General features: G+C 38.6%; 7 protein-coding genes across 12 annotated transcripts in view; 4 read left to right on the top strand and 3 right to left on the bottom strand.

The window, feature by feature from the left end:
- Positions 1–10,090: 10,090 nt before the first annotated feature.
- Positions 10,091–28,396, bottom strand: ZBTB49 (zinc finger and BTB domain containing 49). The gene is made up of 8 exons (XM_064653238.1): positions 28,319–28,396; positions 26,801–26,974; positions 23,674–24,779; positions 18,307–18,353; positions 14,492–14,565; positions 13,677–13,759; positions 13,425–13,586; positions 10,091–11,445 (listed from the first exon to the last, which is right to left on the bottom strand). Exons 2-8 carry the CDS (start codon positions 26,950–26,952, stop codon positions 10,781–10,783), a joined length of 2,289 nt encoding a protein of 762 aa, XP_064509308.1. The 5' UTR covers positions 26,953–26,974; positions 28,319–28,396; the 3' UTR covers positions 10,091–10,780.
- Positions 28,397–28,449: 53 nt separating this feature from the next.
- Positions 28,450–37,212, top strand: LYAR (Ly1 antibody reactive). Of its 2 annotated transcripts, none has more exons than XM_064653239.1 (9): positions 28,450–28,536; positions 29,290–29,478; positions 29,866–29,980; positions 31,847–31,954; positions 33,346–33,429; positions 35,295–35,703; positions 35,959–36,042; positions 36,678–36,763; positions 37,063–37,212. In XM_064653239.1, the coding sequence occupies exons 2-9, from the start codon at positions 29,357–29,359 to the stop codon at positions 37,195–37,197; spliced, it is 1,143 nt and encodes a 380-aa protein (XP_064509309.1). In that variant the 5' UTR covers positions 28,450–28,536; positions 29,290–29,356; the 3' UTR covers positions 37,198–37,212. The 2 variants fall into 2 exon arrangements, with proteins under 2 accessions (XP_064509309.1, XP_064509310.1); XM_064653240.1 differs by lacking the exon at positions 28,450–28,536 and adding an exon at positions 29,190–29,209.
- A 9,891-nt stretch (positions 37,213–47,103) lies between these two features.
- TMEM128 (transmembrane protein 128) lies at positions 47,104–54,869 on the top strand. Of its 2 annotated transcripts, none has more exons than XM_064653241.1 (5): positions 47,104–47,264; positions 48,331–48,472; positions 50,415–50,576; positions 51,654–51,762; positions 53,131–54,869. In XM_064653241.1, exons 1-4 carry the CDS (start codon positions 47,123–47,125, stop codon positions 51,751–51,753), a joined length of 546 nt encoding a protein of 181 aa, XP_064509311.1. In that variant the 5' UTR covers positions 47,104–47,122; the 3' UTR covers positions 51,754–51,762; positions 53,131–54,869. The 2 variants fall into 2 exon arrangements, with proteins under 2 accessions (XP_064509311.1, XP_064509312.1); XM_064653242.1 differs by lacking the exon at positions 47,104–47,264 and adding an exon at positions 47,371–47,827.
- A 2,149-nt stretch (positions 54,870–57,018) lies between these two features.
- Positions 57,019–73,281, top strand: OTOP1 (otopetrin 1). The gene is made up of 6 exons (XM_064653237.1): positions 57,019–57,518; positions 63,633–63,769; positions 66,683–66,741; positions 68,358–68,488; positions 71,048–71,994; positions 72,380–73,281. Exons 1-6 carry the CDS (start codon positions 57,155–57,157, stop codon positions 72,548–72,550), a joined length of 1,809 nt encoding a protein of 602 aa, XP_064509307.1. The 5' UTR covers positions 57,019–57,154; the 3' UTR covers positions 72,551–73,281.
- Positions 73,282–84,169: 10,888 nt separating this feature from the next.
- On the top strand, positions 84,170–86,383 carry DRD5 (dopamine receptor D5). The gene has a single exon (XM_064653236.1). The coding sequence runs from the start codon at positions 84,330–84,332 to the stop codon at positions 85,785–85,787; it is 1,458 nt and encodes a 485-aa protein (XP_064509306.1). The 5' UTR covers positions 84,170–84,329; the 3' UTR covers positions 85,788–86,383.
- A 31,876-nt stretch (positions 86,384–118,259) lies between these two features.
- SLC2A9 (solute carrier family 2 member 9) lies at positions 118,260–223,567 on the bottom strand. 4 transcript variants are annotated; one of them, XM_064653233.1, is made up of 14 exons: positions 223,225–223,567; positions 206,927–207,037; positions 202,478–202,679; positions 197,229–197,327; positions 193,343–193,503; positions 190,468–190,592; positions 189,141–189,286; positions 174,261–174,393; positions 164,829–165,016; positions 159,694–159,804; positions 150,563–150,664; positions 147,804–147,879; positions 129,680–129,807; positions 118,260–122,094 (listed from the first exon to the last, which is right to left on the bottom strand). In XM_064653233.1, the coding sequence occupies exons 3-14, from the start codon at positions 202,538–202,540 to the stop codon at positions 121,837–121,839; spliced, it is 1,590 nt and encodes a 529-aa protein (XP_064509303.1). In that variant the 5' UTR covers positions 202,541–202,679; positions 206,927–207,037; positions 223,225–223,567; the 3' UTR covers positions 118,260–121,836. The 4 variants fall into 4 exon arrangements, with proteins under 4 accessions (XP_064509303.1, XP_064509305.1, XP_064509304.1 ...); XM_064653235.1 differs by having other exon boundaries at positions 202,478–202,552; XM_064653234.1 differs by having other exon boundaries at positions 206,927–207,014.
- A 29,083-nt stretch (positions 223,568–252,650) lies between these two features.
- WDR1 (WD repeat domain 1) overlaps positions 252,651–271,739 on the bottom strand; it is a 19,500-nt gene continuing 411 nt past the window's right edge. The window contains exons 2-15 of the mRNA XM_064653230.1: positions 271,604–271,725; positions 267,707–267,797; positions 264,602–264,749; positions 263,028–263,208; positions 261,166–261,243; positions 260,325–260,405; positions 259,973–260,206; positions 259,067–259,154; positions 258,001–258,157; positions 257,280–257,367; positions 256,281–256,391; positions 255,637–255,810; positions 254,350–254,494; positions 252,651–254,048 (exon numbers count right to left, since the gene is read on the bottom strand). Coding sequence (XP_064509300.1) covers positions 253,939–254,048; positions 254,350–254,494; positions 255,637–255,810; positions 256,281–256,391; positions 257,280–257,367; positions 258,001–258,157; positions 259,067–259,154; positions 259,973–260,206; positions 260,325–260,405; positions 261,166–261,243; positions 263,028–263,208; positions 264,602–264,749; positions 267,707–267,797; positions 271,604–271,725 — 1,808 coding nt within the window. The 3' untranslated portion in view covers positions 252,651–253,938. The remainder of the gene's footprint in view (positions 254,049–254,349; positions 254,495–255,636; positions 255,811–256,280; positions 256,392–257,279; positions 257,368–258,000; positions 258,158–259,066; positions 259,155–259,972; positions 260,207–260,324; positions 260,406–261,165; positions 261,244–263,027; positions 263,209–264,601; positions 264,750–267,706; positions 267,798–271,603; positions 271,726–271,739) is intronic.

The raw sequence follows: 271,739 nt of genomic DNA, 5'->3' as shown, positions 1-271,739 counted from the left end.
TTATTTTGTCATTTCCCAGTAGTCTGTTCTTGTTTTCATCTGTCTGCAATTATTGTATGTGGATGTTGACTACTGGAAAGTCAACAAGGAGTGCTGTGTGAGGAAATAATTGGCAAAGATGAGGAAGAATCTATCACTTCTACTAAAAGAAGACATCAGCCATTCAAGAGCTGTCCTGTCTGTCCTGCCAACCTAGTCCTACTGTGCAGCTAGGGATATTAGAAAACAGTCTGGAAGTAGCAGCAGCAGGGACTGGTTGCCTTCTCCCCACTGCAGGGGAAGGACTTTTAATCCATACTGACATTTTTTCTTAAACTAGGTCATACTGAGTTTCAGTAAGTCTAAGTCTGATATTTTCTTTTGGACGAAAGTTATAATCTTAATGTGTAGAGGATTTTTAACTTTCTTATGCAAGACATTTTTCTGGAGGATTTTAAGCCTGTTCAAAACATGATTTTTCTTAGGCTACAGCTATGTGACTTTGGGACATAGTTTGGTTGTTTTTTTTTTAAAAAAACCCAAACAACAGTGTCCTCATGTCTACAGGACAGGACACACAATGGCAGTTCCATTTCTCTAAAGCCATCACATCCTGATCAAGTTTATTCTTCCTCTCTTTTGGGAAAAATTACACTTACAAGAAGTATAAACAATTATGTTGCTATATAGATAGCACATATGGACCATGCATTCCCTCAGTAGTGTGACTAACCCAACATGCATTGTATACACAAACTCTAAAGAACACCAATGACCAGATCTGCTGGAAACTGAAGGCCAACGTTTAGAGACATTTTTACGTATTTCTGTGGGTACCTGTATATAGGTGGGTACAGGAGGGTGTCTTTTTGAGACACCTCATTGCTTTCACAAATCTAACAAAGAACCTGAATATTCTTAGTATCCAATGTACATAACTTATTTAAATTACTTAAAGAAAACCCAGTTAGTGAGATACTACTAGTACCAAAATACTAAAAATATTTGGAAAGTAATTGTTTTCTACAGAATAATTTATTCAAGTTGTTTTAGAAACGTTTTGCAGAGCAGTATTTTAACAGATCTCTATTACAGAACTGCCTATTAATAAAGCAATTGACACTTCTGGTAGAGCTGAGTACTTAAAATACTTACAATAAACAAGCACAGTACTTGTTGTTATCAGCTGCTGTGCACTCAGAAAGCAATATGCTTTCAAAGAGTAATAACATGTAAATAAACACATTGACATTTAGTTAAGATTCCCTTGGAAAAATACTACTGAACAGAGTTGAAAATGTTACAGCAGTACAACCCCTGTTGGAGCAAAAGGGAGGTGCACATCCTGGATCAGTTTAGGCAATCTGCTGTTTGGCCTTGACACAGGGAGCAGCAACAAGGCAATACCAGTTATAGTGATAACAGCCCTCACCACAAGTGAGGGTAAAATAATGAAATGTGCTTGGGTTGTACAGCTATAGTATTGACAAAGTCATGCTGTTTGACTCATAACACCTTATAGATACCTTTATTCCTGCCAGATGTGCAATTAGGTTTAAAACCAGTGGCAGTGTTTGATCCTCATCTATTACTAAGCTATTCAGCCAAAATCACAAAGCCAAACATCTCAACTCCATACCAAAACATCCTTGGAAACTACACAAAAGGACCAAAATCTATGCTTTTCACTTTACTATTAGAGTTTAGGGTTTGTATTTTTTAAAGTGAATGTTTGCTTACCCTTGAAGGAAACACTCTCAGAATTTTTTTTCCTTGATTTCTGACCTGTTCTCCTCCCGTTCTGGAGAAGGTACTGTTAAACAATTTCAATCGTGCAATTTCCAAACACTCATACATTAATTGTGCTGAACACGGACAACTTCTCACTGTTTATACTTTGACTGGCTTCTGCCATCTCTGCCCTTTTCAGCCTGAATACATGCAGCAGTGCAATACTTTCAGGTCCTCGCCAGAGGTAGAAGACAAAACATTTGTTCTGCAGGGAGAGCTAGTGGGAATAACTTCCTAATTTGGCAGGTGAATTGGCAGGTGGGCATCATACAATTAAAGAATGGTAAAAGATGGTTAACAGTCAGTTCAAAATAGAGTAGTGTTAAAACGACTTGGTGTACTGAGCATTTTCACTTAATGTGAAAGTGATTAAGGGTTTATTTAAAAAAAAAGTGTCAGGACATGGTAAGAGGTCCTGAGAGTCCACAGAGCTCTGCCATGGGGTCAGAGCATTTCCCAAGGGACCACTGCATGAGTACCAGGGAGCTGGCTTATTTTGTGCAACAACCTGCAGCAAGAGAAACAGCTGTAAAGTATTCAGGCATAAGGCAGGAGCACGTGTTCACAGAGCACACAGAGATAAAACACATTATAAAACTAATGATATTTATGTCGCACATCACAATATCCATGAGACTGAAGCATAGACACGTTGTGGCTGTCACTGCAATGCAATCTCCAGCTCTGTTCGGCAGGTGTGCCCAAGGGCAAGAAATTAGCTCCTTACAGTTTGTTAAAGATGTGGATAACAAACCATTAAACACATTATCGCTTCCTAACACAACGGAATGATGTTTATCATTATTAGGGATAAAGCCACAGCCTGACCGCCGCGGATGTGCGGTAGGAAGGCACTGACTCCGCCGGAGCCGCAGCGGAGCAGCTCAACCATCGGGACCATCCCATCCTATCCCATCCCCTCCCATCCCCTTTGTAGCTCGGGCTTTCACTGCCACCCGGCGGGCAAATAGGCTCTGAATCCCACTGACTAAGGATGATGCATCAGATGCATTGGCTCTGCGGATTTACACGACAGATTTACACGACTTAAATTCATGGAGAAGTAAGGGAGAGATAGATGAACCTATTATTTTATACAAACCACACATTCAAAAATCATGTGGGTATATCGTAAAGCATCATGAATGTGACTTCCAGATGGCTACAAATATTTTTAAATACTTTTTGTCTTCTGATTTCTAGGCACTTGCAATATGTCAGGCTTCTCTTGCAATAACAAGGGCTAACCCCTTTCAATGTGGGTTTTATCTAATCTTCTCTTCAGAGGGAAGGACTTTTGGGAATAGCAAGTAGCAAAAATCGCACAATTAAGCTGCTGAATAGTGGTGATATTATTAATGGTGGTTGACAAAGCTTTCTTTTTTAAAACAAAACTTTCTGAGGTGATAACTCTGATGATTCCCCTAGAACCAGGTTACTAAGAAAGATGAAATGATATATGCAGGACAGTCAGAGCACTCAAGGTGGTCATCCATATCACAGTCCACATATGACAGCACTCCATACCAGAAATATATTAGATAGTATCATTTAATGTTCCCGACTTTGATTATTATTTAGTGTTTTGTCCCAGTAGGGTTCTTCTAGGCACTTAAAAAAATACAAAAGGATGTGACATCAAAGCAGCAAGAAAGAAAAGTTCCCAATGCAAACATGAAGTGGAAGTACGTGGCTCATAGCTTGTGTAAGGCTTGCATTAGGACTTCAGACAAAAGCATCCTTTGGGGTTATCACTTCTAGACTTTGCAAAAAAACAAAACTAACTTGGTCCTAGGTATTTAAAAGCCACATTTTTATTTGGAAAGAGAAAGTTCTTTCCAATTGGGCACAATTAGTATTCCTGTTTTGCCCATGTGCCAAATGTAATCATTTGGATCTGGAGCTCAAAACTTGTATTCCTGTCAAATATTCAAATTACCAGAAGACTCACTTACTAGCCAGTGTCAGAAGAAGACAATATACTTTTATTCCTCTTTGACTTGTTACTGGATGGTTCTAAAGGCCTTCCAGGCACTTAGCAGAAAGCCTTGGTGCCCTAAGGCCCTGCTGGGCATCCTTCTGCCACAGAATAGATGAGAAAAACAGAAGAGCTTTTAAGATCAAAACCTTTTCAGTCAATATCCTTTTTCTGGTAGCTCTGAAACTCATGATTACATGACAAATAATTTATTAGCTCCATGATTATGTTTTCCATTTCAGGTTGTGAAGTAACTGCTCTGAAGGAAATATGGCATAATCTGATCTGCTTTACCAAAACAGCAGCTGAACTAACCTTTGACAGTGATTTTCTTTTTATCTGCTCAATTCCTAAACTGAGACTGAAGTTTGAGCTTGAGAGGGTGCAGAATACAATGGGTGAAACCAAAGGCAACATTTCTATGAATCTTAATGAAGTGATATTCTCAAGCTTCAGGCAACTTCAAGTCTTCTGCAAGTCAGACAAGATCTGCATTACACAAGAACTTGATGTAACATTATGATACTCTCACAAGTACAAAAGGTTGTATTTTCCAGTACCTGATTCCCCTGTGACCCAGCTTTTAAAGTCATGATTATGAAAGGTTTTGGGAAGTGAAGGGAGTGTATGGAAAAACAGTGCAAATTGTTTGCTTAAGAGCATTTGCTTTTAGAGCACGTCCAGAAGTGTTTAAAATATGCTTCAGATGACAGGAGTGATTCATGACTAGACAGCTGCTGAGAGAGACATCACTGACAGGAGAGAGAGGGGGAGAAGCATGTGTGAGAGAGAGGGAGAGAGATTTGACATGCAAATTACTTGGAGAAAAAGAAATTAAATACCTTTTCTTCTAAGCTTTAGAAATTAGGAATTATTTTAATGACTTTTGAATTGAATTGAAGTTGTGTGTCCTGAGGCTGTCAGAATTTCATTGCCCCTCAGACTCGTTTCACAGGCTGCAGTTTTTCCCCAGCTGATGCGATGACTGCCCTCACTTTCTGGGTAGGAAAAGGCAATATTCTTTTGTCCATTTGGTGTTTTGCAATATTAAGAGACTGACTGCTGCATTTCCTGTCAAGGCCTAACTTCATAAATAATGCAATTGTGACATTGGTGTCAATCTTCAGACAAAAAGTTTAATAGAATTGGTTTGAAATAAATCTCTGCTCGACAAGTAGAAGGGATACTTTCCCCACTCTGCATCCACAGAACAAATTCAGAAAGTGACTGATTGAAATCCAAATCCAAAAGCAAGAACTAAACAATCTAACACTTGAGTTTGAACTTTGATGTTTTAGTGATCTATAGCATTCCCCATATTAAAAATATCATGGCAGAAGTGCTCACCTCTAGTCTATACCTACAATCCCACTGCTTTTCCCTATCCATTTTTTACTGTAGCAGCTGACCAACAAACAGCAATCTTCATTGATTTTCTGTTTTGTCATTGCTAATATCATATATACTTATGTACTTATTGATTGATGTTCCCTGAAAGCCCAAACTTAAAATTTTGGTGTTTGTCAAAACTAGTTAGGCTTAATCTTGGCTTTTTCACAACTCCCCATATACATGCCTCCTGGATAGTTGATGCTTATGGTTTTTCTGTATAGTTTTTTTCCTGAAATAACTGTGTTATTTTTGTGCATTGCAAGTGAAAATGTGGAGGGCCTTTATTCTAAAGAAGAAGTAAAACACAGTTAAAATCAGTTAGAACTCTCTGTACCTAAATTTTACAAATTTTCAGTCACTTCTAAAATAAGCATGTTAAACATTCATATATTTGCATTGCAAAAGCTAAGCTGATTTCAGAAAACCAAAATGATTAAATCATGGGCAATTTGTGCCGACCACCCCCTTTTTAGAAAGGGCTATTTTAGCTTTCTTTGTTTCACTAGAATACAGATTATCTGTTTGAAATACATGAACTGAATGGACTTCCCATTGAGGTTAGTGTATTCTAGCATTGTAATAAAGGTTATGAAAAGATGTCCGAGCACCAGCTGGCCTTCCTTTGATCCTCTCCATTCTTGTGATGATACATTTTCACACTTAAGATGATTCCCTTCTACCTCAAAGGCTGAGAGCTGCTTTGGTCCTTACAAATATTAACTGCAATCACAATGACCTATCTTTCTGGTTCCAGTCATCTGTTTAATATAGAGTGGAAGGTCAGAACTACATTAAAAGGGTCTGAAAGGCTTTATTTCAGTATACTGCCCCATGCAGAGCTTCACAAAAAGCTGGCAGACTTGTAGTTCATGCATGCACGCTCCTCAGCACTGCATTGTGCACTTCTATTAATGGGCTTTTGTAACCTTCCAGGAAAAATTCCCTCACCAAGAGAACAAAACTGTTGTCAGATCTGAACACACATGTGAATATCAACTACAAAAAAAAAAAGAAAAAAATATATTTAAACAGTAGGGGTACTGTCTTTAGAAAAAAAGAATGTCTGAGTCACTAGCTTGTGTCTTCACTAGGCTGTGTTTTAAAGGTAGTGTTATCTATTTGCTAGGATGGAGATTTAATAGCAGAGGTGGAAACCAACTGTTTGGAGAAGGCAAATTCAATAATAGATGTCAGTAAGGATTAATGAATAAGGCTATGGACCAGAAAGCACAAGCCTGTGTATACCAATACAAAGAAATCTATTTGCAGCACAGTGGAGCACAGGTCACTTTGAAGTCATTAGCATACTGAATTACCAAATAGCTGCATCTAAGGCCCTTCAGTTGTCATTAGAACGCATTTCCCAAGCTATCACATTTTCTTCTTTCAAATCTGTCTATAAAGCTCATGTTTGTTTGCTTTCTATTAAGTCTTCTGTTCAAGGAGGACCATCTGCATTTCTTGTCATGTTTGTTTTGCATATTATTTCTCAAACAAGCTCTTTAGCAAGAAAGCTAAATATCCTAAACCCCAGCACACACCCCAAAGTGTGGAGACTGGCCGTTTTTATAAAGTTTTATAATCATGTGGGACTCTCTTTACCTATGTGCCTCTACACTTTTCCTTACGGAGCTTGAATACGTTAACCTCTGGTCTGGATTATGAGGGGTGGGTAAGTGGCATGAAGTGAGCAGCAAGAATTGAATGCAGCTGTCCACATATGAATGGAGCTACCCACAGTGGGGAAGACAAAGCAAGGAAAGAAAAAAGTGGATTCAAGAAGCAAATGGCCTATGGGGCCAGTTCCACTTGCTTCACACTGATTTTGTCTTAAATTTGGCTTGCTCTTGTATATGCCACTTGGATGTTTTGGGAGGACTTCATGTGTAGCAATTACTTCCCTGTAAAATTATCAACAGGAGTTTAAGCCTATTTGGAGTTGCTGAAGAAGCCATGGAAACAAAGCACAAGTGCTCTGTTCGAAAGTCCAACCTCTAAATTCAGGAAATTGCAAAAAAATCTAGTGGACCGGGTTTAAAAAGAGTATGAGAGAATGCGGATGAAGTGTCAGACCACAAAAACACTTCATGTGCTCAACAGCAACAGGTAATAAACAAGTAGAAAGTCCTTCCTAGTGAAGTTCTCCTTCCTTATACTTTTTCAGTTCTAACTAAACTAGATCATAAGTCTCAAGCAGAGGATTGGTTTTTTTACAGGGAGTTATTTGAACTTAGATGTAATTATATGGTGTATCATTTTCCTATGTACATCCAGAAAACATGTCCACATAAAATGGCATATTTCATATATGTTTAATGCTCTTAAATGATCAAAAAAAACCCACAGTAATGCCTTCAAAAGTTTAAACACTAATTTAATTTTCTTTAATCTTGTTTAGGAGTCAAATGAGAGAGATGTCTGCACTGAACAAACCCACACAAAGCCCTGAGCAGTCACCTGCATCTTCTGTAACCAGAAGTGATTCAAGTTTGCAAGACGAACAGCAGCTCTGAGTTTCAGGATAGTTATTTCAAGAAATAACAACTAGCAGTCCTTCAATTTTACTAGGCCAGGCAGGTTACATTCTCTTTCCCCAAAAGTCTTTTTTAATAGCTTGCCATGTACATCAACTACAATGGCACTTCAGCAGTGCCTGCTACTAGCCAAGGGACTGATTCTTATTCATCCCCCTCAGCACGCTGGCTGTGGATATTTATGAGCAAGCTAGGGATGGGTGTCTGCTGCTTGTAAAATACTATTGGCTCAGCAATTGTGTCACGGTTTCCACCTGTTTTTCAAAGTCACGGGGGAGCTGCTCTTCTCCAGCTGTGCCAGCTTTATGGCAGCATTAGGACTATCAGACCATATTTGCTATTCCCACTCAAACATCCTCTTCATTATGGACCTGTGGGTTGGCATAGGAAATCATTAGGATACAGAGAAAGATTCTCCTTTGAGGTAATTTTCTACTGAGGTCTCACTGAGGAAAGCTCAGGCAATACTAAAATGACATGACACGCTGTATTCGATTTTGTAAACACAAATGCAAAATACATTTTCTTGCAATCAGGCAGTTATATTCTCACTGCAAAGTGGCAAACAGCATTCACAGCCTGGTAGCATGTTGGAGGACCTTCATGTTTTTGGCGTGAAACACTTTCACAGAAAGATATACTGCTATAGTGACTCCTCCAAAATACAACAAAGGAAGCAAAACCACTGCAGAACCAGAGGAAACTAAAAATTATGAGGTTCACAAATTGCAATTTGTCCTTTCCAAGCAGCAGAATGCTGGTGGGAAGAGAATCAAATTTCTATTTTCTCTTGGGATAAGTAAATTTAAAAATAGTTTCTGACAAGAGGAAACCTACAGAGCTAGTGACTGACAGGTACCCACATTTTGCCTTAGGCACTAGTGCAAGGAAAGCAGAGTGAGAGCGAGGATGAGCACACGTGGTCAGGGACAGAACCATAATACCTGGACTGTTGAATAGCACATAGATAATTCCCACAAAGATCTGCAGTGTTCAAAGGCAAATAATGTAAAAGGCAATGAATGAGGGGAGAGCTAAGGGTTCACATATATGAAGTGTTCCCTGCTTAATCCATCTAGGACTGTGTTCATATAGCCTATGTGTTATTTCTAACACACACATGCTGCAAAAGCTTCTGTGTTCTGACTTCACTGGCTGGAAAAATAGAGATGTTTTTAAGCTTCCTAGTATATATGCACTACAAGAAAACAAAGGTGAAAAAAAAAATCCCAATTTGCTCTCCCGTGCATCTGGATTCTTTTTTTTTTTAAACTGGTCTGTTAGTGTAGCAAAAAAAAGTTTTTCATAACATTAAACGATGACTGGGAAAAATGTGTATGTCTTGAAACTTTGACAGTGTAATGTTCTGCCCCTTTTGTTTGAAGGCTGCTATGCTCTAGCCAGCAATGCTCTTTCCCATTTCAACTCAGGTTGAAAGCAGCTAAAAACAAGAAGGTACAGGGGCCACATTAAGGAAGTGAAGCCACAAATTTTAACGCACGGTGTTAACACAAGAAACAGAACAGCTGGTTTTGAATTCCTGGGGGAAAAGAGTGGTGAGCACTTTAAAAATATGAGAAAATACTGTATTTTCCAAGCTTTGAAATTCCACAGAATGCAAGCAGTGGATTGTAAGTCACCTCCAGTCTATATTCATGTTCTAGCAAAACTAATTCTTGTGCAACCAAGAACCAGACGACCACAACAGAGTTGAATCTTTGTACTTTACAAGTGACAATGTATTTTCTAATACCAGGAATATATGATATATTAATTACTAGACAGTTCCAGCTGTTAGTTTTATACACACGATTTTTTTCAGCAGAGGAACTGCAGTGTTATTAAAATAGTGGTGATAATAGATGTTGTTAGCTGTTGCAAAACACTCAAACTTACTTCTCAGCCTACAAACATTGAGACTCCTTATAGGAAATAAGAAGTATGTGCTTCAAACAGACCTTCCAGCCTGTGAATGAACTTCAGAAAAAAGGAACATGAAGATATTTTCACTTCAGAAGCTACAATATGTAAGGAAAGTTTTAGCATAAGGCTTCACAAAGCACTGCTAAAACTTTTTCGTGGGTTGGAAAGAGGCCAGTAAAACTCATGTATCCATAGCAGGCAGTTTGAAATGCAGCAGCACATCTATACTGGAAATGAATGCAACCATCCAAAGCACCAAAGGAGAAAAAGGCCTCTCAGCAAAGTTTCTATCCTGTAACAATCTATTAATTAGCCAATGTTTTATACTCATTTGCCGAAGTACAAGACAACCTACTGGTGTATTGATTGTGTTTATTTTGCAGTGCAGCTCTTCTTGCAGTGGCATCCTCATTAGCATTATAAAGATACCTGGAATAGATGACACTTACTGAAAATCTTTCACAAAAAGATGAAACACATGGAGCAATTAAGATACAGGGTAAAACAACTTCCCTTTATTCACATGTCTTGATCTTGGCCTCCATTGTACAAATAATCTGCTGTGCAAAATAGTTTATAAAATACTAAAAAAAGCTTTTATTGTAAAAAAATAAAGTTTCTAGATATACAGTTACTTTGCACTATCACAAATATTACCCAGTATTTAACATTTAAATTTACTGTCACAATACTCAAGTCCTGTAAACCAGTGACCCTACTGGTAAGAAAGCCACTACTGAAACTCAGGTTCACTAGGGATTTGTTAAGTCTTTTTGTCTTGTCATATCTACACCCTTACACAGCTCTGACGGCCCATACTTGGATTTGTACCCATATAATGAAATTAGACACTGGCCATCCTTTCCTCCATTATCAGGTAAAAAATTCCAAGTTAAATAGCAAACTTAGTAAATGGCAAGTTTTAATAAATCATGGCAACACATGAGCTACACAGTGCAGTCACAGAATAACAAAGGTCCCCAAAAGTAGATTTGAACTTTGCTGAGAAGCAGTGTAAATAAAGTCAGCCTACACAGGGTTCTGGGCATGCATATCTTGACTCCTATCAGTATCCAAGCAACCTGGCTTAAAAACCAGCTCTGATCCCCCTATGCTGCAGTGCAATTGCAATCACTTGAACATGAAATGCCTCTAAGAAGTTTTGGTGCAGTCACCTGAGCCCTCATTGTTCCAATTCGCTTTCGTTCTGCAAGGTCTTCATGGCTAACCCCCAGAGGGTCATGCTGGAGAAGAAGGGTCCTTCATTATTCTTGTACGTGGCCGACGATGTTCGACTGCCCAGCGGGTCATTGCAATGGCCGTCCAAGCTGACCATGGAGGAGCGGATCATGGGAATACCATCCGACTGTAAGGGCTCTTCCGCGGAAGACACATCAACGTCTGCGTAAGCGTATGGTGGTGGTGGCTGAGTCTGAGCTTTCGGGAGTTTAGCAGAATCCGCGCTGAGTTTCTGCTGGTTTGCTGAGTCGTGGTGTTGAGCCATTGATCGCAACTTACAGTACGGATCTGCAGAACTGTCAAATTCAGTGGAATTCCCAGTTGGACGAACTGGAAATTTGACAGACACTGGTAACAGTGTAACAGACATTTCTTGGCCAAAAGAGTCAGAACTCTGAGACTTGTCGAGGTCAGAAGTTTCAATCCCTGGAGTAAATTCATCCAGTGCGTTTGGCCCCTCCTCAGAGGCCTTACAGTGCATTTTCTTGTGCCGCCGCAGAACAGCAGAGCGAGTGAAGCATTTGTTACAAGTCTCACAAGTGTAGGGTTTTTCTCCTGTATGAGTCCTCACATGTCTACGCAGGTCACCAGAGCCTGCAAAACATTTCCCTGCAAGACAGAAGTGATAGATTAAGAATTTGTTCTTAACACAAGTGAATAAACATGTTTTAATTAGAGAAAATATCAAGCGACATGTCCCAGTCGTGGTAATTTGTCTATGTAGAACAGGTTCAAACAAGTTCAATCTATTTTTACAATTCCATTAACTTGTTTCTTCTTCTTGATCTGATTTTTTAACTTGTGTTTCCCAACAAGTGTGTTTAGCTTTTTTCTCCAGAGACAGGAATATCCATTAGTATTTGAAAGCTGTGAGTGCTCTCAGTTTATATTGATCTTCATGGAGAAAAAAAAAATAATTGAAATTATCAATTTAATTTGTCTGGAAAAACAGCATGCTGATAAACTTCTAATTATATTCTTCCAGTGAGAGCTGCATCGTAGAAAGAAATGGTTTGTTCATTACCAAGGAACTATTCTCAAAAGTGCTGACAAAGTTAGCTTTTTTGTTAACTGTAAGCTAGCATAATGTAGCAGTCTTTTTTTAATATTCTAGAAAGGGAATGCATGAGAACTGTAATTTTTATTGCTGCAAATATTAGAATACAAAAAAAATATTCAACTGTTTGGCTATCTTCAGAACAACAGACTAAAATAAGCTCAATCACCCTACTGCAAAGAAAAAAGTGTCTGAGGCTGAACCGTGGCAAAGTGCAGAAGAACAAACAGAACAAAAGAACAATTTCCAGAATTACTACATGATTCAGACACCTCACATTCTTTAACATAGCAGAAGTAAGCTGGTACCTATTTGTGATTTTTATCTCATTTATTTTGTAAGGACAGATATCAGTAAAAATTAACTTTATTAAACGAATGCATAGTAAAACTGCAGTCTCAATTTTCAGCATTATACTTTTTATTTTACAACACAGATTTCTTTTCAGAACAGCCATTAAACAATAATGGTAAGATTACAAATTACTAGAGTGATACATTTGGATTTTTTGCATAATGTCAGTGATTTCTTAATGCTTGATCAAATCCTCTTTGCACAATTTTTGCCTTCTCAGTACAAGATGACTTGGCTAAAATGAAAAATATTCAAAAGACCAGTACAAGGGAAGATGGAAACAAGCCTGTTTTAAGGACAGCAACACAAATGACTGTTTATACTTTCATATCCCGCATGTCTATATTTCCTCATTCTGATGGAAGACCTCTCGATAATATTGGCTTTTTCTTGTGCCTCAAGGCATTGCAAATAAAACATACTGCAATTGGACTTTAACAGATGAAACCACCCTCCTCCAAAGCTGATTCCTTAGAAATTAATAAAACTATATCAAAATAGCACCTAAGGACAAAAATATGAGTAGTATGCAGGATGGTAAGTAACATAAGAGATCAGGATAGACAATGCAATTTCTGAGAACTCTGTTATAGAAGGATGAATCACTGATCAAAGAGCCACTTTCAGACCACTTGGAAGTATGGCTCAGATTTTGAAAACAGGTGTTCTCTGGTACAAAACATTGATCGAGTTTTGATTTTATTCCAGAGGCTGAAGCAAAGGAACAAAAGGTTTTTATTATCAAACTCTATGGGTGAATGCAGTTAAAACCAAACAGTATTCAACTGAGGGGAAAGAAAAAAAAAAAAAGACCCCATTGATAGCCAAGTGATGTCAAACCTAACTTGCCATCAGAAAGGACTATTCTGAAAATAAATCTATTTTTGAAGCAGCTAGTATCACTACCTCGTTAGCAAACACGTACACATACGATGTAGATTCCTCTTATTTCCTTTACTCTTCAACTGAAATTCTCTTTAAACTTGTGACAGATAAAGGAGTTACACCAAACAAAAGACTATAGAGTATGCAACCCAAAAGATTTTGTGAGTAACTTTCACAACATGGTATTTCAATTTGAAACCATTTTGGTTAATTCTTATTCTGTTGACAAAGGAACTTCTACTTATCATTTAAAGAGCAAAGACATAACCAAGCTATGCAGAGTAATTCTTACCACATGCTGAACAGCTGTATGGTCTCTCTCCAGTGTGCCTAATTCTGTGCTTTACCAACTTTCGTTGCATATTAAATGACTTTCCACATTCATCACAGGTGAATACTTTATCTGCTGTGTGGGTCTTTTTGTGCTCCTTTAAATTACTGAAGTTACTGAATCCTAGAAAAATATGACAGATTCTGAGATTAAAATGACTGCTCACATTTCAGGCAAAAAACCTGAGAGGCAGAAACTTTGGTTCTCACACACCTCTGCCACAGATATCACACAGATGAGGCTTTTCTCCAGAATGAATAATAATATGACGCTGAACATCACCAGAAGCAGCAAATCTGTAATACAGTACAGAAACCTAATTAGTGTCTTTATAAGACCTATTATTTCGCTAAACTAAGTATCGTGCAGAAATTGAGTATAATGAATGCCTGATGTTCTGAACAAAGATTAAGATCTAAACCACAGATAAATGGATGCATTTCAGAAAAACGTTTTGAAACTGGCAATGTCCAATTAAATTTACGCTAGAAAAAACACCCCCAAAAAAACCTTTTTACTATTCATGTTACGAATTCATTCTGCATTTTATGCTACTCCTGCATTAGTGTATTTTCTGTCGCTAGCTAGCAGAAGGCAGAATTATTTAATGCTTTGCTAAAATTTGTCAAGTTTCCCATGCTTCAGAATTCCCTAAAATGTAAAAAAAAATTTTTATCACCAAATAATGAAAAAAATATGATGAAAAGGTACAAACCTGCATGATTTATTACGACTCACACTGTTCAAAATACACACAACAGTATATTCTTAACTACATACCAATATCCAAAAAATAAAACTAAGACCACAAACTATGGTGATATAATTACCTTATTATGTACTTGCAACAAGACAACTGCAAAACTGTATTTTAATCCCATCAGTACACATTTAAACACAGTGTCTTTTGAACAAAATTGATCAGCATGCTGCCTTAGCTCTTGGCCCTTAGTTTATCATGAAGATTAGCAGAAAACATGACCAAATTTTATCATGTTAATTTTACTAAGGTGAACAGTTCTACTCACCTTTTCCCACAGATTTCACAAATGTATGGCTTCTCACCAGAATGCCGACGTAGATGTGTCTGGAGATTACCTGCCTGAAGGGACAGTAATTTAAGCATTTAAATTCAGTTAGCCTGTTGTTGTAGATATAAAAAAAGTGATGGGAACTATGAGACTGGCTTTTTATTCCTACTTCTAAGGCAGTGAAGACTACAAAGCATGTATGAACTCAAGCATTCTGATCTAGTAAAGACAGACTACCATGTACTTCAAGAACAAATTGTTTATGTATGCAATTAGATGTTGACAAGAAGAGAAATGGGGAAAAAAAATTACCCTAGGATCAAATGCTAAGGGAAAAGAAAGACCTATAGTTTAAAACAGATCCAATTATAAATGAAAATTACACCATCTAGAATGCAGTGGAGAAGAAAACTTACTAGTAATACAGTTCATGTCTCATTTTCCCTATCCTACAAATAAAATATTGTTACATGAGGATATCTGAATTCACCTACCAGGAGGTTAAAAAGAAAAGAATACCGTGGAAATTTTTCAATCCATAAAATACTAGAGCCAAGTGCTCCAGACCTATATATATTCAGTCATATCAAAAGAAAAGGAAGTACAGAAATGAATGAATGGGATTAGTGGTACCTAATTATTACATATCTTTCCTCTCTCAATCCTATAAAAAGAATGCTAGTCTAGCAGGCAAACCAGACAATGACTAGATAAAACCTTCTTACTCTGTCCAACTATTTTTAAAATGCTTTTTAAAGCCACTGGTGCTTCTGAATGGCTAATCCACCGAGAGTCCAGTTCTCAAAGCACAAGATACAGCTAGTCTGGATAGAAGAGCTGCAGGTGTTCCTAAATCGTGCATCCTTTCACAGTCAGTTTTTAACCCTTCCATTCTCTGTGACTGATAGCTGCCTGGTTTTATTTAAGTACACTAAAGGAACATTGAGTCCTTTCCATTGGGAAAGAAAATTTGGGATGCAAAAGATTATCATGTCCTCCTCAGTCACAGTAAGACAATAAAAATAAGATCCACAGTAATTTCTTTTGACTCCTTTAGATAATAAATTACCAGTGATGATCCATCACTGTAATCAGAGCTTACAAAATACCAGAACTCAAATAGGGCAGACACACACAAACACAGACAGAGGACAGTATCAAATGTACCAATGGTTGAACCCTGAGAGAGCTCTCTTTAACCCCTGTAATTTTTTTCAGACAGCAGTGTGACTGAACCACTATTTTCTCAGGCCAAACTTTATAATCCGGAAATCCATTCAAAGAGAAGCATTAGGCACCTATGTCTGAGGAAGGAGACAAACCATGGAATAATTTCTGCCTTGCAAAGACAAGGAATTTTATTCAGTGGTGCATTTGAGAGAAAACGTATAAAAGACAGAGCCTTTACTTCTATCCATGTCACAAAACAAACCCTATCATGGGCACTTAAAAGTTATTCTGGATAAAGACAGAAGGTGAATTTGAAGTGCAACAACCATTCTAAAACAGTTCCCATACAAGCATTTTAATGAAGAATAAAAACAATCTACAGAGAGCAGCAAGTAGATCCATTTATTTATTACAACTCTATGTAATTTCCTCCTAATGAGGCCAAAGCTTGTTATTAACTGTGCTTGTACTCTTCCTAAGCTTTAAAGCTGGCACACAAGCTTGCTTAAAGCAGCATTGACAATGCCATGTCAATGAAAAAACATAAGAGGACTTTTGCTAGCATTCCAGAGAAAGAAAAAAAATCCTCAAAAGAATCCTCATACTGGTTGGACAGCACTCCTCACAAATTTGGAGACTAAAGAGATATGCTAGACTTAGTCCATTTGTAACTGGCTTGCTTTTGAATTGAAAGACCTTAAGCATAGAGACACCCAAAAGAAGCTCTGCAGAAGGAGGTAAAACATGATACCCAGATCACCAGCCAGAAAAGGTTCACATTACAAAAGGCTGTGTGCTGTAGTAAGGGAGGATGCAAGCTTTGAAGTACAGAAGGCACCTTTTTCTCAAAAAATCAAACACATTTATTGCTACTTGTTCCCAACTATGAGTTCCCATGTCCATTTCCCCTACTTCCATCACTTTCTACTCCACATTCCAACACACAGAACATCAGTTACGTTCAGCTGGAGCAGAAATACCACCAGGCACAAGGACTGCACTGTCTCAAAAGCACTAAACATGAAGGCTTAAATAAAAGTGTTTCTACTTCTGTGCCTGCAAATGGAGAAGATCAAAATCAAATGTGGTCTTTTAAGCAAAAAGTAGATAGTAATTATCCTTGCAGCTTTCTGGTAGGTGGAATCTTACTCATTTGCAGGATTCAAAAGCATGTACCTCAGGAATACACAAGATCCCTTTATGACCAGCTGCAGCACCCAAGCTGAGCACTATGGCTCATGTGCTGGACATGTGGGAATTGTCCACCCATATGTATCTACCTATAGCTTCAGGCAAGTGAGGTAATAAGGAGGAAAGGAGAGCTGTTTGAGTGTGTTTAAGTGTAAAAGGCAGAAACTTCCAGTTTTGTTGGGGGGTTTGTTTTTTTTTTAGTTAAGGATGTTGTGTGAGGAGTCTGTCATGCCTGTCATACACTCTGTGTGTGAAGCTTTTTTATTCTCTCTCCCCCACAATAGTGGTACAGAGTACCACTATTTGCCAAAAGTACTTTTAATAGAATTTGGAAATATTCATGTTTTGCTTTTAATAACTAAAAGTTCAGCCATCAAAATGAATAAAAATGCACTTCTTTGTCTGCTAAGCAGACCTAGTTTTTCTCAAAATGGCTCAATAAGCATGATGAAACAGTACTGTTCAGGGTATTATATTCAGTCTTATATTCATATTAAGCAACAAGTGGAGGACACAACTGCATCAGACTCATGGGTAAACAAGTCCCACTGGTGGACTATGAAACTGAAACAAGAGAAACACAAATAGTTGTGGGTGGGTAGACAAAGAATACATAACTCTAATTCTTAAATCAGGATCCATGAGAAATACCAGTTATTCAACAATAATTATTATTTAATTTTAGTATAAAAATATGTATCTGTTTATTGTCTCCTGTACTTAGAGGTGCACAGTCCGAGCAAGAAAACAGAAAAGAAATAGACATTTTGGAAATGTGAGACAATTAGGCACCAAATTTGCAGGAATACAAATTAAGTGCTGTACCCAGAACAGGAAGCAAGCATTGGAGGGCAAATTAAGACAGCTAAAGCTTAGGCCCTGTATGTAAGTACAGAATTTCACAGGAGGGTTTTTTTTAAATCATAGCTGAGTTCTGTCACTTCAGACAGTGATGTTCTCACTGAAGGAAACTAAGCCCAATTACATGGATACAAACTTTTTTATCTGATTCAAATCTGCTTAATAATTTATGCCATTTAGGAAGATAAAACTGTATTGTGAATACAACATCATAGAAAATTCTAACCTGTACTTTTTTCAGACACTGTAAAAATGCTATTCACACATATCCCTAAGCATAAGTCAAAAGAACAGTTTGGAAATTAATGTTCTCTGTATTTCAAATATAGTATGGCTCTGGATAGTTAAACATTCATTTGAAGGTAAAATACATAACACATCTACTGAGAGCAGACAGAATCAAAGGTACAAAATGCATCAAAGAAATCTAAACCACTTAACATATTACTTTCAAATAAGACAATAATTTATCCCTAAAGTGAAGTGTCTTTGAACAAAAAAAATCTTTATAGACTTAAGCCCAAGTTTTTTAGAATCAACACATAGATGCATTTTAAGTCTAAGTACCATAATACATAAAATATTCCCACCTGTGAGAAGTGTTTCCCACAAATGTTACATTCAAAAGGTTTCTCACCTAAAAGAAGAAACAGAACATAGAACTTCTAATAGTTGCAATGGAATAAAAAAATGTTTTCAATTGGTACACTTCCTTTTAAAACATGTAACTTAAAAGTAAAAATATCCCCAAAAGGACACTTACCCATGTATTTAAGGGGAAATTCAAGAGGGAAGTACAGCATTTACCATTAAGCTTGTAAGGCAGACTTGCTCAGAAACAGGATTGATCATTCAAAACAAGTAGGTAGAAGAGTTTTGATATGAATGGGTGCAAGTTTTAATTTTTTTAAATACTTTTTTTTTTCATTTTGAAAGCTGTATTATATTGCCAGGAAGAACAGAATAGATGACAAGATCCTACAACAACAATGATGGGAAGTGCACCTGTTTTTTCACTTGTACAGAGACATATTCTTAAAAAGAAGGAGGAATGTAGAGAAGCCAATTTGACAGGGTTCTGTTTTCCAGTTTCAGGGTGTACCGTACACCTCTGCTCAGCACGCAGCCATTCGCTTCCTTATATTTGCCTTCAAATTTTCACCCTATATATCTGAAGCTTAACCCAAGTATTTTTCTCCAAAATTCTGAATTTATATATATAAAACTGGTATTCTTGATTCTCCAAAAACACGTGAGCAGCTTTAGTAAAAAACAAGTGCAGCCCACTTTAGCTTTTCAAAATAACTTGACACTCAATCTAGAATGTGACTGCACAATACTTCAATTCTCTAGCTGTCAATATAAGACAAGTATGTTTTTGTAATAACTTTTTCTCCTCCACAGTATTTCATAAAGTTGGTTTTTTTCTCTGCTTAGTTCCTAGTTTTTACACTGTGGATAAAATTCTCTGTGCAACTTCTAGAATTTTTAAAACAATAATAATGCTCAAATATCACTGAATTCAATGACAGTCAGATTTCTAATCATCTCTGATGAGTCTGACTGTACATTTAAAGGACATATATAATCTGACCCACTGGTACAGGGCAACAAAACTAGTCTAAATCCATGTGATTTTGAAAGCAGATGTTTCCAAAGAGAAAAGATCTTTAAAAGTGTTTCATCTTCATGCTTATTCAAAAATGTGTCTATAGACTTTTATTTACTTTTTTAATTCTGGTTTTCCTCACTTTACAGAACACCTCTTGGTTTCTCTTCCACCAAGTATTCTCTACATCAGTATTTTTCCTCCACCCTTAGAAATGTTACAAGCAACATCTACCATACTCAGGTGCTGAGGTTCCATTTTCCTTTCCTGCTGCCAAAGCAGATGAAGTTCTTTCCACATATTTTAAGATCAAGGACTAAATGCAATTCTCTTTAGATTTTAAAACATAGAGTAAACATACAGTTATGTTGCTCCACAGATAGTAATCCTGCAGTTAACCTGAGAATTTGAGGCTTTATCTACTTAATGAAGAATGGAAATCTTCTGGCAGTTTTAAAAAAGCTTTTATTCAATTAAAGACAAAAATTATGAAACCAGTAACTCAACTATAAAGAGCACTGAGGCTTAATTTAATTTCATTATGGCTCTAAACATGCAAATTTCTGGTATTGACAACACAAATCTAAATTAAACCAACAGGGAGCCATATCTGTAGCAACTGGGAAGGATTCTGAAAATTGTCAAAGCATCAAGGTAATTTGAAATAGAGGATAAAAAACACTAGTAGCAATTTCTGCAGAAATTACCTACACACACACAAAAAAATTACTGCAGACCTAAAGACTAGTATCTGAACAGGAATCCACTCTGAAATGACTAGAGGGGGAGGGAGGGAATTGGAGGCTCAAATTTCTCAAAACTATTGTTGTAGGCTGCAGGCAAACTCATTAAAATCGTAATGATGTACAAAGAGTTGGGAGTTTTTCCCCCCAAGATAAAGATAAAACTAAAGTTTTGTTTGAAAAAGAAACATCAAATTAGTTTTTGGAGAACCATTTTGCACTTGCATAAAATTCCAAACCACTGGGCTTATCAGGTACCCTGTTGCTCAATTAGCCTCACTGTACCTTGGGGTGTTATTAGTGAGAGTGCAGCTGCTAAACTGGAGATTATCCTTCTCTGCCTATCGCTGGTGAGACCGTATCTGGAGCCTTAAGAAAAGAAGGCAAACAGGAAATCTTATTGTTCTACGTGGAACATCTGCCTTCCCCTACATGGGAAGACAGATGCAACCAGATTGTTCTTGGTACACAGTTTTAGGACAAGAGGTGACAGACACAAGTTTGATCATGAGAAATTCCAATCAGATATAAGAAAATAATCTTTTCCCCACAAGGGTCGTCAGACACTGGAAGTGATTGCCTAGAGAGATGGTGGAATCTCTGTCCTTAGAGATGTCCAAAATTTGACTACACAAGTTCATGAGCAAAATAACCCAATCTAATTTGATGTGCCTTGAGTAGAGGATGGGCCTAGATGACCTCCAGAGATCCAAACTAATCTAAAGTATTCTATGACTCTACAGTTGTCAATTAATTCCAAACCAAAAAATTCTATCTGAGGACACCAATCTTCCCAAAGACCAGGGCTGGATATACAGCAATAGAGAAAATTTGGGAAAAAGCAGTAACTGAGCTACAATTAAGACAATGCTTCAACAAACAGCCATGAGACTTTACTTTTGAACCCTTGGACTGCTTTGTGTTTTCTATCCCCTGCTGCATCCTTCTCGTTCAGCACTCTACAAGAAGAGATGAAGATAAAGTACACAATAGCAGGATCAAAGCCATGGTGTATCAGCTCCAGAGGAGAAAGGCATGAAATGCAGAAGTGGTATTCCTGAAAAGATCATAAGAGTGAGGAGCAAGACCCACTAAGACACGGAATGCTGGCAAGTTACTCAAGCAAAGCTCAGAATTAAAAGGTCGAGGATCAACAATGTATTATGACAGCATTACTCTGTCCTGTTCTATTCCATCCTGCCAAGGGTTCATTCCATGGGGCTGGATTTGTTTTGGGTAGTTTTTTGAGATGTTCCCCAAAAATGTTTTTTAAAAATCCAAAAAAAACACTGGATGTTTTTGGACAGGTATGGACTATATAAGAGAAATATACTTGCTTCCCTTTTTTCAGACACGTCAATATAATAAAAGCAAATTATAACATTCTGTCAAGTCAAAATCAGTCAAAGTCAATGAGAGTAAGCTCTCTTTAGAGATTCCTTTAAGTATCCAGTAGCAATACAATTAAAACAGCCAGACATCCCAGTACAACAACCTGTGTTGCACACAGTATGGCTGCCTTCACATAGAAAACTCATCAATGCAATCATGCAAACCTGTGAATTCTTCAGTAGTTCCTATTGTTCAGGGACAGAGAATTTCACGCACACTTTTTCTTGACAACCAGACCACCACTGCACTTGTGTTGAAAGAATTGTCATTTGTGGGTTAAAAACAGGTTTTCCAGTGTGAAAGATCCATTTCAGAATCTTATCTCTTCACCAAAGCCAGACTGGAAGGACTTTCAGTAAGCACTGTAATAGCTAAATGCTTGCTAAACCTTTTGCTTAGTTTTAGAAGATAAATGTTTTTAAATAAAATTGATTAGCTAGCAATCTGCTCTGCTTTCTGAAGTGGCAGGTGAATAGAAATGGCTTTTAGCATACACTAATATTACTTAACTGCTAGTGTATCTAAAGTCAACAATACAGATGTGCCCTGTATGCCTATATTAACATCCTACTCCCTGTTCACTGCAGTTTTCCAAGTACTCTTTTTGCACTAGTTGGATATTTAAAAACAAAATAACGTGACCCAAGAATAACAGGGAAACAACTAGGTATTTCTAGTCATATTCTTGCTTCAGTTTTTCCATCCTTTTATGTGCTTATTATTTGTTAAACTTATGCTCTTGAACTTTTAGTTTAGCACATCTAGAGAAGAATGCTGATGCCACACTAAGAAGCATTCAAGTCTGGAATTTTTAAAAACTACTGGAAGAAAACAGTGTATGAAAAGCAGCATGGAATTCCTGAATCTTGGGGTGTCTCTAGCACAAACTCAAATGTTACTGCAGCCTCTCCCTCAGCTGGGACTTTTCTAGATGCTCTGTCTTCTATCGGATCACCTATTTTCCTGAAATTTTTAGGATATTTCAATATATCTGATGATGTCAGCTCAAATTGGATAAGATTCAAAAAAATACAAGGCAAAGAGAGGATCTAGGAAAGAGACATACAACTCTATCACAGGAGACCAAATTAAAAAAAAAGTATAAGGAGTATGAACATACAGAAGTAGTCAAAGGTAACAACTGAAAACTTTACGAAGCTAATGCAAAATGTTTGTATTTTCAGGTTCTGGAAAGATTTTTCTACTCATAATGTGGAAAAATAAACTTTTAATACTAAGGACCAATTAACAAAATAAATTAATGTCTGCTAAGAGGGTTTCATATTTAGTGTTAAAGTACCAATACATGTATGCTCATTTCCAAAGTGATGTTTATTTGACAAGATTGAGAGAGATGTGTTTGTATATTTAATACAGGGAAAAAGAAATATTCAACAGCTTAATCAGGAATAATGCTATCTCTGACTTTGAATCAATAGTATTACCTGACTAGATAAGGTAATTCTTAAACTCCTTAAAAAAAGTATATGTAATAATAGAAAATGCTGGTTAAGTTGAACAGACTAATTAATTCAAAGTCAGACCAAGTCTTGTTTTTCACTAGAATAAAAAGGTACTTAGAAATAAATCTATGTTAGGTTTAAAAATATTACTTGTGAGTTTTTTAAACAAAGTAAATTATTTCAAAATTCCCATTCATTCTGCAGCCTACTTGTCTGCAAGAGCCTTACTCTCTAGGTAAACACAATGAAAGTTGTTATAAAAAATATTTCTACAGTTAAAAAACATGACCACCAAACACCAATTACTTGTATCTCACAATGAATATATGACCAGAGAGAAATGAGGTGTTCTAGAACACTTGTAGTATCACCTATTCATTTACACTTTTTATTGCTATCTTGCTGAAACTTCTGGGCCACCTGACAAACTGACTAGAAATCACTCATCTCAATGCAAGACAAAAATAAAGTTTTCATTGAAATTTCATTTTCATTGAATTCAAACAACTTTCTTTAAAAACGCACCCAAACAAATACATAGGACATATTTTTTCTACAACTCTCAGCTACATTCAGTATTACAGTCTTTATTTCTGTATGATTATTCACTTAAAAAAAAACCAAAAAAACACAAAACCATCACCTTTTGAAAGCAGACCCTTAACCAGCATCTCTGAATCAAGAGACACTGCAAGATAGTCTCTTTAACTGAAATATTTGGTCTGCAGACCAAGTAACTGATAACTGTACCTGTATGAGACCTTTTATGAAGCTCCAAATTGCTTGGATGTTTGAAAGCCTTTCCACATAATTCACAAGTATATTGTCTCTGTGACTGAAGAGTCTGTGATTGTCCTTCTTGTTCCAAAGAACCTTGAGGTCTTTCCATTTCAACAGTTTGTTCAAAATTCTCAGAATTCACTAAATCTTCATCTTCTTTTTCATCAGTAACTCTAACATTTGTCATGTCTGTGGTACTTTCATTTACAGGTTCAATTACTTCTGGTACTCTACTGTCATCCCTTTTAGGCTCAGGTGGCTGCTCTGCAGATTTCTGAGATCTTAGAAAATTTAACTTTTTGAGGTGTATTGCCTTTTTCAGCCGCATCTCTTTGGTTGGCTGCATAAGTGTGCTTTCTGCATCTTGGTCTGGAGCAGCTTCGTTCCCAGACTGAACCAGAAAGTTTGATGGTAAATGATCAGACGTTTCCAGAATACACTCAGAGTGACTGACACTGCAAGAATTACTCTCCACGGCGTTTATTTCTGTGGATGTGTTGTAAGAAAAGGATGGTTCTGCTCCTCTCTCATGATCAGAGCAAGCATTTTGTTTGTAGAACTGTTTACTGTAAAAGTTGCGTAGTTTGTAATAGTAATTTGGTTGTTTAAAGGGAAGCTCTGTGCAGCTGCCATCTAAGGAGTCTTGTGGCTGTTTCTGGGCATCACCTGGGGGTGTGTGCAGATTAACAGACTGCGATGCATGAGAATGGTGGTCAGCCAAGACTTTATTGGCCTGTGTGTCAGATGAGCACTCGTGCAACAGGTTTGTCCCATAACCGTCACTGGCACAGCTCCCATCTGTAGCCAAAGTATTCTGCAGTGAAAATACACTATTACAAGGCATGCTGGCTGCTTGCTCTACAGCTGTAGAAGATTTTAAAAAGGTGTGGCAAATGTTCAGCACATTTTGCACTTGGAGACACTGTGCAATGTCCAGCATAGCTTGTACATTGTCCTGACTCAGATCCAGGTGAGAGGTGTACATGAAGTCCAAGATCTGGCCTATGCCACCTACATTTTTGATGTCCAAGTGAAACACATCGTTCTTCTGGCCTGAAGAATTCTGGAAAAGGGTCCTGATAAAATAAGGCAAATACTCAAATACAAACAGAAATTATTCACAGGCACTTTAATAAGCAAAATACACATACACCTCAAATAGACTGTCTGGTATGAAACAATTCATACTCTAAGGCCTTACCTAGAGTGCTGTATTTTTACAGTCTCAAAATGTCTCAATTACTTGTCATATATTAGTCCTACATTAGTGCACTTAAAGTAAAAATCAAAACAAATGATCCATATATAATTTCAATTTTGTATTTTTTAATGTTTTGAAATGACACTCTATCCTTGTGGTTTCCTATCCACTGTTATTCACATATTAAGTGGAGTATTTACGGACAATTTTCAAAAATTGTTTTACTTAGAATAGTGTTTCTCCTTTCATCATGGCCATAAAAACAGGACATATGAAATTTGCTAGTAAAAGGGAGAAGATAACACCTCCAAGTCAGCTAAACTCTTCTGGCAACTGAGCTTGTCCATCAAACTCTATCAGTAAATCTTATTTAAGTTCTTAGTATTAGTTCTTTCACCACAAATAAACAGGAGGATGGTGACATTAAGCAAGAAGATGGCATTATTTTCAATCTATTATCTCATATCCAAAGAAGTACTTTTTTTACTGGCACTAGACAACAACCAAGTAAAAGAATAATGAAGAGCACAAGTACGTAAGCCTAAACCAACAGTGCAACCAATACCCACTGAATTGTCATTAAATCATTAAAGTGAATGAATTCACAAAACTTACTATTTGATGTGAAGTATTCTCGCATTCAGAGCTGTAGCTCTTCACATTCACAACTAGTCCTAGATTAAGTGGGTTCATACTCTGTCTCAATCAAGAACTTCACACCCTCCCATTAAAATCCCCAGTCTCTAACCTGATACTCTCACAGCAAACAATGACATATAAACAAACAGGGTCAGGTCACTCCTATGTAGTTATTTTCCTCGCTACAAAATGCCCCAAACTTAATAGTTCCTCCTTGTGGTCAAACTTTCAAATTAGGTTTTGTATAAGGTGGGCATAATATCAATGAGCTCTAAATCTTAAGGAAATGAGACCCTATGCCTAAACTTTAGAAATGCAGAGGGTACTCTGAAGCCAGTGCCCATATCAAAATTCTTTCAGAAATCTAGACCATCCTATCTAAATTAAAACCAGAACTATAATGAACAGATCTGTGTTGAGAGTCTAAATTAATTAGCCACTTATATCCTATTGAATTTTAATAGGAGTTGAGTGCTTAGTTCTTTTTAACTACTTTAAAAAATTCAGTCTTTAAGCATAATTGCACTTCATCAGCAGGATTACACCACTAGAAGAGAAAAAGGAACCTCTTATCTTTTTTCCCTGGTTGTAACATAGAAATAATTTTCTTACTTTAGAGATGCTTCAAAAAACAAGGTCTAGAAACTGCCAGATCTAACAGCTTACTCATAAGTAATGTAAAACACTAATTTAGAAGATCCAGCATCCTCCAAAATTTGGAGGGTCAATTGAGGGCAGCACAGAAGGGAAAGAAACCAGCGATATGGCACAATGGGTCACCTGTATACTTTAAAACACAGTTGTTATCTCTGAGAATCTGTTCTAAACAGAGATTTGATAGTAACCTATATGGTCAAATTTTATTTTGAATATATGACTGATGAAACAAGTCACATTATTCAGAAGTGAATAATGTTTCATCAGTTATATCCCTTATCTGGCTCTGTTCATGTACTCTGCTATGTTCCTTCTAAGCAGTTATCTTTCCTTACTGAAATACTGAATGCAGGTCTATGCCAGAATCCATTATATGAGGCACTATAAGCAAGTAAGGATCAGGAAAATGCCAACAATCCAACAGCATAGTATGAATACCTGACACAGATTTATCTCTGGACAAACAATTTCCCTTTTCTCATTATATTCCCAACAGTTACTTTACTCTGCAACTACCAGAAAAAAATACCCTTCTCAAAGAAAACCTCAAGCAACAGCATTTAATTATAATTTTAAAAAGAAGAATTTTCTATCACATACCTGAAATATTGACTGAAAGCAGCTAATACATTTTTGTGTGCTTTGAAGCATACACCTTTTACCACCAGCATGCAGTCACAGAGAAGCCCCTGAATGCGCTGTTCATGTAGCTGCTGGAGAAGATGACAACTATGGCTAGCAACAGTGTCCATGCTAGAAAATCACTTAAATTACCTACAATGAAATAAAATGCTAAGATGAATTTTAAATATTATATTGCAAAATTAATTTAAAATATTAGGAACATTTTCACAATATGTTTTAGCTTCCAAAGGAAACAGACTACAGTTTACACCTGCAATGTGAGCTCTAATGACATTTTTCTGATTAAAGATGAGTCACAGTACTGCTCACCTGTAGATGCACAGCAATATACATAGGAAATACTGATTTTAATGAAGTTTTGCTTACAACAAAGAGCTTCTGCAAAAATCTAATGGTGCTGCCAATAAATTGAACTCCATAACCAGAAAAAATCACACCTTGATTTAGACAACTTGGACAAGAACTAGATTCTAAGGCAAAAACACATTATGCCTGCAAAATTAATATCATCTGTAAAGGTAAACATCAGTTTCCTCACCCTCTAAACTGAAAGGGGAGAATATAGTACTAGTATTATTGAAGACATATTTGTTGCTGTCCTAGCTAAATACATTTCCCATGTGGTTCTGATTAGACACAGTTATTTTTTAATACAATATAATGTTCAAATGAAAAAATTCCTTCTTTGAACAGATTGAAAATACAAGTAATTCCCATTGAACATATTTACATTCAATTCTATACTTCTTTTTTTCTACAGAAAGATGTAATTCTTCCCCTGCACACTTGTAAATGAGAACTCCGACTATTAGGACAATTGGAACTTCTACCCTTCTAACTAATGAAGCAGAAAGGCCACCTTGGGTTAAACATGACCAGAAAGTGGTTGCCCCATTCTCAGTTCTCATGAGGACCAAAGGTTCCACTGTTTAGTTTATCCTGTTACTCTGTGATTCACTGCCTCCTGCTGTATTACAATGTGGGCTATTATATTGTGCTTCTTCTCTATGAACGTTTATCATGTCTTCTACCAGGCTTTCAAATAAAGAAACCACATCTGTTTGCCAAGCAGTTGCTTTCTCTGTGTACGTCTCCCACCACGGCATCCTGCAAATACTTTGACAACCAGCGAACTGCCTCTCAACCATCAGGTGCCTGTCTCCCAGCGGGAAAGGCGAGCATGGAGAGCCGCTCCCGAACAGGGGGAACCCCCGCAACACAGTCGCTATTTATGATGTGTAAGTATGATTAAGCCTGGCCCAGCTGAGCTCAGGCTCGAGGTGTCGCACGGAGAAAGGCACAGAGGGTACAGGGGAGAGGGCCCCGAGGGGAGAGCGGGCTCTGGCCGGTGTCGGAGCAGCCGCTGCCGCAGGGCCGGGGCTGCGGGCGGGGGGAACGCGGAGCCGCCCGGCTGAGGCGGGAGAGCGGCCGAGGGGCGGGAGCCGGCCCGGCCCTGCCCAGCCCAGCGCTTACCGGCTCCGGCCACCTCCCAGCTCCATCCCCGCCACCGGCCACTTCCGCCGCCGCTCCTTCCCTTCCCCTTCCCCTTCCCTGCCCTTCCCGTTCCGCCGCGCAGCGCGGGGCGGGGCGGGGGCGGCGCAGGCGCCGGGCGGAGCGGGGCCGAGGCGCGGCGGGAACGGGGCGGCGGCACGTGCCGCGCGGGGCGGCTGCGGGAGGCGGCGGCCGCTGAGGTGCGGGGGTGCAGGGAACGGGAACGAGAATGGGAATGGGAGAGGGAGAGGGAGCAGGAGCAGGAGAGGCGGCACGGCACGGCACGGCACGGCATGGCAGCAGCGGCTGCTGGCCAGGAGCGCGGGTGGCGGGTACGCCGTGTGGCCGGGCCACCCCTCGGCAACGCCGCTCGCCTCGACCCAGTCGGGACGGGTCGCTGAGGGGAGCGGGACGGAAGGGCCGGCGGAGGTCGTGCCTGGAAAAGGAGGCGGATCGGTGTGGCGAGTACAGGGATTGCTGGTTCCTGGGTTGGGGGTTACTGTTTCCCTCGTTGGGTGGGGGTAATGGGGGGTCATTGGTTCCCGGGTTGGGGCCGTGGGTGTTTAGTGGTTCCTGGGCTGAGGTCATGGATATGGTTCCTGGTTTGGGGTGGTGGGTGTGGGGTCACTGGTTCTTGGATTGGGGGTCACTGGTTCCCAGGTTGGGATGGCAGGTACAGGGATTGCTGATTCCTCGTTTGGGGTGGCGGGTACAGGGGTTACTGGTTCCTTGTTTGGGGGTTACTGGTTCCCAGGTTGGGGTGGTGAGTACTGGGAGTGCTGGTTCCCGGGTCACTGCTCTCCCCTGTGCTCAGGGTGTCAGGAAAGGCGAGCTCCTGCACCTGCAGGATGGGACTGCTCGCCCCGTCTGTGGGTGGGTGCACGAGCAGGTGCTTTTCGGCCATCCACGTGTTTTTTTCAAGCCGTAAGTGTAAGATCTCTTTGTGTTTCTAGGGTTGTGCTTGTATGTGGAGGAAGGAGGTTATACCCACTTCTTGGAAGCTCCTGACCACTCGCCAACATGGTAGTTTTCACATGCAATGCATGTGGAGAAGCTGTGAAGAAAGCACAGGTTGAAAAGCATGTGAACATCTGCAGAAACTGTCAGTGCCTGTCTTGCATGGATTGTGGCAAGGATTTCTGGTAGGTAAAGGATGTGAAATAGCTTTTCTCACTCTGCAGAGGTTGTCACAAATACAAGTTTTTTTCTGTGGTCTTTTAGAATTAAATGTGGCTATGTTTGAATAATAATATTTGTATTTAAAAATATACATGTTTTTATAGAAATTTAGGCTTAATCATCCAAGTTTGAACCTCATAGACAACTAAACCTCAACAGTAAACAGGCATCAGCGACAGAGCTTTCAGCTTCTGATCATCAGCAGCTGTTATTTACTCTGCTACTGCAGAGAGAGTGAAATTGGCAATAATGTTCCTTTTGGAACATACTGAATTTGTTGATTAGGTGTTGCACATTTCAAAGGACTGAAGCATCTCTGTGACCTGTGGTTAAAAATCTCGTATGTTCAGGGGTGATGACTATAAGGAACATGTGAAGTGCGTAAGTGAAGACCAGAAATATGGTGGAAAAGGTTTTGAAGCCAAAACTAACAAAGGAGATGCCAAACAGCAGGAGTGGATTCAGGTAAGTTTGTATTATATACAGATATGATAAATAACTATTGTTTATAATCGTTACAGACACTAGAAAGGCTATACTGGATCAAACCAGAGATCTGTTTTTCCCAATATCCTCAAATTTCTTTTGGCATGTCTTAGGTAGGTCTTTTGCTTATCCTGGTAAGAATGTATCTTTTGTTTGTTTTGAATTTATCTCTTACTAGTTTGATTTAATGTAGTTTTCTCAGTTGCACACTGAGTGTGTGCTCCAGGCTGAGAAATTCTACCCTGCTCAGTTGTTCTTCATATGTAAGTTATCTCTTTGGTCTTCTGAAGTCTTCCCAGTTCTACTGTATGTTTGTGAAATAGAGTTCAAGATATGGATGAACCATAGATTTACTGTGCGTCATAATGATGTTTTCTGTGTCCTTCTTTGTATCTTTCAAAGTGATTTTTGCCAGTCAATCTATTTTTGGTTTTTTTGTTTTGTTTTTTTGCTGCTGCTGATCATTGTTCTGGCATTTTCATGGAATTGGCTATTTTAAACCCCAGATCTTGTGTCTATGCTCCAGCGATCAACTTAAAGCCTGCCATTTTAGATGTGAAGTTAAGATTGCTTTTCCTTTGCATCCTGCTTTACATGAATTTGTGTTGGCTGTAATTTACCCTTTTATTACCTAGTCACTCATTTTCTTAAAATCTTTCTGCAATCCTTATAGTCCTCATCCTGAATAGCTTCACAATCATCAGGAAAATTTTCCTGTCCTCTTGTCAGATATTTTGTAAATATGTTGAACAAGAGAGGCTCCAGCACAGATGAAAATGTCTAATACCCTTTCTGTCTTGTGCAAGAATCTGCCTTCTTAAGGCTATTCGTTGATTTGTGGAAGGAACTCAAACACATTTTTAAAACCCCACTAGTAACAAGTTAATCACCTTCATACATGGATTTGTTAATTTCTATCTTGTGTAGAACACAGTCTAACAAGGTACTAAACTATACACACATGCAAGGTATATGAGTAATACAGTCAAAGATGAGTAGTGGTTGAGATTGAACATGGTTTGAGGACATTGTTAAAGGCAGCATGATCTGAGAGCTATTGCTCATGAACATTGTAAGCCTGCCTCAGAAGTAAGTTCTTCCTACACAGAAAGCTGAGGGATTATTACCAAACACCCTTTTCCAATAGTCTTAACACATCCACAAAACCTTAGTACAGGAAGACTCTCCAGTGTCCAGTGGCTGTGTCTTTAAGTACCATGAAGCTCAGCCGTTTTTCACCCCCACAAGCAGCAGTGCTGTTCAAGGAACTGCCATGAGGAACTGCCCTGGCCTAATCTCTGTTCTCTTGTGCTGACACCTATAGCATGGGAATATCCTGAACAGTCTTACAGGGATTAATAATTGCGGAAGCTGGCACTGCTGCCAAAAGAAAAGCATATCAAACTGTGGCATCTAAGTAAGCCTGATTTTTCACAGTTAACTTCAGAAGCTTACAAAAAACCAATAAGTTGACAATTGCTTTTCTTAATAAAGGTCTTTTTCATGCTGCAAGAATCCCTAATATGGTACAGTTTCTTTACTTTAAAATGTATTTATTACAGATTGTAACTTGTACATCAGAAAGCACTGGTGAGCAGTCCTGCTTGCCTGTGCTTACTGTATAGGTATAAATGCTTAGATAGGTAACTTTGATGCATCTAATGATCTGTGATTAAACCAAAGATCAGTCTTTTTCTCGTGCATTTTGAACATTTCCTGTGAACAGACTATACCAGCTGTGGGTGCTGGGTGATTCTCTCCAGTGTACTTCAAACTTGCACACCTTGGATGTACCATTTGATCCTTATGCTGCTTTTCTGATTTAATTCTGTTTTTCTTATTTAGAAAATCCATGAAGTCATGAAGAAGCCAAATATAAGCCCTAAAGTGCGGAACATCCTGGAGCAGATGCGTGCCTTTGATAACATTCCAAGAAAAAAAGTAAAGTTTCAGGTATGTTTTAATGGAGATTTGTAATAATCCATGCAGTGAGCTTAAAAATAGACTTTCTTAGGAAGTGCTACTCTCTTTTAACAAAGGTGGGACACATTGCTTATTTGGGCATTGGTATAGATGGTGTAATGCCTGACTTTCAAATAGGCAATATTTGCAAAATACATTTCTGCACTTAAAAGGACTCTTTGTGTGCCAGTTTAATCTAGTATTAAGCCAGAGACTCACCATTTAAGCATAGTCTTTAAATTGTTCTTTTTTCAATACCTTTCTTTTTTCCCTATTTCCGATTTCTGTTGAATGTCCAAATTCTTAGACAGACTTTTAAAGATTTTTTATTTCTCTGGCCCTGTTTTTCCCTGGTGAAGGCAAGATCCTGTTTTGAGAGTTTTCCTGTTACTCAGTATTCTGACAGAATCTTCCACACTGCACGCTTCACTAAAGTAAATTCCAAATGTTTCATGTGGTATCAGTAAAGAATTACTGACAAGCTGCCTTTTTTTTTTCCCTCTCTGTTTTGTGCCTCAGATGGTGAGGCTGAGAGAAGATCATGCTTGCTCCCAAAGCACTCAAATAGAACCTATTAGAGCTGTGGTGAAATTGCTGCTAGTGAGCTGAAGGTTAAAATATTTTTCTAGAAAGTTAATGTTCTAAGCAGGGAAAATTATATTGTCAAGAAGCCACTTTCTTTTTGGTAATATATGTTGCAGTGAAAGATCAAATGTTTTTGCAGTTCATTGTTCAATTTACTAATGCACCTTTCCTGGGATTTTCAGTGCAATGCAAAAATCTTTACATTAGGTTTTGTATAGAATTCCATGTTTCTAAAAGTTGATCCGTTGCTGATAGTGTAAACAGATAAGTTGAAATTTATGGCTTTGTTTCACCAGGAGCTCCTGCAATAACCCAAACAACTTTCAAATGTTTGCATCGAGACATTTGTTTAAATTTTACTTTTCTGTAATAAACTAAGGTATCCATTGAGGAGCATGACCATCTGTCCAGTACACAAATAAATAAGATCAGATCATTAATTTTTTAACTCATGGGAACAGTCAGAAGGTTTGGTAGGACATTAACGTAAACAGTTGTATTCAAAAGCTTGAGGATTATCTTCTGTATATACTTAACCTCTTTGGGATTGCTGTTGGTGAGGCAATTCAGAGAGTGGTGTAGCCTCATAACAGTACATAGGCATTATGTACATAGCCATAGTACAGTTTAGTAAGGAGGCTTGAGAGATTCATAGCAGTAACTTGTAACCAGATCTTAGTCAGAAGTAGTGATTAGATTCTTAAATGAAAAATAAACCCAAGAACCAAATATATGGTAATTAAGAAAGCAAATCAGAGGTGCACATTTTCAGTTATTGCTGGTTTTTCCCTGCACAGAATTGGATCAAGAACAGTTTGAGAATTACTGACAGCACTTTACAAGATCAGGTGTGGGATGTTTTCTCAGAAGCAACCAGAAAGGTAAGTTAAGTTAGAGGTACAACATCATACAACAAGAATGCAGTTCAAAATGCTGGAAGGAAAGCCTTTCAGACTCCTTTTGTAGATGCTGGCAGAAACATTGTCTCCTGTTGTTACCATGGATTCCGTTATAATGTAATATTTCTAGACTGAATTGCTTACTTGTGGAACAGAGTAGTTGTGAATACTGGGTAGGTTGTGATTGAAAACTTGGACACAGTGACACGATTGTGACATGATAATCAGAAGGCTAATTCAACTTAATGCTACTAGTACATAAAGAAAGGAAAAACCACTACCTTTATCTTTGGTTCCAGTCTTTTAGTGCACACTGAGATGGAATCAAATATCTTTTCAGAACTTTATTGGACCCAAATTTATGTGTATTGGACTGAAAAATTAACAATACCCAGTTCACTTATCTTATTAGTGGGGAGAGAGATCCTCCAGTTCATGACAGAAATCCCTCCCACTTTTTTGTCCAAATTGTGGACTCACCCTGACCTTTTTGTCAGTGCCTAATTCTTTGCTATTTCATTACTAGCTTAGCATGTTTTGGTAGGGTGTTGTGATTGTGTACATGTATTGCTTCTATTAGAAAGCTGTCACAGATCTCATTTCTCTGTTGAGGTAAGGATGCTCTCCCCCCACGTTCTTTTGAGGAAGAGTGTAGGCATAGATTTGGCATTAATCCCCTGTTGATTATGCTTCATGTTTCTGATTTGATGATTCCAGTAAAATCTATTTGCAATTTTTCTTAAGAATCCAAAGATAAGAGCCAGGAAGGAAAGAAACACATTTTTTAAAGGATATGAACATAATATTAGCTGTGGACACTGAATTTGAAGTACATTGTTTTGCTGGAACATTAATACTGAGTCGACAGAACTTCATTTAAGTCATAAAATATACTCTCTTGACTTAAACTTATTTTTAAAGAAAATAAATCTTCAATCTGAAAAACTTCTATTTAAATACAAACAATTTGCATTGTCCATAGAGCATAGCATTAAAGTAAAATATATAGCACAGCTTTCTTGCTCAGATCATTTCAATGCACCTTTAAGAGTTCTTAAAAAAACTCTTAAGATATTCTTTGTAAAACATACCTTGAATTTTATGTACTCAATGGACATTCCTAAGTAGAATTCAAATTTAATTGAAATTACTTCTTACAAAACCATGTTGGTTTTAAGTTGCCTTGTATAAAGATCTATTATCTTACTAAATAGCCACACTAAGATTTCAGTAATTGTATTTCACTAGTAATTATTAAATTTAAAGTTAAAATTAAATATTATTTTTTTCATTAATATATTCATTCTTCAACAAGAAAATAATTATCAGCCAAGGAATAGTAGAATAAGACCAAATATATTAAGGTGAGAAAAGTAAAATTAAAACAACCAGAAGTGCCATTGTTAACATCATGCAATAACAATTTGTTGTCCCAGACATATCCCAAGACAGGGAACTGGGTGGCAAAACTAAGATTATTACTCAAGGGCTGTATATTTGGGAATAGGTTCTGTATGTTGCTGTAATGTTTTGCTTGTGTAAAAGAGTTGTCACTCCCTTAATTACATTTAGCAATTATGTTAAAACACATGGACGTTTACTTCAACTAAAAATTATATATGTTGTAAGATAACATTTCTTCTTTGATGTTAATTAGCATTTAGTCTTTAGTTAAAAGAGGAATCAGACACACTCGTGCTATTTCTCAGGTATCTGGTGTTACCATATGTAAGAAATTTAATTGATTTCGAGAAATTAATGTTCTTCATGAATTTTGTAGTAGGGGAAAGTTGCAGTGTCAAAACAAGGCATGTAAAAATTGTAATAATCTTCTTTTTCAACAAAAGATTTCAAATGAAAAAGAACAGGACAAACCACAACGGAAGGAAGAGTGCCAGTCTGCAGAAACTGAGGAAAAAACAGTGGCAGAAGAAAATGGAATTACAGATGATAAAGCTGAGAAGAAAAAGAATAAGAGAGAACGAAAAGAAGAGAGACAAAAGAACACAAAGAAGGAGAAAAAAGATTTGAAATTAGAAAACCAGTCAGAGGTAAAAAAGAGTAAAAAGTCCAAGAAAGGAAAGGAGAGCGTGGAGAATGAAACAAATGGAAATGGCCATCAGAGTGAAGTTGAAGAGGAAAGAAAAGTAAAGAAACGCAAACATAAACGTGAATTTGAAACAAATGGAAATGGCCATCAGAGTGAAGTTGAAGAGGAAACAAAAGTAAAGAAACGCAAACATAAACATGTAGAAGGTATTCATTATACAACTTATATTCTCGTTTGTTTTGAAGATGCTTTTTCTCAGTTCCCCAGAGCTTAATAAATTACCTAAGTAGAATTTTTAAGTAGGAAGTTGCATATATATTTTAACAGTGATTGCACAGTTCTTTTGTATAATCTGAACCTCTTAGCAAATATAAACTCATGTTAGAAGAACAGAACTTTAAGTCGTGTCAGAACTTTTCTTCTAGTTTTAAATTTTTTTGTGTATGTTTATCCAATTCCAGCTCCAGAGGAACCTCCTATCAAAACAAAGAAAATGAAAACCGAAAACACCAATGACGACAAAAAAAGTGTGGGAACTAATAAAGGTATTCGTAAAGGGACAATTTAGTTAATTTAGACTAAAAGACCTAATGCAGAATATAAATACAGTGCTTCTGCAGGAAACCATGAAATACATTGTGCCGCAGCGTACATAAATGCATATTCAATATACACACCAGGTCAGAGTAAGTAGCCTGTGCTACACTTAACATCTGACATTGAATTACTTCTCTCAGTTGTTGCTTCAGCTGTGCTGGCAACTTCTGGCTACATTTGGTTCCACTGAGCAGTGAGGAACCTGGTGTGTTTGTTTCACCACAACAAGTCTCTTCCCTGCACGTTAGCCAGCACAGAGGAAAAAGGAAAAAGCTCTCTTGGACCTCCTGGTATCTCTCATATCCCCATTTTTGCTCGGTGAATCATAAATTGGATTTCAGATGTGTCAGACCTTAATTTATGCTTGGATAAAGCTACTTCTTCCTATCATCCAACACATTAAGGCTGTTGCTTGAACATACAGATTGTTATTTGGGAACTACCAATTAATGACCTCTGAAGGTGGTATTTGACTGCCCATGCTCTAAGCTTGAGGAGACAGGACCTTCCTAACTATACTAGAGAAGAAGACCTGGCAATGCCTAATTTTACTAACAGTGTTGTACACCTAATTATTTTCTAGGTAAATTCAACTGGAACGGAACCATCAAAGCTGTTCTGAGACAGGCTCCAGACAACGAAATTTCAATTAAAAGACTAAGAAAAAAGGTATGGTAAAACATTGGGGGTTTTAATCTCCTTTTGTCTTGTGAATTTCTTTCTATAATGCTGAAGTTTGTAAAATCCTGGTTTGACATTATTTAGCAGAACATCAATTGACAGAATGTCAACTGAAGGATGGGTTCTTTATTGCTTACTGAGTTAGAGAAAAAATTCAGTGCTAATTCTGCAAAGAAATAATAGCATCATAGATTCTATGCTGCTTTTAATACAGTAACATGAATGTATTACTGCTTAAAGTGGAGTCATCTTTACTAACTAAAAACTATTCCTCTGTCTTTGTGCAGGTTATAGCTCATTTTTACGCAGTAGCTGCTGAACAGTACAAATCAGAAGAGGAGATCCTTGTCACATTTAATAAGAAAGTGAATAACAATCCCAAATTTAAAGTTCGGAAGGACAAAGTGAAACTTGTGAAATAAAAGTTTGCATACTTTGCTGTTGCGTTTTAATCTTGCAGAGGGAGTCAAACTCTTCTGTCACCTGTACAAATACTATGCATTGGTCTCAAATTGTATATGTGAAAGCAGAATTTAACTTTTAATACTGGGCTCGTTTTTCTAGATTGATCACAGAACATTTTCAGATACTTTATTTTTTGATTTTATGGAAAATGTATATTTTCTGGTACAAGTTTTAAGAGACATTGAAAATAATTACTGCCTACTGTATTAAAATTCTCCCAGTAATGGATATAATTTATAGGCATGTGTTTTACCTGGACCTAGGTTGTGTGGCTTTTTGCAGAAACTATTTTAAGAGCAAAGAGGATTTTCATATTAAAAAACCCACTGTGGAATAAATGTTTTGTTATGTTCAAATCCAAAGTGGCATGACTGATATCCCCTTTACACAGTGTAGCTAGTGTATGCAGGCTTTAATAAACTGCTAAGTCTGTGGTGTAAAATACGTAATTACAGTGTTTCAGATCTGTGTGTGCAATATTGCACGTTCAGTGGAAATCTAAAGACTGAGTTACCTGTATATGCATTGCTACTGGAAGTCTTGATTAGTAATGCAACTGACTTCAATGTAAGTGGTTACATGGACCAAAAATTGACTGATGAAATCAATTACTTTAAAATACCACCTTAAATATAATAAATCTTGTCACTTTATAATTGTATAATAAATCCACAGATTATAAATTATTTGAAGAGGCTGTTACAGTGCAGTCACCGAAACAATTTAAGTAGACCAGATATGTTACACATGTGTAAGAGACAGAGTTGCCTGGGGAAAGGTACTTGAAGTTTTATAGGTTTTTACTGAAATGCAAAATACTTCCACATCTAGAAAGTTTCCTACCATAAAATAGTCTGTTACAAACAGTGGTAGAAAACCGTTGATGGTATGGTGTTTTTTTTAAAAATTGCTTAGTGATTTCAAGCAGATACACTTCTATAAAACTCCATAGTAAAAAATATCTGAATTTATAGAAATATTGAATATATTAAAAGTATTAATATGAAAAAATTACCTGTCTGATACACTGGGTCCAGTTTTTCTGAGTACATATTTGTCTTATAGAAGTTGCAATAAAAGCACCTAATAAATTTAAGATCTCTTCGGTGTTTGTTGTTAATTCATGAAAAATGGTTTTGGAGATAAATAGAATAAAATTTATTTACAGACATGAGAAGAGACTGAGAAGTTGAGAACATTTCAAAAGTTTAGTTTTTTGTTTTTTTTTTTAAATTTAGGACATAAAAGGTCAGTGAAATTGAAATCAATACAGTGCAATTAATCTCTTCACTCACTGTATTAATTTTACAACAGATACTGCTACATTAGGATCACAAACAGGTTTGTGAAAGGAATTGTTTCATGTTTTCATGTTTGTTTTGGGGTTTTTTTGTTTGTTTAGAATTAATTCCAAATTATGACATTCCCTTACACTTTTCATCTTCAATTGTTGTTGACCACAGCACGTGTTTGACACACATACTGAAGCATCTGCTGAATTTCTTCCCTACACTTCAAAAGGCCAATTCCATGTCCACAAGCCAGGATTATCTTCTGTCTCTCTGCCCTGGCTTCCATCATCCAGCTGGTCCCAGCTGCCTTGTTGTGTTGTGGGAGGGTATTGTAGCTGGGGTCAGTTCCTGAGCAGGGCAGCAAGTTGTGGAGTGGCACTACTGGCCGTGCTACTGCTGGCACCTGTGGTACCCACACGTGTTCTCAATAAGGGCCCTGCTGTTCTCTCCATGTGCTCGCGAACTCATCAGCTGCATCTTTTTTTCCTTTTTCAAACTGGTAAGGGCAGTTTGGATTATTTATGCTATTCATTTGAAAATAAATATTCACGGTAAATTCATACTTTGGAATATTGCAATTTGTCCTTCACATCTTGGGAGAATGATGGTTTCTCCTCATGAAAAGCACCAGCATTTTCTAATCTACAGACAAGCTGATCTATATCCGATGGAAACAAGAACCAAAAAGAAGCTCTGAAGTTGTGCAACAGTATTTTTAAAGCATTTTAAAGCACCTTTCCCCACCATTTTCTTTTTCCTGTGCTTTCAGGGCAAAGGGGCATTGCTTAATGCCACACTGCAGAATCATGCAGCTGATGGACGTGCACTTTTTGTTGTGTTTTTCTCAGCTGCAACCAACCAACAGTAATATTCAGAAGGAACTTTCTTATACTTGCAGCTGCCAATCTAGATTCTGAAGAAAAAAGAGGGAGCCCTTCAAACTTCCGCAGAAGCAGAAAAGCTACTGTAAAACATATAACTTTTAAAAAAGGAGATAGGGTAGCACCAGTATGAATTCTATTTTGTGTGTTTCCCAGTTTAGTTGCATGAATTTATACCATTAAAGCTAGTATTTTAGTATAGTTTTTGTACAGAAAAATCTCAATAAATGAGAATGTAAATAGAGTTCTGATTTTACCAGCAAGACCTGGGTGTTACAGTATGAAAAAAAGTCATTAAATATTTACTTTGTAACTTCAGATTTTCCACTTGCATTTCAAATTGAGATGTGAAAACAGATAAAATTAATGTTAACGATATACAGTTTTCCAGTATTCACTCAGTACTGTAACCACAGGGGATTACTTTGCTGTAACATAGATCATGGTACTGAAAAATTAGTGCAAGAGAATGGTTTTATAAAGCTTCTTTTAGCATTTAATACAAATTGACAATATCATGTGGAATTTTTTTAAATTTCCTTTTCCACCAATTATATGTTTAGCGATCACTGTTAATGTGAAGTCACAGTAAACTTAGTAGAGACCATCAGGTAACAGTAATGTAGCATTACAGAATGTTCCAGAATATGTTTTAGAGATTTTTTTTTTTAAACAGCATAATAGAGCTCCATAATAAAATAAGCCTTGCTGTTAAAGTTTTCCTTTCTAAAATAGTGCATTGGAAATTGAGTGTCTGTGGCAGGGTGGGGAAGGAAGAAGCAATGCAAATTAGAAAATTGTTTCAAGCTAGTGGCTTTCACTATAAGTATAGTATAAGCACTTGAGCAGGAAGTTTAATCACTGGAAGAAAAAAAATCTTCAAAGGACAGCTACTTATTTGTTGTGCTCAGCCCTCCACTGTTCTGGTGCATTAGAGTAGTTCATTCTTCTTTCTCCAGTGAAAACCGATCCTCCCACCTGGTGCTATAATCCGATTGCATCAGTACAATGTAGTCAGACCCCGACATGAGTAGTGGCTCGTAGCTGATGACCACAGGATACAGAGACCCAACACATGATTCCATTCGGAAACTTTTAAGGCTGTAACACTCACCCTTATTAAGGAAATAAGAGAGCAAATATTAAACTTTTTCTGTGAGATAAGTGAAAAAAAGGCATATTGTTCTGTACATTGAGCTGTATTCACAGGCTACAAGATATCTCAGTCAATATATTCAACATTTACCCCTTTCTTCTCCCAATTTAGCCATCAAGAAAAAAAAAATAAGTCCTCTAAGATTCTTTTCTGCTCTGTCAGCCAAGAAAAGGAGCATCTTATGTTTCCCATTAGTACTTTTACAGGAAGCGTTACTTTATATTGAATTCTAAATTTCACTTGGACCAGAGGAAGTTTTAGTAGTAACTTTCCTTTGCACTTGTTAAGACACAACTCCTTTTGCCTCTGTAATCTACTGCTTTTCTTTGCACTTCTTGGAATTCCTTTTGCACCTGAATCCTTGTGCTTTTATGCTCTCGCAGTGTAAAAGTTGTAAAACCTTCAAGCTTTTTGCTTAAATTGAACTTTATTCTGCAAGACTGCAGATCACAGAGCTTTCTCAAACACATCTTATTTTTTATTTATCCTTTGTTTTAAAATTTATTCTACAAGACTTAGAATTGTTCAGTCTTTGGAGACTGTGTTTTGCCCTTCTCACTAGATTCTTTGTATAAAACCTGCCCTTGCTACTCAACCTCATACCTGAGTTACAGCAAAAGGAAAATACTGACTTCCTACAGAAGTAGTTTTATAGTTTCTGAAATTACTTAAAAGTAATAGGAAAACAGAAATTGTGCCTCTGTATGCCTAGCCACCCATTAAACCACTATTCTCAAACTTCTAGGTGGAATGCATTAGTACTAAATTAGTATAGAAAGCCTAACTGAGGCCTGATTACAGTCAAAATGAACTCACCTATATTTGTTTTATTAGAAAAAGATGCTTTTAAGCATCCTGGAATCTTCCTCTCAGGCAGCATGACATCCATCTGAAAGTATTCAAGTCACTACATCTCATCTAGGTGACAAACTGAATGAAAAATAACACCAGAATTCCACCTGCATTGCAGATGGCTCAAAATACACGATGTTTAGTCCTTCGTTCTGTTTTTGCAGGAGCCATTTAGTGAATTTCCACGACCGAGCCATTAATGTATAAATGTAAACCATGAAATGCACTTTTATGCATTATATTTTCTTCCCTTCTGCTGGCCTTTAGCTCTTGATGATGAGAAGGAATTCAAGGAGGAAAACACACTGCATAATATCCATATGTGACAAAGGCTCATGTTTTCCGTGGATGAGACAGGACCAGAATTTTCTTCTAGACTTCTTTCTTACCACTAAAGCAAGTTCTTCACTTAATGCCTGCATTTCTGCTTTGAACTTCTAAATCAATTGCTAGTCTAAAAGGTTTGACTGACTCATACAGACATCTCTTAGAGTGTTTTAATAATTTTTTCCTGATCTATCCATTCTACCATTTACATTAACACATTTTATGGTCTGTTTCTACAATTTCTTTACCTTACACCATGAAATATGTTTCCTCTTGCTTCTTGCTGCTACAATTCTGTCTCAGATGAACCTTTGAAAGTTCAGCTCTTTTGGTGAACTTTCAGAACTTAAGTGATTTCAGAGTTTAGCATTGGATAAGTTTTCCATGAGAAGAAAAAATATTAACTCAGCTGATGCTCTTAAAGACCTGTTCATATTAAGCAGATTAGTCAAAACAATATGGGAATTGTACTAACATCTCCAGCCAAAATTTCAAATTGCTGAATTCAGTCTTCCTAAAGCAAACATCTTTCTCTTCCTGTCTCTCTTGGACAGTATAGCACTGTCAGTGTTCCCTCTAACTCTGTTGCCCAATTAATTATAATACCAGATAAAAATACATGAAAAATTGACCCTACAAGATACATAAGTGCTAATGGACCATGAAGGATGATGGTAAAGAAAACCTGCTTATACACGAGTGAAGCATGTAAGAGCTTTGTTTTGTATTTACTTTTTTTCAGGACTCCACAGAAAAATTCTCCAGGCGAACAGCATGAGCTGGATCCCACACTCTTACACATCAGTGAGATGTTGCTATGCTGAATGCATGAAAATGATCTGTAGTTTCCAATCTCGTTCACAGTGAGATCCACGCGCCCAAGAACCTTTGTCCCTTCTTTTTTACATCAGTGAAATCGCAGGCAGTGGGGACACCAGACGTCCCCAAAATAATAGTAAATATGTTAACACAGCCTAAAATAATGTTGACCTCTACCAATGCAGAAATAAAGTCACACTGAAAGAGACCAATACTGCTGTACAGTGAATGTTTGATAAATAACACAGTTGAATGCCCCTGCCCACAACTGATAGTCTTTTCTGTGTGAATTAGATGTGTAATCTTCATTATTCAAAAACCAAACAAAACTTTAGGATGTTCCTAAGTGGCCTAAGTATGAAATTCTTGTCATATTGTTACAGATGCATGGTTGCACAGATGTTTTCCTCAATAAAGAAATCGGTTTCAGTAATTCCCAAGTGTTTCCTTTCCCACCCTCCCACATCTGGCTATTTGTTTTTGCCTCTCCACCACCCCCTGCATTTTTGCAGGCTTTTAAAACCAGATCAAATCCTCAAACTGAGAGGTATTATATACCACTACTGGAGATTGAGTAGTCAAGAACAATTATAGCTGGAGTACTGCTGCCAAATGCTTTGTATCATTAAACTGTAGTCTTGGGAAAACATTTTGAGAGCCATTGTATTCCCTTAAGAAAGTAAGCATAGCTAACTGAAACTAAACTCAAGAAATGATTTAGAAGAGACAGCAGGAAAATTTATTTAGCAACTTCTAGGAGAATGGTTTATCCAGATTTATTTTGGATAAATAAGATAATTTTTGGACATTTGGATAAATTTGGATTAATATTCTGGTTTTGTTTACACATTCGAAGATGCAAGCCAGAATGAATAGAACACTCTTCTCATTTTATATTCTTAATGCTGATTATAGCGAAAGGCATGAGTCAAACACTGACGCTACCTAATATTTAATCAGGGTAATTGAGAGTATTGAAATGGTCTTCTATCAAATAGATACTCCAGATTAAAGTACTGTTCTGGACCAGCTATTTCTTTGTAATTTGCTGACAACTTTGAAGGTGAAGAATAACATACCTAGATAAATCAGATGGCAATACGTGGTGTGATTTTTTTCCTCTTCTCTTAGATGCACTCTTCACCTTTTTGACTGCCTTTATCTTTCCTGCTTTCTTTTCCTTCATGAAGTTCAAATGCTTGCATGCTTATATGTAGTGCCTTCTTGGTATCAAACACACTATTATATGCATTGTTTCCTTCCTAAAGGGTCAATTCAAGGCTGTGCTGCAATTTAATACTCGCATGAGAATTCAGCTTGAGTTCAATAGTTTGTATATGGACCACAGTCAGAGTCAATTGAGTTTTAACCTTCAGTTGTTTTTCAGATCTATATTAAGTTATTCACACCAAGTGCTTTTAAGTCCTTTGCTGATTTTTTTCCATTGTACTGGATTTAAAATAGTTAAAAGAATGCAAGATGAAAGCAAGAGAACTGTAGTACTATTTTGAGGCTTCTTTGTAACCTAGATAAGTCAGACAATGTATTTACTTTTTCACATAGTGGAAATGCTTCAGTGCAAGGACAAGGTAAAGAAAGGACTGAGAGTCTCTACACATCCAATCATTTTACTCCTGATGGTAGAAGATAAGCAGCAAATTACTACTCACTTCATTTTTACTTGGTTCATGAACAGAAAGCACAGAGTATATAGCACAGCCATTCCTCAAAATAAAAAATATGTCTACACTGTATCCAACCTACTTCAGCTAAAAATTAACATAGGCAGGAGACCACCTTACTTTGGAATGAAGCAAGTTCCAACCAGGTCTTATGTGAACAGATAACACTTGGGTTAATTTAGCTATTGACTTCTGTAATGGGGAAAAAATTACAAATATTTGCTAGAATACTAGAAAATTAATTTGTCTTCCTAAAAGTGAGAATTTAACTGGGAAGTCCAATTCTAAAATATCCAGTCAGTCAAGAGACATAAAAAGTTACCATTTGTGAGTGTCATTAAGAGTTACCCGTAAATCAACATAAAACCAACTAATCAGTAAACAGCAAATCCTCAGCAAGCAACAAGAAAATGAAATTCAAAATACGCAACTAGATTGCAAAATTCAGCTTGCAGTTATAGGTGAAAACCCTGAACATTTAAAGACATTCAAATAACTAACAAAGCATTATTTTCTACTTAAAAGAAAAGAATGCAAAGGTGTTGAATTCAGTTCCAAAAATGTGGGAACTGAATCATGTTATGCAAGAGACCAGGAATACAGTTAACAAAAAAATTGCTGCAAACTCTGTGTACATTTCATTCACTGAATCTTCAAATTCACAAATTTCTTTCACAGACTGTTAACTAAATTTATCAAATCGAGCACCACATTTTAAAATACTTCCTAACATTTCTGCAAGGATTCTTAAACGTTAACTTGCAAGAATTAATTATCCACAATGGGCCCGTTGATTAGATGCTTCATTAATTATGTTGTTCATTTTGTCTCAGTTCAGCTCCTGATCTCTATCTACTCTTCAGCAGATTAATAATTTCTGAATCAGAGAAGCGCTGCGAAAAGATCACAGGAAACATCTTAGCTCTACAAACACTGAACATGAGCGGTCTCAGTTAAGGTCAATAGTGAGTCTGGGAAGGGAAGCTCTTATTTCAGCTCTTTGCACAATACCTAGTCTGTAGGTAAACAGAAGTGGTCAGTTTAACAACTCTAACAGATCTTAATCTTTTCAAGCATACATATTTATTTAGTTGCTATGATTAAATCAAAGATATATCCTATGAATAGCTTTTGCAAAGAAAGAGCATGATTTCCTTTGTTTCTTATTTGAATCACTAAGATGAAAGTGAAGGCTGAGGTAGTAATTCCACTCAAAGGAAATAAAACAAAGAAACCTCTATTTCATTGCTAAGAAAGCAGAGCTCTGAGCTCCCACGAGCTGTTAACTTCAAAATATTGAACTGGACTAATTAAAAAATAATCCCTGTAGTCACTGAGGACTATGATGTGGTTGGCCCTTATGTGACATATTGTAAGGCTGGGAAAACAGTTTCTACTTACTATGACACGTCTCACATGAAATTCAGATGTAAATGAAGGCCTGACTTTATGCAGAGAAAAAAAAAATTCTTTTCTGTTCTTTAATCTTTTAGGCTGAATTTATTCAAACTCAACACACAGTAATAAAGAAACCAGAAACCTTGTTTCCCTTGTCCCTAGAACCTCACTCGTCTATAAAGCAGACAACAGGATATTTAGGAAAATATAGTTATCCAGCAGGTTTAGAACTGCTTAAGAGCAGTGCAGGCCAGAGCAAGTTTAGTTTTTAGCCTAGTTAGTTTCTACCAGTTAGTCTCTACCCTTAGGACGGCCTAATATTTTTTAAAGTTTACTGATAAAATACATAACTATTTAACCACAGTCTACATTCCATTCTTTTTGAGTTTCCTGCTTTCTCATCATGAAACTACAGAGGAAGTATCTGCAAACTTTTTCTCCTGGTATGCAAAGAATTTTTTTTCTTCAATCTACTTTATAATAATCTGAGCTTTTATTGAATATTTCTACATTTAATTCCACTGGAAAGAAAAGCTATCCATAACAACTGCCATATTGCACAGGTACATCCACTCTGAAGTCAGTGGGATTTTTGTGTTAGTTGGAACATTACACCACACAATTTTGTCTAAGAAAGCCCAGAATTTGTAACCACATGTATCATCTAAGCAGCCTGGTGAATCATTACTATTAGAAACAAATTTCAATTTTATAAGCCATGGCTTAATGGTTTAATCATTGAACACACCCCAAAAGACACAGTACTTATATTCACAGTATTCTGATAAGGACCAGACTTTAAATTAATCAGTCAACATAATTTAGTAGTTTTGAGTCTGTCCATAAATTGTTCGTGAATAAACAAGAAAGCCATGATAATCTAATAGGTCTCAAGGTTTTGTTTGCAGAAACATGGTGATGTGACTTTTTATCTAGCCATGCAGAACTCAGCTACAGAACCGAAACAATCTATTTTACCATTTTACTAGGTTATTTAACTTTTACCTAGTTTGTCATGCAAATATGTTATTTCCAGTTATGAGCTGCAGTCCCGAGTGCTACAGGACCCTTGTGGCTCTCGAAACCCCTCAGAGCTTTGTATTTGCCTCATGTTCCACCTTTACCATTGTTCTCTGTCACAAAAATAGAGATTTTCCTAACATCTGCCCTCAAGAGCACCTGGTTGCCAAGGTGCGATGAGCCAAACACTTCTACGCACTGTGTTTCCCACTAGTTTTCTTAATAATTTTCTTAATAATTTTTGACATAACAGCCGTCACTGCGGCACTTGGCTTTACGTGACGCTGTTCACTGTTTTCAGCGGGGACTAGAGCGATCCCTGAGGCTGTTTATTTGTGACACCCCCGCGGGCCGAGAGCCGGGCAGAGGCGCCCTGTGCCCGCCGCCGCCCCTCACGCCAGGCCCGTCGCGGCCGCCGCTCCCGCCCCGCCGCGTCACTGCCGGAGCGGCCCAAGATGGAGCCCGGCGGTGGCGGCGGGGACGGGGACGCTCTCCCGAGGCTCCGGCGCCCGGTGCGGCGCGGGCCGGAGCCCTGCGACCCGCAGCCCTGCGACCCGCGGCCGCCGCAGCCGCGTCCCGGGACCGGCGGGACGGCCGGTGGGTGGTGCCGGGGTGCGGAGAGCGGGGCCGGGCGCTGCCGGGCGGGCGCTGCGGCAGGAACGGGGGCCCCTCGGATGGAGCGGCGCGGTGCCCGCCTGCCCGCAGCTCCTCCGCCCTCAGGTGTCTGCTCCTTACAGCGAGCTGGATGTGGAAGGGAGACGCGACTTACAGCCGCGGATTGCTTGATGGGGATGAAGTGCTTAAATTCTCCCGGGCCCAAGCTCTAGTAGTGTGAGGAGAAATCTGGGAAATGAAAAATAAAACCGCCCGTGAGCTCCAGCGGAGCTGTCGGAGCGCTCGGCTGTGGAGGAGCTGGAACACATGACACTGCTGGAGGCACCAGGCTACTCCTGGTGATAAAGTTCAGAGTATGAGACATCAAAAGCACCTCTGACACCTTTTTTTGACATTGTGTATAAATACTGAGTGCCTAAATACTTTAAAAAAAGACTTTCTCATCTGCTTACTCTGTTATCTTGCTTCTTCTAAACGTATAGTGATGAAAGGGAAAAGAGAAGATACTTTTCTGCACAATGATAGTTCTACTTCACCTGCTGAAGGTGTGCAGCGTGAGTCAAGCTAGCTCCTGAAACTGGAGCTGAAAATCTCTGGTGAATTAACTGCAGTTAAGAACAAGAAAATTATTTCTGCCTGAAATACTTACAAATACAAAATTCATTAAAAAGGGTATCAATAAATTAGTAATTGGAAATACCAGCCTGACATTCTATATGCTAGATTAATAAAAATGCTTTGATAATGCCAGGAGGCTTTAATTAGTTACACAACCCATACAAAATCTAATCAGCTGTTTCCTGAAAGTGTACACAGACATGATGTTGTGCTGATTGTTGGTGTTTTATCCTTTTATCACAGGATACCTTGCTTAGTCAGTTTTATTTCAGTAAACGTTCAGAGCTTTTTAGAATATTTATAGTACAAAGTGTATTATAATCTCCAAAGATAAATGAATTAAAAAGATAAAGCATCATGTTTTACATAGCTATAATCATACTCCATTTAATGACTGGCTTTAGTGCTATAATTATGTTCTTATTTACAGAAGAGTCTACAGCTGTAGAGAAGAAGATGAAACCTCCTACCAGACTCAATATTCATTCTGCATTCTGGATTTTGGCATCAATAGCTGTGACATACTACTTTGATTTTTTTAAAACTGTTAAAGAAACTATGCAAGCAGATAGGTAAGGTATCTTTTTTTACAAAGAAAGTTGTGTTTTCATCTTACAATCATATTCAGTTTTGTTACATCTGAACAGTATATTTTAAATCTTGGATAAACAAGATCTACAATAGGAATAGAGGGAACTGGGACTGTTCAACTTGGAGAAGGCTCAGAGGCATCTTAATACAAATACCTGAGGGGAGGGTGCTAAGAAGACAGAGGCAGACTCTTTTCAGTAGTGGCCAGTGACAGGACCAGAGGCAGTGGGCACAAAATGAAACATGGGAGGTTGCCTCTGGACATCAGGAAGCACTTTATGATTGTGAGAGTGACTGAGCACTGGTGTAGGTTGCCCGGATAGGTTGTGGAGTCTCCATGCTTGGATATACTCAAAAACCATCTGGACATGGTCCTGGACAACTGGCAGTAGCTGACCTTGCTTGAGCAGCAAGGTTGAACCAGATGACCACCTAAGTTGATATTATTAAACTAATTTTTAAGTAAATACAGTGCTTAAAATTTTGCTATAATTATTTCTTTTCTGTGGACTACTGAGCCATCTATGTACATGCAAACTTTGTTCTGATAGCAGGCATTCTATTACTGTACCTTCAAGTTTTCACTTAAGTACAAGAAATAGCCGCCTCTTTTGTTGAAAGTGTTGTAGTTTTGCTTTTATTTTAATAAACCCCCCCTGAAATTAATCTTTAAATGTCAAACTGAAGTTCGTTTCTCTAGAAGTTCTCTAGGCTTCTTTGAGTAGGTCAGTGAAAAATTAGTAAAATAATTTCTCTGAAGCAATTTCTATTTCTAGTCTATTTATTTTCCATTAAATTAGTTTCAGTGAGATTGATGGGTGTCAAATATTTTTAGATACCCTCAGCTGGAAGTGCTTTTAAAACTGCCATTGCCATTGTCATTATTGTATCAGCATGTGGAAGCTGCACAGGGCCTTGCTCTGGGCTGTGAGGTTCTCTGGAGCTGCTCTTCCAGGCTAGATACACCCTTCATCCAGTTGGCTGTGAAAACAAGCTAGTGACTCCAGGACATAATCAAAATTTTGGGTGTCAGGACCCTGTCTTTCTGCACTGCTTGTGTAAGTAGACTATGGCAACTGCTCTCTTAATGCAGAATTCACAATTGGTAGTACCAAGGTACCAAAATAACCCCTGATATTTTGCTGTACCATTCCAGAACAAATGTTACCTGAGTAGGAAGATCCTTGATTACCCTTTGTAACTTAGTAATCAAACAATAGCAATAAGAATTTGCTTTTTAAATTTTTTATTTGCTAAATACGCATTCAAATAAGTGTAAGATTTTATTCAAGTGCACCTTCCTCACAAATTGTCTTTCCCATTCTAGTCTTGAAGTATGTCCTCAAAGAGACTCAAAAGTGTGTCTTCCTAAATAATCAAATCACATACCCTGTGTTTTCTTGACTCTCAGTTTGAAGTCCTGGATTTCTCTCTGGTTTTCTTCAGCATCTCTAAAGAAAAATCTTAATGCTTCTTGTCTGTGAAATTTGAGAGTTCACAAACTGAAATCTCATTAAAGCTTTCTGCAAAATTTCTGTTGCACAAAAAGTTACACAAAAAGTTACAGTGAGAAGCACAGTTGCAGTGAAGCCTCTTTTGTTTCATTACTGACAAAGTAGTTTTGGTGTGGTAGCATAGTAGATCCCTGACAAGATCTGTTGCATTGATTTCCAAGATGCTTGAGGGAAAAATGAATGAAATGCTGCATCGCAAAATGAAACTCAGTTGTGTATATTAGACAGCTTTGAAGGGCAAAAAGTGTTTTGTAAAAGTAATTTAAGATAAAAACTACAGGAACTCTAGGCCATAATCTGTGTAATTAACATATATTGTCTGTTCTGTTTCTAGACTAGAGTGAAGATTAACGTGCCAACTACAATGTGACTTTGCTTAACATGGTTTAATATGCTTTCCTTCCTGCAGTTGGTGGCTTGCCAGTGGCACTTGTTTGATGGCTGTGTGTTTATCCGTTGCCTTTTACTGCATCCTGTATCTTGAGTGGTACTGTGGAATTGTGGACTATGATGCACAGTATCCAGCACTGATACCTATCACAACAGCTACCTTTATAGCAGCAGCAATTTGGTGAGTTCAAACGCTGTACAAACTTCTGCTAAGCCTGTGCAAGTCTGTGTGTTAATGGGCTCATTTTATAATTTCTGTAATTCTACTATGTGTATTGGTCACAATACTAGTTCTGCATAGCATAATTTCTTCCAGTTTCAACTTTCCTCTACAAAGCAAGAGTTGGAACAGTTGAAATTGTATATTAAATGTACTTGCAGATCTTTTCTATCTTGAAAATGTATGGGAACACTGAAGTCCTTAGCTTTGTAAATTTATCACCTTTGGCAACTATTTGTGCAGTTTACAAATTAAGGCAAAGGTGTATTCCCTAGCTGAGAAAACCTGATCAGTTTCTGTCAGAGTTCTTCATTATCAAATAATCTGTAAGTAGCAAACATACACAAAATGTTGTCAGACACTTTATTTATGAGATTATACAAGTCAGGATTGAGCAAATGTGCATATGAGTGAAAAAAATTATATGTGTGTGTGCCATTATATTTGCTCTCTGCATGAAAGCTGGTTTCCTCTTGTTTAGCTGTTGTATCTGAAAGTCAGTATTTGTTGCAACGGTGGGAAAAAAAGGAAGATTGAAGAAAATAAAGGTTCTCTATAGTTTAGAATTAGTCAAACCTATAATTATTGTAATTCAGTTGTAAAATAAGTTGGTTTTCCCCCTGTCTCTTCAGTTAACTGAAATCTGGCTGGCTGGAAGTTCAGATGAAGCCTTTTCTCAGCTGCCACGTGCCCATGGAAAAATCAAAGAGTAGGTCATTTCCAGGGGCTTCAGGTACAGAGATTCTGAAAGTAAAACATATCTTTACCCTTGATGGGACTGACTGGACTTGCTCAGTGCAAAACCTGCAGCAGCTGCTGAAGTTCTAGGATGAGTTGTCGTTCAGTAAACAGTAAACTAAGATACCAATTTAATAAGTAATGCTGGAGTGTTTTAATTTTGTTTTCATAAAGAAGCAAGTATTTTTCCAGGTTAAGTAATTTAAATCTTATTTCCTCTTGTGAAGTTTTCTTTGTATACCTGGTATTTCCATAGTATGGCAACTGAATTTACCAAATACTTCCTGCTTTTATTCCCAGTTTCAATGTTGCCTTGTGGCCTGTCTGGTCGTTTTTGACACCTCTGTTGCTCTTCATTCAGTTTATGGGTGTTGTGATGCTTGTATCACTCCTGGGATAAGCCATTCAGGTAAATAATTTAATTTTTTAAGCACACAAAAGCATTTATCTTGTTGTGTGAACTGCTTTGTTGGACATTTAAAGATTGTAAGACCATTTAAGGATTCCTTCTCTATGTTTTGTCTACACTTCTACAATATTGACATTTTGTGGCATATAGAATAACCAGAGAACATGCAATTATCCGAAGGGGAAGAATATCCTTTCTTCCTCTCTAAGATTTCATTCTAGACAGTGAAAAGAAGTGATTAGTGAGAATGGATGGTTTGGAGACATATAGGTCAAATACCTGCAGCTTTTACCTGGACTGGGAAAACTTCTTAGCAAAGCTGCTTGATCTGACTAAAGGGGAGAAGCTATTAACATCCATATGCAACTGCCTTCTCTATTTTTTTTTTTTAATTCAAAAGCTTTGTCTTACCTTTGTCTTTAGGTATGTTGTTTTCATTTCCTGTGATGAACAGTACAGATCAACCTGCTTGTCTGGAAAACTGCCAGATATGAGAAGTTCTTTGTTATTCCTAAAAAAACTTTTCAAAGGCAAAACCGTCTGTTTTGTTGACTTGAAAAATTAATTTTCAATAACTGCTACATTGAAAATGGGTTCCCACATCTTTTGTTAGGATATATTTATCAAATGAATCCTGTGAAATGGAAAAAGCTAAGGAAGACATCAAAGAGAGCTCAGTAAATAGGGTCAGGGATGTCACAGGTGTCTACGTCATCCAGGGAAGTTACTCTTCTTTGTTGTTCTTAAGAGAATGTGGGGGAGCTGTTTAGCTTTGCTTGCCATCACAAAGCCTTTTTGGTGCGGAAGTCCCTCAGCAGTTTTATGAGTGCAGTAAGAAGAATATGACAGTGCTGGATTTACATCACTGTAGTGCCACAGTTGTAGGCAAAACATGTTTTAGTGGCTTGGACAGTGAAATGCAGATTTTTTTTATTTTTTTTTTACATAAACAAACTGAAACTAGTGTTGCGTTTTTCCTCCTATTTTCTAGATACCAAGAAACCTGAGTTTTTCCAGGAGTCAGTTAACTTAGGCCTTATTCTGACAACACCTATGTACTTCTGAAAAATACAATACTTAATTCAGAGTCTCTTTACTGTGAGAGCTTCAGTCACACTTACTGACACAAACTTATTCAAATCATGTTTGCTAGTTCTGTCATTAGCTGTGTTCTGTCTGAGCACTGGAAGGATGTGGGGAAGTTCTATATTAGGGCAAAGATTCTTTGCCTAATAATTAGGGCTAAGTTATTACTTGGTGTTGCAAAATCATTAACTTATAGAGTTAGTACAAGATACAGCTTGTGCAGTATATATACAGTCTTCCAACATTTTTGTTAAATTGTGTTCGTTTTTTCTTTTCTTTCAGCTTCATGTGAAGGACTCAAGTAACTGTTATCCTGCAAAGTGGATATCACTTTTGTTACATTCCAGTACTTTTGTTGTTTCTAATGCTGCCTTTTTGCTCTAACTGATACAGTAATTCTTAATCTACCTGATTTATAAATCAATGGACATAACTGTAGGAAGAAGAAACTGAATAGTGAATAATTGAAAGATAGATAGGTTTTACATCTCTTGGTAACATAAAGCATTTCATTGCTGCTTTGTAAAGCTTCTGTTTATGTTTTAATATTAAGCACATGGGTAATAAGTCATGGAAACATAGAATAGTTGGTGTTGAAAGGGACCTTAGTTATCTCTGGGGACCTCAGATGTCACCTAGTCAACTTCCTGCTCAAATCATGTTGTTTGACTTGGAAGTAATTGATGTTTAATTGAAGTGTAATGGAGTTTTAATACTATATTCTTTCCATTTGAATTGACAGCTAAAATACTGTTATCTGGAACCTGTGTTTGTACTTATAAACTTACTTATAGGAGGCATTTCTTGATCTATTACATTTCTAATGTTATATTTGTTACCATGTAGGAAATATTACATAATCTCTTGAATTCAAATCTGCTAGTGTTTGGAAAAAAGTATGGATAGGGCCTAGAAAGCTGGTTGACATTTGGCAGGGCCATCAATTAAATAAATAAATTCTACTTGTGCTGATACAGTTTGTCCACAGCCAAAGGTAGATGACCAAGCTGTGACTAACCAGCAATATAATGAACACTATTAACAGTGCACAAGAAATTCAGAGAACAAATTACATTCTTTTGATGTACGCACTATTTTTCAGTTTTCAGGATGTTTTTCTTTCTGTAAATTAACTTTTGATTCTTAGCAGTGCCTGTTAATGAAGTTGCCATTTTCCTTCCTCAGCAATGAAGAGGCTGATATTAACTTAAAAGCTATTGGTCATACTCAGTTGGGAAAATAAAATAGCATTTTATTTTTATTAGGTGACTGTTCGTGTTGACTGAGATACTTGGCTATCTGGAGACCTGGGCACCATCCAGTTGCTAGACCACTCTTTGTAGATCCTTGTGTTAAATACTTTCCCACCCACAGCTTTTGGAAAATAGGAGAATGTAGAAGCTGGGTGTGGAAACTTGTTAAAATTTACGCCTTGTGACTGTTGCTTGAAGTCTGGACTGTCAGAGGATACTGTGTTCTTCATTCTGACTTTCAAATTCACAGCATTGCTGAATACAAAATATGTGAAATGTTTAGTTTACATGAAAAAGGTAGACATTGTCTTTCGCTGTTACTGTTCCATTAAGGAAAAAACTTTCTATTGGTATGTGATACAAAAGATCAGTCAAACCAAAATAAAATACATTCAGCACTGCTTTTAGTAATTTGTAGAGTAAGTTAACAGCTTGATTTGTTGAAATGTAATATTTAGGTTTGCCAAAACCAGTTGTGCTTCACATCCTTAAAGAGCAAATTGCTTATCTTCAGGTGTCCATCTTTTAATTAATTTTAACTATTTTATGTCTGCATCCATAGGTACATTTGAGTAACTTTGTTTATTATGATATTTAAAGTGCAGTGTTACTCAGGGATGGTAATTATCACTGTATTTTATTTGTCAACTATATAAATGCTCTAGGTGTTTTAAGTTGCCTTGTAATCTTGAATTAAAATTACTATTTGCTACATGGTTTTTCAAATTTATTCTTCTGGACATCTTAATAAACTTTGTACGAAAGTGATCAGTTATTGTTCAGTACTTAATTATTTAACTAATTCCACTTTCTTGGAGATTTGGAGTGCATCCCATCATTTTTCCTATAAAATGGATGTTCATGTAGATTTTAAATACTGTACTTGACTTGGAGGATCTTTGTCTTTCATGACCCCTCATTGTGTTTATTGAAGGTGTAATATCATTCTGTTCATCTTTGGAGAGCTGTTTGCTCTCTGACTACTTTGATGTCTTTTTCTGCGAATCCTGGATAGATATTTCATTGAACAAAAGTCCTGCAAAGTCTTAATAGTTCCCTGAAAAAAAACTATCAGGCAATCAAAACCCTCACCCCTATCAAAGCTTGAATGTACCATCTTGCTACAGACCACCATAGGTATCTTCTGTATCCATTTACATTAATTTCATTTAAGTATGAGAATACGTATCAGCACCAAAAAGCTTTAGTTTACAGGTGACAAGGGATGGTCTTGGATAATCTTGAAGTAAAATAGTCCACATAGTGAAGATTATTTATCACAGTTACCCACAAAAGCTCTTTAAAATGGAAGCATCTTTCTTAATTATTCTTTAAAGGTTGCATTGCATAAGGTAAAAGTGGGATTTGGCATTTCCACAAGCTTTTGAGAATGATGGATGTAGCTATGAGCTAGAAGCTGTTGAAGCCTGAGCAGTTTGATTATTTATGCTTTTTATTTATACTGCTGTTACAGACTTGACAGAAACATAGGGCTTCCAGTTAAGTGCATTCTTCAAAGGGAAAATTTGCAGATGGCTTAAAATACTTGTTTCTTGAGAACAGGTCAAAATGAATAAAGGACATGAGCTACTACTTCCTTACGTTTACCTAAACATAAGGTGATTGTCCAGAATTCACTCATTCCACCCTTCTGCCATTTTGTTTTTCTTCCCTATTCTTTAAGGGGAATGACAATCCCAGACATTTACATGTAAGTTCAAGGTGTCCTTTGTTATTTAAGAAAAAACTCTCTTTAATAATTTCTGGCTTCAAAAGAGAAAAACCACTCTAAGTTTTGACCGAGGAAGTGGAGAAAATAAATGCTGTATTTTCAATATATCCAATTTTTTTTTTTTTTGATGTAACTGAACTAGTGGCTTAATTTCATGTGAGATGTGGGTGGGTCACTCTCTGTAAAAACCAATACTTTGGGTAATCAATATGCTACCAACAGGTACAGAGTAAATATGTAATACTTGCCTGGCCAGAACAAGGACCAATCTATCTTGGTATTTGGCCTCCAAGCAATGTCTCAGTACCCAAAAACCTAGAGTTATGAGAATTCATATTGTATGCCAACAAAATATAATTAAAAACAAATAATGGTTTACCCTGGGCTAAATTCCTCTCAACCCCTACAGGCAATCAACTGATGCTCCAAATCTTGAGGTTTGCATACCTAAATAGCTTGTGACCATGGGTTACAGTCAGAACTAGGCAGTTTAAGTAGAAAAGGGTCAAATGTGTAATACTTAAAATGTGTATAAATACTGGGAAAATTAATAAATAAGAAGTGGAGTAAATTCTGCAGAAGTTTTTGCTACTTTATGCTCAGTAGTTGCTTCTCCAGCTAGCAATTGCTATAATACTGTGTTGTCGGAATAGACTTCCTAAAAAAATAAGGCAAATTGCTGCTTTTGAAAGGTCTAGACAATTCCTGAAAATGGAGATTCTGTACTACCGATGGAAGTACTGGTTGCCCAAAAGTAGGGGACCTGTGGGGCCCAGAGTGTGAAGTATGGTGGGTGATCCCGTTGCCACCTCCATGCAAAGGAACTCCATCACCAGCTGTTGGCTGCAGAGCAGGTTCCATCCACCTGTCCTTGCTTTCTCCCAGCATCTTCCTTCCACACGTTGGCTGTTCCTCGGCTTTCCAATCACAGCTGCTAATGGTCAGGGGGTTTTGTACAACGTTTGCTGTCTTTCCCATCTCCCTGTCTAGGAAACGTGTTATACTGCACAGGTCTCTGTCAACACGGATGGAAGCTCCATATCCCTCACCAAAGCCATCTGGGCAGGGCTCACCTGCCCCTTCACGAGGGACACGACCGGCTGCCTCCGGACTAACCTTCTCCCTTACCCTGGTCTCGACATCAGCTGTTGTCTGAGTCTCAGGCAACACGGTCCCGCAAACACCTCAGCATCCTTTTTCCCCCCGGCGGCCTCCCTTCCCATCGGGGTCCTGGGGCTCGGCCCCGGCAAGGGACCCCCGGCGGTCCCCGCCCGCGGGCAGGCACGGCCAGGGCCACGGCCCCGCTCCGCCCCCGGCCGGGATGGGGGACGGGCCAGCCTCGGGGCTCCCGGGGGAAGCGCGGCCGCCTGCTTGCAGCACCTGGCCAGCGGCGTGGGAGATGGAGAAAGCCGCCGGTTTCCCCGCGGTGGGCGGCAGCTACCCGCAGAAAAACGCCGAGATCCTCAGCAGCCAGTATGGCATCAACCTCTTCCTGGCCGGGCTGCTGCTCACCTTCGCCTGGGCTGTGCACGCCGTGGGCATCAGCAAGAGCCACCTGCTCTCCTACCTCATCACGCTGATGCTCATCCAGCTGCTGTGGATGTTGTGGTACCTTTGCAGGAGCTGCACGCAGAGGAGGCTGATCCGGGACAAGGACACCCACGCCGGGGCCCGCTGGCTGAAGTGTAAGTACCGGCCGGCGACACAAAGGGTGGTACCGCACAAGAGACATCTGTGCCATCACCTGTGTCTGCTACCTCTTTGTTACCCTCTCCATCCCTACCAGGAGGCATCCTGCTATTCGTGAACTAAGCGCACATGCAGTGCACTCTAAAGTAAATATATGCATAAGCTGAACATACTCGGAGATTGTATGGGAAAGCTGTTTGCTAAACATCCTCACTTTCCAACCTACCGTTTACAGTGCTGAAAGCTCTGGTGCCTTTTTCCCTTAGCAGGCTCATTTGGCAACTCTTGAAAAATTAAATATAGGTACTGGAAGAGGCAATTTTTTGGTGACTTGCAGCTCTTTTGGATGAATTACCACCTTTTCCAGATGATATAATGCAACTTACTTAAGGGTAGTACCAGTCAGAAGGGTCCTCAAGTGCTCTCTATACCAATGTATATCAGAGATTCCCATTTATATGTGTACAGTGATGCTTTAGAAACATCTGGACTTAGGCAGAAAAGGACAAAATCCCTGACCAGATCAGTAGGTAGATCAGTATATAAAGCAGTTAAGCAAGGAATCTAAAACTAGCATTAGCTTGTAGGAAAAGTATACAAGTTTGCAACGATAGTGGTGGGATGTGATGGCCCTTATCTGCAGAGTCAGGTGTGTACTGGAGTGAGGATATAAAGGTATCTTGAGAGAAGGTATTTGGGGAGCACATTACAGAGTTGCTGTGACAGGAATGCTGTTTCTAGGTACCAAGAAAGAGAAACAACCTACATCAGTGCTGTGTGGAGCAACAGGCAAGCCCAGTTTTACCAACCTCCTCCTCTTTTCCAGTCTCAGCACTGTAAGCTGTAGATTGGAAAGTAAGTATTTTAAGTGGAATGCTGTAAGACAGCTTTTCCATAAAATATTTCCTACCTGCTAGCAATGAGACAACAGTTAATTATCACAGCAGCTAATAAAATATCTAAATTAAAATTCCAAGAACATCTAACACCTGATTATTTTGAAAAGTGAGGTTGTGCTGTGGAAGTGTAGTTTGTTCTCAATGTCGGTGCTTGTGTGTCTTTTATTTTCTTAGCAACTGCTAAAAATTGTGTATGAATTGCTCACAGAAAATCTTTTTTTTTTTTTTCGATGTCTAACATAAAGCCATGGTCTGTAGACTCTTTCTTGAAATGTATGGAGTTCACATACCAGCTGTGGAATTGTTCCTCTTGTTTATTTACTGTTTTTCAAGGCCATATTCATCTCTCAGGCATTTTTCATTTATTAGCTTATATGGCTTACTACGTTCTGAAATTCATTAATACAAGTCTTAACTTGATCCTAACTTGGACCAAGCTATGCTTTTGTTACTCAGAGGGTAGTTTTCCCCTCCTAAGTATGGAATAACTACAGCTTAACATGGGTAAGTACAGCAGGATCCCCTGCTCTTTTTCTTTTGGCACTGCATTCACAGCATTTTATTTGTCCTACAGGTTATAAGGAGTCACAGAAACTTAGAAATAAGATCCTGGATTGAACTACTAGGTTACCTTACCCATTTCTTTTACCAGCACAGGATGGCTCTTTGTACTGGCTTCTCAAGTGGTGCGGCTTCCATGACTTCTCTTGGATGTCTAGGCTGCAATTCATCAAATTTGCCCTTAGGGAATGACCTACACTTTCCTATTCTTAGGAGTTTCTTGTATTTACAATAAGTCTGTACAATTCCTTTATCCTCTGTTGGGAAAAGAAAACTTATTTGAGCTAAGGAAAAACTCAGGTGACAATTCTTTTGCCAAGATCCCCCTTGCCCTCCTCTTTATCAATGTTTTTGTCATAGAAATCTTTTAACTGAAAGACTAAAAGTCCAAAAAGAAAAGGGGGGATGGAGGGGACAGAGACATTTTCATCAAGTCTTTCCATGGAAAGCTTTCTGCAATTTTTTACTAGCTTTATCAGCTACTTTTGAAGAATATCTCCTTGCTGTCCTTGTGAGAGCAAATGTCCTTGTATTAAACAGTATAAAATGAGTATATTTTCATGAATCCTTTCAAATTGTGAATATCATTTTAGTAAAAGTGGTGGTAGCTGCCTACTTAGAGCATTTTGCTATGACAACTGTTGAAAAAGAACAATTTAACAAAATCCTCCTATAAGTGAGTCCTTGTACATATTTAACAATGCTAGAAGGACAGTTGGTCAGATTACAAGAATTGCTCACAGGAAGGTTTCCTTGAGCCTTTTTGCACCAAGGTATCAGTTGTGTGAATCCCAGAGCATGGTTGTCTTCCTGCTTGCATGGGCACCAAGAATCACTCCTGTAGTCTGAATGTGGAAAAAGTTTCCAGGAGAGCTTTATCTTTAATATGACACAGTTATCCTGACCCCAATAATCACAGAGAGTCTTAAGAAGCCCTTTCCTTGACTTATTACAAATGTTATTCTCCTAAGTACACTTTCCTATTAGGAAAAGCTCTCTGACCATTTTTTTTGAAGTTCAGCCAAGTGAGCCAGGGAGCTCAAAATTAAAATAAATTGGCTTCACAAATGGCTTTGTTTTATTACATTCTCCAGCAGCACAGCTTCTGTTTACAGCATTGACAATTGGTCAACTTGCAAAGCACTTGGCAGACTTCAGCTTATATGTTTTTACTGCTTGCATTGAATTGTCAGTTATTTGAACAGTATTTGAAATTGAGAGTGGTATTTTTGCAACTGTATCATTATGGCTTTTATTCTTCTTGATGATTGATAGAAAGAAACAAGCCAGCATTTAGCAATATTGAAAATCCTAATACTGGTCCCTTAAGACAGACAGGTTTCAATGAGTATTTTAAAAAAATTAAAGAAACAGTGCTCAATAGCAATCATTTCACATTTCTTAAACTTTCAAATGGAAATATCAAAACAGTGGAATTATCTTCCTTGCAATTACTGATATTCATTTAGCATTAGTACATAATACTGAAGTCTCCATCAGGAAAAATTAACACAGAAACCATTATCATACCACATGTATGGTCACGACTGTTGTGCTTTGATTTTTGACTAAGCAAACTAGTACAATCCTTCTCTTTCAAAGCCCATAAATAAATAAGCACGTTGGACACTTTGTATACACTTGTAGTGTGGCCACCTGAGTGATTGCAAGAAATATCTAGATACCATTTGAATAAATGAAATAATCTAACATTAAAAGAGTCATATAAAATCTTCTAATCCCTAGAGGACAATGGCAAAACTATTGATTTCAGTGGAAACAGGTTGAAGCCTACCAAATCTCTGATGGATATAAAAGAAATATAAAGAGTGATTTGAAGGCATAAACCAAAATACTCAATGTGAAAGAAACTTCGTGTGTTTTATTGTTGTTGTTGTTTCCCTCTCAGTGATCTGCTGGACACTGAGTTAAAGCTATTAAGACTGTACAGCTGAAATATAGACCTTGTGAAATGGAAGCAAGACAGAGTGGAACTACAGTACAGGTCATCTTTGTAAAAACAAGATGCATGTATGGTGCAGGAGACAGATCATTAATCTAAAATGTGTTTCCTTTTCACTTTTGTGAATTTAAACCTGAGCCTCTTGCCTTGCCTTTCCTTGCCTTTCCTTGCCTTCCCTTGCCTTGCCTTGCCTTGCCTTCCCTTCCCTCTTCACATTTTTTCTAGTTAACAGGTCCCTTGTGGTTCTATTCTGCTGAGCCACTCTCATGAATAATGGAAGCAAGGATGCAGAATTTTTTCTCACAAAACACATTTTCCACCCACTTTGGTTTGACATTACTACTTCACTGAAACAGATCCTTAGGGCTTAAATGTGCATCATAAATTCATTGGGAAATTACTCCTGTCGTGACTGGGGACTTAAATATCTTTCTAAAGTACTCTGTAAAGTCAACATATGCACAGCAATTCACTGTAGGGTTACTGATAATCTTTTGCTTCGGAAGATAGCATTTGTCTTCTTACTGAAACAATCATAACACACTTGAAGTCCCTCTAATTGTCATGTTCCAGACAAATAGGCTGTTTCCTGCATACTTTTTAAATAAACTATGAATCACAACATCAATCATAGAATAATTTAGGTAGGAAAGGACTTCTGAAAGTCGTCTAGTCTGAACACCTTGGTCAGAGCATGTCCAGTTACCTCAGGTAGGGTTATTTCAGAAGAATTAGCCATTCTAACTTATTTTAGAATTATTTACATTTTTTTTTGATAAGGAAGAAAATGTATCATTTGATCTCAAGAGTAGCATGGAATTTTGTGTATTGTGATGTCATGTACTTTCATACATAATGATAATGGCACATGCGGTCTTCATTCCTGTTACATGTGCTAGAATACAATTTAGCTGATGTAAGAAGCATAAATTAGGAAACTACATGGGGTTGTACACATGCATGAAGTGCAGAGCTGAGGTTCTAGATTTTGCAATATTAAAGCAAAAGTTTTTATCACTTGGTAGAAATTTCAATCAATCAGTAATTTGGCTTTTATTTTTTATAGAGAGATTGTAAAACAGAAACACGAAATCCTCTTGAAATTCACACCTGTGCAATTAAAAATGTTTTGGAAGTCTATTTTTGTTTAATTTTAAAGGATCAATGAAATAATGAACAAAATTACACTGTGCTTTTATAATTTCTACTTAATTTTATCGATGCGATTTTAAGAATAAAGACATGTCAGGGCTGACAGTGGGTCTGTTAGCTCTTTGGAAGAAGATTTTGACCTGGGAAAGTTATGGGTGTATCCTTGAGATAGGAGAGGTATGTACACAGCCCTGGCTGAAAGAAGACAGCTGTGGAGTGCTTAGGTTTGGTCCTGTGAGAACTCCAGCTTTGGCCTTGAGCTTTGCCAACAGTATTACTAACAAATAATAGCTAATTAAAAAATACAGTCATCTGCCTGCCTTCTGATGCTTGCTAACATGAGATAGAAAAAGACTTGTGGGAAAGAGTAAAGACTGGTACTTTGCTCGGTACTGGACTGTTCGTGCTTTTCTTCTTTACTTTTGACCGCCACAACAATAACAAAGATATTATTAATTAAATAAATAAATAATTTAGTAATACTTTTTTATTATCAGGAGTCAAGTGGAACATGTTGTGCTTATATGGAAATTAGGTTGTGGTCCTTTATAAAAGATAAATATTCATCAAAGTCAACACTAGTGATGTTATTTACATTACAAAGAAAGATTAAGATACTGATGGAGATATATATCATAAGGTCCATGGTAAATTTCTGTCTAGTCTTCATTAAAATAAGCCCAAATTAAATCCAGTGAAAGCTTGTTTGACTAAAAACCTAAAGAAAAAAAAAACGCAACCCCCCTGCCCCCCTCCTGAAAACAAATCAAAACCAAGTAAATGAAGGCTTTAGTTTGGTTCAGTAATCTTATTGCCAGTTGTTGCTTAGTCATACAGGTACAAATCCATAATAAAAAAAGGTATCAATAATTAAACAATGGGAAATGTATTTTAAAGTCCTTTAGGATACAAAATACATATTTAGAGAAATATATTAGGGCATTTTTGTGTGTGTGAAATATAGATACTGAAATTAAATCTTTAGTTCCTTCCTAGGAGAACAAACCATACAGCCCATTGTAGTTGTGGTCTCTCAGTTAAAGTGTAACCCCTGAGCCATGAGGAGGGCACACCAAGTGATTGTATTACTTCCCACTGTCGAGCTTTTGGGCTTGGAGACTGTAAGGTGATTGTTCAGCTCCCCAGAACTGTACAGTTTGCTGTGTGGCTGTCTAGAGCACTAATTCATGCCCTGTGTGGCAGCTGCACTTGAGAGGCTGACCCTGCTCAGAGCTGGGAGTCACCTGAACGGGGCTGAGTGTCTCCAGGTCCTGGCCAGTGCTACACTGGCCATGCAGGGTGTGTACTGTGATGTGCTTTCCGAATATACTGGGCAGAGGCTTTCACAAGTTAAAGGCACTTATTACATTGAGTCAATTAACTTCATGAACATCAATCTACTTTTATTCTACTAAACAAGAACACTGATATTGATTGACTTTTATTTCCCTAAACAGCTTTTAGTGTATTGTACAAATTGTCTCTAGACACTATAATTATACATTGACATTTTCTTGTATCTTTTTCATTTGTAGGTGGGATTACTTTGTTTGCAGTGATTACTTTAATTATGGACTCTTTTAAAATTGGATATTACATTGATTTTTCAAACTGTTTATCACCAACTGAAGGCATTTTTCCTGTTACACATGCTGTGCACACCATCTTACAGGTAAAAGTCACTGGTTGCACTTTTATATTACAACTTTATTCCTTCCCAAAAATATGTTTTATTTTGTTATCAGTGGATTTTACACTAATTTAATTTCTAAGCATATCACAGAATACTTTGGAGGACTAAATGCTTGTGCATGTATTAAGTATGTGTAAATTCAAGCTTTGCTTTGCAAACCTGGAATTGCTCAGCCATAAAATCATATGGATTTGAAAAAGGAGTAATCAAAAAACACTCTCCTATAGTTGAAGTTACATTGTATTTTAAATTAGAGTTACATATGTAATTTTCACAATTTTCAGGCTGAAATGAGTAGCTCAGCTAAAGACAATTCCCTTGATTCTGTTTGTAGGACTTGTCATACAAGTTCAATTCAGTCTGTCTCTCCTGATGTCCCATTGTGTTCAAGAGTGGAGCCTGATAAGTCAAAGGGACAAAACCCTTCCTAGCAGGTTCAAAAACACTTGCACAACTTTCCTATAACAAATGAACACAGATATTCCTTCTGGAAGCATTTTGTTATGCTTATCAGTGGCTGTACAGTAGCAAGCAGTCAGTGACTCCTGCAAAATATTCCAGCTGCTTGCTTGTTGTATGGCTTTGGCTTCATAGTGTGTGGTGACACTTCATAGCTGATTGTTTCTCATATTAATTCCTCTGAGCCCCTGTCAGCAGGTTTCTAGGAAAGAAGGAAAGAAAGAGCTACTCAACTGAGATTCTTAGTTATAGCCAGGTACTTGTATGCACTTTCCAAGATGATTTAGTCATTCAGAAAGAAAAGATTTTTCTAGCAGTTGTGGTTGCATGTAAATGAGCTTTTGAACAACCTACACTTTCCTGTTTTCTGTAACAAAAAAAAAAAAAAAAAGCATAGCCATACAAGTAGTAGCTCTGACCTCTACAATGTTTTTCTCTGGGGGGTGAAATCCTGATTTGGTTGAAATAATCTTAATTTCACATTCTTGTAATATGCACTCTCCAGGTCTTGCAACCTCTTTGCTTTACCTCTGAAAAACAAACCAATGAAATTAAGCCCCTTTGCCCTGCTGATCTGCATGCAGCATTCTCCCTTGCATCCAGTGACCCTGAGCTGACAAGGTTCCCAGTCACCATGAACTGGAGTGTGGAAGAAAAATGTGTGATGAACAAAAGGAACAAGAGTGCTAATTTAAATGTTACATCACCCAGTGTTGCTGAATTTATCATCTACAAAGCTTAAAATAATGAAAGCTTGAATGTTAGCCTGAGCAATCAAAGAAAAAGTTAAAAACTAATTTACCAGATAACTCTTACCTAAGACATATCTCAGGTCTTTGAAACAGAGGATGAAATTACAGCAGAGAATATCCCTAAAACACCTAAAAGCCAAAGGATTTGTTTTCTCCAGAATATGTGTCAGATTCTGTTGTGTTTTACTCTAAATGAGGCATCCTGATATATGCCATTAAATTAGTATATACTTACTGCACCTATGTATGAACTAACATGTACCTGCCCTTCCAAGACAGGCTGTGCATTGTCCTCTTTCACAGGCAGGAATCCCTTTGAGGAAATGAGTATTCTGTGAGCAAAAATGGGATTTTATGCTATCTCTTTACTGACTTTTCCTATTCCCTCCCGCTTTCTTGTGTCTGAACAGATCTTCAAAACTTACGGGTTTTTTTAAGTTTTGAAAAATGCTTTCAGATCTGCTGTCAGATTTTACTGCATCAATCCCAGAATGGGAACTTGAGTGTGGCATTAGAGACTAAGATAATTTCAATTTGATTTTAGTTGAAACCTGCATGAAATTTTGTACTCTGTACAAAACTGAGGTTTTACAGTGGCCACACCTCTTATTTATAAATGCTTCAATTAGAGGAATTAATGTTATTGCTGGGTAGCATAGGTGAGCCATAGAGAACTGCATTTGCCTAGCTTTTTACAAAATTAGACATTAAATGCTTCAGACAACAGCAGCTATGAAGGCACCCTACATTTATGGAAACTGTGGTAAAATGGACTTCCAGTTACTCCAATTGCTGAAGAAGAACTTAAAATTCTTTTTACTTTTCAGGCCATTACTGAAACACTAAACTAGGCAGGTTTCTAAGAGAAATCTTTGGACTCTTTCTCTCCTGATAGTTCACCTACTGTTGAGTTCAGTATTCTAGGAACTACTGAGAGTAAACAGGACTCCCAGCTTCACCCTAACATCCCTGAGGAATATTGGTATAGTTCTCCTTGAACCTGTCAGCACTTGGAACCAGTTTTGTATCAGCAGCAATCTCTTTCTGAGGTCTCCATTATGTTCCCACAAACAAAGAGTCTTAATTTTATTCCTCTTTTACCTTGACTTGCTAACTCGTTGTTATCTCTCTCTTTTATTCTCCAGTTGAGTTTTCTGCACTATCATTGAGTACAACTGCTGTGTTCTTAATGGAGTTGTCTCTGAGGCTGATAGCACAAGCTTTTCTCTTGCTTCCTGAGAGTCTGCTGTTTTATTAGTCAAGTCTGGCATCCTTTCACCTATCTCTGTCCCTCCATTGAGTTTAATATATTTAGTAAATTATTCAAACTTAGCATGACCATGCCCTACAGTAATCATACTGCAATCCGCAGCTGGTAGCTTTATTTCCTTTGTCATTGAAATAAAAGTCTCTTCAGATACAGAAGCAAAATATGTTTTTATGAGTGATACTGAGACTTTCTACTGTTAAGCCACTGATTTTGTGTACAAGAAACTTCAGGTTCTGGGAGAACATCACAGGAAATCATGAGCTCTTTCACATGCACGGAGATGGAGCTGCATCGGTTTAAATCACCAGAGATTTTAATTACCAATGTTTCTGTCTATAGATGCACTTTCCTTTCTCAATGTCACACATGCTCATTAGTGTAATAATATTTCTCTGTATTCCTTTCATTTAGGTTTACTTTCTGTGGTGTCATGCGAAGGATGTTATCCAGTCTTTCAAAACACTTGAAAGGTAAAGTGTACCTGATCTTCATCTGGCATGTTAATAGGTGTAGGTCTGTACAGGGCTTTTAACACCTACATTTTTACTGTATTAGAGACAGTGAAAATATACAGAGGTTGATTATCTTCTTGATTGTGTTACATAGAAGAAATAGAATAGTTAAATAGAAAGTAAGTCCATTTACCCTTATTTAAACTGTACTTATATTTTTTAATATACAATAGTCACAGAATAGATGTATTTTTCTCATGAGAGATGGAAATGGCAATGTATGATACCACAGTGTCATTTACTTTTTTTAAAGGAAGGATCACTTATGTGTTTTAGGACTATGGACTATATTAAGTTTTATTTATTTAGCTACTGAAAGGGAATCTGCATCAGCAACCTGTAGTCAGTGCAATGTGTCTGAGGTATTTTATATTGATTTTTATGGAAAGCACCTTTTTATAACTAGATCTTAGACACATAGAACAGGTCGGGTTGGAAGGAACCTTTAAAGGTCATCTAGTCCAACCACCCTGCAGGAAGCAGGGACATCTTCAACTAGATCAGGTTTCTCAGAGCTCTGTGCAACCTGGCTTTGAATGTTTCCAGGGATGGGGCATCTACCACCTCTCTGGGCAACTTGTTCCAGGGTTGCACCTGAATCTACCCTGGCTTAGTTTAAAATCCCTTGTCCCTGCTAAAAAGTCTGTCCTCATCTTTCACATAAGCCCCTTTTAGGTACTGTTATGAGGAGAAGTTATCACAGAAGGCTTTGCAGTGTCAGCTGGTGATATCAGCTCTGTTTATAAGTAGTTTTTAAAAATACCTAACTACAAGTTCAGCACTGAGAACAGTGCAGTAAGAAAACTGTTTCTTGGTGAAGGAACATGAAGAGCTTCAGGTACAGGAGGATGCCTGGCAGAATGGTAGGTGAAAGGATTGTGCCTGAGAAAGAGATACTATGATCTTCTACAAAGAAAGGGAGTGCTTGACAATAGAAAACCATTATTGTCTGGATTTTATTAGGAAGTTCAGAACCATAAATGCACTTCTTTCCCCAATGCCATTCTGTTTCACCAAGTCTGAAATGGTCTCCTGTCAGAGACCATGAGTCTCAAAAATGCATGGAGACCTACCCTCATTGTACCAGTACTTTGAATGGAATAAAGCCCTCTCTTAGCTTCATCTCTCTCCAGGAGACAAAAAGGCATGAACTAGAAGTTAGAGAAGGCAGCAGTCGCTGCAAAGACAGACCAGATACAGTGAATATGAAGGAGCACAGCAGAAGGCTGTGAAATATAGTTTGCAAAACAATTAATCCTGTTCAAACTGTTCAATCACTGTCATTAACATGAAGCTTGTTCAGCCCAATGAGAGAGCATAACAAATAATAGCAGCATCCTATTAGTAGTTTAATACATTAAGCCAATGCATTTCTGTAAAATTTTGCAGGTCTAATATTCAGAGTGCTCCACTGCAGAACATCTTTAGAGATTGGTGATGATTGTTTCTTTTTCCCCTGCACCAACAAATAAATAGTGCCATGTAGCTTGTCTACAGAAAGTTAATTCATTTCATCTAAAATATATGGAGATACAGTTTGTGCAGATTCCTTCAGTAATTACTTTATTTTGTAGGTTTGGGGTTATCCATTCTGTGTTCACAAATTTGCTCCTGTGGACAAACGGAGTCTTAGCAGAGTCAAAACATCAATTGAATGAACATAAGGAAAGACTAATCACGCTTGGTTTTGGGAACATAACTATAGGTAAGTGAAAGGGTTGGTACATTTTGGAATTCCTGCTCTAGCACACTCATACAAAATACTGTGTCACTGTAGGTTGGAGCTGGGTCATTTATGGTTATGTCAGCATAGTCATTCTGAAGCAAATGGTAGTCAGTATGTAGTAAGTTCAGATCATAACTAAAATGTTATATGATCATTAGCATATATGTGATAAAGACTGTTGTTTTCTTCTAAATTCCAAACATACAGATTTTTGAAAACATTTCTTTTCAGGAACAACATCAATGAAGAACCCGCTTATTAGTAAATCACAGAAGTAAATTGAACACAGCGGCTTTAAAATGAGACTTTACTAAGTTATTCAGAGAAAAACAAGCATGGATAACCTTCCCAGAAGAGTGGTTGCATGTGGTCTGTGGTCCTATGGGGTTCAGTGGGGTGGCTCAGAGGAACAGGAGTTATCCATAAGTGCTGCTTTACAAGACAAGGATTTTGCTCTGGGTGTTCTTTTTTTATAATGAATCCATTTTCTCTATTGGTAAGATGGTGCAAGTTGTAGTCAGCAAATATTTAGTATAAGGAAGATATAAAGAAAAAAATCTTCATTATGAGTCTGGTAAGGCACTGGCACACGTTGCTTAGAGAAGTTATGGATGCTCCATCCCTGGAAGTGTTCAAGGCCAGGTTGAATGGAGCCCTGAGCAACCTGGTCTAGTGGAAGGTGTCCCTGCCCATGGCAAGAAGTTGAAACTAGATGACCTTGAAGGTCCCTTGCAACCTGGGCCATTCTATGATTCTGTTATAACCTCTGGGGATACTTTCTGCTTTCAAACTGCAGTGAAGCATGGGGAAATTAGGAGTGCTTAACTTTAAGAGGAAATAAAAGTTCTCAGTAGCTATAAGCAATTTTCTTCCCCTGAAAATTTATCAGTGCAGATGATAAATTTTGATTGTGTTCACAAAGGAAAAGACAGATAGTTTTTAAAAGCGAGAATGTATGTTTTTCTACCCAAAGAACTCAATGGTACTTGTATACAAAAACTCCTGATTTTGCCTCTATAAAGACAAATCCTGATCTAATTTCTTTTTGGCCTATTTATAATTTTTATATATTGAAAAATTTTAGGCATTTTTAATAATTCCTACCGAAGTTCACATATAAGTGAAAACAACTTTAAAATCTATAAAATATTATTTCACTATAATTGTGTCTAAAATTATGACCACCATTTACATCTGGTGGCAATTATTGCCCTTTATATGTATCCATGGAAACTATCAAGTTTCCATTAATAGTCAGGTAGCTGAATTGATAGTCCAGAGATTTTGTAATCATGGAGCATTGGTAGACAACAGGCAAATCAGAAGTTGATGGCTTTTCTTGATATCTTTACTTGTTAAATGAAAGTAGTTTCCTTATATTTTTCCCCATTATTCTGCTGCCAGAATTTTTATACAACGTGAAGAGTTAGAAATAGCATCTGAAAAATGGGGAGTGAAATAGTGATCCACAATACAAGATTGGCATTAATATACAATCCACTGCAAAAGCAATTTTTTCCACCTCTTAGCAGTGTGTATTTGAGACAAAACAATACCAACTTTCTCCTCTTCTCTTCTGTCTTGAAATTGCAGAAAACAAAAAAAAAATTGTCAGGCACAGGTCTAAAATCCACACCTAAAAATGTGCTCTTAAGCATGTGCTCTTAAGCATGTAAATTTATAAATTTATATATTTATAAATAAATACATTGGAAATAGGTGTCTTTTTTTCCCACCACCGTGGAAATTTCTGATTTCTGACATTATTTGCTTAGGTTATATACGTACATTAAATATATTTATTTTACAAATATGAGCAGTTGTTTGTTGAGATGCCTTACTGGTTTACGTTGCAGGTAACTCATAGCAGAGATATAATGATTTCATAAGTTCCTCTCAAAAGGAGAAGATTGATTTTTGGTGGTGGGTTTTTTGTAGTTTTGTTTATTTGTTTTCATTTTGTTTTGTTTGGTTTGGTTTTTCCTTTAAAACTATTCTGGGACATTGAGTCAAAGTATCTGTGGTTTATTTTACCTCTTTCTTAAACATAAATGACTTTTTAATAAAGTGGTTTTGCTATTGGACACTACACTAGTGTAAATAACTGATAAAAATGAGAGTATAACTGAGCCCTTTCCTTGTTAAGCTTCTTCTTGATCTGATCAACAATCCCTGAACTTCTATAAAATCGTCTCTGTTGAAGGGCTGAGGACTCAAAGCCCTTGGCATCTGGATTTTCATGTTATAGAAAAAGTAATTTTAACAAGAACCTGATGAAGTTTTGTACACTTTGGTGCAATATTTGTTCACTGCGTGATTATTGCTCAGTGAGTGAGCAGCGAAGTTGGAGATCATATTCTAGTGAAGCAGCAAAAGCTTTGCTGGGTTAATACTGAAGTCTTTTCTTATGTGGGTAGCTGGGTGTTTTTTGACTGAAATCTTATCTTTTGTGTTTTATTATTAAATTTATGTTTTATTTATTCACTTTAAACAAGAAATCTTTATAATGCAAATAACTAATCTCTCTTTCTCCTTTAGTTCTAGATGATCATGCACCTCAATGCAACTGCACAACAACAACTCTCTGCTCTATATTTTCTCAAGGAATATATTACCTATATCCCTTTAATATAGAGTACCACATCCTGGCATCCACAATGCTCTATGTCCTGTGGAAGAACGTTGGCCGCAAAGTTGAGCACCACCAGCAAAACAAAACTCGATTCAAATTCCACGGCATAACTGTCGGAATGATTTTCGGACTAATCGTGTTAACCAGCACAATAGCCATAGTTGTTGTGTATTTGATTCAGATTGGAGGTTCAAAAATCAAAAGCGAGTTAGCACTCACTATGTTTTACTTGCACGCTATCTTTGTGCTGGCTCTCATGTGTACAGCTGGAATTGTCGCCCTTCTCATCTACAGACTGGAAGATAGATCGCTGGATAATTCAAAGAATCCTGCTCGAAAACTTGATGCAGAACTGCTGGTGGGCACAGCTGCAGGGTCCTGGCTGCTCTCCTGGGGGTCCATCCTCGCCATTATCTGTGCCCAAGCTCATCCAAAATACACCTGGTATAACCTGCCCTACTCTGTTCTGGTTATCATTGAGAAATATATTCAGAATCTCTTTATCATTGAATCCATACACCGTGAGCAGGAAAAGGTTAATGATGACATTAAAACTCTCCGAATAGTGACTATATCTCGGGGGAGCACTTTGTCCCTTACCCCCTTGTACAAAGAGATTTACAATGGCAGAGCCACTCGTGACACTGGGGAGGTGCCCTGTCTGTTTAAGGGCAGTATCTGTGGGAGAGATAACGATGGTGCTGGTGTTGCCAAAGAAGAAACGAGTCAGGACAATACTTCAGTCATGCATTCGGCCTCAGATTTCTCATTTTACAGTAGAAACTCAGTTACTAACAACAAGAGGAGAATTCTGAAGAACATTGCTGCATTTTTATTCCTTTGCAACCTTTCGGTAAGACATTTTGAACATAATTCATAAGTTAATATCCAAAAGCTTCCCAGCCCTTCAAGTCTGATAAGTATATTAAAATTACATGGACCTATAGTTTGTAGGAAATACATTTTACTTTTTCTGGAAGAAGTGAATATGCCTTTGGGGGGACAAAGGTTATTTAAACGTGGAATATGGGAGCCTAGGCTCATTTCAGTCACAGTCTAAAAACTTCAGCAGCAGTGGAAGCTGGAACCCTCTTCCACCAGTGTGCTCCGGTAGCAACAGGGAGTGTTTTCTTAGGGATTTCTGCAACCAATTTGCAGTACGGTGGAGTCACAGTCATTAAGGGCTATTGACTTGTGTTGCTGGTGATTAATATTGGCCTTGCGTTCTTTCCCTGCAGCTGTGGATACCCCCGGCATTCGGGTGCCGCCCGGAATATGACAATGGACTGGAAGAAATAGTTTTTGGCTTTGAACCCTGGATAATTGTTGTGAACCTTGCGATGCCTTTTTCCATTTTCTATCGGATGCATTCAGCTGCCTCGCTCTTTGAGGTCAATTGTAAAACATAGATCATACACGGTCCCTCAGTGAACAATTGATTGAATAATTAATTAAATAAATAACAGTTGAAGGAGTGGATGAATGAATGAAAGAATGTAGCAGCTGCTCAATAAATAGAAGATTCAATATTTTCTTTAAAAGAAGGGACCATAGCTAATAGCATGTAATTGTTTTTATTTTTCTTCCACATATTTTGTTATATGTGTGGTGTTATTGTATAGGTACACTTTTCAGAATCATATTAGTGTTAATATGATTAACACTACATAATAAAGTTAATTCGATCTCATTAATCTTTGTTTTAGTCATCTGGGATTTGTCTTCTGTATGATTTGTATAGCTTTGTTTTCATTCATTGTGACTTGTAAAAGGGATTTACAAAAAGTTCTGTATGATTTAGGAGGGAAAATCCCAGGAAGAGCTGAACTGAATGATGCTCCTGAATCACAGAGATACTAGAAAAACTCCAGTTCTTAATTCCTAAGGTTTTTTTAATAGTAAAATCCGAAAACATTTACTATGTAATTGGGATGTGGGAATTAATTTAGACTTCATGAATAGTGATAAAAATCAATATATTATTATTATTATTTCCTTAACTACATAGCAAGAAATCCAGGTAAGTAACATGTATGATTAGGTATCATGCTGTATATAACTTTTTCTGATAAAATATATTTCTATTAATTGTATTTACTATATGACATAACTGACAAATAAAGTTAATCTTTTTACTTAATTCTTTATTCAAATATTCTTGAAAGAGATAAAACTAGTCATAAAGCTTATGTTCAGGTATATGTGTTCCAGTGCCAGAATGGTGTATATTCTCTGTACAATTTTTTATGAGTTGCTAATTTCTTTGTAGATCAGTCTCCTGGTCAGAAGATAACCACATATCTACAAACAGGATGCTGTAAAGCAAAGCTGAAGCCTCTAGAAATCTGGAGGGCCTTTGGGTGAGGGGTTTATAAGCATGGTTTAAAAGATGTTAGAAAATAATTTCAAATCCCTGTGATATTTAGTTGATTGAATTCTCACAGAAAGCAGTGAAAAGTTAGGTGCCTGAATATTCTTAGAATTTACACCTGTAAAATTGAAAGACTGGAACAATAACCAGAATAGTAAAAGGGAGTGACAGATAATCTAGTCCTGAATCTGATGGATCAAGGGCTGAAAAATTTCTGCTCCTGGTTCCTGAAAAGACAGTTATACAGTTGTCACCGCCATCTGCCTGGGAGCAGGCATATTTCTGTGTGGGAGAGATCTGCTTCTGAGCAAGATTTCAGCTGTCATGTCTGCTCTCATGCATCAGAACAAAAATGCTGGCTTTGTACCACTAGATGGCAAACACAGACCATTCGATAAATTACCTGATTGCTTCCAGGAGTTGCTTCACATCATAATCAATCTTCAGTTCTGTTCTGTGGTACGCACAGACATAACTTGCTTAAGAATTTTTGCTACCTTCTTTACCTGTTGCAAAACCCAGATCAAGTAAAGCAACTTCTGTCTGAAGTCTCAGGTGAAGTCTGAATTATATGAAGCATCAGGAAACTGAGCATGAGAACTCATATCTCCCTGTAAAGCAATTTCAGTTGTTTGATTTTAAGCGGTTTTTGAAAGAGTCATGATCTAATCACACCACTGTAATCCCTGCCTGTCCCTATGGCTGCTTGTCATGCTCTTTTATAACATCTCTGTTAGTTCTTACATTCATTCTAGACAGTAACATTTTCTTTCCCATTGAACACAGTAGCTTGATCTCACCTACTTCCATGCAAATATCAGCTCTAACCACTCAGTTGTCTCCCAGACTGATTCTGTTTTGAGAAGAGTAAATAGGACCATCCAGATAATCAAATAAAGCTTCAACCTTCCTTCCAAATCAACTCCTGGACAAAGTCTCCAGCTAATTCTGGTATCAGAAAAAAAATCCATTTCACTAGGTAGGCCCAAAAATTCTACTTAATCTTTTATGTGCTCATAAAGATGGCTAAAGCAAGCCTGCCTCTTCTTCCTCTGCTCCTGTGGGATGGGTCCCATGTCATTCTTCAGCTAGAACTGGTGTTCTTTAGCTGATTTCCAGCCAAAGCAGAACTAGCTTTAAATCCCCAAGGCCAAGAAGGGGCCATATGCTCTATTACAAACACGTTGCACACATTTGGAAGTTTCAAAAATAAATAACATCCTTATTTAGTTATATTTCATCTGCAATTACTTAGCTCTTTTGGCTTCTTCACATTATGATTGAAATAATTTGATTTGCCCACAATATTAAATTGATTTTGAGTGCTGAAATTGAAGTTTATTCAGAAAAGTGAATTAAGCACTGGCAGAGAGCAAATGTTTTAAACATGCTAATGGGCAAATTCTATTCCAAGCTACACTGATGAAACCCCACTGACTAAAATGGTTCTGTTTCAGGACCAAAGACTTAACTTTGACTGAAGATGATTAAGAGGTTTTCACAACAGGAATACTGTCAAAAAATATTGTTTCATCCAAACACAGAGTATTTATGTGATGCAGCTCTTAGTGTAACTACTCTTGAAGCAAATGGTGAGTCATGAATTTCTGAATATTTGAGAAACATACATTTTGGAGAAACATATGTTTTTAAGAAACATATATTTTTGGACAAGGAACAATACTCAGGTTGTTTATCATAGTGTGACCTCTAGCTCTCTGGTCAATGCTAAACCTGGGCTTTCTCAAACAAATGTTTTCCAAATTTTTTGTTTTTCTCTAGTGTGTATCAACAGTACTAACTTATGACAGGCTTGAAAAGATAATAAATAGCACAAAGCTCCCCTATTTCTGCCGACCTATCTGCTGAAGCATGTGACAGGAGGCAGAAGAGTGGGCTTACCCAGGAGAGAGGTCTAACAGCTGCTCATTGCTATTCTCCTGAGGTGCTCCAATTTAATATTACTTAAAAAGATATTTTTTTTTAAAGTAAATTTTTTTATTGAACTCCAAAATACACATAATATGCAAAGGATTCTGAATTTTTGCTGTGGAATCTTAACCAGAAAGTTATTCTCCCATGTTCATCATATCCTTCTCTGAGAGTCTTCCACTCCTTCCCTCTCTTCCCTTGATAATTTTATCTATTCAATAATACATGCTTGGGTTGCATTTAAACTCATATATATATATACAGGAATAAAGGCTGGTAAGGTGCAAAAAAGATCTCTACAATCCTCAATTTACTTGAAGAGTCAATCTTGCATGACCATAGATTTTCCAGGTATTTTTTAGTGTCAGTGACACAAACTCTAAGATGGAAGGAAGTGGAGGAGTCATGGTTGAGGATCTCTAAGTGAATTTCTTTTACTAGCATTTCTCAATACTTTGAATTTCCTCTTTTAATCACTTAAAAAAATAATTTCCAATTACTGTTTTGATAATTTTGGAAATATCTTTGTGTCTTATTGCCCATTTGTGTTCCATAGACTTTGAGTGTACTATATCAGTGCAGAGAAGCAGATGGCTTCAGAGAATAGCAGAGAGGGAAATTATCCAAGTAATTTAAGTGCATGCTTCTTTTCACTGGCTTATATAATTCAGTAAATTTCACCGAAAATCTATGAAATAAAAAAGATACCCAAGCATCAAGATCTTACTACAAACACTATTTTTTTTAATTTTCCTACCTCACTCTGTCTGATTAGACATGATGTATGTACAGATGGCACATTGTATCACTTATTCCCTGGGAACTCTTCTCCCCAAGTATTTGGCCTCATTCTATGCATGCATGAATAAAATGAGATTTGGATTTAACAGAATTGAAGCAGCTGCAATTGTTAAGGAGAACTTTAAAAAAGAGGGTTAGCTCTATTAGCTTTAAAGCATTAATTTGATCTTGATGTTGATGATAGTGGGAAGTCTCATTTTAATGTCAATTGTCCTTTTTTTATTTTTTTATTTTTAGGAGGTGTGTTATGTCCCATAATATTAATTTGGCTGAGATTTAAAGTAAAACACAGTTCTCTATGGCATGTCTCCTGCCTTTTTCTACTGCTGTTTTTCACCCAAAAGAGAACTGAAAATCTTTACCAACACATTTCCTAGTTCTTGCCAGAAGCAAAGGGACCACAATTCATGCCGAAGTACAAATAAAGATGGATGCAGTAGGTGGAAAGCTCTTAAAGAGCAGGGATTGCAGGAAAACCAGCTGTTGTCTCTCTGCTTCACTTCTAACAAAGCAGTGGGCGTTTTATGTTTATTTTCTAATAAATCTTTGCTTAAATGTCACTGCAATATACCTGGAATTAAAAGTCAGCTTGTGAAAACCACACATAGAATCATTAATTCCAGGGAACCACATCAGCATTTTATCCAAAGCAGAGTGAGGAACAGCTCCTCTCCACATATGCTGGTTTTGGTTGGGATAGAGTTAATTTTCTTCACTGTTGATAACTCGGGCATGTTTCAGTTATTGCTGAGCAGCTCCTACACAGAGCCAAAACCTTTTCTGTTCCTCACCCCACCCCACCAGCGAGGAGGCTGTGGGTGCACAGGGAGTTGTGAGGGGACATGGCGGGGACAGCTGATCCCAAATGAGCCAAGGGATATTCCAGATCATATGGCTTCGTGCTCAAAATATAAAGCTGATGGAGGAAGAAGGAAGTGGTGGGGGTGACATTCAGAGTGATGGCATTTGCCTTCTCAAGTCAATGTTACATGTGATGGAGCTCTGCTTTCCTGGGGATGGCTGAGCACCTGCCTGCTCTTGGGAAGTGGTGAATAAATTCCTTGTTTTGCTTTGCTTGTGCACACGATTTTTGCATTACCTGTTAAACTGTCTTTATCTCAACTCATGAGTTTTCTCACTTTTACTATTATAATTCTCTCCTCCGTCCCAGCAGTGGGGAGTAGTGAGTTGCTGGGTTAAATGATGACACCATTTAGTCAGGATTATTAAGGATATCATAATTTCTTTAACTTATTCTGCAATCAAGTATTTACCAGGCTAAACTGAAATCAGAATGCTTTATAAAATGTGCAGAAATGATTAATAATATACCTAAGGCTAAATCTACATTCATGTTTGTTTCAGACTTGAGTCCATCATTTTCTGAATTTAGTAATTTCCCTTCTAGCAGGCAATGACTTTTGTATGAAGGCAGCAACCCACAGCAATGAGGCAAAAAGCAATAGCTTTGTAACAACATCTTAATGGTAGCTGGTTACATAAACCCCCTCCTTGTCCCTCCTTGTCTGCTCCTCTCCCAGGTGTGAAGAGCATGTCTGCAGTGCTCCCCAGGTAGGGTTTTCCACCACTGCCTGCTTGAATCTAACAGCTTCATTACAAAGCAATAATTTGTTACACTAGCCAAACAGACTTTTGAAAGCATTCTTGAATCCTTTTCCCAGCATTGGAATTTCTTTCTTCTATTTTCTTTGTTGTCTATTTTGGAAAACCTTTCCAGTGCAGTAAGAGTCAAGAACCCAAACTTCACTATATCAAGAAGAGCTGACTGTGCCTGCATTTGATATCAGCTCTGTGTGTAGGTGTGGCACTAACACTGCATCAAGTGCAGGGAAGCCTTGGCAGGGGCAAGCCACTCTGCACGCTGCTCAGTGGAGACCTGGTACTGTGACAACAGAAATTAATGGGGCATAAACAATAAATTAAACACCCTCATATTCTGTCAAAGCAGAAATGAATGTTAAACTTCTGTGCAGTTATAGTTCTCATTATTATCTTTTATGTTTGGATAGAGCTACAGCTAAAATAAAATAGCCCGCCCCTCTTCAGGCCACACATCTCAGTCAACAGTACTAAAAGGAATTGCATTAACTATTTTTAAATATTAAGGCTACAACAGCAGCCATTAAGTCTTTGCAAATTATTCCAAAATTACAATAGTTGTAACTATTGCAGGTAATTAGCAAAATCAGTACAACCCATGAGCAACAAACAAATCACAAATATCAGATAACTCAATATACAATATCTTCTTTGATGAAAGCAGCTAGACAATATTTCATTGATAGTTTCTGTCCTGTTTTCTGCTCTGGGATTTGGGAAACTGCTGGTCCCTACGGCAACTCTTTTTATCTCAAACCAATACACATTTTATGTTTCATGAAGACGGTACTGTTCTCTCTATTGAGTTCCCAGGGCAAAAACAGTCTTTTAAAGTATCTGGAAAGTTAATATATATAAGACTCTTCTGTATATAATATATATTATTATATATATTATATATAATATTATTATTATATTATATTATATATATATATATATAATATATATAAGACTCTCTATACACAGAAAATATCACCAGGTAGAGTTACTGGCTTATTGCAAGGATTACTGGGACAAACTGCTGACTTCCCGTAAGTATCATGGCTATTGCTTATGTCTCACTGTGACTTTGGACAGAAGCCTTCCCTGAGAGGGGTTTGAAAGCTGCACCATTCCTCAAATGAACCCCAGACTGACTAATTCACCAGGACTGATCAGGTCCTCTGCCTGCCCCATATGATGCTGTCAAGGTCCTAGCTCTTTGCTTTTCAAAGATGGATTTTGTTTTAAGGGTACACAGCCATACACTGTGGCTATGACTTTGTGCTGAATTTGGGGTATTGGCCTTGATTTATTGAAGCATATGCTTTTCAACCTGTATATTCCCTCCTTTGATTTGCAGTGTCAGCCAGAAGAATGGGAGGTTATAAAGGCATTACAGGGTGTGCTTGATGTTCTCTGCACTTGAAAAAGTGCATCTTTCTTCTTTGACCCTCCTTGAAGAAAGAAAAGGATGACAAATCTAGAGACACTGTAGGATGAAATGCCACTGCTTGGCATGCAGAGGGCTACTCACAATACAGAAGAAATAGCTATTTCTGTCTTACAGATGGTCAGTAGAATATACCTTAGTTTTAATTTATCAACTCCAGTACAACTCTTGTGTCAGCAGACTGAAGTCTTCATCAGCTGTTCCACTGTGTTCTCTAATAGCACTAATAGTCCTCAGGATTATTGCAGTAGGTATTTAATAAAGAACTTTCTAATCTCTATTACTGATATTCTGCTACAGAGATGAATGGGACATGTTGATTATAAAGGAGCATGTAATTTTAAGTATTACTTAAGGGGAAAAAAAAAGAGCAAAAATAAGTAAAAGTAGTGATTTATTGCCGTTTATCTTAAAATGACAAAGTTGCTCATGCTTACCACTAGACTTTAAAAATTTGAAACTGGAATTCTTCCCCCAAATAAATCCTGAACTACAAAATCTACTGCTAGTCCTATACAACCCTTAAAAAAACAAAACAAAAAAAAGGAAAATCTGTGGAAATATCTTCCTGTAACATCAGTTATTTCATGATTGATCAATGGCTATGCAGGAACCATATCACACTCATTACAGAGAAAAAGTAACGGAAATAGTGGAAGAATTGTTCATCCTGTTACATATGGCTAATTAATACTATCCATCACAGTCCCAAGTCAACAAAAAACTAAAAAGGATTTAAGGCCAGCAGGGGTAACTGTAGCCATCTAAAATTACTTTTCCCGAGAACTACAGAGTGCTGCTCGGTACTGTCCAAGTTAAGACAGAGCTGAAGGATGAGCTGAGGCACAGTCTCTGAGAAATGCCTTCAGCCTTGGCTCTCAGACTGCAAATGATAGCAAATCTATTACAATCCAAAATCTATCACATCAGCCATTATTCATCCTCACTGTTAAAAATGTTTGCCTTATGTCTACCCTGATTTCTCAGAGATTCAGTTTCTAGCCACTGCAGTTTTTCTAACCTTATTTGCAATATTAAAAGTAATCTGTTATAGAAAACTTTTCCCCCTGTTAGACATCATCAGCTGGTTCTAACCCTCCCATTGCCCTCCACTCAACTGAAGAAGTTTCCTGGACACAATTCCTGCAACGCATTTATGATAATTTTCCAATTGCTCATATTTATTTTTGTTTGAAACACGAACAGCAGAACCTGACCTAGTCTGCAAAGATTTTTCTGTGCTGCATGAATTGGTGATACGAGTTATCTGCCTCCTTCCTCAATATTTTCATGACTATAAATACACCTGCACCTTTGTCCACCCCTGTTCAATAAAGGCTTCAGCTTCACTGACTAAGACTGATGGACCTTAAGCAAACACTCAACCGTGCTCCTAAATATAGCTCCACTTGAGCATACTTCTACAGTTAAGAACATGTTCAGTGACTTCATTAAATTGGCCTGATGTGCAGTGACTTCCAGCCTCCTCCACCTCTACCACTACCTCTTCTTTTCTGTTTCAGAGCCTAACTGTAATGGGAGCTTTTTGATGGGATGCTTTTATAGCCTAAACCTCAGCGTACATCTGTGTCTCTTTATTTGAACTTGCTTTTTGAATTAATTATTTTTTACCTTTTTACATCAAGTATCTCTTGATACTTGATTCTTGAGAGAATGTGTGAATTTCTGAGTGTTGGCTATTTTTAAATAAAAACTATTAGGCAGAACAGTGGGTCTGTGTATTTTGAAATCAAAACAGAAAATGTGGCAATGAAGGAAAAGAGCTAGTAAAACATACATTTCTAAAATCAGGAACTGCAAAGATTTTTTTTCACTCAGAACCATTGCAGTAGCAGTTAAATTCCATTACTTCCAATCTGCCAGCTGTGAGAGAGAAGTGCAATTTTAACAGGTGAATAAAAAAAAGAAAAATGAGACAAAGCTCTGAAGGAAAAGCACAAAAGCCATTACAAAGATGATTTCAGGATGAAAAAAACCCACCCAAATCTCTCAGCAAGTGACAGCTGTGGGTTTAATGGACTATTCTTAAAATGAGATTTATATGCAAACTGCCTACAGAAAGTTTAAAAAGGATGCTAATAACCTATAAATGTTAAAGGTTTTTATCTTGGGCTCAAAAAATGTTGATGGCAGTGGATGGAATGTTCTGAACACCATAAACATACCCATTACACGATTGCTTCTCTGACCTGATGCCATTATGAATGATCTGGTACAAGTGCAAAGCAGTTGTCCTGTTGCCTTCTCCTTCTCCACTTCTTCACAATTCTCTGGAGTCTGTAGGAATGGAGGTTTTAGTCTCATATGCCACCTCATCACAAACCAGTATCTTTTTCTGCTACCATTGAAAAAATTCCTGATCTCCTAATGCATTGCTTTCCTTTGAAATAAAGTTTTGAACATGCACGCATAAAATGTTTGATCAACACTTGTGACTGTATCACCAGTGCATCCACTGGCACAGGTGTGTCTTTGGCTGACGAATCTGCCCCCAACTCAATGACAGGTCTTCTTCCATAGGGATCTTTGGTGAGCAACATCAGTTCACACTAGCTGAAAATTGAGAATATCTGCTAAATATTAAATGGGTGGGAGAGGATATCTTAGAGGATATATTATATCCTCTGAATTCTGAGCTATTCAGGAGCCAGATAGCCAAATGCAACACTTGGCCAATAGATGGGATACTTTGGAAAGTCCTGTACTTTGGGTCTACCTATTGCAAAAAGTACTGTAAAAAGCAGTGCAAATTTTCATTCTTTAGATATCTGACAAGTGAGCTTTTACAATTTTTGCTTCAATGGGTTAAAGTGTCTTCCTGGTTGCTTGCACTGCCTCTCTGCCTGACTTTACTACATGAGGCAGAGCGGGGGATGAACATGCACCTGCACCTCTGCTGCTCCCAGCCACAGCCCAGAGTCTTTGCTTACAACACTGGTGCTGATTTGTACGAAGCCACCAATGTGTGCTGCTGAGTTTTGGGCAGGCTATATTATTAATGAGCTACTATTGTTATTAAGAAGACAGTTACCTACACACATGTTTATTTAAATCGCTAATGTGTACTGACTGCATGCATGTAAATACATATATGCATTAGACACCATATTACAAGTATGTGCACACACCTCTACACTGGAGAAGCAATGAATATAACCTAAACAAGCAAACCAGATAACTCTTTTTTTACAACAAATATCTCCATTTCTAGACTAGCAGCTTCAACAAGCACGTGCACAAGTACTTGTGCAATCTGGTCCTTCGTTTAGAGAAATTGTAGGAGGCATTGCTTAGGAAAGCAGAGTTTATGCAAGCAACACACTGCCTCAGCATCACAGCTTTAGTCATGCTGTTTAGAATTCAGTGGCGACAAAAGCTAAATTCTCCCTCCAATATTAAATATATCTCTGCTTAAACGTGGAAGAGTAGTGCCAATTTCTTAAGCGAAAGCTAAAGTGAAGCTCCAGTTTTTCTTGTGACAATTTTAGAAAATTACCTAAAAGGTTACAGAGTTTTATTTTTCTTTTCCCTCTGTATTTAGTAACTCTAGCACTTAATCTTCCTTCATGTCACTGCAGATTCAGGTATAGTGAGTCTTGTACTTCCCCATCTGCCTGGAGAAGTAGCTGGAACACCCCTGAAAAGTGTGGCTTCCTCAGCCCTTTCAGTGCCAAAACAGGCTGTTGAATCAAGAACAGGTTTGATCGCTGTCAACGGTTTTAAAAAGGAATTAAATTAAATTTTTTTAATCCATAATAATTTGAATAAAAATCACAAAAGCATATTCTGTGAAGAAACAGGCACGTTAGCACATGGCAAGTCCGAGAGCACAGCATTCACGCCTGTAATGCTCACGGTCAGAGTCCGTTTCTAGCTGTGCTAGAACCCTACCGAGAGGAATGATTCATCCCATAAACGAGCTGGAAAGAGAGAATAGGATTTTCGGTTGCCAGGCTTGCTGCCTGTAATACATCTCAGTCGTCCGGCAGAACCCTTTGGAACTAGTACCAATGCAGGCTCCGTTTTCTATCCCTGTGGAAGACACTCAGCCTGTCCCGCTCACCCCACCGCACCTTTCAGACCGAACTGTGTCCATACCCATCCTCGACAGCACTGCTTCCCGCGGGGCTGCTGACGGGGCATTTCCCCGCTCCCCGCGGCGGGACCGCGCTCTTCCCTCCAGCTGCGCAAAAACGCCGCGCAGAGTTGGTGACAGCACCAAAGAACTGCGAGGGTGACTCGGTTTCGGAGGGAGGGAAGGAGCGCGCAGGGCGGCCGCTCCCGCCGCTCCGTCCCCTCCCGCCCCGTCCCCCGCCAGCCTCGGCGGTGCCGGCCCGGACGGGGCGTCCCTGGCTGCAGAGCATGCTCACGGGGCGGCGGGGGCGGGCGGGCCGGCGCGGGGAGCGGGGAGCGGACCCCGGGCGGGCAGCAAGGCGGGGACGCCGCTCCGCCGAGCTGGGAGCCCGGGCGGGCACGGGGCGGGCGGAGCTGCCAGTCCAGGTGGGACACACCGGGAGCCGCGGGGGCGCAGAGCGGCCCCAGGAGGAGCAGGCGCGGAGCGTGTGCCCCGGGCAGGAGAGCCCGAGGAGGAGAGGAGCGCGCTGAGCCGCGGATCGGGGAGCGCAAGCGAGAGGACGCGAGGCGGGTATCCAAACCGGGGTCCGCGGGACAAGGGACCCCGAGCAAGGGGAGCCCAGGAGGGAGCCGCGGGCGGAGACCCCGGGCACGGGGACGTGCGGAGCTGCGGGGCGGGCACCCCAGTTGGGTCCCCGGAGCGCGGGACAGGGATCCCGGGAAGGGAGCGCGGCGCCAGTGGCGAGGCGCGGAGCCCCGAGCGCGGTGCGCGCTGAGCCGCGGAGCGGGGCCGCCGGGGCAGCGGAGCGGGGCCATCCGGCAGGGGTGGCGGCGGGGCGGGGGGGCAGCGGCCCCATGGGGCCGGGCGGCGGGGCGGCGCTGGCTGCTCGGTGCATCCCGGCTGCCGCCGCCCCGCCGCCGGCGGGAGCCGCCAGCGATGCTGCGGGGCGGCCGGAGCCCGCTGCCTCCGCCGGCGGGGCCCCCCGGCGGGGCGCGGGGGCCGGCGGGCGGCCCCGGCGCGGCGCAGGTGGCAGCGGGCAGCCTACTGGCTCTGCTTATCCTCTGGACGCTCTTCGGGAATGTGCTCGTGTGCGCGGCCATCGTCCGCTACCGGCACCTGCGGAGCAAGGTCACCAACATCTTCATCGTTTCCCTGGCTGTCTCGGACCTACTCGTGGCCCTGCTGGTCATGCCCTGGAAGGCGGTGGCTGAGGTGGCTGGGTACTGGCCCTTTGGGGCTTTCTGCAACGTGTGGGTGGCCTTTGATATCATGTGCTCCACGGCCTCCATCCTCAACCTGTGTGTGATTAGTGTGGACAGGTACTGGGCTATTTCCAGCCCTTTCCGCTATGAGAGGAAGATGACCCAGCGATTGGCTCTGGTGATGATCAGTGTGGCATGGGCACTGTCTGTGCTCATTTCCTTCATCCCTGTCCAGCTCAACTGGCACAAAAGTGGGGATGTTGTTGCTGCTGGTGATATTGGAGATGGATTTGGTACTGCCTGGGCAGCAGCAGGTGCTGTCACTACCTGGGCAGAAGATATGAGCACCACATGGGTGGCATTAGCAGCAATGAGACCCTCTGATGCGACCTCTGGCAGCAATGATACCCTCACTGGACCATCAGAGAGCTGTGACTCCAGCCTCAACAGGACTTATGCTATTTCCTCCTCCTTGATCAGTTTTTATATCCCGGTGGCTATCATGATAGTTACCTACACTCGAATCTACCGCATTGCCCAGGTGCAGATTCGTCGTATCTCTTCCTTGGAGAGGGCAGCTGAGCACGCACAGAGCTGCCGGAGCAGCCACATTGACTGCCACCATCACACAAGCCTCAAGTCCTCCATCAGGAAAGAAACCAAGGTGTTGAAGACGCTCTCTGTCATCATGGGTGTCTTTGTCTGCTGCTGGTTGCCGTTCTTCATCTTGAACTGCATGGTGCCCTTCTGCGAGAGGCCACCCAGTGACCCCCACGCTGGCCTTCCCTGTGTCAGTGAGACCACCTTTAATATCTTTGTCTGGTTTGGTTGGGCCAACTCCTCTCTCAACCCCATCATTTATGCCTTCAATGCTGACTTCAGGAAGGTTTTCTCCAACCTCTTGGGATGCGGTCAGTTTTGCTCTAGTACTCCGGTGGAGACTGTTAATATAAGCAATGAGCTTATCTCTTACAACCAGGACACCCTTTTCCATAAGGAGATAGTGACTGCTTATGTTAACATGATCCCAAATGTGGTTGACTGTGAGGAAAATCGCGAGGACCCTTTTGATAGGATGTCCCAGATCTCCCCTGACCATGAGGTTGCCACTGACTCTGTTTGTGACCTGGACTGTGAGGGGGAGATTTCACTAGGCAAAATAACACCTTTCACTCCAAATGGTTTACATTAAATTGTATCCTGCTCTGATCAGTTCTTTTTGGAGTAGAAAAGAAAATATTAGCACTGAGTGGAAAAACCTGCTGTAGTTTGGTCAGTCACTTCATGCTAAACTCACTTCTGTGTGTAGAACTTTGCGGGATGTAGACACTGTCATACAGGGGACTGGCAGCACAAACTTAAATCAGCACTTCCCCCGGCTGAGAGAGGACCAGGCAGTCATGTTGATTAGCTGTGGTGAGGTATTGTGGTATAATTAGTCAGTTCATGTTTATAATGTGTTTGCAAATGAACAGTGCCATTGTCACTGCTAAGTATTATGACTTCTAAAATCAGGGATGGATGTGGCTGGCATAGACATTACATAGAAAAAAATTCTGGCCTGTTTGTTTGTTCAGATCTTATGTTTCTTTTTCTCTATTTTTGTTTGGTTGGTTTTTGTTTTGATTTTTGTTTAAAGATAGAAATAGTGAGGTGGTGATTTGGATGATTATTTAAATGTGTGTTTCTGCCAAAACAGATTATGTGAAACCCTTGTTCTCCTAGGCGGTGTTGTTGCCTATGATATCCTCTGTTCCCAGATGAATAAATAAAAGTTGTATTGATCAAGGGTTTATTATCTTTCATTTGTCACCCTGAAAGGTTTACAACAAGTATTCAAACTAACAACATTTCTATTTGAATGATTAAAATGACTAACAGCTAAACCCTATTATTTTAAAAGCAAAATAAGTGGTATAGAAAATACAGTTTTTGAACAAAAGCAAGGTTCACAGAACACTTGAATTAAATGAACTCATTTATATGGCTCTTACAGATAGATTTATGCCTGTTTTTCTTTAGTATTATAACTGATGTTATCCCTTACTGCAGCTAAGAATATCAAGTACACATGTATATAAGCTATTAAAACTTTCCACTTTATTCTGTACTTGAACTTACTTTTTTTAAATGATATTGATGAAAAGAGTTTAGTGATAGAGTTAGGAGCTGGATGTGTCTAAAAACAATAATTATGTTTGACAACAATATCAATAATCAGCATTTCCCAGTGTAGACACTAGAGAACTCATTCACTCCGAGAGAAGAAAAAAATGCTGTTGATGTATTTTTTAGTTACTTACTTATTAACCAGAATTTAAATAAGCTGTAAGTGCTTTGACTATACAAAACATTTTAAAGCAGTCTTTAAAATTTGTAAAAGAGTGGTTTGAGCCCTGTTGCTATTGAATCATTTACACCAAGTGGAATATTAGAAACAGTTGTAAGCTTTCAGCTCAGAAATCAAAAGTGATATTATTTCTAAAACAAATGATCAAAGGTAGTAAAAGCAATACCAGTATTTGTTTCAAGTTTTGGCTCACAAAATGAGCAACACTTGGATTAATTTACCCTTTAAAAATACCCATGCCAAGAGCCGAGCAGATTTAAATTGAACTGTAGGTGTGGATTAAACAGCCCTCCCTCCTAATGGCCCTGACCTGGGGCCTCCCAGTCCTGCATAACTGTGAGCTGAAGGCCCCTGTATGGTATAGTGTATGGAGGAAAAGTGGGATCTGCAGTAGGCAGCATGGTTCAGGGGAGTCATTTAACCAGATGCTGGAATTTGTGAACGTTATGGGCTTAATATTGAGCCTCTTTGGTAATCAAACCCTTAATACCAGTTTGGAGGTTGTCTTCCCCTTAGGATATGGGATGTAAGAAGCACAGGAGGCATGTGATTTAAATCTCTTTTTGGTTGCCTCTGCTGCAATCTGGGTTCATCTGCAAGCAATGTTTTATGTGTGTAGTCTTTGATATTAATTAGTTATATCATCTTGGATTATCTTTTCAACTGCTTGTCACTGAAGATTGACATCTACCTGAGCATTTTCTTTGCTCTTGATATGAAATCTCAGTGTAATATCCCTTTACAGCTGTCCTTAGGAAAGGGTGTTGTGACTGTGGCTTAGGGAAACTTGGAAAACAAATCTTATGCCCATAATGAGGTTCAACCTACTAATGGCTTGACATCAAGGGTGAGTATGTTACCACTCCTCTGCTAAAGCAATCATATGTTGTCAGGAGTTAGCCATAGTTCTAGCCCTGCTGTTTAGATAAACTTGCCCAGAATGATACCATTTTCCCAAATGAAAATGAAGGAAACTGCTTCTGGTGGTGCAGTCATGAATTATCCCAACAACAATTTAGATTTTTTTGAATTTTCTATTTACTACTCAAATTTTGAGGCTAGTACAGCATGTTAAACTGTCTAGATTTGTGCAAAAAGCCTGTGACATCCAGATGCAAGAGGTGCAGACACCTGGTGCTGATTCCAGCTCCCAGGACAATGCCTGTATTTTGTCCAGTTTAGTCCACAGTAAGCCAGAAACAGCCCAGGGAAATGGAGTAGGGAAATCATGATCTCTTCCTGAGCACCTGCGTGCCAGCAGGCTTGCAGCCTGATGCTGGGTGTTACCCCCTGCTCCAGCAGCAGTACAGAGCAGCGGAACAATTTGGGTAGTTAGCAGCAAAGAGAGTGTCCCCCCACCTCCCTCTGTAGCCTTTCTGCTTCACAATAATCCCTGTGTGGGTGGTGTGACAGTTCCCTTGGATCCAGTTCACTAGAGGTATGGCAGAGGGGTAGGTGTACACGAGAAGATGCTGGTGCATCACCGTGATCAGTGTTCTCCTCATTGAGGCTTTACCTGCCTGGGTTTCTGGCATAAGTGAGTGGGCTAACTATGGGATGCAAGAAGATACCTCCATTGGTGGGTTTATATAACAGCTTTGCGCAGAATGGTTGGAACAATCTTTATCTTAGATCTGAAGGAAGGCATTTTTTGCCTGCCCCTAGATTTTGTGAGCACTATTAGGGCAATACAGAAAGCTGGTCAAGTTGCCACTTTCTGTGAGTAATTTGCCTTTCATTACTTCATCTGGTAAATGATTTCTGAGGGTGGCTCTATGATGTAATCTCTCTTGGAATATGTATCTGTCAGGGGGGCTCATCCTTTGCAGCCTGGGAGCATCAGAAAGGGAACATTTCTGCTTCAAAAGACAGACAGAAGGTACTTTTTTTGCTGGAAGCAGAGCTTGACCTTACGGATCTGAAAGAAAACCTTTTTCTAAACTCATAGGGAAAATTTGTTGCTTTTTAATGTGTCATAAGTACTTACCAAAGCTAGAGTATTCAGAATTAACAAAATAATCTTTTAAAAGAAATGTGTATTTTGCCTTGAACTATAAAAAGGGGCAGCCGTTTTTAATGAAAACATTCCCAAAAGGATTGTTCTAACTTGTTTCTCTCAGATGAAACTGCTGCCCTACTTTTTTAATGGTTTCCCTCTTAAGGACTAATGCATCTGCCTAACCGTAGAGCAGAGTTCATTGGCAGTGCAAGTAGGTTTTTTATAATCCCCATATCCTTGTGGTGTCTCTCTGGAACTCATCTGTGCCAATGGTTCTGTGCCTCTCATCCACATCTTCTGTGAAAGTCACCTTGCTCCTGTCATGCATTTTACTCCTCAATTAAGCAAGATCACTTACTGCTATTGCTAGCTCAGTTGTTTTTGTTACTCTTTTTTTTGTTCATTTGTTTTGTATTTTTATGCTTTGGCTTAATCTAGTCCTGAGTGATGGCTGACCTTCAAGGTCGCAGATTGTTTTCAGTTTCTGTTTTGAGATATTGTTAGAAATCAATATGTTTCACTTTTAAATTACCTCTTAGCCAGCTGAATCTTGTGTTATGGCTTGTTTACTCTGTTAGTCCTGGATAACACCATACCAAAGGAGGGGCAGTGTATCTATAGTCTGTATCTCTGTGTGTAATTACAGAGGGGTCATTTTAGTGAAAGAGCAGAACATGTGAAACTATCTCAGTTAATTTTTAAGAATCTGGGACGTGGAGGGCATAGAAGTACAGTGTTTTGTGTAAAATGCTGCAAACACCATGAAGACTCACTCACTATTCAAACCCTGAAAGAGCTTTTAACAACTCTGGCTTTATCAATGGGTGTTGGGTTATATAGTGGTTTGTTTTTTCTGCTCCCAAGCTGAGGAAATGTAGATGTCTTTCTGAGAGATGAACACAAATAAAACACTTTCCAAAGGAAGAAAAATTACTGCAGTATTTTTTGGTAAGTCTGGTACTTTATCCTTTTGCATTCATTGTGGTTTTTACTTTTGCCAGACACAAAATGATGTGTGTCTCAGGGAGGCTCCCTGCTGAGAACTCTCGTATTTTTGTAACATATAACAAAAAAGGCTTCAAAATTAGAAAGGCTTCTTGTAGAAATAACACTAAGCACAATCTTACACCATTTAGGAGTCAATCATGTATAAACTCAGCATTCAAGACTGACAGGACTGGAGGCAGTGTTCAGAACATGCATCAGAGTGGAGGTTTGAGAGGTCACAAGTTCCTTAGCTGTTTGTGTGTGCCAAAATCGCCACTCTTTATAAGGAGGGCATTTTTGTCACTGTCACACAGAACACAGGGTACACACCTATGTCAGTGTTAATAATTATGCAGAGATTTTTCTTTCCTCTGAGGCCATCTTCGCTACTGTTTAATTGAATTCATGAGATCTTTAAATATATTCAGTGCCTATTTAAATCAGCAGAAGACTGCAGTGATGAATGTGTGCTTGGGTCACAGAGCAATGAAATTATTTCTCCTGGCTTCTTATGAATATTACTACCAGAATTCTCTGCCAGCAGATGCTGACATGTTAAAGTTGGCACACTCAACAAAATATTTCACCCCCTGAAATGCAGAAATAATTCTTTTATTCAGATTTGCTTATTTGTTTTCAAACTTTGTAAGACTTTTCAAACTTTCAAAGAGCTTCATGAAGTCCGCACTTCGTGTGGAGCATCTCTACTTTGATATCTTAGATCAGCAGCAATTGTTGCATTTTTAGTGTTCTGTTCTCTCTATAGGGCACTATGCATTTACTAACAGGATTTTGCCCCTCTAAGTTTACTTATAGTCTAAAAGCAATGATATGCACAAAACCAACTACAAATGAGGACATTTCTGTTATTAATGGGGCATCAAAGATGTGCCTCTTTCTTCAATCTCTTGTTTATTGTAGCACTGGTAAGATTGCAGTGAGCAGTAATGTCATAAGGGGTGTAAGGAGTGGAAATACAAATAATATTATCATCTGAAGCAGATAATGGATTGTTTTTCTCAGAGAGCCTGCTGTCTCTCTCAGAGTAGTTTAGTTTAATAGAAAATTTACAAGATGATTGTATCTTGCTATATGTCTAAATCCATTCTTAGTTGTGACTGGAGATAATGTTCAATATTAGTAGTGAATAGATCGCTAATTAAGGAGAGTATTTTTGTTGGCTTCATCATTTATATCACAGCCATCACAGTCACATTTTTGAGGTTTTCAAAATACAATGCAGTAATCATAAAAAAATAATTAAAGATTCCAGTCTATGAAAAAAAAATTCTTCCTGTGACTTATTCCCTGCAGTTAACAGCAAATACTTGTTTGTATCATGTTCTGCACCCTTATTGCTACCAGAAGAGTGCCCTGAACCTGCTACTGTTAATCTGCTGATTCACATTAGGAGGGAGGTCTGAAAAATAAGGAAAGAAATGGCAATAACATGTACAGATGGCTTCAGTTTGCATGAAATTGGTCTAGTGTCAGCCAGCTGGTGCAGGGGACTGCAGGGCAGTGAGCCATTCGTGGTGCACAAGAACCTCACTCTCCACCACAAATGCCTGCTCTCTGGATCTGGGCTCTGTGGTAGACCCCTTGCTCCCAAGGTGGATGCTCAAAATCTGCATGTATTGCATAGGAAATCTGAACTTTTAAAACGACTCATGCTTTTTATTTACTACATAAAGGAGAAACCACACTTTTCTCTTGTGAGGTTACGCTCTGAAAAAAGTGGTTGCAAATGAGCTCAGTTTGGTGTAGCCTCTCCAGTGTAGCTGGTGCCTGGCTGTGGCTTGAACGGATGTGGCTACGACAGCTGCTCGGGGTTTTAGTGTCTGAGCTGCACGTAGGCCATAGTTTAGGGGCCTAACATTGAGCTGAAAAAATTCTAAATCCTTATAGTTCTTTCCAGAGCCCCTGAGGAGCCTGGTGATTGCATAGCAGAGGTGAGCCTCGACCACAGCCTGAGCTTGGTTGCTTCCGAGGAATTGGAGAAGTCTAGTCTGCAGCCTACCTGCTGCAGTTTTGAAAATGTCCCATGAGTAAAATATTAATCAGGAAGTTCAGCATGCCCTCTTTTACCCTCTGACCTAAATTTCCAATTTGAAATGTTTTCAGTAAGATTAAAAACCTAAATTTCTAGCCTTTGGCCTCGACCTTTTGCTGTCTCTGTTAGGTTCATATAATTAGTCTCTGTCGGTGAACAGAAGCTCCTGGCATGGAGTTAGCTGCTTGAGCACCTCATTGTCGCCAAATCTGGAACTACCTCAAGCTATACTTAAATTACATTATGTGTCCACCCACAGGGAATCTTTTAGATCTTCTTTTTCTGTTGGTGTTGTGTTTTTTTCCCAAGCAACAACATTTCCCTTCTCAACACAAGATTATTCACCAAAAACATAATTTAGAGGACAAGCATAAATAGACTTTTTTAAAAACTCTTGGGGATTTTGCTGAGAATACAAAGTGAGAATGGGTTAGTATTAGACATAGAGATAACAGATTTTTTTCTACAAGAGGTTTAATTTTTAGGCTTTTATAGAAATAAAGGCCGAATATTTTAATTTTTGAGGAGTATACATTTGGTATTTATATATTTGCATGTATATGTTCTTTTATATAAACAAAAATACTTAATCCTATTTGTAGGGTAATTAAATATATTTTTCTCTCTATAAATGCAAAATGTGCAAGTTCATCCAAAATGAAACAAGTCATATTAAAAATTTTATTATTATCTCTCATCGCAACAATAAAATACAAGTACACAGTATTTCCACATATTTAAAGGGCATTTTGGCTGTTTAAAGTTGAGAATCTTTGAAAATCCAAACTTGAATTATACAGTGAGAGGGAATGTACAAATTTCTCTCAACTATTTTACATTCAAAGCATTTTTATAATGATTTGTTAATTGATCTATATAAGCATTTTGAGACAGATAGCAAGAAGAGGTGATGATTTAGAGGTACCACTTGGATGTCTCTTAGCAATGGATATTAGACAACACTTTTGTCTTTCCAATTCAGTGAAACTAAGATGCAAAATTCTTGACAGAGTGCAGAGTTTCTGCTTCATCAGAAGATAAAATGTTTGGCATAACCTTTCAAAACATCCAATTTAGGTAATGCAGTGTCTGAATGTTAAATGGCTTCTTAGGTAAAAGTATTCTCTGTATTAAACAATTACTTTGATAATTCAAATAATGCCCTTCTCTTAAAAATAGTATTTGCAGAAGGTCAGGGTTTCATAGGTCAAATGGGATATAAAAGTGCAAATACCAGGACTGGCTCAGCAGCACTGGACAAAGCAAGCAGGATTGAACATCCTGGCAATAGCAGAGCCCTGTCTGAGCACAGGAAAGAAAATAGCTGGGTAGAAGGCAGGAAGAGAATCTTAAGGAGGAATTAGAGAAACCAGCTGCGGGTCCAGCAATCCAGAAATTTGGTGGTGGTTGAAGACAGTAAGGGACCAGAAGGAATCACTGTGGTCCTTGGTATCTGAGGCAGGGATGGTAATAGAGGTCAGTAGATTTCGGAGCAAGTAGGTGAAAGGGGTCTGAAAGGGGCAGGATGGGGTCTGGGCAGCGAGCATCCCTAAGAGCTTTTGGGACTCTGGGAGGCCATATGGAGATGGATGAGATTTACATGGGGAAGGAGGGCTGAGAGTGGGCAACTCACTGCCTGTCCACCTTCTAGGATCTGCAGATCCTCCTGCTCTGTGCAATCCCCTCCTACCACTTCTAAATAACTTCAGTATTGCCATTACATTTTATCATTAAACATGTGTCTGTCAAGTGTCTGTCTGCTGTGCAGCAGATGCAGAGCTGTCATATTTATTCTATTGCGTTAAAGCTCAGAAAATAACTTTCACAGAAACCCTCTATGTCATCCTACAAGGAATGCTTAGTCAAGGAGTGGAGAGCAAAGAGGGCTTTGAGATCATCTTCCCACCATGCTGTACAGTGGTGTTTTCACTGTGTGATGGTAGGGCATTTTACATGTTTATCCTGCTGGATTGCTGGAAGCAAGTCTGTCTTGCAGAAACTTCCTGAAGGTACCACTTGAAATCTCAGGTAGAATGACCCTCAGTACGTCAGCACTATGATTTCTTTAATCTGTGCAAATAAGGTATCTAACATAGTCATAACCTGGTGCTATATATTGAATGCACTCATTCATTGTGAAAATCTGGTCTCCTGTGATGACTTGTAACATGACGTTATGGAGTTGACTCAAGCCTAAATCAGCCAATGTGTAAATACAAAAGATGTGGGGGTTCTGCTTTCTGATAAAAGTGAGAATTAGCAATATTTTTTTCAAATACAAAGGTAACAACTTCTACCATTGCTTGCCTGTTGAGTACAGATAGTTTTGTACAGTGATGGGACAGACGGAAATGGGCCTAAGAGACAGAAAGCTTAACTTCATAAATAGATATTTATATATCATGTAATATCTAATAGGAAAATATTCAGTTCTATACTATACAAGGTAGTAAGGCTCATGCTGTTTTACATCTTTGCAAAATGTGTGGGTTTTTTTTTAAACCTTTCAGTGGCTTCTTTCAGGATACCCAGGTGATGGTAACAACCCGCAGAGATCTGCAGAGCAAACTCCAAGATTTAAAGGTTTTGCTTATGTACTGTTTGGATGAGAGGTGATGATACCTCTGCTTGAATATGTTCTCATGTTAACACAAAGACCTGCACCAGGTACAGTTCAATACCTCATACCTGCCCTCCCCATGGATCCATGCACACTCTAGACTTGGTCCAATTGTGCCCCAGGTTTGAGAAGGAGAGACAGTGCCCCTGCTCACATTGCTGCTCAGCAGCTCTCCTTGTAGGTTGCAGAAACTTAATCTGTTTTCAGCAGGATCTCTAACCAGTAGACTTTGATACACATTGCAAATACTGTCCTTACTCAATGTTTCTGAGTCAAGCTAAATGGCAGGTTCTAAGTGTGCTCACTAAATCAAGCAAAGTGAGAGCAATGCAGGAACACCTAGTCTGTGGGTGCAAGCCCTCCACAGTTGGTTGGAATATGCCTCAGCCAAAATGAAGACCAGTGGGGTGTATGTGATGGCACAGATTTAGGCATATGGAGATAATATTGCCTTAAAAGTCACCTAGGCATGGAAGTGAGATTTTTTTCAAGACTGTTGTCTTAAACTTAGGCACCTAAATTCCACGTAAGTGAAAATGCAAGCATTTTAATATGTTTTAGATTACAGATTTATTTGCCCAAATATACCTGTACATGTTGCAAATGAATCTGGATCCCAGCTGGACAGGCTTTTAAATGCAGCATAAAAGTTTGTAAACTGGATGACTTGGCAAGCCCATATTAAGCAGGATCACCCCTTCTCACTTGTAACATCACCTGGTTCAGCATCTGCTTTGTGTTCTCTCACTGTGAGCTGAAACAAGCCACTGCCTCCCAGACACTCCATTCTGTACAGGGGATATCCTGCACAGGGGATATTAAAACACCCTGGAGCAGGATTTTGCAGCACCGGGACTAGTAGATGTAAAAAGAGGACCATCTTATGTGATACGCTCCCCAGCTTGAGCTGGCCAAAGAATGGCTTGTGTTACATCTGTGCCTCTTTGTATAGCATTCAGGCAGCCTTGGGGAAGCTAAAATATGCCCTGAACTTCACTTTGTTTCTAGGCTGAGAGCTTTATTTTATGACTCAGAGAGGCACAGCTGAATTGCAGTTGTTTTTTTAAAAGATGGTATGCTTCAGTGCCTTGTGTATAAAAGCAAATATGATGAATACAGTGAGGCAGCAATATAAACTTTATAACTTTAATCCAATAGGACAGATCATTCAGTGGTGAAGCTGATTTAAAAGGGATGACTTTGCCATCCTAAAATTGTCTTCTTTGTTGCCTCCCCTCCCCTTCCTTTGCCTCCCCTCCCCTCTCACTGTCGTAAGTCTTGGAGGTCTCATTTGTTGCTTGTGTCAGGTTATGAAGTTCCTGCTGCTCTCATCCATTCAGTTAATTCTCTGACTCTGTTGGAGGTGGTGGGATCTGCACCAAAGCTATCTGGTCTGGTCCTGGTGTAAATAATATCCTTGGAAATTTTAGCCCAGATATGGTTCTCACCTGTTAAATGGCCCAGTCCAGATCAAAAGTCCTTGATATAATAAGTTGGTATTCCCATCCCATAGCTTCCACTTGTTTTTGAGTTTCCAAAACTGAGAGCTAAAAGGAGTTGAAGTGCTTTCGTACTCTCTTGACTGATGTGCTCTGCAGCCCATGTTGTGCCACACCACTGGCTTAATTTGCTCGCCACTGGTAAACCTCTGAATTTGATTAGAATTAAATAAATCTGATTAGAAGGAAAGATGAGCTGTCCAGGCTGACAAACCTACACTTAGAAAGTTAAATTAAAAAACCCAAAAAAACCACGAAAACCAACCACACAAAAAACTTTCTATGGTTAGCAAGCAGTAATTGGATTTCTTTCTGGCTACATTTCAGCCTCAGCTGCTTCCTCCCACTCCCACCTCAGCCAATATTTCATATAGCAACACAAAATACCTAGAAGGTGGATTATCCAAAGTGTCTCTGTATTTGGTCTCTGGTTGGAATCCAGACCTGGTTAGTGATTTCAGGATCAGTGAAGTCCATTGAGCGACCTATGCGAGGTAAATCATTGTAGTCCCACAGCACGAATTTCTTCCTATAGGAAGAAGTGGGCAAAAAGCACCAAAAAGTGACTTAAATTCGTCTTGTCAAACTTTTAATAAGCCCTAATAAGGATATGGCAAAGTGTTAGTTTTAACTTCTTTCACAGTTAAGAAAGTGTATTTACCAGTCTGGTATTGAAGGTATTTGAAAATAAGCCAGTAGCTTCTTCCTGAAGCGGGGAGGGAGGTCGCTGAGGTCTTCAGGAAGATCTTGCACCGAAATCCCAGAAAAAAAAGGAACTGCAATACCTGGTAAGATGTGTGCATTGTTTGTCTAACCCTTTTACATTTTGTAGCTCAAAATGAAGGCATTGCCTTTTCTGTAGCTGTTCCTTATTAAATTGTGCTTAAAATACTGGTATCTGAGGCATGATGTTTTATACTCAATCCCTGATTTTTGTTGTCATTGAGTATTATAAATCCCCCAAAAGCAATGATATCTTATATTTAACTGATACAATAAACAGTCAGATTTCTGAGAACAAAAGCCTTTCTCCAGGTCAGAAGTATTTTGCCTCTATATCTGGTAAAGCAAAGTGTGTATGCTTGAAAGTCTCTTTGGTTGTCATAGAGGATAATAAAAGATATTACCACCTGCAACAAATAGTGCTGTGCTTGTAGCCTTGGTAAGTAGCTACTCCTTTACAATTGCAACTAATTTTAGATATCGCTGAAGATTGTGTTAATATCCAGCTTAGTCTTAGAAGTTCACTACAGTTTCACTTTCAAAACTGAAGGTGCTCAACTGTTTAAAAAATTGGCTCCTGTGGTCAGCATTCGATTTGCTGCATCCCTGTTTTGTCTAATGCCTCCTTATTTCTTGTCTCATGTGGCAAAGAGAACGAAACCTCCCAGTCTAGTGTATTTTTGAGCTTATATGCTTTTAAGGTAAAAGGTTCTACACTTTTCAGTTACACTTTATGGTGGAGTAGTTTATGACCCTTATAGTTCCTGTGCAGAGCCTGTGCCCTAGTACATTTCTACCTCTGTAGTATGTAAAGTATCCTGTGACCACTGCAGGCCTGATTCAGGGATTTATTATGGCACTTTTACACCATCTTAATGTATTGTCTCAGTAAAAGCACAGTGTGATTCAAAAGAAGAGTTTGAGTCACTGATGCAACTCGAAAAGGCATTTGAAAGAGAATTGCCGACTTCTTCCATCTTTTTTCCATCTTACGGAAAAGTTTTGAGACTGACTATATTGCCCTGTGCAGATCTGGGAAAATATTGAAGTTATTTTTTTAAATTATACATCTAAGGGTTGGAAGGCTGGATAAAAGGAAATGACAGGTTTTACTGAGCATCCCCATACATCATTAACTATTTGAGTCAGGGCTGTGCTGATAACATGACAATAAAAAAATCTTCAGCTGGTGCTCTCTCCTTGCCTGGAGGATTATAGCTGCTTTCATATGCAGGGTTTAGTAGGAAAAACAGGAAGTATTAGGCTGAGGAAGCAAATCAAATGCTTTTAAGTGACAGAACGTGGTGTAGACAGTGTTGTATGAAGCCCCCACCCTGCATTTGTGGGTGTGTGAGTGGCAGTAACGGCAGGAGCCATATGTGTACGACAGGAGAGATGGAGTGGGGCTGCATGCAAAGGCCAACTGTTGTTTTCCTTCCCGCAATTAAAATGTGGAATCCTATATATATATATTTCAGCATTAAAATTTGGAGGTAACTACAACAACGAAAGAGTAACTGCAGCATCCTGCACGGGTAGGAGTAACTGACTAGTTTTGTAACTGAGTGGGTTTTTCATTTCCATATCCTTCTTTGGACAAATTTGGTTCTGAAGTTGATGATGTATAACGAAAGTGAACTTGTCATGCATCCACAGATTCTGAGATGCAGCTGACACTTGAGATCTGATAAGTCTAGAAGTTCTCTTCCCCATTCCCAACCAAAAACACAATAACTCGAACCCCAAAAGACATTGGAATGTGTGTATTCAAGTCAAAATATTTCTCTCAGATGCATTTAAAATAATTTGTATTTTTCCAGTTGATTGCCAAATTGTTAGGAAATTCCAGCAGCAGTATTTTATTTCTGCTAGCTCTTTTCCTCCCCCACAAAAAAAAAGTAAGTTAAAGACAAGTCTGCTAGGTGCAATTTAAGAGAAGTATCATTACATTCTCTGTAGAAAGCAAACAAACCCACATCCATATTAAAACTGCAATTTGTACTACATAAACATTTTTGACATCAAAAATTGTATTGTGTTCATAATAGTTTCAGTGGCTAGCTCACCCAACTACATTAAATCTGCCTCTGAAGATGCAGAGACAAATTTGATAAATTAACAAAAATATGATCAGCTTCTGGCTATGAATTCTGTATTGTTAATGTAGTCATTTAGAACCAGAGCTGCTCATCTCCTCTGAAAATCAGCTTTTCTGTACTGGTTCTCCCTGAAGTAAGGTTCATTTTCTTCATAGAAGCTCATATGGCCCTGCAGTTTCAGTTTGTGACCAGAACAATGCTTATAGCACACTTTTGTTTTAATGATAGCACACATGATAATGTTTTTAGTGTTTTAATGTTGTGCAAGGAGTGTTTGTATAGCATCAAGACCTTCTCTCCTCACTCTGCCCACCACCCAAATAGACTGATGACTGGGAGGGGATGACCTGAACTAACAAAAGAGCTGTTCCATGCCCTATAAAGTTGTGCTCAGCAGTAAAACAGAGAAGAGTGAGGTTAGGAACTTCCTTTTGGTCAGGAACTGGCTGAACATTGGTCTGCACAAGGGAGGTGGTGAATGATTGCCTTTGCATGACTTGTTTTGCTTTTTCTTCCTTCCACCCACAGGTAGCTGTGATTAGGATGGACAGGGCACAGGGTCTTTTACCTTGAGCTTCTAGGACCTGTTCCCTGCCGGTTCTTTGTGGGCAATGGTGGCCCCTGTCACTTTCCTGCTTGTACCACAGTGCATCCAATGCTAGCCTGGTTCTGGGATACCAGAACTGGAAAGTTGCCTTAAAAAGACAAAAAAAAAAAAAAAGGAGAAAGGAAAGAGCTGATTGCTGTCTGGTACCTTTGGTAGGTGGAAACAGCAAGATGGAGGTAGATTGATTTGAAAAATTTGGTGTTTACATGGATGATCTGATGAAATTCAAGTTTTTGAATATGCCCTAAATTTATAGGTCATTTTTACGCCTTTAATGATGCAGACATTTGTCTGAGTATTACCTTCCATCATGCATTTAGAGATACTTAATGCCAGTGGAATCATTATGTTCCAAAAACAAATCTCTATTTCTTCCAGCGATTTGACTCACCACTCTATTAAGATACATTTGTTCATATTTAGAAGCTATTTTTCAGATATCCATTTTCAATGCAAGTCAAAAATTCTTTTCACAATTTTCTTTCCAATTCAGATAAAAATGGCATAGGTGAGTAAAAGCAGACACATTTCCAGATTTGTCTTTCTGCTTGTACTAATTCCCTGATGATATCCTTGGTTTTCCCCTGCCTGTTGGTCACTCTGTAGCCATCCCTGTGGGTGAGTTTACAGAACAGTAGAGGAGGTAAAGCACATGTGTGCCGTACTGGGGCAGAGGTGATGGTGTGAACAGGCTCAGACATCCTCTGCAATCATGCAGTTTCATAGTGAAGTGCAAATCCTGCACTGGTTCTTAAAAAAACACTGAGAATCAGCAGCCATGGTAGAAAACCTCATCAATTTTTCATTCGTGTCTACTCTTTTAGGTTTCTACAGAAACAGAAAGGTCATATTCCATCACAGGAGCTTCTGAAAAATGGAAGTGATTGCAGGATGCCACCCTGAAGTTGAGGTTTGGGAATACTCCCAAACATGGTCATTTTACATGAGTGCCATCCCACTGACCTTGGTCCCGTGGCTGCAGGCAGGGCTGCTGTTTGGGACAACAAAGGATGGTGGCATTGGAGATCAGTGCGATTCTTTTTCCCTAAAGTATCTTCAGTATAAGTTAAGATTGTGCCCCTGGACAGTGAGGGTTGTGAAGCAGCATTGGAGGAAGGAGGGAGGAGTGGGAGAGAGCAGAGCGTGGCCCTCAGCCGAGGGACTCGCCGTTGGATTTGCACTGCAAGAGGGCTCTTCACTTGAAAGGAAGAGTATGGAGGAAGAAAGGAGGATAATGAATAGGATGTTTATGCACTAGAGGTAAGAAACTAATCAAGTGAGTGATGGGAAATTATTATAATTTTCTTTGGAAGAGAATAAAAGTAAACTCTCCATCTGTGCAATTAGCAAGGAAACATGTTAACAGTTATCACAGCTATGTGGGAAAGAGATGAAATAGAAAGGTACAGAGACCAGTGATGAAATTCAATATTTTTTTCCCCCTCCCAGCTCCCCCTAGACTAGAAGGGGATTTGTCTGTCTCATGATTGTCAGGTTTGAGTCATGATCTGAACTGCAGAGCTGGCAACACAGCAATTCCTAGTTAGGGCTAGAAAGACACATTTTTTTCCTTTAATTTGAAGAGCTAAAGATCACAAAGATACCTGGGGCATGTCCCTATAAGCCTAAGCAATGTTGTAGAAAGGCTTAGCAGCCTTGTCTAAATTTGTTCTGGAAAGCTGGAATTTGAACATCCCATCCCACACAAAAGTAAAGCAATAAATCCATGTCTGTTTCTTGCTGTGCTTTAACCACCAGGCTGCCGTATGCCAGATGAGTGATAGAGAAGGGAATGAGCTCAGAGGATGTCTTTGGAATGTTCTCAGCAGATTTCAGCCTCTGGACCTTGAGGCTTGAAAGATCATCACGCATCTTACAGTCCTGAGTTGAGGTCCAAGCTCCAATCCAAGAACGTGTATTTGACACCAGCCCTGGACAGCTTTCTTCCATGGGCTGAGGGCTTTTTCAGTATCCCTTTTAGGGAGTCCTCCCACAGTATGGAAGTCAGACAGTTGTTTGTTCCTTTGTATTTCAGCCTGGAGGCCAGGTTTTGTCCCCTTACCTGTGGGCACTGAGGTCCTTCAGTAGCCTTTGACCATAGCAGGTGTGGCTTTCCTACCTGGATGCTTGCTTCTGGCTAGCCTGGATATTTTAGACTCAGATGGTGACCATTAGGAAAATCATTATATGATGCCTTTTTTTTCAACTGTGTTTGGGATTTTTGATCTTGAGAATTAAGAAAACCAGGGCTGAAAGGCGTGGGATTGCTGCTGAGGTGCAGTCTTTCATTGGTTGGAAAGCTTAGAAAGCACAGAGCATGAAAGGAGCCCCCTGCCTTTGTGCTCCTGAGTGCTCTTGGTCAAATATCCCATGATCTCTTGCAGGCCAGGACAGGCACTTGCTAGTGTCACAGAGTTATAGAATGGCTTGGGTTGAAAGGGACCTTAAAGATCATCTAGTTCCAACCCCCTGCCATGGGCAGGGACATCTTCTACTAGACTAGGTTGCTCAGGGCCCCATCCAACCTGACCTTGAACTTTTCCAGGTATGGGGCATCCACAGCTTCTGTGGGTAACCTGTTCCAGTGCCTCACCACCCTAATTAGATATTAGGAAGAATTCTTCCTAATATCTAATCTAAACCTACTATCTTTCAGTTTAAAGCCATTAAACTGTCCCTGAAGGAAAGACTGCTCTACCAAGGATGGAGAAAACATAGGTTCAGGAGTTACCTTACCAGCTCCATAATAAGCAACTGGGAGAAAACATACACCTCATAAATTAGTCTCCGTCCTCCAGCCTGTTTTACAAAATACAACTTGGCTGCATACAAGTGCATGAATTTCCAGCTCAGGACTGTGGAGAAGCTAAAAGGAGAGCTCACTAGGTTCCCGTTTGTGCATGTTTTACTGGCCTTTCCTGTATCACAGCCTTTGATGGTATCTGGGAAAGAAATACTTCTGTGAATCTAGTTGTGATCATGTCATTCATTCATTTGCTCTGGAGCTGTTCTCGTTCTTGCAAAACTTTCATTAACTTTAATGAATCTCTCTGCAAATTCTTTGGCCTTGGTCTCTTATTCATTGCTATGTCTGCAGCAGGAAGGGATGTCCCTTGGCTTGACTTTGCTATCTTGGACAGCTGTCCTTAACCTGCAGTGAGCCCTCATGAGGTGGTTCCTCTAACTTAGGATAAAATAAAAATATGCTAGTTCAGAATGCCTCCATCTCATCAGCGTGAAGCATCAACTGCTCCAACAGCAGTGCATTACTAATGAATTTTGAGGAAGACATTCTTTTTAAGCTAATCACTTTAAAAGACACAATGGTTCTTTGAAAGCTGCTGACATTTTGAAGTGTTGGTATTGATCCCATTGGAAGATAGATTATTAAGTGAAGACAAAAATTCCCAGACAGCCAGTAAGCTATATATATTGTGTAGTTCAAGCTACAGCTTTTTACCTTCATGCTGATAGCTTCTTTGAGGATATTGCAGATAACTCCCTAAATTCTTCCATATCGTGCTCTTTTGGGCTTCTTGTGGTACAGAAAGTGCATACCTGCTGTATGCAGCCAAACTGAATGCTGACATGTTGCATTTCTGTTTTAAAGCTGGGTGTTGTTTCTGCCCAAAATGTGGATGATTTTTTTTTTACTACACCTGAGCAGTAATGTAATGCCCCCCAAAAGAAAAAACTGCCTGACCTTTCTAGAAAAGTTGATTTTTCTTTACCAGGGTCTTTAAATCAAAGCAGGAAATGTTCTTGGAAATGTGATGAGTTCACATCGTGGCTTTCAGAAATATAAGAATGTAATAATTTGATTAAGGGCTTGGGAGTATACTACAATCTTACAAGACGCAGAGAACTTCACTGTCAGCAGACAGTACCTTTAGTTGGTGATAGATTACTCAGAAATCTGTTTCCTCAGAATACCTTCTTCAGGAATTTAACTGGTTACTCTACATTGCTCTCAGCAAGACGGGTGCCCATCTGAGAGATGAATAATTTCATTTTACTTTCAGGCTTTTGATTTATGCCTTATTGGACATATTCTGGAGAATGGCAACAGCTTTATTCCTAGGGAGCAGACTGAATTGTGTACCATCCCCCTATTATTCCTGTTAGGAACAAAATGTTCATCAGGCTTTTTAGATTTATGTCAGAATGATTCCTCTCCTTTTCTTCTGTGAAGTCAAATGTCCTGTCAGTTCCCTGTTTTGCTCTCTATTGCTTATCTCACTGGCCTGACCTGTGCTTTGCCGCTCCAGAGCTAAGCAGATCTGCAGTTCAGAGTCTGGTGAAGAACTCTTTCCACTCATGCTTGTCAAATTGAAAGTCATTTTTGGAATGCTGAACTTGGGAACTTTGGCATTTTCTTTCTTGTTTTTTGCTAGTTCAAAGTGAGTCATCTCCTGCTGTTTAACAATCACAAAGAATTAAGGCAGACGTTGTCTTTTAGGGAGTTAAGTACAGTATAAAAACCGTGGTGAACAGAGGGGTGGCTCTCCTCAGCCTAGAACTGCAGTACTGTGCTTGGACAACTGGATTTGTCCTGTGGCTGGTCACTGGGGCATTGGCTGTTATTTTGGAAGGTACCCAGAAGTGCCTAAGAAAAGCAATTTTATCGTCAGTGGGCTTTGTGTCCTGCAGGAATCTGTAACCAGTGGAATCTTTTTAGGGACCAGTAAATAGGAAAACATTGACAGTGTGAACATGGAAATTTTTTCTGTTTTCCTAATCCATATTAAAAAAAAAAATCCACAAAAAAACCCCAGAAATTTTTGCATAACATTTTGCTGAGAGATATGATGATGCTACACAGGTATTGTCTCCACAAAATAGGGAAATTGGGCCTATTACCTAGATGCATCAACTCATTTCAGTGCTCTACTAGAAGAAATTACAGAGAAATGAGAAACTAATTATCAGAAATGGTCCTTGCCTTGTTCCAACTCCCAGACTCTGCCTGGGAAGTTTTTGGGAGGCTGCCAGTCAGCATGGGCCAAAACTGAGCCAGGGACCTCTTTAGTGATTCAATGCTAGACAACTGTAAGGTTAGAATGCCCAGGCACGTGCCCTTTTGATTTACAAGCTAAGACTCAACCACAGAGATCATAAGGAATATTATTATTTTTTGGACCACCTGGTCTCACTGAGATGGGTGCCATTCCTCTGTGCGCCTCTGTTGCCACCTCTGGTGCTTTGAACCACGTGGGATTTGCAGGAGGTTGCTTGTGGAGGCCATGAGACCAGGAGAATTCCCTGCTATGCACCAGAAGCAGAGGCAGCAGTGACAGAGGGAGCAGCTCTATCGCTCCCTTGGTACCACCTGCAGCTTTGCTGTAAAACTGTGCGGAGGACCAGTCAGTGTGCTGTGATGTATGGCAGGAGGAGAGGCTAGGCAGCTGGTATGAACATCACCTATTAGAGTTTCAATTGAAACACAACTTTTGGCTCTGCAAGAAGTGTGCAAATTAGAAAGTTATACAGGACTTGTGTGCAGATTGTCATGAATGTCAGGCTTTGGACAGGAGTCTAATAAATATTGACCTGTTTAAGAACAAATGTAGTGCCTAGTATCTTCACCAGCAAGGTGATGGTGTTCTCTCGAGTTTAAATATAACCTACTACTCTGCTGGAGTGAAAAGTGAGATATACAGTAAGGGAGACGTTTATCTTCTTTGTTGACACAACAGGCTCATCTCCTCTCTGGAGTGATCTGAAAAGTAGTTTCCAAAACAAATGTTTTTATTTATCATTTTAGTAATGGACTTGGGCCCCACTGCAGCATTTACCATCTTTAACACAGTTTTTGTTTTGAAACATGTAGGGAATGTATTAACATTGAATTTAATCCTAAAGGACAGGAAAATGATTCCAGAAATTACTTGTGTCACATTGTGTAGTAACAAGGTGTGCTTTGGGAGCTAAATTCAAGCCTTTGTAGGCAATAAATTGTGGACCTTAGTGCACATTGTTTACATGCTATAAAATGCTGTATGAACTCATAGAAAAAAATGGTTTTTTCTGGCAGCTGTAATGTTACAATTAATCAGTTCCAGATACCTGGCTGATACATCTAAAGGAGCTCAGAAATGCTGGGATGTCAATTTATTCCAGGTGGTTCAGAGGCTGCGTGTACATTATTCCAATGCGTACCTTAATTTTTAAAAAGGCTCTAGCTCTGAAATACTTGAATGTTGGATTCCCAGGAACAAAGGATCATCATACAGGACCAGAGTCCCAGAGTTTGTTGTGGTGCTGTGTGGATGTAAATCTGGGTCAGGATTTAGGCTGATTTACTCCCAGAAATACCTTAGAATAGATTGAAGATACAGTGATATGACAAGGGGAATGGTTTTGAGCTTAGAGGGCAGGTTTACATTAGATATTAGGAAGAAATTCATTACTGTGAGGGCAGTGAGACATTGGAACAGGTTGCCCAGAGAAGCTGTGGATGCTTCAACCCTGGAAAAGTTCAAGGCCAGGTTGGATGGGCCTTTGAGCAACTTGGTCTAGTGGAAGGTGTCCCTGCCCATGTGTGAGTCCATCAACCCTGGTATCTCTGACAAGATAAGCAATGTCAAGAGAGACAAGGTAAGAATAATTTAGATAATTCACAGGTTCATTTCTCTCCCTGTCTATCATATCTTTCTATTTAAAATTAATTTGTGTAACCTGTAAAAGATGAAGGTGATGATTAGATTACTGAGCAGTTGGGCAGGAATTTGACTGAGGCAGATTTGATATCTACAGGAAACTTGTTACAAAAAGCTGGCACTTCAGTTTACTTCCTTAAAGAGCAACTCAAATCAAAACATTTAAAATTTATTTTGAATAATTTGAAAGCAATGTATTTCAAAATCATTCTGCTTGCAGACCTTTTCCCAGTGCTCAGCTGCTGACTGAGTAGCCCTTTTTAAAGATGCTCATGGCCCAACTTACCATGCTCATTTCATGTCTAAGTCTAGCCACCTCTGTTATTGCTCATATGCATTTCAAGGTCTCTTGAAAAGCCCATCCTTTATCACTAGTATTTTAAAAAAAGAAAAATCCAACAAATTAAAGGTTGCCAGTCAGTGATGTCATTCCGTGGGCAGTGGATAAAGTGGGCACAAGAACTGTGTGTTCAACAGTTGGATTTGGGCTCTGGGTGGAAGGGAGCAATTTTAAAACTAGCCCTTATTTTTCTTATGCTGGTAGAAGAACACCTTTAGACTTTATGAGCAATAAAACTCAGGGTACTACCCTGATTTTAGTGGTACATTTCATTCTTCTGTTTATACAGTTAAAGTCCTGTTATTTTTTTTTTCTGAAGTTCTTCAGTCATTCGAATGTCTTAGCAGCTGGCAAAATGACACTGTTGAGTGCAGATAACTCCAAGTATTCACCAGTAATTCACCACATTCATCAACATGAGGACTTTTTAGACTGCCCTCTCATAGACAAAGAAGAATCCTATGGACAAGATGATTTTACTGGCTGGTATGTTGGTACGTAACAGAGCTGCTGCAATAGGAGGTTGCTATACCTATGATAGTTGACACATGCCCACATCCCCAATATACTCAGTGTTACACTGATACTTCCAGGACCCTTTGGTTCTCATGTGCAGGATGGTCTAGTTCCTCATCTGGGCTATGGATGCTGCCAGCATGGCCAGGTGCCTCAGCATTTGGCACTTCCTTCCCTCAGGCTGTAGGTATTTATTCAAGCCTGTTTCAGAAGTTCTTCTGAATCCCTAAACTACAGCTGTTTCTTTTGTGGTGAGGGTCAGGAGCTCCACCGACCACAGCAGCATTGTAAACACCTCTAAATGGCCAAGAACATGGGCATAAATCAGGTATTCCAGGAAGAGTACTGTGTTTGACAAGCAAGAGGTGGTGGCAGCTACCCAAGGCTCTTGCAGTTGCTGTGGAGGAGTTTGGTGTGTGATGTGGTTGGCTGTAAGATGAGCTAGGTAGGATAATCTCATAGGAGATGCTGCCTGGCTGGCTTGGTCACACATGTGGGAGCTCCTGACCCACCACAGCCTTGCTGCCTCTGAGGTGAAATAGCCCAGGGATGAGAGCTGTGTTTTAACTCCCCAGGATGAGACATGGGCCATGAAGTGTGGATTTGCCACTGTTGCATTGCAAAATGTCTTTTATAGCAGTAATAGTGGAAAGAGATGACAGTATGGAGAGAGAAAGTCCTCTCCAGCCCCAGGGTCACTGGCAACAGAAGGGGTTCTGGCTCTGACAATTACATGCTCTCACAATTGAGCATGCAATTATATACCTGCATCAGCAGTTTCCAAAGCCTGAGAGGAGATTATAGTGAGATTTACGTGGCAAAAACTAAGATAGAGGTCTCCTCTCTCCCTGCTTGTGTGTCCTGGTGAGGTACTGTGCTCCCAGTTAAGAGTGGGACCAGAACTATACAGAGTCCTTTCTGCCTCAAGCCGCTGTTGCCAGAGAGCAGAGTGTGTTGCATTTGGTTTTATTCTGCTGCTGAGAAGCACTCTGATTTGCTTTGGCTGTGATAGGCATGGCCAGCTTACCTGCCTCCTCTCAGCCTAATCTGACAGTCTTTCTAAGGGGTAGAGTCATCAGGTCTCCCTGTGCCTCCAAATGCCCTCTCTGACAGGACAAAAAGACCTTGAGAAGATGACGGGAGTAGCTCCTTGGGAGCCCCGCAGCTCTGCTCTCAGAAGACGAGCAGGATCTGCAGATGGGTCCCTGAGTTTTCCCAACCTCTCTGCAGTCATGTTTCACCCTTTTCCATTGCAGCAGGTCTCATGCCAGGGCAACTGCATTGCTTGTGTGGTGTTAGCCAGAAGCACTGTGAGATGCTGGGAGAGGTCATGGGCCATAGCTCACCCCAGTACAGACATTACAGCTATGACTGGGCTGATGTTAGCACACTGTTGAAGGTGATCTTTAAAACATTCTTTACAGGGTGTCTCTCTCCCAAGAGAGAGCTATTTAAGGTAAAGCACTATGTAACTACTGGAAGTAGTTAGTCAGCTATTCAAAGTTGATTATCTCTGCTGATGAAACCACTAATATTCAGCAACTGTGCAGTGTATGTTTATTGTGGAGCAGATGTTGGGATTTGGTATATATACCGAAGAGACTCCATTTTCTGTTTATTTTCAACATGAGTGTGTATTATCGTGACTCATTTGGGAAGATTAAACTTGTGCCTACCAAGTTCCTAGCGCACAGCAAGGTGCCTGGAAAGTTCTAGATGGTTTATGGTAGAGTTTGTTCCTTCATTTAACCACATTGCCTTAATGAGGAGTGCATTTACATCACCCACTGGTTCCATCCAGAGGACATAAACTGAAATCTTTCACTCCACAATATCAACACAAATCACTGCTTCCACTAAAGCTGAGCCAAGAGAATAAAATTATTCAGCAGCAATTTTTTTTTTGACACATGGCTTTAAAACACAGTGTAACTGAGTGTCGTGGCATTTCTATATTGTGATGCTCAGCTGCAATTATCAGAGACTTTCCAGATCAATATGTTTAGCATTTTTAATTTCAGATGCTAATTAAAATGCTTTTCCTATTCCTATTGATTTCCTGTTTTTGACTTTTCCCATCACATTCAGAAGGAGCACAGTTAGACCCTGGCTCTGTGGATAATGTATAGATGAGAGCAGCTAGCCACATTTTGCAGCACTGTTAGCTAAAAGTGATACACTCAGTATGGCGATGGCTTTTTCTCTGCTGCACTGTAAAGCAATTTCAGTACAAAATAAGTTCTAAGCATGTCAAAAAACTATAATCAATACTGCATGCTTCTGCTGGAGACAGAAATATATTATCAGGATTATCAGGAGAGAGGTTTTTCTGGGTGAAGTCACTCAAAAATTCAACAATTATCTCTTGTATTCTGTCAGTTAAAAAATTTGCACTGAAAGGCTTTGATTATGTTGTAGAAGAAGAGAAAAGGATAAAAGATGAAAGGAGCTGAAGCACAGATTATTCCACATGGAATTAGAAACACCTGTGCCTGATCTGTGTCTTTGAGAGTTGCCTGTTCACAGCTCACTCCCAGTCAGGGTCAGGGGGATTCAGGGCACTTCAAAAAGTAAGAGAAATTGTCATTACATTCCTGCTCACTGTGTGGTTTCTGGCTGTTAATAGTCTTTACAGTTGGCTTCATCCTGCCTTGTATCACATTGCCAATGATTGAAGTCCAGAAATTTGAACTTGTGAGCACTAGAAGATTGTTGCATATGGCCGTGGGAGAACTATGGAAATATTCTAGTGCCTTGTTAGAAAGGGATTAATTGCATCTAAATCACTTTCTACAATATATTTTTTGGCACAACCAGAGAAAAACCTTCCCCAGCTCCCACAGACATCTACTCCACTGTCATGCTGACTTTAGTGGTATTAAAAAAAAAAGAAAAAAAGCAAAAATTGCAATTGAACCCCACTAGTTCTTATTGAATCCAGCAAGAGCACAGTTTATGTCTTCCCTTTTTGCAGCAACCTCTTATATATATGTAGAAATATATATATTTCTCCATGTGGTGGATTTCTTTAAGCTGAGCCCTGGTTCTTTCATTCTTTCTTCAGAGGCTGATATCTGCCAGCACCACAAAACCTTCTTCCTCAAAACCTATCAGATGAGACTCAGCTGATATGCTGGGCAGGCTGTTCTGAAGGGTTGTCAAGCACTGGAAGAGGCTGCTAAGGGAAGTGGTAGTCATCATCCCTGGAGGTATTTAAAAGACATGTAAAGGTGGCACTTAAGGACATGGTTTAGTGTTGGACCTGGCAGTGCTGGGTTAATGGTGGGACTTGGTGATCTTAGGGGGTGTTTTCCAACGTAAGTAATTCTGTCATTGTCAGACTCTCTATATTGGTTTCATTTCACGTTAGCACAGCTTTGTTTTGTGACCTGCAAGACTGAACTGCACCTCATTATGAACCCTGAGTAGGGAATCAAACATGCATGGTGGGCTTGAAAACTGAAAATGTATAAATCACAATTCCCATCAAAAACCTGCAGGACTGCAGACCTGAAAAACACTGTTTGCACCAATGAGGCACAAGCTGATAGAAAGTAGAAAACAATGTAATTGATGGACAATATGAGAAGTGGGTTGGAACTATGTGAAAGGTGAAGGTGCTGTGGGAATTGTGCTTAAAAGAAGAAGCCAAGACTAAGAAAAAGCATGTTCTCAATGGCTTGGTGTCATTTTGAAATGGAGTCAACATGTAGGGTGAAGAATGTGATTTCCCCCTCCGTATCCTTAGCAGTTCCTCTGAAAACATTCATCAGGAGCCAGGACTTTGACCCAGTCAGGCAGGCTAAGAGCACCCACTGAGTGCCTGTAAAGCTGTTTGGGCAATTCAAACAAGAAAAACAGTTCCAGTTTGTGTAAAAACAGTGGATTTTGCTTTGGACGACTAAATTACAAAATGTTTTACTGCACCTGAGCCATCTAGTCTTGTGTAAACCTAGGCTTTAGCTGTCAAGCCCCAAAGACTCTGGATTTATGATATCACACAACTTTTTTTTCTATAAACATTGTGCTGGAATACAGAAAAAGATGCAGGCATCGATAGATTAATATAACTCCCCATTCTACTGCCAATATAAACTAAGCAATACAGAAAGAACTTCACTATTTCAGTATTAACAAGATCATAAAAATTCATGAGGCATTCAAAGCTGTTAGTTAAGCTGTGTGAGAATTTCTGAATATGTTCAGTGTAGGACCAGACTGAAAATAACTCACAAAAACTTAGTTTCAGTGGCTTTTTAAACTGCTCTCAGTTTGGCAAGAGCTATATTTCACAGCCTGTTGTTATTCGGTCCTAGATTTGCACACACAGCTCACACAGGAGTACACTGATGGTTATTACAAACTTTGCATCGATAACTGGGAATGAATGCAGAAAAAAACAAACCAACAGGAACCTGGAATCCCTCTTCACTAATTGTGCACAGTTGCATTTATATTTCAAGGACTAGAACTATTCAAGTGATGATTTATAGAAATTCTCTTTACTAACTAAAGAAAGCAAATCACTAGACTCTTTACAGATACGTAAATAATTTAAAAATCTGTGAACTGGTCTGGAGAAGTGCTTCAGTTTGTGCAATTTAATGAAGACATCTAATCCACATGTTCAAGGAGATACAGTTTACTGGATTACTACTATTAGAATATGAAATTTGGGGTTTTTTTCAATGTTGTAGGGCACATAAAGTTTTATTACATCTATAGGCATCTAAGTATAAAGAACTGTGCATGAAAATACATATATATCCCCTACTGTGCATATAGCTTCCATTATTCTGGGAATGGATCTCATAACTGAAAGCAATTACTGCAATAAAAGGACATTTTTGGATACATTCCCCATTTTGAATAAAAGGATCCCTGCACTTGTAATTTTGGAAATGAATCACAGAGCTGCACTATTGACCCAGGAGCAAGACTTCCCTTGAGTCTGAGGTGCATGTTTCTCTGTGCATAACTATTATTTGAATATATTGCAGAAGAAACAGCTGGAAAGAGCAATTATCTAATTTTAATAATTATTTAAAAAAAGCAATTACCATCATAACAACACAAGACATTTAAAGTCCATGAGCATTCTTCATACTGTGATGAATATATACAAGGAATAACTGACTAATATTTAGCTGTCTAATGTATATTTTTCCTTCTGTTTTGCACCAGGATTCATCTGATGCAGAGTCATTAGTCACTACAGTGACAGAACTGTATTTACTCCACCAAGTGAGAGTAAGGTCTAACCAAACTGGTATTTGATTGCCGTGTCATTGTCAGAGGACTGTCATACCTGAAGATAAGCAAACTTTTGAGCATTATGTATAATTTTTTTCCAAGCAGTGATTTTTCCTTGGGCTAGAAAGGTTTATAGAGATTTGTGCTGTGTGTTAAATCTAGTGTGCTAAGGATGCACCTTAGGTCGGAGGGTCAGCTGGCAGAGCCTGGCTGGGCAGAGCCTGGTATTTAGCTGCTATTTCTGCTTCTCACATCCGCTTCACAGTCTGCTTTTTGTCTGAGAAGCTGTTGGAAACATAAGCAAGGTAGAGCAGTGCTGCTCCTTCTCCTGTCATGTGGCAGGAACTTCACAACCCCCAAAGCTGTCCTGCAGATGAACTGACTCCTTGCAGGACAGCAGCAGCTGGAGGAAGAGGGACTCTTCCCTCTTCCATTTCAACACCTTCGTGGACTTTTACGACATTTGTTCTTGTAGTGCTTCATCCTTGTTCTCTGTTAGTCCCCAGTAAATCCAGTTAATAAAAGCATAGATTTTGAAAGGGGTTGTGAAGATGTTATTTGGTGAGTTATTAAATAAATACCCTGCAAGGTTATTTTTTGTTTTATAATGCAAGAGAATCTGATCTACCAGGTTTCTGCAGCTTAAAAAGAGGCAAGGGCAGAAGTTCTTTGGCTATGAAAGACACATACACAAATGAAGAGAACACCAAAAATGATCAGAATAAAGCAACTACCGAGTTCCATAAATATGAAGCACAAAAGGTCATAGAGCAGATTAAGCATTTATCATGTACCAGCTCAACAGGTTGTAAGGTTTTTGTCCTTTAAGTAACTGTGAAAGGACTAAACTAAGCACTTCTGCCAGGCTGAGGGAGAGGGACTGGATCTCTGATCTGCTGCCAGCAGTGACAACATGCAGGAACTTGGTCCAAACCAATCAGTTGTAAGGAGGGCAGATCTCACACTGCTCGAATTGTGCCTATAGGTCAGATGAAATATTACAGATAAATGCCCAGGCCAATCCCGTTGTTGTACTAAGTCCTACCATGCAGATTCTCAAAGCAGAAAGCAAATTGTAGAGATGGTTTTAATTTCACTCTTAGGTGGCAGCAGGAGTATCCTGGTCAGCTCCATAATAAATCTATAGGACCACAGACTGGGGAGATTGGCCATATCCACTGTTAACTGAAAAAGGACCCAGTCCTGTTAATTTTTAATCTTATGACTAGCCCTCATTTGTGTTGATAACCTATCATTTTCACACTGCTACAAACATTTATGTGAAGAGTCAATGTTGTGTAAAAGTTTTGAGTAAAATCCTGACCTGTGATGGAAGGGAAGGGTAAAATGCCCACCATTACCTACCTCAGATCTGACCTCCAATATTTAGTGGTAAAACTTCTCCAGGAACTATGGTCTGGAGCTCCAGAACTGAATGGCTTTTATATTTGACTATTTTGGCATTTTTCTTTTGATACTGAAGTACAAGCAACCTAAAAGACATCTCCTTGTCAAGTGGGCCAGGAAAGACTTTTCCACTGTTGGTCTGGTGAAACTGTTCATGGTATAACTGATCAAAAATGGTCATCAAATAGTCATCCGTGGTCTAATATTGTGTACAGAAGAAAGTATTGTCAACATCCTTCATTTGAAAGAAAAAAGAAATGTCTTTGCCTTCAAAATCTGATTTTTAAAGTAGTATTGAGTAACTTAATGACGGTGAAAGCATGTATCATGTGTTACAATTTTCCTGTCACTTCTAAATTTAAAACAAAAATTGTCAGAGCTGTGAGTGATTTTGAATTCCAGAATGATCATCTCTTCAGCACCACCTACATCCCAGGTGCTGACATCACCTACTCTATTTGAACTCCAGTTCTTCGAGCCGGTGGTTTGGACTGCAAAGCTGACCCCATTTAGTAAATAGTTTGAGAATATCTAAAAAAGCTACTTATTAGGTTTTTTAAATAATCAAAGCCAGCTGTCCTGGTTCATAGCAAACACACAAGCTTGCCAGACAGGCTGATTCTCCTCCTACTATTGCTGAATTGTTCCCATTTTCCTTCTGTCTTACTAACATTCATTTCTAATGTTTATTAGCCCAGTCTGTCAACAATGAGAAGAGGCTGAAACTTGTACCAAGTAACAGCCATGCAAAATTGAGTTAATAAAATGTAGCAAAGCTCCTGGAAGAGTAAAGAAAGTTCAGCACACAATTTCCCAATGATTATCAGTAGGCATAATGTTTCAATTTTAATCTAAATGCTCCCTTGTGTGGAAAAAACTTAGAGTTGGGGGTTGTTTTTTTAAACAATGTGAGACTTAGAGTCTGATTTATTTATTTATTTATTGGGTAGTGCTGGGATTTTCCCACTTCTATTGTACTTGGGTCAGCAAATAGTGCTCACTGCAACTTGCAAGAATTGTAACAGCATGTCTGAGCAATTGTCCAGACAAAGTGTTGGCTTATGTCCATAAATTATCTGTACATTTCAAAACAAGGTGAAAGTAGGATCTAATGTCCAATTATAGGCAACTAAGCTCCTTAGAGAAATTTCTCACATTTTATTAGCTGTAGCTTTTCTTTTATTTATTTCTGGCGTCCAAGTTAAATATGAAAATTACCATCAATTTAAATATCTACTCCCAAAAAATTTAATTAATTCTAATTTGTGCCAATGAATTAGGGTTTTACATTGTTTTGGTTCTGCATTTCTGAATTTTTCTATTACTTTAAAATTAATTTTTAATTGCTCATTGAATAAGTCCTGTGTCATGTACTGTAAAAAAATGTCATCCTTCTGTCTTGCATGCTGTTTTCCTCAGTTATGTTTCTTCTTAACTTTTTTTGACTTTCATATTCCATTAGAAAACTTAAAATAATTATAATCTGCCTCCTCCTAAGTCCCTTTTTACAGAGGGGGACAAGACTTGTAATACTTGTGTTGTCCATTCCTATCCCTTTGGTCCTTTGTTTTCTTTGATTACTGTTGCAAAGTGAGCAGTGCTTTTATCATTAGTTCAGTCATAGCTCAGATGCCTACCTATGTATTTTATATGAATTAAATCAAGAGCAGCAATGTCTAAGTCACTTGGATGATTTCTCAGATACAGATTTCCTCTGTCAGCAGCTGCTCAGTCAAAAACTCAAGAGTTTCTTCCACCTTCCTTGTGGTTGCATCATTTATGTCCCTTCCAAAATCTACAAAATAGTTTAACAGTTGCAGCTGCATCTGTCTGCAAGAGGGCCACAGGGTGCACAGTGTCATCCTTTTATCCTGCTGAGAAGTGACTTTCTCCTTTCTGCCACTTGATACTGTTTTACTTCTCAGTTGATGAACAAGTTGTTTCTAAAGATGTGCTGGCAGGAGAGGCCAAGTGCAGCCACAGGGGGAAGGTGGGGATAGAGGAGGGATAAAAAGGCAGCGGGTGGCAATGAAACCTCCCCACTGACAGGCTGAGAGACTGGTGTACAAAATACATCACTAGATACTAGAAGAGTATATTTGGCTTGGCCCAGACTGAGCATTCTGCTAATACATCCTGCTTCTCAAGGGTCTTCAATAAAAATTATTCTCTAATTGAGTGAAAAGAGTTTTGATGTTTTCCTTTGATGCCTCAAAATAAATTTAAGTAAATGAGCAGAGTAGTCTCTACCTAACAGTTTAGAAAGGTGCAAGGTGAAAAATCTAAGGCCGGCCAAAAGGAGACAGCCTTGCTAGACAACTTTTCCAAACCTAAGATCGTGCAAATTTTAGCTAAGTTTGTTTATGGAAGCGTCTGAGTCCCAGTGTGTCTGACCTGTTTAGTTCAGAACTTGACATAATTTCCAAATGGTCCAGTTTCTTTTATGTCTGAGAATTAAAGCCGCTGAATTTTTTCCATGGGATAACATAAAAGTATCTCTATATATACACATATGCATATACAGAGTCTGTAGAGTTTAATCCAAAGATATGAAATTATACGAAATTTGGATTTAAGTAATTAATTCTTGAATGCATATTTGAAAATGTCAGCCTGCAGAGAAAATTGTATTTATCACTTTTTTAATCTTTTGCATGCTTGCTTTTCCTAAGTAGCTATTGCTTTCTAGTTTTCAAATGTGAATTGTAAAAATTTTTATATAATTGGGTGGAACAAGTCAGAAAAAAAAATTGGAACAAATGTAGAGGTGAGCATCGCATTTAGCTTGACTGATATTTTGTCCTGAGAGAAACAAGAGAAAATGAAACTGAAATCAATGTCTCTGCATGGCACCTTACATAGCAACAGACAAATTATCTCCTACCTCTACAAGATCATGCTCTTAATGGATTGTGTTTCAGGGGTCTGACAAAGTTATATTTTGCTTTTTACCTTTTGTAAATCATCTTAAGACAGCCAGCTACTCCAGGGGTCTCACTCTTGGCACTCTTCTTTGGTGTATGAACCAGACTACCAATGTTCTCACTTAGATAAAAAAACGCAACAAATCTTCAACCAACCAACCACCCACTCCCAAATTCAGAAGAAAAGCATCAGATTAGTGCTTTTACAGCATCTGAATAATAATATTGTTTCCCAGATTGAGGAAATAAGCCATTAGTTTACTACTAAAGAAGATAAAAATGTGCTGGTTTTCCCAGCTCCTGTAAGTATACCATGTCTTTCTTGGGTACATAAGTGCAGTTTAAACCACTGGAGAAGATTTCTGTGAACTTCACTAATCACTGCATATGTGTCTCCTGAAAGCTTTTCTTCAGTACTTTTGTTTTAACTCAAAATCCTAGGTTTAAAAGAATTTAACAGTAGTGAAGCTTTAGAGGGAACATGTTAAGAAAGAGCTCGACCCTCCACTGCCTGTGTTTCTCTTAGGTCATGGAAGAAGCAAGGTTAATGCAGCTTAGCCTGCAAGGAAGAGGGCTGTAGTGACTCAGGTTATGCATGATTGCTTACTGAGCTGTGATAACTCGATTAGGAGTCCAAGTACCGAGTGTTTGCCTGTAAATTCACCTTTTCACAGGGCTCACTTTCAAATAAAACCACTTGCAGAGACAATTAAGTCTGGACTCAAGCCTGAATGTTTTAACAGCATGAATATTTGTATTAACAAACCTGCTTTGGTCTGGGTCTTTGTATTTTAGATTTTTAGGTTGTGTCTGAACTCTGTTTACTGGAGGTAAACTGAAATGAAAAGTCTACATGTGTTTCCTAAGAATGCTTTACTTGGATTTGTTCTTCCTACTGCGTGAGGTGATGGAAGATCCAGTAGTTTATATGGTGATGTCTTTAAGGAAAAGCACATAAAAATAGTCAAATGAAAGAAAGCAAATTTCAAAGAGTTGGATTTAGTGTGGTTTTTTTTTTACTTTTTTTTTTTTCATTTTACTCTGAAGATGAAAATTATCCCATATGGATTTTTACTCACATCTTCCCCCACTAGAAAGCAGATCCTTGTGGAATGAAAATTGGCTTAAAAAACTGAAGTATGAAATTCAACTTTCTATACATATTTCAGATTTCAGGTTTTGCATATCCATGTAGCAGAAATAGTAATTTGACTGAATTTCTCATTAGAAAGTAGACCTTTAGCAACTCAAACTTATACATTGCAAAAGATAGCTTTCTACAAAAAAGCCTCACCAGATTCAACACTTCTTATAAACAACTATTACTACCACTAATCAGTTTTAATTGTTTTCCTCACACTGATGTTTAAAGCTGAGGATAATATGCCAAAGAATGAAGTGTGGAATCTGATTTGAGAAGCAAAATGTAAATAATGCTTAAAAAATATACAGATTCAGGGATGATTTTCTTCCCATTAACTCCCAGCCACCCAGTTGTAGATTGCACAATGACTTGGGTCATCCATACCCAAGGATGGAACAGACTTGTACTGGGACACACAAAACTCCAGGGAATCAAAATGTGCAGCTGTAGAGGTTCAGATTTACCCAGAACAAAATCTACATAATTTTACTTTAATTCCAAAAGTTTATTTTGTGATCACTGTGCACAGACATAGTTGATCACACACACTTGTGGTACTCATACAAACACCACACTGCAGTACCTCATTCCAACGTTACAGACAGGAGAAGAGAACGTGGCACCACACAACACTCGCTGGCAAACACACAGGATATAGACAATTTGATACATTCAACAAGAAAAACCAAATGATAAATTGCTGATATTTTCCATTTTATCCTCTCATTGCTGGAGAAACTATAGCAACACAACAATGGAAAAAAACTTTATGGAACAACTTGAAGAACAACACGAAACTCTCATTAGGGTCAGAGATGAGAAAGTTATTGCAGTACTGGCACATCTGAAACTTCCACAATGCAAGGCAGAGGACACTGCAGCCACCTTCCCTGGCCAGTGAGCAAAGCACCAGCTCAGTCTGGAGAATGGAATTGCTTCTACCTTATACCACAGGTGGCAACAAAACACTGGGGAGGTGTGGAACCATCATCCCATGGCTCATTCAGTCTGTAGCAGCTTTCTTTGCAGCCACACAGGAAGCGTGTGCCCATCTCAGGTAGGGCAAGAGGTGGGCAAATGGGATGGCAGAAGACAAAAACATGACCCCTTGTTGTTAATGTTGTACCAGCCCTCTGAGCTGTGTAACAGGAAATTCTGTTGAGCCATCTCTATCCACACATTCAGACCTAGGCTCCAAATGCAACTGTAAGCAACTGTAAGATGATTTTATTTTGTTGCAGAAGCCCCATAAAACTGCCATATCAGGTCATCATGATATTTAATTGAAGTTATCCATTTTTAAAAATGTCTATAATGAACATTAATGAACAGCACTAAGTGCTAAATTCTTCTAATTCTAATAATAATGGTTTCCAATCTTGCCACCTTGACTCAAACCAGATTACATCATACCATGTTAGTAGCCCTAACTGCAATGTAATTGTCAATCTGAATGAGAAGGTCTGAATTTGCCAGTCTCACCCTGCAGGCAGAAAAGGAAGAATTTCTTCCTAAAACTGTCTGGAGGGGTGGCATTCACACTCATTTTTTACATAGCCATTCACTTAGCAAGACTGATGTAACTCATGGAATAGGGAACTAAAGGCACTGAAAGATAATATTTTCATTTGCTATATATAAAATTTTGTAAGTGCTTATTAAACAGACATTTTTCTTCAGTTTTCTCCACAATTAGCTTCTATCTATGATTATCAGTTGGTATAATCCTGATTCACTCTCTCTCTTAATAGTAGCACCAAACTCATAAATTTTATTTTTTCATTCTTAATTCTCTTTCTCATATATATTTTCATTTTCTTACTGCTGTACCCCTATCCCAGTAAAAAAGCATAAATTCTGGCATAAAGGCTTACATCAATTTTTTTTTCTATTACCTAGTAGTAAAATTGCCCTATTAGGTCAGCTTACAATGTGTGCAGTAAATATGCCACATACAAATAAATCACAGTATAAAACGATATACATAATTTAGTAGTAACAGCTAAACATTAGGATCTCTGATTTTAATTTACAGTGTAATTTAAAGTGTAGAACAAAACAAAAACCAGCTTATCACTTGGGGAAATATGAAAAAAAACCCCAGATACTGGAAAACAATTCTCCATCTTGTGTGTGTATAAATATAAATATATAAATATAAATCATGGAATCACAGAATGGCCTGGGTTGGAAGGCACCTTACAGATCATCTAGTTCCAACCCCCACCATTGGCAATGACACCTTCCACCAGATCAGGTTGCTCAAAGCCCAGTTCAATCTGGCCTTGAACACTTCCAGGGATGGGGCATCCACAATGTCTCTGGTCAACCTGTGGCAGTGCCTCACCACCCTCACAGTGAAGAATTTCTTCCTAGTATCCAATCTCTATCTACCCTCTTTCACTTCAAAGCCACTAATATTAATTCATTAATTATTAAAATATATCTATACTTGGAATATATATATATATTCATATATGTATACATATGAATACATATGCAAATGTTCTTATAAAAAAACGCTCCAAATGTATGGGTTTCTGGATTAGTAAATATAACTTGTGGAAGCAGTTGGCTCTGCCTACATGCTGCACTTTCTTCTTTTGTCTTACTCCTACCTGAGAGCAGCTCTAAGACTTACTGACTTTTCATGTAAAACAGCTATTTAATTTAAAAGTGCTCATTACCCCTCAGCATCCAGGTACCTAGAAGGATCAAGAAAAACTATTATCAAAATTGCAAACTGCAAAGATGGTGTTCATTTTAAAAAAAGTCCCATGAATGGTTCACCTAACCACCAAGAGCCTGCTGAGTTTTCCTGTCATGAAATTAAGAAGTTTTACAAAGCACTAAACAGCTTAGAAACTTATTAATGTGAACTAGGCCTGGAGCTTCGGAATTTAATGCCCAAATAAAAATTAGTGTTTAAGTAAGAAATAGGCACCAAAATTCCTTTGGAGAGATCTGAGTGTTAAGAACTAACAGGTCTCAGAGAAATTTTGTCTCCTAAGACTTACTTTAAAAGGAATTTGAAAAGAAAAGCAAAAAACAAAAGAAAACAAAAAACCACAACCCCCTCCCAGCCCCCCCAAAAAATCAGAAACCCCCAACCCTTGGAACACTACATGTTTGATTTTTTGTCTTAATACTATGCCCTACACATACCACCAGAGTTTTCTCACTTCATCATGAGGTTTAGTTTTTTCTTTTCATAGTAAAGCTTCTGAGTCTATTCTTAAAAAATAAAATTATTTAAGTATATATCTTCAGAGAAATGCAGTGCCAACAAACCCAGAAACTATTACTATTACTAGTCAACAGGATTTGCAAGAGAGACAAGGAAACTCATCTGGACCCACAGCTGCCTGTTTGTGGTAAGGTGGGACATGTTCAGAAAATACAACTGAAGGTGAAAATAGCTGGAAAAGGAACGGGAGGTCAGGGAAGTGTCATGAGTCTTCTTTCAGTTCCTCAGTTCTCACATGCAACCTGAATGATATCTTGGGAAACGTGGAGAAATATATGCTGGTGACATTGCAGGTTCGCTTGCATTGATCCTTAGCAGACCCCCCCTGGGATCTCTTCCCTTTTCCCTGCTACCTCCTCCTCTTCCTGGCTACAGCACACACACCTCCCTGTGAGCACAGGGGGATGCTCAGCCAGCTGCTGCTCACAACCCTGGCTCCCCACTGCCACTTCACTTCTACAAGTCCATATTCCCCATCCCGCTCGCCACAGCACCAATTTCACAGGTGCCAAGAAAACCCTGTCTCTTATTTCTTTAATCAGTTGCTGCTACTCCATGCACTTAGTGCCATGGTCTAGTTGGATCAAGGATTGGACTTGATGATCTCAGAGGTCTTTTCCAAGCCAGTTGATTCCATAGTCCTGCCTCTCATTGCCTCAACCATCACCCCAGCTGCTAATGAATTTACCCATATTCACTTTAACCATATTCAAGGGGGAATCAGTTCATGATGCCACATAAAAAATACAGGTTGTTCACCACTATAAATGAAAAGAGCATGTTTGCCCTCATCCCATGAGAGAGTATCCTGATTTTACACAATCTCTTTTTTGGTTTCCCCATTGTCCACTGAAGATGTGAAGTCAGATTCTTGTTCTGCACTCGATTTCCTCTCCCCTGCATAGTGGTTCATTTCTTGCATTTCTAAAGTTACTTTATTCCTTTTGGCAAATGCCTGGCTGATCTCATGAAATGTCTTATTTTTTGTTTCAGGCAGGACAAAAAACAGGTAGGTCGCTCCCGCAAAGCAGATGGCAGCAAACACTAGGAAGCAGTAGGTCTGTAAACCAGCCTGTGAATAGAAAACAAAGGAGACATTCATGACAAAAGGGAAAAAAATCCAGAAGAAAGGCAACATCAGGAATGATTTTAAAGAAAAAATGGGGTGTATGGAGCAATTTTTAACCAAGCACGGTACATGCTGGCACTCGTTGCAAGTCAGAGTGCTGAGAAGTTCATAAAAATGCATGAATTGTTGGTTCTTCCAACACTGCCTGTGGCCTGTCGACAGAAAAGCAGGTTCCTGGCAAAGGCGTGTGGAGCTGCAATCTGGGCGATGCCGGGAGACACCAGACTGAGCTCAGGCACTGCGGGCACGGGGTGGCAGCAGGGCTCCTGAAATGGGCTCAACAGAGCCTGGAACTGCTGTGGCATTTGTGGAATTGAGGCAGATGTTTCACTGGGTTGTTCTGCACACCGCCTCACAATTCCTAGGTACAAAAACTGCTGCATGCTTCTGCAGTATTGGGCATCTGTACACAACCCATCGAAAAGCTGCCATTGCCAGGGGCACCTTCATCACTGTAGTTACAGGCTTTGAGATTTGCAAAATGAACAAGATAAAAAACCCAAATGGTAGACATTTGTATCACTCATAAGGTTATGGGAGCTTACAGCAGGAAAAAAGAAATCCCTAAAATGAGGTTACTTTCATGCTAGAAAGTGTAAGAATTAAGTGAAAACAAAGTACGGACCGTATTTTAATGTTTTGGATTTTACTTCACTGCAAAAATAAAGAGAGAAGGCACAAAGAAATTAATTTATAAATAGATTATAAAGGCTCCAACCAACTAATATGAGTTGTACTTCACTGAAACATAAATATTTCTTGCCTGGTGATTATTAAATCATTTCAAAAGCTTTCAGTTACCTTTCAACAGTACAGTTGTGAAAAAAATTTGATAATTACAATATTCAAGAAAGCTGTGCTTTGTTGAACTGCCAGCCTTTGAGGAAACCTCCCTTCCTCCTCTATAGATTTACACTCTGTTTTTGTCCTGAAACCAAAAATCCATTTGACTTTTAATAACAAGCCTGAATGAAACCAAAAAGGGTATCTCCAGCGCCAAAAATAAGGTGACCTTTCTGTGGTGCCTTGTGTGAACAGCAAACCCAAGGAGACCTGGATTCCTTGCACATCACCTCAGGTGTTGCAAGGCTGAGGTTACCCCAGGGAAAATCAGTCAGGACAGAGGAAGCAGATGTGGCTTCCTAAACATACGTGTTTATAGATGCCATTAGAGGTATGTAACTGAAACAATTAAGGCAGAACTAGACAATGATGCAACCCTGATTTTGCACATTTTTGTAACACACTCCCGTCATTGTTGGTTACACCAGCCCTACACTGCAGGCTGGTTTAGCTCCCTGCTTTGGGTGCTCATGGTGTATGCAACTCCCAGCATTACTTTTATGTTTCACTTGCTCAGTATACATTATACATGGTGTGCTAGAAGAACATCAATTCCTGTGTGAAACAAGAAACTAAAAATGTAAAAAACCTTTCCTGCAGCTGCTTTTTAATACCATGGCTGATTGCCAGCCTGCCTAGTTAAAGTGTTTTCTGTTTCTGTGGATAATTCACTACCTAGGTCAGCCTTTTAAATCCTGCCTGTAATAAGGAAAGCTGGAAATTGCATGCTCTGATATTGCCTATGGACTCTTGAGATCATCAAAGCTTTTTTGTTAAATTCTAGAAGCATGAAGTTCTGAGCAACCTGACAATCACAAGACAAACAGCATGAGTGATGTGGGGGGAAAATATTCTGGCATGGGAACAGATAGAACTTTCAAGCTTATACAGAGGCAGAAGCAAATGGATATAGTAGACAGGAAAAAATGATTTCACAGTGCCTCATAAATCATCCTGTTATGCTAAGAATTCAAATTTTACATCTGGATTTTCTGCATCTATAATTGTAGTTCAGCTGGATGGTAAAGTTTCAATCCAGAATCATGTTTTTCACTTTTTAAAATTTTACTGAATTAAATATTCTCCATTATGACAACGAACAATTAATGCCTCGAACAAATAAGCCTGGCAAACAAATGCAATAAGTTATCTGCATCTCTTGGTGGTGCAGCCACAACTTCGTTCCACCTTTTTTATCCCTCTTTATTTCTTTGCTGTCCAGGATCTAAATAAATTAGTGTTTATTATCTTTTTTGATTCACGTCTCTGTAAACCTTTTCTAATTGAACTGAACAGTCTCACGAGTGTGTGATTTATTTGCAATTATTTTACATTTATTGGTAATAAATATACTCTCCTTAATTTCTGCAATCCCTTAAGAAGTAGTCCTCAAGAACCTGAAGAACCTCTAAATGAATTTCCACAGAGAATAAGATAAAAATTAAATTTTGTTTTAAATCCTACAAGTGGAGATTATAGGATTTATACAAGACTGTCACTTGTGCCAGCAGGATTTGCCCAACGAAGCCGTAATTCCCAGATAGCAGCACTGCAGGGTGTTGCACACAAAGCCCTTTTCTCACCAGCCAGTCTTCAGTCACAGTATTTCCTTAAGGCTGGTTATTATATTACACTCACAGGGAAGGAAACCACTTGTATTCATAAAACTTTTGTAACTCATTCAGAGTTCAACTCGTATCACCCAAACCTGCATTTGGCACAGAAGAACATCACATGTTAGTTAAATTACTCGTTATAAGCACAAAACCTTCTACCTGCACTGCACACTGATAAAGGATGTAGGACAGAAGTACAGGATAAAGTGGAAGGAAAATGTTAAATCACAAATCCTAACTCAGTAAAAGCCCTTAGCGGGACATGAGTGGCATACAGTTCAGCCTAGATGTTTAATTCATTTTTATCTATTTCTGATATATTTTGAATTGCCTGGTGGTGGAGGAAAGATCTGAGGGGTTGGAACAAGCAGTAGATTGGCCAAAGCATATTGGATGTGCCCATCAGGGGGTTCAGAAGGTAAGATAATGTGATGGAAAAACATTAAATGCTGAGTTATTGAACAACGGCTACTACAGAACAGGTACTGATACACAGATCTGACAGAAAAATGGATCTGTCTTCGTTCCATGAAATGACTATACTTTCTCTTATTTATGTTATATTAGATATTATTCGTATTATGCCCAAGAAACCTGTATCCCTCGTTTATTCTTTGACATCTGTAACCTCCATAGTCTCCTAACTAATCCATAGTCTCTCTTATTTTACTCCTTCCAACTGTGTAGAGATGAGACTCTCCTGCTGCTACTCTGGAACTAAAACCCCAGAGTTTTACTGATCTTGAGCTGGGGTGGGAGTAAAAAAACTGAGTAAGAACTTCAACTAAAGTCTTCCGTGACTAAGTCCAGATATGCTGCAACTCTGTGTGTTTGGGCCAACAGATGTGGTCTCAAGATTCTTTTCTGACACGTGCACTGTCAATGACACAAGAATAATGACAACGTGTATGATAAAATTTAAAAGGTAAATATTGTTTCTATGCTCTGTGACATTTCGCTAACTACATGGGGTTGAAGCCTCAGCGTTCAAAAACTTGAATACTTGTATCCACCAGAAGAGTAACTTGACTCCTTAACAAAATATACCACACCCAAGGGTTAAAAGCCGAAGGGAATGGCAGGGGAAGAAGCAAAGGCAAGCCAATTCTGAATGGAAGTTGTAACTAACCACACAATGAATACAAGGGAAGTATGCGGTTTCTGCTACTTCTGTTTTCTCACGTAAGGACAGGTTACTTCCTCACACTCAGTTCCCAGCAGGAGCAGCATCAACCCCGGCCACGTGAGAAGCACTGAGCCAGCCCCATCCATGCCCCCCTGCCACATCCATTCGGGCAAGTCTCTTCAGACAACCTGTTCTGTTCAAGTTCAGAACACGCTGCCACCTTCACAAAGCTGCTTCTCCTCCCCCAACACCAGAAAGGCTTGCCAGAGCTAGGAACACATTTTCTTAGCAAGACCTGAAGGCATGATTTTACATGCACCATGAGAAACCCCAGGGTCAGAAGGAAGACAGAATAAAGCGCTACAACACTCTGTGCTTTGCAGCCATTTTCATCTAACATTTCCTTAAGCATGACCTCCTGCAGGAACATCCAAGGTTCAAAGGTGCCTGAAGTTTCAGGTGGTTTCCTAAATAACAACAGCTCTGTCTCTTGATAGATAACCATGCAGAGCCAAGGTCAGATACACAGGCGAAGATCGTTGAAAGACCAGGCTTCCAATGGGTTACTGAAGGTCACCTCCCCTCCAGGGAGGGCAAGAGAACAGCACACACTTATTGATGCAATCTCCTGAGGGAAGCACCTAGTTACTCAGCAGGCTAATAAAACCTCTTCAAAGCAGGATTTACATTGGATTTTTCAAGGCTGATGAGGGCTGTTGTTATACAGGATATTTAATAGTTAAACATAAACTTTTAAATGCTTCACTTTCTATTTGCATACCAGCCTTCTAAGGAGACCATTTAAAACACAGCATTTCTGCAAATGTCCAGCCAGCTGAATCCTGAACTACTCACTTTTATTTTCTCTTCTATCTTCTCTTTTCTGCAGCTTATCAAGGCTTTGCATTTGTCAAAAAAAAAAAAAAAAAGAAAAAAAGAAAAAGGAAAACCAAGAAGTGATTTACCTAAGACACACATACTATTACCACAAAAAAGCATCAAAGGTGAAGGAGTTGGACAACCCCTCAAATCAGACTGCAGACATGGCAAGCAATCAGGCCTGACTTTGAGGAGGATTAGATATAGCTGCATAAGGAAGGTATATGATTAAGTAGGTGCAGCTCTGCCACATTCTCACAAGGAAAAGGTTAACAAATATATTCCCAGCTTGTGTGGGGCTGCTACGCACATTAGGCAGAATGTACAGGCATTTCCTCCACCTTCCTTTAAATAAAATGGTAAAGAATACTTGATTTTTGCTATTGTGAACTGACTTTAAGTGCCCAGAATGATCAAGCAAAAGAGTTCACTTTTTTCAAGCTAAAAAGTAAACTAAAACAAATAAAAACCCTAACATTGAAATGATCAGATTTCTGATTTTGATTTCAAGAACCCAACACTTTGCCACTTTTAAAGTCATCTAGCTGAGAACAGTCTTCCTGCTAATAGCTTGCATGCTGTGAACACCATAGTCTGGAAAAATCTAAAAGTAGTTGAGAGGAACATCATGACGTGCTATTTAATGATGGCTGCTTACAGACTTTACACATTCTGTAGCAAAGGTTAAATTCTAAGCAGGACTGTGATACTGGAAACAGCAAAATAGATATTCTAGGGCAGATATAGCAAAATTAATGAGCAAATCAAAAAATTCTGAATCAATTTAACAAACTTAACACATTAATATTTTTAAAACAGAACTTCTGGCAAATGCCAGATGTGATCCTAAATTCTCAGCTTGCAATGTCACAGCCCCTTGGCACAGGCAATGGGTGCTTGCATTTGGAAGTTGCCATGAAGATTAGAATTATGAGATGGGGGTCAAACAGGATATTGAAGTGTTGAGGTCAAATGATAATGGTTAGATGTCTTACAAAAATGATCAGCAGCAAAACTGTTATTCATGTAGGCATTCAACTTGACTTTGCTTTGAATTGATATAGTCCAGTGAAACAAATGGATGAGAGAGTATGTGTCCTTTACCCCTTGTCCTTCTTCAGTTCCAGACACAATTTAAGGTTCTGCTGAAAGTGCAGGACAATGAAGGACAGAGCACTAAAGTATAATGTATGAAACATATTTTCTAAGTAAAAAATAGATACATTTTTAGACATGAACTGCAATTTCAATCACGACCCTCACACATTCACTATCTCCTCATAAAAAAGTTAACAGATCCTTATATTTTATACCTGAAGTGGGTTGCTTCTAATTAAGAGCATTTTTTTCTCACATCTAATCTTCTGATAGCCTACATTTCATTTTCTCATCTTTGAGGGGAACTTTAGCCATTTACCTTAATATGGGGGCACTGTAGTTAATTTAAACATCTGATGTATTTGAAAAAGTTTAAAATAGCTTGGCTGAGGGAATCTATGCATAGGCTTCTGTGAACACCCTTGTTATTCAGATTCTTATACTGCATAATAGAAAAAGTCAAGGGATATTATTATGCAGTAAAGAAATAATAAGGAAAACCAAAAGACAATCTTGCTGAGTAAATGACACTTGAGGCATGAGAAGGAAAATATCAAGTGTAAAAATAAGGAAGAAATAGAGCAGAAGTACAGGAGTGCCTCCTGAAACAAGTATAATGACTAAAAATCTAATGGAACAACCTGGAATATAAGATAAGAATACATTAGCATGTAATGAAAATAACACGTGAAATTATTTAATTATTACTGTTTAGTAAATCTTTGTATTTACACAATACATTACAAAAAGTGAACAGAACCTCTTTCTAGATAAAATGTAATTCATGGTCCCGCTACACCATTGGATTACAGAAATCTGTCCCTCCAAACTTACCATTAATGAAGAGTACTAGTTTAACACAAGCCTATTCTGCTGCACCAGAGGTTTTCCAGACTTTTAGATTACACTTTTCTGCTGATGTCCCCTCTGCCTGCTTCAGCTCATTGCACCTATATACATACATTCTAATTTCTGATTTATCAAGTGTCCCTGGTCAAACCTCAGCACCTCAAATTGGTAGTTATGAGGGCTGGAAAAGTAGCTACATTTAATTTTTTTAAAATTTTTTTTTTTGATTTGTCAAAAATTTATTCGTATACTAGCTTTTCAGTATTGTCTGTACATTTTAATGTATGACTCAAGGCACAGTTTTATTATATTTATCTACAGATGGTTGAAGGGCAAAAATCTAGGCATTCAAATTAGTTAATTGGTGACATTTGGAGAAGTAACTACTGGTTGATTTTTTTAGTAACTCTAAAGTTAACAGATTTGTTTCTCAAACATTTTTGATAATTTTGTGGAAGGACACCAATGATCAAAAAAATGGCTACTGTTTCTCAAGCAATCAGGTTAGTATTTAAATACTTAGACAGGATTAGGCATTCATTCTGTGAATGAATTTTAAAGGGTTTTTTTCCTGGTTTAGATTTATAAAATGAGCTAAGAAGAAGATATTGCCTTCCTGTAAAGAAGAGGATATTACCTTTCTGTAAAGAAACAGGTGACTCATAAAATGAATTTTGAGAATAAGGTTGACTGAAATAGAAAAAAGGGAAAGCTTGGAAAAGAGATGTTCTAGTTTGATCTTGTGAAAAAGCTTTAAAATCAAAGTCTGAGTAACACTGCTTTCATCTCAAGGTGCAAACTCTAAACTTTTTCTCTTTTTTATGTTCAAAAAAACCAAAAAAAACCCTTCAAGCCAGAAATATAATTTACCTTCATTAAAAATAAACTGGTTAATTTTGTAATCACAAAATAGGATATTTTTATGACACATAATGATAAATTCCCCAAGGCTACTTCATTTGGATGCAAAATCATTCAAAAAGCTTTAATATGCACATGGAAAATTAGAGAATGTAGTTTTCCTTTTTATTTGAATTTACTGAGGGTCTTTTTAAACAGTTCTCACCAGGTGATCTGTCAGGTAGGATTAGTAGGACAAGAAGGGAGTGTTGAGTACCTGAATGAAAGGGAAGAGCAGTCCGACTGCAAAGTTGGAGAGCCAGTTGACTGTTCCAGCTATCATGAATGCAGCTGGCCTCTGGGACTGCTGGAAAAACTCTCCAGTGAGGACAAATGGAATCCCACCTGAAACACAGAGTCCAACAATACAGTGGTTTTAGTAAACTCCCCCTGCCATCAGCAGTTTGACTTACAGAGATGAATGTGCTCTGTGTTGCACACCTCCGTTACCAGCATTGCTCTGCAGCTCTGTGCTCAGGTGTATGCAGGGGCTTCTGAGACAGTAACATGTGATTTGTCAAAATCATATTTCAGAGAAGTGACACTTCTCTCTTTCATGCCATAACATCTCATGTTTTACATTCTTTTCAGGGATGGCAAGCAGGTAACAGAGCAGTGAATCCACACAACTGCTTCCAGAGTACTATATGACCTGCTGTTTAGTAAAAATAAGAATGCTTGTTTCTACTAAAATGCTTGAAATTCTGAAAATTCAGAAATACTCCAAAATACTTTTAGACCTTAACAGTTGGGAAGATGGCTCCAAAGAAACTAAACAGTATTTTTTTAACAATTATTACCCATTTTATTTCAGCAATAAAAAAGACAAAACATTTGCATCTCTCTGAGTGTACTTGTCATTGATGCTTATTTAATACATTCTCCTACTAAGATACACTGCTGGCACTTCTGGCAAGGTCTGTTTCTCCCATCAGCCAAGGACTCTGACCTCCATAATAACAAGTTCAGCTTAATACCACATTTGTCACTCATGTTTCCTTCCACTTAGGCAGTGGACTATTTTGTACAGCACTGGCATATTGCTAGCCTGACAGTAACCCCTAGGGAGTAGCTGTCTAGTAGATGGAAGTCTCAATTTATGATCTTTGGCTTCTTTCATTCCCACTGGATATTTCAATAGAAATATTTCTATTTTTAGAGAATAAAACATGGATTGTATTTGCTGATTGGCTACATATTTCAGTTAACATTACATATTAGACATGTATCTACTTGCAGAATTGTCTCACTACGGTTTGGAGAACTGTAAACCTAGTAACATCAGCATTCTGCCTCTACCAGTTTCTACCTCTAGGTCCTCATGTGTGCTGGTATTACCTATTACCATTTAGCTTTGTAGGCAAAATCCATGTACACATGTATTACATAAGTCCTTTCTCTGTTTTAAGCATTTTAACAAGTTAGTGTGAACAATCAAAAATATACTTATAGAAGAATTTACTCTCAAAAACCTCTGTAACAATCCTGATTTACAAAACATATATGAATTACAATGAAAACACCACCAAAGACTTATCCAACCACTGGTTCTTCTCCTTGCGTGTCCTTGCTTGATCTATATGCTCATCTTTTACACAGCCCTTACTCTTGGACATATGTGAATACATCTCTAAGTGCATTATAGCAATGCATTGCCCCTTGTGCTCTATAGCACTGAGCTTAAACACACGCACCAGAAGCTGTCCTACGAGCAGTGTGAGATAGGCACTTATAAACACAGAACATGACGTGAAGATGACGCGTTATCAGATATTCTTTCATTCCACATCTTTCAGATGCAGAGACCATGAATATGTGCATAAAAGAAAGGCAATGTGATGCAGCAAACAGCTGTTCTCTCTCATGAGCTAATGTGACTTTTTGTGAGAACATATCTGAAGTATTAGAAAAAGCTTCAACTGAACTTTCTGTCCCAAGGACTGCCAGTACAGATTACACCAAAAAAGTAGAGAGCAAACAAATGTATTTACTCCTACTTTATACATAGGAAACTGAAATATGGATAGTTTAAGCCTTCCAAACTGCACCTTTGTGTCTTTCTACAAGACATACGTAGTATCAGAATTCTGTGACTAAAAAAATTAACCTCTCTCCTCTGAACATGTAGAATAAGCAGCTGAACATCCATAACTGAACAAAATTCAAGCAACATTTGGTCTAGCAATCCTTGATGGCTTCCACTGGCCATCCTATCATATACTTTGGACTTGATTCAAATGGCAGCAGTCACACATCTTCTGTCAGCATCTGCTTTAGGTCTCAAATGCCATGAGGTAGCAGTTTTCCAGGACCCTTACCCCTTGCTGAGAGGAACTGAAGGACTAGAAACACAGAAATCATGTAAGATGACTTATTTATGATCATTTATTCTGTCATGCCTTTGCTGTAGGACAATCTACAGAGGTGTTGCTGTTCTTGTCAGTATAATAAAAAATACTGTTGGAAAATGCAGTTGGAAAAATACACATTGTACAAGAGAGGAAAAAAGCCAGAGGCAGAAAAAAAAAAAAAAGAAAAGTACAAAAGAACAGAAACTTCTCAGAAAGTATAAATATTATGGAAATGAAAATGCATGGGCACTATCTTGGAAAAGGGTCCTTGAAAAGGTTCCTTGAAATTCCAATGTAATTTCTAAGAACATATTAATCATCACTAACTTTCAAAAGTTCTGTGGAGGAATGGGAAAGCTGGCACAGACAGACCTCCTGAGTTTCTCATGGCATAGACAGGCCTATCCACAGCATCACAAAATAAAGTCAGTTTCTGTGGAGGGATGACTTAAAAAGGTCACATGGATGAACCAAGGAGCCTGAAAAGCAATACTTGAGTTATGTGAAAGACAGGTCAGGTCTAGAAACATGAGAAACTGGACGAAGCCAGGCCATTGCTGTGTATTGCTATACACCTGGAAGAGCACAGACTTGACCTTAGGAGGATGAAGAGGAGGGCATGTGAATGCCTGCCAAGGACCATACCACTGTGAAGAACACACTCTGCAACTGAGTGAAGTGGAAAAAGAAATTTGGATGAGGCGAAGGAAAGATGAGTTTAAGACACAGCCAGTGAAGGCACCTGAGATCAGCTGAGCCTACAACCCCAGGATTCCATGCTCAGCCATTTCAAGCTGTCAGAGACGTGCTCAAGGTCTTCCTTCCTCCTGGAACTTACTGTTCTTTGAGATACAAATCTGAGTGCATGGGGTCGAAAGAAGCTCTGTTATGCTTTGAGTGCATAAGTTGGATCTGGGCTGCAGAAATCACAATATTATGGCATCTTACCAACCACTCCTTACAGAGTCAGTCTCTGTGCAAGGCACCCTGTATAATCACTAGGCCAGATGGGTCCGTACTGGCCTCTGTTCAAACGTGGATGCTTGGAAACCACTGCCAAAAGCAATCCAACCAAACCACTGTATTTTTGGAACAGTCTTTAAACACTTTTTCATGAGTTTTGCAGCTTTAAAGTGTATTTGAATGTGGGTGAAATAATTCACTGAAAAAGCTACCTGACGATCTTTCTCATGAAGGATGAACCTGGCATTGGCATTTCCCCTGGAAGGCTTTCCAAACAATTTTAGCTTTATTTTAGCTCTGATCACAGAATCAAAATTGTGTATTAAGATTTCCTGTAGGAGTTTTTCAGCAAGGAAGCTTCCAAACAAGAATTTAAAGAGGATGCATTGACCCCATAATTATAGTGATTAATTTCTAATACTTTGTTCTTTTCAGCATTGCAGAGAATATAATGGAAGAAGCTCTTAACATACTGCAGTGGCAGTAAAGAAAGATTGTTATACCTGTTAGCAAACTACATCTATTGGAAACTACAAATGTCTTATTGCAGGACTTGTATATCAATAAGCTGTTTAATGAAAGGAGATTAAGCACATGACACAATTAGACATGAATAAATACTTCTGAATCTGTGTATTTTATTAATTTCTCTTTGTAATTAGTCTAGTGACATAGAATCAGTGTCATGTACTGGTAAAAATCCAAGCTCTCTACCCCGTATTCTTTATGTATGAATTTGGAATGTTAGAACAAAAAATTATTCTTGGTATCCATACTACAGATTTTCAAATATTATTTAAATATACAAAAGTATCAACATATTTTCTTACGAAAAATGAAGTACACATATTTACCATTTTGTTCAGTGAGCATTTACAAATAAATACTGCTTAGCAGAAGTTACATGAATCAGTGCAAAAATCTGAAAACAGAAAGCATGAAAAAGGGAGGAAAATGCTGAACTCCTCATTCTATTTTTATCTAGTACCTAAGTGGAAATTGAAGTTATGGTTATATATATGATTTATGAAAGGAGACCATTAAAAGAATAAATGCCTAATACAAACCAAGGAGATTTATTACAGTGGTAAATCACCTCTAAAGGTTCTGGAAACTTTGTGCTCTAAGAACCAATAAGGAGAAAGGAACTCTATCCCTGAGCTAGCAGCTCATCTTTCAATACCCACCCAAGACAAACCTCTGTGTGTTCAGGCAGTGGCAGCCAGAGGGCGTCCAGTCCCACCAGCAGGACCACCCATGGCCACCCAGCCTTGTGACCCCCTGCACGACTCAGCACCCCAAATCCTGCCCATACAGGAGGCAGTCTGGGAATCCCAAGAGTCTGATTAGGGCAAGAGCCCCCAGACCTTCCAATTCCATGCTTTGAGAGGAATCTTCAAAGGGAGATGCTTCGAGAAAACAGACAACTACTTTGCAACAATGTTCCCCCAAATGTTTTTTGGGGGAAAAATAAGTCTGTGCAGCTCTAGATATGATCAAGCAAAATGGCTTTTGTCTGCAAGGCAAGGCATGTAGGGAAGGCTGGTATATCCTAATAGGGTTGGAAGATAAAGTACTGTCTCAATTAAAGGTTTTGCTATTTGTAAGTGCTCTCTAGAGTGCAACTGTGGGAAAGAAGCAATGAAAGTGAGGCAAAAATCCTGGAAGATAACTGCTGGAAAAACAACTCAATATTCTTCAGTGAGAGAGCAAAAGGCTGTTAGTTTCCAGCCAGAGCCTAGCTATTAAAAAACCCCAAACAAACAAAAAAACCCCCAACCCAACCAACGAACAAACTCCCCAAAAGTCCATGTCAAATCCCATAGGAAAATATGCTGCAGGAATACTGCCAGTGAGGGATGCAATGCAACTACTGAGTTTCTTCCATCTCTGTGGGTCTAAAGATAGGAGAAGAATTTTGCAAAATGCGTATCTCAGTCTTTATAGAGGAGTTCTGTCACCTGTTGAGATTATTTTAACTTGTACTTTGAATTTGATAGAATAATGAGCCACCAAATCACAACATTAGTCAGATATGACAACTGTATTGCCCAGCTAATCCCGCTGAGAGAACTGGGAGCAGAAGATGTGATAGAGATGTACTGAGTCACAGCTTCGCACTACAGACTCTGCTATCTCTCTTTAGCTCTTCTCCACAGGAGAATTAAGCAAAACAGGCACTTTGCTCGTGGAAAAGGTATAGTTCATTAACCACATTGATTTGAATCTTTTCTGCCTTAAAGGCTGCTTGGATAAAGAACATTTAAAGCTATGTCAGTCTATAGCAAACCAAAAGTACAAACCACAAGATCAAATTAAAATACACAAATAATACAAAATCTTAGAAAACCCAATAATATAATAATTAGTACCTATAATTATTAAAATATTTTTAATACAATATTGTGTGAAAGACTTATTACATTGATTAACTGCCCTTTGGTTTAGCATCTATAAAACCTGTTATTCTAACAGCATATAGAAGGATTGGAGGTATTCTGAACTTTGTTACTGCAAAGCAGCCCAGTAGTATCATTCAGGGTAAATTAAAAAAACCAAAATAAGCAATGGTGCAAACCAAAAATATTGATATGCTCTGTCATAAAATCATTAGCACAAATGTTATTTCTTGGTTCTCAGGTAATTTACACTAAAATGGTTGAAATACAACAAGGCTATTACATAAAAAAACCACACAACATTCTTCCTAGGTCCATTAGGCAACTATTTCTACTGCAGATATTCCCTGCAACTTTGTAATGCAAAAGACACAAGAATACACTTATCTGAACCATATGATAATTTCCTCTTCAGTGAAATTCTTGTCCTCTTGAATATTAACTAGTGCATTTTCCTATATTTTTTATTTCCATAAGTCAGTGCTCTGAAGCACAATTTTATGAGCAGTCCTTCACTGACTGAATCATTTTTCTCTGAAAATCTGTTCAATGAAGGCAAAATATTTACTGAACAACTGGTGAACCCAAACAATTTCAGTACTTTTAAGATATTGCTTTTTACATGAGCTATAACAATTCCATTTTAAATACAGCTGTTTCCTAGAAGCCTGAGGAACGTATTTATTTTTTCGTAGCTTTTCCTCTTTTGCCTTTTTTATTGTAAGAAAAACCAGCAGTGCTTAGGCCATTCTACCAAATTTTGGACAAAATAAATACATTCTTTTTTTGTTGTTTTGGTAACACTTTCAATCTATTGGGGTATTTGGTTAAATTTTTTTGTTTGTTTTTTATTGTTGCTGTTTGATTTTTTTTGTGTAGGCTTTTGTTTGTAGAAACTGAACATCAACATTAAATTTCTGTTGTGGTACTTAGAAACATTTCTTTTTGCTTCGCAATTATAATTTGGCTTAGCTACTGAAGAATAAAATACAATTATAAATACACTCAACTTGTAACTACATGTAAATAGTCTTTTAAACATTTCTGCTATATTTTCAGACTCACTTCATCACATCACAACCCTAATTACAGCCCAGCTTTCTGTTCTTTTATCTGAATGTGAGGAAAAAATTTTTACTGAGCTATGAGTCTTCATGATAGAATTAAATTTATAGTTACTCTCAGTAATGGTGATGATTAACATAATTTCTCTTCATATTGCATTGTATATCTTTGCATTGTTAAAAACAATTATCTCAATGACAAGTACCACGATGAGAGTTTTTACTTCAATAATAGCATAGAAGTGTCCCTTATGTATTCTCCCACTATAGAGATGGCAGTATTGTGGAAATGCCTGAATTAAAGACTCACAAGTGTGTTCAGTCCTAGGTAAGAGAAATATTCATACAGTTGCATCCCTATGTCAGGACTGAAAAGGAAAAATCCCAACCCTTATCTAGTCTAGGCTTATTAGTTCTACAATAATCTTCTGAAAGAAATGAAAAGCCATCAGATGTGATTTCCCTGTCAGCAATTCAGGTTGACAGTCCATTAGTACAGAATGCTGCTGATTGTGAACCTATGAAAGCTAAAACAGTCTTGAAAACTCAGTGTGGCATGTCAGGTTTTCCTCATGAAATATTTTAACAAACAAATCAATCATACTAGCAGTGCACAGTTTATGTCATTGTGTAGCTGCCCTCATCCTGAAGGGCCCCAAGAGTAAAAATAGTGGACAAAATTTTCAGAGAAGCCGGGACTGAAGAGTTCTCCCTGTCCTTCTCCTGTTTAAGATGGGTAACAGACCATGTCTTCACTTTTTTTGTTTATGATTTCTGGAAACTGTTGGAAGTTTTTAGGACACATGGCCTGAAATGCCAGTAATTAAAGAATCTGGCTGCTGCCACAAGGTGGTAGACAGGGTATGAAAAGAAGTAGATGTAGAACTAATGAATGTAGGACAAATAAAAATATTTTATTTTCCTTACTGTGGCTGATAACCAAAACAAATTTGGCAAATAGCAGTATCTATTTGCTACCAAACAAAAGGAAAAGGAGGTGAGTCATAAGAAGCCCTTTGATTAGAAGTACCAGCTTGAAGAAAGAAAGCGACAGTCTTCCTGTGAAAAGATATAAGCCTTCTTTCTGATGAAACTCAGAAAGAAGTATCCAAAGGCATAACAGTGTTCCCAAAAAAGTGAAGTTTCTGGAGTAGGACAGATAACATCTGGAGATTCAAAGAAAACAACTGCTTACTCGGTCAAACTGACACCATCTGACTACCCTTGGTCATGCAGTTGTCCTTCTGACCTATTTTTTGCTCTGGAAGTCTCTTACTAGTCTCTTAGTTATTTAGCTTTCTATGCAGTATGTTGGCTACCAAGAAACACTGTATAGACCCTAGACCAACTTTAATTGTAACATAAAACTAATAAACTTTTGCATTTAGATTGCAGCTATGGAGCTTAGCCAGAAACAGATGAGACAAACAGAGAACTTTTCTTTGCTGTGCACGGTGCCTGGGCATAAGGAAAATAAAATATTTTTATTGCCTTACATTCATTAGTTCTACATCTCCTGTTATATAAATTTATTAGTTTGCACTTTTGTAAGTATAAATATTTTATACTAATTCACAGAAGAAGCAGTATATTTTTTTTTACTAGGCTTTCCATATCCAATCTCCATTAATCTGAATAATGTACCTAGGTCACTTACACAGCTTCATAATAAATTAATTTTTCATGGTTACATGAAGATTTAAAACATATGGGTGCATTTTTTCAGCAGTAAATTTCTTCAGTTGTGAGCCATCAGCAAGTAATACATGATTATTCAGGAAAAGCTGCTAATTCTGGTAGGAGGAGCACTGTCAAGTGTCAAAGCATTCACATTTTGAAAGCTTCAATTAAGATAATTTGTGGAATCTATTGTTAGAGGGATAAAGTTTGTAAGTTTTCCTGCTGCTAAGAACTCCAGGTGTCACCTCCAGCAGTTCCTTTATCCAACAGATACAATTACCTTTCAAATACCCGGGGTTAATTTTTCCTTAGAACTGCCACTAACTTTAAATAATTGAAAACACCTCTGCTACAGAACTGTTAAAAGTTACACATTTACTCTATGCTGCTCTTGGAGAAGAATTCAAACAAAATATAAAACAGGTATTAACCCCAAAATATGTGTTGAATGATGCTGTATTTAATATATTCAAGGGTCGTGCTATCCTCCCCCTCAAAAAAAAAAAAATAAATCAATGAAGATGTGGCCAGATTTAAAGCAATTCTAGTTTTATTTCTTAACAGCCCCAAAACTCAGTTTGTTTTCTCAAAGGTAATCAAAAGGGAAATTCTCAACTACTTGACTCAATAGAAGTATTTGAAAATACTTCTGCCCCCATGCGTAGGCAGAAGCTTTTTCTATTGCTAGAGAAAACCAGGAAAGGAAAGGTAACTCAGGCCTCCTGTGGCTGTGCTTCACAGTCCACACAGATTAAGACAATGGCATTAATATGGCAGGCCGTGATAGGTGGCAGCTGGGAGGCTAAAACACCAATCCTAGGGATACTTGCATTGGATGGATGGCAGTCTACAGCAACAGAGACTCACAATAGGTCTGGGAATGGGGCCAGAGTTCCCTCAGCCAGTCTTCAACTGAGATGGGTATGTGCTGTCTCCAGTTTATTACAAGTTCCTGAGCTGAGTTGTAACTCACATTTGGAGTATTTGACTGATTTTAGAATGGCATATTTTAAATCTACTGTTGTGTCCACAAAAACCGTACAACTATCAACAAACCAAACCTTTTCCTAAATACCTGTGAAAAACTAAAGGATATTTCTACAAAAATACTCTCCATATCCGATGCAGGAACCACTTGGCACTATCAGAGGATGTTTGTCTGCTGGAAAGATTGTAAAGGCTTCTTGTTTAGAGAATAAAATAAATTTTGAAAATTAACCTTTCAAGTCTACTACTTTTTAATTAAATATAGAGCAACATGGGTTTATTTGTTTCTTTTTAACATCATAGACTTTTCTGTTACAAAAAGGTGGGTTTTTTTTAACTCAAGCAAGCTCAAACTCTTTCTCAAAGTGGACTAGCATAATGCCTCTGTGGGAGGCCATGAGCATTAGAAATTCTTACATCTCTAAGTGGAGAAACTAAAACTTCACACAAAGCTTCTGTAAATGCCTGTTTCAGGCAGTAATACCAACGCCGCCTTTCGTTTCAGTACTTTTATGTCTACATGTGTGCTATCACACCTCTGTTTGTGTTTCACATCCAAGAGCTGATTTTTATTTCCTTCACTCATGACATTTCAGATTGAACAAACCTCATGACTTTCAAAGTGACCCTTTTATCACAACAGCTCTGCTGTCAATACAGCTGCACGCTGGCATTCAGGGCAAGAGCACAGACTGATTTAAACTTTAAATACCAAAATATCTTTGATACACCTCGGGGCACAGCAATGATTTCCTCTAAGTTTTGTTTAATTTATAATGTCAATTTAACATGCTGAATATACTATTATCATGTCTCTATTTTTTTCAGCTGTGCTAGGGAAGACTTCATTCACATTCCATAAGCCATGATAAATATTATAAAACTCCATTATAGGATAAAACTCTAAAAAAAGAGACAAATGTAAGTGGAATATTTTTCTGGAATGGCCTGGTTTGTTAAGGTTTTTGAGATGTATCTGAAAATGGAATTGCTATAAAAAACAACAATCAAAAAATGAAGATCTTGCTACCATAAAATTACTTTTTTTTCAAATTCCATCTGAGTGTGAATTTTATTGATTTCCCTTTCTTATGATCAGATTGTGACTGGACACATGCCACTGATCTGATTTTGTCAACCCTAAATAGAAACCTATTTTAAAAGTAGAAATCAAGACAAAATCACAGAGACTCAAGTTTGATCACACATAATTCAGCCTTAGCCATGCCCCACTGAACTCAGCAGGAATTCTACAGGATTTGAGACCAGAATAACTACGTCTAAGATGTTACATGGCATAAGATAGAAAAGTCAGAATGCCTGAAACCACTTAACCAGGGACTCCTGCTTTCTTCTTACTCTAGTGCCACTGATGTAAAAATAGCAGCTAGTGATAGAAATGAAGACAGATGATGATCTGCTTTATGCAGTGACCATCTAGAAAATCTCTCTGGCCACCTGCACATCTTTGCAGACACCGTGCGCTTTCAGACAATGGAAACAGAGTAAGACTTTATACAGAGGATCAAGCATCTCACAGATAAATGAAGAACACAGGACTTCAAGAATAAAGGAATCTAGGATCAGATTAGGTCATGTGGTTCAAATCCAATCTTCAGCTGTTTCAGACAGTATTTAATTTATAAAATATGTTTGTTTCAAGTCTCATTTTGCTGTTTTCATTGAGGAGCTGATACAGAACTTGTCTCCTCTAGCAGCTAGGAGTTTTTTTCCAATTTCCATTCTAAATTTATTCATGGCCAGCTAGCATTTAAGTTTGGGTCTTTGTTGTTATTTTTTGTAGCAATATTTGCCTTCAGATTATTCTCCCTTCTCAGTGTTGTTTTCCCTTTTGCTCGTGTACTTAGAAACAGAAATATTTTCAGCCTTTTCTTTTAGACACTATGAAGTTATTATCTATCTTTTCCTATAAAAATCTATTTTCTTCACCTTCATGGTAGCCCTTCTTTGCAGATTTTCTGTGCTAACTACTGCATGAACAGTTTTGTGCTCCAACATTCAGCTCTAAGTCATCATCTCAAAAATGGTGACATGATACATGACAACGCAATGAGCATTTTTCACATTACAATACAGAGAGACAATGCATGACAATATGATGTATTAGGTCTCTGAGAAAACGTGTGCAAGAATGTGTACAGTGTTAATATAAAAAGAAAAATCTTTCAAATTACTTAGATAAAATATAAATAGCTATAAGGAAGACTTCCATGTGATACTTAGAGGTGTTATTCTTATATTCTCCCTTAGCTAACTGGCATTTTCAGACACCCTTAAATTCTTACCCTGTTCTGAGTTTCCAAGCCTCTTTTACTCTCCAACTCATACAGAGACATATGTCCCATTACTAGAAATGGGCAAAATGTGAAACACTTAAGTCAGATTTCAACAAAATCACTAATCTCAAACTTGAAGTGCCACCAAAATAACACAAATTTCCAGGACAAAGATGGCTTGAGTTACCATGATCAGACAATTGATATAAAAGCATATCCTCAGATTTCTGGAATTTCCCTGAGTGTTACTGCTTGTTGTAATAAAAGCTGATTTTTTTTTCCTTCCAGAAGACTCCAAGAATCTCTTGGGGAATGTTTGATGAAAGAAGGAACATTGCTGGAAACCTTGCTGTGCATATATGTGGGTGACCTCCCTCTCAGCTACAGTGGTTGAAGAGTTGGCAACACACTTGTGCTACACAAATATTTTTTACAGATCTTACTGCCACAATAGGGTTGGGTGTTATTTCTGCTTATTTCCAATGATAAAATAAGTCCAATGCTCTAGTTCACCATGTTTACCAGGGCCAGAAAATTTGAAAAGATTTGAAAGCAACAGTACTTATTCAATTTCTGAAATAAACTGTTGAAAGAGAATTACTTCAAAGCAAGGTATTTTATTGAAACAGTCCACCTCTTCCCATCTTCCTATTTAGTTAAAGACAGTCATCATACCTAGCCTCCCTCACCCTGGTTTCCTTCCCTTCTCCGCAGAAGTGCCTTGTCCACTTATCAAAACTCCACAGAAAGGTGTTACACTTAAACAGCATATGCTTCTAAGAAAGAAATATCAATAAATCTCTTCATACAAAGATAATGCATGGAAATGCTTTATGCCAAGTTCTCAAGTTTTCAAGGCCTTGACTGTGTTTTTGTTATGCTTGCTTCACTAGGAAGGTTATCTAGAAGTCCATGCCAACGTTGCTGTAATCCCCAGTTAGTCAGTTGATGGGGTTGTTTTCTCCACATGTTCCACCATCTGGCACATCTTGACACATGGCAGAAAAAACATTCTCTGGTTCAGAGAATGAACATTCAATTGTTTTATACAAATTGGAAAAAACATCTAAAACAAGGACTGCAAGCGCCTCATCTCGAAATGCATAACAGACTCACTGACAGGTGGGGTCACATCCTTGCAGGCAAATCAGGAAACTGGATTGCACATTCTTGGTCAGAGAGGAGGGTTCATTTGTTTTTGTTTATTTGTTAGTTTTAAACTATTTGGCTGGTAGATAAAAGGGGCCAATCTGCAGCAGCTTTTGTAAAACTACAGTGCACATTTTTCAATTCTCCCAGAAAAATTAAAAATCACTTGTTGGCACAGCAACTGTTGCAAAGGCACAGTGGGTGAATGGGGAATTCAAGATAACAACTAAAAATAAGCATAACCTTCTCTCTTTTTTCTGTTTAAGTCAGTATACAGAGTGGCTTTCCAGAAAGAGATTGATTCTGCAGGCACAGTTTAACATGAGAGTGTTCAGTGTCCACGAAGAGACAGCCACACAAATTGAACTGAGAAAGTGGTGATAAATTTTAGGTTTTCCCTTTTCCTTAAATATTGTCTAAGGCAAAGTTAAATAAGGAAGATATTTCACATGTACCTAAGCCTGTCTATAACTATCCAAATTTCCAAGGAGCTGCATATTGTTACCCACTCAGTAAGGGCATTACAAATCAATGCATTTGCTCATGATGCCTAACCTGAAGAACACATATACTCTTTGGAGATACGGAAAATGTTCTCTTACTATTTTTCTTTTATTTGTTTTCTCTATTTTTTTTTTGGCTTTTTGTTTGTTGTATCCTTAGGAGCTAGAACCAACCCCCTCGGTTCTTTCTATTTACTCTTTGTTGGATGACAATTCTTCAGCTGAAATGTATCCTATATTTATTTCAGGTCAACTGTGAGACCAAGAAAAAACATTTCCATGAAGCTTCTGCCATTTTACGGAAAGGAAAACTTAAAATTATTTAATAACCTGTTCCCATAGTCAAAAGTAATATTGGAAAGCAGTATATTTCTCTGCAAACCAATATCTTCACTTGTATATAATTAATGAAATAGGCACGATGAAGTGGCTGTCTGACCAGCATGGCTTCCTAATCTATAAAACAATAAGCAATTTTCAAGAGTATTTTTCTGTCAGATCACGGATTGATTATCTTGAACATAGGGGTCCCTTAAATTTTTAGAAAGTGAAAGCTTTATTATGTTTGTCTTTTGATAAAAATGATGGAGTACTGAACCACATGCATGCCTGAACATACCTGTTGCTAACATTACTGTTTCAGTCCTCAAAAATATCTGCAAGCTGAAAAGCTGAGTTCAGAAAAGTGAAACAAATAAACCCTGTCCACAGTTTATAGTAACAGCTGACCCTAGCTTTAAAGGAGCAGATGGGAGTCATTCATATGTTATCAGAAAGTGGAAGACCACACAACACGTAAGCTATGGAGAAGGTAGATCTTCTAACAAGAGAGAAAATATTGTACTTTTAAAAGCAATTTTATGCTCTAGAAAGTTAGAGCAGTATTTTTATAAACTCAGTTCATGTTATTTACTATCTTCAGATGAGATAATTCTTCCAAGCACCAATAACTCAATGAACACAAACTAAATTCATCCTTGCTTAAGTTCTGTACCTATGTAATTACAAACCATGTGTTTTTACTCTGAAGAATGCTGAAATGCTCTGAGTAACTACAGGTGGAATTAAGATACTGAGCATTAGTTACACCATGACAATAGTACCTGTTTAACCAATACAAACAAATGGCAAAACTTCTACAAAAAGCTAAATATATATAAAATATGCAGATTTATAATAAAGAACATGCCTTAATTCTCTTAGGCAAAAACTCTTTTACTGACTAGAAAGGTGGGAAAGTTATTCCTGAACTTGAATCTTGTCTCATTAAGCTACCAGAGTGCTACAAAAGAATACTAGATATTGAAGTGTGAAATTTTCCTGATAAAGGGGTGTCATAAAATATCGCTGAGAAACTGGCAATAAGAAATAGCTATTCAGTCCAGAAAAATCTGGGGTGACAAAGTAAAAGTCTACAAGATCACAAGAAAGTTGGAGAGGGGGAAAAGGGATAAGCTTCTGTGTTTTTGCAAGACCCAGAGGGCATCACACAAAGAACAACAAAGGACATGAGCATGAGAGGTGATCAACATGTAATTTTCTTTGTCAAGGAATGCTGAAATTTTGCAGTTTCAGACAGAGAATTAACAAATCCATGGAAGACTATGAAAATGTTAGAAGCTATGACTCAGGAAGACCCTAAACTGAAAAAGATGTGCTCTGGTTCTGGAAAAGTGTCTCACCTACTTGTCCTGTTTCTGTTTTACTCTAGACACTTTCCTACGGCCACTGCACTGGAAAAAAACAGAAGTACAAACTACTCAATTCTGATCAATGTCCTCAGTAACTTGCTTGACTGCCTATAAGCAAAAAGCTTTTCCTTATAGCCTCACTGAATCTTTCCCATTTCAACACGTGCATTCTGGCCTTCAAGCATCTCACCACGCAGCAATAGGAGACTGACTTCAGCATTGCAACACCCTTCCCATAGGTAGTGGCACTGCTCTTATGTCCCCAAAGCTGTCTTTTCTCCAGGCTGAACAAGTCCAGTTCACCCGGTCCCTTCTCACAGGGGTCCTGACACTGCTTTGGCTACTCTCCAATGGACTTGCCACAGGCTACTGATGCATTTCCTGTCTTGGATGGGGGGTCAAAACTTGACACAGTAATTGCACTCAGATGTTGAAGTTATGTCTTGTGATACAAAAAGCAGTGGATGGAAAGTGGACGTCTCATTTTTGGTAATATTTTCTTTGTTCAGAAAAAAAAAAAAATGCTCTCTTCTCATTCAACCATCTTTAAACATGGCTAATACTGGAAGTTACCCAGCTAAGAGCTAGTAAAGTAGTTCAGATCTCCTAGGGCCCACTAAAGAGAACAGAGAATTTAAATCTGAAGATAAACCTGCCTTTCAAATCTGACTTTAAAGTCTGCTAAAATAGGGAAGGGAAAGAAGTTAAATGAAGAAAACCAGAATCCATGTTGAAGAATGGTGTGGTGAAGGAGTAACATAGAGGGTTAATCTTCATATGCTTAAAACATAACTCGTAAGAACATCTGCAAATCTGCAAGTTCTAGGTGGAATGTATCTGTAATATGGAAAAAACCTACAATTTGTTTCAAACTCTAATTTGTAGTTTTTAAAAACAACCCAAAACTAGATATTGCAAGTAGGTGCACTTAAACTGTCTGAGCTACTTAAAACACTAGAAGGGAAGTTTTCAAGAAGTTTCAATTCAACATTTGACATTTTTATGGTATTCAAAATTCAAGGACAGTTCTATTTCACAGAATTCTTAAAAAAAAAACAAACCCAACCTCAGTCTACAAAATATATGCCAGCAATACAGTGGATGTAGCTGAAACTGAGATATGTAAGAAGGACAAAGGGATGGCAATATTTTTTCAGTATTTTAGCAGTATTTTGCACAGAAATTAGTGACAAACTCTTTTCCCAAAAACAAGGGGAAAAGGAATATCTTGGTCTTCTCCCCATTTTTCCTCTAAAGCAGCATATTTTTTTTCTGAGCTTTCCAAAAGAGGAACCACAGAATGACAACAATGTTTCATTAGAGTCACATTAAACATCAGCAACTCTTTCTTCCCCCAAATAAACCACAATCAATCAATTAAACCACTCCAGTGGTGAAAATGTATAAACATTTGATTAATGTTTAACGTCAAACTCTTTACAAAGAAAAAGAGGCAATAAATAGTGCATGAAAAAAGCTCTGAGAACTCAAGGGAACAGAAGTCTTACTTTCTGGTTTACTGCTGAGCGACTGTGAAAAAAATCCTAAAAAGCAGCTGACTTTTCCCCTTTTTGTGGAGGACAACTTGTAAGAGAATCTTTGAAACTTTAAGCACTGTTTTGACATCTTAGTTTGTATGTCAGTTGAATTCGGATTACATTTTTCTTTATCTATCTGCAAATAATTTTTGTTAACGTTTCATTATTTGATAACTTCAGAATTCAATTCTCTTTAAGTATCTGAAGGCTAGAGAAATATTATTTAAATAAATACTACACTCAGACAAGTATTTGCATCTCTATTAAAATATGTTTTCCAAAGATGTGATTCAATTAGAATCCCAGGATAAATTAGGCTGGAAGAGACTTCTGGAGTTCAGCTGGTCTTAGCAGGGGCAATTTCTCATGAACTTGTGCAGCTGAGTTTTGAATAGCTCCAAGGACAGACATTTCATGGCCTTCTTCAGTGAAGTCTTCCAGTGCTTTATATTGTTGTGTTCTGGGTCTGGCCAAGACAGAGTTAATATCTGTAGTAGCCAGGAGTGGCATGGCCAGGACTCAGAGGTTATTCTATACCATCTGATGTCATTTTCCAGTGGCAGGGGAAGGGCATGGCAGTGGGAGTGGTTGGGTATTGTCAGGGGGTTTCCATGTGAATTGTTTGCCTCTCTCTTGTACCCTCTGTCATTGGTACTGTTGCTGTTATTATTCGTTTTCTTACCTCATTGCTGTTTCCAGTAAATTATTCTTATCTTAACCCATAATCTTTACCTTTTATGCCTCCAGTTCTCCTCTCCATCCCACAGACGAAGGGGAGGGGAAGGAGGGAGTGAGCAAGTGATGTATGGTTTGGAGTAATTTCAGTGGGAACACTAAATTGGAGAATACCATTCCGAAACCACGACATCTCAGTATAATTTTTTTTCTCCTCTATCCAGTCAGAGAAGGCCTTGCTGAGACTTGACTGTTGCTCTTGTCTTTTTATTCTACATTTCTGAGGAAGGTCTGGGTTTATCAATTTTTTATACCACAAACATGTTCTTTGTTAAAGAAAATGAAATACAAAAATTACAACCTGTGAGTACCAGATTGTCTATAAAGTTCTACTTATCTCTAAGTAATCAAAGTTGAGCTGAGAAAGTAGCTCTGATAAACACACTATAACCTACAGAAGCAGTTATCTGAGGGCATCAGCTCTGAAATGCATACAATCTCTAGAGAACTAACAGAAAACAAGCAGCTCCACTATAAGGACATCTGCCTTTTCTATCATATTCCTAAAGAGAATATGAATAAACCCTCTCACCTGGGGCTTCTCTGTCTTTGGAAAGGAAGAGAACAAAGGAACTACACACACAGCTGTTCCCTTCCTCCCTCTCCACCAGTGCCCCATTTGAATTCCACCAGCACTGAGGTGCTAACACAACAATTTTTACATAAAACACAGCTTCCAGTCTGAGTGTTTTTGTAGATCTTGAAAAATCACAGTGATCCTACGATAATAGTCAAGATTTTAATTTTTTAGGCCCTAATTCTCAATTATGCTGACACCTAAATGAGAACACATGTGTACAGGTTTTTTTGTCAAGAATACTCCTATCACTTTGTGTTTCTATCTTTTATTGACTTAGACCCCTTGTGGTATTCAGATAAGGATAAAGTGAAGTTCCACACAAGTGATTTGTTGACATAATGCCAGTGAAAAAATATCTGTGCTTTGATGTGCAAAGAAACATGAAAAAATATATAAAGACATACCTGGTCCAATGCAGAATGATGCAATGATTGCAAGGATGCAAAATATACTGAGATAAGGAAGCCAATGCACAGTGTTCTGGGTAGATAAAAGACATTCATGTTAAGCATATTGTATGTATCACAAATATTTGCAAAAATAGTTTTTAAAAAACCACAGATAGTGTTTCCCATTATTCTTTATCTATTTCAGAATTTAGTCTGGGGTTACTTTAGAAAATCACAGTATTTCTGTAGGACCTTACTAGATGACTTGTATTAAAAATCTTGGTCTCTGTGGAATCCCTGTAGAGAAACACTAGACAAGCTCATGCACCACAGAAATCAGAACTCTAAAAATTCGCAACTTCTTGTGCTAAAGTTCAAGCCAATCTGGAAAAGAGGTTTTCTTTCCAACGAACAGATTAAGCACCGCCAGCCTCCTCAGATATTTCAGTCATTTTTAGAAAGAGCAACTACAATGGCCCACAGAGCTTCAAAGTTCACCAGTCAAAGCCTGGGCTGAAGACTAGACATGACATGCTGTCAGTCAGTGTGAGAGCTGAATCTGAACCTTGCCCCTGGGGAAGCCACAGCCCAGGGATTTTTCAACCATAATCTTACTTTGCAGACAAGGAGAGCCATGTGTGCAAACAATAGGTAGAGGTAAAATCAGAACAAACTATAAATGCTTCTTTAAGGGAACTGTAAATGGCATCACTTATTTTCCTCCCAAGGCAGTCTTTCTTCTACTTCTAAGCAGATTTTTCTCTATTCAGACCTCTAAACGATAGGAACCTGAAACATGACGAGCAATTTCTATGGAGTTAGCAGAACACTTTTCTTAATCACCTATGCCTGATTCTAATACCATTAAGATGGGAAAAAACCATGGATGCCCATTTCTTTCTCTCTCTGACAGTTTGTTCCCCAGTAAAATGTGAATGATAATTTATTAGAATTTTACTATTTTTGAAAAGTTGGTTAAGATACATGTAACAGTACTATCAGAAAATATCACCTTGAATGGCACTGTAAAAATATGCTTGCTAAAATATTTTATTGAGAATTAATTATAAAATAAATAAATAAAAATTTATTTTAAATATTTTTTTTTCAGTAAAGACCCTCATTTTGTGATGTGGTTTTTCTTCCAGTCTGAGTTATTCCTTTAGTTCTGTTGGAAACATGGTCTCCGAGGCATTAACGTTAACCAAAAGGCTTGTAAATCTATCAAAACTACACAATCTGGAGTTCTTGTTTAGGAGGAAATCCAAGGTCTCTGAGAAAGAGAAGGTGCAAATACAGAGTAGACAAATTCCTCTGGGATCAAGCCTATTTGTATCCTGGTCTTTTGTTCAAAGCAAATCTCGAATACTTAGCAGATTGAGACACTTTGGATGAAAGGATGTAAAACTGAAAGCCATTCAGACTTCATGGATTTACAATAGCTGAAGGTCTTCACACATCAAACTAGGTTTCAAAAGATCTAGAAGAGAATTTTTCACTCGGCATACAAGATTTGCAATAGCATCTCTCTTCTGGAGGAGAGCTGTTTTACGGCTGTCCTGATTGCAGTATGTGAAGTAAAGCTTTATTGTGCTGTACATACAGGTAAGTCAAACAAAAACTTTGTAATGTTGTGGTGTACACCTGCCAGTCACACTGACTTAATGACTCTCTTCGAACAAGAAAGGAGATTTGAAAGTCAGATCAATGGCACCACACGGGTATCAATAACAGCAGGAAAGCAACTCGATGAAAGACCACCCAAACCCATGCCATTGCAGATGCCAGGTTTACTTCTCAAAAGTCCTCAGGAAGAGAAACAAACTGCATCGTTATGTAAATGGAAGCCAATAACGGAAAAATTACTCATGGGTAGAATTTAAACTGGTTTAATAATCCTCCTCTGATCATTTGAAACAGCTGGGGAATTGAGTGCTAATAAGATCTGAGAACTTAGAATAAATAGTCATAGAATCATTTGGATTGGAAGGGACCTTTCAAGCTCACCTAGTTCCAAACCCACTGCAATGAGCAGGGACATTGTCAAATAGGTCAGGTTGTTCAGAGCCCCATCTAACCTGACCTTGAATGTCTCCAGGGATGGGGCATCAATCACCTCTCTGGACAACCTGTTCCACCATTTGACGTTCTCTCATTGTAAAACACTTCTTCCTTATAACTAATCTAAATTGGCCTTGTTTTAGTTTAAAATCTTTACCCTTTGTGCTATCACAACAGGCCCTGATAAAAAGTCTATCCTCCTCTTTTTTCTAAGTGCAAATGTTTCCCAAAGGCTAAATCTTTATATTGCCTATACAAATACCAGACAAGTAACTTGAAGAAATAGCAAACATGAAATTTTTTCACTACTGGAAAAAAAAAAAATCCAAACCTAAAATAGTGATGACATATAAAGTAAGAAAGAAATCTCAGAGAGAGTGAATCACAAAGATAAACTCATGGAATGTGTAAAAAGTATTTACGCAACTATGGGTAAAATTGTCTTCGTAATAGTTCATGATATGAATAAACCTATAAGTTAAGGAGACAGAACGTGAGAAAGCCCCTCTTGCTTTTTAATACAAAAGCTGCTATGACTAATGATAGCACTTTGAAGTCAAGAGGTTCATAAATTAGCAAAAGAGACCGTTCAATCCTTATGCCAGACTGATTAAAAGGATTCACTTATGTAGGAATGTCGAGGCCAACCAGTATCAAGCATATTTAAAATAGGTCAAAGAGAGAGTAAATATATATAGTGACTGAAGCGTTACCTGTAAAGTCAGGGAGACAGTAAGCACAGAGAAGAAGACAACCATCAACCCAAAACCTCCAATGAGAAGAGGCCTGCGCCCAAGCCGTTCAATAACCAAGCCCTGGAAAACAAAAGGTGGCATTTGACTTTCATGATAAAGCACTGAAGAACTTGGACCATGTGATATGTTCTCCCAGTAAATGTGAAGATTAAAAATAAAACCATGAGAGTTGATTTTACACTATAAGCTATGACATGTTCGTAATTGTGCTCACAATTATGTTTACACAATTTAGCCTCTTTGAAAACACAAGCCAGCATGGCATCCTTATTTGAGACCATTGAAAAGACAAGGAAACCATCAAAGCAGTAGTTGGTATTTGTGTTATGCCCAAATTTCCTACTACAGAACAAATATAACCATATAGATAAAAAAATGTGCAACAGGTAAATTCATGTTTAACACCATTAGCATAGTAGATTTCAAAGTTATTGCTACATTTACCTTTTTAAGCAACAATTTAATAATAAAACAAGTGATGTACATTAGCCATATAAAAATAATTAATATGATGATAACTAAATGAAGTTTGATTTTTTTTTTACGAGGCATAAATAATTGTAGATTGATTGAATGGCTTACAAATTTGCACCAAATTTCTATAATAACATTCTTACAATATGTAATTTTTAAATGCCAATGTTGAAGCAAACTATAGTCTCTTGCTTTTGTATTTTGACTGCTTCATAATTTCAATATCTCTCTGAATTTAAGCTTAAACATTTAAAATTTAAGTCTTAAAGCTTTTTAGCATAGATTAAATTTTGATTAAACTAGAATTTATTTCAAATTTCTTTTTTTGTCCAAACACAGAAGAAACATTTAGTCATGATTTTAGACAGATAGCGTAATTAGAATATCCAGACAAAAGAAATCCACCCAGAAGAAAACTTTGCTCAGACAAGTGATTGTAACACTGATACTTGCGCACTCATGTTCATTTTAAATTTCTGTTTAACACTTGAATATAAGTCACAAAATCTGAATAGAGAAGAACACAATGAAGAACTGCTTGAAAACCTGTAACATGAAACTGTCTTTGCTAGTCTGACTCATTAAAATAGGCTAATACATATTTTAGGCCATAATGGATGATGTAATTTTCAAGCTGATAATTACTAAAATTACAATTACAGTTGGTTTTCTTGTGAGAAAAATAAAACAATTTTACAAAGCCCAAAATGTAATATTTCAAATAAGGTAGAGTCAGACTCACATGACTGTTTGTCCTATGATTATTTACTATAGGCTGAAATCCATCTTCCACATATCCTTTGAGCAAAAGACAAAATGAGCAACTAAAATGAAACCTGGACTAACACCCTTAATTCTGGGAGACAGGACACACCATTCCCCTGTGAGAGTTGAGATGAAATGTGTTAGAGGAAAGTACAAAGTCACCCAGAGACTTGCTTCGAGTGGCAAGAACTTCTTCAGTGTGGGGTTGACCAGCTTAGGACAGGCTTCAACATGTGTTCACCTTGTACCCTGAGCTGAACTTCCACACCAAAGATGTGCACTGTTACACTGCAGAACACTGAAAGTAGCTCTGTGGCAAAATTTAGCATTCCTTGTTTCTTTGAATGGTGAAATATACTCACTTGGAAAGTTTCCACAGCTTCCATAACAGAATTATGGAATTCCAAAAAGACGCGCACTGATGTTAATAAGATTTCACATTGTGCTCACGAGGACCAAATGTTTCAAAATTGCAACTGCTTCACTGTTGAAACCTTTACAAGATGGTAAGTAGTTTCCATTATGATGAATGAATCCATCTTGCCGATGGATTTTAACGGATTATAGCATAACTTCCCAAGAACTCTCGAGATGCAAGTATTTATCACCTCATTTTCTTCACCTGCTATGACTGGCTGTCACTGGAACATATTTCTTCCTGTTCTGACCCCAGTAAGAGCCACCAAGTTTCAGTGGAAATATCTTGCATCACACATACACTTAACCAAGAGACATCTTTTATGGATCTGAAGGATGAATGGGTCTGTAAAACAGAGACTTCTGCAACATATGTTGCACATGTAATTTGGTATGAATTACACATTCAGCAATAAATGCTGCACATGTAATTTGACATACTGGGCAATTTCTCTTATTTTTTTCAATGCTGGGTTTGTGGTCATGATTAAACAATTTCAGTGCTCCCCAGCTGGTGGGTTTTATGTTAAAACAGGGTAAGGGATTATGCTTTTCTTAAAGTCAAAAAGGGTCGTAGATGCCTCTCGTGCAAAACATGGTGAAGATCCGATACATAGTTTTCAGTTGTAAAGCTCAAAGCAAATCAAATTCCAGTAAGGGAGAACAGCTTGGACAAGTCCTTCAAAAAAACATGTGCATGCAGTTATGTCTACCTACACTGTGGACATATTTGTGTAAAACTAGGTGGGTTGGTGAGGTGCTCCCCGTTTTAATTGAGACCAGCCAAGCAGATACAGTTACAGCAGATCTGTGGGTTCTATATCCTTTTTACAGAACATAACAGTAGTTTCTAATATATCTGAATTCTGTTATACTCAGAGATAATTTGGGAAGAAATAAAGCAAATGCATGTGCAAGCAAGTCCATGACATTCTGTTTCCTGAGCTAATGCCAGGTTTCCCAAGCATTCATCAATGCTATCTGTTTAATACAGAACCATTCAGGAACTTGGATGCTTCAGCTTCTGGGCACTAGCCGCAGTTTCTGACCCAAACAATTTATAATTGCTGTTGTTCGTTACACTTCTGGTCATTTATGGAATGGACCAACTTTCTTCACAGGAAAAATAATCAGGAATTTTGTCCTTACCACAGTGACACTATGTTGTCTCAGAATTGCTGGGAATCCTATAATCATTTCTACTTTGAGGATTCAGCAATACTTGAAAAGCAAGGTCTAACACATCTTCCACAACAGCAAGTTTCCCTGGTGAAAAAAATGCTGGTTTTGAGGTTATAAACAGACAGAAATTAATTTTTTTAGTTATGATTATACTAATTCAAAACTTGTTAAGTTGCAAAACCCACTAAGATGCTTATGACTCATAAGAAGTGGAAGATGATTCACCAGTGAGTTCTCAAGTATTTATAGTTTTGAATGCTCCACTGCTATGTATTGGTAACTGTTACCTATTGAAGACCTATAACAAGTCAAAATATACTATACAGTAGAGTAAATGAAATAACAAGAAATTCAGTATATGCTCTAGTACAGACAAAAGAAAAACCTTACAACTGTTTTCAGTGGTAGCACACTGAGTTATGTGCCAAATTGTGTAGGCTGATACTTGTTTATGTGTGATCATAAACATGCCTTTGCAGAACCCTATACCCAGTCATGATAATTAACATAGCTGAAATTACTGAAAATGTGTAAAAAAATATTGTAACCAAAATTCTCTCAGCACAAATGTTTGGTGATAATAAGGCAACTGATATGCAAACTACGTTAACATTTCACACAACTTACTTTGTCTGGCAGGAAACACTTGTGAATAAAGTTAAAGAAGCAAATGTCAACCTTTTCACTTGAGTCAGCTGCAGATACCAAGGCTGACATAATGAAAGCAGAGTGCATTAAAAAAAGATCAGACAAGCTTGTCTGGACAAAATGAATGTCTAGGCAACTTTTACAGCCCAAATAGGAGGTCATTGAATACTATTCCCTACTTATATCCTGACCCTAGATTATACTAAGAAAACTCTGTCAGATTTTCTTGATGTGAAGCTCTGTGAAGAAGTTTGCTCTGTATGTTAATGTCAATAGTAGCCACACTTTCTTTCTGACATATTTTGGATAAAGGTCTGAGTTAGACTGTATGACTGGTTTCAGACTTAATGTGGCAAGCTAATACTCTTAATTCCATTTTAAGTATCAGGATGAAAAAGTATAATCTCATTTATGCAACTTTATGACACAATGTGTAGTATCTTGCATCCAGGAAAAGGAGCAGAACAGCAGACTGAGCATTATAAATTGAGGTGTTTTGCTTTGTATTTTGATGTATGTCCATCAGTCTACTCTATGAATTATACATTTTAAAACAAAAAAGGGTTATTGTATTTAAGTACCTAAACTGGAATTTACAGGTCTAGCATCCAGTTTGACCACATAAGTAAAAGCCTTAAATAAATTGCTGCATTTGCCTGCATCTGTGTTAAAGTCGTGACAGGATAAGATCCTACACACCTTCTGTAGCTGCCAGGCTGGAGATTACTCTCAGCAAAGGGTAGAATTGATTGCTAAGTTTCCAAGCTCAGTTTGAAGTATTTTGCAGTAAGGCATCCTTAATCAGCTTCAGTTGGAAGAGAAATTTTCTACTCACTAAAGATGCTCTCCCTAGTCGATGCCTGCCAGACCAGCATGACTGAGACAGGAACTCATCAGATGCTTTTGCCTCAGCAATGCTTGGCAACAGCCCCTAGGGCAACACAAAAGCACCTCATTTCATTGTTCCTATGATGTCCCTTCAGTAAACTGTAGATATTTCTGAATCAAAACTCCTTCTGTTGGTGATTTAGCTGTTAAAAGCCCTAAGTTTTGTCTCATGCCATGTTCATGCTATAAAAGCTAGACTAGATCCCAACCTTAATCTATGACAGTTTATTGTGGCTGGTGCTTTATTTTCTAATGACAGTATTTGAATGCCCTGATGAAGATCATCTTGAACAGATTGATACCAACATTACTCAAAACCAATGTTTTTTAATCCTCAGCAGCAGGAGATAGCTTTAAGAGTTTCAGTTTCTGAATGTATCCTGCAAAAGGATTTGTACTACATAAACTCAGCCTTTAACCATGTACACCTTGGGTGTTAGGAGTGGCATCGTAAGGTAGACCTTCATAATGAGACTTTTTCTCCTGGAAGGCACTACATGGTTACTTCAACACATGTAAGCCTTGTCTAGTCATAAGTCCACATGTATTAAAACAATTGAAAAGGATTCACGTCTTTGTCTAACAGCAATTCCATTGATCACTTGTGGATGAATGCAGTGTGCATTAACGCAGTCACACTCTGCAGTCCACCCTGCAGTGAAAATGTGCCTGTATGCCTCTGTCCATCAACAAACACCATGATCTGAGATGCTGGTTGGCCAATCTTTCTTTTCTACTGCTGACTCTATCCAGGCTATTACAGGCCAAGATATAACTTTCAAATTCTGGTAGTCCTTGAGCAACAGCTTGTCCGGGCGAGGGGAGAAAGAGGGAGGAATGCCATGTTCTTGCACTCTCCTCTACTTACATCCTATTGGGGTTTATTGGCAGGTGAAGGCTGATTCTGACCTAGTGTGAACAGTCTCACATGGGACTACCTTAAAAATCCTACTAAAAATCAGATTATAGCATAACTCCCTAAGAACTCTTGAGATGCAAGTATTTGCCACCCCATTTTTTTTCATTTGATATGACTGGCTTTCACTGATACGTATTTCTTCCTGTTCTGACCTCAGTGGAGCCACAGAGTTTCAACAGAGATATCTTACATTTTCCTTTGGAAATCATGGAGGAAATGTGTTGGGGATGAGAATACCTATGGAAGTATCTGGAGTACCCTTGTTTTAAGATGAGCCATGGCCCAAGAAGGGAATCCCTCCTATGTTAAGATCTATTAACATTAGAAGAAACACAGACCAAGTCTAAGAGCTCTTTCTCATGAGATCCTGAAGTAGAATAAAATCATCTCGCCTAAGAAGGTTGGCTTCCTTGACTTCTGTGTGATACTGCAGAGGATTTCCTGTATTCATTCTAGTACTGAAATGTATTTTAACTCACTTGTGGCTTCACATGGCTTGTCTCTGTCACAGGCTTTTAGTAACACCTTGGTGCATCACCTTATGGGAAATGCTTAAGGCACAGTGTTCTCAATATAGCCATAGCTAGTCTCTTTCTGTGAGCACTATATAAAGACCAAATGTGGTGTCACAGATGGTAAAATTGGATGTGGGATGTTTAATTTGAATAACATTCCTTTTTATTCTATGCTGGTTTCATGGAGGAGGGAAGGAACCTTTTCAGAAGCTTACTTGTCTCTTTACATTCACCCTGCTTCCTTGCTAAAGAAAGGCACTGGGAAATTGTTCTTTTTGCCCACTAAGAGTAAGATAACAACTAAATTAAATAACCTCAATCAGTAAAAATTAAAAAATAGCCATAGTGATCAATCTTACTAAAGAATAACTAAGTTTGTGGAATCCCCTTACTGCAGAATTTATAGAACAGACTTCTAAAAATCACAGGGAATTATTTAGGTATATTCTATCCTACTTTAATGAATGGTTTCAGGTTAGATAAGGCATATTGCTGTAATATGCCTACAAGTAGCAAATCCAGTCAGTCAGTCATTCCAGAGGACACCAAACTTCTTCAGAAGTAAACTGAAATTAATGGGCACCCTCATTAAAAAGTAGACTGTCTAGTCAGTCCTCTAAACCGAATCTGTGTTCAGTACAGTGGGTGGAATTCTCTACAATTAATGAAAAAACATACAGGAAGTTTATATTCTCTCCCTAGAGAGAAGCCAGGACATCAAGCATGCAATGCTACAACAGAGGTGTTTTGTGAAGTAAACTAGGAAGTGCTAGTGTAAGCAGAATTTGTAGCCAAATTATATGAATGGAAGGAACATAACGATACAGGTGTTTCACTTTTCAATGGCTTGGTAACATGGCTTTTGCTCGAGGGGAAGAGGAACGGAGCTGTAGGCAAAGCATGCTACTAGCTGGCATATCAAGCGATCTGAGGCAATACGGAGCTATAAAATGATGGGATGTTATTTGCCTTTCCTCATGAACCACATCAACATTATTACTATATGCTGCTGCTCCTAGGAGACACATTAAAGGGAGACTTTAAAAATTTTTCACAGTTTCAGTATTTCTCTCCTAAATGTTAACTTTGCTTTTCTGTGAAATATGTCTATTTCAATCTATTCCTTTGGCATTCTTCAATGGAGCTCATCAATACCTCAGTATTCTTACTGAGGCTCAGAGTCTCATAGTCACCTCATTTAGGCATAATGATCACAGATGGTACGTGATTTCTTGTGGGCCTCTCCTATCTAATTTACAAGGACAAAAACTATATCTCTGCTACTGATTATCTCTACTGAAATCCTGGAGTTTACTGTAAGTAAAATCTGGCTTCTTCTAGAAAGCACAACATATTAAAAAGACCAGGAAAATAAAGCCCTGTTTCTGCTTTCTTCTGTTTATTTCCTGAGTGGTACAAAAGGCACATACATCTGACTTAACATTTAATGCTGTCAAATAGATTAAACAAAAATGGCATAAAGAGTCATTGGGATAGGTTAAGAGGGGGAAGAAATGCCCCATCCTTAGTGCTAGGAATGAAGAAAATTAGAGGAAGTTACTTGAATAAATAAGCTGCAAAACCCTCAACTGAAAAATGAAATTCACACTGTTGTTGCTTTAAACAGCAGCAATGAAACATCTCTGAAGATTACTGTAATAAAATTAAGGCTACAAAGCAGCATCTCTTGACCTGAGAAATCTGAAGAGAGAAGAGATATCAACACATCAGCATTTCCAGCAGCATGGCAGGTAGCTTAAACAGAAAAAGTATTGAAAACACTTCTCTTGAGAACAAAAAGTTACACATACCAGGAGCCAAAGCAGACACATCCACCTCATTATGTATGAACAGTGAATGAATAAGCCCCACAAACTGACAGCACAGATGACAGACCCTATTTATATAATGGCTTTAATATCAGAGAATCATCTCCATGTAATTTTCATCTGTTTTCACATAAAAGAGGTGTATTCTTCACTTATATCAGTGGCAGAATTATCATAATTGTTTTTACATATATCTTAAACACACGAGCGTTTGTGCAGTATCACAAAGAAGAAACTGTAACAGGTAGGGACTTCCATATTTCCCTACTAATCAATGTCTCTTTAATTAAAAAAGAAATTAAAAATAGAAGCTTTAGCCAAAAATAGATTTGTGGAAATTCAAAAAGATCAGAAGAAGATATTTGTGACCTTTAGAGTCCTTATGTCCTAGGCAATAAGGAAATATACTTGATAGCTAGATTTAGTTTAACATTTTGTAGGTCATAAGCAGTTGCTCTGCCACAGAAAAGGATTTTTTTTCCAAAACCGTTCTTCTGACATTTAAAAATGCTTGGTTTGTGTGTCCAGCATTGTGCAAATACAGTTAGTATAGAATATATGGAGATAAGGAAAAATTCTAGCAAGGAAAGAAAACAGTACTTGCTTGTTTGCAACTTTCCATTCCTAAGACTTCTCCCATTGCTTCTTATTTATTGCAGTGCAAATAGAAATGCATTTCCTTTAGCAATTAATCGTGCATTCACCTACTAAAACTTTCAGATTAAGTTTGCTCATTTAGTGTATTTTTTTTCCTAGTCAACTTTTCCAGTTTGAAATTGGAAAGAAAAAATGTGCATGGATGATCTTTTCTATTGTTTCCTCTCCATTCAGTGCAGAGTGAAGGTCCCCAACCTACTCAGGAGCTCACATGTTACGAAAGGATGCCTGCTTGTCCTTGGTGAGTGAGAGAGCAGAATTTAACACCACCCTAGAAATGGGACTCCCTTTTCTAGCATGCTGGCTCACTTTTCCACCAATCTGGGTGGCTGTTTCTGCAAGCCACAGTGAACACACCTACCTGTACTGTGCCTGAGCCTTCTCCAACAACACTGTCTGCTTACAAACAGACACATGAGAAGACTCTCAGATGTGAATAAACTGCTACCAGGTAAAGTTGTTTTACCAGGTAAAATCATTTATGAGTTACCACTTAATATATTTTGGGCCTTGCTGTTTCTGTCTTCTTCCTCTTCGCTCATACAAAGCACCTCAGGATATACCAACTCATATGTTCCTTTTATGGAACTAAAACTAAAGAGCATCTTAGAAAAAACATCCCAAAGATGCAAAACCGGGTTTAGGATTAAAATTAGAAATAATATTTTCAATCACTTTATCAAGTGTTACACTTAATCAATATACTATTCTCTTTATATTTTTAACCTGTGTAAGGAAATAAAATCAGTAATTTAAATATCAAGCATGTTAATGGATTTTTAAAACCATACTTACAGAAAAAACAGCAGCCAGAGTCTCAACAGCACCAGTACTTAGTGTAACATAGGGAATAGTTTCATGACTGATCCCAGCTTCACTGAAGATATTGTTTGTGTAGTACCAGATCTGTATCAGAGATAATAAAATGAGTTATTAATCATTATGGATTGAACTACAATATATTGGTATTCAATTCAACCACCTAATCTGCCAGAGGCCAGACTTGTTAAACCCCTGAGCGCTCTCAAATGACCAAGGGCTGGACAAGGGACAGCAAATGAAGGGAAGGTACAAATTCCAGGATTAGTCACAAGGCCGCTGTCCTTCTGCTTGCAGAACCAGGCAGAATTACAAACAGCTTTAACTCGATTTAGCTTAATTCACTTTAGGAGTAAATCAAAGAAACTCACTTTAAACTTGAACAAGAGGATACAAATAGGTTTCATGTGGCTGAGCCACGTTGCTTAACCAGCAGGTTTGTGTGGCTTTATGGAATACTTTAATGGCACATAACAACAGAGGAGAACACAAGAAAGAGATGTTGAGAGGCACTGAAGGAGCTGCTCGGTTTTGGATAGAAGGTGTGAGATTTATCTCTAGTTTAACGTCACTGCAGTGTGGACATCAGCAGTCAAGTCATTCCCCCAATGTTTCTTTATTATCCACAGAAAGAAAAGATATTTTTAGAATGAGAGTTGCTTGGTGAAAAGTAAAAAGCTGTTTTTAGGATGAAAGAAATCATAGGCTAGAAGTAGCTGTCACTAATGGAGAGAAACACGGGTTACATAGCTTAGAGGAAGTCAATCACGTTTGGTCAGTAAAACCATATCCAGTGGTGACAATATCCAGGCAGAGAATAGTAGCAATATTCTAAAATAACAAGTCTGGTAATCATTAAAGCCCTATTCACATCACAAATAAAGTTTGAAAACCATAGAATATTTGTGTTTGACTGAAGGTGACAGCAAAGAACTAGCCAAAGATTTTGGCTGCCAAAAGCATAAAAGAAGGAGAGACTGCCTTGGAGAGTGAAAATATAATTGATTTACTAGAGAAAATGAAACAACTGATTATCAAAAGAAAATAAAGTTCTAAATCACAGGTAATTTACCAGTGACAACAAAACTGAAAGCCAGAGATAATGATGGCACTAAACATAAAAGTAGTGGTGATATTTTTTCCCCATATGCTGTCCATGGGACACACCCTAACAGAGTTAAACAAAAGATTTGTCTGATGAATGGGAGTGTTATGATCACATGAGGAAAATCATGCTACCTGCTAGCATATTATGCACATGCTACATCTGTTCATCAAGATACTAACCCAAGAATTTTGTAAAACAAAAAGTAACTCTAAATTCCAAATTAGCCCTTCAGCAAAGCTGCTTGTCCCAGATCAAAGAAGAAAATCCAACTCATCTTACATAAAACCAAAGCAAAATAAAACACCAGTGATAAGTCACCTTATCACCCTACAGATAAGGAGAAGCTGACTGAAGACTTTTATGCCTACTGCTGACACATCAGCTCGCACCAGAGCAGTGATGAGAATAATATCAGCAAACTTCTCTATATGAAGTAATCTGCCTTCATGTAGCACGTGCTGGTGTTAGCTGACCATTGGCCTGCTGATACAGAGCACAGACTGAAGCAAAACCAAGTTCTCTCTGAAATGTTAATGCCCACTGATAATATTTTGGGGACCCAGTACAGTGACAACACATTCACTTTCCATATACCTACACAGTGTATAAGGACAACAAGGTAGGATAAGAACTGTGATAAAAATAATTGTCTTCTTCATTCTACAAGTTACAAGACTGATTTCATGCAATAAAGTTAGAAATCATGTAATTTAGGCATTTCATTATTGATTTCATTATTGATATCATTTTTGTATAGCAGCTGGAACTTCTAAAAATGATAGAGATATTCCAGGTTTTCACACCTTAAAAGAGAGGCAAAAGGCCAAAGAGTCATTCAAGCAGTTAACTCCTGCCAAAATGCAACAACTAGAACACAAGATATTTTGCAATTGTTTTTACAGAAGAGTATGACTGACCACTGATGGTAAGATTAAAAAACTCACAGAATAAAGACAGGATAAGATTCACTGACTTACTACTCTCTCTAACAGCGCAAATATAAATTAGGATAAAAATTAACAAAATGGACACATTTGAAAACTAAAAAGTGAATGTTTTTCAGCTTGTGTATCATTGAAAAGGGAAATACATTGGCAAACTTACTAGGCTAAAGATGACTGTTCTACTTTCACTTAAGTTATTTTTCTAACATGCTTTTTGTCAGCTAATGATTCCATTAGCTAACAAAATTAGCTAATGATTAGGCTAAAAGTTTTGGAGCGAAAGAGCTATTGAAAATGGTGCAGAAGGTTCAAAAACTAGATGGGCAACAACAGAGATGCAGTGTGGCACACTGCATACTCACCCCTTCCTGCCCTACCTGGTGCCAGGTATTCTCCACACCAACTGTGAAGAGCACACTGTGGTACATCTTTTGCATAGTGAAAACATTCATTGCTACTCAGATCCATCCCCAGCATAATTTCTTTCTACTTGAAATACAGCCCTCTGCCTTAAGGGGAGATCCTACAGAAGCCTAGGGATCCCACTTTGGGAATGACTCTCTTTAAAGTAATATGCAGCCGGTGAAAAGGATAAACCGGTGAAAACTTCACTATAGTTTTACTTCTTCTTTAGAACTGAGATAAAGTGGTAGAAGAAAAATGAATTTATTATGGCTTACCTATATCAGATAAATGTTATCAGATGAAAAGAGACTAATACAAAATAATTTATTTATGTCAATGTAGGTCAGACTGTCTGGTATTTTGTTAGAATTGAAAACATTATTACGATCAGAACTTCACTGTGGTTTCTGTTCCGTGTGGAAACCAACAAATGTACTGTTTTTAATCGAAACAAACTTTTATTTAAAGCAAAAGCCTTAAAAGGAAGCAAGTTTCTCAGATACCAGCAGGATGATTACAGCTGGCAATTTCCCTGGAGAACGACCTGAGATTCTCGCCTGAAAGAATTCCAACTTTCCCATATGCCCTGTCCAGATGGTGCTTGTGGAAAAGACCAGACTGCCTAACAGGGCACTACAGACAAAGCAAATGATGGGAGTGATGAGTGAGAAGGGGTGTTCACTGCCAGTTAAACCTGGCTGATGCTGGCTCACACCCAGCAGGTTGGTTCAGATGCACTCAGGCAAACTAAGACCCAGGTTCTGCAATATTTGTCACACCTGGGCCTGTCCTCTAATCTTGGAGTTTCGGGTGACTTGAGCAAGATCAGTCAGGAAACCCAAGCAGAAGAGACAAGCTGTTGAAGCCTGTTCTCTTAATCGACTGGTCCAGCTATTTCTCTTGACCTCTCATGATTTGCTTGGTTTTACCATTAACTATTACTAACAACTATTTCATGTTTAGTGGCATTGCACAGGAGGAGAAACAAAGTAATAATAAAAAAGGTAAGACTTGAAATAGCCAACTCAACACACAGGTTTCCTGACAAAGAGTTTTTCTGAGGCGTGTTTTCAGAAAGTGGCCGCCCAGTGCCACTTTTAAACAACTCTGGCATCTGTTTCAGAGTGGATATGTCTCACTATTCTCCCACGCCCCCAGTCAAGCTATGAGAGTGTGGCTTTGTTCTACCACAGAATACTGGACAATTTCTGTCATCTATTAAGGATCCTTGAAGTCACAAAACTCTTCTATTTCCTCTGAAAATTTAGCTGCTTCATTATTTGAACAGTCTGTTTCTTACTATAAGTGTCATTTTATTTCACTTATACATTGATAAGTCTTAAAAAGACTGGATGACAAGGTAACTGCTTCTTTTCTCAAAAAAAGTATCCACAATGAGGAACAAAATAGCCTGTCATTAGCTCTGAAATCCTACCATTAGAAGAAAACACCACCTATACATTTGTTATTATAGTTCACCCGCAAAATGAAAAAATCTTCTAACTCCCTTCTAGCATTTTGTAAAAAACTTTTAGACACCAGAGTTCTAATTGCATGAATCTTTTAAGTGATCTTGGACAAATTACACTGTATTTGGAGTATTAAGACTATGAGATATAGCTGTATACCTGAGATAAGCCTGAACTAGTGCTTATAGATACAAAAGCATATACAGTCATTAGCCCTGGGGGAAAAAATAGCTGTGGAGCCACAGTGAGAGGTCCTTGCAGCAGCGATAATATTGCCTTTCATGCATATGAGCAAGTAGCACATTTGAACTATGACAAAAAACCCTTTTTCTTTGAGGTGCTTCATGAGAACATGCTGCAGCAAGGATAGCTCTGGCTGGAAATAAAGAAACCGTTTTTCACTGTGTAAGTGGTGTAAACACCTGGTACAGGTTGCTCAGGGAGGTTGTGGAGTCTTCACCCTTTAACATGTTTAAAACTTAACTGCACAAAGCGTTGAGCTGACATTGAAGTTGCTCCTGCTCTGAGCAAGGGCTTGGACCAGATGAAGGGATCTTCCAAAGTAAACTGTCCTGTAATCCTCTCATAACTGGTAAAATAGGCTCAGACAGATGCAAAAGGAGACTTCTGATATCCATTAGCCTCTGACACATTAATAGTCAGTAGGATTCCCTATTGACCGTTTAATGTCTTTTTCCTCTCTTCCTCCACTTTCCAAGACAGGAATACTGAAGCAACAACGAAATCAAACATGCAATGCAACCTCTTAAAATCACTTACAGGAACTTTTGCTGACTTCTATAAGTACAGAACTGAACCTATGAAAGCTGAAATGTCTACTGAAAAAACTATGGATAAACATGGGGCATATCAGACCAGAAAGAGAGAATTTGAGTATCAGAAGTGAAAGCTGTGCACTTTCTTTGCTGTACTACCTTTTCATGTATTCTTTCTAAGTTAACACAATATGGCTTCTCTCATGCTTTTTTTGATCCAAAAAAAAAAAGAGAAAAGTCTGAACAATACAGATCTCTGTGGACCTTCCCATGTGCTACAGTCACAGAATCACTACTAGTAAGAAAGAGCCAAGAAATGAAAGTCAGAGGTTCCTGAATGGTATAGTCCAAACCTTGTATTAAAGGAAAGAAGCATCCCAGGAGATGCCATGGCCTGAAGGACACTTACAGCATTTAGCCCACAGAGCTGGTAGCAGCCCATGGTGACGACCACGGTAACGACCTGCCATCGCACAGCACGGGTTCTCAGGAGCTGAAGTATCGACACTAACTTGGTGTTTCTTTGGACTCGAGACTCTGCCAAAACTTCTTCTATTTCATGAGAAACATCATCTTTCCCAAGGAATCTCTGAAATGCTACAAAGAGAGGAATATGCTTTAGGCCAGACACTTGGCACTGGGTGCGTTTATAACAGACTTGTTTCTTCGAGATGGAAATGTGTTACACAAACAGGAGACAAACATGGGCTACAACCTAATTATTCTTCTGCCAACAACATCATTCTGCTCTGGGCACAATCTAGCTCATCCCTGCTATTGGTCTCAGAAACTGCAATAAGAATATAAATTATTTGTTTCCCTACAAGGTCTCCCATATTATTTCATATATAATATAGCCTAAGGTCCAGTGCAGAGTGAAAACCTTGTGTAATTTGAAAAAAATATTAATACCAAAGCAGCTCCAAACATTATTTGACTTGGCTACTTTTGCCGCCTAACAATATAGCTGAGATAGATTGGACAGAGAAGTAGTAAGATGTAAAAACTTATGAAAGTCTGGTAAACCAAGAAAAGGCAGACATTTGAAAGAAAGAGCTATTATTCTTCATGTTACTTCTAGTTTTTACTAGCATATAGACAAGAATTCAAGATGTCAAGATGATTAATATTAGAAAGAATCACCCAGAGCAGTTCAGGACTTTCTATTTGTCAATGCTGAAGACACAGGAGCAAATTTACATGGCAAATGTAAGCAACCAACTAACCCTCATCTCCCTAGAAACATACCATTTAATATTGCACATCAGTGACTTATTGAGATATCCTTCCACTGTGAAAAATAAAAGCTTTCCATCTCACACCTCCTCCTAGGTGTACTACAAACAGATACCTCCTAATGCATGTGGTGTATCTCCACCAGCTTTGTTTTAAAGATACTGTATATGCTGATATTTTGTCTCAATCTCATCAACATACCCCAGGGGTTGGATTTTTAAGAGGTGATTAAAATACTCATCATCTCACAATGACTGCAGAGAAACAATTATGTTACATATACCCCTGCAACAAGGCTTTGCAACCCAGTAGGATGCTAACTCTCCAGACAATCCCTTACTCAGCAGGTCACTTAAAATTGTTTTTTTTATTAAATGAATAAGTTAATTAAGTTCTCCTAAGAGCCAAATGAATTTGTTTCATCTACAGCTTTGCATAACACTGCATATAAATAAATGACCACATTTTTTAGTAAGTTTATATCCTTTTGGATCATAAAAAACACTTGGATGGTGAAGAAAGCCAAAGAAACTGACTAGTCATGGTTAAAATGTCCAGACTCTATTTAGGTTTTGAAGTTACAAAATTTTAAATTTACCCAGTAGGTAAAAAGGCCAATTAGTGGCATTTCAAAGTTCTGAGGGATAGGTCACACAAATGAACCGGTGGCCACTCTGGAGCACCCCTCTCTGCCACTTTGGTGAATGCACAACAATTCACATGCTGCCTGGCCCCCAGTCTGGTGGCACAGGGAACTAACTTGTGCTCTGGGCCAAGATTTTCTGAGGCACTTAGCGCTTCTAATGCGTTTTAATGGGCCCTATGTGACTGCTTAACAAGAAGGATGGGTTTTTTTGAGGGATGAACCACCTCTGGGTGTTGAGTCAATTCATAACATTCATATATTGTGATAACCAGTTTCTCTATGGTGAGAGGAGAGGTCAGAATTTTTAAATTCCTCAGAAACAGCACAAGATCTATCTTTGCACATAGACTGTACAATCAGAAATGAGTTAACAAATTCGGACCTCAGAACCCAGATTTTAAGCAGTTTTGTCCTTATGACACTGCCTGTTTTTTAATAAATAACATGCTAAGCACTCATTAAAATGAGTGTGATGTATTTAAAGACAGTGTTAGGAAATGTAAAAATAGAACAATGTGTGTCTGTGGTATGGTATGATAAAATAAATGTCTTGTGCTTAAATTACACTTTCCTCAGTACTGTTAGACCACTGATTAAGAAAAATTCAAGTAAAGATGCAAGCAACCAGACATATATCACCATACTCTTCTTTGAAAAGATTCTCTCAGATTTTTAAGCATCTGGTTTATCAGTGTAAACTAGGTCAGTGCACAAATTTCTTTATTTTTCCTGTCCTTGGAATTTTCAGCATTACTTTAGGGCACACAAGTCAAAAATATAGGTGCAGTCAAGTAAAAAGAAAGCAATCTGTCTTTTCTGCACAAGGGAGCTTGCTGTATTTCTACAGGGACCAGGAAGCAAAAATCTGCAATTTCCAAAATTACCAAGTACAAGGCAGGAAAAAGATAAACACCTGATTTCTTTTTCTTGCCTCTGAGGCATTAAGTCAAGAGATGCCACTAGGCAACTTTGATGGATACTTAAAATTCACAGAATCACAGAACATGACAAGTTGGAAGGGACCACAAGGATCATTGAGTCCAACTCCTCACCTGGCTCCAGGACCATCCCCAAGAGTCACACCATGTGCCTGAGAGTATCATCCAAAAATTTCTCAAACTCTGTAAGGTTTGGTGCTGTGACCACTTCCCTGGGGAGCCTGTTCCAGTGCCCAATCGCCCTCTGGGTGAAGAACCTTTTTCTAATATCCAACCTAAACCTTCCCTGACACAACTTCAGGCCATTCCCTTGATCACTGATCACCACAGAGAAGAGATCAGTGCCTGCCCCTCCTCTTACCCTCACAATGAGGTCTCCCCTCAGTTTCTTCTTCTCCAGGCTGAACAGACCAAGTGCCTTCAGTGACTCCTCATATGGCTTCCCCTCAAGGCCCTTCATCATCCTCATTAACTTCCTTTGGACACTCTCTAAGAGTTTAATACCTTTCTTACATTGCAGTGCCCAAAACTGCACACAATATTCAAGGTGAGGATGCCCCAGTGCAGAGCAGAGCAGGACAATCCCCTCCCTTGACTGGCTGGCAAAGGTTTTCCTGATGCCCTCAGGACACGGTTGGCCCTCCTGACTGTCAGGGCACTGCTGACACATATTCAACTTACCACTGACTAGGACCCCCAAGTCCCTTTCCGTGGTAGTGCTTTCCAGCATCTCATTCCCCATGTCTGTACAAACATCCAGGGTTGCCCCATTCCAGGAGCAGAATCTGGCACTTTCTCTTGTTGAACTTCCTATAGTTGGTGATTGCCTAATCTTCTAATTTGTCGAGATCTCTCTGTGGGGCCTCCCTGATTCTGAGGGAGTCAACTGCTCCTCCCAGTTTTGTGTCATCTGCAAATTTGCTTAGTATCACTTCCAGTCCTGCCTCCAAGTCATTTACGAAGATTTGAAGAGCACAGGGCCTAGGATGGAGCCCTGTGGAACCCCACTAGTGACAGGTGGCCAGTGTGATGTTACCCCATTCCCTATTACCCTCTGTGTTCGACCCATGAGCCAATTGCTCACCCACCACATGATGTGTTTATCCAGCTGTGGGTTGGACACTTTGTCCAGAAGGATCCTGTGAGAGATAGTATCAAAAGCTTTGCTGAAATTACCAACAAATCAAGAAAAGCTAAGAAAATGCTTTGCTATACATACACAGTTTTGAGTAGATGGTACCCAATCTGCTTGGAAAAACATTTTCCTGCTATATCTTTAATTTTCTTCCATTACCAGTTTTCAGTACCGTAAGAATCTCGATTTTATACATAACTAATGTGGAAATAAATTCTGCATTAGCAGGGAGATGGGAAAACTCAAAGGTCTTTCAATGTATGATGTTCAGTTTATTCATTTTACATTCTAAACCCCTGCATTGCTGTCACTGAGAAGCACGGCAGTCATTCCTCTCCTTGCTGCAATGACTCATTTCCCTCCGTGACTGTCTGCTTCTTTCTATAGGGAAGTCTTATTTTCATGTAGCACTTAAGGCCATCTAAGGAGCTGAAGTTCTAGCAACTTTTAGACCTTTCCCAGATTTCTATTTAATTCCCTTTGATCGACAGGTTCTAGATGCTCAGCTTTCGAATCTTGGGATGCTGTCTTTATAAACAGCAAAACAAGTGGATGGTTCCAGTCAAGGGGAAACTTTACACTTCCATTTACACCACTAGTTTATTTTCTTCTTGGCTAAGTGAAGGTGAAGCATTTGAAAGCGGTTCAAAGATCTGAACAAAATCAGTCAATACCATCTTTAAAACCAATGGGTCCTTTAAATTAACTGAAGATGGACACTCAAGAACTCAGCTACATGGAGAATGCTTTTTCCACTGCAGCACTTCCAGGATTGTGCAAAAAAGCAGTTGTTATCCTACAGACAGAATTAGCACGTAAACTTTGAGAAGAAATTTTAGTGGATCAAAATGCTACTGCATGGTTTAGAGAATAGAGCCAGCCTCAGGCAAGAGGAGGCAGAAAAAGAGAGAAGCGGTCACAGGTAGTTTGGGCTTATGTCTTTAAAAACAAACAAACAAAAATAATACAAATAAGTTGCATGAGTATTGTCATCTGTTTCCCATGGAGGCATTCACTTTCACTTCCCTGCTGATTAAGTATATTAAACACAGTGTCACACTGTTATAAAGCTGGCTGCTCTTCTGAGCAGCAGTAGACATAAGGGGTTCACCCAACCTCAATGCTTTTGAATTGACTGCAGAAATGTCCCTGTCATAACTCCATGTCAACACAAAAATAATTGATAAAATGAAAAAAACTAGTTATTTTCACATATGACTAATTTCATTAGAGTACTGGATAGCCAGAAGAATAATTTAGATGTATCTTGCTAGGAGAGATTTAAATGTAATAATGCTATTTAAATCTAGCAAAATATTTATTATCTACTAGCATGTAGCATAGCAAAATTTAAGATTAAATCTCAGTAAATATAACTGCAAGCAAAAAACTTTAGGCTTTTCCCATTTGTCACCTCCTTCCTCTTCTAAGAAAAGAACACACATATCTTCTATGAGTTATCATCGAGTTAAGGATTGCATCTTTACCTTTTTCATATGTCTGGTTTCAGAGACTATCAATAGGCCTGTTCAGGTTCACCCAAAACTAGCTAATATGTACAGGTAAAACAAACTATCCACATGCCACCCTAAAATAACACAACAGCTGGTAAACAGAGTTGTATTAAAGTCCAGTGAACCAAATATCTTTTGTAAAAGACAGGAATTTTAAGAAAAGTTTAGAAACAGACACACCACAAGCACTCCAGCTTTTGGCAGTCAGCAACCATCTGAGACGGAGCCTATACCATAAGCCAGTAAGTGGAGGAGTCACAGCTGTCTCTTCCTTTCCAATAAGAATAGTTTATAATGCTTACAGACCTACAAAATCCACAGATGAACAAAAATAAATCATATATGTCCTTGTCGTCAGTCATAAACAGTTCATTTTAATCATTTACTGAATTTGCAGTAACTTGTTGCTGGTATGAATTTGGTTTTAATATCGCTCCTGTCCATGCCCCACAAGGGGCTTTGTAAAAAATTAGCTGCCTGCTTTCTTAAATCAGGAATGGCATTGCTCTCTTATCATGTGAGAAGGTATCAACTCTAATCCATCTTTCTAAGAATTTAAATCTACACTTCTTGTTATACCTATTGTAATGCTTCTTTCATAACCACAGGGTTTATAATGTATGACTGAACATAGCAGATGAACAGATTTTGCATGTCACCAACAGATGTTACCATGACAGTTTATCTAAGTTATTTGACATAACAATATTCTTGTTCTCTAGCAAGCTGGGATGTCAGCTGAATTCGATTTTTGATTGACAAGACCTGCTCCTGTAGCTGCACAGAAAATGTAGGTTTCCTCCTTGTAACAGTATACTTCAAAAGAGACACCTCGGCTCTCCACTTGAAAGTGTTTATAACAAATGTTGTTAGTCATAAAAAGTGTTCCATTTTATCACATGACTATCACTGATTTTATTTCTATTACATCATTGCGACAGTCAGAGGTCAGGGGTGCACTTGCCATGCAACTAAAAGGCAGCTACTAGAGCTTGGATGGGAAATTACCGATGTAACTATAGCAGTAAGTTTTTCCTTTTCTTCCTGTTTCTGTCCCTGTTACTCTTCCTTCCCATAATCTCCTTCTAAAGCCCTTCTCTTCAAGCACTTAAATACCCATTTCTTCTTTGCTGTTCAGTCAGCATTATGAAGAAGGATCACACCAGTTAAATGCTAGGCATTTGCCTCCCTTCTGTTCTTACCAAGGGAGGGGAATAGTAGTTATGAGACCTGGGAGTAGAGCTGGGATGCTTGTGCCCTCTCTCCATTACCAGACTTTTAGCTTCTTGAGCAAAGCATGTTTATAGATTATGCGTTGCTCCAGTTAACTTTTCTCCTCCCACAACACATAAATCAGTTCTCCCACATTCAGCAGTAAGACAGAAATATGAGGGAGAGTTCAGCTCCTTTTGGTCTCAGGGGTTCAGATAAAGGATGATGACCCCTAGGAAGATGAGCCAAGCTCAGCTGTTAACACTGCTTTTGATAGCAGACAACCACAAGTTGAACACGGCATCTGTGGGGCTGATGGGCCAGACATCGGCTCAGCTGCCCACAGTGTGCACCACCTGCACTGCTGTAAAGGGGGTAGGAGGAGACCTGGTAAATCCCTGCTACCAGAGCGCAGGAGACACTGCTCAGCTGAGGCCTCACTACTCCTGTGTTCACAGAGCAGCTTCTCTCATTGTTTTGTGGTTTATGCTCACACATGATGCTTCCTGCTCTAACTGCACCTCTTCATTTTTTTTCATTGCTTACACAACACATTTTGGTCCTTCTCCTCCTTCCAGTCTGTTATTTTCCCCTTAAAGACATCTGCCAGAAAAGACCACTTGTATTTTGGTAGTTATAGTCTGGCTCTTTCCTGAGGCTGAGAAGAAAAACGGGGGGAATCAAAGCAGGAGCAAAACTTTGTGGAAACTCAATGACCCACATTATCCCACTTGATGTTATTGCTCCAAAACAATTAAGAAGATTAATGTTGTCAGCTCCATTTTAGGAGCTTTGACATAGATGCACATTTTAGAGTATTTCATAAAGACTAATACAGTCATCTGCATTAGATACAGCAGACCTTTTACAAAAAACAGTTTTATATTTCTCTAACAAGGTATAATCCACAGTGAAAAATACATTTGCATGAATAGCCTTGATCCATTAGGGGAAAGAAAGGGGATTTAGTCAGAAGAAAGAGTTGCATATTTCCGATATTAATATGCAGATTTAAGCTAAGAGGCAAATAATTCAAGAGCATTACTGCAGTCATCATTAAAATGGAGAATACTGCTTTGTCATTATATGACTTACAAGCAGAAGGGCATTTTAATAACTCATATCTCCTCTAGTCTCCCTAATACTTTGACTTTTCCTCCCTCATTTCTGCTGGTAATGCAAACATCCAGATGATTTGTCTTGATTGTTGATTCACTCTCCTATTTTGTGAATTCTGCTGTAGACTACACTCAAAATGAGTTTCACTCTGTACTGCAACATATCTCAGTATTGGTTTTTTTTATTCTGGAATTAATCAAGTCCAAAAGCTTGTATTGACAAGCAGTTACTTTGAAAAGGTTTTTTGTATCAGTCTTTTCATTTTTCTCAGAGTATCTAAATTTGTAGTCTTTAAGGTGGCTTATGAAAGCCATCTTCTCCTGATCAGCAAGCCAAAGCTCATTTTCCTTCAACTACCAAATACAGCAGGGGTAACTGCTCTCCTACTGCCTCCTACTCCAAAACCTACCTCCAATACCTCTGTATTATCTTTCAAATTATTTTTAGAACACGTATGCTGAAAACATCCCAGACTGCAGTTGGCCCATTAACAGCAACAGTAAATGGTGTGAATTTCAAGGCAAGTGGTGTTATTTTACTGCCATTTTTTTACAACTTTTAAACTCTACCTATGAGAGGCCCAGTTTCACTGTCAGTGCTGAGATTTCCAGGTACTGTAGCAGGAGTTGCAATAGTTCCTCATAACAAGTGTGACATTATGCAATAGCATTGCAGATGCAGACTCTTTGCCAACCATAGCTCTGAAAATACATCTACAATTTTATCAGGCAGATATCAGCCAGTTTAAACTTGGCACCCAAAGGCATTTCTTCCCAGCCCAGCCATGGTACTACAGAAGTTACTCACCAAACAGCCAGCCCCACTCTGGGTCGGTCCTGCATCCCTGCTGGGCACTCTGACCACTGCTGGCAGGCCAGCACTTTCCTTCACGGTCCCTGGAAAAGCTGTTCTCTGTCTCCTCAAATATCTGCTAACTCTGTAAAGCTAAAGAACTGTCCCCAAAGCCTTGTTACTTTTGTGCTATTTTTTTAAGCACTGAACTATATCTCCAAATGTCTGAGGCTCCAATAATCACTGAGTTCTTCATTCAACATCAAACTGAAATAATGTGGGAGTCTCTTCATTAGTGCACCATTTCTTTTTCAGAGCACTCATCAGAACAAAAGAGGCCAGTTTTTAATTTGATAAGGAAAGAAACAGGATAGAGTTGCATTAATTTTATGCTAAAAGATTATTAAATTTATATTTCAGGTGTTGATTCACACTTTGCAAGTAATTTTGCAAGTTTATGACTGAAAATGTTAAGGGTTACATTCAAATGAAGTTTTCAGGAATAATTTGTAAAAGAGTTACATTTGATATTTTGGTATTATAATCAGACTCTGTCCTTCTTTGTACATTCCTGTTTTTAATGTGTCCCTATAATAAGCAAGAACAAATTTTCAATACTCTCTCAGCTGTATTGGGACCATAGTAAATTTACTGGGGCAGAGAATACAGCAGCTGTGATCACACAAGTAAATTGTTTTATACCCAGAACCTAAAGTAAGAACAAAATATTCTGGTCTGTGTCTGTGAAACAGAAGTAACATGGAAGCACTGGAAATTTTCAGTTAAACAGATGTATGAGGTTTTTATTAGATCAATAACAAAGGTTATTGAGTTACAGAACCACAAGGTCAAACACAGTGACTACTTGGAAAAAAAAGTAGGAACTGTGTTTTTATTAATCAAACTGAAAAGACTGTAGATAAGGGAGAGTCACAACAACTGAAACCGCCTTTCACTCCCAAATGACCCCTCTGTATGGTGGCTGACGCACAACAGCAGGATGATTTGGTTAGGTCTGTATCACCACATATAATGCTATATAGGTTAGTTTGTTGAAGAATTTAATTTATAAAAACTTCAAAGCAACAGTTTATGCATAGAGAGACAAGCAAAAAAGGTGAGAAAAAGTATTGCCAGAGAATCTCTCCTATTAGAATATTCTGCTTTTAGTGTGATATCAGAATCAGATATGTCCAGCCTTCGCTCCTTTAACAAACAGCCTTTGTTGAAAGAAAGTAACATGTCATACCTTTTTCTGCCTCACTTGTGTTATGCTTTTCAAGTAGGAGGTAACGAGGACTTTCAGGAAGAAAAGGCAGAATCACGACTTGTATCAATGAAGGAAAAGCGATTGCTCCAAATAAGTAAGGCCACCGAGATTCCTGCAAACAGATACAAACATAAGTCAGTATAGTCACATATACCTTCATGTGGTCTCTTTGTCTAAACTGTCCCATAGTGATACTAGGAAGAAAAATAGCTTCAATGGGAAACACTGCAGTTTGTCATCATTCAACATATCAGAGTGATGTGTTCTTCCTGAGCTTAGCAAGCGGTTTGAACACCTCCCCCTCACATCATCTTACTCAAGGGCCAAGGAAGGCAGAATTCCAGCCATTGACCAAATAAGAATAAAAAGAGAGATACAGGAAAGTTGTGAAAAAAACCCAGCAATATATAGGATATTTTCCTTTCCTTCAGCATCAACAATTATACAGGTAAAAATATTATATATACTCATATATTCTGCAAGTCATACACACACAGAGTAGTATCAACCACAAGCTTTAAAGAAATCCTATAAAACTATTTTCATATAGTTACATATACCTTCACATTGTCTCTTTCTCTAAACTAATCGATCCAAAAAGTTGATAACACTTGAGCTAAGCTGCAGTTTAGCACAGTTTTGTGGTTCAAAAGGCAGGCAGTGACTTTTCAGCATTTCACAGCTTCTGGGAACAAACCAAGGTGGTCTCAGGTCTCACCACAAACATCTACTTAATGAAAAACAACATTTGCCTTGCAGGAACAACTGACACATAGTTGGGCGGTTTTCATATATGTTCAGAAAAGACAACACATGCAGTTCAACACGATTAGAGCAAAAGACAGCTAAGCTATAAATTTTACAAGAAAAAAAAAATATCTGGCTAGCTGTTGTGAGGTGATATTTATGAATGCTTTCTCTCACAGCCAATGATTCCATCTCTTAAGCTGGCTTCCATGCTAATTTAAGGATAAAAAACAGGTTTCATCTATTCTTCTGCCCAAAATTACAGGACCTTAAAGAAGTCCTTTGGTTTTAGAGTAGTGTAACTAAGAATAGCACATTATACTGTTTCCCACTCTGAATTAGCTAACCTACCTCAGATATTTACATGAAACACTGACAGTCCTTTTCCAAAGTCCGTGAAACAGAAAGTATTTTTCTATTGACTTGCAAATAACCTGCTGGAAGTCTCCAACAAAGACCTGAAACACCAGAGGCATCTGCAGTACCCCCACCAACGCAAAGCACTGATGAACACTCTCTGGCAAGTCCCCCATGTGGAAGCCAGGCATTTTAACCTGCCAGAGCCCCACTGCTGTGCAGATATAGAGCACAAGGTGCTGCATTATCCAGTACTATTGATGTGAATCTACTTGACTGCTAGCAGATTTCAGATACAACTTGACTTTGTTTCAGTTGATATAAAAAAAAATTATCAAAGTTGTTAACATCTTCAAATGCATTCTTAAAACCAGCTATAGAGGGTGACTTGACCCAAGCTTTTCCAGGAATAAGTTGGGAAAGACAGCAGAGAGCTCATCTAGTTCTTTGGGCTTACTCTCAAGACAGGATTCGTTCAAGCACTTAAGGAGCAAGGTGTCAGCAGTATCATTTTCTTCTACAGAGAGGCCCTCGATCTGTCCACGTTCTTCAGATATCTTCTGTTCTAACTGAATGCCAACATGAAATCTTTTTGTCATTTTCTCCAAGTTTGGCATTAATCTATTCAATTCAATGCTTTCTAATCTGAGACTTAATTGAAAAGCCTGATGAGACTACAGTGGGTCTACTGTTTAGACATCATGTCTAGCACATTTTCAAAAGCTTGGCTAGTTCAGGGGCAGACTGCACTGCATCCTGGCTGACTGAGCTCCAAGAGGTACCAGTGGTTTGGATCCTGTCCCTCCACCAGAATCAATCTGTCCATTCAGAGCCTGTATTTCCCTAAACAGAGCTGGATAAATTTTATTTCAATATAATTTTCAAAGTCAAATTAAAGGTCAAAAGGCCCCAAACTATTTTCTGTTGACAGTTTTTATTTTACACTCTCCCAGTTCAGCAATGCCTAAAACACCACGTACTGCATAGTATGAGATGTAATCCATGCCCAAATCTGAAATGGGGCCCAAGATAACCGAATAACTCCTGGGAAGAATATGTGGGGTATCTCCTAATCAAACTTTTCACTTGCCTTTTAAGTGATAGAGGTGTTTTTTTAAAAAAATCTCCTGGGATGGGAAAACAACTTGAGAAAGGGTGTTTTGCACACAGATTAAAGCTTGAGGTAATCAGTTATCCTAAGCACCTCTATTACCATGAAGACTTCAAGACACTTTTAATTCCTTTTTTCTTCTTTTCCAATGCAGTTGAGTGGAGAACTTTACCCAATACAGGTGAACACTCTGTTTATAAACAAATAAGCCTGTATCTTATTTTAAAAACTAGGAAACTAAACTAAAGTTAAAACTTTAAGAAGGGTCAATAATCACATAAACAAAGTGGGTACTGGTTTGTAAAGAATAACTGAGGAAAACAGGCAGTATAACTCATCAGCTTCGTTCCATGTCTGCCTGGAGTAATTTCCCGTAATATAAACACATTTGTTATGTACTGTACAAGAATTTTTGACAATACTTCCAGATAAAAATCTTACTCTTGATCAGCACATCATATTTTCTGTAGTTTTTTCCACAATGTCAAGAATGTTTCTTAAAGGAAAAAGGAAAAAGTATTCTTTGTATACTGTTATTATTAGCATTCTGCCAACCTAGGGAGACTTCCTTGGAATAAGCTTAAACTTCTTTTAAAGTCTCCCGTAGTGTATGGTTTATCAGCTGGTCACATTCTCTCAAAAACTTTTCTGAAAGCATTATTTTGAAAAAGTTATGAACAACAGCCTGAACTTACCCTTTACAATAAATACCAGTATAATGAAAAGCCGTTTATTTTCACCACATAAGACACCAAGTTTCCTTCATTTCTTCTATGAATGATTCTGTTTTACTTTTTATCATGCTAACTTCTAAAACCTTAAGGTAAACACTCATAAATATGGTCCCATTTGCCATTGCAGGCATGAGTTGATCAGTAAGTCACTGAAGTCAAGGGAAACTTCTCTATCCATTTTAAAATTCAGGTGATGCCTATTCAGTGCTATGGAACTGTGTTCTACTTGCTTTTTTCTTAATTTACATTATCCAAGTTCAAATTCTTCATTCCACTACAGAAAAGAAATAGTAGGACTAAAATAAATTTAAAAGCTTAATTAAAAATTGCTGAAAATCAGGCTGAATTAGACCCTATAAAGAGAACAAAAAGAAGCAGGGAGAAGGAGGGTTTCATAACCTCTTTAGAAAGGTTAGGACAGGACATAAACTGGGGCAATGCCCAGAAGCAGTAATAAGACAAGCAAAAGACAGTGCAGGTGTGACTTAGAAGACACATTAACACTTTACCTCAGTTGTCAGCAGTAAGAAGAAGAAGCACACAGGCACTGCTGAGAGAAATGAAAACTACATCCCATTTTATCTCAGGAAAAAACTTAAAAGAGCATTAAACATTTTAATTACAGGAGATCTGATTTATCACCTGCTCAGAATTGGTACCAATAACATGTCAAGATGGTAAAATTTTAATTTTAAACTGTCACATTATGGATATTTGCTTAGGCTGGAGCATGAAAACCCTGGCTTTGATGTATTAACAGAAGACAGTTAAATAGTAGAGCAAGTTTGACAACCATAGACTCATTCAAAGGTTGACATAATAAAGTGCAAACCTGCAGATATAGAATGTTGGTGGGGAGTGGGGTAGGTAAAGCATGACATGGATTTATCAACTGCAAATGAGACAAGATTAAGCTGTACTGGAATACAGTAAAGCAAATGTTACCATGCCAGAAAATCATCAGCTAAAGTAGAGAAGATGAAATTTACTGTAGCCATCAAAAGGTGGAAAAGAAACTGGTATGGGGAAATGTCAACAGGCACCGCTGACAGCTGAATTACTGGTCCATATCAAGCTCAATGACCGATTTAAGCACCAGTGACATTTAATATTTTCAGCAATTAGGAAGATTTTTATAAGATTTGAAGACTGTCAACACAGAAGAGGTTAACAATATATATATAGATGAATTTTAACAGGGAGAAATGAATTGTTCACAGGGTCATGCAACAGAGGTGGGAAGAAGTGCTGTACTGCTCTGGACATGGACACACATTTTTTGAAAGATCTAATGAGGCAAATTAAATATCCCAGTATGAGATGGATGAAAGGATCAAAAAGACTCAGTAAGGAAATACACGACTTTGACAGGTTCTACTCTCTCTGTCTCTCTCTAAATAATTTCCCAGAAACATACAATGACTTGGGTTGGAAGGGACCTCAAAAATCACTGAATTCTACTGCCTTGCCATGGGCAGGAGCACTTTTCACTAGATCAGGTTACTCAAAGCCCCATCCAGCCTGGCCTTGAACACTTCCAGGGACAGGACATCCACAGCTTCTCTAGGCAGCCTGTTCCAGTGTCTCACCACTCTCATAGCCAAGAATTTCTTCCTAACATCTGTTCTAAACCTCTGCTCTTTCAGTTTAGTTGTGATGGGCTTACTACAATGCTGAACACTTTATAAACAGCAATGACCTTTTTTTATACCTTTCTCGTGTAAAATTACAAGTTTTACCCATTTCATATGGGGGGAGCAAAGAGACAAAAGCCTCTGGCATCCAATGCAAGATACCGGAAATAGCCAGGAAACAGTGATTTGGAAGTATCTTCATTTTTATGTTTCTTTAAGAAGCAGGAACACATTTAAAATTTTAGGCAAAATATAATCACAGGCACAGATAAAAAAAATTACATCTAGTCTAATTTCTAGATGTCCTGAAGCATCTTGCCTCACCTCTTGCTGTGGCTACAGAAGGATACTGTAGATCTGATATTCTGTGTCACATCTGCCAGTCCCCACAGGGACACTTAAAGCACCCATGGGCATCAAAATGATATTATGTGTCTTTATTCAAGTAATTGAATTTTGTCCTCTCTCACAGACACTTGGCATGAAAACTTGTTATATCAGAAATATTTCATTTTGCACAAAAAAAAAAAAAAAAAAATCACATCCCTGCTCAGAACAAACTGAATAAACTTACTTGGGTGTTCAAATCTGAGAAGACTGCACAAGTTCAGCATTTCCCTGTTAATCTGCTACCATGCCACATAAAGTACTCCTAAAAGTAAAGGACAATCACACTGGCCTGGGGCCAAGGACTGAAAAAGCACTGAGATGGAACTAATTTCTTAGCATTAGAACTGTCTTTTCTTCCTTGAGTCAAGTGTATGGCACAGCGGTGATGATCATGAGGCAGCTGAGAAAAGAGTACTTTCATAACTCAGGCTTCAGACCAGCTACTCAAGTAAGGTGCAGAACAACTACCTTCATCTTACCTTGTACCACTCCAAACACTTCTGTACAACCTCCTCTGGCTGCAAAGGACACTAATCTCACAGTTACACCCCTGCCGGACACACTTTTCTCTTTGCATGACCACTCCTGTTACCCCCTTTGACAAAATGTGTTTCAGTAGCATTGTTACAAATTGCTTACCTTCTCATCTAAAACACAGGCAACCCAGATAATATGTGCATTCTGCCTCTGTTCTGCACCCACATGGATATTTATTTTTATATGTCACTACTACAGGTATAGTTCTGACAACAAGATTACTCAAGTCTCGGTATCTTCCCAGGTATTAAACAGTACAGAAAGACACCAGACTTGAGGCTGTACAAGTCTAATGTAAAATTCACAGAAGTCAGTGGGAGGTTTCTGCTATTAAGTAAAACTACCTTTGAATCAGGACTTAAAACAGCCTTGAAAGTGGCTGGCATCTGAGTGCCATGATTTTCCGTTCATTACATTGCATGTTAGATCACGTTGTACATACTGAGAGGGAGAATTAAAGTATCTGTTACCAGTTTCTGAGATGTTTTTGGTCCAAATTTTTTTGGAGTAACAACTAGCTTTTTACTCCACGCTTACATGGTGCAATTTGTCTTCGCTGTTTGTTCATTTCCAAGAAAAGTGAAAATTTCAGAGAAAAGCAGTGGGAAACAATAAGCTTTCAAATAGTTAGCAGCAGCCAGCATATATGCTTGAGCTTCTTTAGAAAGAAATATTGGAGGGTTGGAGCTAGGCAAAATTCCTGACAAAGTTTCCTTTCAGCAATGCATGTAGACTCAGGTTAGCTTCCATAAATAATAAAATACGAAATAGTAAATAAAAAAATTGAGGAGGATAAGATTCAGTTTCTCAAATGAGCGTATAGTGTCATTCTGATATCCTCAGGCACCTTTAATGTCCCCGTGGGACTAACAGATGCGACACATACAACTCCAGAGACCTGCATCCTTCTGGGGTTGAGGCAGGAGGTGAAGAAAAATGTTTCAGGTCATCTAGAAATTGCATTAGATGCAAATCTTTTTTTATGTGATTATATTTTGTCAAACTGAAGTTATAAAAGACTACAGTATATCAAGGTTAAGAAAAACAAACAAGCAATCATAAAAATACCCAAAGTATGTTTCTTGATTTAAAAACAACTGATATAGTTGAATATTTAATCATTTTCATGGCAACAACTCTTGTTTAGATTAAAAAAAAAAACACAACTCATTTTAATTTGACATTTCCTTCAAGTTTGAAAAAAACCCTCGCAATACTAATCAAGAATATACCTCCTGATTTTTCCCTTTGCCAGCAATTTCAAAAGCAAACTAAGAAACGCAGGTCTAGAAAATACACCCAAAATACTCAATAGACTGCATGCTATAGTACAGTGCTTGACCAATTTACTACAGCATTAATATCTAATTGTAAGGGACAAATTTACATCTTTGGACATGAATTTGCAATAATGGTCAATTTTACAAAGTACAATGGAAATTAAAACTGAAATCTTAATCATCCAGAAAAAGGTTTAAATGGTAGTTATCTCCCCAGTGAGTGAAACACACTCAGAAGGAAACCACAGGTCAAATAATTTTAGATTTATTGCTTAATAATAGATCCATAAATATTATCAGATAAAAAGCACTAAGGAGATAGGCAACTTTACAACATTCCCTTATTCATAATCTTTTGAAGCAGAGTTCAACAAACACAGGGTAAGATAAGGTTCATAGACAGATGTTGCCTGTTACTAGGTCAGCTACAATAAATGAAAAAGCTCACCTTTTTAAGTCTGACAAAGAAGCAGAAAGTCATAGTTTAAATATTAGTACAAACAAATGCTCTAAGCTTAATTACACATTTTAACTATGCTTCAGTGGACCAGGAGAAAGCTGCATGACAAATTACAAGCAATTGCTATCAACTTCCATAACATTTTGATGTGTTTTTTTCCTTCAGATCTGTTGAAGGACATCTTTCCGTGAAAGCTTATCTGCTGCTTTTCCAGCTGACCTAATTAGAGTACAGCTACGTAGAAAACTTAAGAGTCACATGAGCACTGTTTCAGCTGTCTATGAGAAAGTAGTCCTCACCGATGATTAACTTGCATCCAAACATCTGCCATAAAGTCTTTTGTTCAGCTTGAAGTCTAAATATATATATATATATATCTCCATAGTGCTCTTTCTTCTATAACCACACTTTCATTTCCACATTTAGATAAATCCTCTCCTGCATACCTGTTCTCCTTCCCAAATGCAAAACTGCAGTATATCAATATTACATATGGCCAATCAGCCATGTGTTGTTAAAACTTCAGGAATTGAAGTCTCACAGCACAACTTTAATGGACTGAAACTCATTTGCAAATATGAAGACACACATCTGTTTTCCCATGCTTTGCTTAATGAGTTCTGTACAGAAAAGGGATGAATAAATACTGCTGTGTCTGTCTTGGGGAACCAGTAAAAAGTTAATTAATAATCTCCAGTAAATACATAATCTCTGCTGATCCACAACAGATATTAACAAAATACCTCACTTAACCTGTCCATTAGAAACACATCAACACCTACCACAACCCACCAACAGGACTGGTGTAACAGAGTAGAGCTCTTCCCGTGGGTACTACTGAACTATGAATATGCAACAATCTAGAAGGTCCTGGCAGTGTTTCTGCACCTTTATCAGCACAACCAAGGCTGTGTGCATGGCATCTTCCCTTGGCTGCATCCACTAACCCTTGGGTGAGGGAACCTTCAAGCCCCTGATCAACAACTCACAGCTTGTATGAAGCTTGATAAATGACGTGGAAATTGCTTCAGCAATAAGGAACTTAGTGCCTAATGTGTTACTGTGAAAAGAGGAAGGAAATTTCCCACAGCAAGAAAAGAAACAAACCCAGAAAATATCTTAAAAAAGATTGCCATCTTCAAAATTGCTACCTCAAGCAATTCTTAATTTGCAGGGCTAGTACCAGTTTGCAGGAAGTGCAGGCAGGTTTCCATCAAGACACACATAATCAATCTGGGCTCAGAAAGGCATACAACCACCTGCTGAAATTGGTCAATGTCTGAATAAGCACCAAAACATTTTCCTGTTCTGTTTCTGGGTTTGTTTGAGGGGGTTTTTTTGTTTGTTTGTTGATTGGTTTGGTTTTTGTTTGGTGGGGGTTTTTTTGTTTTATTTTGGTGGGGGTTTTTTTTGTTTTGTTTTGTTTTTTTTTTTTAAGATTGTCATTCAGAAGCTGTTTTTCTGAGCAATTCTTAGCAGATATCATCATCCCCTTCTGGTTTTGAGCAGACACCTACAAGCACCAACATGCCTCCTGTATCCTTAGCAGAAGTTTTAAAACACTCTTCAGGGAAGAGTTTTGCATTTTACTAAAAGAATATAAAGTAGCTTTGCTTCTATGCTCTTAAGAAACACTGTACAAGCTCAGTAGTCCAGTGAATTGGTAGGGACCAGGGTAACTTGGAGCCACCTTTAGCAAGTCTAACTCAATAGTAGAATAGTTTCCAGGAGTAGTTGAAACCACCTTCTCAAAGTCTTGCTATAAACTTAGGCAAATCCTGATCAAAAAAAACCCACAAAAAAACTGGGGAACAGAACTGATAAGCCAAATTCCTAGTTTATTTTTCCCATGTCCTACACTAACTTTTTCTCTTAAGATTTTACTCAGAACTAGCAATTTATATCCTAAAATGTAGCCAGATGTTTGAAATTATCACAAACAGGACACTTCAGGAATTCAAGTGATCCTGGAAAATGCTAAACTAGTAGATGCATTTGTCCTACTCTAATGGAAGCTACAAACACCTTTTTATATTCTGTAAACAGTATAAGGCATAAGCTGCTTTGATTTCCAAGATCCTCCATGCAGCTGCAAGAGTTCACCTGTCTCATTGCCACAAGAGCTCTCTGTTCTATACTCTGAAATAAATTATCATTCATATTTCGAAAGAAGAATAACTATAATCGGTATCGTGGCTCAAGGGGAAGATAAACATACAGAAGAAAATAGCTCACAGAAAAATGTAAGGAAAATGGCTGATTCATGCTTTGTGTTATCATGCTAATGTGTAAGATTCATTTCAAGCACATCTCCAACAGACCACTTTGTCTTTGGTGTCCACCTGCAGGCTGCAGGTCCCTACAGCAATTCTGAATTCCTTTCTTTATGCATCTGTAATTTGCTGACAGTTCTTAAGGAATCCTTGTATCGGAGTCAAGAGTCTTAGGAAGAAAGATCAGTTAAAAAAAAGAAAAAAAAGGGAAATATCACACTGAAAATGAAGCTTTGATAAGTAAAATCAAAGCTTTTTCCAGAAAAGCCTTCAACTGCACAGGCTGCAGAACTACCTATTCCATCACTGTCTATTTTAGTGCAAGTGAAGGAGTACTTTTAAAAGAATGTGGTAAAGCAAAATGAGAAATTCCTATATAAACATTCCCAAATACACAACTATCTATCACATTAAACACATCATTTCTAAGAGGTCTGTTAAGAAAAATTAGAGTCTGACACAGTATATACAGAAGTCTTTAGTTGATGTTTTTTAAAAAAATCACAAATATTTCTTCGCAAGGTCCACTCATGTAAAGAACTAACTTGAAAGGGACTAATCACAGAGATGCTTCCTTATTAGATACACAGTACAGTGTCTATGAAGTTCATTTCCCCTTTCGAAATTTAGCTCAATTTACTGCAGAAGTTGATATTGATATTTATATCAGTAACAGAATTTCTTTGCTAAAATAATCAGTTGTGTGGAGGACAGTTTCGCCATTGTCACCATATGTCACGGACCTATTTCCAGCTAACTCCTTTTTTTAAAAATAGGTAATTTCTAGCCAGATATGTATTAAAGCTGTTCAAAATCCTCAAAAAAGTGTAATTTAAAATGAATTCATGTTCCTTCTCTGACAAAGACAATGTCTAATGAATACAGTTCATAACCATAACCACTTACACAAAGTTTTGCAACATAATAAATTCCAAATGTATTTAAAGAAAGATTGAGAAAACTCTAGAAAGCACAACATGTCACTTTAAGGCAAATTCTAAGTCTTCTCAGGTGTACTTTGTTTTTCATTGCTTTGAGTGTTTCCCCAGCATGGGGTTACCCATAAGAACTGTTTAACCCTTGACTTCTCCTCAATAAGCCACTTCCCACCTCTGATAATTGCTGCTCCCTTCTGTACCTTGTATTGCTTGACACTTTTTAAAACAGAATGACCAAAACAACTTGCAACATTCAGGAGATGGACACATCAGGAATTTTATGTTGTTCTGTTTACGCTACCTTTTTTTTCCCCCGGAAACACTTACAGCAGTAATAGGGTTTATTCAGCAAGTCTTAGGATGCAAGCAAAGCAGGGTTTTTAGGATGACATACTATCCACTATGAAACAGTGCAACACGGCAGTTAGACAAGCTCCTGGGTGCATTACCTAGAAATACTTGAAGTCTATAAAATAGGGTTGCTGAAGTAAAGCTAAAAAATTCTATTTTTCTGTTGGCCTACCTATGGCAAACAGCTGTTTGGTCAGAGAAGCAGCCAGAGCCAGCCAACCACTGGGGCCAGCTCCAGAGAAAACAACTGCAGCTTGGCAAAGCTTTACACACCACACACAGGAAAGGGGGCTCAAAGCAGAAGTCTGAGGAAAACCCATCAACAGGCAACAGTTTCAGCTTTACCTGCCCTGAATACGTACACATACCATAAAATTTTTTTTTCTCCCCTTTCTTGTATCTATACACAGATGAGATACTGAGGCTCTAGGTATATTAAAAAATATGAACATTGTAACTACTGAAAAAGTATTCATAAACTAAATCCTCTATCATTTAAGGAAAGATTAAACCCTACCTTCATTAAACAAATGAACCAGTAGAAGAGACGGTCTTGTGGTTTATAAAATTTAAAAGATATTTTCATGCTAAGGAAAACCTGTAGAGCAGGACATTACATGCAGGAGAAACTAGATGAAATAGTCAGAATGATACCTAGAGTTACATGTAATATGTCATAATCAGGCCAGACAATATTCCCCCAAGACAGTAAGTGTAAATTTGAACTTTCAAAACTGAATTTGACAATGCATTGGTCTTTGCTTTGCAGGGATCAATCTTTTAGAAAAAATGGGCTGGGTGATTCAATTGTAGAATCATAGAAACAGAGAGAATGGAAACACCTGAAGGGCAGTGTTTGAAGAGTTGACAGATCTGAGACCTCCTTATCTTAATGTCTGTTTTTTCCTTCAGTCAGATACATGGAAAACTGCACACGCAATACAACCAAAAATTAAATAATCCTGTAGCCAGTAGCAATAATTTGGTGCTCACATTACAGCAGACAACATCTCTGCACATCTGTGGGCCTGTACCAAGTTGTCATTTATAGTTGCCATGGCATCTTGAAGAATTAAGAACTCTGGCTTACAGAACACTAAAACAAGATGCTAGCACATGAAAACAAGCACTCAGCTCTCAGCAGTCAGCGTGGTGGAGAGAAGCAGGTCACCAGCACGTAAAGTTGTCATGCTCTGTGCTCTGATCACCAGCTGGCTTTATGACTGTGTAATTTACCAAACCTCAGTGGAGACATAGCAGATATAGTTTTCCATAAGTTATGGTCTACAAGAATCAGAATCTTGAATAAAAAGCACTGCTGGGATATTTGTATGTGAGGGAATTAAGGCAGTGGAAAGAAAGAAAGAATATCAAATCACTGCAGCATTGTCACAACTCCAGCTTTTCTCCCTCAGATAATCACTCTTGCTAAGCATTGCATGCTAAAGGAGAACATTTTTCAGACTTGGTACTCTAAAATTAGTACCTTTGGAGACAAATAGGATAAAAGTCTATATATTCAGAATCTAAAAGAATGCCTGTATTTAGATTTTACTGCCATTATTGGATTTTATTTTTTTTTTGCCTCAAATAACGCTCAGAGCTTCAGAGATATTTTTATCATAATTCCACATTTAAAGCAACACTTCTGTATTTGATAACAGAGGAAGTAATCGCTTAGGTTGTTAATAAATGCTTGTTAACACTATGTCCCCCTGCCGACACAAACACTTCCCTTTTCTGTGAAGAGACTTCGACAGAACCACTGAAGGCAACAACCTCATATAATCCACAAGAATGCATCAAGCTCCAATTTAAAAGTTAAATTTTCTGCTCAAGCTACTTCAGCTGGGAGTCTGTTCCAAACATCACTCTGATGAATTTCTGCATGCAATTATTCACACAATTATTATAAAAGTCATTCTTGTAGCCATATTGTCCTTGAGATTAAGCCACTCTATTCCTTCTGCAGTTCTCTTTCTTGTGTTTACATGGTGCAGTCAGTTTGTCTCCCTTCCCTCTACTTGACCACACAAGCAATGTTGCTGTTACCTGCTCTTACAAGACAGCCATGCTGAAAGCCCTGCTCATGTCCACTCCTCTTCCAACAAATCTCTTCTGGCAAGATGCCCAACTCTGGTTTTGTCCCTCCTTTCTTCACTGCTTAGATACTACAGTTAATAATCTCTTAGATATTTGCTCAATTTACAAGTAATAGATAAATGACAGAGCTCAAGAGAAAACTCTTACGAAACCATGACAGAAGACATGAATTTGTAACTATTATTATTTACAACAAATTCTGATAGGAAACCAACAAACAACCACAGAGCAACAAAATAAAAACTACGTCCCACTGAGGGAGGTTCAATGGGAACCACATAAAGCCAGTGAATAAAATCCTGGCTTGACCGAAACCAACAGAGATAAAAAGAAAAATACACCCACATTCCCAACTAGAAAATTCAAGCTACTTCCAATAATTTTTCCGGAAATACGCTAATTCACATCAGCCAACATGCTGATGTTATCTGTCTTGAAAAGAACTAATTCTACAGATAAAGTGTATTTCTTCTTACATAAATTAATTAATGTCTATCTTTAATAGCGTAATATTAATTAACTTCATACTAAAGCAGGTTGTAGAAGCAATCTCCATAATTTAGTAGCAGCAACAATGGGGATGAAAGGAAGGTGAGAAATAAAAACAGCAAGAATGAGCTAAAACCAAGGAATAAGTATTTCCTATTCAAAATATCCCAAAGACCTAAGAGGGAAAAAGAATTCACATGACACCTCACCTTTAAAAGTGTATGCATGTTTAAAAAAAAAAAAACAACAACCCCCCCAAAAAAACAAATAAAAAACCCCACCTACTACATTAGGGCTGATATATATTCTAAACAATCTAATTGGCCTCTTGATATTTCATACATTCATTTCCAACAGACTAATTTCCAAAGCAAGAGAAGGCAACTCTGTAGAAGCCACCAAGGAAGGTCAGTAAAAGCCATTTAAAGCTTTTTTCTAAAGTTTGTTGCTTTGGAGGGGACAGAGGAGAAAACTATAATTCAGTAAAGGGTAAATTGAATCAAACTGTTTGTCTGCAGGAGGGCTTAATGGGATAAAGGGACAGAATAAGAGAGCTGGTCAAACAAAAATAAAAGTGTCAGGGAGGATGGTATTGTGTATTTACAAAGGAGCTGAGTTTGGATGGATAGAGGAGGAAAAGCTCACTTTTCCACAGTTTACTACTTCTGCTGGCTGTCAGAAGGGATTCTGAGTTCAGGTTTCATTGTGAGAGGATACAGATATTTCCTCCACACTGCATTGAAGATTCACCTCTGAAAGCAAAGTATCTGGTTGGATCAGATGACCCACTCTGGTTCCTTCTAACCTTAACAATTCTGTGATTCTGTATTTCCAAGCACCAGCCATAACCAACCTCGAGTTCATTTATTTAGAGCAATGATGACATCCAGTGGTCACCAAGTTAATCTCAGTCTATGACAGCAAGACAACCTATTAACTGAAGAGATAATCTTTCCATAAAGGTATATATTAGCTCTGCTTTTCCACCTCATAATCTAAAAGAAAGAGTGCATTACAAGGAACACTCTAATCACCAAGCAAGGGTCTTCCTATTCAGGTTCTCATACGAACTCTAACCAAGCCTTTTTCAGTTCTATCTCACACTGAAAAATCACAAATCAAAAATGTAAAAGCTATTAAGCATTTCCCTGATACTCAAAGAAACTGTAAACCATCAAAAATAAATGTACATCAAGAAAGGGGAGGAAGGGGACCTGCACATGGACACGCACAAGCCACTCAAACTGTTAAAACTGCTGACCACATCTACCAAACTTAGTCATATGTACCTGCTTTTAGAACACATGGAGGAAACCACTTTTCAAAGTGCTTCAAAACAAAAAACGCCATTGTTTCTATTTTCCACTTTTGTAAAGAACTCAGTCAAAATACAAAAAATATGACACTTAAAGCACACTTGTGTTCTTTGACAGAAAAGATATGTTAAGTACTTACTTGCCCAAATATTTCTGGCAGCCCCAAAACTTGACCAGTGAAAACGCCAATGCAGATGAAAATTGCTGTGACCTGACCCAATGAACCACGGATTTCCTTAGGAGATATTTCACTCAAATACATGGGAAGGGCACTTAAGGAAATTCCTACAAAAGAAGAAAAACCCCCATATATTAAGTCAAAACTTCTATTCATTATGCCAGGTATGAAGAAAATGTCTACTGGAAGGAGTCTGAGCACTAATCTGCTCACTAGAGTGGCATAAGAACATGCAAAGAACAGAAATATACCTGTCCACAGACAATATGAATTATCTTCCCTGTATGCCTAATTACTCTTACACCATTTAATAATCATTGGATTGATTATCTGTTACAGATCTACAGAAATGTGCGTAGGTGCTATTTGATGAGGAGCATCAAAGGTTACTCAGAGATGAGAATCACCAGGAGAACAGATTTGATGTTTTAAATTTGCTCATCCCAAAGCAAACAAAGTCATGTTAGCACTGGTGTGGGTAAGGAAAAAAACGCAAACCAATGTATCCATCAAATAGAGCAGATACTGTCAGCTGAAATATTTTTACTGTAAACAGTACTAGCAGATATTCCTCTCAATATAGGCTTACACCTGCAATGAACTCTTCATAGTAGGCAGAAAATAAGGGTGAGGTGGCTGCTCAAAGCCAGGAAGAACCAATTGCATGATCCTAGTTAGTACAATGACGATATTTACATAGCTCCAGAAGCTTGGTAGTTTGGCGGTAACCTAGACAAAAATTAGCAGTCAGCACCAAAATGACTCATGAACTTCACATCTAGTGACCCGAGAAGTTGCTGAGACCCTTACTTTTAGCTGCAAGACAATTCTAGTGCTGCAGTGCCTCAATGGTTTACTTTTAAATTGGGAAGACTATATTGCTAGGAGCAACTGAAGATGTACCAAACCTTCCTTAATCCTGCCGGTATTAGCATGGAATCCAACAACTTCTAAACACACAGCAACAAGCAGTGTTAATAAATAGGCTATACCCTCCTAGCTAAAGGGTTTTCACGGCATGAAGACAGATAAAATCTACCAGGGGTGGAAGAGGAAAAGTGGGAGAACAACCAGGATGGATAGCAGTAGCTGGCTTTCATTCCAGTGTCTTCTCCAAACATCAGATCCTTCAGCCCTTAGTCTACTGTTTTGTCCCAGTGAAATCAGTGTGGCTACAGCTAGTCCCTAAAATACATCTTCAATGTAAAGAAAGTTCTAGCTGGGGGAGAGGAGGAATTTTATGTATGGCACAAGCATTTCAGACATGTAGAGCATGACCAAAGCTTACCTGCATCAACACCCATGATAATGCGGCCCAGTATGAGCATTTCAAACGACCCTGCCAGCAAGGAGAGGGACATCAACAACGCAGCTGTCACTGCAAACACATTATTGAGCAGCAACGTACATTTCCTAAAAGGAAAAGACAGTTTATGTAGAAACCAGCACCATGGCAGCTAAATCTAGTCCTATTCCAAGCATACTAGGCTGTTATACTTAAACATTTATGAATAAAAAGTTCCTAACAAACACTGCCTCTTAGATGTTGTGAGGTTCCAAAGTACAGCACTATATCCATTTTAATGCTACATATATTTTTTGACACTTTGAGAACTACTCAACACTGACATATTTACGCCATTATAATTCATCCTTAAATCCATGATAATGAAAACACACATTGAGGAAAATTACCTCCTACCTGTCAAGTTAGAAAAAACACTTGGGCTCACATGAGTAGTAAAACTCAACCCTTCTCTAAAAATTGTTCAAATTAACCAAAATACAGATTTACATATTTCTTTCCCACTTTTAAATTTAAATAATTCTATAACGGTTAAATAAAAAATTAAAAATATTTTTCAAATAAAAGAAATATTCTCTACAGAAAATTATTACTTTGTTAAAAAAATTTTTAAATCACAAAAATATACTTTAAAATTTTAAAAACAGGAGGAGTGAGAAGAAAGGAACGGCACAAAGAAGTTGTTACACACTGACCCTGACTCCTTGCACTGCCTGTTCTCTCACTGAAGGCACTGGGTGTGACCTGCTGTGGCACAAAAAGGAAGGAGAGGGACCTGGAGTGATGCTCAGCTTGGGAATGTGGCTCCCTAGCAGCGGTCCAAGCAACCCCTTGAGCATGTTGCTCTGGGTGCTCAGGATACACAACAGCAGCTGCTCTTCATTAGAAGAAGAGAGTTTAAATTGTGAAGCGTTAAAGACACAGGGGACTTAAGCTTATGTGTGTGAAGGTTCCCTTCCAAAAAACTACTCTATATCTCTCTTGAAGTAGGTAGGGACTAGGAATCCAGTAATTTGGAAATTATGTTATTAACCTTACAGCAATGTGATTCAAGTGTTCTTTTTAAAGTCATACATTATTTCTGACTAATGCTTTTGATCCCCCTTAGCTCATTATTCTGTGTCAGAGTAAATGGAGCTCAGCTTCATTATATATACAACCCTCCAACCTACACTTGAGCAACTTAACAGCAGAGTATTTTATTGTTCTGTCAACATTTCACAATATGTTCCTCAATTACTATAATGATACATCAGTCCAAGTTCCTAGACCAGAAAAACACACTGCAGTGTGAACAGCAAACTTAAGAACCACTCTTTGGTGAGTAGCCTTTATCCACACAACCCTTTGCCATCTGTACTGTAGCATTCATACACCATATCTATAACAGAGCTGTTTTCATGGCTTAATGGAGATAAACATAATAAACAGGGGCAGAATCTGCAAGTGTAAAGGTCTGCCCTGGAAACACAACCAGCTCCAATCGAAGTGGTGTATCTACGACAGAGATCAGCCACCACTTTAACGAATTGCATGCAAAGCTGTTCTACTCTTCACTGAAAATTCAAGCCTTCTTTGAACTAATTTTTTACTTCACTTTATTTTAATGAAGACTCAACAATATTCTGGGAATTAATCTGTCTTAATCAGGCATAGTTTTATATATTACACAAGTGTGTAAAAGCCAAATTGATGATTTGGAAGAAGAAGTTGAAAACCTAAAAAAAAGAAATAATGTGTCTATGAAAAATATTTAAAAATTGAAAAACAAATGGTGAAGTGACAGAATAAATTAATGAAGAATGGGTAACAGCAGAGAATACTGACTTGCTGTAAGCATGAAATGGAAGAGCTTGAAAATACACTCTTTGAGGTGAAAAATGGGATATGGAAGAGTTGGGAGAATGCCAAAGAGACCTAGGAGAGTACAATCGGTCAAAGTGTACAGAAACAGTCAAAGTGTAAAACACAAAAGTAAGAACAGTGGAAGTTAATGCTTGTATTTAAGCCTCCATGATGATGTTCTCCTGTGATTTAACTGACAAAAAAATATCAAATTATATAGAATTTGCAATTAAGGAAATGCAAATGAGCAGTTATGATGAATACTACAGTGGAAGGGTTTTTTCATGCTCTTCTAACTATAGGTAATTAATGAATCACCTTTAAAATTCTCTTTGGAAGACTGTATGAAACAAAAATTTGACAGAAATATCTAGTCAGTACCTGCAGCAAAAATGCAAACACACACCAGCACAAACATTCCTAAAATACTCATATTCTCCGTGGTCAAGACTTGGTCAAATACTACATTGTATAGAGCAGGGACAGTATCCCCAAGCTTGGCAAAGACCAAACATGAACTTCATCCTAGTTTAGTTCTTCAAACTCTATTTTAAATTGACATAAGGAAGGAAAAATATGCAAATTTTCATTACTATATGACAACAGATATTGTTAAGAAGCAAATGAGATATATTGATGGCTTTGTTTGTTTACAGTAAGGTACTCAGCAGACTCATGAAACAAGAATCTGCCAGTCCTTTGTGACATCTTTTCTATTTTACAGTATTTTCCTTTCACATTCTTGACAATGCAACCTCCTTGACATCTCAACCCACTGTCAGTTCAGAGCAAATGGCTTCTTTGACTTAAGTGATACACAGTAAGGCCAGAGAGAAAGGTACCAATTTCACTCTTGGAAATTCATATCTCTCAGAAATGAGCTTTCATGATTTAAAGATACTTTAATTTGTATTCTGGTGAAGAGGGTGCTTTTCAAAAATAAAAGTAAAGCCTTCTAGAGAGACTAAGTGAGAAACCGCTTTAGAAAACACAAGTTTTGCAGTACACTTACCGTCCGAAGAACTTCACAATTGGGGTAACAATAATGGCACCCACAAGGCCACCAATGGCAAAAATAGAAACGGTTACAGACCAGAGCAGCGTCAGCGTGCTTTCATTCACTGAGAAGCCGTATCTGCTCTGCCAAGTTTCATTGTAAAACTTCTTGATATACTGAAAGAAAATAAATGGTAATAATACATGTAAAAAAAAAAAATCACACATTAGGAATGCAACTGAGGGAAACAGAATTAGAAAAAAAAAAAATCAGCCCAATAGCTTGCTTGCAGCAATCACCTTTGCTCTCCTCCAAAAAATGGACCCTCAATTCTAGATGCAACTGCAATAAAACTGAATCAATCAAAACATCCATACGTATAACTGCATGGCGGTCCCAAAAAAGGTGGGGAAACGGTGTCGCGAACGTCCAGGACCATCTCACTTTTTAGCCTTCAGTGTGATAGAGTTTATACTCTTTTTCTGCTTTCCTCACATGAGCACAACTGCAGGTTTTTGAAGGATGCTTTCTAACAACTTCTCTGTATTGTCTGCAGAGACACACATTGCCTGTTTACTTTCTTGTTAGTCAGACTTCCTCATTTTTATGCTGCTCCCGTTTCAAAATCAAGGACCATTATGCCTGGTGCTCTGACGAGGATGCAGCACCAGGCAGCTGCAGTCACTACAGCAGGACACAGCATGCTTGTTGAAAGCTCTCACCTGTTCTCTGTCACCGCTTCCCAACAAGCTCTACAGTATCACAAAATTCAATCTTGGCTCTTTTCCCCAGTTTCTTCTCAGCTTTCCTTCAGCATGTAATAGCTCCTAAAGTATCCTGGAACAGGACTCAGCAATATAAGCCACAATTTCCCCATTCAAACCAGGAATTTCAAACTTTAGTCTAGCCTTGGACACACAGAATATTTGATTTGAGGACTTCAGTTAATTTGAATCACCACCTCTCCATCTGCAAGGTACCTAAGAAAGGTGGAGGTAAAAACATACAACTTTCTGTCTTCCTTCTATCAAGTTTCTAGTAGACCTCTTGTGCCTTGAATTAAAAGGTGGACATGGATATTTCTCCAAAGCTATCTTATGTGTTTCTAAACAGATAGAAAAAAAAAAAACACTTTAAAAAAAAAAAAGAAAAGGAAGAAAGTCAATTCGATGCTTTGTCTATTTATAAGAATCTCACAGTAAGCTTCCAAATGAATCTGCCAGTAAATCAAGTAGTACATCTTATCTCTTTAACGCCAATACTCAGATTATATTTAGATTCAGAGATCTTGTTTATTTGAAGTTAATTACTGATAGTAATGAATACTGAGAGAAAGCCCTTTTACAACACTATTAGCATTTCTTGCTAATGATAATGGTTCAAAATAGTATGCAATTTATTCTCCCCCTGTGTTATGACTAATTTTCTCATCATAGCTTTGTTATTTACAAGAAGACATAAATAACTGGAAATATTCAAGAAAAGAAAATACAAACTACAACACTCAATAGTAACATACAGATGCTCTGACATGTACAGCACCTGTGTTTGGATTCCCATTGCCAATAAATTGGAAGCTAGTAACACGTAGAGGTTTTGAGGGGAAGAACGTGAAACAAAACAAATCTGATCTAACAAATCCACTGGATTTTAATCCATTTAATTCTATGGAAAGGCTCCTTTGGGATTTTGATCAGGTGTCTCAATAATGTTGAAGTCATAAACCTGTATACACAAATTTTAGCCCCTAATCAAAGCCAACAAGAAACAGTAGCTGATGCATTATCAGTATCTTATTTTCTCAACTGCTTCAGTCCATTACAGTAGTAGTGCTAGGGTGAGAAAAATAAGAGGAATGTAAGGGATATATATAGTTATATATATATATATTAATCTAATGGGTACATTTTAGATATAAGGGAAATATTTTCCTTGTCTTACGCATAGTTACAAAGGTCACTTACACACAGTGACCACTACTGAACTGGCTGACACAGCAGGCTGTACATTTTTGCATTAGGAATTCAGAACTGCAGCCCTCCCCAGGAAGAGGGCAAGTGCAAATCAGAAAGTAGCAGAGGCTTTGCTTCCTTGCATAGAGCACAAAGCACATCTTTGTTTCACAGGCCTTGCCTACAATCGGTCCATGAAATGAACTGCAGAAATTCTGCTCAGAAAAACACAGCTTCAACTCACATGCAATTAAATCTTTTGTCTTCCTACTGCCAAATGCTCCCATAATTTAATAAATTATGGTAGCTCTTTGAACAAGCCCATGGACACTTCTAATTCTGGGTTTCTCGGGAATCATACCTGCAGTGGGCCACTGCTCTTTCCCACAGAACAACAGGGAACTGAGTTGGATGCAATCTCAGCTCTGAGCAGAGTTTGTACAGTTTATTTCCCCCTTTCAGCTATCAGGAAATTGGATTAATTCTACCTTATAAGATGACGTGAGGTAAAGCTCAGCGAGAGCTACAGGAGTAGCAAAACCCAGTGAGAACTACAGGAGTATTTTTCTGGAGTTTGATGAGCTGACACAATTTGCAGCATCAAAAGAAAATGGACACAAAAATTTACAAATAGTTGTCAACTTTCCAGCCCTAAATTAACTTCCCCCTGTAGCAGGGCTCTTCATCTTAGAATGAGGTCAAGAAACTCAACAGGAAAATGCCCTATTTGCAAATCTGTCAGTGGTGGGTTGAGAGGGGGCCCAGGTGCTGCTTTTGGTATTGAATTATGCCAAAACCAGTCTGGCTCATCAACCCCAAACCAACATACCGGTAGTGAGGCAAAGATATGACAGATAAGATGCTAAGCTGACCTGGAGACATGAGACTGACAGTCAACCACTTCATACTATAAAAGTCCAGTCCACTTTCATATGGCAGGTTCTTCTAACATACTCTTCCTGGAGTGTGTGGAGATGCTCCCTGGAAGTGGGGACACCCATTCAAGGACACTCCTTGAGGTTAAGAGAAAGAGATCTGCCCACAAGCATTGTTGAGCTGTTACATTAATTAAATAATTACTTCTTTTTGCTAGATTTAATCTAATTGCTTTGAGATAATTGCTTTGATATAGTTGCACTATACTGTACACTACTAATAGTTTTAGCTTTTCTATGGTGTTGTAAACAGTTCTGATTAAGACCTTTTGTCTGATCATTTGTCATAATAAATAATTAATTTTATATAAATATACCTGGTTTGACATCTATAACCCTACGGGTCAAAGTTGTTCTTAAAACTGTTGACAAAGCCTGGGGCTAAGATTGTTTGTGATAACTGATATTTTAATGAAATCACCACAAGTTTTGCCTAATGACTCCACAGTACTCTATTCATCAAATCTACCCCACATATTGCAGCCAACAGATGGTCAACCCAGCAGTTTTGAATTCAGAACCAAACAAGACATCACCACAAAAAGCAGGAGAGGAGGCCTATTATTTAAGGGGAAGCCAGAGGCATTATTTTAATATTAATCAATGGGAATGACATGTTGTGCAACCCTCTAGAACTGAACCATGTGAACAGAAGTTGCTGAACATGTGCATACAGCTACCAAATACCTATTAGGCAGATATTAAAAATACTTTAGCATACAAAAGTGTGCAAGGAGATTTAGTATTCGTCTGGGCTTGGGGAGAATGAGAAGCAAACCACGTGCACCCATGCACCACAACAGAGGCATTTAGATTCCTGATAGCTACTGGATTTATGTGAAAACCTCATAGAGAGCAGGAAGGTTTCAGGCAAAGGAAAGTTATTGTATGAGATGTAATCTTTTTCTACTGTGTAATAAGGAGGACTATAAAGGCAGGATACTGAAGAGCGTGCAATAGCTGGACAAGGCTGCCCTCTACTGATATTAAATTCCATTTTTGTCAGTCACTTACCACTGCAGGAGCGTTCACCACCGAGAGATTGTAACCATAAAGAAAAGATGACCCAAAAGCACCAGTTAAAGAAGCTAAAATGAGACTCCCAGACCAATTCTGAAAGACAAAGAAAAGATGCAGCCACTGTTAGCATATCTTAAATTAATGTACCTCAGGTTTTAAACACTCCTTCTGCTATCTTGCATAGTTCCTGCAGGCAGATGCCCTTGCTGCAGAATAATGGCCTGAAACACTTCTCCTTTCTCAATCTGAGAAACAGTAAATTTGAAGTGACAGCATCTCAGTTAACATCTACCAATGCATAAGTGAACATTTGAACTTCTTTCAACCTCACAGAGTTTTGCTGCAAGCATCCTACTAGCCCCCACCATTAAAAGTAAAATGCTGCAGAAGCATAATCTCAGCAAAGGAAATTGTTGACAATATTTCACTAACACAGCAAAGCAAGGAGTAGTGTATATGGGATACAGTAGGACTGTGGGTAGACCTGGCTTGGGTGAAGACTCATGAGATGGTGTGCCTCCCAACTCCACAAGGATGAAATTGTGACCAAAAAAAATTAAAAATGATGCCTACAAACTAGGTTTTGTAACCCAAATGCAAGTTTCCTACAGTAATTTGCTGCCACACATGCTCTCCAGCGGAAAAACATTTACCCTTTTTTGCTAATGACACACCTGTACCTCCCCCTTCTCAGGCCTCCTCCCTTCATCCTCCTCATACTGTTTTAACCAACCTCTGCAAACAATTTCTTCTTCCGCATCAGCTGTAGTATAAAAGGTAGAACTGCTTTGATCTGAGAGATTTTGCATTTCAGGGTCCTTTCCACCTACCCCAGTGTTACTTTCTGCCACTCAGTTCTCCTGCTGGATTACAGACAGTGGCAGAAGAGACCCCTGCCAGCCAGTCCCAGGAGACATTAAAGTCAGTGTTTTGGTGGCTGGTCAATTGCAAATGTAGTTTTGTAGATCACGAAGGATAACTTTGAACATGTTAAAATGGATGGCTTTTCAATGTGTTTTCAATTAAAAAAAAAACAACTGTGATAAGAATCTAGAATTTCAAGCACAACTCACTGTCAGTTATGCCCAGCTTCCTCACTCACTGAAGCTTCAACCCTTTCAAAAGGAGACAGACCTGCTTAAGCAGGCTTGAGAAACTCAGGCTCAGTTATATCACTCACAACAGGTTAATGAATCAATGCATTCTGTCAACTGCACAAAGCTGTATGTTCACTTTAGAAAACATTCATGTAGCTAGCATATGGCATTAGCAGCAGTGACAGTAGACTGGAACGAGCTCCACCAGCCTCATGGGCACAACAGGGTAAGTGGCTGTTAGAATGTGCCAGAGCTCACGTTCCACAGTCAGTGGGGACTCACTGCGACCTGTGAAGAAGGACTGAGGTACCCGTGTGGTCAGGTAGGGACTACAGAGTACAACCTGGCACACACGGGATCTGCCACACTCATAGCTACCACTCCAGAGGGCTCAAAATGTACCCTGTAGGACAGTGGAGTGTTTCTAACTTCTTCCACATGATGTGAGAACCTTTTAAGAGATTACACAGTTCATTAACCAGCCTGGTTTTGGTCAGGTCAGGAGGAAGTGTGCAGGGGGAGAAAAGCCTAGTGTAAGAAATATATCCTGCTGAGATCACTACACAAGGCAAATACAATTTCTTATTATTAGCCAGCTTCTTAAAATGACTGTGCCACACACACACACAGAGCTTTGCGCCATTACTTTGGTAACAAAATGTAGAAACTTTGACATAAGGCTTTATTAACTTCTGGTTACAACACCTCATATTAGGTGCTTATTATTTCTCTACTATACACAAGCATTCCTAGACTTAGGAGAAATTGCTACTACTCTGAATGATTCATTGGGGAAAATTCCTGGTGGTCTACCAGGCTGCTCCTGAAGGCTTCACAAATGATAAGCATGAGTTCACAAGTAATCTTGATGCAATATTTCTAAAGGGCTCTACTCCAACAACATCAGACCATCAGAAAAATCCTGCAAGTAAAATGATTTGGAACATATAGCCTTGGGTTTATTAAAAATTCCAATGAATGCTTAAGCCTTTTAGCACAGGCAAATTATATGCACATAAGGCTAAGTGGAAGATAATGCAAGGCAAATCACAGAAGTGTTTAGAAAGCCCCACATTCATACTATTTTAAAGTATTTCAAATAGCTGGGTTTAGAACCTACTTCAATACCATGAATTTTTTAAGTATACTGCCTGCTGCAGAAAACCTCAGACTCACTCTATTCAGAGGTTTTGGAGTTTGGAACACGAACTTCAACTTCTCCATGACCTGTCTCTTCATTCACTATTTTAAATATTTGCTCAGGTTTCAGCAACTCCAGATAAAGGTGAAAGCACAATGAAGCAAGAATGCAAAAAAGAAAAAAAAAATTGTTGCTCAAAAAATCATTAACCCTGTGGCAACATTAAAAAAAAGGAAAGAAAAAAACCCAACCCACAATGTCTTTTACAATCGTCAGGAAACAAGAAGGCAACCACGCCTCCTTCACAGGTGTTCCTTGGCTTCACAGCCATGCATGTGCTTATGCGTCCCTGCCGTCAGCCAAAGGGCACATAGGTGTGACCGTCACCACAGGAATAAATGTTCAGTCAGGAACGCTGCATGACAGTTCACAGCAAAGACTTCCAGGTAACCGAGGACTGCTTACTTGTGAAAGCCCACGTTTTCGGTCTAATCGCAATTCCCAAGGCACTGTGCTCTCAAGGTGCTTTTCTCAACTCTAGTTCTTGGTCAGTGTAGTATTTGTGCTGGCTACCGTGGGTCTCAAATGGTTTTGGGTTTTTTGTTTGTTTGTTTGTTTTTAAATGCATGACAGTTTGCATTTCAGTTTTCACTTCAGTTTTCAAAACACAGTTTAGAGTACTGTACTTTGGTTGGTCAGTCACAGCCCCCTTCTCAGACTAAAATCAAACACAACTGTTAGCAGTAGACATTGCACACATGCATAAGGAAGCTTTAATTTTTTAAACAGCTATTACTAAGACTTTCTATGGGTACAGGGAAGCTGGACTCCGGAGAACCTTACCAGATACCCTTAACGGGACCCGGGTCCCGTTACGCATCGCGGAAGGCTGGCTCTCCCGGCAGGTGCCCGTGGACCCGGCGCCCTTCGGCTGCTCTGCCCTCGGGGCTGCGGGAGAAAAAGGGAAACCCTGCAGCCCTCTCTGCCCGGGTCTGCCCTTGCCCTAAGGACTTGCCCATACGGGTGGTCTTGGGAAGCATCGGGGAAGCAGCAGCGGCGCCCTCGCTTTGCTCTGCTGCCGCCACTTCCCCCGCGGCGGCGGCTGCGCTCCCCGGCCGGAGCACCCCGGCCCGGCCGCTGCCCTCCGCCCGTCCTCTGGGTCCCGGCCGCGGTATTTTTAGCTCTGCCCGCCGCTGGCCTCCCCTGCATCGGCACCAAAAACTTTCCAAGCGGGCAAGGGCTCGGCGTCGCCGATGTGCAACTTGAGCTCCGCCCGGCTCCCGGGGGAGCTCCGGGCTCTTACTCCAGCTCCCGCAGCCACCGCGCACCAGCCAAAGGTCCCTCCCTCCGCACCGCGCCGGAGAAGGTCGGAATCAACCCTTCTCCCACTAATCGTCCCCAAGGCGCGGGCAGCGCAGGCCGAGCTCCCCCGCCCGCGCCGCCGGGCTGGCTCCCGCTTCGCTGGAAGGGCAGCGGGCATTCCCGCAGCGCGGAAAAGCCGCCCCGCGCTACTTACGCTTCCGCGGGCGCGGCCGCCCCCGCCCCCCGGTCCCCGCGCCACCAGCGTGTCACCCTCGGGCCCCGCCGCTCCGGCCATTCCGCCGCCACCGCCGGCGCGCAGCGGCCGCGCATCTCCCGCAGGCAGCGCGGGGCGCGGGGGCGCGGCCGCGGGAGGCGGCGGCGGGGCGGGGGGAACGCGCCTGGGCTCGGGGGTGCCCGGGGGGGCGGCCCTGTCCCCGGCTTTGCAGCGGGGAGGAGAGAGAGTCGGTGCCGGCGCAGGGCTCGAAGGATGGAAGAGCCCGAGCGCGCTCCTCCGCGAGCCCGCACCTAACTCAAGCGCACACAACGCGCCTCCGCGCCTCTGGCTTTCCGGCTGGCCCCATCCCTCAGCAGGGATTTACCCAGCAGCCCAGGCGGGCAAGGGGTCACGACATTTGTCACAACTCGGTGTCCATCACGGCGCCCCCGCCGAGTGGCACCGGGGCTGAGGAAACACGGCTGGCAGGGCGGACCCGTGCCGCGGTCCGTACTGGAGACCTGGGCGACCCTTCTGTAAGCAAGACACTAGAGTGATGCGGGGAAGCGTTTTCCCGTGTTGCCGAGAGTGAGAAGTGAGGATACCAAAAGGTTTGTAGCCAATTAAGATGTTAGGGATGCTTCCACAGCCTTAGGAGGTTTAGAACTGACACACCACACTACTGCTGTGTAACAGAAGGGGATTAGACATGCTACCTGGGGAAGATAAAAGCTTGAAGGTACCTGTTTAGATAGGTACAAACTATTTAGAAGATAATGTTTGAAGGTACCTATTTGCAAACATGGGGATTTTGAACTGCTAAGAGTTAAACAGCACCTTATAGTTGGCAATGATGAGTATTAAGTGCATCTGGAAACTGTTCCCAGATGACTGCAGTTAATATTGGTGCAAATCTGAGCTGTTTCCACTTTTGACGTGCTACATAGACATAATATGTACTGCCACAGAGCGCTGCAGGTTTGGAAGAAGTTTATGATGCAGCAACTTTGAAGTGTCATTTGCTCAGATAAAACTGAGAGGTGTTTGAATAGAAAGCCAGACGCTACTCATCAACATGTAAAATAATTGTACATATTGATAGATGATCCAGACATCACTTATAATCTCTTTGAATGGTCATAAGCAGTAAAAGACTAAAGTTAGGAGAATCAAGCCTCTAGAACACATGGAATGCATTTGAGATGAATCAGACACCTGTGTTTTGTTTAGTTTCGTTCTAAATAGCACAGTGCAAGTAATTCAGTTCATACTCAAATAGAAATAATATGTATGTGATTAACACACCATTTTTGACCTTTTACAATCACTATTGGTAAGTTACAGAAGCTAAACACGTGCTACCCTCTATACACCTAAAAAAACCTCAAACCCACAAAGTGTTCATACGGGTTCCAAATAGTTATTTTCTACCTCCAGTCCCCAAATAGCAAACAAATGTTTTGACAGAAGATTTGATGAATTCACTCACCACTTTTTTCTTCACCTCCTTGTTTTCTTTCATCGCACCGTTGCTTTGCTGTTTGTTCTCCATCCTGTTACTTTGCTAGGTAATAGCTGAGAGAAAAAAAGGAGAAGTTGTGCTACTGTTTAATAGGGGAAAAAGCAACAGTATCAGGCTCTTCAGTAGACATGCTGTCTCTACTAGGACAGGAGCATCAGACCCACTGCAACTGCAAAAGAAGTTTAGTCAGTCAGGTGGAACATTGTTATGGCTGATTTCCAGTTCAGATGTTTGGATTAATTGGTGGTGTGATTCTAATTATTATGAGACCTTATACTAGCTGGGTCATTGCCTGAACATATTTTGCAAAGGAGATGTCCTTTTACGTATTGCTCTGTCAAGAATATTCTTGCTGGAACATCACCCTATGTCCTTTAATAGTATTAAAGGATATTTTAATCTTAATTTATTAAGAAACTAAACTGATTTCTGGTGTTTCAGAGAGGATATGATATTTACACGGTGCTTCATCGTATGACCTTGGGCAGTCTGCCAGTTTGTTCAATTTATTTGGAGTATGGATTACTGGGTTCTTCTGCTTCAAGTGCTGGGGTGACAGCACATTTCAAAATTTTTGCTTACGTGGCCATTATGGTAATAATAGATCCAGTCCTGAATGCAAGTTATCTTCCTTGTAGACAAGTTTCTATAAGACAGTGAGCTGTGACACATGGGGAGTAACAGGCAGTTTAGCGAAACAGCACATAGGAGTGGAAATTGTGTTGAGGCCATCACACATACAGGAGGTTTTTCACATGAAATCCTGTGGCATAGGAGGATGTGGGGCCATTATATCTGATGTTTCCAAGAAATCAGGCTGAGCTTTTAAGTAAGAGAAACTAGAGATGTGACAGCATCCTATAAGCGCCAAAGCCGGAAAAGTTACCTTCTTGCCTCTCTACCTACCAGTGCAGTGCAATGCACAAAAAGCTCCTTTCTCTCTACTGCAAAGGGCCTTAGTCAATTCCTGTTAAATTATTCTTCAAAAAGAGCTTTCAAGTCAAATGTATTTCACTTAATAGGAAAGATGCTTAGTCTCATCATCAAACAGGTTACCTGTCTCTTGCCACATTTAACAAGCAAATAATATCAAGGCCTGTTCAATGAACCTCCCACATCCTATACAGATTTCATACATAGACAATGTAGATAATTAAATTAATGAAGGTTCTGACGGAGCACAAACAAAGCATCATCAAACTGGAATTTAAGAGCTGACAAGACAAAGTATGTGGAGCATAGCTCTGAAACAGAAACAACACAGGCTCAGTATGAAACAATCTGTTAAACATCTAGGGAGATATAGCCTCACAGCTAAGCCACTAGCAGGGATAACTTGTGTCTGCCTTCCCTCTGCATTTATTTTTATATGACTGAATTTTCTCAGAACATCTTTAAAATATTTTAAGATATGTCTGTTGTGACTAGAAAGTTTAATTGCTAACAGTGGAAATGTTCAGACTGAACTATCCCTTCTGTATTTCAGGTAACCCTTGTTTCACTCTTTGAACATATTGCTACACTTGATTGTAGCAAAAGGACTGTTCCCGCATCCAGAACAGACATTCTTCATCATGCAAAAAAAAAAAAAAAAAAAAAAAAAAGGAAATCTGGACTGGGGAGGGAGTAGAAATTGCTGAAATCCTGCATGGATTTGTCAAGGTTATTTTTGCATTCTATTGACATGTGTGCAGGGAAGAGAGATGTGACTACAGAAAGCAGAAACTTGATCTTCAGACTGCAATGTTTGACAAAATCTAAGGAAGTGATGATACACTTAGGGGAACAAAAGGCTGAAATTTGCTCTGCTGCTGCTATTAAACATTCACTGAAAAATTTTAACAGATAGTGTGGAAAAATGTATTCTTTTCCCCTGAAGTTCATATTGCTAATACCGGGTAAGTTGCTTAAGTTGTTGATCCAGAAATATTAATTCATTATTTGTTCTTTGTCAGAGCAAATTAGATTTGTGTGCTCCATAGTTTGTACAGTTAATCAGGAGGTGACCCACAAATCAGGAAAGGCTCATTTATGTTAGTCCAGGGGGCATCTTCCATTTCAGCTACAGTTTGCTTACCTACTTATCCAGTAGTTTATTTAGCAATATATAGGCTGAGTTCATTGGTAGGACATGCAGTACAACTGAGTCCTATGAATTGTTAGCCTTGGCAAGGATGGCTCAGCACTTCACGGAAAGGGATCATTGTGACTGGCACAGCAAAATGACTTGAGAGAGGTACGAATAAACATACTGCAATCCAGGTTTGGTTCTGAACTTCTACTGAACATCAGGCTTTAATTTACTGACTGCAAGTCAGGAAAAACAAAAGCTGTTGGAAAGCTGTCCTGTTCACAAAATGCGAATATGCAAGAGGAGCATATTTTAAATAGCCATATTTGTTATGATGAAATCACCAAGGAGTTGATCACCTTGGAAAACCTGAGTTAAAAGATACAGTTGTTAAAAAAAACCTCCAAACCTAAACCAAACTAAGAAGCGTATAAGACCTGGACTAGATTATTTATTGTTGTCCAGTCTGAGCATAAGGCATTGTTTGGGCCAGTAGTCAGTGAAGGCCCATTTGCCATCTTGATCAGATGAGTGTGAACTTACAAGAAGGCCTCAGTCACTCCAACCAAAGTACAGCACAAACAAGATTCAGGCAGTTTATCTGTGATGTAAAAGGTTCTTTTATCACAAATTCCTCATGGTGGGAATGCACAGCTTCCCTATCTGTCTCCCAAGTGCAAACTTGTACTACCTCTAGAGAAAGATAATATCTGTGTCAACATTGCACTACTATGGACAGGGAAAATGTGGAAGTGGGAAGAGCAGCCTCCAGCTGATAAAATTGTAATTATAAACTAGCACAATTTCTCAGGGAGGATAAGGGACTGCTTGCACCCCTCAGGGTACACCTATTTCAGATGTAGCACAGAATAGTTTGGTTTCTTTTAAAAGTAAGAAGAGGATACACTAAGAGGGATAACATCACAGTAGGGTATGAATTGCAAAGCTTTGGAAAATGTGTTGGTGAAAAATAACCAAAACACGCTCAGTGAGTCCTATTGTCTATGATAGACTGACATGTAATAATAATTTTTGCTTTTGGGAAAGCAAAATTGCCCAACTTGATTACTTTTTTGTTTGCTATGCTTTGCACTAGAAATAAGTATATGTTTCAAAAGACATTTTACTTTATTTTTCTTTTTGATTCAACACTGAAGCTCTAGTAACAGAGGATGGAGAATAAGAGTTTTGGATCGCACTCCTATGCCACAGCTCGTGTGCTGCTATCATTTTTCTACGCAGCTACAGCCAAAAATTTTCTATGGCTGAGCACTCTTGCCTTTCAAAAAAGGAGATGTCCTTGCAGTATAACAGACTTAAGCTGAGGACTTGCCTATGTTTCAAGTTAGATATTTCTGTCACTAGTCTGTACTGCAATGAATGTGCTCCTCTCCCTGGTACTGTAAATCACACATACACATGCACACAGAAGAAATCCAGCATCAATTAATAAAAACATTAATTAGAGCATCCAATGTGAAGAACACATTTCATATTTCTCTGTCTCCTGGAGCAGAAAAGTTTGTGTATATTAGATCCTCATAAGTGAAATAACTATCTGGTTAAAATAGGTGTACTGGAAATCCATTAAGAACTGAAGGGATCATTTTCTTCTCAAGTAGTTTTATTAAGCTAGATCTATTCTGATGCAAGTGAGAATGTGCAAGTCAATGCTTGTACTGTTTATGGAAAATGTCTAACAGCCCTAATATTAAAATACTGTTGAGGGAGATACTGTTGAGGGAGTCAGGTGGGGTATGACTTTAATTTGACACAGAGTATTACTATGGTACTGAACTACTTAGCAAAAGTTATTCTCAAATACTGTAGACACCCCGGCTTCCAGAAATACCTATTTTTATAAGTAATCAGTTGACATAGTGGTAAAAGATGTACGTCTCCTTTTTTTCCTATATCTGTAGTATCAGTCCTAGAGTGTCTTTAAAAGATGATGAATCAATTTATCTGGATTTCAATATTTCATACAGGTCACAATCTTATCTGTTATACTGAGAGGTGGAAGGATTGAATCTCTATTTTAAGGTGAAGTGTTTTGCTGTGGGTTGTTGTTTTGTGGTGGATTTTCTTCTACAAATTGTCAGAAAAATTAAAGCTATTTTCCACAGAAATCTATTAACCAGGAGAGGAAGACAGATTTCAGAGTTAATGAATGCTTATATAGAAGCTGAGTACTTGACTAGTACAGGAAATTAGTTGTTTATAAATTTCACAACATTGGTTTATACCAAGATAAATCTATTCCTCCTTCCTCCCCAAATCAACCCCTTGAGAACACTGCCAAATCTGCTGCAAAGTATCAAGTCCAACTGCTAGGCACTACTCACTACTTATCTGAAGTATTCTTCACTTCCAGTGATGTTCAGTGCAGTGTAGAAGCAGCCCTCTTCAGAGTTGCTACAGCAGCCTTCTTCTCTGAAATAGGACCAGTTAAATCACTGCATTAAATGTAAAGCCAGCTTTAACTCTTTTATACCTTTTCAGAGGTAATAAATAATTAACAGTAAAAACAAAGAATAGTATGACGTTCCAGCTGGAATTCATGCAATGTGTTTTTTCTACTCAACAGAAAACAAACTGCCTTGTACGGCTGTGATACCATACAAGGGGTCTTTGTTTTAAATGCCACAAACCGTAAAAAAGCTTTGGAACCATTAAATGTTTGAAATGCAAGTGCCTAAGGCGAGGACTTGCATTCATATAGTTTTTTACCTGACTGCCAGGTTCCCCCTACCAGGTGGGGGAACACCCACAGCATTCCATGTGCTGTAAATGGCTTTTAACAGTGATGTGTTGGACCAGTATTGAGCGTTGAGAAGACTTCTTGTCAGGAATCACCCTTTTACAAGATTTTGAAAGGCTGGGCCGGAACATACTTTATAATAATTAACTCCTCAATGGTTAATAAAAACTTCATAAAAGAGTTTGGCGAAATAAACACCTGAAGAAAAGTACCAAGATCAGTGTTTACAGAGTCATAGTGCTGTCTACTCTTTTATATGGATCCGAATCATGGGTCATCTACCGCCACCACCTGCATCTCCTGGAACGCTTCCATCACCGCTGCCTCCGCAAAATCCTAAACATCCACTGGTCAGATTACATGACCAATACATCTGTTCTAGAACAAGCAGCAGTCACAAGCATTGAGGCCATGTTGCTGAGAACAGAGCTGCGCTGGGCAGGACACGTCTCAAGGATGAAGGACCACTGTCTCCCTAAGATCTTGCTTTATGGTGAACTTGCCACTGGCTGACGCAAGAGAAGAGCCCCAAAGAGAAGATACAAGGACTCCCTGAAACAACATCTCAGCCTTGGCCATATTGATCAACATAACTGGTCTACTCTGGCCTCCAATTGGGAGGCCTGGAGGCACACCATCTATAACTCAGCTGATGCTTTTGAGAACGCACGCAGGTTCACTCTTGAGGAGGAAAGACAACACAGAAAGAATTGTGCCTTGCAGAACATACCACCTAAGGAGTCTTTCTGCTGTGCCTTTTGCAACTGGGTGTGCCTATCTCGTATTGGCCTTTTTAGCCACCAACGCGCTTGCAACAAAAGTGGGTAGAGCCCTTCCCAAATCTTCATTTGCGAAGCCCAGCCATGATGATGATGATGATGAGTTAATAAAAAAGATTTCTTTGTCTGCTCTTCAGGTTTTATGTCATAGAGAGGAAGTCTATAGCAGTGTCAGTTCAAAAACTAAATGAAACATGGGTCAGGACAAGGGTGTAATAGTCCTGACTTTATTTTTGCTGTTAGTTCCTTACATCCCAAAGCTATGTAGAGATAAGGGGACACTGTTGTGAAAAAGTGCTCTCTGCTTGGGCTTTTTCCTGCTGGTATACATATTGTTTTATTTGAAAATCCAAGGTGTGTTAAATCAGTGTCATTCCTCAAGGACCTTTATAGCTAATTTAGTTGGATTATTTCTAAACTTGCAGATGCTGAGATATTCAAGATGTTTTAGGTAGAGAGGCAGCTATACAGATGTGAGTTGGCTGAAACTGTAAATATTGGCTGGGATTTGAAGTAACCTTTTTCTTTTAGGGAAAGTGGGATTATTGAGCATGTGGTTCTTGGTTTGTATTTCAGCTATGATTGTTCTGGCAGCTCCTACGGATTACTTTTGACCCTGTTACATAAACCTTGGTGAGGTTCTCAAAAGATATTACCATCAGATTTACTTCAGCTAAACATAGGCATCCTTCTCAGGTTATAAGATGCTAATCAATGAAAACACCACTTTTAAGGGACGGGAAAGAAGTTTTCTTTAGGATCCTCTAGCATATTTTATCTAAAAGTTTCTTTAGACTTGGAATCCAATATCCTATAATTAATAGGAAAAAAATAAAGTCTTGTATGTTAGCTCTCTGTAACATGGTGGTTATAAGGAAGTAGGAGATTCATTCTCTGGAGTGAGAGTGAGGGAGCAGACAAGTGAGTTTCAAATAAATGTTTTATCTCAGATACAAATAAGAGATGATACCTTCCTGACCTATATACATTTAATTTTCATCTTAATCTACATTTTAACTGAAATCTTTGCAACTTTTAAATTAACCCAGTGTTATTAGTAGCATCAGTCATTTGTGGAAAGGACTTGTTGCTTAGTGTGTCCCATGATTAGCACACGGACAGGAAAATAAGCAAGACAAGGATATAAATCTGGCACAGCTACAATATAAAACAAGTTTTACAAGCTTTGGAAAGACATGCATGTTCAAAAACATGAATTCAGTGATCACTGAAGATCAGCTCATTCTGTGGCAGAACCAATCCTTTCAGACGAAAAAATGACTAAACAATGAATCAAACTCTTTGATCCAAGTTTTCCCAAGTTTTAGATTCAAGTTTATAAGTTTGGTCTGTATCATCCTGAGTAAGAATATAAAGAAACCTTCGCAAGGGCAACTTACACAAGACGAAGAAATAACGCAAACCGAGAAGTGATTAGTTAGATACTACACATGAAAGAAACCTCAAACAGAACAGAAAAAATAGAGGGAATCTTTACAAGCAAGCCTAAGTTAAAATTTCACCGAGTCAATATTCATATAGGAGTCTATGAAATTTCATGTTCAAGATTAATTTTTTCATTGTTACAAAGTTGGAAACATAAATGATAGAGAAAATGTGATAACCAGAGAGTATACAGTGTCTGTAACTATACATGGAAATGCTCATTCACATGTAAAGATGTAGTTGGTTCATATGCAGATAGACCCCTTGGAAATGCAGGCTAAAACTGGTAAACCAAACTGATGCTTAGATTTTGAGCCTAAAATGTCTTGATCTAGCAAAGCAGCAGAATACAGTTTAGTTTTAATCCTTATTCCATAGGTAAATTAAGTATATACATATATACTTTGCTAGTGAACGTGAGAACATCTAGTTTCTCACTTAGGAAATCCCCAAAATTGAAATTTGGTGTCTTTTCATGGCCGCACATCCTTGTATCGGTTTCCTGCACTGATAAAACCATAGTTTTGAGAGAAAAGCCAGGACACTGACCATTTTCATTTAGTAGTCTTTTTAGCTTAAAAACCTCCAAGTTCCCAATACTTAGGCATTAGTACAAGGAGATCAAACAGACCTGGGGGGAACAGAATAAGAATAATGAATATTTTAAAATAGTTTTTGCTGATTATTACATAATAGTCCCTTGAATCAGCGACAGCAGAGTATTTCCCAGCTCTTTTGCAAGAAAAAGTGGTTAATAATTACCCTTTGCCGTGTTGGCCATTAGTGTTGTTTTAATCATTTTCCCCCATGTACACATGCAAGTCTGGTATGTCATCATTTAGGAAAAATCTTATGAGCCATGAGTTTAATGTTTTTATTATGCTAGGGTTATTTCCAACATTAAATTCCATGTATATTTAAGCTAGTTAAATCTTTGCAAAATTATTTCCAGTGAAGTCAGCCTAGCATCCACCTACCATTTAGTAAATGTTGAATTAAATATTGACAAGTGAAAGGTTTTATGTTGTAAGGTCATGCCCTGAGGCAAGACCAGAGTTGTTCCTGTGTACATGTTCATTCCAGGTGGTAAAGAAACAACCTTAATGTAATATGTATTATAAAGAAGGGTGATGCCCCAAAATGAAGCCCTTCTAGGGTGAGAATTTTGGGCTCAATCCTGAAGGCTGAGAACCCAGCATCTACATTTCTTTTTGTTTAACTTGAAGAATACTTTCAAAATTTCCAAGATCAATACATTTGCAGCTTCTGTTGTTTATTATTAATATTGCAAGCAAGAAAACTTCACCAGAGTAGTAAGGACTTCAACCTTCCCTTCAGGCAGTAGCAAAACCTGCTTCCAGCAGGCAGATACACCCTGACAGATGAATTCTTTATACAATTCTTTCCTAGAGTCTCATTATAGGCATCAAGAACAGGCAGGCAATTTCTAGCAAAACAGTTTTTCCAGCCAGTGGTCTTATTACACTCAGGAATTGTTTACTAATTCTTTTGAAATCTTCAGTGGGAGAACCAGTGACCTTTCTGAAAGATCACTTAAATTCCTAAGCCTCCAGGTGAAGCTCCATGTTCTCACTCATACAAGAATCATTCTCATCAATATAATGACTCCTTCTAGCCTTAGATATCACTCCTGACCTCTGTGGAGGGGGAAGAAACAAAATGCCTTTGCATGCATCGCACTCTCAGCTAGTCTCTAGCTTGCTCAAAAATTGAGTTGCAAGGCTCTGGTCCCCTGGGAGCAGCAAGCACTGCTCTTACCCAGAGTACACACATTCCTTGCAAGGTTGAGTGTGCCTAAAAAGGATGCAGAGCAAGCCCAGAGTAGAAATATACACTCATGTTACTTTCTTGTGAAAGCTGGTCCTAGAAATCAAGCTAGGAAAATAACCTTTGCCAAATTTTGCCCTATCCAAAATGCCCAGATATTTTTAAAAGCCTCAATCCCAGCTTTGCTTCAAGATACCAAAACCTTTTAGCTTGTCTAGCTGTGGTTTTAGGTTTGATGTTTCATTTTTTCTTCATCTAGGGACTAAAAATAATCAGAAATATTTGTGTAACAAATTATTCTCTCTGCAGATTCATGAAACCTGGCAAGCAGCAGCTCATTATTTATTCTCTTGAAGGCTAAGAGATATTATCAAAGTATTCCCCTCTAAAAGTAGGGATAGATAATGTAATATAAGAATTGTCTTTAATGTGTCACTACCTTAATTTGTGTAATTAAAGCTTTATATGTAAATATGGTAAAATTCTGCATGTTGTGAAAATATGTGTTCTTCTCCCAGTTTGAAGAATTGGAGAATTAAAGAAAAAACTAATGAGATAGATCCTCCCTGCTCTCTCAAGCCTTAGCTGTGATTTCCAGGGACATTTAAATGTCGTTTGTTGTAGTTTTAAAAACAGTACCAAAAAAATGCTTTGTCAAACTCAGTAGGTTTCAATTACGAGTGTAAAGATGCAAAACTCCCTTACATTTCCAAGGGTTATGAAACACTGGAAAGGCTGATTACTAAAGGGCCTGCTTTGCATTTCAAAAGATATTGGGATCAAAGTCTGTTAGTTATCACCATTTTCAGCATTTCTTGGTGTCAGGCCCTGAGCACCGAGTCTGTCCTGGGCTCAGGGCCAGCTGAGAGGGTGGATGCAGACACTCAGTCCTAAGGAGAGACTTCTGAGCAGCAGGGACTCTCCTCCACCTTCACTCAGGAGAGCACATTGAGGGCACATTCTCAAGTGTTGTCCTTAGTCCACATAAAACTGATCCAGACCTCTACACTGACCAATAGGCTTGACTTTGTGGCTAAAAGTCAGACCTGCCTTGTCACCATGGACTTGCCTGTTGATGACAGGGTTGTGTCTGACCCTCACTTGATGACTTCAGTTCACATCTGAACCCCAGACCTGCTCATCACCAGGAGCTTTTCTGCAGGTCAGGGCTTCTGGCCAAACATGATCACTGCTACCAGATGATTGGCAGTCCAAAAAAGATACCCAAATATATGTTTCTAACATGCACAAAAGGCACTGCTATATAGTAAATAAAAATAAATAAATAAATAAATCCCAAAGATTTTATTTTACAAAAACCCAAAGGATTTGGAGGTGCAGGTGACCCACTCCCCACCATGGTGAAACCTTCCACCTTAGGAGGAGCAGGGAATGGATAAGCAAAATGCTGGTGAGAGGAGGAGAGTCTGAGCAGCATGTGTGTAACTCTGCTGACTGCACTGTTGTCCTCTCTTTCTCTGTAGATCTGGACTAATAACAAGAGTATTAAAATTCCAGTTATAGAAACAGACTCACAGTTAACAGTAAATTCTTAGTAGATCTAAGGTGTGCTTCGTCTTTGACAATAAACAGTATTTTGAGCAGTGTTTCCGTTCCATGTTTTTTTTACTCTGGAAACTGAAGTAATTTGAACTGTGATCTCCAGAAAGGGAGGTAGAAGACACTGCAAGAGTTTAGTACAGTATCTTTATTTGTCAAAAGCAAGACTCTCTCAGCTGGTTAGCACGAGTAACAGCAAAAGGAATTCTCCATAAAAGGTTGTCTTTGTTTCAGTTGCAGTCAAATTGTAAAATAATTTTTCTCCAGTAAACTTCATTGTCAATCTTTGTTTAGGATGGTAAGTAATAGTTTTTAACCACCTAATTATATAGGTGGTCTAATGATTCATAGAAATGATTATGTAAACAAAACAGCATAAGACATTAGAAATGACATTAATTTCACTGTGATTTCAAGTGAATAATGTATCTTTTTGCTCATTTTGTGGAATAAAAGGGCATTGATAGAAATCCATCATTTTGAATCCAGACTTTTCTTAGAGAAAGAATAGAATCAGGGCAGTAGTCAGCACTGGTGAGGCCACACCTTGAATCCTGTGCTCATTTCTGGGCCCCCCTCTTCAAGAAAGACATGGAGGTGCTAAAGCATGTCCAGAGAAGAGCAGCAAAGCTCGTGAAGGGGCTGGAGCTCCTCTTTTGAGGAGGTGCTAAGGAAGCTGGGTTTTTTTAGCCTGGAGAAAAGGAGGCTCAGGCAGGATCTCTACAACCACCTGAAAGGAGGTTGCAGTGAGGTGGGCATAAGTCTCTTCTCACAGGTAACAAGTGACAAGACGAGGAAATGGCCTCAAGTTGCACAGAGGGAGGTTTAGATTGTATATTAGGAAAAAATTCTTCACTGAAAGGGTTTTCAAGCACTGGAAGAGGCTGCCCAGGGAAGTGGTGGAGTTATCATCCCTGGAGATATTTAAAAGATGTGTAGATGCAGCACTTAGGGACATGGTTTAGGATTGGACTTGGCAGTGCTGGGTTAATGGTTGGACTCAATGATCCTAAAAGTCTTTTCCAACCTAAATGATTCTATGATTCCATGATTCTCTGATAGTCTACCCTGTTACTACACAAGCTTCCAGAGAGATGCATGCCCAGTTTCTCAGGTAACAAAATCACCAAGTTATATAACACTCCATGATAACCTAATATCCTCTGTTTGGGTTGCTACTGACAGCTACTGTATTCAACCTTTTCTGCTTTGTTCATACTCAAGCCTCTCCCATTGTAGCAACCTTTTGGTCTTTTCAGTCTTAAGTACTGGCTTTAAAGTTCAATCTGAGTTGGCCTCTGCCCGCTCTCACTGTTAAGGGTTTGAATATCGAGCAAACTATTGTAATTTCATGGTGTAAACTAGTATATGAAAGCACGACATGATAAAAGTCGTGTCACTAACAGTGAGTTTGTCCCTAGTTTTATTGCCAATTACAACAGGATGTGATAGTGACCGGATTATATCCAAGTGCATGACTCATGCCATGGATGATTAAAAATCCCATAGCGACTCTAGGTTATTGCATTCCACTTTGCTGTTCATTTAAGGGGCATTACCTCCATTGTAAGCTTTATGTCGTTAATTAATAAAACATTAACCTGAGAACAGAAACAGGAGTCTATAGGTAGTACACACTAAGCCACTGGAAGATTGTTCAAAGTCATCATCTTATTCCCCAAGCAATTATTGAAATAATTTGCAATTGCATGGCAGACTTTTTGCATAGATCCACTCATCTTCCATTTATGGTTGTAATGAAAATCAAGGTTTTAAGTACTTCGTGTGACTCGGTCTGTGAAAGGTAATTCAGTGTTCCAGACAAATATAGGATGCAAGAGCGTGCTGCCCAAGCACACAAGCAAGTTATACAAGTGCTAAAATACACTGTTAAAGAGGATCTTGGGCATATGGTTGAATTTAGTTACTTCTGTGTAAAATTAATTGCATTAAATGATAAAGCAATGCACAATACCACCATTATCTGGAGATTGTGTTGCTCAATCTATAATTTAGTTATTTTGAAAAGGAAGGCAGATGGGAGGAAAAACTTTACATAACAGGGTACACTAAAATCTAGAACTGATTGCAGAGAGCTGTAGAAAGTAATTTTGTGCTTTAGGCGACAGATAAGATTAATGGTTCATACATGCCTATTAATGTAGAAAAAACCTTAAGGTGTGTACACTAACAGACTCACAGGTATCTATTTTTCTGAAACACTGTGGACATTTCTAGAAAGCTGACAGTTGCATTCTCTGGGGCAGACAAAACAAGGAAAGCATTAAAATTAATCTTAATAAAAGAGTCCTTACCTTGGTACTGTTCCAACTGCAGCCAGCAATCCATTCAGTAATGGACCTTTCCTCTCACAACAGATGCAGATAAGGACAGAAATTATTAATGCTACTGTTGAGACTAAGTATACCAAGGACTCCTTACCTTAAGAAGGAGATGTGCCCTTTCCCTTGAATTGTCCTTTCCTTGTAGAACCTTTGTAAGATACAGATAACTACACAGTCTCACTTCAATAAAATTTGTCAGAGCTATATTCGGTCCAGCCCCATAGTCACATCTTATCAGAGAATCACAGAATATGCTGAGTTGGAAGAGACCCACAGGGGTGGGTCCAACCCTTAGCCCTGCACAGGACCATCCCCAAGAGTCACACCATGTGCCTGAGAGTATCATCCAAAGCCTTTGTGAACTCTGTCAGGCTTGGTACTGTGACCACTTCCCTGGGGATCCTGTTCCAACGCCCAACCACCCTCTGGATGAAGAACCTTTTTCTGACATCTAACCTAAACTTCCCCTGACACAACTTCAGGCCATTCCCTGAGGTCCTGTCAGTGGTCACCACAGAGAAGAGATCAGTGCCTGCCCCTTTTCTTCCCCTCACAAGGAAGTTGTAGACTGCTCTCCTTCAGTGTCCTCTTCTCTAGGCTGAACAGATCAAGTTCCCTCAGCTGCTCCTCATACGGCTTCCCCTCGAGGTCCTTCACAGTCTTCATTGCTTAGTATCTTTCTTATAGTGCTGTAACCAAAACTGCAATATAACCAAAGCTCCCACTCTGCTCTGCACTGGTGCAGCCTCACCTTGAATATTGTGGCAGTTTTGGTTACTGCAATATAAGACAGATATTCAGCTGTTAGAGAGTGTCCAGAGGAGGGCAACGAAGATGGTGAAGGGCCTTGAGGGGAAGCCGTATGAGGACTGACTGAGGTCACAATGGCTAATAGTGGTTATTCAAGGATGTAGTGAGAAACAAAGCAAGTTTAACTGGCCAGATTCTTGTTATTGGTTTCTTAGCAACTCCCTAACTTACAGTATGTATTTGGATCCACTTTCCAATCTCCTGTGTCCTTTCTCCAATTTATTTATATTTTTTTGTTCCAACATCCTATGGCAATGAGTTCAACAGGATCCATACATCAGGTTGTCGATTTTAATTGCTTTTCTGATGACTTGTTTGGAATCTCCTTAATTCTTGTGTTGTGAAACTTATCAGCCATACCCTTCCAAAGTGAAGTAGTGGTGGTTTACATGATCATTGGTACATTAACTGCTTGGTTCCCTGGGCACACTCCTGTTGCGCTACATTAGGCAATTATGCCTCACAGGTTGTATCTATATTAGTCACCAAAATAGTTCTCATTTTCCTAAACTTGACAAGACATCCAGTTTGCATACTCCAAGACTACTCTGCCTCACAAGCCAGAACATGTTTTGGTTTACTGAAATTCAAACAAAATCACCCTGTTTTTGTACCACAATCTTCCCAATGTGTCCAAGGAATCTCCCCTCATCTAATGCTTTAACAGGCAACCTCATCCTTAGGTTTCTACCCTGCCAGTAGTGACTTGGTGTGTTTATTTTAAAGAGGAACTGGTCTGGACAGGAAATATCTGTTTTGGTAAAATTCTCTACTTCTTTTTTTTTTTTTATTTTCCCTGAGCTGCTGCAGTAGTGCCAGAAACTGGTGCAAGATATCACTCAGAGCAGAGACAAAACTGAAGTGGAGCTAGATGCTGTAGGACAGGGAGAAGCAGGACCAGCAAAGGGGAGTTATCAACAAAATAGAGCACTACAGCCTACAGAGACAGCCTATTGCTTGTGGAGTCCTACAGTGTAAATACCCTTTTAAAGAAAGAGGCTCAGAGTGGGAAGTGAAGAGCAGAGGTAGTTAATCAACACTTGAAAAAAAGCTGGACTACTATCAGACTACTCTGAGTTATTAGTTTGCCTTTGGGCCAATATTTAATAATTTTTTTCTGCACATTTTTCATCCTCTCAAGCTTCCTGCTATAAAATTCCTTGTTCGGTCATTTACTTCCATTTTAGAAAAGGTTTAATTAAAACTCTCTCCCCTTCACTCACATCTAATTTGATGATAGCTTATGCTGTTTCTACTTCAGTTGTGATACAATAGAACTGTAGAACTGGAGGAGAGAGGACCAGCAGTTTCTGGCTATCCCTAAAGTCCTGGAAAAGGGTATATTGTAGTTATGTAAAAGAATAGAGATTCTTGTACTTGCTGGTTTTTGTGGCTGAGGAATACAACCCATCAGAGTGTTAAATATCACAAGTGTCTGACATGCCTGCTCCTTTTTTGCCTTCCTGTCCAAGCCCTTTCTGAGAGGAGACTGTGTGTGCATTGGGCTTTCAAAGTGGTTTTTGTTCACTGACATTGCACAGCAAAGGTTTATGCACATCATAAGTGTCAGGTATGCTCCAGAGCTCCACAAACTGCTGCAATCCCCTTACTCACAAATCTCACTGTTGAGGGGCAGAGGGAAAATCATTCTATTGGCAAACTTATTAGCCTTTTTCCTTTCATTTATTTTATAAATGAAAAATAGAGTGGATTCTCAATTAGTCTCACTATGTCTGGTCTGAAAGTAAGAGGTCAGCCAACTCTACCAGTAGAAACAAACATGTCCTATAGCAATTCTGAGAGCTTTTAGCAATATGTATATTAAAATATTTCTCTGGTCTTATGCACATTTTCTCTTCTTCTTCTCCCTACTTTCCTGACAGTTAAATCGTGGACGTAAACCTCTCCAGTCTGATATACAACAATGAGGTCTGCTCAATAGATAGTTAAATCTAAAACTGCTCATTGATGTTCCATAGCACATCATGTATCAATTAGTGAGATGAAGACAACATATTAATTGTGTCCCTGAAAGAATCTTCTGCATGGCATTTAAGCTTCAGACTAAACAGTGTGAAAGTGTAACACGGTGTTCTGCAGAACACCGAGAGCAAATATCTGCCCTGCAGCTTAATAACCGATTATCAACAAATGGTATGACATTTAAATAGAACCACTACTGTTTTATCAGCTGCACAAAACAAGCTGATAATCTTCAAGTAAACATGATAATAATGCCACCGAATTCAGTTTTTCCAACTTTGTACTCAAGATCTTAACAGACGTAGAGAGAAGAGCCAGCACAGAAGAGGGAAACACCATGAATTTGTCTAAACTGAAACTCATGATAGTGTTAGTTAGTACAGGCCCTGTTTGCTATTTCCCCTTCTTCCCTAGCAGGGAACAAATCAATTCACATGCAGTTAATAAAAGCTGGAAACTAGCCTGATTGTTTCATTAGACTGCAAAAGCATAACCCAGGGATGTAGGAATGGTAAAAAACTAACTTGTGTAATTACTGTTGCAAAAGAGGCGTGCAGCTTCCAGCCAGCCTGTAAGAAGCAGCTATGTGGTGTGCCAGAATAAGATAGGCAAACTTTTAGTGTAGCCACTCTCACCTTTGTGAATTCTTAATGTCTCAAAGGAAGGAAAAAGATGATATACCTTAGTAACTTTTCTCTCTGCAGTACCTGCCACCACAGCTGCTTTGGGTGGACACATAAGCTGTATACCACAGATATATATGCTATTTTCATGGAATACCCTGAATATATCTAACTCCTTGAAATAGTTGAACGCTGTTGTCAGCTCTAGTTTTGATATGCCCTCAACAGTCCTCAGGGCAGCAAGGTAGGGTAAATGCTATATTCTGCAGATCTAAGAGACTTTGCACTTCTCTCAAAAGAGAAATTTGGAAAATTTTGGTGATCTCCATTCATTCTCCTGTGGTGGTCCTTTTATTACTATGATTTTTCTCTTCGACCCCTCACATAATTTGGTAAAAGCATGAAATTCATTCCTGAAGCTCCTTAAGCTGCTGTCCCCACCTTGCTTTTCCTCATTTCTGCAAGACCAGAACACTATGTTATCTGAGGCTCAATTCTGCCCCATGGCCTCCACATCCTTATGGCTTGATTTGTCACTTGATCATTTTGATTAATATTTGTTTCCATACAGGTGCAAAGCACTGCCGCAGCACCCTGCTGTCTGTAGTTATCTCAGCTTCAATTTTTCTTGAAACCCTAACTTTAAGTCTTCAGCTCCTTTCTCTAAGTAATTTAGACCTAATTCCCAATGGACCTAGTGCATAATGTGCTGTTCCTCACTTATGTATGGGGATATTACCTTATGCCCACTCTTCGTCCCAAAATCCACAACAGCAGATACAATAGCCAGACTGTTTACCACACAGGACCCCTACAGCTTCCAGACCTCATTAAGTGACTTTTGTCCTGATCTACATCGGTTGATTAAAGTCTAGTATTCTTTGTGGGATAGGATATACCAGGGACAAGATAATTTCTTAAATGAGAGGTTAGATTGCAGCACCTTTACATATACATCTTTGCTCTGACTCATGCTTGTACACATAGCTCCACAGAAGCCACAGCTGTCTCTGGCCAAATCAAGACTTGTTTGTGTCTTGTTTATCAATCTCTGACTGACCACAGATTTTCAATATAGCAGATTACATGTGATGTTATTCCTTGGATCCACACTTCTGTTGTGGTAAGCTGTATGTGAAAATGCATATGGAGAAGACTCCAACTGCATTTGGACACTGACCAACCAAACCTATTCTAATTCACTGTTGCCTCTAATCTGAAGTGATTTGAACTACTGATACAAATTGTTGTTCTACCCAAGATGCCAAGGAAACACTTGGAGATCAAAGTGAGGGAGCTTGTAGATATGAGCAATGAAAGGGATAATGTGACAAATTCAAGTGACTGTGGAGACTGAGAAGAAGACCTCACAACTTTTGACCACATGTGGCTTAACTTCTTTTTTCAAAAGGCCAAGGAGGGAGGAATCTGGCTGTGACTTTCTTTCAAGTTGCTCTCTTCTCTACAACATGTTCTTTCATGTTTGCAGGGATTACCTTAAAATACTGACAGCTCGGCAGACAAAATATTTTTTTAAATACAGTTGCTCTTCTTCAAGGTTAGTGTTAGGTGTTTTTCCATTAAACGAAATCACTTGCTTTCTGTAGTTGTGTAGAATGATTTCAACCCTGTTGCCCAAGTTTAATAGTTGATACCACTCTCTTCAGAGTTTCCTGGCTCTGTGTTATATCTTGTTCTATTTGCTTCACTTGCTCAAGACCTCCAATAGGTTATTTTTTAATCCTTTTTAAAAACAGCTTGCAATCCAAAAAAATTTTTACAGGAATAACTTCCTATTATACAATCTGAAGGGTTTTTTTCAGCTGGTAATCCAAATATCTTCTAATTTTACCTAATTTTTCTTACTTTTAAACTTAAATTAAAAAGTATAGTTGCTGTATGACCACAAAAAAAAAAAAAGAAAATAATAATTAAAAAAAACCCTAAACCAAAACAAAAAACCTTGCCAATTTGTAAATCAAGAAGCAGTAATAAAATAATGGAACAGTAATAAACATTTCTTCTCCAAGCTCTGTGGTGCACCACAAAATCTAATTGTTTCACAATTAGAGCAACCTGATTTGACAACTCGATTGTTAAACAAATTTTTACTATTTTTCCTTCTACCCATTGTCTGTGATGTTTGTTCATAAAATTTCTTCCTGGTAAAAGTCTAGTAAGAGCCAAAAGCTTCATTCCCCCTCCACTATAACACCCTGTTTAGGAATGAGGAACAACTCCTGTCTGCTAAGCCAAAGCCATGAGTGAGCTGTGTCTGTTGGTATGACTCCTCTGTTTCAGTGCAGTGGGGAAGAGAAAGATAACCCCTTGCTTCATTACTTGTTCATTTTTTTTCTTTCTCCTTCATGGACTAGTTTTGTCTGACTTGAAAGCCAGAAGACATTAACTCTCTTTAAGCAGTTTGAGTTACAGCCTAGCAGCAGAAATAAGGAGTTCATTTCTATTTCTTATCAGCCACTGTTTTGAATATGAAGGAGGACTAAAGATTAATCTTCAGTGATTTGCTGTACCTATACAGAAATTATAGAACGTATAATTTGACTTTTTGTTGCTATAACATGAGACTCACTGGGAAACACACATCCCTGAGGTATAGAGAGATAACTAGGGGTTAAGGATCTGGCATTGGATAGGGGAGACTACCCCATATTGCAGCATAGTGGTATTTAGAAAGTTTTGGGTTTGGAAAACAAAACAAAACCCACAAGAACAACACCACCCCCACCCACCCTCACCCAGATCATGAGAATTGAGAAGCAATTTTTTTCCATCCTTTGGTTTTCTCCATACATCCACTTTCTTTCTGCTCTTCTTCCCCTGCCCTTTCAGCACTACGACTAAGCAATACAGAGCAAATCTCATTTTCAGGTTGAGGAACAAAACTCCTCCTCATTGTGAGGAGTAAAGGAAGGGAAGAATGAGGAATATGAGGTTGACAAGGCTAGAACAGAGGCTGATAGGGAGAGAATCAAACCTGTCTGGACTAGGAGCCTGGTAGGTATCAGGTCTTGTTGCTTAAGGAGCAAGTTGCTTAAAAGCAAGTTGCATGCAGACCCTGGCATCAGCTGGCTCTCCAGTTCTCTGACACTGATACTGAACAAGTCAGGACAACCATTGCAGATATTTGAGACTAAAGGAAACATTTGGACTGTATATACATTTTGACTCATCCTATTATATTACCGTTAAATAGTCTACCAGTACGAGAGGGAAGTACTCCCTGTCAAACTATGGTTCTTGACCTGCCTAACTTCCAGCTTTGCAGCCTTAGAATTTTGAACTCTATGATTTAGTGCGAGTGGATTTGTTAGTTCTTCCAAATAAGGTGTTTTGGGGATTTAGCAATAATGTGGTACTCCAAAACACTGGGGACAACTGAGAAGATAATTTCTGAACAAAACCACAGAAACAAAATTCAAAGCAAGCAGGTAAGCAAATATACAGACTCTACTTCTGGTATTGCCAGTTATTGCCTCCTGCCTCTGAGGATAGATGACACAAAAAAAGTGCTTACAGGAGGAAAGTATTTTATAGATGTTGGGTATTGTTCCTCTTAAAAATCTCGAAGATTTACTCCAAATCAGTTAACACCAAATGTTATTAAAAGGAGATGGGTTTGTTTTTCTGATGTGCTTGGGAGATTTGAAGCAGTCTGTGATCTTTGCTTGCCTTTCACACTGTGTGTCTAAGCAGAGAGTGCTTTCTGTGATTTGTTTTCTTCTACCTTAGGACTCAAAAAGATAATGGATAAAAAGAGATACAATATCACAACCTCAGCTTAAACCTGCAGTACTCATTAGTGTTTTTCGGAAAAATATCTTAAACCTTTACCCCCTGAATTATCTCACCATAAGTAACATAGGTAAGACAGAATTAGGCCCCTTGACCAAGTAAGGAGTATCTTAATATATTTTATTAAGAAGGATATGGTGCAAAGATTTCCCAGCCCTACTTTCCTGCCTTCCAGTTTAGAAAACATCCTTCACAGTTTTAAAAATTTATTTAGACCTAAACTAGATCCCACAAGACCAAGAGAGGAGATTCCCATTAACTTATATAAATACTTGATCATCCCTCTTAAATACAAACAAGCAAGGATACAAGTCTCCATCTATCTGTTGCAAGTTTCCTCATACATTACTACACATTGTAAGAAGCCACCATACCTTTTCTTTAAATCTTACAATCATAAGATTATTTCCTTGTATATTGGTTAGAATATTTATGTCAGACCCCAAGTTTACAACTCAAAATTTTTGCCAAGGAGCTGAAGCTCCCCATGACTTTTTGTTTCCTTTCTATAATGAGTATTTTACTGTGCTTGAAGACAGAAGCAATTTGCAATAAATCCACCTGCCAAGTTAGCATATGATTAATATATACTTACAGCAATTAAAGAAAGCATTACTGAATTTTTTTTGCCTCCAAAGAATGCCACAGTTACAGAAAAATACCTTCAGAAGATAAAAGCTGTGGCATTACAGGTACAGACTCCTCTCAGTCAGAAGACTCCCCATAAAAACAAACCTTTTGTGGATCAGTAAAGAGATGAGTTGTTGCTGGGCATCCTCTGCTGTGCTGGCCCTCAAGAGAAAGAATGAGAAAGTGAAGAGCTTCTTCCTTCCTTCTCAGTCAGCAGAAAAGGCTCTGAACAGTTTTAGTAAAGACAGCCAGCCCTTATGTCCTCAAGTTGAATTTCAGTCAGTGCATGGCTGACGGAGGGGAGGGCGAGGCGTGCCTGCTGTCCCAGTGGGCTAGAAACTGCTGAGGTCTCAGTCTGTCAGTCTTATGCACAGTAACCAAATACATCATAAAACACACCTCCCTGTTCCCCAAGAAAACTCTTCCTATGTCCTGCACGTTTGCTTCCTGCGTTGGAGTGGTAATTACTTAGCCTTAAATTTCTCAGGAGGAAAGACACTGAATAACATGTAAGGAACAAAGTCAGCTAATGAGTGAAGAAGTGTACAACAGATAAGCTAAACTGTTGGTTTAATATTGTGCAATTAATTGTACTAGAATAAAGTTGAAAGAGGAAAGATCAGTGAGGTAAGTCTTCAGAGAAAGTATGCATTTATTTGCTTTATCTGATAGGTTTTTGTGTCAGGCAATCTGTTTTACTGCAAGAAAAGCTTCAAAAAGACAATAACACCTGTCTTAGAAGGTCTTTGGGCTAAGAAAATGAAAGACAGTTTCTTAAATTAGACATTAATACTCTAATAAGGAATTACTAATAATTTAAATATCCAGTTCTTTACTTGCTGTCTTTCATTTGATCTTACCTTATGTAGCATTCTGAAGAACAGACAAGCTGACTATTTAAAGAATAGGCACATCTAAGAAATCCTGTGTTTTACAGCTTCAGTCACATGGATGAGAAGAAATTAAGTAAATTTGAAGCTGACTCCAGCGTCTAGTTGTTTCTTTCAGAACTCTTTTCAAATCAGTGTCTTTCCCTGCCTCAACTTTACTGGAACCCAGCTTTGGGCTCCAACTATCACAGCAAGTTCCTCAGACTCAGTACTATCCAGCCAAAGTGACCACACACTTCTTGAATAGGCATTGGCAGAGAACAAACTGTTGTGATTACATTAGTGCCTCACTTAAGGGTCTAAGTATGCTTCCTCTAACATCTGCCAGACCTTCTGGCTTGGATCCAGAAGACTGTAATAGCAGTGCCAGTAACACTTATGGGTGATACACCCTTTTTTCCCAAAGACTCATTATCACTGATATTAAATATTAACACGGTAGTGACTACAAACACCAGGTTTGGCATTGTGCTTCACTATCTAGTAGATAAAGAGCTTCTTGGTAGGATGTTCACAGCACTTTGGATGAAGAAAACAATATGAGAAAAAGAAACAAAAGAAGAAAGGGCAAGTCCCTGTTAGTCATGCAATACATTTGCATCTCATCCTGCTGGAACCTTCTGACCACCAGATCGCTCTAAAACATCAGTGAGGTGTTTCAGGAAGTACTGAACAGTTGCACTAGTTTTCAAGACTATGGCTGAGCCACGAAGAGTTTGCTGAGGAGTTTGTGTCTCGGGACTACGCAAACGCTTTAAAGAAAAGCGTATACAGTGGACAGTGAGTCACAGAACGTGCTGCCGAGTTAGTCTCTTATAACCACGTCATACTGACTGCTTTGGAGATTTACAGCTCAGAAACCTGCTATGGGGATGGTACCAGCAGCCATTCTTTGTGGAAACAGACTAACACTCCCTGCCTGTTTGGCTTTCCCCTAAAAATTTAGGGCACTTATGTTTCCAGCAGTGCCATTATAATCACCCCTAACAGTGTAGGAAGTGGGAAACTTTGCTTCAGTCCCTGAGCATAAGATTCAGTTCCATTCCTCTAGTTCCTACATCAATTAGGCTCAGACTAGGGGAGACTTGGAAAGACACTGCTCCTGATGAAGTGGTACCCAGAAACTGTACATACTGCAAAAACAGCAGACACGTACAGTTATCTACTGTGTTTAGGGCTATCCAGTTCACAAAAGTGAATTTAAAATCAAATTTGACTGGACTTCTATAAAGTAATTTTTGACTCTTCCAATTCCATTCAAGTCATGTGTTGAATTTAACCTAATATGCTAAATAAACTGACGTATAATCCTGTTAATCTGCAGTCACCAAGTGATCATCATTCCAGCCTGGAGCTGGATTTACAGGAGATTAGAGTGGAGAGTCTCCAAACTGGCTCAGAGACAAGAGGCAGTTTTAGGCACAGCAACCCACAGCAGCACAATGTCCACAGTGCTGCACATGGGGAAGGGCACAGGACAGAACCAGACCTGAGACCTCACCTGTCACACTGGGCCGGGGGTTTGTACCAACTCACTGTGCAAGTGCAGGAGGCTCATCATTATGCTCCTGTAGTCACTGCAGAAGTAGCTCCAGACTGGAAAAAATAGGCTGTGGACAGACTGCACTGAAATAAGTCTTAAGGAATTTTCCTACTAACAGGACAATATGGTGAAAGTGTTGAGCTAGCAGGGTAAGGATCAAGGGCTGCTAAGCCCCCATTGTGTTTTCCCCTGGAATGACACAGGCCATAGCTGACAAAAATATCAAGTGTTCACCTCAGTGGTTAATCTCTGATCTCAAGAGAGAGCATGCTGGTGTACATGATGACTCCTGTACCAGAATTACTTCTCTGTGGAACTGCACAAGAACTTAATCCAGATACCAAAACTTTGATGAAATAATCGAAGAAATTTCATGAACTTCAATACTCACTCAAGTTTATTTGCAGTCCAGTCACTTGTGCTTGTTTTCCACTGGGAATCTTTTTCTTTATATATCTGAATGTTTTGCTGAACCAGAACAAGCCATACTTAATCCTAGAGCACAGAACAAGGAGTAGAAGATAAGTGGAAACCCTGGAAGATAAGCAAAAGCCCAAACTTTTTTTCAGTGTATAACACTTATGTTTTGAACAATTGAAGACCTGGCTTTTAAAATTAACTTGGTTTCTTTTTTAAGAACCGTATTAACTATGCACGAACACTTACTTGAAATTGCAAAAAGCACAAGCTATATCCATTATTTCATAATGCAATATTTATGGAACAGATATTTCTACTCCTTTCTATTAGTATTTGCATTGTTTGTTGTTTTAGTCTACTTCTTTGGAAGATTATCTATCCCTAAAAGAGAGTTTAGTCTTGCATGAGAAATTCCATTCTAACAGCCCCCTCTGATCCTACAAAATACATGCTAATGTGAGATGTAGCACTACTAGACTAGACTATACTAATAAATATGTTCCATTGTGCATAATGTGATGAACTAGGATTTTGTGAAATAAAAATATGCCTCTGGGATTTTATGGCAAATACTAAGTTTTATTCAAGAATAAATTGTGGTTAATTATCTGTCTCAAAGGATGAGAGTTCCAGGGTTCTTATTGCTAATTCAAACAACCATAGTGTCAGTTATTCAGCCGTAATAGTAATTAGAAAGCCACCCAAAGGAAAAGATCCTTCCTGGAAGCTGTGCAAGTGCTTTAGGCAGGTCAAGGAATGTAAACCTTTTATAATTTTAAGGTGTGTTATAAATAAAATAAATAAAGAATAAAAGTTCACCATTCCTAAACAATGTTTCTTTTTTTTTGATGTAGAAGCTATATCCTGAGTTATTTGAACAGAATAATGGATATGAAAACAGATATACAAAAGGAAGAAAGACCTGGAATCTGATGTGTCCAAGATAATTGTAGCAGATACACTAAAAAAAAAGGCACATCCCATAAGTTAAACACTTGCTTTAAATACAAGACAAAAATATAACTGTGGAGGCATCCAAGTGATTATAAGGAGGCATTATTAGTCAGCTCATAAGGAGTCTGGTCATACAAACTTTAAATTAGAGATCACAATTTATGCAGCATATATATACTATAGTTATGTACAGGTGAAGAGGGCACAAACCACCATGTCCCCACTGCACACATACACTCTTCTCTTAACATGCTGGCTCAGAATGCCCCAATTCAACATCCCAGCTTGTACAGCACATAAATATACGAGAAAAAAATTGTTTTTTATTAGATATATTCTTCTACTTACTACAGTTTTAATTCAGGCTGAAATTTGTTCTCTTAGTCATTCTTCCAACAAATCTTCAGTTCTTCCTCTTCACCACTGCCAACTCTCTTTTATAGTGCTTGTCCTAGGAGTGTTAGTCCATCCTTAATTCAGATAAACTGACTAATTAAGCAAAGCTGTTCAGCTGCATTCCTCTGCTCAAGTGTTCCTGGAAGGGGAACAAATCTAAGAGAAAGATTCACACTTTATGACAGCTGGGAAAAATGGAACCACTTCCTTGAGCATTTTGCCATGAATAACGCTCTTGGGAAAAAAAATTAAAATATCACATGAATTATATTCAATTTAAATAAAAAAGCCATAGAAGATTTTGCCTTTTATTCAGTATTTCAAAATTTCTGTCATTCCAAACAATGCAAAATTATGCAAAAAGATCCCCATAAATATAGTTTGTGATTTCTTTAGGAACAAAATAAGCTAATTCTGACTTCTTTTATAATACCTCTTATATTTGAGCATCAGTTTAGGGTAGGGATTTAACTACTCTGAGATATGAATACAGATCTTTAAACTCATACAACCTAGGGTTATTCCCCAATTAGATTCTCAAAGAAAAATTATATCTCTGAGATATTTTCAGTAATTTTTTAGTTTAATTCTTTGGTGTTCGAAGTAATTTCTATATGAGCAAACATTGATCTTAAAGAGTGATTACAGCAGAAAGACTGATGGCACCCTTGGCAGTAAGTCAAGGGATGTGATAATGGACAATGGCTTGGCATTTTGCAATGCTGCCTCTACAACACCCCATCAAGCTGTGGGTACCCTGGGACAGGATAGAGATGTGCAAATGAATGGGAGCTCAGAAGCTGCTGGGGTGTCAGAGCATCCAGCATAGAAATAGAGTGTGAGGGAGTTCAGTCTGGGGAAGTGGAGGCTTAGGAGTGAATTTAATTACTGTCTTCCACTTCACAAGGTAGGGGAAGGGAAGAAAGGACATAGACAAACTCTTCTCTGAAGCAATCATCACCAGGTGCAGAAAGAGAAATTCTTGTTGTAATGTATGAGAAGACAATGTTCACAATGTTAGGTTGGAAGAGGTGCCCCGAGAAGCACTGGCTTCCGAGGAACCTGATTCAGCACTGAAGTTAGCTCCACACCACTACTCCAGAAATCTGTCCTAGGTGAAGTCCAGAGATCCCTTCCAACCTAAATTATTTCATGGTTGTATGACAGAAGAATTTTAATAGATATAGCCTGTGACAACGTAAATTATACAAATTCCCTTAAGGATTTAAATTATACTACCAGGCTTTCTTTCTAGTTGGCATACTTTGCTTTATTTTAGGCCTTCCCCTGTATATAAAGATCACAAAAGCAGATGAACTAATAAAACCAATTAAGACATTTTTGTACTGACAACTGCCTCCTGTAGTTCCAGTCCAAATCTCCAGTCAGTGGTCAGCATGAGGATAATACATGTACAAATCTTAGATATTTCTGATTAAGTGTAGAAATGAAATCCAGTATTTAGGAAAACACATTAACAACAACAGAAAAATTCAGGCTATTTGTTGTTCCCCACTGGACTCTGAACTGCTGGACTTTTAGCCAATACCAATGAAAAGATTATTGTCATAAGAACTTCCCAGATTTGCAATAAATGGTTAATTTGTTGTCTATCACCAAATCTCATTCTTCCAAAAATATTCCACCTATCACACTTTGTTGTTAGTTGTTTTTTTTTTTCTGTCATACTTGATATGCTTAAAACAAGTGTATTCCCAGTCATATTTTCTTTACATCTTGAACTTTGCCAAAGGCAAGTGAAAAGTTTAGAACTCTTTTCAGCAGCTCCATAGCCTTCATAAAGTTAGTAGTCTGAGGAGTGAGTTCCAGGCAACTCACGACATTATTCTAAAAGTAATTGATTTGATCATACGTTTAAACTAGAAAGCTCTTTAAAGTGCAGGAGATGAAGGATCAGGACATATATCCACAAAAATAGATTCCTCTGCCAAGGAATTTCAGCTCAATTAGCTTTGGGCAGAAGGGGACTGAAAATTAGAGTTAACAGCTCATATAGATTTGACTGTGTCTGATGTCTCTGTGACAAATTTTAAGTGTAACAAGGATTCCATGACCTTAAATAATGTTTTGTTTCTGCTCCATTTTGTAGCTTGATTGCACTGCAGATAAAGCCAGTTGTTGGTACAGTCTGTAAACATGGCCTGTGATAAGAGTTTAGAAATTGAATGTTGAAGTTAGGTAATAATTATTGTTTTCCTCTTCAAGTTTGTTTTGACTATATAGATCATGAGTTGGAGCAGTTCAAAGAAAGAAAGTCAAGATCTTTTCCCACCTCATATTAGCTTATTTCTGGTTTACTCTCCTGTCACTATATAGCTTACTCAATTGGGTAGTTATTTATCATTATCTTTTCTTCCCTGCTTTTGTGTTTTCAGTCTTCTCTCTGTCTAGTCCAGTTACATTTAACACTACTTCCACATCCACATCTCCATACTTTCCTGGAGATGGGCGCCAACATATCACAGGAGGAGCCCTAGTTCACTGAATTCCTGACCTATCTAGCAGTGTTTTAGCCATCTGTCCCTGACCCTGATGATCTTAATGGTCTTTTCCAATCTAAATGATTGGAAAGGTGGGATGATGATTCTCTTGGCCACCCAATGCCCTCTGCTCATGATGAGTCTTACGGTCCTTTAATTTTTCTTGCTTGATTCTTAATTACCCATCTCCCCTTTCCTTTCCTCTCTGGTCCTCTGGGAGTCTTGTCCTGCCCATGGGCAGCTTGCTTCTCTTCAGAGGTTCAGTACCTTCTGTTGCCAACCCCAATCTGTGCTGGCATGCAAATGCTCATTTCTACTCTGTACTAAACAGCTGCTGAGGTCCCTGGTGTCTCCTCTGCTTCCCAGCATTGCGCTTTTCAGCCAGAAGTTTGCCAGCAGGAATATTTTGATTTTGTGTGTAACAATGTAGAATTGAAGGGAAACTTCTCCCTCTGATAGAAATGAATCTATGATGGACCTTCAGGTACTTTTTAAATTCCAGAAATCTTCAGGCTGAGAGTTTATACAGATATTAGAGACTTGATTTACACATCTTTGAAGTACATGAATAATTTTACCCTTATCATCAAACCTTGTTTAGAGATGAGGAAACTGAGGCATCACAATTGTAAAGTCAACAATTCTGACATTCACTATCATGCCATACTATATAAAAACCTAATTGGACAGAGGTTTAAAGGCTATGAGCACTTTTTCAATGCTGACTTCTCCTGCCTTTCTAGCTTAAAGTGTCTCTTTTGGGCACATAAAAACCCCAGAAATCTAAGTTCAATCTCAAAATTGGAAAAAAGAAATAAACGTAAAATACAATATATGAAAAAAAGCAAAATGAAAGCCAAAGGTAGAAATATGACCCTCAGATTAAGAAAGAATTTTATTGTTGAAAATTGAAGTATAGGCCAGAATAAATGCTTACTATTCATTAAAGACCACCCCAGCACCTCTCTCGTGGGAGGAGAGTTACCTGGCACTGTACCAATATGTCATGAGGTTTTAAAATGTGAAAAAAGTAAACAGAGATTCGGAGTCCACATTTGGGATCCTTTCAAATCCTGCTCCTCTCGTTTGTGTATGTTGGATTTCTCCTGGTTCATCAGAAAATGATAGCTTGGGCAGTTCATTTAAAGGTTCAAGGTCTTGGTGACTGCACAAAACAGGGCTTTTAGAGAAATCCTTGGCATTCTTCCTCAGGTTCTTGTGAACTTACATTATTTTTCTTTGGTGCTGTTAGTGCTCATACGCTAATTTCTTCCTTTGTTTTCTTCTCAGAAAGGGGTTCTTCTATTTCATGAAGTACTGTTTTCTGCTCCAAGGGAAATCTCCCAGGGTACTATCCCTTCTCACACACCATGCAGAGTAACACAACATGTCTGATTTTTCCCTTAAGGATAGAGGTGGAGTAGGAGAACTGGAAGATTATACCAGGAAATGACTGGAGTCTAGACTCCACTCACTTCTGTTTTCAGGCTATGCCGGCTGCTTCCACCCCTGAGTAACTCACTGTCATCCTTCCACTTACTTCAGTGTCCTGCTTATACATGGAGCTTCTTCATGATTTAAATGCACTTCTCATCCATACAGTCCAAGTGGCCTATTTTTTGTACTTAACAGGTACAATTGAGAGGTGATGATTTCATTTGATTATCTCTAGATGTGACTCATCGGAAATTAGGGCACTTTACGAGCACATCAGTCATGATATTCACTTCCTTCTAGAACTTGGACTGGTTAGTCAGACTTGGCATTTGTAAAGACATAGAAAAAATATGTTTACTAGAAATGTTAACTGTTCTTAATGGTTGGTAATCATATTGTGAATAATTGCATATCATTCTTAGATGTGGCTAAGAAAATACAAGCACAAGTTAGTATGATTATTGGTCTGCAAACACTTAAGATTCCCTAAAATGCATATGCTGTTGTTAGGTGATGGCTGGGCTACTTGCTTACCTGAACTCAGAGTTGACAATATTAGTTGTGTATTCACTCACTTCAACGTCCAAAATGCACAGGACAAGGTCCCAGAGGAACCACACTCTCCCTTTTCCCTCCACTGGAAGATGAACATGAGGATTTGTAAGAAATTGCCAATACGGAAGAGCTATTGGTGTAGAAGAGTAAGGATAGTTTGTGATTTCCCTCACCTCACCTGTACCTTATGATTGCACAGTAAAATACTCAACTACTCAGACAGAAATTAATGTTAAATGTACTACTTACATTCTTGGGAGATTTTTTTTATGTGTACTATGGTATAGTCTTTAACTCTAAAATCATATACTCTTTCAATTCTACATTACAGAGACTCAGTCTCCCTCCAGTCTTGACCTTGTATTAGTGGTCTTAATATGTCTTTATTCATAGTGCCTTATGGCTTTATGAATCACTATTCTTTTCAGCCTGTTACAATTTCATGACTGACAAATTTGAAAATGAAAATACCTGTAGATATATATCATTCAGTCATATTGCCCAGGAACTTTCAAACATATTTTTTTAAAAAATTCTTAAATACCAGGAGAGCTTTTTTTAAAAAAAGAAAAAGGTAATTTTTGAGAATCACAGAAGAGCCTAGGTTGGAAGGGACCTCAGAAGACTGCCTGATCCAGCCTTTCATGGGAAAGGGAGCCCAAATGAGATTGTCTAGCATCCTGTTCAATTGCACCTTGAAAACCTCAGTGATGGGAACTCTGCCACATCCTGGGGAGGTTGTTCCTGTGATTGATTGTACTCATCAAAAAGATTTCTTTCTTATATTGAAATATAAGAAAGAAATCTTCCCTGGATCTACTGATATCTGTTGCCACTTGTCTTCTCTATGTGACTCATTAAGAAGAGAAAGCCTCTGCCCTCCTCGTAATGACCCTGTAAAAACTGAAATACTGTAGTGAGGACCCCCCTGAGTCTTCTCTTCTCCAGGGAAAAAAGACCTAACTCCTTCAGTCTCTCCTCATAGGGCAAGTTTTCCAGCCCTTTGATCATCAAACTATCACTTCAGATTTATTGTCACCATGCAAGTGAAACACACCCATTTTGAGTAAAGTCTTGCTTGCTGTCGTCACATAACAATAATAACACGCATCCATTTTGTATAAAGCTGGACTTTTATATTATCCATTGTTCTTCTGGTAACAGCTTCCCAAAAACAGCTATTATTAGAGGGAAAATTCTAAATTACATGTTAAGATACAAGGTGTATGGTTAATGGTTGTTTGTTGTGGGATCAACAGATTTTGGCAGAACATAAAATATACTTGATAGTATATATTGCCCAACAAAACATTCATGTAATAGAGCTCACAGAGAGAAAAGAAAATTATAACATTTATGCATTGAAACATATATAAAAAGAGTTAGTGCTTTGGTTTTTATATAAATATCTAGGCCACAGTTTATAGACAATAAAACCATAAAGTTTGCTCTAAGTGTCACAACTTTCTTTTATATTAAATTCTTTTGTTTGGCATCAATATTCACACATTCAACCTACACTTGAGCTTCTGCTTCATAAAAAGTGATTCCTCATGTGTAGTTATCCATGACACAGACTGCAGCTGACCTCCATCTCCTATTTCCAGATTAAAAATAAGCACTGTCCTTCAGCTTTGGTGGAAGATACCAGAGTGTTTTGGTACTGGAAACTCATGAAGGCCACAGTTATCATCAAAGTCTTGTTAAGTAGTGGATACTAGACTTTCCCTCTAGATTCTGCAAAACAATGATTAATAAAGTATCTAATTCATTCTCATTGAATTCTTATCAATTCAGGTCTGAAAAGATCAGCCTGCCATATGTGGAAACTAGGTACAGCATTTTAGCATGTCAGATTCTTTAGCCTTATAGTTTTCTATGGTTTACTACATCACCACATTTTGTATATGACAATAAATGATATACATTTATTGTATATATTAATACATAATTGCAATCATGTATTGCAAGTCTAATCAATATTAAAATGTATAATTCACTTACATATTACATTTCATAATGCATTTTTATATATTGCATTATATAAATACATTATATATTTTATATAATACAATAAAAATTGTATTATGTTACAATTTATTCCAGGAAATATAACTTCAGTTTTCCTCTGCAGAATTCAAACTATTGGGTGAGTCTTACAATTTCCTGCCTGTTACTTTAATTTCATTTGGTTCTAAAAAGATCAAGACAGAAATGAAAAGGATTTAGGAACAATGTTAACTATACTTTTCAACCTTATGGTACAGGGAAACATTTCTCCAAGTCATTGAAAATAGCACAAAGAGATTACTGTTATGTTGGCTCTCCAGGTTACCATTTCATAATTCTGCATGAGCTCCTTTGGTGAATATTCCTTAACAAGATACTACCACCACCTCCTCAGAAAGTTTCAGGCCCCCAGGCTGTGAGGGTTTCTCTTACCAAACAGCTTTCCTGTCTCCAGTTGCCACCTGAGATACAAGAGTCCTTGATCCAATTCCTGATCCCTAGGTCTAGCAGTAACCCCTCAGACTAACACGGGCCCCTTAAAAATTTGAATCTTCTCATTTTCTGATGATCTCTGGTTTATGGATGACTGATGTAAACAAGTAGATGCATAGAGACAGTCCTTGGATGGAGTTTGGATAGATTGTTTCTGGTGGTTTGTTTGTTTGTTTGTTTGTTTGTTTGTTTTGTATAGGAACAAGAAAGTAAAGATCATTTTGAAATGATCCTGTTTCCAAAATGCAATAATCTTTCTGTTCATCCTTCACATCTGATTCTCTTTTTGAAGCCCAGAAAAACCAGGTCGCCACTTCTTTATCAGGTTACTGTAAGCACAGCTTAGCTGAAGTTTTGTCTGGATGAGGACTAAGCCTCCTTTATTGTTTTTTCTCTCTCCCATCAGAGTCTTCATGTGCAAGATGTATTCCTTTCCCTGATAACATCTAGTTTCTTAGTTCACATCTTGATAATGTCCTATTGCTCCAAGACCTCTTCTGAGGGGAAAAAAAGTTTCTTTTCCTATTTATGCCAACTACTGTCAATTCAGGTACTTTGTCACAGTGCAATTACTAATAATTTTTTTTCCTGAAGTAGGAGTACTGTTCCACTATGACTGAAGCAGAATCCTTAAATGGGGCTGTTATGGGGTTTGGAACTGAAGAAGAACTCAGGGATCATGGGAAAAGTACAAATGTAAACAGATATTGCTGTAAATCAGGTGGCAGCAATAGACTGTTTGAGGGACCAAGACAGCAGTGATGTGTAAGATTCTTTGCCTGGCTCTATATACTAGTTTCAGGATAGGAATTTCCTTCCTGAGAGCTCCTCTTCTTTTTCCCCAAATCCAGCTTCTGGGCAAGGGAATGCAAAAATGCTTTTCTAGTGCAGTCCGTTCTCAGCTAATGGAACAGGCCACAGGAGTTATGAAGAGCTAGCATAAACTGGAGCAGGCATTTCTATCACGTTTTAATGGATTTGGACCCATGGATTCTTGGTTTAATAGCTAACATCAAGTCAGATCGGAGTCTTTTAAAAGCAAGTTCAGAAGCGCAATACTTCAACACTAAGCAAAGATCTAATTTGATGCTCACAGCCTGCCTTCAAAGAATACATGTAAAATCAAGTGCTTCTTAATTGTAGAATAACTCTTCATAAAGCTGGCCACAGCTTTTAGGGCAGAACTACAGTGTAAACAGGGGGGAAACCACTCACATTGCTACTTGTGGAGCTTTTAATAGGTTTCAATGTTCAAATGAACATAGTGTACTCCTGAAGATACGTAGCAACAAACTAACAAATAAATGATTTAAAGGGAAGAAAAAAAAGGAGCACTGCCTTTGACTCTCTCTATCTGCATTGAAAATGCACTTTCAAAGTTTCAGAGATGCTGCAGTCAACCAAAGAGCCTGTAGGTGCACACCTGATGCCGAACAAATGGGATAAAGGTGTAAAGGTTTATCTGCAGAAATAACGAAATTCTTCATCCTCTATTTCAGCTTCTGGGTCTATTATTCGAATGATAATGTCAAGAATGCTTTATTGCAATGTTGTTGGAAGAAAGCCCAGATGAAGAGATTAGAGCTTCGTACAAGCCTTAGCCATGTGATTTCTCCCTGAAATGAATTTCTCTCCATTAATATACCTTCTTATCTCCTGCCATTCTTATACTAACAAGGAACCACTTCAGTGGTTTCCGATATCCTAGAGGGCACTCCAGTGACTGTGCTGTGGTCTGTCCTCTACAGGCAAGGCAGGGAGAGTTACCACTGTCATTTTCTTATGGTTCTCAATAAAAGTTTAGTCTAAATGAACATATTTTCAGAAATTTTCAGTTTAAAGACAAACTATCAGAATGTTCCTGCCAAATACTACTGAGCAAATGAAGTAATCCAGAAAATTAAAATTAACCATATTTTAAGATAAATTATAGTAATTTTTTTGAGTTAATAGAACAGTAACAAACCTATGGCAAACAAGTAGAGCATGATTCTGAGCACAGGAAAATGAAGAAGAACTTCTTTACTGTGAGGGTGACTAAGTACTGCCAAGAGAGATTGAGGAGTCTCTTTCCCTGGAGATGTTAAAAAGCTGTCTTGACACAATCCTGAACAACATGCCCCCTCCTTGAGCAGGAAAGTTGAACTAGTAGTCCCTTCCAACATTACCTATTCTGTGATTCTGTGACTCAGGTCTACATCCATCTCCACTACTTTCCTTGGGGCATTTCCACCAAATCACACGTCTTGAGTTTCCTTCCTCTACCCAGAGTAAATGACACAAATGACAAATCTAAACATCAAAGGAACAAAAAGTAACCGCTCCTTTTTCCCAGAATTATTACAAAGTCAACATATTAGTTTCAGGAAACAAGTGCCTGGGGAAAACCTTTTCTTCCACCTTATACAACCCTGAAGCTCTTGCAGCTGTATATTGTGACGTCAAGACATTCTGAGTGGTTTTGACCTATGAATCCTAATCCTAATCCAGCAAACAGATCTCATTTTGTTCTCTTATCTTGTTAAGGAGAAATCTGCTGATGCCAAAATGACTATGCAGCCAAGAGGCAGAGATAGCAAGTGACTCCCTGTCTAAATTATTATTACTTTTTTTACATTCAGAATATTACAAAAATTCCAGAAAACACCGGAAACAAAGTAAATTAGTGCCATTCTCTGGATCTGGTGTGAGTCAGGCTTTTCTTTACCAGGCAATTTGTACATATCACAGTTCACATCCACTTCAAACCATCCTTTAAGCATAAACATTTTGAAAGAAAGTGAAGAACGCAGAATTAAAATAAAGAGACTACGAGAAAGCATAAGATTAAATATTTCTTTTTTGTGAACCGAAAATCTTGAAGATTGTCTTTTTTTTCTACATTGCTCAAATGGTGCTGCTCAACAAGAAGAAATTTCCATGAGTTCACATTTAGTTGAAGTCTGCACGCTTCACTAGGTTCTAACTTGTATTAAATGAAAATGGCACTTTAAATAGCAAAAGCAATGTTAAAAGAGGACAAATGTTAACATAATAGGATGTTAATGTAGGGCTGTCCATATTCTCTGTGAAGATGAGGAATATTCTCTCTCTAACTGCACCAAATGGCTGTTGTGACAGACACGACATTGAAGAGGAGTAGGTAATTTCCACAGAATCAGAAGGTCAGATGTAATCACAAGACCTCACAATTGAGTGCTGCTGGCCAGAAAGCAGGGACAGTGTAGCTAGGAATATATTAATTCAACACACTCTCTTCTAGCGAAATCCCTGTTGACTCATTAGTAAGGATTAAATCAAATACTCCATGGTATGATGGGGTTTCCTGATTGTTCTCCAGATTAGGTGCCCTAAGACTCTGCTCTGCAAGGAAATGCCCCCATCACAGCATTCATCAGTTCAAAGACTGAGTTTGGCTTTAAATCTCTTGTTAATTAACTTGAACAATTTTCTGGGAAATGGGGGCTTTTGACCTGTTTTAAATTTCAAATTTACCCTTTAGAGCAAGCTCTCTGAAATTTCATAGAATCATAAAATATCTTGAGTTGGAATCAACCCACAAGGATCATCAAGTTCAGCATGTGGCTCCACACAGGCTCCAAAACAACTAGAGGTGGACCCCAGTCTTCATCTTCACTGTAATTATGGAACTTGTTAAATATAATGTAAGTTTCCTAACAATAAAGAATTTACCTGCGTGTAAACATGGCCCTGGTTGTCCCTTACAGCTCTGAGTCACAAGACAATGAATTATCTTTTAAGTAGATTGGTATCTTACATATAATTATGAAATGTGGTTCTGGAGAGAGACAGAAAGTGAACAGATCTTTTGCATTTGTACAGCATCTAAAACAACAGAACCTCAGGTTTGTGAGTCCATGATTTGTGATGGGTAATGAAATACAAATGAATGAAAATCAGACTACTTCATAATAATCTTGGGCCTATTGAAACCATTGGACAATTTGGTACTGGCACCAGCTACTTAATTACTTCTGCATCTTTTCTTACATTTCAGATAAAATGCAATCTTTCAGCTCAGTTTGAGAAGTAATGGGAAAAGAACTCAATAAATTGCAAGTTTGGAGCTTTCTTTATTTGCTTCTTTGTTAAAGCCAATGAAGTGGAACCCATAAAACTCAGGATGGTATAAAAAAGAACTAAAACATAATAAAATTATGGGCCTATTTTAGCTAAACAATTTGATACAAGTTGTTCATTGAGTTTTACATCCTTTTAGCTAACATATAAGCATATACACGCATGAACTTTTAAATGCTGCAAAGTACAGGCTTGTTTCTGCAGACACTTGGCTTTCTTCGCAGGATTCCAGATACACCTCCTCTACCTCCCTGAAAATGGAAAGGAAGAAGGTAGGTTTCAGAAGATTCCTTGCCTACTCTTACAGGAGCAGCTATTTGCACGGAGGAAATAAAGTGTCATTTCAGGCACTTCCACAAAAAGTTCTCTCCAAAAATAAAAAAATCCTTTTGTCCAGGGAGTATATTTCTTTGGGTTCAGAGTCTCTTCGTGGATGTGTCAGCCATTTCCCTGTCAGTCAGAAGTAAAGGGCCATCTGACTCCAGATGTTTTACTGAAGAACTTATGTTAGGAAACTGCAGAGAATCCCCACATCTCACCAGTTTTCTGATACTATCCCATATGTTAGAACCAGGTGAGACCACAGAGGTGGATCCAGTCAATTACACAGAGCAAAGTTTACATGATAACAAGGTATGACATTATATATGCCAGTTCTCTCCTTTTTAACAAATTTTGAGAATAATAACGCAGTATAAGTACATGGAAAAATGCTGGCTGCAGCTGTGTGTAATCTCCAAAGATGCCAGTGAGGTTCCCTGTTTAGGATTAAGAACAGAACTTCAAAATCCTTGGTGTTTGCACTCTTGTCTCAAAAGGCTTAGCATTTGTGCTGATTTGTGCTAATTTTTCTTAAAAAAAGAAAAAGAGAAAATGGAGTAGGTGTCCTTTAGTCATACCTAGGATAAGGCCTCAGCAGTATCAGCTTAATTGTTGAACCAAAAACTCTGTAGTGGGCGTGATTTAATTGCACAGGCAGTGAAGTGGCCTGTACCAAACCTTTGTATCTTGTCATGTAACTATCCCCTTACTAGGGACAGTCTTGGACTGGACAAGGCAACAAGGAAAAATGTTATAGTGTATTGATTTACTAAAAAATGTACAAGATTCCTAATTGTACTTAAAAGTCCAACTTTTTAAAACTTTACCTCTTACTCTCGTGTTTTTAATTTAACAGTTCATTACTGTTATGAGTCCCTTGCAGTTGAAAGTCTGAAGTGGGATGAGTTAAAGCTAACATGTACTCTCCTGACCTACATGCAAAGAGTACCTCTGTTGCAAAATTAATGACCCTTTTTAACCTGTAACCTGTCTTGGCATTGCACTACATATTTCACCTCAATACTTGTCTTAACCTTGCTGTGCCATGGTTGCACAAACATACAATAGCTTTCTTAATATCAGATTTCTGTTGCTGCTTGTTCACATTGAAGACCTCAGAGTTGTGCTCTGCTGTTATGTTTTTGAGGCAGCTGAAAAACAATCTCCACACTTGGACAAGGAGCTTGGTTTGCTCTAGAGAATCATTTCTTGGTGTTATTTCTTGTTATATCTAGATAATTGTTTTTATTAAGAGCTGCATGATCTGTGTTCATAGCAGTGAAAGCAGGACTCCAAACAGCTATTTAAAACTGTGTTAAACTACAAAATACCTGGACTTGCAAGGAAGACACAGTGATCCCTTGTGCAGTGCCTGGGGCATCAGGGATCAGTGAACTGTCCTGTCCTGCTTGGTCACCAGGCTGCAGAGGACACATCATGCTCTGATTCTGTTGGGAAGGGATTCTTATATTTAACTCCTTTCTGATGTTTAATATTCAAGGACAATTGTGAAAAACATTTCAGAATCTATGACGTGGCAAACTGGATTACAATCTTCATCAGAGTCCTTGAGTATAGGAGAAGGCCAGGAAGGCTGTGGTATGCAGTAGCAAGACTTTTAGAGGGAAGAATCCTTCCATTTTTAATGAATAACATGTTTGCAGGCACTACTCTGGTTACTTACCCAAAGATTAAATTCTATTGACTTGTTGCTAGTTCACATTTTTGATTTGGTCACAATGTTTTGTGCTGAGTGCTACCATGAGTCAAGCTGGAACTGAATAAGAATTGGCGAATTTAGGATACATTGCTAAAGAAGGTCTTTACAAATTATCAGAAAAGAAAGACTAAATAATATGGTACCCTGTAATGCTAAGAATCCCAAAAGGTAGTTCAAAGTCAGCGAACAGCTTTTTCAAGGAACTGACAGATTCAGAAAGATCAATCTAGACCATAATAGTCTTAGTCTATGTTTCCAAAATTGTTTTCCCAGACAAAGAAATTAAAAATATTTTTATGAATACAACTTTAAAAAGCAAACAGTACTCCACAAGTGAGTAAATAATTTCTTTGGGCTCTCAAACATGTAATCTTGGAATACACAGACTCCCAAGATCAGTGCTACTGTGAAGTTATTAGTCTTACTCACACTCAAAGAGTTTGGCTGGGGATGACGAAAAGCATAAATTTGCTTTTCAGAGATCCAATGATAAAATTATAATTAAAAGTCATGCATGAGTGTCAGGAGGAAATATCTGTGCTACTGTTATGATGTCTAGACATGATCTAGACACAGTCCTGGTTGTAGGCGGCCATGTTTGATCATGGGGTTTAGACCAGATGATCTCCAGAGGTTCCTTCCAACATCAACAACTCTGTGATTCTGTAAAAATATTATACATATGAAAAGATAATTATTATTTTTAAAATTCAAGAAGTTTTAATGGCTGTGGCAAAGCCACAGTAAAAGAGCATGAGGAAATCAAACCAAGTAAAATATCGCCTCTGTGTTTTTGCTTGATTGATGGCTCTATTCCTTCAGTATTTATGTCAGCACAACTCGATTGAAATCAGCCTTTTCTGACATCGTGGGGGATTCTACATCTAGCCAGTTCCTCATCTAGCAGTTTGTTACAGAATCAAGGAATCTCCTGTGATGTGTAAGTAGGTTAGTTCTTCATTCACGGTTTCAAGACGAAAAGACAGACTTATTCCATCACCATCCAATTTTCATTATTCAAAAAATTACTGTTCAAAGAAAATCCATCTTCAGTCAACAAAAATCTTGCATGTATGTCTTCCAGGAAGGTATGTGACTTCATGGGTTTGTGAGTTCTGGGTGAAAAGACATGCCAGATCTTACTGGGTCTGGGAATCTAGGTCCCATTTCTGTACTGATACTTAATTTGAGCTGGAATCACCTTCTCCCTAAATCAGAAGGGCTGCTTGACGCAGTTACAAGATATGGGAATTCTGCTAAATAATAGGGAGATGCAGTAATCTTTAGGTCTGTTGTCAAATAGCACGGCAGGGACTGCCAGTATGTGGCATGTTTTTGATATGTCCTAGTTAGTCCACTATGAGATGATAATAGCCCAGTCTGGAAGACAGCACATTACAAGGACCATTCACAGCAGGCATTATGGACAAAACTGTGTCAGGTTTGGCTCCTCCACCCTACACAGTCCTCCAATGTCATCCCAGCAGACTTTGTACCCTCAGGCAATTTTTGAAGGTATGCAACACACCCAGGTCATGTTATGTTATCAAACTGTGCCCTGATGGGTTGCAACACAGCACTTTATTTCAGACTTGTTGAACTCAATATTGTACCCTAGAAGCTCAGAAACTGTAATGTTCAAGAGAGGTACAAATTCAAGCACTGTGTGGTGTGGACACGAGCAAACTGTTCCACTTTCACCCAGTTTATCTTGCAGTATGTAGCTGGCCCTGCTTGATTTTACAGTCTGTATGCAGCCATAGGGTCTTTAACCTCCAGGCTTCTCAATCCTGGTGAGAACAAGAAATATTTCAGCTGGGGTAGGGGGAGGGGTCAATCTTGTTAAGCCGTAGAAACACAGAATATTCTGAGTTTGAAGAGACCCACAAGGATCACTGAATCCAACTCCTGGCCCTGCACAGGACCACCCCAATAATCACACCATGCTCCTGAGAGTGTTGTCCGAATGCTTCCTGAATTCTTGCAGGGTTGGTGCTGTGACCACTGCCCTGAGGAGCCTGTTCCAGTGTCCAACCACCCTCTGGGTGAAAGATCTTTTCCTAATATCCAACCTAAACCTCTCCTGAGACAGATTTATGCCATTCCCTCAGATTTTATCACTGATCATCAGAGGGAAGAGATCAGTGCCTGTCCTTCCACTTCCCCTTGTGAGGAGGCTGTAAATATTGATGAGGTCTCACCTCAGTCTCCTCCAGGCTCAATAAAGCAAGTGACCTCAGCCACTCCTAAGCACTAGACAATGGTGTATTTTTATCACCTGAAAACTTAATATGTAACAAACAAGACATTCTTGGGTGAAACCTAAATGCCTTTGATATGTATCAGGCCAAATCTGATGATTTAATAGTTCCCTCTGACCTTAACTCAGGTCTCACCAGGGGGCACTGGGAAGTGAACTACAACCCACAGAAGAGTGGCTTGAATTGTTTCCTTTAGCAATTTTTTTGGCATGACACATTCCATCTTCTCAGGTAATAAATGACAGGGGAAGCCTTTTCTTGCCTCAGAAAAGAAATTACACAATTTATGGGGAAAAAAAGTACTAAGACAGAACTGTGTTAAATAAGGTAACAGGAACATGACACCAAGTAAAATACCCCTGTAAAATCTATTGGCATTCAGCAATGATTGCAATATAGGCATTATCTTAGGTGTACTGTGATGGTATGGATTGCAAAAGAGACATGGAAACTGTGATCATGTTATATAGCAAACAGGAAATTGTTCCACTCACAGCACAGAAAGGAAAAAGTCTCTTCTATAATCAAATAAACCTGAGTTAATCATCAGGATGTCATCAATTGCACTTGATGAATGGCCACTTATACTGCACAGAGCACAATTTTGGCAAAGTATCATACTGGCAGAGTACCAGTCCTGCCATGCTCGTGAGGCAAGCGTGTGTGACTCAGTGGGGGCACACACTGGTGTTGAGTGACTGCACGCTCCTCTTCTACCTCCACTTCTACCAAAACCACTTGAAAACCACTTTGTGCTGTGGGAGGTGAGCACACTGCATACCTTTAAAGGGCAGTGCTCCCAAAATACTCACTATGTGGTTGTTGGTGGTCATTTGAGCTCTCTTTCTCCTTTGAAAGGGCAAGTACTGATAATAAACAAGACAAATAATAGAGCAAACCAAGGAGTTAAATGGATAAATAGATAGTGTAAACCAGTTTTATATGCTTTATATGCACTAACATATTGTTGGTCATGAAAACACATCACCTAAGTATTTGATGCATCATGCAATAATGGACAAACTCATATAAAAACACAGGAAGAAAATTTTCAAGTATAGCATTCCAGTTTTAAAGGAATTCTGTTCCAATCTACATACCAGTAAGTGCATTGTTATTACAGGACTTGCCTGGGTCATAGTAAAGAAGAAGGATTTTACAGGTGAAGAATTTTAAGCTATTGACTTCCACCTAGAAAAGTAGCCAAAATATAACTTAGTTGATCTCTTTAACAGCCTGTCTCTAAGATTGTAGGTTTTACAGAGAAATCTAACTACCGTGAGTTGAACTGGGACAATTATGATTTATATATTAATCCTTCCTCAAAGCATTTTTTATGCTGCCATCATAATCTGATAATGTAAAGTTTAATGATTTAAAGTGAACTCTACAACCCAACACCAAAACAGACAGACATATTAATATTCAAAAAGAGTATCTATTACTTTTATGGAGATCTGGCACCATTTAGAAAACCAGTCCTAGAAGATGTTATCTTTGACATGCAGGTTCCCATTATCTAAACTTGCTTTTCTTTTCCTTAAAAATATCCAGAAAGCTCAAAATATTTAGTATAAATTGAATCAGTTTTGGTAAGTTATGGACACACTTTTTACTATAATCCAATATTGCAGCACTACCACTTAATATATAATGAAGGTGTCCCAGAGGCTAATACTTATAATAATTTAATGCCAGTACAGAGGCTTGAGAGTAGTGATACCTGGGAAAGTAACCCACCTTTCTGTGAATAACCACTGAAAGCCACTCTTGCATTCGTGCATATCACCAGGTACAAGGAAGAAGATTAGCCCATAAATGTGGTATCTGGCCCACAGTGCTGGGTGGATGCTGCATTCTACTAAACTCTCCGTGAATCTGGGAAAAACCAGCAGCAAGAGCACATGGTGTACTCAAGCTTTCCTTTCACAAGCCTGACAGCTTCAGAGCAGAAATGGGGTGATCTGTGCTGTCCATCTGTTACCTCATGGAAGAAAATTCATTGGTCAGGTCATTCAGCAGCTACTCCAGGGGAACAGGAAGGGATGCAATGACACAAAGAATCAAATTAAGTAGCTTCTATCTCAGGACAGCATTACCAAAGGTCTAGCAGGACTTTGTGATGACAGGCTAAGGCCCTCTGGGAACCAATACAATCACATTGGAGCTATTGAGTGCTGACTGGTGAGATCTTCCTCCTCTCAGTGAATCATGCGGAATGGGAGAGCAGCCACATGAACATCCAGCTATACACCTGATCCAAATAAGAGATAAAACATGGGTCTAGCAGAAATGTCTTAGAAGTTGAGGCTTAATTTTCTTTTGGTCAGCTGTTGGGGACGTTCTCTTCAGATAAACACTAATCAAAAGCCACAATCTTGCTAGAGCCTGGCAAAAAGTAGCAGATTTTTATAATAGTAAGCATTGGAAACCTTGTAAAATGAAATCCAATAACTTCTCAGAGAGGACAAAACTGTCTGCTTGGCTGAGCCAGACGTTTTTTGCTACTTGCTGTTAAAAATGCTCTTTCAGTCACTTGTCCATATAGGTGTGCCATGATGCCTGCAGGTGGACAACTGTTGAGAAGAAATGGCTGTTTAACAACTGAAATAGTGGGAGTTGATAGCAGTTGATGATATAGGTGCCCACCAAGCTTCCAATGACTGTTTTTCTAGAAAAACAGAAGTGCCCGGTAAGATACACAAAAGTCAGATCATACAAAGCCTGCACCCCAATCCAGTTGCTGTGACAGGAACCTGGCTCAAAAATGCAACTGCCTGTGCTTCTTCCTTAAAATGCACACAGCTGGCACATGGAAAGAGCTTTGACTCTAGATTATAACACAGCTTTAAACTATGGACTTTCAAATAAAGAAATTTCATCTTCTGGAAAAGGTGGAATGAAAAATATTTGTAAACAAATCCAGCCAACTCTACATAGTCTTCTCAGTATGCATGGGAAAACTGTCTGCTTCTGTTCCCTCTGTTCTCTCCCCGCAGACTCTGGTACTCTCCCTGTGAGGCTCACAGCCCATGTGCCCATCTCCAGCTCTCCTAGTGCCTCCAGTTCTGGTGTGGATAGTCCCCCTATCCCACCAGGGTATTCTCCATGGACCAGGGTGCCATGGGCCAGGAAGGGCCAGTTGGCAACCTTCTTCCTGCTGTCCATTCAGATCCTGTGACATTAACCCTTGTTCCCATGAGACACACAAGTCAACTAGCTCTATTGTCCAGCACAGTGCTTAGCTGTGCTCTCTTGGACCTGACCTTGACAACTCAACTCAGCTGAGTTTCTTTGTACCCACTGTGGGCCTTGGCCTTATTTCCTTTTTGGTATTCTGTAACCAGGTACAGAGGAAGCCTCCTGAACACCTTCAGAGATGAGAAAACAGTTGATTTCCCAGTGTCATAAGCTTTTACAAGAAGGATCCTTGAAAAGAAACTGGAATTGTAGAGCATACCTGGAGGCTAAGACAGATGATCACCAGCCTGACATATCTCTAGGCTGATGTATTCTTGGAGTAGGGTGAACTGTTCTGGGAGGATGCTGAGATGGTGGCTGGAATCACTGATGATGGTCAGCCTCTCTCCACTGCTCTGTCAGAAATGCTCATGGGAGAGGATGAACTGTCAATACTATCAAGGGAGACTACTGTTCATGGAAGCCCTTCCTCTTTTTTGGTGGCTCTGACCACCTATGAGAAAGAAAACAACAGTGTTTGAGCAGTATGTGCACTGGGCAAGCGTCAATTTTCTCAGTCATTTCCTATGTAGGATTGTTGTGTTTCAGATTTTTTCAGGCATATCTGTATCACCAAGAAGCCCAGAGACAGCTATGCTGCTGGGAGACCTAAGTCATGTCAGGTATTGTCTTCTGGGTTATCCCTATGCCCCTCAAACAGTCTGCTGATGGCATATCCCTCATAGCCCTTGAGAACCTGCCCACGCTGCCAGTGCAGGACTGGCTCTGCAGCATGACCAGCTTTGGTAGGCTGCTGCAAAACCCAGCAGCAGTCCTCTACCAAGGAGTGTAATCTCACTTTCCCCTTCGTATCAGTCCTTTGTTGGCTCAGCTGGTCACTGACTCTTGCACAGTCCAGCTGTGACGTTTTCTGTGTGTTCATGGTCATAGGGTCAGCAACTCTCCAGTTCCAGCTCTTTGTACAATTGATTTTGCTGCCTTGTTATACACTGCTGTCACTGACTGTTAATTTAGACATTAATAAATCAGGTTGTGCTGACCACAATATGGAGGAGTTGACTTAACTTGTTTTGTTGGTAAATCTGGTTGCCTCATAAATAAAGGCTTATTTGTACATATTTTATTTCAGTATCAAAACCACTATACAGACCTCTACTGTTTCCGGCTGTGAGTGGTTCTTAACTGATCAAGCACCTCATTGACTCCGTTAGCACTGTTCAACTCCTACAGTGCCCACTTTGACAGATGCCAAAGCTCCAGTGCACGCATCTTCTTCCACCAGGTCCTCCTGTCTTGCAGACTGAGGAATTATCAGCTTGTCTTTGATTCAAGTTAGATCAGGCATCACTTTCTCTGCTCTTCTAAGGAAATACAGTTACAAATTTTCCCTTAAACATAGGCATGTAAATTTAATAAAGATTTATGAATGTGTATTTCTGACACTGCCTACCCTTTCACCTCTTCATTTCAACCCAATCTAACGGAAAGTATCCCTGTCCATAGCAGAGGGCTTGGCACTAGGTGATCTTTAATGTCCCTTCCAACCCAAACCGTTCTATGATTCTGTGATTCTTTTTGCCTTCTTAAGTTCTAGCCCCCTTAGTGGCCCTTTTCTATATAGTATGCAATAGAAAGAATAGTCTTTGTCGTCATGGTAATGTGCTGATCTGAGATGACGTACTGGCTATCACTTCCTTGCCAAACAGCCTTGTTCCCGGAGAAGCACGCTGCTCTGCGCCGTGGGACCTCGCTCACAGGCAGCGCTGGGTCAGGGATCAGCAGCGGGAGAGCAGAGCTGGGTGGCATGTGGGAACCGCACGGAGATGTGAGCACGGTCTGGCCGGGGCTGTAAGCTGCCCTTCTTCCTGGGTGGGCTGCAGGTTGCCATCCTACACGGGAACAGCTAAATCATTCCCGAAAAAAGTAATTTCAAAGTGTCAGTCTGGACAGGACAGTCAGCTGGGAATGGAGCGGGAGATGCCGTCAGCAGTGCTGTTCTGCCACCTGGTGCCGGAGGACCGTCCCGGCCGGTCCCAGCGGCTGTTCTGCTGCTTTCGCTCTCTCCCTCCATTCTTCCCTCCCTCCCTCTTTCCCTCCTTTCCTTCCTCGCTCCTGCATGTCACCCCACCCTGGGGGGAACCTGCACCGAGCGCCTCTCCCGCCAACACCACCGGCAGCACAGCTAGCAATCTGGGAAATGCATTCACCGTGGAACTAAAAAACGTTCTGTAGCCCTGTATGACTTTTAATACTAATAAAGTATGACTTTTAATACTAATAAATATCATTCCCCTTTGCACAGGGCAGTCCTGGTGACTAAACCGTGTCCTAGAATGTGATAACTACTAGTTGCAAAGATATAACTGCTACTTACCCATTATTTATAGGCACATGGTGTGATACTGGGAGTTGTCCCGTGCAGGGCCAGGAGTTGGACTTTGATGATCCTAGTGGGTCCCTTCCAACTCAGGATATTCTGTGATTCTATGATTCTATTTTAATTTTTAAAGTCTAAGTCTAAAAAGTACCAAGTACGTACATGTACGATCTGTTCAGATGTGTTCTTAACCTCTTCCTTACCTTAATGTTTCTATTTAACATTCAAATATGATGCAGGTACTTCCATAGTTGTAAACTGAGGCACAGCTTAGTCTGCTGTGTGCACTAAAGATTTGGTTTTTAACTGCTTGGAAGTGGATAATCCATGAAGATTACCAAAAATACTCAGCAGAAGGGACTATTTTCCACCTCCAAATAGGTGCTGTTAAGAAATCTGTAGAAAGACTGTTTAAATACCTTATGCTTCAACTTACTTGGCTGCAGCTACATCCCCACAGTTTCCCCATCCTGAAACCACTACCCCTGCCTTATGGAGTTGTACCTGATTGCAATGGCACCTCTAGAGTCTCTCACTAAGAGTGATACTGTGTCCCTATGCACAATAGCAGCAGCCAGCCAGTGCTTCCCCTCTGCAGGTCAGTGGGTATATGATGGACCTTCAGAGGCAACACAGAGGCAACACATGCAGCAAGCCCATGTGTTCTGTACAGGCCATGCACCGGTTACACACCACATATAGGTAAGAGAGTCCAGGAAACAAAGGTTAGATACACCAAACCAGAAATCTGTGTCATTTCTGAGCTGTCTTCAGAGCATGTGAATCATGGCATAGACATTTATTAATATTTATTTGGCAAAAATATTCACATCTGGCTACTCTGAGGAGATTCCCTCTTTCTATTTTAAATGCCTGCAAGCTTTATAGAATAAAGCAAATCAGCAGGAAAACACCTGACTGACATGTTAAGCAACTTTCAGGTACTCAGATCCTCTGACAACCCAGCCTGAATAACGTTGATAAGCCATGTTTTCAGGGCTTGCTAAATATGGGTGACTCACCTGTTCATGTGAGACAGACTTGCTGGCAATCATACAGACCAGGCAACTGGGAATGACAAGCATTTCTGGGTATCAAAGAAGAAACCCCTTTTGATGTCATGGTAAATTTTACTTCAAACTTTTATCTTTCTCTAAGGGAATTCAGAACTGACCAACCTAACTCGGAGACAGGGAAGTGCTGTCTGCAAACAGTGCAAGCTGGCTGGTCTGGGCCAACAGTAAACAGCCCTACTGCAGATGCTCCTGGTTCCACAAGCAGTTTACTCAGCTGCCAGCTAACCCAGCTAAGCCTGCCTTGCCTATTGTGTGTGTTTCTCTTAGCCTGGCTCATAGAGAGCTAGTGTGTAGAGCTTCATGAAGCTGCAGCCATCTGTGAATCTCCTCTCATCAGAACGTAATTGCTACAACATCTCCAGGATTGACTAATTCAGAAATAAAGATGGGCAGTTCAGAATGAGTTTGAAAGTGAGGCTTATTCCTCAAACCTGATGTGCTTCCTGCAAGTCCCAAGCAACAAGGCAACAAAACAAAGTTTCTTCTACTGTCCCTATTTTAACAGAGAAACATGTTGCAAGTATTTATAGCTGTGCACAATGCACCTTTTTCTCTCAAATGTTTCAAGGAAAAGTGGGGCCTGTTCTTAAGCAGGGGAAAAAATGTGGCACCAGGTTTGTTGAAGTACTCAACACTTTTTGACTTTGGTTTTCACAAACAGGCCTGTTCCCACACGTCTGCATGTGCCAGTGTGCTTTGGAGAGGGCCAACCATCAGGAGTAACCAGTGTTAGGGTCTACCTAAAAACGGGATGTATTCAAGTCCATAGGGCTGCGATGGGACCCACCCAGAGCTGTAGAAGTGGTTGGCCCATGTACAAGATAGTTAACTCTGCATGAAAGATACATGTTTATCATGGGAGGGGCTCCGATCCCTGGAAAAAGGCTGATGTACCCAACACACCACCTCATCTATGAAGATAGGGGAACTCAGGGAACAGGGGCTGGTTTGCTTCCACTGCAATTCCCAAAGGGATGAAGGTACACTTCCTATTGGAATTTAATCCTGAATATTTGCAGGACAAAGGAATAACCAACATGGACTTGCCACAGGCAAATCAGAAGACCAGTTGATAACTGTGTATCTTAACGCAGTGAGGGAGGTGATGCAGCACACCCGGACTCCAGACACCTCCTCCCACAGCAGTCTCTCTTAAAAGCTGAGGTATGTAGACTGGAGGAAGTCAACAACTGAACATCCAACTGGTAGCCAGCAGGTAACAAGAGAAAGTATTCCAGGGGGACAATACCAAGGGCACAGTGTTCAACCTTTTCTTGCCAGTAATAAATAATGTGAACAAGTGGTCACACAGTACAGTTTGGAGTCTCAAGGCTGGATTTTAGGAAAAACTTGAGAGGAACAGATTACTCAAAGAGGCTGCGTAATCTCCATCCTTTAAGTTTCTTCTGACTTGGAAAACCAAACACACCTGACCTGGTCTACTATTCATGACAGCCCTACAAGGGCTCATAGCCCTTGTCTCATATATGAGACAAGATCTTCAGTGTCCTTCCACTAACACACCTATGAATTGGTGTAATTGATTTCATTCCTGTCAGTTAAAATATTGGTATGCTAAAGGAACTGCCTTTAGTATGCAAAACACATGCACTTATTTATCTCAGTCTGATCTTTATGAGTCTCCTCCAATTTGAGATATTCTATGATTCTTTTACTGAGTAGCTTTATTCCCAAGCTTCCCTGTGGAGCTTTGCACTCCTAAGAACAAGCACCTGCTGTATATATGAGAATGTGTGATTTGTGCTCAGCCCAGCCAGTTAACTGCATCATTTTGTTCCTGGGCACATGGAAGGCACCTTTTTCTCCTCACTATACTTTCACCACAGAGACAAACATGGCTAAATTTGTTGTAGGGAAAAGTTTTTATCAGCAAATTCTTCCTTGTGCCACAGCCATGAAACTGTATCTGCAGTGACATACTAACGTGCAGTAGGTGGAATTCTTGGGTTCTCTGCTCAGAAAGGTACCTTCAAAAAAATCAATTCCAGCTTGCAGGATGCCACAGCTTTGGCATTTTGATTCACAAAAACGTTCATGTAAGTAAAATTTTAAGGCAGTTACGCTCACTCTGAGAAACTAATAGTTAAGAGCAAAAGCATTTGGCAGAGGAACAGAGGTGCCAGAACATCTATTGTGGGTTTATCCATAATTCTATTATGCATCCAACATAACAAACAACATCACAATAGACTTGTGATGTCCTTTACCTTCCCCTCTGCCCACTGCCAATTCAAGAATCTCATTTAGGATTTGGTGATATTCCACAGAGCAGGTGCCGTTAGTTTCTGGCTGACTGGACAGACCAGCTTCTTGGAAGGCCAATGTGCTGTACAGGCATGGCAGAAATGGAACAGGCAACCAGGATTAAATCTCAGTTAAAGGGGGAGGGGAGAGGAATGTCTGTAATACAGCCTTGTGAGGAATTACTGGTCATGTTAACTCTCCCACTCTATCCCTGGCCTAATTAAGCTGCATATTCACTCTAAAGCAGGCAAACTGCCAGCCACAGTGAAGTGAAACCAGCTTTCCAGTGACTGTCAGCTAGAGCTCAAAAGCACATTCATGCCTAAAACACAAACCTTTAAGAGTAATGGGGCTTGAGAAGCCATGCTTGAACACAGTTTAAATTAGTATTAAAATACTCAATGCAAGGTTTCTAGATAACAAGACATTCTGCAGGAGCAAGTATCACAAAATAGCTCATCCTACACACCACCTTTCAGACATGGTGCACAAGCTCTGAGAACTGCTTAACTCCCCCCACCCCCCCTTTATCATTATTTAAACGACAGGGATTCAACTGCAACACAAACCCACTGAGCAGATTCAATAGCAACTCTTCCAGATGAGACTCAGGGAACAATGGAGGAAGTGCTTGCTGTGCCAGTCCCTATGTAATAGCACAACAAATTTAAGGGGCTAGACAGTGAGAAATCTTGTTCATTTGGATCCCTTATTTCAAATATGCCCTTTTCCAAAACTTCTCTTGTCCTTGCATTGTTAATAAGCATACGTGCAAAACTGCTAATGGAGAGACACAGTAAACACAAAGAAACCATGATGCAAAATATTCTGCTTCCTAGGAAAAAAAAAAAAAAAAAAATCTATGTCAACTGTTCCAAAACAGATTGCAGGTCAGAAGACATCTGATCACCACTCTTAAAAAGAAACCAACGTTTTTCCTTTTTAAAAGAAGTTTTACAAACATTTCATTTTTGAAAGGCAATATTTCAGCAACTGAGCAATAGTCCACAATACGAGAAGCAGCAAAAGCATTTTATTTGCTGTATTATTAGTGTCATTAGAAATATGATTGGTAAAAAAAACAACACCCAAGTCCATACAGAAAGGAAAGCTTAATAAAAACCAAAGACAACTGAAAAGGTGGTGGTGGTGGTAGAGACTTAGCAGAGAAAATTTTTTTTAAGTTTTCCGAAGTTCTAGACAGCAACAACTTTTTTTTGGCCATCAGAGATGGTAACAAATCTTCCTACTACTTTGCATCAGAGTGTCCTCCTCCACCCTTGTTGGACTGCAGGCTTCAAATCACTTAAATGTGTTGTGGAGTGTGAGAAAGGAACTAAACACAACATCAGGATTTGTTTGCATGAGGTAACGCTTCCATGCAACTGTTCTGCACATGCAAAGGCATAAAACTTACTGAGCAAACACGATCTTCTCAAAAATCACTTCAACTCATAACAACGCTTCACTTTGTTTAATTCCTGTATTTCTCAAAAGGTGGTAGAAGTACTGCATATTTTTTAAACAATAACATGCTTCTCCTCCTTCAAACAGAAAATCTTTAATCTTTGTAACAGAATGATTTCTTTTCCGACATTGAAATGACGAGACAGTCTTAATTCATGAAAGTAACAATTGTGTTTCTGGAGGAACAAGTTGCCACAACGATTATTTGTAAACATTATACCCACAACAGTAAGTACATTAAAATCCCACACTTCCACCTTAAAATAAACCACAAAGATTTGACATGAAATACATAAAAAGTTTATTATGCATGTACCCCATCTTCTTATCTGGAGGAGAAAATCTGAGGCAACAGTTTGGTGCAGTATAGAGAAGCAAAGCAATATACAGTAGCTGCACACAGCTTGATTGGTTTCAGACCACAACTAAATACTCTTACTATGACCGTTAGTACAGAAATGTTCTGTAATTAGAAAAAATGAGAAGTATTACTCTCATGCTGTACAGTCTTATGTTTCTTGGTTAGAAAAGAACAACTGATTGAGTTTGAATCTTTTGCGCCTGAACCTTGCACACCAACTTGCTCGGCTGTTGCCTCTGGAATGTTCAGCACAAAGGTTAAGCTCCAGACATAATTTAAGTGCTTTTCATGTGCAAACTGTTACTCGCTAAAGCTTTCAAAGTACATTTAATTACAGATATGAACACCCTGTAAAGATATGAGGATATGATAGCAGACCCAGAGGCCAATACAGATTCTTTAAGAGAAATGCTATGTTCCACTGCAGTAGTTCTAGTCCCTGATTAGGTCCTTCCAAAGAGGGGGCTTATTTCAATTGTAGGAGATAGACCATTCCTTAACAGAAGCATCATGGGATGTTGTTACCAGAGTATGTTCATCCAACCATGCCAAGCCGCTTACGTGATGTAGTCTGTGAGCATCTGTATGGCAGTGAAAAATAACAGAAAATAATTAGGAAGGTCAGACTGACAAGATAACTAGCACATATTCCAACTGTAATTTTCAGCTGCATAAAATACTAGTACTGGATTTTAAAAGTAACTACAAAAACAACGTAACAGAAAAATTCTGGCTGTTGTAGTTAGGCAGAGATTAGCATAAAGGCTGAATTATTTGGGGAACATTCAAAGCCTGCTTACCATTAGCTCTAGAAAACAGGAGCTGTGTTGGGTTTCAAGAACAATCAGCAACTTCAAAAGCACTATTTTGAAGGAAACATACCTGGTATTTTGACTCTGGTCTCTGGATCACTCACAGTCCAAACATACACCATCATGTCCATGCCTCCAGAAGCAAAGTGTTCATTGTCCGGTGACCAAGCAATACAAACAACTTTTGCATGGTGTCCGTAAAAGACATTATGTTCCTTTTGAGAGTCAGAGAAACAAGGGTTATTCCATTAGTTTAAGCTATTTCAGGAAATCACTGGCTTTCAACATGCAGCATCAGAACAAGATACTGCAAGACTCCTAAGTGTATATCTCAGGTGCAGATGGATGCACTAACCAAACCAAGTGGGGGCTTCATTTTATGTTATTTATTTAAACACTTATTAGGCCAATAAAATACAGACCTTTTGTAAAAAAATGCTGAGACTTTTTTTTTCTATGAAAGCTGCACCTGTTAAGTGCATATGCAGTGACTCTTTCCTTAGAGGCTTCTCTAAGCAAATAATCTCTTTCTTTTTTTAAAGAAAAATTTGTTCAGTTTTTACTTAGAAAATGAAATATTTTTGTGGAATGCCATCCTGCATTTTTGCTTCAGTGTGGTTTTCATCAAAGCTTAATGACTTTACAGGCTGATACACATTGACTGCTCAGCTGAAAAGTAGAAATTGCCGATTTTTGGACTTTTGGTTAAGACAGAAGATTGACAGATAAAGCAAGATTCCCTGCCCTAGTGTATCTCTTTCATTGCTTATCCCTTACCATGGAACTGTGTAGCACAGCCAGCAGAATTTTGTTGCTAAGTCTGCTTTATTTATTCATTAAATTTTATTGTATTGCATGATTTTTATCCAACTGAGCCTGCATTCTTGTCCATTTTACAACAATGCATATGTATTCACTAACAGGCATGGTACCTATTTTGTTGACTTTATTCCTTTAAAAAACCCCAAACTAACACACTAGTGATTCAGTTGACCCACATAAGGAACCTGCATACTCTAATCTTTTGTATTTAACTACAGTGTGGAAATAGTCAGTGGAAATTCAGCTCCTTCCCCATTTAACCATCTATTTGTTATTAGATGGGTTTCAGTGTTTTTCCAGTAGCCAATCTATGTTGCACATTTCCTCAACTATTCTTACAAGCTAAAGGATTCACACAGGCTGCTGTGAAAAGCAATACTAGCCCAAAATAGCAGGTAAACAGAAGCATGATATTTGTATCAGTGATTTACAATTAAGCTTCACCAGCTACAGTGTGTTTCACAAAATATTTAGACATGAGCTGTAAGTCAATTTGTTTTTAAGCAGAGAAAGCTCTGGAAAGATCAGTTCTTACCGCATAGCCATCAGCGACACTAAAGACAGTGACAACTTTGTTTGCATCACAGACTGCAAGAAAGGCACCATCGTGAGAATATGCCAGGTCAGTAACAGGACCTTTAGCTTCCAAAGTCTTATCATCACTCTTCAAAGAGGTTCCTTGGATTGAATACAAATGGACATTCCCATCCTGCAAATTAATAGTGAAGAAGGAAGAAAGGTAGAAAAATCATTTTACAATACAAAGAGGAAGGCTTACTGAGTTTATGGAACTTTTTGCACCAATCCTATTTGGTAGTGCTTATATTTCAAGAAATAGTTTAAATAATATGTCATTTATGCTGGCTACAATCCATCAAGTGTGGAAATAGATCTGTTTTCTAGAATTTGCCAACTTCAAGCATACAGTGGGTATGCTTGGCAAGTTAAAAGCAGTAAATACAGGATAAAAAAAAAAGTGAAACAGACATTAGGTCACAATTGTGGCAGAACCTGGAGAATGAAAGCCCAGGAATAAAGTATAGCTTACTCGTTACAATACCGCTGTTGTTACAAATAGCCACCTACTACTTCTCAACACAACACACCTTCTATTATTAAATGGTTCTGTTACTAGTTCCAGTGTTCAAAATAGTACAGTTTTAGAAAGTGCAACCTTACCGCTCCTCCCACTGCTGCTGTACCTCCTGAGGGGTGAATGGCTACAGCTTCTGGTTCATAGCCAAGGTCATCAATTGCAAAACATTTTTTCTTATCTTTCATCAAGACAATCTGCAAATAGAAAACCAGAAACTAAGACCCTTCTTCAAACTACCTAATACAAAACCTATGACTGCTGTACTGGAGTACTTGGGCTCTAAATTAGGTAGTGCAGGGCATTCTTCACAGCCTTCAGCTTTGCCTCATTTGGTTTGAAAGTCATTTGGTGAAATAAACAAGTACAAAACAGTACTTTTTAGCAATGCTTACTCCCTTCGTGGTTCACTGTAAAGGAAGGGAGGCAGGACCAAATCAGTAGCAAGTTAATACCTCAATGTTAAATTTTAAAGGCTATTTCCTATCCAGTTCTAGACTATGGACAACTGGAATTATAACTCTCAAGGAAAAGAGGTTTAGACAACACTATCAAATACCCCAAGCATGTAACCAGAATCCATACAGAAGGCATAAATCATAAGAAGGTAATCATGCTTTGATACAAGAAAGCCCTGGTGCAATCTTTCTGGTTTTGCATGATCTGAATACTAGTGGCAAGCAAGCTACAACAGCATTAGTTAACTGATCAGTTGCAAAAAAAATAAAATGCAGGAGAATGACATCCTTTCCCCAAAGTCATGTCACTTGACAAATCTGGCAAGAGCATGATTCTGACTGGTGTAAGCCTTACAGCACAAAGCTGTATTGACAACAAATACAGCATCCACACGAGGGACAAAGTGAAATTTAAATCTATAGGTAAGCGTGAAACTGGTACAGGACACAAAGAGGCAAGGCTATCAAGTATCCTGCTCAATTATGTTCCATGTAGCTCTTACTAGGAAATCATGTAGATGTGCAAGGCAATCCCACACTAAATAGACTTGTCAGAAACCACCATGTTACCATACACAGCATTACTAACACAGCAATTGTGTTGATAATCCACAAGTTAATACTTACTTGTCCAATGCATAGAACTACAGTGTAACCACCAGGACCCACAGCTAAACATTTTGGTTGAACGTCCATTTTCACAGCATCCTGGCCACTGAAGGAGGGCATGGCAAAGCAGAGAAGCGGGAAGCACAAAGCAGAAAAAAATTATTTTAAATCACCTATTTAAATAATCACCCACTAATAATCAAACACATGCATAAATTATTTTTAATTAAGAATCTGCAAGGTTTCCTATTGTTTAGTTTTTAAAGCTTGACTATCTTGATGAGGAAGCATACCTTTGAAATGAAATGTTATTACACTAGAATTTTTTAACTAACTAGGTAATCTTAATAGGATTCTTAAAAGTTTTTTTGCTTCAGTTCTGGTTTCCATGAAGAAACAGCCGTGTCCCACTCCTTCTAACTACATTTATTATCAGTATCCTTGGGTATTGATGAAACACAAAGTGGACACCTTTCCTACAGTCCCCCACCCAACTAAGTCACCTGATACAAAGCAGATCTCTATCTAACCCGTGGAAGGGATAAGACAAATTGAAAAGCCTGGGATGCAATTCCTGTTGTCATAGAAAAAAAGCAAGGGTGGTACAGCAATCATTTCTACAGTTTCCATGGTAACATAAAACCTAAATAAACTGCAGTATTATTTTTTTAAACACATAAATCAACAACTCTTGCTGTAAAATAATTATACTACAACAAAAGGCAACATTTTAACTAACCTGTAGTCCCTCTTGCTAAGGTTGGTATAGCGCACAGTGTCATCCATACTGCAGGTGACCAGCTGATCCATTTCATCCACTGCCATCCTAGAAACCTGGTTGGTATGGCCTTTCCCAGAAAAGCCATCGTTCTCTCCAGTTTCAGAATCCCAATAATGTGCATAACAGAATTAAGGAACATTTGAAGATACCGGTGCAGTCAGATACCACATCATGATAAGTTAAATAATTGACAGAATAGCTAAGGTTAGAAGGGAGCTCTTGAGATTGCTTAGTCCAGCCTGCTGCTCAGATCAATGTCAGCTACAACAGGCTGCACATTCTGCAAAGTTTTCAGTATCTCTAGGGATGAAGACTCTACAAGCTCCATGGGCAACCTGTACCAGGGTTTGAACAACCTCGTACCCTCAAAATATTTATTAAATGAACTTCTGATGTTCTATACTGAGCTAAATGACCTACCACAAACAGTAGTAAAAAGTGGAACAATTAGATTTTAAGTATGAGAATAGAAAATACTTTTTAAAAATTATAGTTTGAAGTCCTGCAACACTGGTTTTCCCTGATGTTGTATGTTAACATCAGTTTGAACTACTAACCCTGTACTACAGGGCTGTAAAGAAACAAGTCCTACATTTATAACAGTTTATGCCAACATGGCACCATTGTAACATATCACAACAGGCAGGAGAAAAGACCATGGTTTTAAGCTTTAGAATGCTGGAAATATAACTTTCAACATATTCTGCCATACATGCAAATATGTATCGCTGTTTCTTGATGTTACAAGAAGTTAACTTATTTATTTGCTCCCTCACACTAACAAGCTACATACCACAAAGAAGTGAAAACTAAAAATTAAGAGCTGGTTTACACTTAGCAGAAAAGCATGAAGGCAAGCAGTAAAATAGGTGTTAGGGGAAAGCAAAATAAATTTCTTTAGACATAAAATATTCACTTGTGTCCAATAAATGCTAAATTTCTTTGGCAAAGCTTTTTTTATCCCCCCTCCTCATGAGCTCTCTCGGACTATAAGGCTAGAACAAATATTTTTATCAAAGGATATTAATATGACCATCGTTACTTCCAGAGTAAATATAGGACTTTCCACCATTTTTGTGCACCGTAAGACACTGAATTGATTTACTATGACCCTGTGGATGGGACACAAATAATCATTGACAAGCAATTTTTATCTTAACACATGCAAACACCTATTTGAAAAGAATTATAGGTTATTCAGAAAATAAATATTTGACAAGCATTAGAAGTCACCCAAAATACAGATCACTATTTAACAGTGCAGTCATTTAACTGTTACAGCACTGCTATTTCTATGTCCTTGAAGAGAAGCCATAAGCACTATGAATATCCTTATTAGCCTGATGGGCTAAAATACTTTCATGGTCTTTTCATCACTGCTTTTCAGGCACTTTATGATTCAGGGAAGGGGACTAAATATGGTCATGTACCCACACCAATTGCCAGAATTATAGCAGCAATGGCAAAAAATCTGGGACATCTGTTTCTAGTTCATGTAAAAATGTAAGTTCCCATGAGAGTGTTGTGTCACCAAACTCTAAATCCTAAAATTAAAGTTCAATTGCACAGTAACCCTAGTCACCTTGTTCACAATACACTAGTTCTGGCAGAATGAGACATCACTGGTAGTTTTCTATCTATGCTGTATTTCTTTTTCATCTCAAGAATGCTTAAAAGCTGCAACGAAAGATGATAACATTAATTAAAACAACAAAAAAAAAATCAGTCTGTGTATTTGTACAAAGCACACTCTCACACATGTAACATTTTAACTTCTTGATTCATGTGACTTCTAAGAATCAGTCACAAATAGCTTGTTTGGCAATGCTAATTTAACAAAACTATTTTTCAATAGCTATTATTCCATCAAAATCACTTCAACTGAGTCATTTATTGCAGGAACTGGTGCAACAACAGAACTTTAACCTACCTTTATGACACGTAAAGGCTTATTTGGATTGTTCTTGTCCAAATAATTGATATAGCCAGACAAGGAGACAGTCAGTAAATGGTCTTTCTGCCACAAGCAACCCAGCTGCTGATCCAACACGTTTGATCCCATGTTAAAAGTATTTACAATAGAGTTAGCACCAACATCCCAGATTTTAGCAGTTTTATCTCCAGAAGCAGAAAGCAACTGACTACTGTCAGGGCTCCAACTAATCTGTAAAAACAAATGTCAGCACAAGAGAGTAAATGCATTTATTATTGCAAGACTTCACAGTCCATGAACTGGGTAATGAAACATTACGGATCATTTACACAAATGAAGTGATACTTACGGCATAAATACCTCCATCATGTGCTTTGCCTCCACCAAGTGCACACACTTTTTCTCCAGTCTTCCCATCATAGACAAAAATCTTAAAGAGATCACACAGACATACAACTTAAAGGGAAAAGCAGTAATAGAAAAAAACTCAAGAACTAATACACTGTTACTTGCACTGCACAGATCACTCATTATGTGGCAAGCCTGTAGGTTTATCAAACACTAGATAGTGTTTGATACATTAGACTCTTTTTTAAGGAGAGGCACAAGCTATCCTGCATTTAATAATTAAGACTAAATGACTGAGTTGAAAACTGTAAATAATCACACTAAGTCCTCTGTACATTGGATCCTGACATTTGAAATTCTGCAATATGTTACATTTTTGACTCCTGTTGTGACGGCAGCTACTTAGCACTGCTGTCATGGGTATCTGCCTTCTTCAGAAGGAAGAGCTACCTATGGCAACAGTGTAATTGTCAAACCCGGCCTTATCAGTAGGGAATACACATGGAGCTGGGTCGCTATCTGTGAGTTAGTTGACTATTCCAGCTAGACTTCTCAGGATCATAACAAAGACATATATATTCCAAAAATCTAACATGTTCCTGCCAAAATAAGAGAACATGCTAGGCAGATGGAATGGGGAAAAAAGCTGAGTAAGAATGATCTGGTTGACATTAGCTATTACAGATTTATAGGAGAGTAGTTAAAAGTTTAAACCAGTCATTTCTTGGCATGAAAAAAGAAGCAACATGGATTTTACAATAATAATAGTAATAATCCTATTCTCAAATGCACAGAAAAATCTTCTCATACTAAAATCACTACAAAGAGTCCTTGTTTTTTACCTGGCCATCTGCACTAGCTGTAGCAAATCTGTTCCCATCAGGAGAAAACCTCACACAGTTCACAAACCGTGTATGGTCCTGCAGAAAAAAGTAAAAAGAAAAAAGTAAAAATGAATTTCTCTTATACGCGAACCATAAATTAGCTGTATAGGAGACCCCTGCTCTAGAAGGAAGTCTAGCCCTTATCTGAAGAGGATCATGGGGATCATGAACAGTCCACAGAAGAAACTCTGACATCAAAACTGATGTAGTTCAAACAACTTAGCACACAGCAGGAGAATGAGGACCCAGTTTCTGAGATAAGTAGGAAAAACCTCTCAGCTGCAGCCTACATGCAAACACAAGATTCTGCCCCTCTAGTCACTGAATTCTTCTGCAAGGTTCTCTAGATTTCAACTCTTACTTCATTGCACAGTAAGTTTTATACACAGAAAACTACTTTATCCTTCTTATTGTAAAAAAATACAAGCACAAGGAAGAAATTGCTATTTTACTGGATTTCCATTTCTGGGAGACTGCATTAGTGATAGTTCTGTGAAGTAATGAGGCAAGACTGATGCACGCTTCCCAAATAGACTATTTACAAGTAGGAGAATATTCAAACCATGCAAACTAGAAAACAAGTGTTAAATAGGGAAGCACCACAATGAGGCCAAAGCTCCCATGAAGAGAGATTTGAGAGACTATTTTTAGTATTATGAAAGGCAAGTTCTAACCTACTTTCTTTAACTATACTTTTTTTTACCCCCTAATGATACTACAAGCTCTAATATAAATCATATAACAGCCCATACCAGAATCCCATATATCAAGTCAAATATTACTTTAAAAGCAAGACTGCATCATATACCAGTCTAAGGAACACTGGTAAGCAATTCAGACTTCAGAGTTCCAAAAGAACCAGCTTAGCAAAATGGAAGTATCAACTTAAGTTCAGAAATATATTAGGCAACTACATCATTTCACTGGATTGCAGAGCTCAAAACAATTCCTTTTCTAGAACTGGAATGGAATTCTTACTAAAGTCAGGGTATGAAGACTACTTAAGGTTCATATGTAAGAAAATAAGAGGCCTACTACTCTGTTTTTAAAAATAAAATACAAACTAAACATTTTGAATTTACTACTGCAATAACATCCAGTATCTTTGCAATAGTTTTTTTGAGGCAAGAGACATGTCTCCTGACATCAGAAACAGCTGCAGAAGCTTGTGGCTTTTTATTTTCTTTGGCCTCAAGCAACAATGAATGCCTTAACTGTGGTAGTTCCAGGCTTTGTTTCATTTATGTAAGAGATTGTAACTAGTACAATAAGAAACAGAGTTAAAAGGAATGTAGAAACACAAAACTGACCACACAAGTTACACACCTGTTCCACGTTGTGGAAATAAAGTTATGCTTTCAAACATCTACGCTCACCCTTTCTAAGCAGCCCTGGGATTTCAGATTTGAGCACTCTTAAGCAGATTGGAAAGTTCCATTAAAATCACCACATTTATTGAATCAAGCACCTTGGAAAGTGTTAAGAAATTCTACACATCTGCACTGGGAAGCAGAGCTCAGACAGCATCAATAGGGCCAATAAAACATTCTAGTTCATCCCCTTCCATAACTTACGAGCCCCCCAAAAAAACAAACCTGGAAAAAGTGCTTCAGGTTTTCTTTTTAACCAATCATTTATTTCAGTTTTCTTGGCCTGAGACGAGCCTTTGGTTTAAGAAAGCCACTTGACACCAGCTGTGCCTCAAAATGGGGAACTAAGAATTTTTGTTCTAACAGCTAGTTGTGACAAGAACTGCAAGCTTGTTGGAAAGCTTTAAGTCAACCTGCCACACAGTTTAACAGAGCCACACGTAAACTCACACTTAGTGTAAACTTGAACTTGAATGGCGGTCCCTCAAAGAAAGCAGCACAGTTGTCATCACTGCCAGTTGCCAGACGATACGGTCTCGTTTGCTTAATGTCCACACTATTGATCACTTTGTTGTGCCCAGTAATCTCACCAACAGAAGAGCCACTATCCCACAGGAACACTGCTCCGAATCTAGTTAGGAAAGCACACAATAACTACAATTCATAAAAGTCACACGTAGATTAACTCCTCCAACATCTGCAAACAGCAGATTTGAGTGTGCTCAAAGAAAAGAAATTAGGTCATCTCGTTAATCTCATGCAAGCGCATCATAGTTCCCCGAGGGCTATTTGAGATCTTGCTGGTGAGACAATCTAATCTTCAATAGGAGACGTCTGCTGAAGTGGAAAAACAAGGTAGTTTGGTGTATAAAGCTTCTAAAATCCAGAGATCTGACACACATTCTTCAATAACACTATCGGTTTATAAAAGAAAGCAGTAAGTCTGCCTAGTCACTACACAGAATACAGAAAGCTGGATAGCAGATCTGATTTCATCATTATATTCCTATTTAGCCTAGATTGGGTACCATCATTTTTACAAATATTATTACTTAAAAGTTTAAGTAAGAAGAGTTTTAACAGCATTTTTGTCAGATCTTACTTTAAATGACTTTAAGGAAAAAAAAAAAAATCAATCAGTACAGTCAGAACAATGGCATTAAACAGAGCATTGCTGTTGAAAAGGCCTTCCATAGAATTACTTCAGCAATATTTTAGACTGAAAATACATCCATGTAACAGGAAGCTGGCTGAAAGTTTGAGGCAGGAGAGCGAACTTAAATTGTATCTACCCAGGGGCAGATGGAGCTGTAGTGAGCAATGAAGTACAAAGAATCTCTCTCAAGTATCAGGACACAGTACAAGATAATTATTAAAAAATGGTGCAGAGGGTCAAGGAACAGGACCATACAATGCTTTTCAGCCCTTTATGCATAAGACTACCTGGTCTGGTCTCTGCCTTGAAGTTCTTACAGTCTTTGAACTTTAAAGGAAGGACACAAACCTGAATGGGCACCTCATTTAGTCAGGTAAAGGACAAGTGCTTGTGATTTCATTTAATTACCATACTAAGGGCCTAAAAATACAGACATGTTGCCAAGGGAGAAAACTCTTATTCAATCAGTTGCATAAGACCATCACTAGAATAAGTGAAAGAAGAGGGAGAATTATGTTGTGTTTCTCCCTTCCTACTCAATCAGAATTAGTCAAAAAAATCCATCAAACAGCTATCCTTGAAAATAATATCCACCTCTAAGAAATAAACAAACACATATAATTTTTAAACTGAGCAACTGTAAGAGAACAGAACTTTCCAACTAATTTATAGCTGTCAAACACTGCATAGAGAATTTTGTTGCAGAACAGCGCAACTTTAAGTCTAAACAGGGAAGAAACAATGATTTTCCTCCCTTGAAGAATTAAAAACTTTCTGCCAAGAACTTGCTTTGTTAGGATGCAGAGCTTTACAGTAAATGTATGTATCTATATATAGACAAACATACAAACACAAAAGAATTACTCACTTTTCCCTTCCTTCTCCAACCACAGCAATTCTCTTGCTGTCTTCAGTCCAGGCAAGGTCCTTTATTTTTCCTGCAAACGGCTGATACTCATACTTTAGTAGGTGTTCCTTCTGTGTAGTATCCCAGATTCTCAGCTTTCCTGAGACATCTGCCATAATAAAATAGAACATAACTATTGTTCCAGCATGACTCAGTCACATGACTCAGCTATCTGCCAGGATACAGATTTTCAGCTACACTGAACACTTGTACTAGGGACCTACTATCTTACCCTATTACAACTACTATAAATCACTTTGTTTAGGAATGCTGAAGACAATATACATTTCACCAAATTATGTTTATAACCAGATACTATGGTTCAAGACATGCAGCACCAAATACAACATAGGGAGACAACATTTGCAAACAGACACATGAAAAGTCTGCACATTAACAGGGTAAGAACTCTAACGTTATCAGTTGATATGTGTTAAGTAGCTGTGTTACACAAAGAACAAACCAAACCAGCCCCCCTGCCCAGCAGCTACAAGACAGCTCCCAGACCCTTCATTGGGAAGTAAGCCACCCTATGTCTATAAAAGGAGGGCAGTCCTGTAAACAGTGGCTGATGCACTACAATTTGTACCTCAGGCTTTTTGTACCTTCAAAGGAAACCTGTTCTGCGTACAAATACCAGGCATATGTAGATGTACAAAGACTTCTGTCCACAGAACTCAATTCATGCATGCTTATCAGCATACTCTTTCTATGCAGAAGCATGAACATACACACTCATGTTGAGTGTGGATACCTGCACTATCTGGAATACTACACAACAGATTACCCAGAAACAGTAAATGTCAAAAGCAGCAAACACAGAACAAGCAGTAACAATGTAAGACTTAAGATAATGAAAGCTTCTGTGTCACTGCTTCCCCTCAGTATTGCACAACCCTAGAGCTTAATTCTATTCAGGGCAATTACTGTGGTGCAGCATTGTAACCAGAGGAATTGTTCTATACACAGACAAACTTACACATCTCTAATGAAACCCACACAGCAAAGTCTGTGTGTATTGTACCCATCATAAAAGTCACTGTTTTAGAATAAACCATGTGCTAAAATATGCGTCTTTCACCTCAGCAGAATGTTTGAGTTCTGTTCACCATTTACTGGTGCATCTTTACAGTTCAATTTAAACATACAGCAACCCTGCATCTTTAAGACCTGATCATAGACTCATTTTCTTCACTTCTGCTAAAAGGACAGAGGCAGAATCCTCCTTTTTTACACAGAGAATTTGTCATTGAAGCAGAATTTTAAGGTGGACTTCAAAATCTAATTGTTTTCTCCATCTATTAATAGATAGGACACGTAGAGCTTTAACTCTGCGGTATCTCCCATTACTACATCTGCTATGACTGCAGTAAGAGAAATTACCATAAAAGCCAAAAGCATACTGCCAAAGGTCTGTCTCATGAAGTACATGAAGTATTAATGCAGGCTGCATGGCTAATGCAGATTTATAGATAGAGAAATGAATCTTACATGTTATACTTAGAAACAGCTTAAACAGCCTGGTACTATCTTCAGACCTCATGCTCAGCAGTATCACAAAACTATTTATAAATGACACACAGAAGACACTTTTTAAGGGAAACATTGCAACCTAAACTCCTTTAATTGGGTATGAGAAAAAATCTGAAAAAAGTCAACCAAATACTCCCCCCATCACAGATCAGGCTATGTATATATTACTGTTCTTTTACAGAGGACTGGAAATCTACAAGGACTACAAGAACAAATTAGACAGTTATTTGTCTAATTTGAGGACAAATAATCCTCAAATTTGTCTAATCCTTAATATTTGAGGATTAAGTACCGCACAAACCTAGAACACCAAGTCTGTAGAACACAGAATGCAAACTGGATTTTAAGAAGGTTTTCAATTTGACACATGGTCCACACACAAGACTGAGCCAAGAAAATCCTGGCTGTGGTTTCTTTCAGACAAGAATGTGCGAAAAAGAAAAAAAAAAAAAGGCAAAAAAAGCTGTGCTATCAGTGTTCTTAAAGGTTCCTCAATACTCAAAAGATACCTATTCTAATATAGCTTTCTGATATGAAGGAAGCCAATAAGGACAGAATGTTTTACACTTAAAAAATATTGTTCCCTTGAAATTGCTTACAGAGAAACTCCCATTCTACTAGGACCTTTGCAGGAATGTGGGCTCCCTTTCTAAGGAGCTCATATTCAGAATGTTTTATTTTCAGATATATTACTTAAATATTTCTGTATTTGGGCATATTACTTGCTTCTGAAGCGTTTCTAATTGACAAAGACAAGCCGTTTTTAAAAAAATCCATACATTAGCTGCAGATATTTTTTAAAAATGCAAATTATAGTATTGTATTTATCAATATTCTTCAACTGTACATCAGTCCTCCTGAAAAAAATATTAATTGTATGAAGCAAACTTCTATTAAAAAGGGTTTGTTTAGTTCTTTGGAAGTCAAAAATTGTAGTCATTTCTGCTAACAATACAGGAAATTCATACTGTAGAAATTCATTTTGCCCATTCTCAGACTATTGATTCACATGCGTTATATGGAAACTGAGAATTAGCCTGTTTCCCTACTAACTTACCAAAGAAATATTTTTTAGTTCAGGTTACAAAGGTAACAAAAGTTGTAAGTCTTGCCAAGTTTGGTCAGGAAGAAAGAAGTATACACTCTTTTAGAATCCCTCCCCTGGTCGATAAGTATCAAAGTTTGTTAACAAACAGAAACAATAGCATTTCAGAAATAACTTTTCACTCTGCTTCATTTACACAAGTCTTCATCACGCTAAGTAATTGGAGTTCATTTCCAGGTTCTTTTTTTATTTAAATAATAAATTCTAAAAAGACCAAGAATGTCACTAAATTCACTGCCTGAGAAAGAGGTTAGAGGAACAACTACAGGAATCGTTCCTCCTTCAGGCATGTATATAAAATTCCACTGAAGCATGTCACATTGACTCTGCATATTCCATACACACATGCAAAGTGTTACTACTATTTTGCCAGTAACTTTAATATCTCTGTCCACACATTTCATGCAGCACACACACTGATACTTTACCTCCAGATGCTATGTAGAATCCACTGGGAGCATACTTGGCCACTACAACCTGGTGGGCATGCTCAGTGTAGATGTCAGCAATTGCAGGATTCTGTTTTAAAGAGGGGAGAGAAAAAGTTACAGAGTTGTATTTTCTCATTTTCAAAGGAATAAAATCAGAAATTCAAAGATAAAGTTCAGAATTTCTCCTCACGCTCCTTCTCTCACACCCTTCCAGCTTAAATTGAGCAATTGTCTAAAACTGAGAAGTGCAGTACACATTGCAGAATATTCCTCTCCAGTACCACTGAAACAACACAATAATTTCTAACAACTGACACAATTAAAGGATTTCCTCTTAACAGCCCAAAATGCTGGGACCCTTTCCTCTCCAATACCTGACAAACACTCTCCAAAAATAAAAGGCCAAGTGTCAGGCTCTTTTCTGGGGCTGGCCCAGGGATAAAGCAGTTACCCAAGCAGAATACTAAACATGAACTGTGCTTTGCAGCACACATCCAAAGTTCTACTGTAGTCAAGCATGAAAGTTAAGCATATAGTTAACCATAATACATGGCTGTTAATCATCACCATGTACTCAAAATCATTTAGTGACCAATGAAGTGTATCAGGCTTGCTCTTTCCTGCTGATTGCAATCTGCTTATAAAGCCAGCAGACCAGCACAGGAAAAGGCATTCTCCCTTGTATCTAGAGCTGTACAGGAATTCGGAAAGGAATTCATTGCACTCCATCATAATTTTATCTCTTCGGTCTTAACCATATTTTCAGATGCTTCACAGTGGACAATAAAACTGACTCAGTGTGTCAGCAGATCAGTAGTGTTACATGACAGGGGTGCCACACAAATCAAAACAAGGATGACATTAAGGCAAAAACTGTTTTCAAATTAACTGTATAAAAAGCCATTCTGCATCCCTCCTAAATGTAGTGCCACGACAGTAATATACTACTCTTCAGAAATGTTTTTTCCCAACAGGTATGCTCTAGCTTCAGAAACTTGACTCATATGGTCAAAACAAAATTCCACTTTAACTGCTATAATTAATACAGATTTATTCAGTTGAACCAGAAAACCACCTGATGTTATGGCATGACTCAGTCATCCAATCAGGAAAAACTAAAACACTCGCTCTGTGTTAGAAAGCAGTCTCCTGCTCACAAACCAAGTTCTTGCCGTTGCACTAGTTACATCTCAGGAGACAGAATACAGCTTGCTCATGCAAGAAGTAGCTCTTTTTCATTCCTGTTTTTATACATTGCTTGAGTGCATTACAGCCCTACTTAAGTCACAACCATCTGCATTTACAGCAGGCACATCCCTCTCCATTTTGTGTCCAACTGGATTTTATTTAACCAAGACAAGATAATGTTTTTCCTACTCTATAGCTGCATTACCTACATGTTCAGGGAGCTCAAAACCCTCCATGTTTTGTTATAAATAGCTGATATTTTACAGCAAGAATCTTCAAGAGTCCAGAAAACTAAGCTGAGACTGACTTAAAGAGTTAAACGAAAGATAAGAGTCCCAAATTTAAGGTATGGTATAGATTCCAGAAACCAGGTAATAAATTAGAGCTGTCAAATCATATGTTCTTTATTTCTAACATTATTTCTCTTTGTAAAGTCAGTTTTCTAACTTGTATGTCTTTCGTATCAAGCCCACCCCGCAAAGAACACTTTAAAAAATATATTTTAGGAGAAGATTATAATGTGAGCTGGGACAAATGCAGTACCTAATACTAGATTCAACAAGCAGAGTGAGCTTATGTGCCTTATTTCGAACACTGAAACCAGAGCCACATATGAAAGTGAGCAGTTTAAGTTCCAAGCTTCAAAGAAGTCTTAGACCCGTGAAGACAATAAAATATTAATGACGTATGAAACCTTACAAATATCACTAGTCTTTCTCACAGTGCTTTTCCAGTGTTGCTCCAGAACTACTTGTTAAAGGAAGTCTCTAAATCATGTTCAAAGATCAGGCATTAACCCTGAATCCTATATTCATCACCACTGACTAGCTAATGCTAGATAGCTTTAGACTTAAGAGAGAAAGGTGATCACTGCATTTTGATGACCTGTTTTTTTAATTAGAGCATGACCATCCCATTGGAGAACTGTTCACAGAGGGATTGCACAGACTTTCCAGCATTTCATTTGGTTGTTGCAAACTATTATAACATACAGTATAGAAGGCATGGCTCTTAACTAAGAGTGGACATGCATGTCAGGTTACAAATTGCAACATTCTCCAACACATAAGCCATAGTACAGGGTTTGATCAGTTTTTGTGACTACAAAATGTGTTATAGTAGTGATACATGTCAATTATTAACAGTAGTAGACTCCCTTTGCCAGTTAGGCAAGTCTGTATATCAGCATGAATTGTACCATAAAACAGAGATTCACGACTTCCATCCTCAACTTCCCTCGAGAACCTTAACAGTCTACATTTGAACTCCCACAATCCCACCTCTCCTATACTAAGGTCATGCCCCGTGCCCTACACCCCTGGCTCATACTGGGACTCACATTTGCATTGGGCAAATCTTCAGTGAGCTGTTTCAGGAAAAGCAAATTGCTTTCTTTCAATTTAACCTCCAAAGAGGTTAAAAAAAAAAATTCAGAAGAGCATTAATGACACTGCAAGGGAGGAGGTCAGCATGCATGACTTGGGCAGAAACTGTAACGTAAGCAGAGTGGCTTTTCTCTCTTCTCTCATCACACTGTGTGCCATTACAGTGTTTAACTGAGGCTTCTGGTTTCAGAAACTCGAACTTTTCTTGATACCAAGAGCAAAACACTATTACAAGAACATTATACTGAGACACTGAAACCAGAGCATGAGCTTAGTTTTGGTTTTAAGTGGATGAATTTAAATTGATAGCAAACAAGAAATCTGCAAGGAATTAAGTTATTAGCAGCACTTCTCTATTATGGCATGACAATGAAGAAGTGTCTGAATATAGTGGGGGGTGATGAGATAAAACAGGGAATCAGCTCAGTTTACAAAGGTGATTTACAGAAGCAGCCATAAACAAATCCATTGTTGTGGAGACCTAAAAATTCCAGAGAGGTATGTCCTGCCCCTCCCCCTGCAGCTCTCCCCACTGCAGGCCAAATCTGCAGTAGGAAAGTAAATCTAGGGAAGAATTTGATTATCTAAAGAACAAGCAATCACTTTGGAGAACTGTATTTTTTAAAAACCAGTAGCAAGACAACAGCCTCGACACGTAATGCTTCCTCCATACTTCTCATAGGGATGCCACCAGAGAAGAAAAAAAAACACCCAAACCTCCACACTACTGAAAACATTAACTGGGGCATTCCAATATTTAATCGATGAGTAAAATTCCCTGTGGCCAGGGCTGGGAACTCACACTCAGCTTGTCATGGAGTCCAACAACTGACAACTGTTTTGATTGCCGGAGTTCGGGGCTGGGGTGGTGGGCGAAAGAAGCTAAAGGACTAACGCGTTTAAAGACACGGGTTTGCAAGTATTTACATGCTTCTCTTACAGGCTAAAGGCCCAAAACGGCAAAGAGGGAAGAGTTCATTTATTAGGCAAACACAGCACTGAACTTCATAATAGTGATACCTAAGAAGATAAACAGGGCCAACCAGAATAGACTAGTCTCTCATTTTTAAGTCCTATGCAAAGAGGGAGAGAACTGTGCATTTTACTGAGATTTTCTACAGGTTTTTACAGCCGCTGCCCATGGTTTTACGCCTGAGTCATGCACGCTGCTTATTCCCCTGCTGCTGATCACAGATCTGTGACCTCGATTGAAACCACCCAGAGAGAATGAAGCACAGGCTGCTAAAGGAGGGGCATCGAGGCAAAATGAAACTTAAGGAAAGCCTTACACTAGGAAGCAGAATAAATCAGGATACATTACATCAATGTTTCTGATGACGACACATTTTCCATTGGTATAGAGAAAATTGTTGCCCTTAGGATCACCTCCGATAATTTTGGAAACGCCTCGTTCAACCTGCGGGAGGCTGGCGAACACTTTTTCTACGAGAAAAAAA

Source organism: Pseudopipra pipra, chromosome 4, assembly GCF_036250125.1.
Source record: "Pseudopipra pipra isolate bDixPip1 chromosome 4, bDixPip1.hap1, whole genome shotgun sequence".
Lineage (NCBI taxonomy): Eukaryota > Metazoa > Chordata > Aves > Passeriformes > Pipridae > Pseudopipra > Pseudopipra pipra.
This window is presented reverse-complemented; position numbering and strand designations above follow the sequence as displayed.

Excerpts from the sequence above, each read along its gene's own strand:
- ZBTB49 (XM_064653238.1), bottom strand. The coding sequence starts at position 26,952 with ATGGACACTGTTGCTAGCCATAGTTGTCATCTTCTCCAGCAGCTACAT. Across the intron at positions 24,780-26,800 it reads GCTTTCAGTCAATATTTCAG|GACCCTTTTCCAGAATTCTT; the intron begins GTATGTGATAGA and ends TTATTTTATCAG. Across the intron at positions 14,566-18,306 it reads GTGGGAAACACTTCTCACAG|GCAGGTAATCTCCAGACACA; the intron begins GTGGGAATATTT and ends CTGTCCCTTCAG.
- TMEM128 (XM_064653241.1), top strand. The coding sequence starts at position 47,123 with ATGGAGCCCGGCGGTGGCGGCGGGGACGGGGACGCTCTCCCGAGGCTC. Across the intron at positions 47,265-48,330 it reads CGGGACCGGCGGGACGGCCG|AAGAGTCTACAGCTGTAGAG; the intron begins GTGGGTGGTGCC and ends TCTTATTTACAG. Across the intron at positions 48,473-50,414 it reads GAAACTATGCAAGCAGATAG|TTGGTGGCTTGCCAGTGGCA; the intron begins GTAAGGTATCTT and ends TCCTTCCTGCAG.
- DRD5 (XM_064653236.1), top strand. The coding sequence starts at position 84,330 with ATGCTGCGGGGCGGCCGGAGCCCGCTGCCTCCGCCGGCGGGGCCCCCC.
- SLC2A9 (XM_064653232.1), bottom strand. The coding sequence starts at position 201,069 with ATGGCCGGAGCGGCGGGGCCCGAGGGTGACACGCTGGTGGCGCGGGGA. Across the intron at positions 193,504-197,228 it reads TGGTGAACGCTCCTGCAGTG|TATATCAAGAAGTTTTACAA; the intron begins GTAAGTGACTGA and ends ATTTTCTTTCAG. Across the intron at positions 159,805-164,828 it reads AGCTCTGTGGGCTAAATGCT|ATCTGGTACTACACAAACAA; the intron begins GTAAGTGTCCTT and ends TCTCTGATACAG.
- LYAR (XM_064653239.1), top strand. The coding sequence starts at position 29,357 with ATGGTAGTTTTCACATGCAATGCATGTGGAGAAGCTGTGAAGAAAGCA. Across the intron at positions 31,955-33,345 it reads GAAAAAAAGTAAAGTTTCAG|AATTGGATCAAGAACAGTTT; the intron begins GTATGTTTTAAT and ends TTCCCTGCACAG. Across the intron at positions 33,430-35,294 it reads TCTCAGAAGCAACCAGAAAG|ATTTCAAATGAAAAAGAACA; the intron begins GTAAGTTAAGTT and ends TTTCAACAAAAG.
- OTOP1 (XM_064653237.1), top strand. The coding sequence starts at position 57,155 with ATGGGGGACGGGCCAGCCTCGGGGCTCCCGGGGGAAGCGCGGCCGCCT. Across the intron at positions 63,770-66,682 it reads CTGTGCACACCATCTTACAG|GTTTACTTTCTGTGGTGTCA; the intron begins GTAAAAGTCACT and ends CCTTTCATTTAG. Across the intron at positions 68,489-71,047 it reads TTTTGGGAACATAACTATAG|TTCTAGATGATCATGCACCT; the intron begins GTAAGTGAAAGG and ends TTTCTCCTTTAG.